Consider the following 275,128-nt stretch of genomic DNA (forward strand, 5'->3'; position numbering starts at 1 on the left):
AAAGCGGCCATTTTCTGATTCTCGTGTCGCCGCGCCATATCCTCTGCCTGATCTTTCAAAATGGCTTCCGTATCTCTGAGATGCTGGAACTGTTGGAGAAGTCGGTCCTCCTCCTGCTCACGGCGTTGGCGCTCCTCCGTGAAACTCACGGGGATATTCTTGCGCTCCCTCTGGTGGCAGAGGTAGCACAACTCTTGCCCGGCGTTCTGGTGGCCGCAAGCAGATCTTGGGGGACTAGGTGCAAGAAGTTTCTCCAAGCTTTTAGGCCGCAGTGGGAGATCGCCATCCCGTGGTGCTGTCGGTGGGGTGGGTGGCAGCGGGTACTTCATGTCCGACGGTGGCGTTGGTGGTTTTGGAAGGGGCGTAAGGAGTTCCCCGCCTGCTCCACCTGGGTTCTTTGGTGAGCTGGAGAAGAGAAACAATTATTTAAACACATGAACATTTTCAGGTATATCACAAAAGTTAATACTGGTTTTATAAACAGAAGAACTCGGCCAAGTTTGCCACTCCACTGTCGAACTAGAAAGAGACAAATTCCTGGTGCTGTATGTATCCTTTGGAAATTTCAAGATCTTCCAATGAAAAAGTTTAAACAAAACACTGATAACTTAACTTTTGATTTTAAAAGTTTTAGACAAAAAAATTCACTCGGAACACAGGCCTTACCACTGATACCAAGCCGGCATTAGAGCAAAGGGTGGATTCATTCTGGTTGAGAAAAGTTCAAATGACAAGATATATCCAAAACTCAGTATTCCAAAATCGAAAGAGTTCTTCGTGCTATGAATATTTTGAAAGTGACCCAAACGTCTGCAGCCAAACTTTAAAATAGCGTCGGATGTTTTTTGCCGTCTCTTAGCACGGACAAACACCCTAGTGATCGTTTGTTTGTGCTGGATACCCGCGCATACCATGGTCGATACTGTGAGGATCAATTCACTTTCATTAAATATTTCGGTACCTCTGCATAATTTATAAACTAGCACCGCTCACTGATTCATAGCATGTGCTGAGTGCGTACTGCTGGGTCGCTAGCATCATTTTACATAACCAAAAAAAACAAGGCGGAAACAATCGATAAATAACTCTGTAGTTATTTCTCCAGGGTGCCCACTAATTATATTAATCATGAATTCTTTATCAAGCTGGCTATCATACATTTTGTATTTTCCAAAGGTATATTCTGCTTTTTTTCTCAAGTGATGCAGAACACCAAGACTGGAGTCAAACCAATTACCACTTGCACCCTGTGGAATAAGCTCCAACCACTCCGAGCATCACCCACCTCTGTGAGTCATGGGCAACCACCTCGCCGAGCAAACTCAGCCACAGACTTAAAGCGTATATCCTACAACAAGTACAATGCCCTTCCCTCGCCTCAGTAATTTGAAGTTACTGAATGGAACCCTGTTCAGCAGACCATATGTAGCTAACTGATCTGCGCCAGACTTATAAATAGGAAATGAGATGGTTCATTTTCACCGCCTGAGAAAATGTAAAAGGTAGGCTGAATCGTTGGTGTGCAAAATTCCCTTTAAGACCACCTCTGAACAAGGCCCTTGTATGGATGAAACATCTAACTGACAGCTCCCCCACTGTGCCGAGGCCATGCTGGGACAACTATGGAGATATGTTTAAAAGCCTGGTCAAGGCTTACATGGTGTCCCGGCATGGTTTCGCCAAGTGTAGGTTGTCAAACTGATGTAGCAGCTCTGGTACCAGCGTAAGAAAGGGTACGTAAGAAATCAAAGAATACATTTCAACTGTAGCAGCTCAAACCCTGAAGCTAGAGTTGCAAAATCGGATTTGAAAGTCTGGTCAAGGCTCAGTGTCCTGGCATAGTTTCGCCACAGTGAGGAAGCTGTACTTTTAATGCATTTTAAAGGATTTGGAGTCATCTAGATGCACTGTTTGGTGGTGTAAATAACTCAGGGAGTTACAATGATTTTTAGAGGAAAATTGGTTTTTTTTACATGGGGGCAGTTGTTTTACACACTGAAGTGAGTTGTACATTTTGTCATTGCATGGCAGCACTGGTGTGTACCGGTGCTGAACTAGAATTCCTAGCGTGAGGCATGAATTGATTAAACAAGTGAGTATAGTGTAGTGTAAGAACCAGTCATTTCAGCTTTGCTGTGAACTTGTGCTTGGGAATGACCAGGGAACGGTGGTGCCATCTGACATCACAGGTGGCAAACAGGGGAAAGTGGAAACACACTCGACAAAATTCTTGCGTGCACACTGGTGCGGTGTTCAGATCATGCTGGGGTGAAAATCACTGCGATGGGTCCAGGTTTAATACTGTACTCAGAAATGGTAAAATACCTTGACCACTCCACAAAATTCATTTTTAAGGATTGACCATTGGGACCACCATTTTTGGGAGCCAGGTTGGAAGATATATGATTGCAGGGCATTAAGGCAACAAGGAGGGCATCAGACATGTCACAGGCAACATTGGTAACGCAATGATCAGCATTTACAATCTTGAACATCCTTGTGCAATGTTGAAAGCAGTATGTTTATCACAGCGCTGGTTACCAATATATCAGGATTGAAATAATGTATTGTTATTTTGCCAAAACACACACTGGGAACAATGAAGTGGGGTGATAAGAAGTCGTGGTAAATCTGGAATCATTTGAGCAAAAACAAAATTTGTTTATTTCGTTTAAAGACTGAATGAAATATTTTGACATCGGTCTCAAAATTTGTTGATTTTACAGACTTGACAGACAAATGATGCCAGATTTATCAACCTTTCGTGAGATTTAAAGAAAATATCTGTACCCCATCTGTCTTAGTTCACCATAGATTGCTGGATATCTGTTGGACAAGAAAATAACCAGGTCAGGAGTAGAACGTGAAATGGCAAGGAGTTTTGTCTGCAGTGAGTGATTTTTGCTCTGTAAACATGGCAAAGCTTCACTTTCGCTACCACAGGAAGGACACCTCTGCCATCCGATGACAAGAGTCCACGCGTTTCAATAACATCATTTGAGGTAAATTGCCCACCGTAAAAAAATACTTTCAATTCAAATGTTATGTTATGATGAACAAAGCTGTCCAGTTAGTTGGTTTTTTTGCTGTTCAGCTGTTCAGTTTGTAAGCTGTCAGTTTCAATAATGCAAAAATCAACCCTATCCTCAAGAAAATTAGAGTGAGAGAGAACGACATACATTGACAGTTCTAATAACAAACTTTCAAGACGTTGACCCAAAACTCGCGCGTCGGGATGTAATTTCCCATCTCAACACGATACTTACTCATTGAGTGGTGCCAGCGGTGCCGGACTCGACTTGCTTAGTGGGTTCTGCGACCCAGACGCCGGGGGATTCATCAAATCGTCAATGTGACTAAACCCACACACTGTGGCGATCGGAGCGACCATGCGAGAACCAGCACGACTTGTAGACTTGCCCTCACCAAACTTTGGCTCTGGAAAAGAATCAAGATTGTTGACGAGTTGACGCACGCCTAAAGAAAGTTGATTCAGAAAAAGCTCTTCATGTGAGATCATCTATCACTAATTCCCTGCCTGAGGTTCAGTGCTTATTCAAACTTTTTGGACTCTGGAAAAAACAAAACAATAACAATGCAGAATACATGTATATCAAAAGAATGTATGTGGTAAGATCATTTTTTGCAGATCAACAGAAATATAATCTGCACTGGCTTTCAAACTGCCGTGTCTTTCATATGTTTTTTTCACATTTCTCATATTCAGGGGAGACAGAGAAAGGACATATAACTCAGAAATGCAGATAGAATTGAACCTTGCATTTTGGACACCTCCGTTACATTAGCAAGGCCACAATACATGCATCATGCAGTGGAAAATGACGTCACGTCAGTGCTGTTGGTCCAAAAAACATTGTTTCTTTACCAGTAAACCTATATAATCAGCGCACCTCTCTCTTAGGGACAGTATTTTTCAGTCCCAAGGGTGTCCTTGATAGAGCTGTTTTGCTGTATGGGTATAGTGTGCCAAGTTCTGCCTTAACTTCAGTATAATACACTTTACTTTAGGTGACCAGCCCAGACGTGAATAAGCTGAAGTTGCACTACAGAAAGATGACAAGCACCTGTGACCACAGTACCATCAGGCCATGACTCAGGGAATGAAAGAATAAAGTAACAACCACTGACTGAACCAGATGTGAAACTCACCAAGTTTTTGAAATAATATTCAAAGAAAACTGACAGAACACAGTATTATCCAATCGAGAGTGCTTCAAACCAAAAATAATCCGATGGGAATATCCAGAGTTTTAAAGGTAATCCTTGCGTCTCTAACGACAGAATGGACAGGACACCCATGACAACAGGAACCCAGGAAAAAGTTTATCACAGCTTATCTTCTGCTTTTGTGAGAGACTCCTGATTGGTGGTCAAGGGGTGCAAACTATGTACTTGCGTTTCCAAGGAATTTCTTCCGTTTATGCATTGGCAGCTTTGACAGGTTCTGCTTGTCTTTCACACCCCTAGGCCTAGGGGTCAGTATATCACAGATTCATTTCAACGGGAGTAGAGGGTCAAATGAAAACATACAGTATGACAGTGCATATTGTCTGCCAAGAATGCATGAATTTTAAAGCCGGTGCACTCCACAAGGAAGATAGAAACGTCCACGGCCAAAGAACACCTGGCACCACACGATGACGAACGAGCTGGAAACCTTTAGCCTGTCTTGGGACAAAGCAATAGGAGTGGCCAAGGGCAAGGGAAGTGGTGAAGGCCTTATTCCCCAGCACCAGGGACGGAGAGGACTAAGTAAGTAAGCACTCATCCTGGGTCTGCCAAGAACGAAATTCAGGAAAACTAGGACATTTTCTTTCCGGGGTCAGTTTTTTCCCATTTTCCAAAATATTGAAGTTACCCTACATGTACATCGTTCATGATGTTGATTGCAGATTGCAGAATTTCCTTCCTAGAATTTGCGAATTTGATTTCATCAATTGATCTTTCATGTCTACTGAACTACATCAGTAATACATCGATGTACTATTACTGTACAAAGATTTCGATCTGGTAGGTGATAAAGCAGACCAAACAATCGATAATACCCTTTTTTGTTTCCATGACTATGTACACCCTTGACCCTAAGGCATTTAAACTATCATACAGTATCGAAGATGCAGAGTAAACGCCCACGTCAACCTTCTGTCAGAATATCAGTGAAGCACATTCCATCACTCACAAATTTATTGACTTTTTAAAAACAACAACGCAATTTTGAATGTTTAATAGACACCCACATCAACTTTCTTTCCCAATGGCAATATCGGCTACACACTCACAAACTTATTGGATTTGAGCGTTTTTAAAACCTTTCCTAGGCAACGATTCTAATTTTGGAACTTTTTCTCCCAAATATGGTTAGAGGCCAAAGAAAGATTATCGACACTTTTTTTTCGATTGATTTGCAGTTTTTCGATTTTGATGAATTATTCAATAATCCCTGAGGCTGAGTGAGAGCTTTAGTGCAGGAATCTCATGATTTATTCAGAAGATGATAAAGATTAGCGATAACATGTTCTAAGTTGATACTTTGAGGGGGTATGGTTAATACATCACATAAAAATTAACACCAACTTCCCGTGGAAGGTATATGGGTTAAACCTGTCTAAGTTGGAATATTTCTCTAATACAGGGTGGCCTAGAAATATTTTCCATCACACAATGGATACACAATAGAATTCTATTGTGCAAGGGGAAATAATTCTGGGTCACCCTGTAGTACCTGGGGATGGAAAATAGACCAAGGTGCGCTCTTGGCCGACTATTTCTTAAACGTACAATGTACATTGTATCACCTGTCCAGTCAAGTTATCTGAAGCAAAAGTCTAACAATCTTACTGCAGGGACTGTTATTGGCCTCCTAAGGGACAATCCTATGCACAATTTTATTTTCAAATAGACATTCTGCCATAGGTCAAAAATATCAAATACAGGATACCAACTCCCTCAGGTTAAACGTTTCATGCAATTTCATAAAATCCATTCAAAACATCTAATAATCACACCGACTCTAAAAAATCCATAATGGGTCTTAAAGAAGATTAACATTAATAAAGGTTAACATAACAACTCTTTTCGGTTAAGCCATGGTAATTTGTTGAATGAATAACAAGTAGAACGCCTTAAGTCAACCTAGCCCCAAACCCCCATATGAAGACAACCAAATGATAACCTCATGCTGTCTTCTGCAATTCCTCTTTAATTACTTGTTCTACAATTTGATATCAATGGACAGAAATTGAGAGAAAATGTTTAGTTTTTTTCTACAGCTGAATGTGCTGTAGTGTTATAGACTTTACATAAAACTTTAGGTGTCTCCGACGGTGCTCATATCAAAATCGTTTGTATAAAGCCTATTCACAACACAGCCTACCCTAACGACAACACACAACGGTATAGGCCTAAAACCAATTGTGCAAGGCTTAAACGGCAATGATTTAGATTGACGCACAGCTCACAGAAAAGCCATTGTGCGGCCGTTAAGAGTAAGACCTCCAGGGGAACTCAGGAGCCACAACAAAAAGATTGGTGGGTAAACGAATGCCTAGACAGTGTCTGTGGGTCATGATAATAAAAGGGGCAGATCTGGCACCGTAGATAAAGACCCACGATGATGCCCAAGAGAGAAATATTGATATACGAGTCTTTTTATATTCAAGAGGTTTCAAAGGATACTTCCACTAAGTAAACATACACCAGGCATTTATTTTCGGAACCGAACGAGGCCAATGGCCGATGACATGGACATTCAGTAGCTCTCTGAATGGAGTCTCCAATGAAGTTTGGGTCCTAGCCCAAGGAGAAGAAGGGAACAGAGGTGGAGGGGGCTTGTAGGGCAGCCTCCCTGCCAAAAAAAACCTGAGGACACCCTGAGCGAGGCAGTCTTTGCTTCGACAAGTAAGCTTTGCCCACAGACAAGCACTTTCTATCGTCAAAGTTTTGGGTTTATAGTTTGATATCAACTATGTAGGTTATCGTCTGACTTTACCCTGGTCTGTCCTGAAAACTTGCAGGAGACAAGTTTTCAGGAGACATCAGATGAGCTGCTCAACCACCCTCAACCAGCGGTACAATTAGAGCATTTCTAGAGACACCTGGATGGAGAGAGGAGAATTGGATAAAGAGACCTGCTGACAGTTGCTATCAAACCAGGGACCTCTTGACTGCCAGTCAAGAGTCTAAGCCACTACACCACAACAGCTTCTGTTCATTTTAGCGCGATAAAAATTACTTGTCTCCTGTGTGCATACATGACATCAACAATATTTAACTCCACTGACCTTCATTGTTATCGATGAACTGGATGTCAACATCGCAGGGATCTTTTGGCTCGACGTCAACCATGTTGACGTCGTCAGCAGGGTCGTCAACAACGCCATCTTCTTGAATAGGGGCTAGCTTTGAGTCACGGTGAGGTTCCAGGCCCGATAAACCATTTGTGATTCTGGAAAGAAAGTAAAACAATGTTACTATACAAGTAATCAACAAAGAAACCAATAAAACTAAGACATATGTATCACACAATCGCGTTTTGAAAAGCAGTGATCTTAAAACCAGACCCAGACCATTAATAGGAGATGAACAAGAGTAGTGGTAATCAAGCGAACATGAAATTGCAACAGGTTACAACTATCCTCTCCAAACTGGTCAACAAGTACCTTACGACAGCACACCGCACATAAAAACTACCATTGTCACTTTCACTGTCGCTCGGGGTTAGTTCTCGGCTGGTGGTGGATCCGGGAATACTGTTAAAAATGAGTCTTTCAGTCAAACAATGCAAAGTCATGCAGTCAAAAAATACAGAGTCATTCACTCAAACAATGCAGAGTCATTCAGTCAAACAACGCAGAGTCATTCACTCAAACAACACAGAGTCATTCAGTCAAACAATGCAGAGTCATTCAGTCAAACAACGCAGAGTCATTCAGTCAAACAACGCAGATTCATTCACTCAAACAACACAGAGTCATTCAGTCAAACAATGCAGAGTCATTAAGTCAAACAATGCAGAGTCATTCACTCAAACAACACAGAGTCATTCAGTCAAACAATGCAGAGTCATTAAGTCAAACAATGCAGAGTCATTCACTCAAACAACACAGAGTCATTCAGTCAAACAATGCAGAGTCATTCACTCAAACAACGCAGAGTCATTCAGTCAAACAATGCAGAGTCATTCAGTCAAACAATGCAGAGTCATTCAGTCAAACAATGCAGAGTCATTCACTCAAACAACACAGAGTCATTCAGTCAAACAATGCAGAGTCATTCAGTCAAACAACGCAGAGTCATTCACTCAAACAACACAGAGTCATTCAGTCAAACAATGCAGAGTCATTCAGTCAAACAACGCAGAGTCATTCAGTCAAACAACGCAGATTCATTCACTCAAACAACACAGAGTCATTCAGTCAAACAATGCAGAGTCATTCAGTCAAACAACGCAGAGTCATTCACTCAAACAATGCAGAGTCATTCACTCAAACAATGCAGAGTCATTCAGTCAAACAACGCAGAGTCATTCACTCAAACAACACAGAGTCATTCAGTCAAACAATGCAGAGTCATTCAGTCAAACAACGCAGAGTCATTCAGTCAAACAATGCAGAGTCATTCAGTCAAACAATGCAGAGTCATTCACTCAAACAACACAGAGTCATTCAGTCAAACAATGCAGAGTCATTCAGTCAAACAACGCAGAGTCATTCACTCAAACAACACAGAGTCATTCAGTCAAACAATGCAGAGTCATTCAGTCAAACAACGCAGAGTCATTCAGTCAAACAACGCGGATTCATTCACTCAAACAACACAGAGTCATTCAGTCAAACAATGCAGAGTCATTAAGTCAAACAATGCAGAGTCATTCAGTCAAACAACACAGAGTCATTCAGTCAAACAATGCAGAGTCATTAAGTCAAACAATGCAGAGTCATTCACTCAAACAACACAGAGTCATTCAGTCAAACAATGCAGAGTCATTCAGTCAAACAACGCAGAGTCATTCAGTCAAACAATGCAGAGTCATTCACTCAAACAATGCAGAGTCATTCACTCAAACAATACAGAGTCATTCACTCAAACAACACAGAGTCATTCAGTCCAACCAGTGGGCCAACAATAATGAGCCATTCAGGTAAACAATACAGGGCCATTCAGGTAAACAATACACAGACAGTCATTTAGTAAACAATACACAGTCACTGTCAGTCATTCTGGCAATCATTTAGTTCAATCAGATATTCTCAAACCAGTCACACTCAGAGTCACAGGGGACAAGGATACATGTAAATAAGTAAGTAAGTTGTGAAATGAAAGGAACCGCAAAACACCATACCTTGGTAAGTGTAATGTGTTTGGCGTTGGGAGTCTTGACGGACTGCGGTTTGATATCACAGAATCCACTGTCCCGGGGCGCTGAAATGTACGAGGTATAGACATCATGAATTTGAACAGCTGATGGTATTTCAATATATCAAATGGTTACAACGAAGTGTATAGACGGGGATTGGAGTGAGGAATTTTTTATTGCTGATATGATATAATATGTTTTAGAGGCAATGCCAATTTCAATGGAACAATTTGCAAATCTACATATATGAAAGGCTGTCCTTAAAATAGAGGTGTCTGCTAAAAGAGGTTCCACCATACTTACATTTTGTAGAGATTCAACTAAGTGCCCAGACCCGTCCATACTGTGGACAAAGTCTTTATAAAATTTCATCTTTACTCGAGAATCTCGGATCTGTAGCCGCCCCACGCCTGTGAATGTAAATTCCACATTTCTTTTGGCAGCGACGGAGCGGTTCAGAGCCTGCAGCACCTCTTTCACACAAGATTCTACGGCATCACGGTCAAAAGGACTCTCGATGGCTAGAGCGGCGAAATTGAGTTGGACTACAGGGATTTGGCCTGAAATTTAAGAGAGCACTGATAAGATTACCGGTATATGGATTACTGGCATTGGACAAAAAGATGTGAAGTGTTATTGTAATTGTGGAATAAAGTGAGTAAGTAGATGATAGGAAAATTAAAGTGATCCAGTATGGTTCATCAACTTTTCAAATTATTGCTTTTCGAACATGGCGGTCCCAGGTGGCACTGTTTAAGTATGACATAGAGTAGACACTGCTAGTGAACATTCAAAACACAACAAGAACATCACAAGAAACATGAACATCAAAAGATTGGATAGATTATTTACGCTATCAGACTTCTGTCATGCAACAGACATGTTCCATTCAATGATTCTCAATGACCATGCATGTATATCATCATCATGACTGTTGAATTAGATCCATTATCTATGGTTAGTGTCTAATGAATCGAACAATGTCCATTAACACCTCATGATGTCTAGACACCTGGCGTACCTTCAGAAAATGAGCACCAGGCAAGAATTTTGGGAAGGGGAAGAATTTTAACACTTCCTCTAAAATTTGTTTATAGATGACAGACAGGAAGACACCTCAGAGTGGAAAAGAATAATGCCTGGTGCAAAAGCTGCAAATTTTGATGCAAGACACCTGCATTTTTGACGCAGAATCTGCCTGTGCACGCAGCTGCAACTGTTGACATAGAACCAGTCGTTTTGTAGCTCTGCAATTTTTGTTGCAGATATCTGAAACCTGCAATTATTGTTGCATGACAAAGATTATAGGTGCAGTGTTCTGCACACACTGCAATTTTTGTTGCAGGACTCCTAGCATAAGAGAACACTTCTTTGAAACACTTTTTGTGTTGCATTTGATATCAAAGGCCCAAAAATTGTACATATTTCTTACCGGGAGTGTGATATTTTTGATAGTTCAAACCATGAGTTTGTGCAAATTTTTCGGAGAGAATGAAGATGGGTCTCTGGACAAGAAGGTATCTGTTGTTTCCAACATCCAGTTTCTTTTGACTGAAGGAAAAGGTGCCAAGGCCGGTAATATGAACCCCCTGGAAGAAAGGAGAAATATCAATTTCCAAAATGTTTTGTTCGAAGCCAATGAAGCCAAAGGCTTGTTTGGTTACTAGTATATCATATCAATAACCAAGCGGGGACATTGTGAAAATGAGAGCGATATAAGAAAATTCTCTCTATCGTGAAATAGCCTAGGCCTTTTGGGCAATGACGAATCAGAGCCCAAACAAAACGGCCTAAGCCGAATTCGAACAATGTCATAGTGACCGTGACACTTTGTTTGTTGCAGCTGAAACGCATGACTTGGTCAGTCAGCACCCAAACAAACATCTACGAAATGGTCGATCATAATCGATCTCCAAAGTGAAAATCCATGCAACTACCACAGGCACAGCTCACCTTTTGATGGGTCATCTGCCTTTCGATATATTCAGATACATTGTCCCACACACTCACTGCATCTGGAAATACAAATAAAACAAGTTAAGGGCGTTCAAAAAAGTTGCAATGCATAGTTTCAATGTCGTGACACTGATTCAGTGGTTGATTAAATGAAACAACTGTCAAAAACAACACACAACAAATCAATGGGTTTGTGTACATTGATGTACACACCATGTGTAGAAAGTGCTAAAAACTTTTTGACACCACCTACCTTCTTCGCTCAAAGTGTTGCCGATTGTCGAAAACTTGCCCTTTTTCGCCTCGGACACTAAACCCGACATGCCCTCAGCCATTGTTATCTCTCGCAATTGCTTATATCACCATCAGAATATTAGGATTTCGGTGATTTTGTAGAGCCAAATCTACACAGTTTTGCCTATGTACAGAAAGTGTAGTGCATCAACGTTGCCAGGGTAATTCCGTCACTGATTGGTTAATGAGGTCTACGTCATAATATGGCGTTACTTCGGTAGTATTCGGCGTGTGTTCGGGTATTTCCGGAAAGATACTCGATTGTTCTTTTGTTGAATTGTCTGCTTTTGATTGTTCTTTTGTTTTTAAAGCTGAACTGCATGACTAAAACTAGCAGTTACCAATCAGCACACAATACAGCAACTTCAGGTCAATATAGATACATAATCTTCTTCCTGATAAGTTCACTCCTTCAACTTGTTGAAGATTTTTGGAATTGGAACACTACCAGATCAGCCAACATCCCACACTTGGAATTTTTCGCTTAGTGGCATGAAATACAGGTTTTTCTGGGCCACTATAGGACTGTCATGAAAAGCAGTGTCACAACCACAACCTGCCCCCCACTAGAATGTACAATATCACAACCTGATTAAGACGGTCATATCAACAAGGACGATGTCACAGCCAAGGACGACGTCACAACCAGGTCCTGTCATCTTCTCCAAGGCCATAGACCAAAAAATCACTCAGCTTACACTGTTAGGGAAAGAATTCCCAGGACACAACCTATACACCAAAACAAGACACTGCTACATAAGTAGACATCTTGTAACAGCAAAAACTTGTGCCCGTCTTATTATCTGCCTTCCATGACTGTTCAAATACACAGTACTAATGGTGCTATACATGTATACATAATTGTCTTTGATCATTGAAGTTTAAGGTTATTATATCTTATTATTGAATGATATGAATGGAATTAACAAAAATAACCTGTGTCCATCTTGTAACTTGACAATAATGGCATCATATGCACTAAATTTTGGCATAAAATCTGCTGTGTTACTCCACGGTGCTAGCACAGATCAGTTGGCTATCCACCGGACAAACCTACCATCAAGTATGGGTTCCTTGCTGCTGTGCATTTTTCTCTCTATGTGTTGCAAATCATTAGCTTACACTGTTAGGGAAAGAATTCCCAGGACACAACCTATACACCAAAACAAGACACTGCTACATAAGTAGACATCTTGTAACCCCACGGGACTCAAACTGAGAAGCACAACATCAATAACAATGTCAAATACACAAATGCAATCGCACTAAAACCAACAGTGTCACAACCTGGTCTTTCGCATCAGAGAAATGGACACAGCAAGGACTATGTCAAATACACATCATACAGACATGCAAAATCCAACAATGTCACAACCAGCTGGTCCTCAGCAACCTGAGAACAACTCAGACATGCATCACAAAGGTCTGTACTCCATTTGTCACAACCTAGCTGTGAGAGACTGTTAGCATTCAGACATTCCGAAAGCAAAGAAGTTAGGTTAGTTCGGGGCGATTGCCCAATCAGAAGTGCCGAATTCTGCATCACCAAGTTACTCAGTTGAACTGAGCCAATTGGATGGCCCTATATTGTGAGGTCAACTCTACTTTCAGAAACAATTGAATGCCCTTGCACAAGCTTGACATAAATGCATAGGACAGTGAAGAGCCAGAAACACAATTTGTTTATGCATTTGAACCTGGCCTATAATTGGTGAGAAACCCAAGTTTTGTAGCTTCTCAAATAAATAGAAAAAATCATGAATATACTGATAATTTATTGATTCATTTGATATCTAGCAAAATTATACAAAGGGACTACACATCTTCTTCAAGGTAATAACATAATTATCTTCTAGATAACAAGAATTAGTAATGATTAACAAATATTTTCAGCAGTATAGAACGCACCATAAAAGGTTCCATCCTGGAATCTGACATTATCAACATGATCTTCTCAAATTTGAAAGCTACTCTTACAAGAATCTGCTCAGTGTGAATGCAGACCTGGAGACCAGACTCCAGCTCATGTGCTTCAGACCAGCTGCCTAATGAAGAATAGAGAGGAATACTGGCCAAAGGACACCACCCTGGCCACAAAGCTCTGGGCTCTGTTTCATTACCGATAATGGAATGACTGTCTAGCGTGCATCTCAAAAATTCCGAACGCAGAAGAATAATAATAATAAAAGCTACTATTTGGAGAGAGGAAGAATTATAAAGAGAAGTTATTTTTTACGTAGAGCATTTAAAAGCTGTAAATCAATTGTCTTCTCCAATAAGCACCATGGAGAATCGATTCCCCATCTTGCTGAGAATCAGGTAGGCCTTCCAACTTGCCGAGCTGACCTGTCCTGGGAAAGGCTTAAGTTTGTCAATAATGTTGGAAAAACTGTGATTTTGGGGTCTTCCAATAACCTATGCGTTCATCTCCTAATGATTTGCAACACATAGAGAGAAAAATGCACAGCAGCAAGGAACCCATACTTGATGGTAGGTTTGTCCGGTGGATAGCAAACTGATCTGTGCTAGCACCGTGGAGTAACACAGCAGATTTTATGCCAAAATTTAGTGCATATGATGCCATTATTGTCAAGTTACAAGATGGACACAGGTTATTTTTGTTAATTCCATTCATATCATTCAATAATAAGATATAATAACCTTAAACTTCAATGATCAAAGACAATTATGTAAACATGTATAGCACCATTAATAGTACTGTGTATTTGAACAGTCATGGAAGGCAGATAATTAGACGGGCACAAGTTTTTGCTACAAATATCAAGTCGTACTACAGGGTGGACCAGAATAATTTTCCCTTGCACAATCGAATTCTATTCTGTAGCCATTGTGTGAGGGAAAATAATTCTGGGCCACCCTGTAGACAGGCACAAGTTTTTGCTACAGACATCGGGTCCAAGTCATACTAGACAGGCACATGTTTTTTCTACAGATATCAAGCCGAGAAAACATGCACAACTTTTTACTACAAATATCAAGTCATACTTAGACAGACACAAGTTTTTTTCTACATCAAGTCATACTAGACAGGTATCAATTTTGCTACAAATATTATGTCCTACTAGAGAGGCACAAGTTTTTGCTACAAATATCGAGTCATTCTCAACAGGCACATGTGTTCGGTACAAATATCAAACTATTATGTCCATGAAGTGTGGGCAAAAACCCTTGGTCCCAGTTCTTTTCACCTGGTCACACCTTCACGAGAAGATCGTGATCCCAAAGTGAAGTGAATTTTTTTAATGTGATGAATGATGAGGGAGATTAGGCGAGGGAGACGTGACCAAGCATGTTATGGAAATTTGACCAAGCATGTTTAGCTATATCATGATAGGCTGGGATAGGATTCAAATGTTCGACTGGCAACATCAGCAATGCTGTATGCATGGCTGCAGTAAGTCAAAGTTTGCTTGAAATGGACCGATATACAGCTTCCCGAAATTGGTGGCTTGCATTGGAACTAACTTTTTCCAAATTGTCCGTCATTAAAGGCATTCAAGTGTGTTGGTCAACCATGACTATCTCCTTTGTCCCTCCACCATAAGGCCTAGTTTCCCCTTATGTCATCATTATTTCGGACACTCAGCACCCCATTTCTGGAGAGGTGTATAGACTACAATTAACAGAAAGTGACCAAAAAATCATTGGGTTACTTTCCATATTTGTGACCAAAAAAAGTCATGGGCTTATATTCTATACCTAAATAGAGTAGAAGGCCACGAGCGTCAGGATGACGACCCCATTACAATATGTGTTCATCTGGACAGCAAAACAATATGTGACCCATCACAGCAAATACAGACGCATGTCGCTCTGAGCTTGGCAGGTTGAGACGGACTGTTTGTTCATTTCTCTATTGTCTGCCTTTTGTGAAATATGAGCACATCAATTTCTTCCATTATCTCCTGGTGTCATTTAGGCTCATCTTCTGTGCGACATGCGCCTGGTTTTGCTGCGACAGGTCACATATATAGCCACTGAACTTCTAAAATGTCTTATCACAACCATTTTTTATGCTGTGACTTGATTTCACCGAGTGACTGACAAATTACCCCTAGGTTTCGACATTTTTGCGATGTTGTTGTTTAGCTTGAAAAGTTGATTCAGTGATATTTGTGTAGCGTGAGAATGGAAGTACAAGACATGCAGTGAATATTGCATTAACCTTTATATAAGCACCGTGTGGTTATAAGAAATAATACTGGTTAACCTCTGGAATATCAACAAATAACAATGATCAAAAAAGTATATCCTTTGTAGCACATTTTTTTCTATATATTGGCACAATTTACTAAATAAGAAAGCACATGGAATTCCCTGAAAAATCTTCCTTCAAGTATCGAAAACTGTACATGGAACTAGGAAGTCTTCATACCCAACCCTATTATTGCTTCAAAAAATATTTCTGAAATAACAGTTTGAAGAGCGAAACTCTTGTGTATTTCAGTCTTCCTTAAGACTTACTTGATGAGTTATCAAGTGACCAACTCAAAGTCAAAGCTGGCCCAAAGTCATAGCCGGCCCAAAGTCAAAGTTCACCTAAACACGAAGCTGGCCCAAAGTTAAAGTCAGCCCAAAGTCAAAGCTGGCCCAAAGTCAAAGCTGTCCTAAAGTCAAAGCTCGCCTAAACACAAAGCTGGCCCATAGTCAGAGCTTGCCCACAGTCAAAGTTGGCCCGAAGTCAAAGCTAGCCCAAAGCCAAACAGGTCAAAGCTAGCCCAAGGTCAACACTAGCTCAAAGTCAAAGCCAGCTCCAAGTCAAATCTAGCCCAAAATCAAAGCTAGCCAAAACTCAAAGTTAGTCCATGTTTTTCAGTAATATTTCCAATTTTCTGCCAAGAATGACAGCAGGAATGTCCGATTTTGGAGTGAGTGTCGTCTGATTGTGGTCACCGTGGCAGACGACAACGTCTTCATAACATTCCTGTAACCTTTCCCGACCGTGATAATGTTCTTTGCGATCTGGTTATCTTGTGTTGGAGCACCAAACCTTGGGTCAAGGTCGCTTGAATCCTCAAAGGTCAACGGCAGTATGGCCTTGACGTAGATGTCGTCCTGTTCGTGACAGCGGAAACTTGTGATATGGTGCATGGTGGACTTGTCGATGACGATGATACAACCCCAGGTTGTACCCACATAGAGTTCGTTGTCGATTACATTCATGGCAGTAATTTGGGTTTTCCCAGCTGGAAGCAAAAATGATCAGAAATTTACAAAGTACTTTTGTTCACATGAATAGATTTTGGAATGTTTATTAACTCAAAATTGAAGCAAATTTTTTTTTTTGCCAAATTACGACGAAAACAAAGAAACTCATTCGAAGTCATGTTTTTACATTTCGGCTGATTTATTACATGAATTCAAGAAGTAAGCTTACTGTAAATCGACAAATACTGCAGCGACCTACAATTCAAATTGCTTGTTTGCAGTGGTCAGAGCAGCAGCAGGTCAGAACAAACCGCGAGTCAACATTAAAACCAGACAAGAAATACCTTCATTGCGCAAAGCAGCGATTATAATCGCCGGTCGATTTTATATCGCTCGTTTACGTGGCTTTTAGAACATTTTCGTAAAGAAAAAATCAAGAGACTTACGAAGTAATTTTCCATGTTGTATGATCTGTTTTTGATGTCTGTCCGCATAAGGAATCACGCGACTGCAGTCAAGGGAACGTTTGACTTTTCTCTCTACTGTATCCCATAGATAGACAAATGTACCTAAATAGACAACAAATAAGTGACACTAATGTGCAAGAGACAAGAACCAAATGCCAAGTATATTGTTGTATTTGTACAGGCATATTTGTATAGGCATGATACACCTGCAATGCATTATGTGACATCATTGTGTCATTGCAGGCGAAAGGGTAAAGAACTGTTGCTAAAATTCCCCGCGGAAAACTGGTCAAGAGTTGATAAAACATACGCAAACGACCACTCATTAGACAGCTGAATGAACACTTTAGCGGTGCCATCTATTTTGTGATGCATTTATATTTAGAAATTACATACAGTGGAACCCCGGTAACACGACCTCCCAAGGGACTAAGCCGAAGTGGTCGTGTTACCGGGGTGGTCGCGTTAGTGAATTTAAGAATCATAAGTAGGTTTTCCCGCCAAAACATCGTCCTAGCAGATATGCTGTGTGTACATTGACATGCATTAATGACTACGCCACCGGGTGATTCGATAATTTGTGTGTATATCACGAATAAAAAATCATTTTCTTGAGTGTTTTGCATTTAATTTACAATTTATGTAAATGAGTAAATAAACTGACGAGAGCTTATTAGACCAAACATTACATTAAAACTTGAGCATGCTAATTAGAGCAAGCATGTCATTCACACCATCGGCAGCTGCCCTTCTTGATGTCAAGCTAATATTCCCGCTAACATTGAGAGAGGTGATGTGAGAAGATGTTGAGAATTATTCCTGATGTCTTCCTGCTTTAACTTCAGCCAATTTGAACTGGTACTGATTAAATCATCTTTTTAAAAACGTATTTTATCAATATTACGACGTAGTAAGCATTCTTTACTTTGAGTATCGGTACTCTTACTAATCAACATAATTTATTTGTCCTAAAAACTACGTGTGCATGCCTCTTGACATCATTTAATACTAAATGATGAAAAACAAACCGTGAGTCGAAAAGAAAGTTTATTCTTCATTTTATTTGCGCTTACATTTGATCAAACTCACTTACACATCATTTATTTTCATATGGATTCCCATGGTCATTGTGTTCGAGGTGCTAACTATCAACACGGATTTGCGAGAAGGTGCCAATTGATACGATGCGGTCATGGTTGATTACGGCAATTAGGCCTCATGGTCGCGTTAGCGGGGTTAATTTGCAGTTTGGGACCGACCAAGCTGGTGGTCGCGGTCTGGGTACCGGGGTGGTCGTGTTAGCGAGGGCCAGTTAATGAGAATTAGAGAGAAAACCATTCGGGACCGGAGAATTTTGGTCGTGTTCGCGGGGTGGTCGCGTTACTGAGGTGGTCGCCGACCGGGGTTCCACTGTATTTTCTGAATTTTTGATCAAATTACCTCCAGCCCTGAAAGAGGTGCATCAAGTTTCACTCAGATGAATAGACATACGACCACGATGACTTCTTTTTACCTGCAGACAAGTGATCTTGTGATCACTTATTGCAGTGATAATTGTTGCAGGTTGCCATTACAATTGTTGCAGGTTGAAGTGAGAAAGTGTCCAGAAGGATTGAGGATTGTTTAACAAATTTCACCGACCTGGATACACATACGACCACAACGACTTTTGATCACTAGCAGATGTCACCAGGAACAATGTGTTGACGTCATTATTGTAGGCCTCGTAGTGATGTTCAACCTGCGGCTGTCTGTCGAGGTGGTTGGAATCCCAAACGAGTACGGCACCTTCTGCTTGTCCACACCAAACTTCATCGCTAAAAGAGAGAGGGTTTTTTTGGTTTTACCACGGAGCAAATACTGAAGTCATGAATGGTTGTTTTCATTGCCATCATTGCATGCTATTGCAGGTCCTATTCTAGACACTGTTACTTTGCTTGCAATCTTAAGGGTTGACCATTTGCACCACCATTTTGGCTAGAACTTGAAATCTCAAAGAAATTCAAACTCACGCAAAATGAAGTGATGCTAATTTCAAGGGCGAGAGTCTGTTCTCTTGAAAACAGAGACTCTCGCCCTTGAAATAGGCATTCACTGAGTTTTGAAATAGTTCTAATTGGTGCTCCTTCTTTTTCTTCTTCCTTCTCGCTTGCTCTTTGTTTTGCAGACAGAAGACATTAAAAACTTGATGAAAATAAAAATAAAACTTACTGGTGAGCAGAATTCACAGCTACAGCACAATTTATATCTTTGCCATTCCCGTAGAATTCCTTGATGTTGAGGTCATCAGCTTTAGAGTTCGGCATGTTATCACAGACTCTTATCCTGCCGTTGTCGAGGGTGATGAGGATGCGGTCAAAGTCCTTGAAGTACACGATGCTAGTGACCTTGACCCCCAAGGATCCACCGACTTTGACGCAGAGAGTCTCACGGTAGGTAGTTTGGCTGCAAGAGTAATAGAAGTTTTTTTTAACTTAGAGATACAGTGGAACCTCCCTTAGCGGACATCCCTCTATTAAGGACACCATCTCTATCAAGGACATGTGTTTTGGTCCAAAAGAGATTGTCTTCATTCATTTTAACCTCTCTAATCAGGACACCTCCCTCTCAAGGACATCATCCGTCAGTCCTGAGTGTGTCATTAACAGAGAGGTTCTACTGTATATAGGAGATGCTCTTGGTGTACAAGGCTAGGAAGGGAATGACACCTTACTATTTGGCTGATCTAATTCAAAATTACGAACCAGGCCAGAGTTCAAGATCTGAAGAACTTGGGCTGATTGTTGTCCAACGTTATAGACTATACAATTTTTGTTATAAGACTTTTGCAAGTCAGGCTGGCCAAATGTGGAACCCGCTTGACTCTTCAGTACAAGAGAGGGGTTCTGTGGCCAGTTGCAAGACAGAGCTGAAGAACCTGCTCTTTGAGGAGTACTTTTTGTGAAAGCGGCTGTGGGCAGGACACTTGGAATGGGTGCTTTACAAGACACTCTAATACTATTTACTATTCACTGAGCACATTTTTGTCTCAACCAGCAAAGGAGGCGTTGCGACTAGACATAGGTTCTAACCCATTATCCTTTGATTCAAGGATTGTGAGCCAAACATCATCCCAAGGATCTCTATAGAGAAAACTTGCATGGCATTGCAGCTCCTATCATCTACACACCACATGTAATTATTGATAACTTACCAAATAATGATAATGTAACCCCTATCATCTACACACAACATGTAATTACTGATAACTTACCAAATAACGATAATGTAACCCTTATCATCTACACACCACATATAATTACTGATAACTTACCAAATAATGATAATGTAACCCCTATCATCTACACACCACATGTAATTACTGATAACTTACCAAATAACGATAATGTAACCCCTATCATCTACACACAACATGTAATTACTGATAACTTATCAAATAACGATAATGTAACCCCTATCATCTACACACAACATGTAATTACTGATAACTTACCAAATAACGATAATGTAACCCCTATCATCTACACACCACATGTAATTACTGATAACTTACCAAATAACGATAATGTAACCCCTATCATCTACACACCACATGTAATTACTGATAACTTACCAAATAACGATAATGTAACCCCTATCATCTACACACCACATGTAATTACTGATAACTTACCAAATAACGATAATGTAACCCCTATCATCTACACACAACATGTAATTACTGATAACTTACCAAATAACGATAATGTAACCCCTATCATCTACACACCACATGTAATTACTGATAACTTACCAAATAACGATAATGTAACCCCTATCATCTACACACAACATGTAATTACTGATAACTTACCAAATAACGATAATGTAACCCCTATCATCTACACACCACATGTAATTACTGATAACTTACCAAATAACGATAATGTAACCCTTATCATCTCCGCACCACATGTAATCACCGATAGGACACATGACCAAGATCGAACTGGGCTGCTTCAGCTTGATACTCTTGGTCTGAATCGGTATCTCGTTCTCATAGGTGACAACTTCCAGCATCGCCCGCACCTGGAATGAGCTCAACCAGACGTCAGTCTGGGGGATGTCCTCGTCAAGGTCAACAATGTTGACGTCGAGACCGGGACGATTTGGAGTCCTGATTGACGTGGCACATCGGAGATTTTGACACATGTCCGGTGACACCGCTTGGCGGAGATGACAGAACTCTGGTGTCGAGGCAATGGCGATGATCTCGTCGGCGGAGGGGCGGTTATGTGGCTCTTGTTCCCAGCAGGTCACCATTAGGTCAAGGAAATGTGTGGGGTACAGGTCAGTGTCCTGAAACGAGGTTGAGGTCATCATCATATCATTACTGGTGTCGTAATACTGCTGGATTTTTACCGGAGGTATGGAGCTCACTTTAGGCTACTACCCACCTCTGCATTATTGCATTTTCATTATGACTGCATGCACCATCCCGACTTATATTTTGGTGTCAAAAATTATCTTCAAAAATAAGTCCAAACTTGAAAATCAATGATAAAAGGGTTTTTGAAAAAAAACCTAACATTCCCAAATCTCAAATCAAGAAACAAATTTAAAAGACCTTTATTTTTTATTTTTTACTTCATTTCTGCTATTTTGCACCTTTTCGGAAAAACTTACACTTTTCCGGAGATAAGGTCTGTCGCTGTTGAGTATGATACTCTTCCAGTTGGCTGCGTTTGACAACTGATCCTCCAGGGGGCGATGCAGTGTCAGGAGTTCGTAGATCAGCATCCCAAACGAGAAGCAATCCACCTAGAAAAGTAAAAAATTTAGACATAGGTGTCCAGTGAAGAGTAGCAATTACATGTACATGTGTAACGTGAGTTTTTGAAAGGCTGTGAAAGCCTGCCTCAAGTGGATACAATGACCTCAGACTAGAATGTAAAGTAAACTTTCACAACATATCAATGCAAAAAGACTTGGCCTCCTAAATTTGTTTGTTTTTAGTTTTTTCAAGTTTTTAAGACAGTACGACTACCCCACACACTGGAAAGTGCCAAATTTAAGTGCCTCTTTTTTAAGTTTTTGGATTTTAACTTTGGTTAATTCCAATTTCTTTCTATGTTCAAGTCCCAAAATATTGTTTTTGAGATTTTTCATTTTTTTTGTAAATGTAGGTTATTCGCGAAATCCGTGAAAAATAGAATTTAGAAAAACAAAATTTGGCGGTTTACGGTGAGTGTCCTAACCTTTTTTGTGTAGCTCTCCTCTCCCATAAACTGGATGACCTCCGGCGCAACGAACCCTGGCGTCCCGGCATACCCCTTCCCACCCGTCGGTAACACGGCACGGCTTATTCCGTAATCAGCTAGCTTGACGTCTACCGGCTGCGTCGGGTCCGTGTTGTGAGGAGGTGGCATGTTCCATACCATGACGTTGTCCGATTTCAGGTCTCGGTGGATGATGTCATGGTTGTGGAGATAGAAGAGCGCAGAAGCAGTCTGAAAAACGACGATATAGAATTGACATGGATTAAAGAACTAATCATAAAAAGATTGGCCAAAATTACAGTAGCTCCTCTCTATCACCCTCGAGACTGACAACTGCTGTCCTTGATAGAGAGGTGTCCTGATTAGAGAGGTCAAATTGAATGAAAATGACCAATTGGGACCAAAACTAGTGTCCTTAAAAGAGAGGTGTCTGCATAGGGAGGTTCTACTGTACTTAAGGGATTGGTGACAGACAGCTGTGGATTGTCCTTGGAACCCCTTGGAATACAACTTATTACCCCTTTTGGTGAGATGGATCACGTACGTGCAATTATTCACATTCCTACCTGAAGAATAATCTTCTTGATGGCATACATCGGGAGCCTGGCGCTATTCTTACGATATTCCTTCAACTTGGCATACAGTTCCCCCAGTGGCGCCACCTCTAATATGAGGCTGAGAGGTTGCAGACTGATACCCAGAAGCTGGACAATGTGTTTGTGGTTTAGCGTGAACATTATGCCACACTCTTGGCGGGCGATCAGGTACGACTTGCATGCCGCTCGCAAAGGGTCTTGATTCCAATTTTTTTGGTTTACCTGTAAAAGAGAAATTCAAAAGATTGTTAGTTTGAACCATCAATTTTCACAAGCGTTTAATTTTCACAATTTTTGTAGTGCACCATCAAACACAAATTTAAAAAGTGCAAAAATTTCAACTCTAGTGCATTAAATACTCTAATGCATCATATACTCTACATGTAATGTATTATATACTCTAATGCATTACATTTTAGGCAGCAAAGGTGATAGCAGTTAAGTAAAGAATGGATTAATGGCACTTTTAACATATCATATAAATTTTCTCTCCTACCTCATAGTTATCCATATCGCCAGAGTTTGCCTCATTCCCTGGTTTGATTGGTTCCAGCACCTTGATGGCGACCCCTTCTGTTCGATTCTGGGACTAAAAGGAACAGAACAACACTCAATTAAATACAAGTTGCGGTCAGTCGACCCCAGACCTGCCAGGTCGCCATAAAGCAGCCACCAGGGTGGGGCTCATGTAAGATTCAGGATGCTGTAGCGGCCTGCCAGGTTCATTCATTTTGCTCGGGCGGTGAAAATGTACCTTCTCATATCATGCTCGAAAGTCCAGTGCAGATCAGTAAGCTTGATTCGGTCGGATGAACATGTTGACAATAGGGCCTACAATAGGATACCATTGAGAACAACAGTCGCTTTGATAATGACTTTGACGCGGTAAAGGGCACTGTGTTGCTCATGCGAAATTCACTTTAAGGTTAAGCTTACCTTATAGATGCCTTTAAACACTGAACTGAAAGCGCCCCGGCCAAGGTATTTATTGCGTGTGATGTTATTTTGGTTGATGAGTTGGTGGTCATCTAGGTCGGCAAACACCTGAAGAGAAAATTTTAAAATGAGAGTGGTGCTCTTTTTTTCATGACAGATTGAAATATCGTGAACTCGCAATGCATCATCAGGATTTGACCTGGAGCACCTAAGCTGACCTCCTTGTTGTCTTCAGGTCTGATTCTACAATTCCAGTGTTCCACAGGCGTCGTAATCAGTTAAAATTGCGGAGCCAATGATTGACTTCATCTTCTTCTGCGTTTTTGAGAAGCATGCTAGACAGACGATTACAAGAATTACAGTAAACAATGCATACTTACCACATCTGGTGCAATGTGTAGTTCAGAATCTCCTGCGGTCGGCGATGCGATCTGGCGATGTTTCTCACAGACGATCATCTGTCGTTGTTGGGTTGCCAACATACATTCCTCAACAGTGAAGCAGTAAATTGCGTCATCAACGGTCCTGGAGGTAGAAAAATCATAAATTGTGTAAAATGAACTGCCATGCACAATATACTGCAAATTTTCGTGCGGTTTTATTCTTCCATCTCGCCAAAATATCTTTTTTTTAAATCCACACAATTTTTGTTTGGCAGATTACAATTTTTTTCCTTTTTTTCGTATAGAAAATATTCAGACTAATTCTATTTTTCGCGAATCGAGAGCATTTGCAAAATCCACCGAAGTTTGCTGATTATTGGCCGTTTCGACAATATTTGGGCGAGTTGAGCAGTAGGAGGAATCCAGGCAACCGGAGGAAACCTTTACTGTTGAAAAGAGTCGCTTCTCTATCACATGAGTATACTGGAACCAACCAGGAATCGAACCTGGGACCTATGAGCTGACAGGCCCCGATGTCACCATTGTGCCACCCGGACAGCCCTCTCGCAATACTGCAAACATCAAGATAGGCACCTCTTCTACTTGTCAGAAACCGTTCTTCAGATACTTACTCGTTGAGTATGGGAGAGATATCAGGTGGGAATTCATGGTGTACGAGATGAGCCTCAGAATCCAGCTTGATGGACCGCACAACCGACGCCAGTCCATTTCTGATGAACACTTGAGACCAACACTCTTCATCATCTGAGGAAACCTAAAAACAAAATAGGGTAAAATGTATTTTTAGAGTCGCCGCCACTGAAATGGCCCAACAAATATTGATGTCGTATTGGTCATACTCTGATCCCACACGTGACTGCAGAATACCGCATTTGGTGCCCAACTGTAGTTGCACACAACACACGCCATCTATGGGGAACAAATCCAGATGAGGATGTCAGAAGATACGGTGAAGTAGAATATAGCACCTACCTGTGTCTGTAACTCTGTCTGGTGAATAAAGCACCTCAGACACGGCACAATCCGCGTAATCAGGTACATGCCCTGGATATTCTGCGCGAATCGCAATCCGACATCAGGGTACCAGTCCTCCAGAAGATTATCAACATGACTGATAACAGTCGCAAGTAATTTTGTCGCCGATTTCAGATTGCAGGAGACATGAGCTCGGGTGGCGTCTGCTGTGATGTCCATCGTACTCGTTCGATCGGAGACCTTTAAGTCGATTGCATGGTTCGGCAGCAGAACTTCCAGGATAGACAACTGGTCGAGTTTGTTTATTGGACTCCATTGCCCCTCTTGTTGGAGAAGGAGTTGACATCGTCGATAATCGCACGGGAGGTCGGTGGTTTCTTCGGTGATTTCCCGCACCAGGAGCACGTGGGTGTTCATGTGGACTAGTTCGATGCCTGAAATTGAAGGGAAAATGTTGCCAGGGGGTCTGACCTAACATCCAAACTTGGTGGGTTTGATACGCGACACGGTAACATGGCTCGTGACCTTGAGCAAGTCGTATTACTTCCACTACCACCAGCACTGAATCAGAAAAAATAGGGAGATTCCTTGTACCTAGTGTCTATCCCAGGCTAACAAAAGATCCCATCACACAGAGAAAGACCAGTAGTCTACCATGAACTACTCCTACCCGGTAAAAGAGTTATTTGGCCATTAATTGGTACCTAACCGTAGCGGCACGCACCCAAATGGTCACAATTAGAACAAACACAGAGGTGGAGTATAAGAAGAACCTACCTGTTTGATAACATAGCCACTCAGGTCTGCTTATGGTAGAGGCTAGGTCTGCATTCTCTTCAATCTCTGGTGGCGGTTTGTACATATCATGGACCGTCTGGTTCATGCTTTGATCAGCCAGCAGACGTGTTATCAGACGTGCCCAGAACCCGCTCGGAAAATACGACATCAGGTACAAACGGCGCAGCGACTTCATTGTCTCAGTCTCAGGTTTCATCTCCACGGTAACAGAACCTGGATGCAAGGTTGGTACAATGGGTTCTCGCTTCACCTTGGGTGAGGCCTGAGGTGTCCTGTCCGGTGTGGGAATGTGAAATGACGATCTCCCCACCTGTCTGGTGAAACCTTCTGGTATGAAATTTTCCTTCACTGGGCCGACTCTTTCGTGGACAGACCCACGTTCCGAAACGGAGTCATACGACACTGTGGAAGATCGTGACTCTCGCGATTCCCTAGATCCAGGTTCCATTAGACCAGGTATCGTACTGAAGATGCGGTTATCGACTGCACCACTAGAGGGCTCCTCAGGAGGCATGTACGTTGCTGCCGGGCTTGGATTCAGGTCTGAAGGTCTTCTCCCTCTCTTCTGGTTTGGAGACACTTTAGGCTTCTTCAAAGGGATCTGAAAGCGATGACAAATAAAACATCAGTGGACTTAGGATTGACAGCAATGCAAAGCTTTGTAACAGATCACCGAGTCCTCAGTTGGATTTTACAAATGTAGAGCAACATCTCTTTGTTATTAAAATAGCTAGAATCAACAAGTTCAAAAGCAATTTACTGTCAAGAAAACCCCAGCACAGAAAGTTCTAGAATCTATGAGAAATCTTTTTGACTCCTATTGACTGGACAAGCAGATGATCTCGGCAGACATTCTTACCCAGACCTCCTTGATATTAGGGTGCTTCTCCCGCAGCTGTTTCTCAGTGGGCAGCAGCTGTGGTATGATCAGATTTTCATCATCGTACTGGAGGCCAAGTTCAAACTTGTTCATCAAGTCAATGATGTACTGTTCTACTTCCTTGTGTTTGTATGGCGAGTTGCGGAAACGGTGCTTCAGTTCTCCGATGCGTATTTGACCTGATGGAAAGAAGACCTAAGAGAGTGAGTCTTCTTCTTCTTCGGCGCCAGGCCTTTCAATTGCTATGGTGTAAGAGGGCGCCACTGTCCCCTAATTAGCAAAATGATTAATAAAAAAAGTTGTGGGTTTTTAGGGGTAATTGACCTCCCTGAAGCCTTTTCTACACTTCCAAATGCTCAATTCTGCTCCAAAATGCCTGAAACACCCAAATGTGTCATTTTCATTTGGAGACAGAGAATCAGAGATGTACAGTACTTACCATTTCTTGGTGTAGAAGGATCTTCATTCTCTAACACACATGTCAGCATGTCGCACAGCCACTGAGGTTCTAAGAAGTACAGGTGTTGGAGCGTGGGATCGTCATAATGAAGCAAGACACCTGGAAAAAACAGATAAATAAGGTAAAGGTGATACAATTAACAATAAGGTATAAGTGATGCAATTAATAATGAGGAAAAAGTGGTACAATTGATAATAAGGTAAAGTGATACAATTCATAATGAAAATGAAATGCATGGCATGAAAATTGCCAAAAAAATTCAGTTTTTTGCTAAATCCTGATAAATTAAGTGAAAAATATTCTGTTAAACCTAAGCTACTTAACCCACCGTTTTCATGAAGGAACTGTGTTGCCTGAGCCAATTCGTTGTGACTGGCGAACGTCTGCTGCTTGACTCGCCTCATCTTCTCCATTACCTCATAACTGAAATATAAACTAGAAATATATAACGCAATTGGGGCAAATTGCGAATGTATGCCCCCGCTCTGGTGTGTTCGGTGTGTTAATATGTTCATTGCGCGCGTTATTTAGCCTATAAATATGAAATTGTGGCTATAAGCGCACCTCGAATAGGGAACCTCCCCCACCATAGGCCATTACACCACAAAATGTTGAAGTCTGTATGACATCTGGTTCTTCCATAAATGAGCGGAATGCAAAAATCTAAGATGGCGGCTGGAGGCCATTTTGGATTCTGGAATGCGCCCAAAATCGATAGAGAAACTCCCCTACTGAAGACCATTACACCACTAAAGTTTGAAGTGTGTCAAACCTCTAGTTCTTCAGTTAACAATTGGAATACCAAAATCTAAGTTGGCTGCTGGCAGCCATATTGAATTTTGGGTCAGGCCCAAAATCGACAGGGAACCTCCCCTAAACAACCTCATCACACCACATAAGTTTCAGGTGTGTCACTCACTTGGTTCTTGAGTTACAGGTCGGAATGCGAAAAACCAAGTCGGGCCTGGCAGCCATCTTGGATTTCAGATCGGGCCCAAAATGGATAGGGAACCTCCCCTACACTAGGTAATAACACCACATAAGTTTCAGGTCTGTCACTCACTCGGTTCTTAATTTACGGGGCGGAATACAAATCACCAAGTCGGGGACCTGGTGGCCATCTTTGATTTCGGGTCTGGCCCAAAATCGATAGGGAACCTCCCCTACCATAGACCATTACGCCACAAAAGTTTGAAGACTGTTGGACCTCTGGTTCTCCAGTTAACGAGCGGAATGCGAAAATCTAAGATGGCGGCTGGCGGCCATATTGGATTTTGGAACGCGCCAAAAAACAATAGGGACCCTTTGACACACTAGGCCTACACCCCCTAAAAATTTCAAGTCAGCCGAGCAAGGGGTTCTTGAGTTATAGTCTGGAATTCAGTGCGGCGGACGCGGACGCGGCAGCGGCTGGAAACCACCCAAGTACATAATGCCCCCACTTTAGCGGGGGCATAATAACAGGTAAGAGCAATGGCAAAATTTTCGCAATGTCCTATTCATGTGAATTCATGAGAAAAAAATTCTGTCACAAATATCAAAGCTATCGGTAATTCACCCAACATTTTCATGTAGGAATTGTGTAGCTTGAGCCAAAAAAACCTCAAGGAAGATGTTGGCGTTTACAATATATCAACAGACAGACTGACGTACTTGTAATGTTTTGTGGTAAGAACTGGTCCCTCCCCCTTTTTTCTCTTCTCCAAGGCAAGCTCCGTTACCACATCTTCAAGGTCAAGGTAGCGGTGTGGAATCTCCTGCTTCACAAATGGACGCTTTGAGGAGGGGTCTGAAAGTATTTGAAGAATATTCCTACATGGGGCAAAGAATTAAGGTACAAATATGGGCCAAAGAATTGAGGTCCAAAAAGTACATGACACCCTTGACTCCCCTCTTCATTCCTCTAGCTTTGGGATAAATGCAGAGTAAGGAAGGATCCTTTATTTTGCTTGAAAACTAGGCAAAAGGGAAACGCATTGACAACTTTTCTCTGGGAGATGCATTCACGATAGGATGAAGCAAAAGTTTTGGGAGCTATCACTGCAAGTTTAGGTGAGGAAAACATGCTGATGCAAACATGACAATCGTGAGCATGAGCGCGAGGAAAATTTCTTACAATCAAAGTCAGAGCACTTGTCTGTGTCGTCCTTGTTTTTCCCGACTAGAATAGAAACGTGCATCTTAACACATGTAGCCTAATGTCAGAAACGAAAATGACTCTCTGCTTAGCACATTGCGAGGAGACATTTTAACTTACAGGGTTACGCCGTACGTATTTAAATGTGGCACAGGAAAATAGAAGATGCAGTTATACACAATGCCGCTGTGCACTTATTGTGCATGCAATTGCAGAAACTTGGTACATATAGTATATGTATATTTGTCTACACAACGGCAATGTTGACATTTATTTTAGTATGTATTCACGCAACCAGAAACTTCTTAATTCAATTATAACTTTCAAATATTTAATGAATGGCGTAGGCCTTTAAGACATACCCAATGAATTTTGACATGGAAAAGCTCGCAGAAAAAATCACGTGGATATTGAAATGTGAGATAGCAAAGCTTGCAGAATATCACATGAATATTGAAATATAACATAGCAAAGCTTGCAGAATATCACGTGGATATTGAAATGTGACATGGCAAAGCTTGCAGATTATCACGTGAATATTGAAATGTGACATGGCAAAGCTTGCAGAATATCACGTGGATATTGAAATGTGACATGGCAAAGCTTGCAGAATATCACGTGAATATTGAAATGTGACATGGCAAAGCTTGCAGAATATCACGTGGATATTGAAATATGACATGGCAAAGCTTGCAGAATATCACATGAATATTGAAATATCACATGGCAAAGCTTGCAGAATATCACGTGAATATTAAAATGTGAGATAGCAAAGCTTGCAGAATATCACATGAATATTGAAATATAACATGGCAAAGCTTGCAGAATATCACGTGGATATTGAAATATAACATGGCAAAGCTTGCAGAATATCATGTGGATATTGAAATGTGACATGGCAAAGTTTGCAGAATATCACGTGAATATTGAAATGTGAGATAGCAAAGCTTGCAGAATATCACATGAATATTGAAATATAACATGGCAAAGCTTGCAGAATATCGCGTGGATATTGAAATGTGACATGGCAAAGCTTGCAGAATATCACGTGAATATTGAAATGTGACATGGCATAGCTTGCAGAATATCACGTGGATATTGAAATATGACATGGCAAAGCTTGCAGAATATCACATGAAAATAACTGACGAATAATATTCTGTTTAAACCAACTTACCATCAAGCCCGGTAGCAACTTTAAATATCAAGTCAGCAAGCTTGTCAATATTGTTTCCAAATCGCTTGGTGTTACTAATCTCGATGTGTTCGAGGACTCTTGGCAAACCATGGGTAGGGCTCTCACTGATCTTGATGAACTGGGTCTCGATCTTATTACACAAGTCCTGCACACATTCTTTAGGGTACGTTGATGTCTTCATGTGGTCAAGGTGGGTGCCGACAATGATGACGTTCGAGTCTGGGACCCTCGCTTGTATATTGACGAGCCACTGATGCAACCCCTTGATGCCATTATCGCCATGTTCCATGTTCCACACAACCAGGTAAAGAGCTCGTTTAGAAAGGAAATACTGATGGGTGGCGTAGTACTCTCGCTGCAAAACAAACAAAAAAATAGTTCGCAGTCTTAAAGGGACAACTTGGGTGTGGGATTTACCTGGCCAGGAGGACAATACCCTGGCTTGCCACCATGCACCGCCACTTGTGGTATCACCCTGATGCTGATTTATAATGACTTTGTCAGTGGCAAGGAAGTTTGGGGTATGCCGTTCTAGTCCATTGTTTATTGCAGTTCAATGATTTTTCAAGTATCCTGTTAGGAAAATTCAGGGTCCTGCAGCGAACCCAAAGCAACATATCTTCAAGTTGTCCCTTTGACGGATAAAATTAGGTGCATACAAGTACTCATTTCCAGAACAAAATTTCAAAGGAAGAAATGGCACTTGAAAATGTAAACTGACATCTTGACTGTAGGCCGACTGACTGAATAGACTGACCGGCTGCTGGTCTTTGAAAAGTACATTGGTACGTATCAATGCCCCTCATGTGGTAGGTAAGGGATCACGTCCAAAGTGCGCACGCGATATTCGCCGGCGAAATTCACCCTACAGTATTTCGCCTGCGAAATCTGTCCGAAAATCGACCGGCGAATGTGAGGCGATAATATCAATATGAAATCGCCGAAATGTCAGATGCGAAATTCGCCCACAATCGCGCCAATTCTTCGATTTCGCCCCAAAAATCGCTCCAGGCGATAATGGAGCGATTTTACGAAATTGGTGGCTCTTGCATGCTTGTCCGATATTCGGAACGATTTTGCAACGACTTTCGTCTTGTTTTATTGGCGGAAAATTGCAGTCATGTAAACAAATCGGGTCATACTAAACAGTTCACCAGGTTTAAACACATTCATACCTTAAAGCCATCAAAGTAAAATCTAATGGTCATAAACGAAATAAGCATGAAATTTTCAGGAAATGTATTTTCTATGGTGTACGTATTACGTTTTGGCCACAAAATTTTATTTTGATGATTTCATACCCGACTTTAAACCTAGTGAACGCTGGTGGGCGCTGTTTAGGATGACCGGATACTACAACGATCTTGATTGGTTGGCTGAGACTCGGAAACATAAGCCTAACTATGATTAGCTGTATGATTCAGTACATTCCAGCAACAATCTTTCGGAATGCATACCATAATACTAAGAACCTCAAACCTCTGTGCCAAATTTGTGTTATGATTACTGCAATCAGGTTGACCGGGAATTCCAGTTTGTGTTTTTGTTCGGTCTGCTATCAGCTGATGTCGGAATACGCATACTACAACACATGTAGGCCTTTAATATTCGCTTCGTTCCGATGGTTGGTGAGTGCGAATTAGGCGCGATTATTATTTTCGCCTGCGATTTTTATTCAGTCTGAATTTTCGCCTGATCATAATTAATAGAATCGCCGAAGCAGGGAGCGATTTGGAGGCAAATGAGTGTGGCGATATTCGACCAGGCGAATTTTCGCCCCGATTCGCGCAGCGAATATTCGCGTGCGGACTTTGGACGTGATCCCTAACTAAGTACCCTAAGTAAGGTACGTCACACCCTACATCTGAGTGCACTAGAAATATCTGCATCCTTCCTCTTATTCATAATATGCAAATTGCTGAGTAACCTAAATGTTAGAGGAGAACAAAGATCGATGTTTACTTCAAACCATTTTTACAGGCTTACTTTTCCACCAAAATCCCATGTCTTGAATATCACCTTCTGCTTGTTCTTGGTCATGGTAAGCTCTTGGATGTCGACGCCCTCTGTTGGCAAGTACTTGTCCTTCTTGGAGCGGAGATCGGGCTGGCCTAGTCTCTGTGAACGCGTCTGAGAAAGTAACGGAGAGCTCATTTCAACGTAATTCGATGCAGACATGTTGAACAGAGACACATACCTTTCTGTTAATGAGAAATTACAAGGATTTTCAAGGACTTTTTTCTTAATGTTGAGTTGTGCATTATGAAGGCATATTTGGAATCATATTTAGGAGCTAAAATTGATCGGGCCTTTGGGTGTGACACATTACCGGGTGAGGAATACAGTGATGTAGAACACAGAAGTAGGCCATGGGTCCAACCCAATAAGGAACTAGTTTTTTAATTCAAGACAAAATTTTTGGGGCAGAGTAAAAATGCTCTTATCGAGATACATGAAGTAAGGTGTTTGCTTTACATGAACAAAGGTTCCAGCAAAAATATTTACCCCAAAGTCAGATACTTTGACACTAGAAACCAGAAAATCATTTCAACTGCTCTTAACTGAAAGAGTTTAGTTTATAATTTGTCTCCTAGGTGGCAGGACCAAAGGAAGCAGGTTTGGCACCATACCTTCTGCTCGACACTTGGGTTGTTTTCATGCTTCCTAAGATTCCTCAGCATCATCGACTTGCCGATGTTCTCCACTCCCACCACCATCAGCTTCAAGCGATTGTACTCAACCATTCTGAAAACGAGATGAGAACTTCTAGAACTAACACCAGGTCGTTACTGTCAACTATGTCACGTACCACAGCTTCTTCATATCCCATGGTACACTATCACGGAACCACAATGCTTAAAATGTACACAATGTATTACAAGACCACTCATTTATGAAGTCATAGGGATTTTTTTACGCCAATCATATATTTTATTCACCTTTGAAACTTTCATGCATATGTCAAGAAATACTGTGCATAAAAAGTGCTGAGGAATTGTCCTTAATAGAAAGGTGTCCTGATCAGAGAGGTCAAATTGAGTTGAAATAACCATATTAGGACCAAAACTAGTGTCCTTAAGAGAGAGGGTCTCCTTATTAGAGAGGTGTCCACTAATGGAGGTTCCACTGTACTTATATCACTAAAAGACACCAACTGCACAAGTTGGGATTTACAATCACCAAATAACCACTGGGACCAAGCGTAGTTTTGCTGCAGTCATGCCTGCAGTGGGAAACTGCTTGCTCTAGTATAGTTGAACCAGGCCATTCATGTTCTAAGCTAAGCATTAGCTGTCTCATTCATGCAATCTCCCAACGACTGATGAAAAATGACTTACTTGTCCTGCTGAGACTTCAAATATCCTAATATATCCAGCGTGCTGGCATTCTGCGCTTTAAGGGTCTGCAAGTGACCCTCCAATGGACATCCGCTCAGGTCGAAGTTCCACAATTTGTTCAAGTTGCCAAGGGCACTGGGAAGCTGCAACGCAACAATCAATATCCATCACAGTAAACAGCAAGGCAAATATGGCTCGGAGAAATCTGGTTAAAATCTCAAATGCCAGCTGTCACCTGTAGGACATTGCCATGGATATGATACAAACCCTGACCTACATTTTCTAACATTAGGCAGAATCTGGGTCATACTTGTGCAATAGCATTCCGCGAAGTTACTATTCATAGCTCACAAGGTCATTTGAATAAGATATTGATGACGTTTTTAGTCACGTGACAATCGGACATCGACACTTATTTCTACGCATTTGAGCTTATTTCAAAGTCAATTATCTTTGACCCTGCATTGTTTTTAGCATGAATGATACCATAGAGTCAGAGAGAGAAATATTCAGAACAATTATGTAGTATTTCCAACACTCGGACATGTGCTAGATTGAAACTAACTGCCCTCGTTAGAAAGCCTGAATCCATTACGAAACCGCATGTTTGTCCGACATTGCCTGTAATTCAGCGATGGGGAAATAGAGGGCAGCAGCTGCAGTGACGTCATCTTTGCAGAATGCTATTCACGGTATCCTGTGTGAAGACAGTAAATGGATGATGGTGCTTTCCTCACAGTCCAGGTTCTGAAGGGGATCCAAACAGTATTCATAGCCTCCCACTCGGTGCTGCCAGGTGGCTCTGTGGGTATGGTGCCGGACTGCCCTGGCTTCCCTTTACATGATTTTCCTGGCACATTTCGTTCCCTTCCTTAGCTAGTCTATCCGCCCCTTCAGAAAGAACACCGAAAAAGAAGAAGTCGTCGTAACTTACCGTTTTGATATCATTCTTTTTAAGTATCAGCTGTGTGAGATGCTCCATCTCTGCGATCTCATCCGGAATCGCATGAAGCTTATTGTTGGACACATCCAGCGTGGACAGGATCGGAAAAATCAACAACTGACGCTTCTCATTCTTTTCATCTGTGTAACTTTGTGGAAATACTTCACCAGAAATTCGCTTGCCAGAATCCTGAAAGTGTCAAGCACATAACATTACATTCCTAAAAGTGTCAAGCACATTACATTACAATCCTGAAAGTGTCAAGCACATTACATTACAATCCTAAAAGAGTCAAGTACATTACATTACAATCCTAAAAGTTAAAGTTAACGTTAAAGTTTTGGGTTTATAGTCCGATACCAACCACAATATAATTTATCAGCCGACAACTTTACACTTCAACCCTGGCCTTAACCTTTCAGAATCCTAAAAGTGTCAAGCACATTACATTACAATCCTAAAAGTGTCAAGCACATTACGTTACAATCCTAAAAGTTAAAGTTAACGTTAAAGTTTTGGGTTTATAGTCCGATATCAACCACAATATAATTTATCAGCCGACAACTTTACACTTCAACCCTGGCCTAAACCCTAAACCTTTCAGTATGTTAACAATACTTTTAGTGATGCATTGAAGTGACATTATCAGTTCTTATGCAAGAAGTGACATCATATTCTTGGGTATATAGTAGCACTTGTTGTTAGAAAATGGGTGGATGTCAGACATTCGAGTGTGGATCCCAGATGGCTAAAAATTTAAATGTGGAGTACCGGTCAAACACCGATCAACGAGCTGGCCCAAACAGTAGGGCACAAGATTCAGTCTTTATTAAGTCCTGATTACACTTACCGATGGTAACGTCTGACTACTATTAGCCGGTAATGGCGTCGACCCACGCCTGGGTACAGTAACCGCTCCCCCTTTTGGCAGACTCTCAACACCCGTATCAGGAATGGAAATATCTGATTCCTTCCTTCTCTTGAAGGTCAGGTTCAGCTCGATGAGCATGTTGTTTGCGAGGTATAGCGTGTGTAGGCTGTCGAAGCGGTGGTGCTGTCGATGGAAGCACGTCGGTATGGAGAGATTGCCCTCTTTCGCACCCAAGCCGGAAAAAGTGTTGCCATGTTTTTTTCTGGTAGAGCCAGTTCTCCTGTAGTGAGAAAATGAGTTCAGAATTGACATTTTCTGCGGACATTCTTTGACCGGTTTTGTGACAGCATCATGACACGACGCAGGTAGATGGATGATGCAATGCATTGCATGATGTCAATGCCACCGAGTGTGTCACAAAAGTCAATAGCCAGAGAATATTTTAATTTTTTTCCCTTCCTCATACAGAAAAGTTTGCCTCAAAGCAAATTATGCAACTTTTGAAATTGGTGTTGCCATTGATGCTATTGAGGGAGGACAAATCTAAGAATTTAAAAGGAAGGGGTTCACCAAGAGATGACCAAGGGTCATTACTAATCATGACAATAGGCACACTTCTACGGGGTCTTGGGGTCAAGAAATTTTGAAATCCAGACACTCGGAGATGTGTTAGAAACAAAAATCTGAAACTCACCCTCCTGCTTGAAGCTGATTACGAGAGATATACTCGACCTCTGCATCGGTATCACCATTCTTGGTCAGTCCCGTAATCGTATTCCCGGACAGATTCAGCACCCTTAGAGACTTTGGGTAATCTTTTGGGCGGCCAATCTCCATAATCTGATTCCCTGACAGGTTCAACTTGGATAATTTCGGCACAATACACGGCAAGTTCTGTGGTACAACTTTGAAACAGTTATTAGCTAAATTCAATTCCTTGAGCCTTGACTCGACAAATTCCTCATCACCAATAGGTCCTTCGAGCGAGTCTTGTAGATTCGGGATCTTTCCTTCCCAGATAGTGTACGAACTAAATTGACTTTCGGTGCAGTTTTGTATCATTGAGGCCAGTGGTGACGAAACTGCATCGACCTCATCTTCACCTTCAGCGGAGACTTGCATCTGAAGTCTCCTGCCAAGGCCACTAGCTTTACTATTAGCATGTCCAATGGAGGCTATTTTCGAGCTGGGTCCAATGCAGCTTTTGAACGACTGGAAAGGCAATTCAGATATTTTATTGTTCACGAGAATCAGCTCAGTCAGTTTTGGTGCGGTCCAAATTTCCTTTGGCAATTCACATATTTTGTTCGAAGATGCATTCAATCGCGCCAACTTTGCAACGCTCTGATGAAACAACCAAATTGGAAGGGTTGGAATTTCGTTCCTTTGTATTTGAAGTTCTTCTAAGACCTCTGGGTAGGCATTAAGGTGGTCAGGTAATGCCTCAATGTTGTTCCTGCATGCGTTTAGGAACCGCAGTGACGGCAGGTGGAAGATCTCGTGTGGGAGTTCTTTCAGCGAATTGTTCGAGATGTCAATCTGCGTGATGGAGAAATGAACAAAGTCTTTGCGAAAGCGTAGATGCTCATTATGATGAAGGCACGCGTCCGTCCACCATTCCTCCTGAATCTTGTCCATGTTTGGAATCAGACCTTGCCAATTTATACTGACAGCCTTCGTCGGGAATTTCGTACGGAAACCTGAATCAGTCGAATGGATGTCCTCGCCAATTTCACCATCAGCACGCATCCGAACCTGATTGATTTTATTACGCTGATCGGGAAAGGTGCTGTACTTCAACAAGATGCTGATCACTCTGTAATGCTCGTTGAAAGCCGCATTTCTCAGAACCTGTTGACCTACGTCACATGCCCCGTACTTCATCAACAAATCGATCATGCCCAGATCAGAATGTTCGAATGCCAGCATGAGGGGACTTCGACTCAAGTCTTCCACGATGATCTCCGCATTTGGATCTACACCCTGCTTCAGAATCATCTCAGCAATCGCGAGGTACGCCTTCTTCATTTCCTGGTCAGCTTTTGCATGTTCCTGTATGATATCAGAGAGTGGACTTTTTCCGCAGCAGTTCGCATCAAATGGACAAATTTCCTGGGTGTTTTGGTAGAACGACCGATTGTGAGGTAGTCCTGTCTCGTTTTGTTCCAACTCATCATCATAATCGCATGCATATTCAAATCGCGACGCATTAACTCGAAAGTTAATCATGATCTCAACAGTTTTACTACATCCTGCGACGCAGGCAGAGAACAATGCCGTCTTCCCAGACTGATCTGTTTTATTCAGGTCGAATGGGAAAAAGAATTTGAATCCATCTCTATCCTTGTAGCTCTCCTTATTGCCGTCATCATATGGATAGTTCAGTATCGTACTGACAGCCTCTGGCGGTCCTTTTTCTGCAGCAATGTGTAGAGGGAGCTGACCGTCAGCTGTTTCCATGGTAACAGTCACAGGTGTTTTCTGAAAACAGATGATACATAATATGTAGCCTGATAAAAACAAATCGATCGTACCCAGATCAGAATGTTCGAATGCCAGCATCCGGAGACGTCTACAGCAGTAGCGCTGTGGAAGAGAGTCGGCCTCATACTCAAGAGGTCGTGGGTTCGACCCCCGGCCGAGTCACTGCTTAATTCCCCTACGTGGTCATGTTCAAGTGAGAGCCTTGTGGTTGCTCCTTGAAACACTCGATTGATTTCTGTGGAGACCGGGCTGTGGAATCTTTTTGGGATCTATCAGAGACACAGGGTTTGCAAGGCATAGAGTGCGTACTCAATTTGAGTGAATATGACTAACAAGTTAATACAAACTTACCTCAATCAGAATCTTGACCAAATTCTTCTCATCTTGGACCCTGGACTGACACGCTGCATGCAGTGCCGTCCATTTTGTCAGAGGGTCCACCACGCATGGGTCAACTCCCGGGTAACTCAGGAGCAGACACGCCATATCGAAATTACCTGCTTCACAGGAGCTGAAAAATGATAGACTTTCTTCATGAATATCTAATGATCATCACACGATATCGTGAAAGACAGGCCAAATGTTACATACAGTGGACCTCACATAGCGGACACCTCTCTATTAAGGACATCTTCTCTATTAAGGTCACCTTCTTGATTGAGGACACTAGTTTTGGTCCCAAATTGGTTGTTTCCATTCAATTTGACCTCTCTAATCAGGACGACTCTCGAATAAGTACAGCTTGTCAGTCCCGAGGGTGTCCTTAACAGAGTGGTAGAGAGGTTCTATATGATTTAATTTTGGAAGTATGTTCGTGAGATGGCAATCTGAAGGGCCAACACAGAGGGTAAATTCTTCACTACAATGTGCTCCAAGATGATATAGTTTCTATCTATCATTAGTGTAAAAAATGCTATTGTAAATTATGTCGCATTTCTCTTATAATTAGCATCTGAAAGCTTTGTGATGGCCAAATTTTGGCGATGACCACTTTTAAAAAAAGGCAATATCATTCTTGCGTTCAAATGGACTTTTGCCAGAGCTTTCTCCAGTAACAGCCCAAAAGCAACTAGGAGTAGTACTCTCTATTTTGAAGAATTTCGTCCTCGTCTTATTACCTACCGATAAAGTAATGATGGCACACCATTACAGAATGAATGAATGGTCTCCGCGACGGATTCGGAAATCTGCTGGGCGAACTCCCTGGCTGCCTCGATATCATTTGACTGAACGGCATCACTGAAACCTGGCAGATGAGGAGAGAAACACAGTCAGAAGGCCACCTAATAGTAGATTTTATGTTGGGCACGGCAGTAAACATGAATTTTATGTCAAAAGATTTTCATCCAATGTATTATCAAAAATCCACGTAAGTGTGACTCGGACCACATATGAATGGATTGGGGAACAGAACTGTTCTTGGTGTTTTTTTAATTATCAACTTCATGGAAATTTTGTCAAAACACATTTTCTCAAATGATCAAGCAACTGTTGACACGGAAACGCCTGCATGCCTTTTTTGAAAGTTTTTCACAAATCATGAAAATATGTGACCGTGAAACATGATGAAAACTGGCATGACCATAGGACCACCTGGCACTTACTGGCTCTTAAGGCTTTGAGTTCCCTATTTCTTGCTCCCTGTTGATCATGGAGTAGTGTTACGATTTCTGCCAACTCGTTTTTTTCAGCGATATCGAGCGGGGTGACCTGATCCTCATCTGTGGCATTGGGGTCGGCGCCGTAGTTCAATAACGTCTTGACGATTTTCTCGTTTTCCTTCTCAACGGCAAAATGGAGAGGCGTCTGTAAAAGGTGTTATGATTCCATTTAGTGATGTTCACAGGGATGCCTTATGCCTCGTGCACCGTTTGGCATTGAAGAGGCCTGAATAAGTCTATAGTTTGGTTCAAGATGTTCAGAAATCTTGAAAATCGCCCTCATTTTCAAATTGATTTTCAAGATTTCTCAACATCTTGGACAAGACTATAGTAAAAAAAGTAAGATATCCGAGAGAAGGGGCATGTGTGGGTCACTCAACCAATCTTGGTATTCACATATATGTCCAGGTTTTTTAATTGTACCACTTGACCTTACATTTTGTAAATAGAGTTTAAAACGTACTGCATGATTTGTAGGGTATTTTAACGAACAGGGTCAATTAATCTTTCTTAATCAATTCTTACCTTTCCACTACATTTCTCTTTCTTATTCGGATCAGCTGAAATCAAATCAATAAAGGGTAGTGAAATAGATTTGAAAACATAGAGTGCTGACAATTTGCATTAGAAAGAACACTCTGTCTATGCATGGCATGATCAAAAGCATCAAACCTCTGCTGTATGAAAAAGACCTTATTTGCATTGATTTATCCAACTTGATGACCCGTTAAAGAGATCCAGTCGTGCCTCAAGTCTTTATTTAGACTAGCTGAACGTAGTAAAAATAACTAAATTGGTGATTGTCGAATGTCAAGTACATGTAATGATTTTTTAAGTATACTGGAACCTCCCTTTTAAGGACACCTTTGGGAAAGACACTTGCTGTCCGTAATAGAAAGGTGTCCTAAATACTCAGGTCAAAAAGAATGGAAAGGACCAATTTAGGAGAAAAGAATTGTGTCCTTAACATAAAGAGGGCATCTGGCTCATAGAGGAGTCTGCTAGGGAAGTTTAAATGAACTTCCTCAATCACAAACTGAAAGAGATGTCCAAACACTTCTTTGTCTTCATTTTTTAAAGCACGGAATTTTAAAATGAACCTTGTTCTATTTCTTAGATGGAATGATAAGCTGAGATTACTACTTTGATTCAAAGCAGGAAGAAAAAAGCTGAAAAGCAATAAAACATTAATGGTGTCCTATTAGTCATAGTGGCTGGAGTGCCGGTGTAATGTTTTTGAGTGTTTCTGTTTTTGAGTGTTTCCCCTCATTGTTTGGGAACGCTCAAAAATAGATTGACGAGTATTTCTGTGTATCCCCCCTATTGAAAAGTCATGGTCTCTCTAGCTGCCTATTGTTTGGAAACACTGAAACATGGGGAACAACCACAGATGTTACACCGGGTTCATAAATCAGGAGGTCATGGGTTTGACTTTTGGATGAAAATGCTCAGGTTGTAGCGCTGATTGAGCTGCAGCTCATCTGACATGTCCGAGTTCAACAGAATACAATGTAGTTACAAGGATAGACCAGGTTTAAAGTGTGAAGTTAGATGATAATCTCAAACATTGTCAATAACTGACTATACATGTAAAACACCTAAAACTTTAAAATTTCAAAAAGTAATGAAGTGTTTTGGTGCAGGCTGAAAATCAGGTGAGGGCGGGGAGGAGAAACATAAAATCAAATGAATTTGATCATTATATTACCTCGTTGATCCAATAGAATCTTGAGACACTCATAACTGCCATGAATTGCTGCCAAGTGGAGTGCAGTGAACCCTCGGGCATTCGGCTGGTTCAGATATTTGAAATTATCGACCTCTTCTAAGAATTTAATGAGGACATTTTCGTTGTTGTATTTTGAGGGGCGGTAGAACTTTTTCTCGACCGGATCATCGTCCAGGCTGAAGGACTGTACACTCGCCATCTTGATGTCAATCTGCTAAATGATGAATGTTATGAACACCAGAATCAATAACTGTTTTTAAGAAGAAATGGAAAAAACAGGGCGTTTCACAAAACAAAAGAAAGTGCTAATTCCTGTTAACAATTTGGAATGACCTATACTATTTCAAAGCACCGGGTAGCAGCTTTAGGATTTTGTTTGAAAAATATTCTCTTTCTCGAATCAAATAATGAGATATGATACTCAAGCATACTCTATCTGCCAGTAGGCCTATGGTTTTACAGTAGGGCCGCGCCATGCAGGAACATATTGTAGCCTACTTAGTGCCGGCCAAACATCATCTTGAGGCATTCCTCTTTTAAACACATGATGATGCACACAAACTCTCACTGTTATCCGTCATTGATTGAAAAATCTCAAGCACTGAATCAGGAAATGAAAACAAAATGAAATCAATGGACTTAGTAATTAGTTTTGAAATGAAAACGAACAAGCAAAACGTTTTATCTTGCAACCACTTTACCCGTCAGTACATTCCCTTCAAGCTCGTCTCAGTAGAAGGGTTCAAACATCAGTCATCAACAGATACCAAAAAACTCTGTTCATTCTTTTATCACAAGTTAGAACAACTTTTTGGTCCACCTCAAAAGTTCCAGCTGAAGAGGGGTTTCCCAATGAACTTTAAATCTACGGTGCTGGTGCTATATGATGATAAATTTCGACTCGCAAATGGATGAATTTTACAATAAGATTCCAACAAAAAATATACAGGGACTGATTTTCTGCTGATAGTTTGGGTTAAAATATGATAAAATGCTGGAAGGAATCATGAGTAACTGGATATTTCATCAGAGTATAAATGTTTTAGTGGTTACTTATCGGGCACCGTAGAAAATTGGGGAACCCCTCTATAATAGTGGCCAATCGAATCACTCGTTTCATTTGGCCACGGGATTTCCTTCCAAGATGGCTTCCAAAAATTTTCTTCGATTTTTTGGCAGACAAAAATATGGAAAATACCTTCAAAAAGCACATTTATGTCAACCAGTGCGACATTCGTCGGCATTTACTTATGTCCCAGAATCAGCCCCACCTATGTCTGGTTAGTTTTGAACTGTCATTTTCCAATAACTTGCCAAAATGTTCAGGATGCTGTATCACCATGCATGCGTGTACTGGCGTACTGCACGTACCGTACCAATAACCATGTTGTCATACTCATGTACACAGATTTTTGTTGCAGTACATAAGGGTCATCAAAATAGCGTCCACTGCACTGGGTCCCGGTGCCGGGAAGTGAAACTGAAAGTTGTTTTAACCATATACACCCTATTATTTCGCGTTGGACGCAATTTAGGATGACCGCTTCTATGACTATGTAGCCATAGGCATAGGCATACCAGTACTGGCGGTAGGCCTTTTCCATTTTTGAAGAAGACGAATCAGAGCCATAACAAATCAAATGCGCACACTCGGAACACATCAGAAGGCCTAAGCCAACTTCGGACAATGCCATAAGCCACTGTGACTCTTAGATCCATGTGAAACGCATGCATGACTCATTGACTGGTCAGCGCCCAAACAAACTTCTTCGAAAAGGTCAATTGATGCAGTGACAGTCTCATGTAACAAACAGGGGTAGAGGTCTCGGAGAACGAGCCTCTCTTTGGACTTTCAGAGGATCAGGCAATTATGTCTCCGTTGTCTGGAGATCCAGTTGGGGGCAACACCAAATGGTGCAGCCCTGTTACAACGTCAAAGTCTTTAAAAAACTGTGATCCAGGACTCGAAAGAAGAAGAAGCCTGGGTTGATTCTTTTGCCACCAATTTACAGTTTTCATTTCATTTTTCAGGTGAAACTTCAAGAATGAATCTCTTCCAAGCTGTTAACAGTGCTATGGATGTCTCTCTTGGCACAGATCCCACTGCAGGTAAGAATAAAGCCACAAGGATGGATAACTTTGCACCTGCTTTAATGAATCAGGTTATATTTAGGCTAGCAAAAACACATGTTGGGCTACAAAGACCAAATGACATTCATATTCTGTTGCCCTGATGATCCTCTGTACCTCTATACTTTTCCTTCCAGTCATATTTGGTGAGGATGTAGCGTTTGGTGGTGTGTTCCGTTGTACTGTTGGCTTGAAGGATAAATATGGTAGGTATGGTTTGACAGATAGACATACAGTTGAACCTACCTTGGTGGGTCACCTCGGTTGACAGGTTACCCTCTTGATTACGGGACACTGATTATGGTCCTGAATTGGTAAAGTCCCTTCAACCTGTGACCTCAGGATCAAGTCCATTATCTCAACTCTCAAAGCCAGTGTTTTTGGCATGCATACGCAATTTGTCCTGGATCTCAGATCTCCGCTTTATCTCTCATCTGTGTCAAAGATAGATCTGTTGTCTCGTTCAGGTAAAGACAGGGTCTTCAACTCTCCACTGAGTGAGCAAGGCATTGTCGGCTTTGGTGTCGGAGTGGCAGTGGCGGGGGCAACAGCTATAGCAGAAATCCAGTTTGCTGATTACATTTACCCAGCTTATGACCAGGTATGCTTCAGAAAAGAATTTTGTGTTTGTACTACATGTGCCTGCAAGCATTTAAAAACATTTCAATATAAAGTAAACTGTTCGAATTACTTGAATTGAATAGTGAAACCTAGATAGGATGCTGGATTCAGAAGAAGAAGAAGAAGCTGATGGATGAAGAGAAAAAAGCTTCAGATTGGCTGGGCTGTTCTCAAGATAGATGCATCATAGACAAATCAGTCTAGTGATACTTCATGAGCAAATATTTGAAATTAATTCAACACTGAAGAGCCTGGCAGTGCTGCTGCTGCACTCCTACCGAGGAATAGCGGCTTTTGAAAAAAATCTTCTTTTTCGTCTTTAGATCGTTAATGAGGCGTCAAAGTTCCGCTATCGTTGTGGAAACCTCTTCGACTGTGGACGTCTGACTATCCGAACACCTTGCAGTGCTGTCGGTCATGGAGCGTTATATCATTCACAAAGTCCCGAGGCCGTTTTTGCTCATGTGCCAGGAATAAAGGTACCATTTTACAGAACTTGGTTACATAACTAGTATGATAGTTATATTACCTCATGCCACTGACTAAGGAGTTAGCCAGGCTGTCCTTTTTGTAATCTTAACACTTTCGTGGTGCAGGATTTATCAGCTGATTTCTGCAGTGGAATCGCCACTTTTCAGCCCTTCAGCACCATAGTATACACTTTAATATGGATAGCTTTATTGTGTTGGTAAAAGCTTTGTGTGGTCAGTGACGAATTGAACCACACTGACACTGCCCCATTTTAGAGGCAGCATCTCCCAGAGAAACGAGAGCCTTATGTTTAGAGCAGTGGTGGAAGGAGAGACAAAGGGACTGATGGCCAGTGCCAGGAAGGCTGCATCAATATATGAGGCAGCCTCTGTCATTCTTGCCACAAAGGACCCCAGCCTCTTCCCTCGTCTGCACATAATTCCATAGTTCTTTGTGTGAAATTCAATTTCTATTTCTATTTGCATCATACAGGTTGTGATACCAAGAGGGCCAATACAAGCCAAAGGTCTTCTACTCAGCTGCATACGAGACGAAAATCCTTGCATTTTCTTTGAGCCAAAAATATTATATCGGTCTGCGGTGGAGCAGGTACCCACGGGGGACTACATGTTACCTATAGGGAAGGCAGAAGTTATTGTTGAAGGTAAATATCTTCTAATCTTGTCAGTTTCAGCTGTCCATAACAAGAGAGGCGACCACCATCTTTCGTCTTAGGACAGGCTATTGCCACATGGCCTAACAATCAATGGAGATGATTGTTTACTTGGGATCCTTTGTGCCTTATATTATGTGTCAAATGCAGATTTATGGCGGATTATGCCTGAAATATATCAAGTATATGGTATTTGTTGTCTCACAAAACACGACTTGGGTCAAGCTGCCATTTCACTCAACACCTTGGCAATTCTTTGCATATTTTGATTGCTTCCCATCCATATTTTCAGGCACTGATGTGACAATGCTCGCTTGGGGTACTCAAGTGCACGTGTTACGAGAGGTAGCAAATATGGCTCAGGAAAAGTTAGGCGTATCATGTGAAGTTATAGATCTGAGGACGATATTGCCATGGGATCAGGAAACGGTAGCTGAGGTTAGTTTGTCAAGTTATCAGTCATTTCCTCATGAAGTTTGTTAACTCATTTTTCAAGAATTTCATTACACTACATTTGATAAAGAACTGTAATTCAATTGTGGGGGAAGGACAGGGGCTATCTTGAACCGTTCTCTCATCATTCCAGTATAGATATATTTGAACAGATTTATGAACATGTTGAAGTCGGCAGTTACGGTTTAAGATTGGCTCCTTAAACTTTGTTTAACAATTCATTCCACTGAATGTGTCTTTAGCTATGCAATGTGTCATGTCATTTGCATATAGGCATTGGGTGCTACCCAATCGATTATCTCAAAGTCTGCTTATTGTTTGTATGAACACATGCATGTATATGGCCATGTATCTGTAGCCTACATGGATATGAAAATCAGTTACACTTGCTGTATATGGTAGTAAAAGTCACATGCAAATATATTTTCAGTCGGTTTGCAAGACTGGTCGGTTGCTCATATCACACGAGGCACCAATCACCCAGGGTTTTGGTAGTGAAATTGCAGCATCGATACAGGTGAATATCATGTCTCTCTTCTTCACATCTCAATCGAATGATATTCAGTTAGATTTAATGCAAAAAAATGCTTTAATTCAGCTGTGTACTAAGCATTTATTTGCATTTGGATCTAGAAATACTTGGCCTGTCCAGTGGGCAGGATTCAAGCACCACAGCTCGGCCAAGAGAGCAAAAATAAGCAAGAGACTAGCATAAGCAAAAGGATAAAAAGTTTTTAACTTACTATAGCCTATATATACTTCGACCATGTGTTCCCAAAGATCCCAAGGTTAAAATGCCAAAGCGAAATAAGAACTGAATTGGGTAAGGTAGCAGGTTTTTTCTAAGACTCGGAAAGGAGGGACTTGGAATTCAGTAGTACGAGATTCTCGGAACACCGTAAATGATTCTCTGGGGTGACATCAGGACATAATTTGGGTGTCCATTTTCCTTTCATTCAGTGCTATTTCAGTGAAGAACGCAAGTGCAGAATGTGATTTCTTGTGCAGATGACCAGAAAATGTGTTCTAGCTGTCCAATATTGTGCGTTTACTTTCAAAACAATCCTTGAAATATTGAGCATTGGTCTGCTTGGACAAGGAATTGTGAGATTAGTTTTCTTGAATGAGGAGCTATGTCTTGCTTATAGATTATTTGATTCCAACTGAATGATTTACTTATATTTTCCAGAATGAATGCTTCTTGAATCTGGAGGCTCCCATCGCTCGTGTCTGCGGATACGACACCCCGTTCGCTCACGTCTTTGAACCATTCTACGTGCCAGATAAACATAGGTGCTTTGATGCTCTCAAGAAAATGATGAACTTTTAATGAGGAGTTGTGCTAGTTCTGGAAATGAATGCTGGAAATCCACTGGTGCCTGCACAGTTTGAAGTGGAGAGGGCACCACTGGAGCAATAGCAAATGAAGCTGAATTACTTGGGGTTTTCGGTGGCTTGTTTATTTTGGGGGGGGATTGATTTATTCACACTTTTCTTGGTCAGGTTTTAAAATCAATTCTTCATTGAAAGGGTTGGCCAAAGGGATAAGAAAGGCAGTCCCTGTTACATGGGAGAGCAGGGCACAGTGGACCATTTTCGGGTTTTTGGTCTTCATGCAAAACCTCTAGATGTCACAACATTTTCCCAAGAAGATTTATTGGATTCTGCTCAACCAAGTTTTGGTGGGAGCAATTTTCAAAATAAAATATTCTGTGCACCACCAGCTTGCCCCACTGTGCCATCACTGCTTGCAAAATTACTGAGGGGTTTGAAAAATGCATTTTGCAGGTATGAAAATGAATAATATGAATTCTTGAAATAATGATAAATGTGTTATACAAAGGTGAAATACAAAGCCACATTGAAAGGTTTTGTTTAATTGATCGGAGTTGTGAGAAACTGATGGCCCCACGGCCCATTGTGCCTTGCCCCCTCGGCCCAAAACACACACTTGACCAGGTGACGCTCGTGGCCTGGCCACGAGTGGTTTTGTGTAATTGATCGGAGTTATGAGAAACTGATGGCCCCACGGCCCATTGTGCCTTGCCCCCTCGGCCCAAAACACACACTTGAACAGGTGACGCTCGTGGCCTGGCCACGAGTGAATGGGTATGACCCAAAAGGGGGGCAAGTTCCCATGCATTGCATTACATGCACTTCTCCGAACTCCCCAATGTGGAAAATGGTTTGTCCGGCTAGAGTTATCCCTTTGAGGCTGTTGCATCAATGCCTATTGAGACCAAGCAGCTTCTTTGAACTTTGTAAGGAAATCTAATGTTAATCTGTTTTGTGTGCAAATAGAAGTGTGTTTATTCTAATCATGTGATAGGTTTTCTCAACGAAGACATTTCTTGGATTTTGGGGATATTTGATTGTGGTAAAGTACAGGCATATCAGCTGTTAAAATGAATACTCCTTGTTTATGGGGTTAAGTTTGTATTGTTGATGGATCATTTTTTGTGATGAAGTCATTGTTAGGAAAACCAACTGGGACCAACAAATGTCTACTTCAATACTTAACCCTCTTTTATGTGTTTCCCTGTATTTTTCCTGGAGCATTTCAGGAAAACCAACTGGGGACAACAAATGTCTACTTCAGTACTTAACCCTTTTTTATGTGTTTCCCTGTATTTCCCTGTAGCATTTCAGCAATTTTCACCCAAAAAGACCTCCAAAAGCACCCATGTACATGACACCTACTAAATTTCAATAGTATTTCAGCAATAGATCCCGAACTGGCCGAGATCCGGCCTTAGTTTCATTGCTTGAGTCAAGATGGCGATGGTGTCGCTTGAGATTAGGTACATACTGGCGGCCGGATAGGGATATACAGACGAAAATCAGTGGCCGGTTATCAGCCGGATAATGGTCTAGATTAGGACACAATGATCAATGGTATGGCTCTGTTGTGTAATGATTTTGGGTGGAGACCATGGGTGATATGAATAAACACTAGTAAATGCTTTTACTTCTATTTTGTACAGAAATGCCTAGTGTAAATGTACGTGAAGTTTTAAGAAAAAGCATTTCCTAGTCTTTATTCATATCACCCAATGTCTGATAAGAGAATGCTTTTTGAACAAATAAGTGGCAGACAGTGGTTTTCCTAATGATGTTCATTCAGCATGCTGGTTTTAGCCATGCAAGTCAATGCACAGTATCACTGTAAATAAAGTATACACTAAACCAATCTGCTGCCTTTGAATTTATTTTCTTTGGTCAATTTGCTTGTCTACTACTGATTGTATCGAAAAAATGAGACAAAAACTAACTACAGTTGGGTTTTTTGGGACACCCAGTAAATCTGGTGATGAATTTCCAATAAGGTACACACTGGGCAGCTGCAGTTGAGAAATCAATCACCTGAGACGAATTTTAGGCGAGCAGTCGTTGTTTATAAGAAGGATAGACTGTCCCGGAGGATGCAACCAGAACTGTCTTCCAGGATGTGAAAGGCCATCACACCTTGTGTCGAGGTCCGGTCTTACAGGATGTGACAGCAGGATATCAAATCGTGCATTTTATTTCTTTAAATAAATCATTAAGCGTCACATTGGCTCCTAGCTCTGTTCACCATCCCAATTGGCATCGAAAATCCCCAAATATTGTGCATTTTTTCCTGAATAATTCTTACAGTGACCATTCTCCCCTGAAAGACAGTTGTTTACGCTACAAAAATCAAAAAAAATCGAGGGTCAACCATTGAACTTTTGAGATATGTTGAATTTTGCACAAATCAGCGAAAAACGCACCAACTGGCACTGGACGGGGTCGACGCACATCCCAAGATCAGTGTACACATACGTCGGCAACAACAGTAAATGCGTAGTTTCTTGTTAGCCGCCTATTGAGTAGCGGGTCCGTTTTGCCCCCCCCTGAGAAATAAAGTAGGCCTACCTAAAACTCTGGCGGTTTCCATGGACATAAATGGGCATGGCCTGCTTGAAATACTATTTACCTCAATGCAAGCGTACAGAGGAGGCTTTGGTGATATAATGAGGAAATTTTCAGCGCAATATTTACAAGGATACAGATGGCACTACACAGTGGGGACGGGATCTGTTTTGTCTCCCTCCCCAGAGAAATGTAGTTCTTAAGACGCAGGCCGTTTCCATGTTCATGAATGGGGTCCAACCTGTTTCAAATACTATTTACTTTGATGCCCTGGTCTTAGTTTCCACGTGCAGAGGGATCTTTGGCGATTTTATGAGCCTAGAATCTGTGCCACTTGAAGCGGGTCTCAATCCCCAGTTTTGCCTCAATATGTAACATACCTTCCATCTGCCACGCGAGGTTGGGCGTAGTGTGCGAGTGTCAATTATGCTCGTCCAAATTCTAGGCCATATAGCGAAAAAATAGCGGAGAATACCCCAGGTTTTCACATCAAATAAAGAAACTAGATGCATTTGGCTATCTCCCGGTTGTAATGGCATTCCCAAATCATTCATTTTGAACCGATTGAAGCCCGTTTGAAAATCGCACACATCATGCCATTTCTTGGTCAATTATTTACCATTTTCAGGATCCAAGTGGTGTCAAAGGTGGCGCCACCTATCGGTGACCTTATGAATTAAATGCAATTAAAATGCTGCCGACTTCTTCTCTGGATTCCAGAAATGTATGGATTATATATTATATGGTGCCCATGATGTATGACAAGACTACCTCGTGTCGGTTGCCCGGGGCCTATTTGACGCTGCCCTATGTGGTGCTATCTAGCGGTAGAAAGTGGAACTGAGTTTTAGACGAAAATTTCAGTTCTAACTTCTGCCATGAGACAGCGCCACTGTCGCCTAAGCCAATTTCATACTGTGGGGTTTTCATGCAACTTTATTTAGCCACAACCTCATTAACAAATACCTGTAGGCTACATACTGTGTCATGTTGTAGCGAGGGTGATATCTGAAAGAATTAAGTTCGAGGCGAATATTTGGATACCAAACTGAATTTATTCACTTTAAATAGGAACTGAATCTAACAAATGTTCCTACACATAGTATTGTCATTACTGGCAGGGCTATGATGCCCAAATTGTTTACATCGGGAGTCGGCAAGACGTGACGTGCTGTACTACTGTCGAAATAACCCTACAAACGTATCTTATCTTACCCAGAATGCTAAGTTACTGAGAAAAGAAACATGGACACTGATCATACGCGTCAATGAGTCGATTAAGAAGCAAACCTCGGATCCAACGTGTCATCCGGGGAGGCCAAGCAGGAGATCCAAGGTTGGTCGGTCGGTCAGGAGTGCGCCACACACATTAAAGAACGACAACCAAAAAGATAACTTGAGCGGCAACTGATGCAGACTAACGACGCCATTAACCGCATGATACGACAAGACAACCTAATGGCGAGTAACACACCATGTTTGAGCCCCACATGATAAGAATGACTAGAAATGCATGTGACCTTGACTTTGGGAGTCAAGCTTTGAGCACGAGTTGTGGGGCCCAAACATGTCCTCCCATCGTGAATATCATAGCCTGTATTTTGTATGCATACTGTTTTTGGTGAACTCTTGAGCGGTGTTTTCGAGGTGAAAACAGGAGTTTGGGGTTCATGTGCTACATGACAAAATCAAGCTAGGATAGACAAGAATGCGGAGAATTTGCTAGTCACACACAAATTCAGAGGATGACGTCAGCTCGTTCTCTCAACGCTACACTCGTGTCTTCTCTCTTGTGAACAATCATCGTGAATTTGTGATGTGACAGCTGAAGATGCCCGTGGCTCCTCGAGTAGGATCTCTCCCGACCATGAATGAGTGGAGCAGAACCACGGGCCAGAAATACAAAGGGTCCGACCCGGGAGTCAGAATACAAGCCTCGGATCCAGCGTGTCACCCAAGGAGACCGCAAACAAGCATTAAATCAGGAAGAAATACGCCCTCGCCCCAAGCGAGAGAGACATCTGGCCAAGTCAAACACTGATTGGGCACTGGTGCACACTGACCAGCGAAATCAGACCCAAGCATCTACAGGACAAAGACAATATATGATGATAATGATAAGATGAGCCTTCCGTCCCAGGTAAACCTGGGACCTGTCCGCAGCCGCATTTGATAGCGGAGATGCAAGCCCTGCGTCCAACGTGTCACGCGGGGAGGCGGTCTGCCAGAATTCAGGTGAGGTGAAGGTCTTTGCCGCAACGCAATGGTGACAGACATCTCAGCTAAATAGCCTGCAGGCACAACTGGTGCATGTCCACAAAAAAAATACGAACTGCCACACCGTAAATCAAACACACTGCGACCGAAGTCCATGTCAGCATGTCGTCAAGCGTGCAAAGTATGCAAGCCTCAAGTCCAACGTGTCACTTAAGAGGAGGCTATGTCGACGATCAAGGCAAATGTGCGCCCAAACCAGAGGGTTATAGAGCGCAGCACTGCCGTGCAATCACCAGCAGGAAGCAACTGATGCATAAAAATCAAGACTTAAACGAAACAATGACACGGAAGTCCCCACAGCGACAAGCACTGTATCCTTCATTGGAATTTGTCCGCCATTTGTACGATCGCGCAGGGTCTCATCACATGATCCGCCCGCGAGCGACGGTACAAACTGGCCAATTGATTTAAAATAGGAAGCGCCTAAAAAGCTAGTAAAAACAGAATCGCGATGCAAGCCTTGGATCCAGCGTGTCACCCAAGGGGGCATACGATCGGAAATCAAAATAAACGAGAACTGCGACCATGGTTAGAAAATGGCGGCAGAACACCTGCGTACACCGAGATTCCCGCCCATCGTTGAGTCATCGCCTAGACGATACACGAAAGAGCACTGATGCACAGCGACCTCTCATAACAGCTAGTTAAACTAATATACAAATGCTGCGGTACAGTATAAAAGCACTAAATTCAACTACGACACAACGCACATTGATTTCCACAAAATCGGGTAACCACCATTCATATTTCGCACCCATAAAATGTACATGCCCCTTAAAATACAGAGTACGATAGTATAAATAGCATCTCATAATGTACATGTTTAAATTTAAATATCTGAAATGCTCAAGATGGTGTGGATAACCCATCTGGGGTTGTGAGACCATAATTCACTCATGTCGACCCGTAAAACGTCAACAGATATTAGATTACAAGGAATCCCTACAGATAATGTCACCCATAGGTTCACCTTAGAATCTCATAATCGGCGTTTCACACAGGCAACCCAAAAACACAATCATACAGACACCTCTCAACGGTTGGCACATATCGCATCGACCATCACGACAAATGTACCAAAGTCCATTTTTAACGTTCACGCTTCGTCAATCTCACTCTTTGAACTAATAGCTAGCCTCCTAACATATAGAGTGTGTAATTAGCAAAATCTACTTGACTTTTTCAAAGCAACCTTACGCCTAAGTTTTGTACAGCACTACGTTCTATTATACAAAATATACAGACCCGAGTCATTGTTGAGACCCGAATTGAAAAAGTGTATCAAAAATATAAAAATTCACCAAAAGTCAGTATATACAAAATCATGTAAGCATTATAAATTCAACAATAAATATTTCTTGGAACACAACAATAACTGCCACTGTTTGTGGTGGATGATTTAGTTGTTTTGGTGAAACAGATACTCATGTTCCAAACGCAGCACTCGCTCATCCAAAATCCTCGCGATCATGGGTACCATCTCTGTCAGTCCGCATCATGCGCTGCCCAAGTTTAACGTCCACAAATTTCAGCAAGAGCAAAAGTGCCAATGCCGATACTAACTAACCTTGCAGCGGTAGCTTTCACTGACCAGCCCTGGACGGTATGGTCTGCGTGGTCTCAACTATGAACAAAGGCAACTTCATTTTATTAGCCCTCAGTGTACAGAGACCAACTCCCATTCCAAAAAGGAACAGAAGTCCGTCTCATTTTTCTCTCATCAGGGAAGATAGAACCTATTAACCATACACCCCCGTTTTCCAGAATGGACTCCTCTAATGCATTGACCAGAAGGGTTTATCAAGGAAATGCGGGTGAAAAGTTTAGGACATTTCATGTATGCCTCCCATTTTTAAGGCATGTGCTTCGATCTGACAGAGACAGAGAGAATCTCCAGCTGTAAAAACTCGAGAACTCGACAACAGACGAAACCGTCTTCACTTTATCCATGAACCTGGAGATTGGATGGCGACTCAGCTTCCAGAGATAAAGATAACTTTCAGATAATGCTTACAAGAACGCCCGAACAGCACGTCACGTCTCGCCGACTCCCAATAGAAACATATCAAATGCACGTTGTTGAGGAACAATCTATAATCTACAGTATTAATAAGTTCCAAGCCATAGGAAGCTATAGAGTTAACGTAACGATTGTACAAAAGGAAAGCCACAAATCGTAACATACAGACCGACGTATGGTTTACACGGTTACGTACAGATTCGAATCCAAATCCATAAAACAAAGTCGGTTCACGAGGAAGTCTGTCTGTTACTCATTAATGTAAAAAACTTGAATCTATACGCAAGACTTAATTGGGACGACTTGAGAATTCACTGCCACTTTTGCTCAAATGCCTCTTATTTCATCAACCTTTACACCCCAATTTACCTGTATGGACTATTCCAGTTAACGCATCAGAACAGTCCACTTCAGAAAGTGGGGGTGTCAAGGTGAATCAAACCAAAAGGCAGAACACCATTTTTTGTGAAATGGCAGTGAATTGTCAAGTCGGTCCTTTAATTGAAATTAAGTCACACTTTGTTAACAGCCCGATTTAACACACAAGATAGTGCAGCCGTTAAGGCATACACCAGACAATACATATAGGAACGCGGCCGGCTGATGCACTGCGAAGGCCATACAACGTCGCGGCCACATTTTACAACATATCTATTAATACCACCAACTACGGGGACTACACTTATCAAAAATGTCGCATGCATTGCTATAACATTTACATAAAATACGCACAAGCTCACGAAACCGATCACCGCTATTTCTTTCCGCTAGCACTGGCGAGGTCCACTATTAACATCTACAGAAAATGCACAAAGTCAAGCCCGAGAATTTACGAAAGTGGACAGCAGGTCCAAGCGAAGGGTCTCAGCAGACAAGACAGACCATTATAATTGCACTGAGTTAACATGAAATAAACCTGTCCAAACTCTCAGACGAGCGAAGGGCATAAGTAAGTAAGCGGACTTGGAAGTCCCTTCGGGAGCCAAGAGTACCTCATGGAGTCATCAGAAACGTACCCGAAAACATTCGACTTCAGATGAATAATTGCCCAGTGTAATACGACCATTTGTTACCAACGATTTGTTTTTGAAGTTCAGTTTCGGATGACACTGACAAGGCACAGATGATCCCGAAGGTCGCATCTCAAGACAAGGATAGAGCAGAGCTACTGACAATCTTCACAAAATGGACACTGCCTATTATATCTCTGCAACGAAACCTCGAAAAACAAACATAAATAATGATAATGAGGAGCATAGTGATAATAACTTGAACGCAAACTTGAAGGAGGGGGCATATTATATTGGGTCAAGTTCAAGAAACCAACTTCAGGCAATACGAATGCAGGGGGGAGGCTTTTACAGGTAATTGTGTATATCCACAAAGGAAATGATAACTTTCCTTCACAGCATTGAGGTATTCTTGTTCCATTCACTGCAATAACTCCACCACAAGACAAGTTTAGAGTTGGTTTTTCGGCAGAAGATACTGCACAAAAGGTAAACCACTCCGCTACGACACGTTTGTACATTAGACATGTTACGCAGTCTTACGACATCAATGCAATAAGTGATGTCATTGCCGAACCTTGGGCAGTAGAACCCGGGAGTCATGATACACATGACCACAAAAACTGGTTCATCGTAGCAAAATGGTTAGCGCCAATTGCTCAAAAGTTATGAGGAAGATACAATGGCGCAAACATAAGACAAGGGAACTTGTGCATCCCTTCCTATTCCATGGTTTCGAAACCTCTGAAAAGCTTGGCAACTAAATTCTGAAATTCCATTAATAGGAGTACTCTAAACACGACGTGAGATGTTCTTCAGATGCATAGGCAACAACTTTACAAGGTCATCTTCGTCCATTCCTGTGGAGTAGAACACCGCCAATGTCGGGGAGGAAATGACGATGGTGCATCTTCAAATGACCACAGAGAACATCAAAGCACAAGTCCATACCCAGGCAAATGAAATCGCATGTCTGCATTTTTTTGATAGCAACATTAAGCTATGTTATCAGCTACTTCCAAACATCTCGTGGTATCCTTAGACGACATCTCCCAAAGAATATACCCTTTTTCCTTTGTTGAAGTCAAGGCCAGTATCGCCCAGTGGAGGCAGCCATTCCTGCAGTTCTTCCATGTAGTACAGTAAGGTGGTACAATGATAGCCTCCATGTGCATTATTCTGTACTGTCAGCTGTTTTCAACACCATAAGGGTTATAATTGTACCATTTTACCTTTTGTAACAACTTCATACTATGTTTGAAGCATCTTGACACACAAGGCTATGAGATCGCATAGCACCTCAGAGCTATCTCAAGAGTACAGTCTGTTCCGGTTAGGATTTTTAACTTGCTTGGGCAAGATGTCCTTTTTCAAAGAAATTACTAGGCTCGTCTAGACATTTGCAATACAATCTCGGCATTGTTAAGGCGAGGTGGTTATGAGAAATATAAATAGCAGTGAATGGAACAAGACACAATGCCAAAATTTGGATAAATGAGAAAGCGGACATCTTGGAGGTGACCAGTGTAGATTCTGGATCAGAAAGAAACACGATGGGAGAATCGACAAATTTCAACCCCACGATCAATCTTAGCTTCATCACTGCTAAGTCGACAAAAATATTTGGAACAAACTTTGAAGACATTGTTAAAACTGTTAATAAAATAAACTTCTCTTCAAACAAAGTCCCATCAACACTTCAGCTGTCGAGAAAATATGTCATCTGCAGGAAAAAGTATGCCGTCTGCTCAAATCTGAGGTTGAAAGAATTGAAGTTTTTGATTAAAGGTTTTTGGCATGTGAGCTCGGATAACCTCTCTCACAGTGCTGCTCAACCTGTGAAAAGGTGACCTGTTTACTTCAGCCCATTTCACCCCAGGTGGTGGTTTAAGCTCATTCAGAGAGAAACGCTGACATTTTGAAAATATAAACAAAGTCATGAAACTTGAATTCAGCACCTAATTGTAATGGATCTACTTACAGATTCCTCGACAACATTCTTCCACTAGTCCAGTTGAACGAAAATATTTTTTATTTTCAAACCTTTTTTCGACGCAAATAGTACAAGATTCTCCCAATGGTTTTTTTCCATTGTTTACAAGCCACAGAATTGAGAGCACTTGGATGAAATATCCAATTTTGCCTTTGGATAGCTTCTTAAATAGTCTCTTATCTCATGAGAAATCAAATAGAGCATGTGATAACTGCAAAGAAACTGAGTCCACATGTTGGTTATGGTTATCACCAAATGTTGGTTATGGTTATCAGTAAAGGTCCAAGGCCTTAGCCTGTTGGCCCCTGAGCATATTGAAGTACGAGTCAACTTTAGGCTACAGTCCATCCGAACAGGATCGGACAGATACCAGATACAACAGACCACAGCTTACGGTCCCCATTGGAGGGACGTAAAGAAGCTGGGTTTTTAGCCTGATGGTCCGGCCCCGGGCCATGAACCTGGGACCTGCTATTAGATTGTTAGGCAGATGTGATAGGCCATAGCGACACTGTAAATCTGAATTCACTCCAACCTTCACATAAATCTAAACTCGCCTTGCCAAACTACAAAGGTAGTCAAGTATTTCAAATATCGTAGGAAGTTCTCTCGATCCTTTGACCTAGACCAAGGAGGATTTTTAAGTCCTCAAATTTTGTCTCTAAAGTTCTAAACAGATGAGGGGAACATGCCAGCTGAATTGATCAGAATCTACACCGGACCTCCAGAAAGAAAACGAAAGTATACATCCAGCAATAAATTGGGACAACATAGGGTTTGTCAACTCAACACTGAAGTCATGGTAACATCAAGAATAGTACCCTTAACTCTTTGATGGCTAAAACGATCTACAGCACAAAAAGTTTTGTAGCAATTGTCACCTACAACACTGGCAAAGGAAAAGCTTTGTAACAGCTGGTAACTGCTGGAGTTGTCACGTGGGGGAAAACCTACTTCAGTATTTCAGTTGTTTTCTGCAACTCATTCTCAAAATTCCTTGCCTTAAATTCCAGCAAAAGAAATTATATTTTAAATCTCATAACAGATATTCTGTTAATTCAATTAGCATGTTTAGTGTAGACATCGCTGATTTGTTCGGTTTTCAAATTTGAAACAATTTATTGAAAGCAGCCATCAAAGAGTTACGGTAACGATAATATCTTAGCTTATATTGTATGCTTTTAGATAAGAATATACAAATGGATTGGCGAGCTCAGAAGGGGCACCTGCCCACAGTGTGCAGTCCAAAGCAGATTAGGGTGATGGAGTCCACTTAGATGTCAATTTTTGTCGTCCAAACTACCCAATTGTTAAAGTCAATTGGCATTTCTCAACAATTCCAAATTGGCATTGCTGAAATCTTACCCCAAGGTATAAGTCAATTGTTTTCTTTGATTTGTCAAAATGGAGGTAAAATCTGAATCTCTAATGAGATTGAGAGCTCAGAAGTACCTTATTTTTCCCCGAAACCCAACAAAGGGCGAACATTTTGAAAATTTCCCAAAAGCATACTGGCTTTCATTGGGCTCAATCCAGGATTGCCACAGAACCACCGATTGTGAACTTTGCCTGTAGATAAAATATCAAATACTGGCCAATGAACTCTAGCTATCACTCAAGGCATGTGGTTTTAATGTCACAACCCAGACTTGCCAGTCCCACACTTCGACAGTTTTGCTGCAACAGGTCGCGTGGCAAAAACTGCGGCTCGTGTGCCAGTCATTATTTCATCCAGCAGTGGACACCATCACTCGAACTCAAGATCACCTTACATCATGAATCAAGCAATAAAGCATTGGGGTCTAGTTGTCTGTTCAGGCATGTATTATCTGTCGATGAGTTTCCGCGCAAACCAAACTCTGAATATATCGACAAAAAACAGATTAACCACTTTGGTAACATACAACATATCTTAATATACGTTTATATACACAGCTTGTATTTCTTGAATAAGTATAACTCATGAACTACTTTTGCTCTTTGCAAGTTAAGGAAGAGCATTTTCAAAATCACATTGTTGTCTGTGTGCTTTGTTAACTACATCCTCCCTTTGTAGAAAACAGTTTCACAAGTTTATTTCCTCGGCCATAATTTTAGCCCTTATAACTTTTAGCCCAATAATTAAAGCAACAAAGAGCGACATTAATGTCAATTACATTTCAGATTAAACGAGACCATGATCCAAACAGACAACTGAACAAGGAATTATAAACATGGTTGGCAAAGGCAACAAAATCATCATGCAAGGCAAGGAATAACCAACTGGAAAATGAGTCTGGCATGCCATTGGTGCATTGGGAACAATGACATTAATAAAGTACAGGCCAGATCAAATGTTTTGACAAACTCAAGAATTTCTTTACAATTACATGTATTTTTTTCTATCAATCTGACAGAAATTTGAAATTTGATGAAAATCCAATTTTTTTACTGATATATTTTTCTTCTTCAAAAAGGAAGGCCAAACATTTTAGAAAAGAGTGTAGATATCTTACACAGTTTCATCTGGACCTGTACTTCGAGGAAATTTGGATTTAACAACAAAACAATCCAAATTGGTTATTTTTAGTTGGTTTCGAGGTAGCGAGGGTTGGTTTTGAAATGCAATAAGTTTCTGACAAAATCAGAAGAGACGCCGATTTGATTAAGACTCATTTTTTATTATGACTTGCCAAGATGACTGTTTACAGCAAATGATATAATTAATTTTCAAGCTTTTTTTTACGACAAATTCTATATCTAAGTATTGCACACTGTGGGCAAGGGACAGGGGCAGCAGAGGAAGTATCTAGTCACTAGGCATTGTGTGTTGCCATGGGAATCCACATGGTTGCTAAGGAAGTCAACATCGTTGCCAAGGAAATGAATAGTAACCATGGTGACTGAATCATGTTGCCAGGTGATCAAAATATGTCCATGTAAACAAAGTTCCAAAACTAATATGCTAGTTCGTAATCATTGGGTTACGTCTCAAGTCGACGTATAAAGATTTAGTCGACATGGCAACGTAACTGTCACTAGGTGATCCTTGGCTACAGTTGCTAAGAAAACGTTAAAGTCTGGGCAACCATCTGGTTGCTAATTCCTGGCACAACCAGTGATTCTGTCCAAGATACCAAATCAGGACTAAACTCATGAAGTGGAAAAGTCCAAATCAAAGTCTCTGGCATCACCTGTTCTCCCACACAACACAACAACTACAAACCAACACAGACCAGTCAATATATGACCTATATCCATTCTGATCGTGTGGTGTCAGTTCCTCAGCGCTCCTGTAGGCGGTGACAACTACCAAGAAGAGTATGGAAGACTCGACTTCGCACCCGGACTAATCAGGACGTAACTAGCACCGGCGATGCCCGACGAATGACGGGCCGTATTCGACTCTCTCATTCCTTGTCGCTGGAACTCACAGATGCACAGCTAGATGTACAGGTTTATACTTTACAACAGGTCTATTTAGATAATTTACTAATAACTCGAATGAGGGCGCCGTTTTCTTCTTTTAATCTGGTGATCTCGGCCTTCAACGAGTCCATTGCCTGCAATGACAATTGAGAAGAGAATCAATAACAAGTCGATGTTCAAATAAGGGAAACCCAATGCTACGAGACGTGTTTTGGGAAACATTTTGAGTTTTGGCAGCTCAAGTTAGTTACACGCGGTAGGAAAGGGGGCGCCGTGAAGACAATGTTAATTTACATCTTTAGTAATGTTATTACGCAAACGAGTAGAGATGATTACCAACTTCAGAAACTGTTAACTCAAGGCAGCTGTACCGAGCGCACAAGTTCGTTACATCGGCATTTTTCATGTTCTCTGACAATCCCGACCTTTTCACAGAAATATCAAACTCTGTTTTCAACAAATGTTAGTCACTGAACACCATGCTATCAGTCGGTATACTATGTCAGCCCTCAGCTACTCAAATGAAAGGTCAGAAACTACTCAAGTGGCTGAGGGTCGACAAGCAGTTTGTTGGCAGGGTTCCAGAGTTTTGGTTTCCAGAGGTAGAGACTTTCATTCACACACATCAATCTTCTAAATGCTTTTCAATGGTCCTCCACAGAATTTTGTGTTGCAAAATAGTTTTTTGAGAGATGATTGACCACTGGACATTTCTGGCTCTCAAAACAACTGGGAGGTTTGTATTGTGATGTTGAAGAAAACCAGAGTACACAGATGGGGATGAAGTTACCCTCTGGCCTGAGGGGGTAACCTGAAATATCACATCTTTTGATACAATTTCTGTGATAAGTTGAGAACCCTGTGCTAAACTGAAAATAAAATATGAATTTTTCATAAACAGCTTGCTGTTACTACATTTAGGATGACAGTCATTTGCATCCGATGCTTTTAATTGGGTTGTGAAGACATCGACTGGGGTATAAAATATGTGATAAGAGGGAGGGGAATATTGGTGCTATTAGATGTGCAGACTTAGGATATTCTGCTGGTGATATTTAGTTTGTGTAAGAACACTGAGAAACAGTGTGCAGTGTAAAAGATGTATTTGAGTTTTTTTCACCCGAGAGCAGAATTTCTTTTTCTCTGCCGTACACACAAAACAAAGTCAAACAAATTAGTTCAAAATCCTTCAAGAAGACAGCACTTTAACTGAACATATTCAATTCTGAAATAAACACAGCAAGAAAACTCCAGACGAAATAAATGCTGAGTCACGGGTCACATGTGGGATGGAGAAGTCTAGCAATGGCCGCAAGCTACAGCAGAACCTTGGTATTGTGACAACAGCCATATCAGATTTTGGCCAATGTACACTCAAAAAGGGAATTGCGGAGCTTCCAACCGTCGCAAAAAAACGTTATTTTCAACTCCGATGATAGGCTCTTTTTAGATTTCTCGGTACAGGGAACAGCTTCAATCCCAAGGTTCAACTGTATGTGTAAAGAGTCAGACAGACATGAGAGTGCGTTCTCCCGATGGACCAGTCAGCCAGTGCTCACAATCAAATATTCAGCGATTTCAAACTGGACCTTCGGAAGAACACTGGACAGACTTGAGACGACAACTCAATAACATGGGTCAGGCATTCCTTTTGATACCTGAGTGTCCAAAGGTCCACAGCCATTCAAGCTTAATCCTGAATTGGAGAAGTTTGTTGTGAATGGAAATGGACATGTATTCTGCATGAGACCACATGAACTTGGTGAGTTATAAAACATTGGACCTTCGTGGCATGAGCATTAGTTTGAGGGCAAACAAATGTTATGCATGTGAACGCCTGCTACTACATGACTATAGTGCCTTGCAAACAGGCGATTAAAATCGGTTTGACCTGCGACCATGATTACATGTGACAAATATTGCTTGTTTGCCTTGGTCATTGCAAGGAGTTGCGACCAATATTAAGCCTAGCAATTATTGGTTTTACTCGCAGATGAGATATTTTCGTCCCGGTGAGCAGCCATTATGATAACAGATCACAGCAATTTCAAACGCTTGTTTGCAGGGCGTTTTAATCGGGAAGTCACGGAAACCGGGATCTAACAAATAAAATAAATTATCCTTGGGGAGATGAATCTTTTTGCTTTCAGGTTTTCCATGGTTCTTCACTTTCTTGCCCTTGACGACCGAGACTTGAATGATTTTTGAAGATCGAAGATATCGGGGGAAGTTGAATAACATATAGTTTCATCATGGTTCAGTCATCGCAATGCTTAAGACTCAACTAAGGCGACAGATGACAGCAAATGATACAATATGTATCAAAGTTGGCTTCAAATGGATAAGACTTACAATGACAAACTGTAAAACCACATTACACGTAAGTATAAAACAACAAAGAATCATCGAACAACATTAAAACAAATGAAATAGCCAGGACAGATATTTACACTTTCAAAATATAACGCTTTACTGCCTTATAAACTTGTGAAGAGGTTTTTTGATGATTGTATTCTTGTCTCAAAACAATCCCATCTCCTTTCAAAATTCCAGGGTGGGTCCCAAATGTCAGACTCTATCATGACAATAGGCCTTTTGTATCCGCTTCACACTGAGTAAAATGTCAACAGGATCATACAGATGTAATTTTACAAAGGTACTTACAATGATCAGGTTGAAAAAGTCTTTTTAAATCCTTTATTTCAGAAAAATGGATGTTGTGTTTTGCAGCATTGTGTCATCTGTGACAATGTCAACAAAACAAAACATTTATTTATTTTCTATTCATAAAGCCAGGATTTTAAAGACCTCTACAACACGATCTCCCAGAGATATCTCTGTCTGCTTCCAGCTTTAGATGTCGACACAAAAATGACAAAATATACTCTGATATTCAGACACCAGAGACCCCAACAAATGCTGGTTCATAATTGCTGTCTAACTACAGTTGCTTGGGAATGGTAACACAAATTGTTTTAACACTATTCCACTGGCGACAGGTCATAATGAACTAAAGAATCACATTTAATAATGATAACATAACATGCAGGTTTAGGCAGCAGTGGGTTAACATAATAAACAAAGTACGATTACACCACAGAACTAAGGATGACGATAAAAACACTGGATGCATGCGCAAATGTCGAGTGACGTGCACGACGATACGACGTCTGCTTTACCTATCTGGACAGTTTGGCTACGACTCGTGTTAGAGCTCGATTTTCATCTTTTAGTTTATAATTATCTGCTTTCAATTTTTCAAGTTGCTGCAAGAGATAGAGATGTTGGTATTTATTCAAAAGATGTGTTCTGGGGATGGTTGGCAGCTTGAGACATAGAACATTATACTGCCGCATGAAATCAACAACATCACGCAACAAGTTTTTACACGAGTAAAAAAAATATTGGCCTTGATACGGACAGTCACCAACAAGTAGAATTTGAATTATCCCAGTTGGACAAAAATTAAGACAGTGTCACACCAGCAACCTGGAGAGAACGTTTTCCGCAAAAACACAGAAATCGGAACACTTTGAAATCCAGAAATTTACAGAAAAAGGCACATCAATTGTCAATTCCAAAGATGAACATCTAATACACCCCGCACACAAGTGATTTTTGTTGTCCGACCTGCATCATGTTTGCATGTGACAAAAATCTCTGGCTTCCAGTGGTTATCACAGGTTCCTGTAACAATAATACATGATTGCTTCGAACTGCTGCAGTCAACATCTTACCCTCGGACGAGCAATCCATTTATCGCTCATTGCAGTGATAAATATCTGGCAATAACAATAGAAATCACCTGTCTGCGGGGCGCATATCTGTTGCGGACAAAGGTCCCGATTAGGAGATCACTACCTGAACCTTAATACCTCACTGAATACTTGACAAAAGTGCAAGGCAATAATAGCATCCTCCAACAGCAGTCTCATCCACAGAAATAAACAACCATCAAACACCTCAACCTAGGTTTCAAAGGCCCATTTTCATCAGTTGCATGGGCTTAAAACATGTCAAGACAGCAACCATGGTGACCAGGATACAATCAAGTCCGGAATGCCGCCGACTATTGGCTAGTAAGGTAACGCACAACAGCCGAATACCGTGTGAAACTGGGTCATGTTGGCATTCCGAACTTGATTAGATACTATATGAACTCAAGCAAGCCAATCACAAAGATATATACAGCATCAAAATCGCAATTCTGACTAACAACCCGGCATGTGCACCGGCTTCAAGATGACTACTTTCACTAAAACAGGCAATCATTGCGTTAGTCTTGTGTCAGCAACCTTTCCTACCTCATACCAACCCTTTCTGTTTTGTGTGTCCCTGTTTCAAGATGACTACTTAATTCGTAAAACAGGCTATCATTGAGCCAGACCTGTGTCAGCAACCTTTCTACCACAAACCAACCCCTTTTTTGTGTGTGCCTGTTCCAAGTTTTGCCATCTGTCCATATTGGTAGGCAGACCATGACATGCATGAGGGATTTGAAGCCAACGGTGTGGAAATGGCATGAAATGCCAATAATGGAAATATGTTTACTTTTATTTCCAACAAATATGGCAATTTTCAAATTTTTGGAAAAGTTCAGCGTAAAAAATCTTTCTAATGGTACATAAGGAATTAGCTACAGCAAAAGCGGGCTATTTTCAAACTATTGCAAAGCTGACCAACAATAGGAGCTGTACCAACATTGGGTGATATGAATAAAGACTAGGTAGTAAATGCTTTTACTCCAAACGTCATGTTCATTTCAACTAGGCATTTCAGCACAATACGCAAGTAAAATTTACTATTTACTAGTAATTTACATTCACTAGTCTTTATTCATATACCCAATATTTACTTCTGGGCTAATGCTGCTGTGAATGCATTTCACAGAACAAAGAGTACTTGGTACAACTTCTATCAGCAGTTTGTAATCATACACTGATGCCTTGATTAATCTTCTAAAGTTCATTTTATAATAATGAATGCAACACTTAAGTAAAATCTCCCATTGGATGACGGCAAATAGAACTTCAAGGCAGCTCTGGGAAAGCTCCTACGTAACTCTCAACGCAGGAGTTCAGTTCTGATCATGCCAGATATATGTAGCAATGCAAGGAGTGCTTTGTTCGCAAAAGGAGGAGCAAGGTCTAGTCTAAAAGGAGGAGCGAAAGCACTGTCACGAGCTCAGGTGGTGCAGCGATTTGCACACGAATGCACTGACACTAGCCATGGTGGTACAGCGATTTGTATACCGAGTCAATATAAGAACAGTGTGCAGTTTTGTTTCAAGAGGCCAGGGTTATCGTCAAGGTCTTAAGGACTTGTTAGAACCATGTGTTGGTGGTTGTAATGAAGACTATTGAAAATGAGTACTGAGTATTTAAAATGTAGTACAGGTTGCGCGACCGCCACAAGGAGACTAGCGACATGCAGTGATAGAAGACGGAGGCACACGGGTTGCTGAACTTGACTTGCTGGAAGAGCTCTCCTTCGACGAAGGAAGGAAGACTGACTGAGGAACCAAGCAAAATCTGAAGCACACCAAAACCACACCAAGGACAACTGCATCTATCAATAAAGGAATACTTTCAGCAGAACACGAAGATCAATTTGCTGGTAGATGAAGGAAGGTCAAACTTTGTGCAATAGTTTAGTTAAGACCATATTATAACGCATTGCAGTAAGAAAATTAGCATACGGAAATAACCTTGATTAGTTTATAGGAATTATGATACATTCAATTTAATCCATTTGTCATTCCCTAACTTCATACCCTAATGGTTTAGCGTTCTTAAAACTAATCCTGCGGGTAAAACTCTTGAGGAATTCTTGAGCTCACCCAGACTTCAGTTTATAGCTATTCCAGTTGCCTTATTCAACAAATTGCTCAGAGCAGAAAAACCCTTCTTCTGCTTCAGCATTCACTCTGCACAGGTGTTATTCTCGAGGGAGAATTCCTCCTCGTAGGCAGGACGAGCGTATCTTATGTGCCACTACTGTTAGGCACCAATTGGGTTTATTGGCCGAGCGACTCTGACTTTGGCAAGTAGAAATATATGAATCAAGGTTTGTTTTGTCATACTACTCAGGGTACTGCCATTACCCCATTCTCAAACAGTATATTCAACCCGAAAGAGAAAGACACGAAATGGACAAGAGAGAGAAAGAGAGGACTCTTCAACGACAATTGCAGAGGAAGATCTATGTCAGAAATGAATACCTAAGAATGCTTGCGTTTTAGAAAGAAAAACACCAAAACTACTACTCTATTACCAGGTAAACATACAGATGCAATAAAAAAACCTGTGTGCTCATTCATGTACAATGCATTACATACTGTACGGAAATATAAGGTTTGTTTTTCACTGAGATATTCGACTGTAATACGCAGCCAGATGTGCATTTGAAACTTAAAGGTAACAACCGGGCTCAAATTCTAGCGTGAAATACGCAGCCAGATGTGCAACTGAAACTCAAAGGTAATGATTTGGCTCAAATTCCAGCGTGAAATCGGCAGCCAGATGAGCATTCGAAACATAACGGCAACAGGTTTGACTACGTTTCATAATGTTCATAGGAAATTCTAGTGTGGGATGTTCAGCAAGACAAACGCTTTAGGCATTCAGAACTCAAGATACATCAATTTTCATTTTGAGTTTATTCCTCGTACATATAAAAGTAGACTAATGATTCAAAATGGTAGTGAGGGAAAATACAGAATCCAGGTTGGACAAAACAGCATTTAGCAGCCATCACTTTATCAGATTCTTTGTCGTAGATAAGTTTTTTAAACATATGAACCAAACTTATATTTTTTCTTGCCAACTCATAGTGACGCAATGAGGGGCTATAGTGCCAAAGATGGCAGTACAAAATACCACTCGGATACAATAGAGAACCTTTATTAGATGAAACTGACATAGTCTGGAAACATATTGTGTAGCGGACTGCTGACTACTGCCACTACCAGTAATAAGGTTCCTCATTGCCGACACAACTCTGAGCCTGGTTTTTAGCGAGCATGTTAGCTCATGACATCATGTTGACATGTTGTAACACCTACATTGACGAACATGAAAACATACATTGATGTAGATGAAAAACATGTCAACATGATGTTATGAGCTAACATTCTGTCTAACTACCGGGCCCCGGTTATCACCCAGACCTGAGTTTAGCATTGAGATGGAGGCAAATCTGTGTGCAAACAGGTTCAGGGTATTCACATCAGCGGGGGCAAGTGCTTGGCTCAAACCAAACCAAGTGCTGAGTTAGGGAAGCAACGCTACACCCGATTCCTACACACCTTTAATTCTTCTTCTCGCTCGGACATCTTTCGTTCTAAAGTTCGTCTCTCCTGAAAAATGAAAGTGAAACATGATGTGTCAACAATAAGGTGATCAATTGCGAAATAGGGAACTGGACCTTCCTTTTACTGGGACACCCTATACTTTAGAGCTGACAAATCACACCTGAAATCAGTGCAAACGAAATGTAGATCCTGTTTACAAACACAGATAATTTTTTGTCATCAGCAATCGCGATTCTTGGCAATCATCAAAGATTGCATCCTATTATGAATCATCGGTAGATAAAACTCCCCAGGCTTCCATGGCACCGAGCTCAACATCTCCTTGAACTGTTGCAAAGAAGTCAACAATAAATCTCAAAACACACTACTCTCTTGATCGATATATTTGTTTACCAGATTAGGAATTTAATGCGGAATTGTCTACAGTTTTACCATTATATATGCTGGCTTTCTCAGAAATGATGTTCACGTCTGATCTTGCAACATCACATGAGGAGACTGTGGGCACTGTCCTCTTCAGACCTGGCCCACGTGTCTGCCAAGCAGAAATGCGGGCCACCGTATGTCTACTGACATCTATTGAGATTAGTCTTCTCACGTGATGTTGTGAGATTGTACTTAACCAATATCAGTCCCAAGGAAGCCATCGTGGACTAAGGTGAAACCAACACTGTCAGCATTTTGGAGTAAACTTGAGTCCAGTGAACAGATCTTTGAATTGAGTTTTGAAGTTGACAAAATGGCTGAAAGTAAACATCAGTATAAATAATGAATAATAGTGAGATTTTCTGATTACTATTACGTTTACAAGTGTTAATAGAACAAGTCCACCAACCTTTTTCAACTCGTCAATTTTTTGTTTCTGATCACCAATTTCTGCTTGAGCTTTTTGTAGGTCTCCTCTGAGTCGGTCATTTTCTTGCTTTTCGTCTTCATACAACTGAAACAGAAAATTGACGAAAATGTTTCAAGAATGAAAGGAATTGTCCGTTACTGCTATCGTAACATGGCTGGCATGCAGTACCTATGGGGTAAAGAATCACAAAAGGCTTGATGCTTGTCCTCAACCCTGCCCACGTCACGTGCACTGAGTTTGCTATTGGGTAATATCATGGGTGAAGTCACCAGACTACGCAGTCACAAGACTTCAATGCTCCTATGTGCCACAAGAAGATCTCCTGTCTTGAGTTTAGAAAGGGAAATTGCTTGGTTTGGTGACCTGCGATCACGAATTCTTGTCGCAGAAACCCGAAGTGAGCGATTATTGTTGCACACGATTTCTATTGCAGGCAGCAGCAAATTGCGGGACGCATAACTTGACCCATGTAACAGTATCACATCTAAAATATACAGGTATATCATTCAAAAACACAATTGGTTTGGCTGCGCTGGCATTACTTAGCCATACACTTAGTACCATCAATTAGCCTGCTCAGTCAGTACACAGGTTAAACCTATGTAAACCTGATGCTCAAAGTATTGGCAAGAGCACAAGTTTAGGTTTGAAAGTACAAGTATATGTGTGAGTCAGGGGTGATTTAGGGCAGACGTATCGCCGCTGAAACACACCTGTATCAGCAAGGGGCAAAAACAAAACTCACTCTACATATTTTGTCAATGTTCAGTGTTCTCCACAGGGTTTTCTCAAGGTAGGGTGATACCCTTGATTTGCATGACGTTTTACCAGTGTGCAACACAAGGTAAGGTGGCCAGCAATTTGAGGTAGGGTGGCCCTTTAGGAACCCCCTACAAAGTTCTAGAGCAAGGTAGGGTGGCTCTTCCAAGGTAGGGTGGGCCACCCTGACAAATAGCCTTGTTGAGAACACTGGTGTTGTATGGGTGCTGATAGCAATGTTTTGATCTTTTGGTTGACTGTTTTATAGGCCCTATGAGGTGCCAACTTGTTGATGTGAGTGTTCCTTCTAATCACCATCTTCTACCTATCCACCACATCCAGGGCCGTATCTAACACTTTGGTCCTGGGGGAAGTAGGCTCTGGGGGGGGGGTTGGGGGGCAGCAGAACACCACTTTCTGTCCCAAGAGTACCCAAATCTGCATGAAAAACACATTTATCGAAGATGTGTCCCGCTCTCCCAGTGCCAAATACTGCTTCAGCAACACACTGATGGGCATTTGGACAAGGCAAACCCTCAGTTTAACTAAGGTTCCTCTGTATGATATAAACTTCCCCTGTAGTGTATATCAGTGTTATTTTGGTGCCAGTTGCTACGATTGACATGATCACAGGTTAAATACCAACTTGGGTGCCAAGTTTTTTATTCTGAACAGCTTCTCATTCACTTGAACACCCTAACAGCCATTTAAACCAACGGCAGGTCCAGACTTCTACATACCTTCTTAAAATCTTTGTTGTCCGTAGCTGTTGAAGTAGTAGGCCTAGAGTAATAAGGACTAGTCTGTCTATCTCTACCACTGCTGTAATCATAGTTTAAACCATATTTAGAGCTTCGGGATGTGTCGGGTGCCTGCAAATATAGAATGATATTGATAAGTCAACATACATGTATTTACTTTGTTTCATGTGATGAACAAAGTAGACAAACTTTCGAGCCGCCAGCATTCAAGACCGATGACACTTCTTGAAAGATAACGATTCTGCAAAGAAACAGAAAATCATGCTTATCAGGAAACTTCTTTTTATTTGCACTGAAATGAAACAAGTCCAGTTTTTGATTGCAAAGTGCGGTGCCGCCTTGGTTTTGGGCTACATTTTAGTGCCACCCCAAGGTATTTGGGGAGATACTGTAAACCGACGGGGTCAAAACCCTGATCAGATCGGGAAAAAAACATATATTTTGTTGACCTGAAAAACCGGAGGAAATTTCTTGATCATGTGAAAAGTTGGTGGTTTACAGGAGCTGCTCAACCATGGCAGACTGCAGACAAAGGAACTCCTCCACCAACTGCTCTGTTTGATATCATCAACAAAATCAAAACAACTCTTCCTGAGCCACTTTGCATTGTTTTAGAATATTCTAATACCTCTTACTCTCGCTTTTACCAAGTGCTCTGTTTGATATCATCGACAAAATCAAAACAACTCTTCCCAAGCTATATTCCTCCCCGTTTTAGATATTCTAATCTCTCTTAGTCTCGGTTCAATGGGTTAACATCGACAAAGTATCGTAGTGTGGGAATCTGAGAATATTCTGTGAGCAATTTATTACCCTGAGCGAGTCAGTTAAAAGTATTGTACTTAACCGCTACAGGTAAAAGCCATTTAGAATGGTTTCATCGAGATGTTCACAGCCAGAAGGCCTACCAGCATCGTCTTCATTCCCGCGGCTCCACTTCTTAAAACATCGTACCTGGATTTGCAGGGTTGAATGATACCTATATAGTCGGATAGAGTGGGGTGCTAAGGTGCTGAACTCGTAACCTCAACAACATTGGATCATAAGGCGACACTGACACAATGCTTGCGATCTTGGGCCAGTCACTTCGCATTGAATGTCATGTCTTTGAATGAAACCAAGATTCAAAGTACCAGATGCCAATGACTGCATCACCAGTAACCCCAAAAGGCCTCCAATCGCAGTGGCAAGAACAAGAAGGCCTACCCACAACTAGCAGCAAACAAAGTATGCCTTCTCAATACAATAAGTCTGATTATCTCTCTGTGTTTCGCATCAAGACAAGCTCTTGTCAGTTTTAATACTGATTGTTCATCACTTGACTAGGCTTCTGTCCAAGAAGATAAGCATCTCTGTGGTGGGCTGTATATCAACAGCAGTGTGGTTTAGGCAAAACAATAAAGATGACAAGCGTTAGCCAAAACATGAAAACAGTTATATCTGGATTGGGAAAACTATATTGCTAGAAAACTTTGAGCACACTTCGGCTTGTTTCACTGACTTTCAATTCTCATCTGTGCAGTGGGGTACACGAAGTCTCAGCTGAGCTATGCTTCCTGCTAATGGCCACAGACAGTTCTTGTCTGTCTCTAAAACTATTTCCGCAAGCGGTCTGGGTTTTGCATCCAGAAAATGGCACTTTAAAACTGTTTATCTCTCAAGTCAGCAAATCTGCACATAGAGAAGATCAAACCATAGGTCAGCTTGTTTCATCGACACCCACACTCATAGCTCTGGAATGTATCAGTGAGGATTCGACGATGCTGTTTAGAATATACCTGAGAAGGTTAACTTGTGCAATATGCTGAAGCCCACTACAAAGTCGGGATGAGAACTCACAACATTTCATGCTGTGTTCATCTTCTTCTGCACTTGGAAGTCTTATGAAACTAGTTTTGCTGCATATTGGCCAGTTTGCTGGTTCATAGCTAAATGGCCAAGATTTCATTTTTTTTTAATTATGGTATAAATTTCCTGATGTAATTCTTGCACTTCCGAGGTGGCAGACACACACAGGGATCGAAATTCTGGTGAAAAGTTCCACATCATGTTTCATACAGAACATCTCTAAGGCCACCTCGGGACTGATAAGTGCTGTCTTAATAGAGAGGTGTCCTGATTTGGTAGGTAGAAATTGAGTTTCACCACAGAGCCCCAGAGCTTCGTGGTCAGGGTGGTGTCCTTTGGCCAGTATTCCTCTCTATTCTTCATTAGGGAGCAGGTCTGAAGCACATGAGCTGGAGTCTGGTTTCTTGTGAGCAGATTCTTGTAACCCTATTCTGTGAAGGTGTTTTCTGACTCGGCAGTGCCCTGTTCGTAGACATTAGATCGTCACCTGTTGCTTCCGTCAATAGCTCGGAGATGTTGTCAGTCTGGGGTCATGTTTGGCTAACACAGGCCTATTATTGAAGAAACACGAACTAGGGGGTAAGACAAACATGATACTTAAGAGGAATATTTTCATGACAGGAAAAGAAATCTTTACACTCATCCCCAGAGAAACCAAATCAAGAGAGTGATCAACCTTTTCCAAGAAATGAGAAGTGAGCCACATCATTGGCAAACTATTCCTCCTGGCAGCTATAACATACCTCTATTTTCATAACGCGGCGGGCGTGTGGGATAAAAGTTATGATGGCAATGAGGGCACCTCACCTAAGTATGGAAATCAAGAGGAGAAATCCAGTGCACCAGGTTCTCTTACACCCTGATTCAAGGACTTTCTTGAGAATTTAACCCAAAATTCTTTAATGTTCACCTCTTTTTTCCAGACTGAACCAAGGGTGATTATAAAAGTCCCAACAAAGCTTTTACTGATGATTAAAGGGGGCAAGAGGCAGGAGCAAGGGGTCCAATTGGTAGTCATCAGGTGACTAGGATACACATAGAGGCATCAGGTGTGTTTGATTCAGCAATAATTATATTCTTCATACAGCAAGAGCAGTTAAGACATACAGTAGAACCTCTCTATTAAGGACACCCTTGGGACTGACAGGTGCTGTCCTTATTAGAGAGGTGTCCTGATTAGAGAGGTCAAATTGAATGGAAACAACCAATTTGGGACCAAAACTAGTGTCCTTAATAGAGACGTTGACCTTAATAGAGAGGTGTCCGCTAAGAGAGGTTCTAATGTACTTTGAGCTAATAGAGACCTATTCGTGCAACTTAATCTGACCAACCTTCCCCCTTCCTATAGTCTCCCTTTAAAGGGATCAAATCATCAGTAGAAATTTCTTATTTGGACTTGATAAATGTTCCAAATATCATTAGTTTGAAACAACCTCAATTACAAGCCATTAACTTCAAAGATGTACTCAAATACTCCTAACAGTTGAAGACTGTAGGCCTTTGTCTTAAGAATTCAGCAACGATATGAGGGTACGGTATCTAGCTCTTAGCATGCCAGAAGAATGGATAGCCACCGGATACCTAGCATATGTTTCACAAGAATGTTAGCCTAACTGTTTGTAGCATCTGTTATGGGAGCCGAGTGCATCACTAGCTTGTGCCCCATCTAGTGGCTAAGCTGCTGGACACGTACATGGAACCTCATGGCTTTGAAACGTGCCACAGCCAAGTTACATTAGCCTTGGGACTATACTGAAGGGAGAGGCAGGGGTCAGAGCCAATTCTAACATTGTTGGGAGTGTAAAACACATCGATGTTTAAAGATGACCCATAGGAGAAAATATTGAGGGGAGGGTGGGGGGGTCAAACCCACGCTTACATTGTTAAGATTGTAAAACACGCTGATGTTAACGGAAGATCCATATGGAGATAATAACGGATTGCTTTGCTTGAAACTTACACTGCTGAGGCTGCCTATACTTGCTAAACTGCTCTGGGAACTTGAACGAGACCCAAGTCCTGATCCGTAACTTGGGCTGTAACCGCCCAAGGAACCTCCTCCATGACCATAAGATGAGCTACCCCCGTAAGATGAGCTGGCTCCATAGGACGGACTCCCATAGGATGAACTACCTCCGTAAGACGGACTGCCTCCGTAAGATGAACTATGATACGGACTGTGATATGGACTTGAATAGTTACTATAGCTGCTGCCTACTCCTGACGTCCCAAGCCCTGTCAACCCTGTGGTGTAGCTTCCGGAGTAAGGACGATGTGAATACGACATTTTCACTCAACTGGGTCAGTTTAAGTTGCAAAATTGACTTGCCAGAGATAACCAAGAATCTTTATCGAAAAATTTCACCAATCCTTTTCAATAATCCATGCATTAGAATTTTCATTGTGCAAGTATCCAGGATTTCAGTATCCATCGAAAATTGTCGAAGACCGTATCCATGTGGCGCCCCCTTCAGTGCAATAATGCCGAAATATCTGTGCTGTAGTCCCGCATTACTCTAAGTCTACCATAGGTGTGAGTTACTAAGGCTTCTAGTGAAGACTTAGCCTAGCCAGTGCTCAGCCGTGGCATGTACATGTATGTATAGCCTCCAGACGCCGACCTGTAAACATTTATAACACTGGCTAGCGGGACTACCCCTGCTACCTTGCAACAACTGTAGCAGATAAGATAGATGGGCAATATCGAGCCTGGGGGAGTCCACTTGAGACAAATCAACACAGAACATGCAAGAGTGGCCACAACTGCACTTAAAGGCAATCTCCACTAAAAGTTTAATCAGCCTCTCGGGCAGTGAAAATCTGAATTGATTCGAACCGACACAATTCACAGGAACAAATTTAAAAATGCACACTTCTGCAACTCAATATTCATTTGTCAACTGCAAAAAATCAGAGACAAAACATTTTAGCCCTTACGCATGTGAAACAAACTTCATATGTTATGTACCACAATGCGGCTTTAGACATATCTTATGTAGAATATGATGTTGGCATTTTGGCAACTGTGGCTTAGAAATTAATTTCCGTATTGAACAATTCAATGAGTCATTAAAATTTACTTCAACAAAACATACATGTAATGATAACAGACAGATGCATTGGATCAATATTTCGCCAGAAGAATGAACAGGTTGGGATGTTAACCCCTCAGACTAACATCGTAACATAAACACTTATGTATTTCTACTGGAAAATTCATACAGCATCATCAAAAGCTCATAGTTCTCTAGAGAGCATGAGGTCCACAATTCAGCGCTAAGCCAGTCTTCAGTTTTTTGAATGAGATGCGAAACTGCCAAGTTTCTATGCAAGAGCAAGGCGAAGACCCTTAACAAGCCTAAAGACTGTGGACAATATGATTTGAGCCTAACAAACGCTCACAATGGCAAACACAGAACAGGAACAAGGAATAAACAGAACACAGAATGTATGTTGCCTTTTCTGGTGATATCAGAAACAGTAACCCTATAACACCTGGAGGCGCCCTATGCCGCCCGCCGCCGATCCCCCTGGAGGCGCCCTATAACGCCCGCACACCCATATTCAAATTTGGCGCGCTTAGCTACCGATCTCCTTCAGAGCGCCGCCTATTATTAATCTATGAAACTTAAGCTTTCAAATGCCCGGATGAACAATGGTGGTTGCCGTAGAAGTATTTGAGATATTTGACGATTAAGTTTTTGTTTCTCTTCAAGCCAGTAAATTCAGGTTGGACATTTTAATTGCTGAAATGGATCGTTTGTTTGATTCCGATTTGGATGTACCCTATCTAATAGGGAATTTCATCTTCTTTTAAAATAAACGGGACTTATAATACATTATTTGGAAGTTCACCTATGTCATTTTGTAAAAAACTGGACCCATCGCAAAAAAATTCATTTCCAGGTAAAATCACGTCGGGGCCTAGGGGAATAAGCACTTGCGCTGGCAGTGGCTCTAGGTGTTATAGGGGTAAAGAAAGAAATTTCAGTGGTTTGAGTTGATCCTAAACAGTTCATATTTATGACTATCACGGTTCCCATTCATTGATTCAACCTAAAAATATTTGTGCCTGCAATTCTGCATAACTTATCACGTTGACTGCTTTTGCAAATGTTCAAGGATATAGAAGGGGTGACAGTTTGTTACGTGCAGCAGTATTCTTTTGGATAGTGATAATGTGAGTTCGAAATGAGCATGTACGCCAACAGCAATGGTGGCATGCATTTTTACTGCAGTAGAGTACGGTACCTCAAAAACGTCTACAAGGCACAACTCAGATCACTTCCGAGGCCCGGACTATCTTTCATCGGTTCACACAGGTGTTGCCCAGGTAACCGTTTACCCGCTAGCACTGATGGATAGCCAAAGTAGGAGGTGAGCCAAGAAAGTTATTGTCATCACCACAACTTGTACTAGTTTACGACCTTGAGGCAACCCCCAATGTCAAGCAATACGGCAAAAAATTGCGTAGTTCAAAGTAAGCTTTATGGCCTCATAAATTTCCTATTGCAGCAAAACAAGCAAATAACAAGTACACAAGACATGCTAATACTGTAGAGTGTGTTTAAAAGAACCAGTCTGTTGTAGACACTGGCTTGCTCGATGGAAATGTTAGTGTACACCAACAGGTGGCACCAGTGAAAAAGACTTTTGCTACTCCTCTCGTTTCAAGAAATGATAAAGACTAGTCTTTATCAATTCTTACTCATTCGCATTATGCATATGTATTTCAGTGTGCAAAGTAATATCTCAAGCAGGCCACTGGTTTACAAGTTCACATAAGGACTGGGCCTTAAAATGCACCAATGGTTTACATACATGGTACCTTGACATCCAGTACTATTTAAGGAATCTGTTGTGACCCTTGACCATCAAAAATGACACTGCTGCCCAGTCAAGAAGGGGACATGACAGAAAACATTATGCACTCAGCCAACCACAGCTGTACAAGCAGACTTTACGCTCTTCATTTAATCAAATGTTTTGAAATATTGGTCGGCTACATGAAGATATACTCCAGTCATGAGCTGCTAGAGAGATATAGGCCTGCATCTGCATGAGATGTTGAAGAGCTCATGGGGAAGATGATAATGATAAAATGATATCTACCTTGTCGTCAGTTTCCTTCTTCTCTTCTTTATTGTCATCGTCGTCGAAAAGCTGGAAGACGAAAACACAACATACATGACATCATAAGTTGGATGATCATGGAGGCGTCACGGGCCAGCTTAACTGCACCCGAACCACACCTAGGCAGCTATCCAGAGGCTGTTCCTTAGAGAGCATGTGGACACGTGCCATAGTTTCCATTCTCTCCACAGCTTGTTCCCTGGTGCAATCAATGGGAATATCAAATAGCCAAATACGTTCATTTCGTTTGTGGTGTGTCACAAGATCACAAGCCAACACGGACAGGGTAACACTGCAAAGGCAAACAGTCTATGATACGCAGCCTTCGGGTGCACCAGGCAGTTTTAGGATGCACAAGCTGAATTCAGGGAGCCCAAGTCCAACTGGCTTCAAGGTGCACAGATGAGCATCGGGGTAGAGAAGTCAGCTCCAAGTTTTTTATAGGCCAGCTGATTTCAGACTGGAGAGTCAGACAGCACAATTACGGCAATGCTTTCCCTGATGTTTGAAATTAACATTTTTCGTCTACCAATATTAGAGAATCAAGACAAGCTCACTCAACCTGAAAACAAGAATATGCAAGTGACAATAAGGCAATGTATTAGGAAGTTATCACAATGGAAGACAGTCATGAGTTGTGGGTTAGGTCATGAGGACACACCAGTGGATTTGTGAGCAACTCCTTCCTTATTAAAGTGGAAGAGTCTTGAGTTGTGGGTTAGGTCATGAGGACACACCAGTGGATTTATGACCAACTCCTTCCTTCTTATGGTGGAAGAGAGTCTTGAGTTGTGGGTTTGGTCATGAGGACACACCAGTGGATTTATGACAAACTCCTTCCTTATTACGGTGGAAGAGATTCTTGAGTTGCGGGTAACTCCTTCATTCTCATGGTGGAAGAGTCTTGAGTTGTGGGTTAGGTCATGAGGACACACCAGTGGATATATGACCAACTCCTTCCTTATTACGGTGGAAGAGATTCTTGAGTTGTGGGTAACTCCTTCATTCTCATGGTGGAACAGTCTTGAGTTGTGGGTTTAGCTCATGAGGACACACCAGTAGATATGTATGTGTGGGCTCCTTACTTTCATTTTCGCAATTTAAAAGTCTAAGCTTAAATTGCAGTGCCAGTACCAGTATTTAGAGAATTCTTTACTTCAGTGACTCTATTGCAGGCTTTGTGAACGTGTTTTTCAAATCTGATGATGAAATTCTCAGAACTTTCTTTTCGGCTGCCAGGAGGCAAGATAATTATCAGTACAATCACTACTGCTTTTTCAGATGATCCAAAGAAATCAAGTTTCGTTCTTTGCAACTGAGATGCAACGAAATGTACAATTGGCAGTCAAGCTAAGTGCAGTCGGAAAGCGCAAGGAGTCAGATGGACACCTATTTACACGATTTTAACTTGAAATCAATTCTAATTCATAGGGAGGCCACTTCAAGTCCAAATCATCTGCTCCAATCTACAGCTAGATGGAATTCTACTTAATTAAAGCAGTGAATTCAGTATTGTAAAATCTTTTTTTTTTAATCAAGTGAAATTACGATAGTTTGACTTTTATATTTTTACATCAATCATGTCAATCGCAAAGGCACATCTTGAGCCAGACTGACCAAAAAATGTATCCACTGCTCACATACGTGCCTATTCTCAGTGGTGTGCCAGACCACTTGGCATAATCGATAGATGATGATGACGATGATGATGAAAATTTGCTTATTTGAAACAACTATTTATAGATGAGAAGAATAGCAATACAATTGTTTAGAGATAGTTGGAAAGGTAGAATGATCAGTGATGTTAGGAGTTTTATGTTTTGCACAGAGTGCACAGTTATTTTTTTGACAGGCATTGAGACCACACAAGTTTAGATTGATTTTTTAGATGGAAAGTTGTGACAAAATGGAAGTAAATTTCATATCAAAAGTGACATTGTAAAAATGAAAAGCTTGTATGACACGAAGATTACAATTTACTAGATATTAAAAACTTCTATGTTTTTTTAACAATTTGGAAAGGTAAAATTTTGGGGTTCATTGGAATGGAAAGGTGAGAATACACTAAACCTATGGTGGTTATCTTTTTCAACTAGACTAAGAATTTGATAGGACCACAGTATCTTTCAGCACTAACACAGGATATATTTTTATTGCTACACCTAGATCAGGAACTAATGCTATCACGGAAAACTATCAGTGTGGTTATATTTACAAGGGAACTGAAGAAGTATTGATGCTAGAGTAGTGATTACCACAAACCGCAAAATTTTCACAGATTTAGCAAATAACTCATATCTGATTCGCAAAAATAAAAAATTGAAAACAAAAAATCTTTACCACACGAAATTTGTAATCCACCAAAATAATAATTGAGAAAATTTCTGTTTTTTCAAAAGTTTTTGCGAATTGTAAAAATAAGGAGGTGCCAAAAATGTCACGGTTTACAGTATAAATAAAACAAACTGGTGTCCACAACCAAAGGAGATGATCCCTAAACCCAGGCCACGAGTGTCTTCATCGATTATAAGCTTCCCAATACTTACATCTTGCAAACTTACTTTGCCCGTTGGGCGCCGGCGCTCGCGTCTTTGGCGCCGGGTTATTACAGTGGACTTCTCATCTTTTTCTTGATCTGAAACGAAGATAGGCAGAGATTCTTAAGTTCTACAAAATCTCAAAAGAAGTTTTTCAAGCTTTTCATTACAGCCAGGGGATTACAAGCGAACACCATCTTGTAGCTAACAGCAGAAAGCAACCGTTGACTTACCTTTGTCTTTTGATTCTTCTTTCTTTTCTTCTTCGACAGCTTTGCGTTCTTCCAGCAATCTCTCCCGATACGACTGCCTGTGAGATAACGTTGACCCTGTCGTATTCGTGTCGGATGCTGTCGATGAAGGCGGACGTATCCTCGATGATGAGTAATCTAAAATATTCACATCATAACATTCAACATCATTATCATGTCGTTAATTAACTATCATTATCTTGGGTCATAATCAAAACAACAATCACTGCACAGCAACAAGTATATCTATCTGCTTAACTCTTTCACGGCTGAACCACCCACAGCTACGTGGCCAAACCCCCCTTTCAACAGGTGGTCACTGACCTTAAGGCTTGAACATTAAAGCAACACAAACTCCACTAACGATAGGAACTGAAACAATTTCTTTAATGAAACCAACTGCTAAGCGATTCTGACCATGGGAATTATCGTGTCATCAATGCCTTGGGTCACTATTTCTAAACTTCTGGCCTAGTGACTCCGTCTTTGGCCAAAGATCGAGTCCATCGTCAGCTCCTCGTGATTCTCAATTGGTGGGGATCTTTTGCTTGTCCTGGTACAGGCATCGGTAAAAGTTGCCTCCATCTTACCTCTCATTCGAAGGACAAGGCAATTTAGGGTCAAGTGCTTGATCAAGGACACTAAGATGAAACAGCAGTGATCCTTCAGAGAGTCGAACTATTATGACCTCGGATTATAAGCCCAGTGCTCTAACCACATCACCACTGGTCTCCCGAACTGAACTGAACTTTTGCATAGTCATCATCAAAAGCTCTCCGAAATCATTTGATATCTGTCAACTATGCTGGAAACCCTAGCTTGTAACATATCATGCGAGTTGGACCGCGTTGCTCACCTGAAGTAATGTCTCTGTTGTGCCTGGATCGAAAACTACCCCGAGTGTTGTTCTCCTGAAAAGACAGAACAAAACCATCACAATTACTTTTTGTAAACAACAGAAAAATTTGGATTGATCCTGAAAATGGCAAATCAATTTCATTCTACTCACGTCTTTCTTATCTTCTGTAGTTGAGCGCCGCCAAGTGTCGTCTGGCTTATTTTCTTTATCACTCCGATTGTCGTCCAATCGATTTTTGTCGTCCGTGATACGGGACCTGCGATCAGTGCTCGCCGCCAAAGACTGCTCTGCTTTCTCAAGATCCTCCATGGTGACACCCTAGGAACAGAAACGATATCGTTACACCATTCTGTTGGACGCGCAAACTCAGGTAGGCTTCATGAGGCAACCATACACTCAATCTCATATGCACAATGACCTCCAAATTTTAAGTCGATTCTTCAGTTAACTTACAAGCTACAAGACTTTACACATCCACAGGAGAATACAAAAGCTTTCTCTAGATTTGTGCAAGAAATGAAGACCTGGACAGGTTGGAAGGCCTGCCCGATTCTCGGCAAGCTGGGGAACAAACCCAATACCACTTCTGATGCAGGCTACTTTGGCCTTCACCTACTTCGGCAAGCCCAGTGTGTTCTGCAGACGCTAGAAACATCTTGAATCATAATAGATATTGATGTTATTCTGTTTTAGACTGTCATGTAGACAAGACATTTGATTCTATTCTCACCTGGGTGGATCTTCTCGTTTGCCTGGCATGCTTGGCTTTTGCCTTACGCTGTGATTCAGCTTCTTCGTCCCGTTTGGGAGGCGTGAATTGGGCCCTATTGCTGAAATAATCAAACAAGTAACATCTTTTGAAATCTAGCTCCACAGATCACAACTAGCCTTCTTCTGCGTTCAGCCTGCAAGTTCTATACATGATTGGCTGATTGGTGATCTTTTCCACAAGCTTGGTTGTGCCAACTTTTAGGAATCAACAACTTCTGGCACCGCAAACTGCCACAGTAGATGACAGCTACCGTCCCCTATTGAAGACCCCAGTCTGCCCATGGTTATATATCTGAGTTTTCCTTCTCCTAGATGCTTCCCAGCCAAGGGTGAACAGACAGCATCTGCCCAGGTTTGTGATCAGTATATGCCATCTCCGAGATGAACTGCTTTACACAGCTGATAGCCAGCACCCCATCTACCCGTAGAAACAGCCAGCAGTCAAAGACGAGTCACACACCGACGCTCATCATTTCGCACTGCAAACCTGATGGAAAAGACCACAGTCACATTGGGACCAACAAAATAATGGCATTGCATTTATTGAATGGAGAAATGGCAAGCATATTGGACTCAGATAGGGATGGGGACTATTAAACTAACACATGAATGTAATAAGCAACTTGCAAACAAAGCATATTTTGGCCGTTAGTTTGTTTAGGGAGTCCGAGCAAGCGGATGGGCATCAAATCCATCCATGAAGGAACACCATGAGATGCTACGGGCGTAAAAATAAGATGGTTTGAATCACAAACAGACTTCAAATAGGACTAGGAAATGAGAAGAGTATTATCATTGGTTTAGTGCGGGCCATATCAGAGCAATTCAAAGCTGATTAATCCATCACAAGATTCAGGAAAGCACCAAGATGCTAAAATTGGAAACCAAAGTAGAAGCAGGTGAATTTATGAATGATTCAATCAATAGTTATGAGAAGGAGAACGTTTCAAGTCAAAGAGGAGGGGGAGGCTAATCGCTGCTTTCAAGATGGGTGGCCCTAGGGGTTGAGCTCGGTTTTGGGGAAACAAAATGGCCGACTTATGGGGTCGGCCTTCGATTTTTCCAACATCACATTAGCCGCAACGTCGAAATCACCAGAGGTCAACCCCATAATTGAACAAAGTTTGACAACTCCATCGCAAGAGGCGTTCATCTCAAAAGTGGTGAATGGGCGGCTGGTATATTTTTCTTCACAGATCCTTCTCCTTCGACGGCTAAATGTAACATTCAACTAGGTTTTATCTTCATTGGATACAAACCTTCCTCTCATAGTGATGGAGTTGACTGTTGGTGTAGCGGTACTCGTCACGCTTATGCTCGTTATGGACGTTGTCGTCGTGGTAACGGTCGAGGTCGTGAGGTCATTTCCGCCATCGAAGTGTCTCCTGCGTGAATAGGGCATGTAAGAAGACTGTTGGAACCTATTCGCCAGGGTGGTTGTTATGCTTGAGGCAGCCGTACTACTTGTGGCGTTAGCTAGATAGCTGGTGTGAGGGGTGGTTATCCTGGAGACGCGTGCACAGTAACACAGAAGAGAAATAGCAATTTGTTAGTATTAACTAGGGAGGTTAGATTTGAAGGAGGACATGCCGAAGCAAATAACAAACCCCAAGTGAGCTGGTCCCAGAACAAGATGATCAAAAGATATATGAACAAAGACTATGTAGTAAATGCTTTTACTCAAAAAACTTCATGTACATTTACACTAAGCCTTCCTGTACAAAATTCATTCGGGTATGCCCAGCGAACGAGTCAACTGACATTCCTTACAAGATGAATATCAAGCACAATATTGGACCAGCCCACAAAGTGATCTATTGAATGGTAATGATGATGATAAATGTGTGTTATATGATTATATGAAAGAATGATCTAAAGTATCAACTATAGGCCACCACAGCCGGTATTATCTAATGGCATAGGTATGCCACCTCTAAATCTATATCAAATTCAGGTACTCTGGACTATTTCAGCTCTATCTAGATTGATCCTACACCTGGTGATACACAGTTACGAGTTTGGCTGTGGCAGCATTACGATCTTCCTGTTCGAGGAAATGTTGGACAAATGAAGTATTTTGTTAGTAGCGTCTCATTTTTCAAGATGATAGTTCCTAAACTACAAAGAAAGAAAACTACGCAGAGAGTCAAGAGAGAGCATTGATATCAGGCCTAGTTGCTCAAAATAAGTTAGTCACTATTTGACATTCACTTACGGTAGTATTAATATTCACTGATAGCATTAATGTTAATTTAGTATCAAGTCTAATGGGCTTTACTGAAGGAGATAAGTTAAGTCCACTGTTAGTGACTTAATATTTTCGAACAACCTCGCCCATATCTTAAGAATGTTATTTTTTGACTATTCGAGTTGTTTTTCCTGAAACTTAAATGGCCGAAACACAAGTACTGGTGATGCAGTCTTCCAGCTGGAAAATCGTTTCTCTCAGTTTGATTTGAAAACGGAGGCGATTTTCAGCCAATCAGACTTTCAAAATCGGCAGACAATAGCACAGACTGCAGCACCATCTGATAACTACCAATCAAACTACAATCGATTGAAAAGATGGTCAACGCATTGTCATATGTTGCTGGAGTCACCACAGGTGTATTTAAGGCATCATGTGACAGTATGGGAAATCTGAATTTGCAAAAAACTTGAGTATAGAGGTTCTTCACTGACGTCACGTGATGACGTTACCAATTGTTTTGCACTGCCATATTGGCCGTCACACGTGGTCACGACGTAAAGGAAGTGCATTGGCAGGTGGCCGTCAAAACGTCACGTCGTGACGTCACGTGAAGAACCTCTACAGTCTGCGGCTGCGAAATCAAATATGGCGGACCGTGTATGTATGGCCTGCGGGCTGAAAGAGTTAATACATGTTGTTGGTTTGCACAAGAAGGACAAACAACTCCATTCTGGTTCTATTCTTGGATCATCGGACACATGATTTCATCCGGCTCACCTTCTACGCTCATTCGGTGCGTTGTCCACAGCGGAGGCATCAGAGGTACTGAGCAGTGGCCGTCGACTAGGAAGACGTTCCTGAAACACACACAATGCCATTTTTAGACTCGAAAAGATCGGAAAAACCACAGGAGATGCACGCTCATACGGCATTTATATCGAAAATTACCTTTTAACAAAGATTTTTAAACTTCCGTAATGGTAAGGTTGTACAATTACAGCACGGTGTTCATTAAAGGGAAAACTTGGGCGTGTGCATTACCTAGCCAGGAGGATGGTACCCCTGATTGACACCTTGTGCCGCCACTAGTACATGTAGTATCACACAAATGCTGATCTCTGATAACGATTTTCGCCAGTGTTGCGAGGCAGTTTTGAACATGGCTTGTGAATTTCATGCGGGCCTACGGTTGCATGCCGTTGCAGTTCAACGATTTTTCAATGATCCTGTTTGGAGAAGTTGCGGTCCTGTTTGAAGCCGTTTTTGTATGTCAACATATCTTATGCCCAAGTTGACCCTTTAATGTGTACAGCCCATTGTCTTCAAACTGTTGGGGCTGTGTGAAAGATGATTGATTACTGTCCACATTGGTGGAAGACCCTAGACACAACTCCACCCTACTATGTCACCACTAACGTCAATCAAGCTTCCATACCCATTTTAGACGAAAGTCTCCTCCCGTGCCTACAACGGGCTGCGGCATATTTGAGTATTAGCATCAACACCTATTATCACATTAACAACTCGTCAAGAGAAAACATCTTGCACCAGAAGAATAATACTATATTCGATATATTTGGGGCAAATGTATTAAATTGCAGATTAGCGACTGCTAAAAAGCTTGATCAGAGTAATAATTTCGAATGCATAACATTTATTGAAGCAAAAACAACTGAATACGAAAGTAAACAGTATCATTCAATGCACAATAAAATCATGCAATTTGTAAAATGCAGTGAATCTACTAATATTTTAAATGGAACTATTCTCCAGAATATCAAAATTCGACTTCAGCATGACCTTACATTGACGTCAAGTTCCTGAAATTTTACGATAACGATTAAGATTTGGTGACAATAAGACAGACTAGCCACGCATGCAGAAAATGACGAGATCAGATTTGGTGCAGATGAGGTCACAGGTGGTTTTGAGATGGTGCGAGAGTAGGTTAAAGAAGGTATTCTTGGGCTGGTTTCAAAACGACGTTTTTGGTACCTGTAAAATTTAACGCTGTGTACTAATATTAACTTATAATGAATAGTTATCACACGGGAGAAATGATGACGAATTTAGGAATGATACGTTTGTAAACATGAGATGATGTCAAATGCCTTGATCCTTTCCAATGGTATATGAACAAATTACAAATTTACCACACCACAGCAACTTGCATTCAGAATGTTTGAGTTAAACATGTTATTAAAGATCTTTTCCTTTCAACAGCAGCTGGTTACCATTACAAAGAGGGAAACTGTCCTGTTTCACCCGCATTGGATTAATTTTGATGCAGATTTGTTGCCAAATTGGATAGGCAATTGTAACTGACCACAATGCCCGTGAAAGTGGGACACCGCAACAATTTCTAGTCAGATCCGGCCAGAAAGGCTACACCTAATCAGTCAGCAACAGTTCGCTTGATAATTGAGTACGGCAAATATCATCTTTTCACAAAACAAGCAAGATGGGCCAAAAACCAGTGTTTTGAGGTTTTTTTCAATTACTTCACTCTACATTGTCTCATTCCACCATCAAGCATCATCGACCAGTCAGAGTCATTTTCCGCATCCGTGACCAATCGTCCCTTGGACTTACTTCTTTTTTCGCGCCCAAAAACGGGCTAGATAATGACCGATGAAGGCGGTTGTCGCGGACCCCGGTACTATCCGGCACCTGTTGCGTGCTACTGGTCTTTCTGAGACCAGAGCGCCAACCCGCTGGCCCGTCCTCTATGTTGACTTTAGCAGCATTGGGGAGTTGTTTAATATGACTTGGCACCTATGGACAATCATGCATGAGACAACGGCGTTACTACATTGAACATGATCATGCCTTGAACATCTTGCACCTACACATGGACACAACCACCATCCTCCCTCTTAAGACAAATCAATATGCATATATATTATTGACTTTGAAGCGAATTTATAGCGCGACACTCATTCCCAACAAACCAAAAAAATGTTCTTCAAATTTTCTTTCCTCATTTACCAAAACAATTAATTTCTTCCACAATTTTTTTTACTTTTATAAATGTTCACCCTATATACTACCATAATTCACCCATTTTTCACAAATCCCTTCACCATTTTTTGGCCAGAAATCATCAGAAGAAGGCAATTTCCTCTTCACCACCACAGGAACAGATGGATCTCACAACACCCTTGCACCCCACACCTAACAATACCGGAAACTTATCCCAACCAATGAAAGTTTCGAAACAACATATGCTGGCCGGGGAGGAGAGAGACAGAGGGAAACTATGGATCAAGGTTGTGTGCATATGAAGGGCAAATTAATAACATACACCAAGCTGTGCTAGAGAAAATGAAGTACCGCCCTGATGAAGTCTCAGCTTGGAGCAGCCAGGCTGGCATTTCATCAGCTAAAGCGCCCAGCAAACAAGACATTTCGTCACAGTGAGCACAGATGATAATCAGGGCATGTGACAAAAGTCTCTCATTTGCAATATTTGCAAGAACGCGAGACACGAATCTGATCAGTTTTTGCTGTGACTTGTGACAAAAATCAAAAACATAATGACTGGTTTTCCTGCACACGAGATATTTTTGTCACTCATCGCAGCAACAACTATTGCAGGTCTCAGCAATGAAACATCTCGTTTGCGGGGCACTTTAAGAACTGGAGATTTCTTCAGGGTGATACAACTCGTTTCCTAATTAAGTCATTATAAGCAATCATTCTTGTCAATGTGCAAATTAGGATAACACTGGTGATTTTTGAGAAGTATGGTCAAAGACCTGAAACTGTTTGCCAATCATGTTAAATCAGAATTTCAAAATCACATATTTCTAAGTTGGTTTCAAATGTAAATGATATTCATATGACAAGTTACTGGCGAAGATTTAATATCTGATGTTTGTATGTTTCTTCTTAATATTCAAAATGTTCACATCCTTGAGTTACAAGTGGGAATTTACTGCAAATCCAGATTGCTCCCAAGGTTTTCTTTGATAAGCATAAAATAACTGACAAAAGCTTCTAAAACAAAAATAGAACATTACCAAGATGCAAGTGAATAACTTTGCCTAAATAGCAGGTGCTGCAGGTTTTGGTGCCAAACTAAGGGAACGGATGTTTCAGAGTTGCAGAACTTTCCAATACCATCAGCCAGCAGGCTTCCCCCAACTTTCATACCAATACACCAGAGTCAAACAACAATCTACCCCAGATTTGATTCCAGTCAGAAAAATATTTCAATTTTCAGTCAATTCTTTGCACCCACCAGTGTCCCCAGGCCTAAAGAAGCTCATAAAACAAGTTATTAAATGATATGGTAAGTGATGAAATGGATAAGCAGGGATGTAGAAAAGCCATTAAAAAGCCACGACTAAAACCACCAACCATCAAAAGATGCAAACTCGCCCCGATACATACTTTATTATTTTCGAACACAGGTTCTTTTGGCGTTTCCTCTTTCTTGGTTTCTTCAATTACATCTGGTTCCATATCTTTTGGTTTCTCTACTTCTAATGGTTCCTCAACTTCTTTTGGTTTTTCCACTTCTTTTGGTTTTTCCACTTCTTTTGGTTTTTCCACCTCTTTTGGTTTTTCCACCTCTTTTGGTTTCTCAACTTCTTTTGGTTTCTCAACCTCTTTTGGTTTTTCAACTTCTTTTGGTTTTTCAGCTTCCACCTCTTCTGGTTTTTCGACTTCCCTTGATCTCTCGGTCTCCTTTTTCACATCGTTGACACCTGGTTTTGGGACCTCTTTTTCCGGGAGTGTTGTCGTCTCCACAAAGTCTTTTATCCGAGGCGTCGAGGGCGGCGTCACCTCTGCATTCTCCTCGATTTTTGGCATGTTGATATTAGCAGGTTTCTTATGCTCGACCACACTAGCGTCCTAAGAACAGACAAGCACCACCATGAGGAGAAGTCAAACGCTAAACAGACATGTCATGACACGCTATGCCAAATAGAACAGCAGATACTTTTGATAAGACGAAAAACAAAATTATTTTGGTTCCCTTTTTAAAAGCAGACGTTACAATGCATAACACTTCCATGGTTTGTAAGGTTCTTTTTTCTAAAAATCTCAACACAAAAACATTTTCAAATTCTTTTGGAGGATTTTATAATTGTGAGAAAATCCATCAAAAACTGCTGTTCAACCAGGCCAAAGAAAGAGTTTTATGTACACTATACGTTGTTCAAAATGATGCTTGAAGCTACCAGATAATAGTCAGAAATTAAGCAGTGGATGATAAGAAGTGACGTGCTCGATGTGTAGTATAGTTCTTTGCCAGTAAGTGGCACTAGCAAGAGCAACCAGATCTCATGATATCAGGCATCATCCAAGGAGAATGCAAGTTCAAAACTGGAACCAATACCTCCAGTTTGGTATCAATTCCTCAACAATTAAGGTTTGGGGTATTGTTCAGTTGGGAACTGCACATTCTCCTCAGATGAGGTAGTGCTCATTCACTAGTTCAACCAAGGCAGAGTGAGCAGCAGTCATACGTGAGCAGACGTCAGACGCGAGCAGACGACGTACCTTTTTGGCAGTATCCACAGCAGTCTTCTTGTTAATTTCATTCTGTTTTTCTGAAAATTCAATCAAAGGGTAATGGTAAAACATCTCAAACATGCACATGCTTCTGAAAGTTCTGAATTTTATTTGGAAAGTGACACAAAAGCCGCAGGCCTGACCACCTACAACAGCCTGGCCGACTGAAGTGACATGACATCGGTTTTGAATATGAGAATAGATAATCATGGACTCTTTTATTTTTCACACCCCATTGAGATCGATGATGGATAGGCCAACTCTCAGAAGAACTACCAGTGTGACAGATCCCGGATAATGAGATACCAGCAAAAGTTTGGTTGTTTGCAGTACCTGTTTCTGAGTCAGACTCCTCTTCCTCCTCCTCCTCCTCTGCGCTACTAGAACTTGAGCTCGGTGATGTGTTCTTTTTAGCCTCCAGCTGGGCCCGTTCCTCCTCTACATTCTTTAATACAATGTTCTGCTTCTGGTCGTTGCTCATCCGAGTCACAGAACTCCTGCAATCAAACGAGAAAAAGACTTTAGCATCTTTTCATGAAGGGATACTGGGGCCAAGCAACCAAGAAATTTTTTGAAGGGAAGGGATATAAAGCATGACCTTATTCAGCTCTTGGACACACAAAAATACTGAGTTTAGTGAAGGGTTTCTGCCAGCGTAGGGAGGTAAATGTGGTACACATACCCTTTCTTGACTGGAAAAAGGGGCAAAACTAGCAGGCGGGGAGGGCTTTGACCATGATTTTGGCAGAACAAATTCAAGAAGTGTCATTTTGCCCCCCTCCAGACCAGAAAGCGAGCTTCGCCCCTATGGTCACCAAGCCTTTGTGTGCAAGATGATCAAACCAAAAGTGAGATAAATTCCAAAATCTCAGATGCTTTCAAGATTGTATTTAGTATATGGTCGAACTAGTCAAAGGTTCTTCCTCTCCCAGGCTCAAAAATTCTCTTTATTTCCACAAATTAACTAATAAATAAACAATTGGTACTTTACGATCAGTCCTGAAAATAGAGTATTATGAATTCTGTATGCGAGAGGGGAACATGCAGACTGATATCTTGCCGAGTTTCCAAATCAAAATTTCCAATTTTTATGGTGTCAACTATTCTATCATTCACAAAACTGAAATATTTCTAAGGAAATGTATCAAATCAACTCATATTTATATCACCACTACAGAGCTGACTACCTTCAAGCACAGTAGTGTAAATCGGCCACAACAAGTGTCATAGGCACGTGGTGATTTTTAAACATTTCCCCTAAGTCAGAGTGTAAAATGACCCAAGGAAAGTGTCATCAGGCCAGCCATGCCTCGAGAAGTGTCCCTAGAGGCAGGCAGCTCAGTCACTGTACAGTCCTTGGCCAGCCAGACAACCTGTCACGGGCGAACCAATCAGTGAATCTGGTTAGGTGAAACCTCTTCTTTTACGAAAACAACCAGCACAGCACAACACAAAATTACAAAGGATAGAAAACAATGGCCGATATGAATAAAGTCTAGCAAATGCTTTTACTTCAATTTTGTACAGAAAGACATAGTGTAAATGTACATGTAGTTTTGGATAAAAGCATTTGCTAGTGTTTATTCATATCACCCCATGAGAGTTTACATTGGATCAAATACACGCGATATGGTAGATTTGATCAACACAGATTTATTACGACAGTACAAAAACAGCTTCATCACAGCAAACGAATCCAAACCTAAAACTTCGCAAAAACTCTGGTACGTGTGACAAGTCATGAAAATAATCAAACAATGATGATCGAATGCACAATGGAATGTCAGCCTCCAGAATGTTGTTTCAAGTCCAAACGGTTTCAACCGCAACCAAAAGGTAACGTTTGCTTATAATTCTTAAACTCCAATTGAATGGGCGAGCCAGGTTTGGCATTTCAGACCTCTACACTTGAAAGACGCCTGGCAAGAAGGCACTTTATTATACTCTCTACTCAACCAACCAGCAGCATGGGAACAAGCTACTTGCGGACCACAAATTTTCGAATTTCCATTCGTCAGGCAGACGTCATTTCCACTACGCCATTGGCATTATCATGTTGACTAGGAATGAACAGTTGTTTGGTAATGCAGACTATACAGTAGAACCTCCCTTAGCGGACACCTCTCTATTAAGGACACTAGTTTTGGTCCCAAATTGAGTGTTTCCATTAAATTTGACCTCTCTAATCAGGACACCTCTCTATTAAACAGCACTTGTGAGTCCCGAGGGTGTGCTTGATAGAGAGGTTCTACTGTACCACTTTTCTATTATTCTTACACATTCTAAAGCTACATGTATGCGTGCATTGTCTTTGGATTCATTCGGCAACGGAATGGCCCGTAGTTTTTTTTTAATTCTCAATTGGGATTGAAAGTCATTCAGTAATTCCAAATGATTTTTTTTTTTTTTCGCAAAGGCAAGCATTCCTATAGATGCAAGACGAAGGCGAGTCTTTGGCAGACCAATACATCTATAATACAACATGAAAGATTGAGAGTTCTTCTGTGCAGGCCAAAGCCCTTTTTATGCAAGACCGAGATTTCTTTTTATATGCAAGACCTATGTCCCAGTTGAAGCATTCTGTCCGGGTATTTTTTAATCTTGTTTGAGGCTCGGACATTGTGGGATGAATGCAGGAACAGGAAGGAACATATCAGGGACATCATCAATCAGCATTGGCCAAGGCAAGAGTCATTTCTTTTCGTGCAATTGCGTTTTTTAGATCTTGAGTGTAAAGTTAGCAATTATGGCAGATTTCTTCCGACATCTCAGGCTATGTAGGTTTGGATTTGAAGGACATTTTCTGGAGGATTTCTATGCAGTCAAATGATTAAAACGGTTATGAGTGCAAGGCTACGCTTGGACTAGATTAGAAGCAATGAGTCAATTACCGGTACCGAGAGGTGTCTTTGTCACGCGGTATGCTCTCGCTTCTTGTCCGTTGCTCTAAGCAGGACAGAACTAGGAATGTGTTCTGTCCAATGGGGTCGCTCAGCCTAGAGGTCAGAAACCACGAATAATAAGGGAGAAAATGGGGTGAATGATGAAATTTCGTGGCAAAAATCATGCATCAGATTTCACCCGACGGACCTATACTTTAGAACTCGGTGAGACGGCTTGACGAGACAACGTGAGCAAAGCTTATTTTTCATGCATGTGTAAAATGCTGAAGCTCCACCACATTTTGCTGCCTATCAAACTTGAAAAAGTATTAGCTACCTCTGAGCTTTGCTGCAACTTAAGATACAATCGATGTTAGTTTTAAAAGAAGCATGAATGGGCATAAACAGGACTTTGCAGAATTAGTAATTTCAACAAATCTGGCATCATATGGATCCTGAAAACCACGTAATAATTCCTTTCATGTATTTTACAAAGAATCAAACCAGCACCAATGGGGCCGGGGCCAAGTTACTCATTCTGTGTTACGAGATAAAAGGCAGTGTTACCTCGATTAAGCATTATTTCTTTCAGTAAATTTCATTTTCGATCGTAGCGTTAGAATTTTTTAACACCTACGTTACTGCTTACACCAATGGAGCAACTGGACCAAGGTCTATTTACAAAATCACAAAATAAGCTATAATGAATGAAAACAACATTGCCTTTTAAAGTTGAATTGAAAAATTTGAAGAAAAAAGATATTTATTTAAAGATATAAATAAATAAAGATGAACTTGAACTGAATTTCTAATAAGGAAAAGTACTATGAAGAAAACATTGAAAATTCGGTCGAGAAATTATAAGCAGAGTCCGTAAATGAAGCGAACAGAACTTACAATTTAGAAGTTCGATCTTTTTGTTCAAACAGAAAATCTAGGTCTATATATCCGTCACATGCACTCCAACGGCTTGAGAAAAAGATTAAAATGCCTGAGCAAGTTGGATAGGAGGTTTTTTCTCACCAAACTACCCACTTCTAAAAGTATCAAATTCGTATAATATCATAATTTTTACAAAATAGCTTCTCCCAAATAAGCAGGGAGCAGCACCCTTCCTTTCCTCAAGTTTCTCTTTATATTGCCTAGTCATTTCACCAGTTGCGAATTCGTTTCCATTCCGACACAGATAAGATAAAACAAATGTACAGTAGGAACATTAATAGGTGACCTAAGTAATAGAAAGGTGTAAGTTGTTTCTTGATGTCCAAAAAAATAAGACTTTCTAATCTAAGAAAGACAGACGACAGTTAACTTAGGGAACAGAAATAACAATAGTCCATCCACTACATCCACAAATGGGGAAACACTCATCCAGGGAGTGCGCTTACTAAGTACATACCTTCGTTTTAAAGGTGGATGTGTTCTGTTTTGTATTAAATCTATGTTTTCTTGTTGTTTTGTCCTGAGCTGAAATAGAGAAGAGATACGTTGTCAGCGAAAGAGTACGAGGAAAAATCCAAAAAGGTCTTCAGCAGCCAGTTGGCTAGAAAACAGTTTGCGTCCATGTAGTGCACAACTTGAGTGTAAAACTTGACTACATGGAGGTCACGAGCCCTTGTTTAGGATCAAGTTCCTGACCAGCGCCCCTCGTGGTGGAGCTCTGTTGTGGTGGAACGTAAGGCCGAGTTATGGAGTCAGCCTTTGATGCTTCCGTGGACATGAGGTCGGCTGTGGCGTCAAGATCAACAGAGCCTGACCCAATAACTCGGTGAAGTTCTGCCACTCCAAGGCAAAAGGCGCTCTTCTGGGAAGAGGCAAATTGGTCCAAAACTTATTCCTGAAATGAGAGAAATTGACCCCTGTTCCTGACTTGCAGAGACCATGTCCAAAAATTCGAAAGTTTTTGCAACATTTGAACATAAGACCTGTCAATTACCTACTTGCACACAGCTTCCACAGTGGATCGAGCATGACCAGCATCTCTACCCAAGTTAAGAGAAATGCTACTAATACCATTATTAAGAGGGATCAAAGCTACACGGCTAATCAATGAAGCGATGAATCACGCATTCTAATTCTGGCAATATCAACGTTTAGGAGTTTCGTATGAAAGCGTTGCCTTACTGTTGCCTGCTTCTCTTTGAGTTCATGAAGGAGATCTCCTAGTTCTGGAGCTGCCACGTCATATACAGTTTGGCCCTGAAACAAGCAAAATAATGAATAATCATCATAAATGACACTTACTATAGTGCACTTTTCTCTGAAAACTGAACAATGTTCAAAAGCGCTCCAACACAGGCGAACTTGGACCAAGCAAAAATGCCACAAGTGAACAATCTATACTCGTTATCCAAGAATGGTGTTACATACAGTAGAACCTCTCTATTAAGGACAGCTATGGGACTGACGACAAGTGCTGTCCTTATTAGAGAGGTGTCCTAATTACAGACGTCAAATTGAATGGAAGTAACCAATTTGGGACCAAAATTAGTGTCCTTGATAGAGAGGTTGTGCTTGATAGAGAGGTTGTCCTTAATATAGAGGTTGTCCCTAATAGAGAGGTTGTCCTTAATAGAGAGGTGTCCACTAAGGGAGTTTCCACTGTAGTTTCACTAATTGACTACACATACTAACCCCGTTCGTTTTTAGTTCCATACTACATAATTGTTCAACTAGGAGCCGGCACGATTCATCTTGACCCCAGTGCGCCGCAGCATGGAGAGCCGTCCAGCCGTCCACATCTCGTAGATCAGGATCTACCCCCGCTTGAAATAATAAACTGAAACGAAAAAAGACACAAAGTTACTAAAGATGAGAAACAATTTAGTTAAGGAACTATGAAAGCGGACCATCTTTAGACACCATCCCAGGGCTCTAGCCAGTCCTATTGGGCCACAATCAGATAGAGTTCATGTTTTCATATGTAACTGATCTCTTTCCATTAGTAACATGAAGAACAAACAAAGTTATTTCTAAAGAGTGGGCTCAACATATGTGACTCGTCCCAGCAAAACCAGGCGCATGTCGCCCTGGTTTTGCTGTGACGGGTCACATATGATTCACGATGTCACTTTTCACCCTCATGTCCAGTTGTCAAGTCTAGGTCAGTTCACTCGAGAATCCTCCAGCCCTAGGCCTAGCGGGTCATCATGGACAGCGAGGATATCAGTACTTCTACAGCAGGTCCCCCAAGACAAACAGAGGAAATTCGATAGTTTAAACAGTATTTCTGTTCAACATCGATACATCGATGTATGCTTTCAGTGCAACCAATTTAAAAGCTTTCTGTAGAGCAAACCAACTAGCAAATTTGGCATTTTTTAATTATTGCAATTTGACATTTTCTAATTATTGCAACATGCCCTGTCATCAGACAAATCATGGATGATAGACAGATGCACTAGTTATCAAAAACCAATGTACTTTATCGTGTGATGCTATTTTTATCAAACGATAGCGTAAATATACAATAATAAATGACTATTCTGGACAGCATGGACCAGATGATTGAAAGTGCACGCAAGAGTAAGCCCTACGACTCCTCGTTCCTAATTAACCCCTGCCTAATTACCACCATAAAGTTAATTAAACTGACCAACTTCGCCGCCGAAGTAAATAGAACATTTTACGCGGAGCAGCAAAGAAATCATTTAGATGTTCATTTCACTAATGAGTCCTCTCCTCATCAGAAACATATTCTTTTTTGAAAGTCAGGAACAATTTCGGGTAATTTTGTACCAAATCACACACACTGGTTCTTCAAACTGATTACACATGTTCAGGGCCATCGTAGCCTCGCTGGACTCATTTGTTCAAGACAGTATAAAGGCACTTCTTGGGTTACTTTCACCCCTCAATTTCATCTGCCATATAGAGACAAGTGAGCCTATTGTCACCCATAACCAGCATATTCAATTTGATGAACAAGTGTGAAAAGGCTTCTCAAATTCTTTTTCCATAAGGTGCTGCCCCCTTTAAACAATTCATCTCAACTATCCTGTTTTCACCCCGAGTTCTTATGTAGTTCAACCTTGGTCCAAATATGCGGTTAGGCAATCAACTTTATATCAGAAGAAGCAGGAATAATTGCATCCAACCAGATAAAGTGCAGTTGGATGATTGTGACTCGAATCATTACCACACTTCTTGAGAGTGAGAAGCAAACAAGTGTCTTGTCAAAGAACACATTCCCAGACACCAGAAGATTGAAACTCCTGCCACCCACACACAATTAAAGGCCTGGTGAAAATTTAAAATTTGAAATTGAATTTGAAAATATTCAATCGGGTATCATACGTACTGAATATAAATTTCAACATCGCTGTTGTGTGAACAGATATACAAATACTATGAATACCAAGTTTCAGCGAATTTGCATGCATAATGAATGCACTACCGCATTGTGTATAACTGCATCTCTATTTTCCTGAGCCACCAGGGCGTACCCCTTTAGAGAAGATATTGGCCACCTAATGATTGGACAAGGTTGCACTTTTATCAAATTTCAAGTTCAATTTTTTATTATACAAAGATGTTTGCCGACCAAAAAAACCTTGCATGCCTCCGAAATCAAACTGTAAGCACCACGTGCTTGTTTAACCCTTAAGTTACAAAAAACCTGGCAAGGCGGCAAGAAAAATTTTAAGGGTTATAGCACCCAGCTTTAGCGCCATGGCCAAGATAGGATGATAGTACGGGGGGCATCTCCCAAGTCCCAAAACCACAATGATATTTTGTTATTGGAGATCAAATGACGATCTTGACTACATTTTCAAACAACTGCCAAACCCTTCCTGCTGCTGATTATTCAGTAATTGACTTGAGTGATTTGTGTCAGTGCGACTTGCGACAAATCAGTTAAAATATAAGGCTCGCAAAATCAAAGGAGTCTGAAGTAGCTCCTTGATGTTGCAGCTTTGAGATAGCCCATCAACTGATCAAAACATCTGCACTGAACACACAAGTACAAATTCTCTCTTCATGTAAGGAATTTGCTACCAGCACATCACCTAGCACTAGTCAATGTATATAAACTACATGTACATCTACATACAGGTAGCATTAGCCATGTAACAGCAAATGCGGTAGAATCCTAGGCCAGGCCTATCTTATCTCGTGATTCCCAACCTCTTTATCATGTAGAAGTCCAGGGATTCATCGGTACTTTTGGGCCGACATTGCGACTGCTTTACCATAACAAACCATTTTAGAACTCAGTCAATATTTCCAATGATATTGCCAATTGATCGCCGTAGTTCTCCGGTTACAGCAGCTGTCTACATCAATTTCAAATCTCAGTTACAATAGGGCAAATGTTCTGCAGATGAACTCAGAAATGAACCAAAGGGGTCTTCCAATGATGATATTCTTTGGAGAATATTTTGCAGGATGCAGAAACAGAACAAAATGATTTAGATAAAACCTCATAATGGCAATGAGAACTTTTCAAGGGGGCCCCTTTTCCCCTGTCCCCATCTTTATTATAATCACGATTGAACTGTTTTCCGAGAATTTTTAACTTCCTTACTTCATGACTTTTATATATCCCTTGGCAGCTGCTACATGTAAGGCTGTCGCCCCTGTCTTCGGGTGTGGACTTTCCCTGATTACTTTTGTTTTCAACCATTGGTTGGCATCGGCTAACATTGTCTCTTCTTCTTCTCGTCGGGCAAGTTCGGGATCGATTCCTGGAAGACGAAATCAGACATGGGTTAAAATTTACAATTCCCGATCGGAAATGACGTAGTTTGATCACATTCAACTATAAATCCATTGAACATTGGCACTTATTTCATCAACTGATGACCTTTTTGGGCCGTGATCATAGATTAAAAACTCGTTCCCGGATATGCGACAACAAGAGGTCACAGTTATCGAAAGAGCTTGATGAAATAACACCAAAATCGCAACCAATATGACCAAGGACATTGTGACCACCATGTTGTGACATAAGGACTATTCACCAACTTTAAAGACGGAGACTTGACACCACATGTTTTTATCAGTTGGACAGGCCGCAGACTAAAACTGAATTACTTCTGGTGTCTATGCAAGGGCAAGCTAAAAACCCCAACAACTCAGAAACATGAGTAGCTTGCGTGGACTCTATGGCCAAAGTCAGTGTCACTAGGCCAATAAACCAAATTGGCACCTAACTGTAGTGGCACGCAAAAGATGTTCACTCGTCTTGGAAGAGGAGGATACCTCCAAATGCAGAGCGAACGCTGATCAAGGGAGAAGTCTGCGCCACACACCTACTCAGTCGTGCCGATGTCAATCCCCCCAAAGGGCAAAGGGCACCCTCAGAGGACGTCAATAAGACACTTCAATCAATGACTCGTAACCACAAAGGAGTGGAGAAATTGAATCAGTCTATGCCCGACGGGTATGTGTCACACCCGCCACCCAACATCGCGACTGCCGAGAGACGTATTCTATTGATGATGGCATGAATCTAATTCATGTAAAGGGCTAATTTCTAAACGGAATGGAAAGTGTGCCAATTTCAATAGGCTGCATTTATAGAGGAAATTGACAAGGAATCAATTAGTTGTTCATTGAGTTTCATGATTACTTTCATTATCTTCTGCACAGTGTACTTATTATGATGGCTTTGGGGGATTTATGGAGAATGCAATTATTTCAATGAATCCAATGAATAAAGCAGTTTAGCTCAAGTCAGAGCTGGCTCTGTAACATCCATGTTTTGTCAACTGAGACTGAGCATATTCAACACAGATGCAAGATAAAGTTCGCCTCAACAAGCTTGGCTGCCAGTTTGCCAGGCACCCAGCCTGTGACCCTTCACATTTCTGATCAAGGGTACAAAAGGACAAACTGCGACAGGTCATTTTAGGACAAACCAATTATTGCTACAGCATCACGAGCGCAGGTCACGGTGATTTAAATTGCTTGTCTGCCTGGCAACTGTTTGAGCACCAAATATCACAACGCACCAAGATGATCCATGGCTGCCTGTAATGCTTCTCGCATGTCATCTTCGTCGGTGATGTCGACAGGCAGCTCGCCGTCATTGTTGACCGCCACAACATTTGCTCCATGTTCCAACAAATACCTGAAAAGACAAAAACAGGACAGTTTTATTCAGAATTAAAGGTTTAAGAGCTACTTGTGCATATAGCACTAAAAAATTGCTCGTTTGCCGGGCAATAAACACTAAACTGTGCTGACAATAATTGACAAATTTCGTTTTTAGAAATCATTGTCCTGTCTCTCCCCCATAATATCGTAGATCAGCAAAGATTGTGTAACAATTGTTTCTGCAAATCGATACACACAAAGGATCATACCAATCTGAACCAAGCAGGACATTCCACATAGCATGACATATTTCGATAATGACCCACATATTTCCTATCATGAGATTTCATGGACATAGTTGAGGTCACATCTTTTTATTTCATAGTTTACCGGGAGTTTACCAAGACAATTTCACACTCCCGTGGGATTTACTTGACAGCGCTCTGACATAGGCGCATGGACTGGAGAGGTATTCTTGGCATATACCCCTGACGTTTGTAAACAATGTGACTCCCTTGGAAGGGCCTACATATGCATGTGTATGCGTCAACAATTCAGGACTCAGGCTTGGTCAGTAAACCGATTAGCGTGACAGACTTTTCACACAATCGTTATTTTATCATAAAACCGTTTGGGCCTAAAATAATTTTGTTGGCACAGTTAATGGGGTTACTGAAGTATATTCGTCTCAACCTTGTAGAGGAAAGACACCCCAATGATAAGTTGACCATTACTGTCCTTCTGCTTGAAGTGGCATAGGCACCAGGTACAAGGAACCTCCAATTATCTCTCATTCAAAGACTGGTATGTCAAGCAATGTAAGGTAGAATGGGGTATTTGTAGCCCCTGCATTGTTTGATGCATGGGGATATCAATCAATAGGCAGGGGCTACAATTAAACCGGGGCTACAATTACCCCATTCTACCTTACATGTAGAGTGAGGTGTTTTGAAAACAGATACTGAGAGGAAATAGGGATAATCACTCAGTTCAAACAACAACCGTCTTCAACATGTTTCTTTTGATTTTTCCAATCGAACTATTGTTCGAAATTTTATGAATCTTCTCTTGTGAAATCTGCAAAAATATAATGCCAGGAAAAATTTGGTGATGTACAGGATACATCCTTCTTCTTAGCTTTCAATTTTCTTTTTATTGCTCTGCTACAGAACCAGGCCTATGTCTCTGATAAACCTGTCCATTGATGCACCGTATGGCCATGTGGCCAGTCTCTTGGTGTCCCAGATTGGACAGTTCTGGAGCACATGCTCTTGAAGTACAAAGTACATCCATTTTGAACCAACTTGTTGAGAATAAATTATTTTCATTTTTAATACAACACATTTCCTCTTTTGACGTCTTATTTAAAAATTTCGCAGCAGGAAGGCCACACATGCATCAGATATCACTGACGACATCAGAATAATAATCATATAGAAAATGAACACCACAGGATATCATCATTTCCCTTCAGAGAACTGTGTTTGTAAACGACAGCCTGTGGCCCGTTTCCTGGGTCATGGTTGAGTTCAATTCATTGGTGTATGTAAGCAATGACAAGAGTCTAACGCAATAAAGGAATAAAAGCATTTGACTGTAGTACTAGTAGTATCAGAGCGTGACCAAAAAAATGCGCAGAACGTTTAAGAAAGGTTGACATCTACATGTAGATCAGGGTCTACATGTAGATAAATTGGACTCTCATTCTTTAGAAATCCACGGAGACAACAAAGGCCAAAGCGCGTGATAGCGGCATGAAATGAGGTGGAGATAGGCCTTATACATGGAGTAGATGCATGTAGATCAGGGTCTACATGTAGATAAATTGGACTCTCATTCATTTGAAATCCACGGAGACAACAAAGGCCATACGCGGCATGAAATGCAGGTGGAGATAGGCCTTATACATGGAGTAGATGCATGAAACTATTTTACCAAGGTGTCTCTCCTTCCATAGTACAAGGCCTAACCTGTCCTAAAAACAGACAATACAATGTAGTTTACATCTGACAAAACAGTTCATCATGCCAAAGCCAGTCCTGAGAGAAAGACGAGGAAGTGAATTGTAGAGAGATTGATAATACAAGGTTTTATGTCCCATCACAATAACACTTCAATGAAGTTGGCACAGGGTCAGAACTCAATGATATTTAGACAGCTAATAGAGAATTGAGTTGGCTTGGTTCATTCATCTCTATGAAAAGCTGAATTCTAATCATCGATTTCAATGGCATCAATTTTCAAGATTGCTGCGTGCAGACAAACCTTGATTCATACAATTGAATTTCTGATCTTGAACACGTTTTTTTGCATAGTCGGCATTATCGACATTGGTAGTGGTACCAGCTATTGCCCGACCCTTAATACTCACTGACTGCATGGTCAGAATAAAGGCTCTCCAATGCAGATTGCCACCGTGATAGGAAGATTCAAAATTTCGATTTCTAGCGTGGAGGCCTGCATTGTATTGATACGATCATGTCAGAATGTTTAGGTTTTCAGGTCAAACTATCATCAGAGTAAAAAGTCTAAGGATAGACCTTGGTGGTATTTTCCTATCTTGTCTTCTAATGGTGTTAACTGGGCCATGACCTACATGAACCTATAGCCTTCTGGAGTGGATAATTACATTTTCAGGTCAGGTCACCTATAGTAAATGCTCTAAACCCGGACGTACACAGTAGAACCTCTCTATCAAGGACACCCTCGGGACTGAGAAGTGCTGTCCTTAATAGAGAGGTGTCCTGATTAGAGAGACCTTATTGAATGGAAACCACCACTTTGGGACCAAAACTAACTAGTGTCCTTAATAGAGAGGTTGTCCTTAATAGAGAGGTTGTCCTTCATAGAGAGGTGTCTGCTAAGGGAGGTTCCACTGTATATGGTGTTTGTCACAGATCGACAGCTTTTGAACCCGCAACCACCTTGCACTTGATGCATCACCACCTTGCAACCTGGGGCAAAATAAACCCTGATCCACTCTCAAAAGCTAAAGGCAAAGATGACTGAAAATATTAGGTGCAACCTGCGAGATTTGCCCATGGATGTCTGACGTAATTTGGTGCTTTTTGCCAAAAATTTTGGTAGCATCAGAATCACAACCACCTCGTTGTAGTGAGCGAGTTGAGCTTTTCGCCAAACAAGCTTGCACCAATGATGGTGCTATGCAGAACAAAGTGACCCACATTGCAAAAAAGGTTCATCTGGCCTTGAAATAACTGTCGACAATCTCGCCAAACAGTAGTAATCAAATATTCAATACTGCACAATCCCGGCCCATTCCACATCAAATTCTCAATCGATTCTCCACAGAATGAGTAATTAGCTTTAGATACCTGGAGCATAGTAGATCTTTGATAATGAGTACTAGATGTACTAGGATCATCCCATGCAGCCCAGGAAAGATAGCCGTACCCAGCTATTTTTGGTACCTGGCGTTTATAAATAGCCATAGTGAAAACGGAGAAGGCATCTCCCAGGCTCAGTGTACTCATTGCAGACAGGCAATGTGCGTGTATTTTACAATGTATACGCCGAATATGACATGATTGACTTGGAACAACTTGTATAGAGACACTTGGATTGAAAGTTTGACCATGTCCAAAATGAAAGCATGCAGTCATCCATCTCACCCCCTTTGCACGAAATGTTGGTCGCTTTGAGAGAGGGGGAGATCAAGGGGGGGGGGGTTCAGGTTCAAAAAAGATGTACACATGTAAGCCCAGTGACTCCACACAAAAACCATCTTGGCCCTCTTGGGTGTGATATAATTTCAACTCCTCCAGTCATGGCATCGAGAAGAACTGTGACTCACTTTCCCTTTCTTTACAAGGGGCCCAAGTAGGCCATGAGATATGTTGGTTTTTCAGATGAAAATGGGTTCCAGTAGGGCTGTCACTCCTCTCAACAGGATCATATAAATTAAACTGCAATAGACCATGTTTAGAGCGGATTGTAACCATACTAGGTCTCTCTGAAAGTTGCAAGCTGTGTCCAAAAAATCTAACAGTAGCAGCAAAAATAAGTTCTAGTGACCATCATTAGTGCCATGCTACATTTGGGTGTGTGGTGACAAGCAGGGGTATTATCCTCCTGGCCACCTAAATCCTACATTTGTACTCCCAAGTTGTCACTTTAATTTCAACCAATGACCACATAACAACAGACACGATGACATAAAAACCACATAAGATCCCACATTCTTCCAAATACTTTTCATTCAAGCTTGCATATGCTTGCTGCAAGTGCAAGGCTGCAGTGCCTGTGGAATGTAAAAAAAAAAACACGCCAGGCCACGGTTTTCCCAGGTATCTCAGAAACTAGATCAAACATGTCAAATTCTCTGTTACATGCAGACCGACTTCACAAGAAACACTTCACAAGAAACGCCATTACAGAAGAAATACCCCAAGGAAAAGTTTATTAGCACTCTACACCTATTAAAGGTTCTTATATATCACAACGTCAAATGATTTAGCTAACATCACCGATAAACACCAGGCAAACTTGTTGATTGACAAAACCTGTAGACCATTCGCCCAGAGCCCTGTTCAATGTAATACGCAGAAAACTTGCCAAAAAGAGTTAGTGTCTTCTATCTCTTCCAAACTTGCATTTTCAATTGCACCTCGAAAGGAGGCAATAAAATTGTATGGAGGTTCTCCTTGACCAAGTCTCACTATTTTTAAAAAATATTTTTTCAAAATCAGTCAGCAACATTTCACATTGTGGGTGCATGGTTCGCCAACTATTAGTTTTTTCAACATGACCATCACTACCCTCACCATAGAGTAGGGGACTGGCAAAAAAAACCCTGGCTGCATGCTATTAAACATCCCTTCCAACCCACTGCCCACTGGCACTGGAAATATATACCCTGCAATAGTCAGCTCAGATGTTACGAGGGACAAGATTGAGAAACATCAAAACCGGTGTCCTTTTGATAAAGATGTTGGAATGAGGACTGCCTAATCTCAGTGTTGTCACTGAATTTGTCATCAGGTGGGTCTTCTCCATTCACCGGTGGGTAAACGGTGTATTTCATGCATGCCATCAGATAAAACATGACAAAAATCACTTGTTTGCACTTTTAAAGTCTTCCAAACCGCTCTAGAGGTCTAATATTTTACCAGTTTGGCAGATTTTTTCACATGAATTCTCCTTTTTCATGACCAAGCTTTCCGATTGATTCAGCGTTCGCTCAATACCACAATCGCAAGAACATAATCATGGTGGAAATTCTGTTTTCCTGTCAGATCGGGGATCAGCTGGGTCAGACTGAGACTTAGTGATAATATTGATGTAAAATTTGTCTAAAGCACTGAAGTTCTACACGTGAACTTAAAGTTGAGAAATCCCACAAATCCAGTTACTTTCTGTCCACTTAAAAATCATAATGCCTGATTTACCATTCATCTTGGCAGTTCACTTATCGAAGGCTATGCCCTTCAATTTTAACTTTGCTTAGCCACTAAGGGGTATTGTCCAGTGAAGCTCAGAGATATTTTGCAAGTAAGGTAATTTCAGGTTGTCCCAAAAAACACTGAAAAGTGCATTGTGTTGATGTACACTGCTATTTAGTCCCACATGCATGACATGGGTTGTTTCCATTCAATATGACCCCACTCTATCAAGGAGAGCACTAGTCACTCCCAAGGCCGAGGGTGTCCTCACACCTCTAAGCGATAGATGAAAATAAAACTGACCAATTAACCCATTCCATGGTTTATCCTTTTTTCTGGGACACCTGTTAGTGTTATAGGCAAGACCCTAAAGAAGTTCTTCTATACATGAACTGTAAATTCGATTGAATCAAACTTGACATGTAAAAGTGACATCTTAGTCATGTCAGTCAGAGGGAGGCTGAGGGGAGGCGGGTTTTCAAGATCTTTTAAAGAGGAAATGCCCCAAGGAACATGATGAAGGATAACCACACATCGCATATGTGAACAGTTATGATTCTATGAACATGCTGCAAGTTTTTTAAACCTCAGTAAGTATGATTACACATGTACTACAGGGATGAGTCAACCTTTCCTAGAATCTCGCTAAAACATTCAGGAGATTCACTTGGCAAGACTTCTGTTTGAAACAGAAGAAGTAAGCAACCCATAGAGCAGATGTTTACGAAACAACCACCTGACCATGGCCTGGGTTGTGGTGCTGTGTGCAAGTCAGGGTTTGGATAGCTTTATTGATAAAAGAATACTTTGACACAATCATAAGTGCAAAAACTGACAACTTTAAGATATTGCTCATCGCTGCAAAGGATCATTGTTAAAGACACTATTTGGTGGTAGCTTCTTCCATCTACCATATTCATCGCACCTTGAATTGAAGCCTCACACTTCTGAGCGATAGATGCAAATAAAACTGACCAATTAACCCATTCCATGGATTATTCTTTTTTCTGGGATACCTGTTATAGGCAAGACCCTAAAGAGGGTCACTTGTGCAACCTTGACATATTAGATACAGTTCACCCAATTGTTTGTCTGCTGCTAGCTATCTGTTGGCACAGGATACCTTAGATTAGAAATGTTTTCTCATCTTTGGCGAGGCTTTCTACAATGATGAATGCATGATTGAATCACCCACCTGTATTTAATGGAGTACATGTACATTGTAGACCATACGTATATACACACTCTCAGTCTCCACCATTATAGATACCGTTTAGGTACATTATAAGTACTAAAACACGCACCCCAACATTGACATACTTTGAAGAAAAGTGTGTCAAATCAAAAACTTATACAATGTATCTTAGTATCCTTGCTAGGAGTTGCTACATACCATTGAACTCTTATAGAAAACGAATGACTCATAAGTGAGATATTGAACTTTCTATGTTTTCAGATTCGGCCCCCTAGTGGCCAAGTCAAGAATCACACCAGCAAAATTTGTTGTAAGATGTCAACTTGCAGCCAAGTCGATGATCGAAGCCAATAGGAATGACACTTCCTTGGCGCACTTCCCAAGTACAATGCCCTCTGAATCATCTTTCAGTCACAATTGCGTGATTTTTTAGAGACAAAAGAGAGATCCTGTTGGAGTTGGACCACTCACTGTCTTCGAAAATACAGCAAACCATGGGAACAATATCACATTCTCAAAGCCTAAGCTTTCTCGATACTTGATCACAGTGCCACCTGTTAGGACGATCGCACAGTGTGCAATAACGAACAATTCACTGCAGATATAACACATTCTGCACTCACTTTACCTCATGTTGAACTCGGCCTACGAACATGCCGTAATTTCATCCAGTGTTAGCTTAGCCATGATTGAATAACATAACAGTACATTGCTGGAAATAATAATTACATTTGCCATGTTTGCAGAGCACCAGGATACATGTATAAACAGAGGAAAAAATTGTCCCATCTGTTGATGACAGTAGGTGACTTCCTTTCCCACTGCCACTGATGCATTCCTCTCATGGACTCCAACAGTGGGGCATCTAGCTAAAAGTACAACCTCCCTATCAAGGACAGCCTTGGGACATACAATAGCTGTCCTTATTAGAGAGGTGTCCTGATCAAGAGAGGTCAAATTGAAATTAAAATTGTCATTTTAGCACCAAAATCAGTATTCTCAATAGAGAATGTGTCCAGCTTAGAGGTGTTCGCTAAGGGAGGTTCCATTGTACCCATGGACTTGATGAAACATGTCAGACTGTATTGCAAAATTTGATGGGAGCAAGCCACAACTCTCACCTTTGCGATATATATTTTTAAATCTCGGCCAATGCCAGTTGGTCAGTGTATTTCCCAGTTTCATATTTTCTTCCCGCGTTTGTAGTCGAAATTCAATGGTTATGCAATATTAGTTGAAATTACAAATGTATCTTTATGTGAGTTTAATGTTGCTATAAAACACTTACTGTGCAATTTCAAGATATCCACAGTTTGACGTAGCATGAAGAGGAGTCCAGCCCTCATTGTCAGCTACATCCAAATAAGCACCATTGTCTGTGAGAAATTCAACCATATCCAACTTTCCATCGATGCATGCCTGAAGAAAGAAAGACAGAAAAGAAAAGTCGGTTAGTCGTGACGAATAAAGTCTGCATCATCATCATCATCATCATCATCATCATCATCATCATCATCATCATCATCATCAATGTCATCATGAACTCATACCTCAATAGAGCATAAGGCATTCACAGTCTACAGCAGTCAGCTCTGTCTTCTGCACCCCATCTTAACTCATGCTACATCTTTTGTCAGGAATAAGTCCCTGCTTTTCTTGGTTTACAGTCTTTCTCCAGACCCCCTTCAGTCTGCTACTTCTGCCCTTCCTTTTTTCCTTGTGGTTTACAATACAGAACTTTAGAGGGCATGGATCTGTTCATCAAGACATCATACAGATCAATATTTTAGCTTGGGGATAGGGAGAGAGGCAGAAATGTCATGGTTTTCAGTGATGCTTGGACCCCACTGCCTGCTACAGTGTTTCCTTCATTGTCACACTGGCTCAAGGAAGAGGTGAAATTAAATTTGAAAGCACTTTGACGCCACCAGTCTACTTTTCAGTGTTATCGAAGTCCAATATTTTTCCCCATTAGGACACTTCACTGGACAATTGATAAAGTGATCGATAAACTTATCAAGTGCCACAAATCATGTCCATAAACCTAATTTGCTGGCCCCATCGACAACAGAAATCAATCTCGCACTTGTTACAAAGCATCAACAAAATAGCACTGGACACAGTTTGATAATAAGAACATGACCTGCCTAGCCCAATATTGATCGGTTATGGACGTTAGGCAAGACAAATCCTCTGTATGATTGTACTAAGGTCATCACATGAAAGGCCCTCTGAGCAAACACAAAAGTCAACATTAGGGATTGACTTCATGCACTATTATGTACACAGCACGAATGCGCCACTTACAACCATTCTCTGAAATATGCAGTGCTCTCTGTGGGTTATTTTAGAAGGAACTACCTTTGTATACAGTGGGCAACCAAAAACTTCTTTATTCAATGATTTTATCAGTTACTAATACTAAGCTTCACAACTATAGAGATATTTTAACTGTCAGAAAGTGAAAAATGGAATTTTACAAATGGTCACTTCAAAAATACATTGCTACAATGTTGTTTTCGCAACCTCCTGGTGACTTTTGGTGTCATATTCCATAACGCCATCAGCCCAGTTTTTAAAATAAGACCCAAAATATCTCCCATTCACTCATGTATACATACGTATAGTTTGATAGTATCCGTAGTACTGTGAGTGAGTCATGAGTGAACCTCTTTATTTTCGTGGGCCTGTTTGCAGAAACTTTATCTTCCAATGATCCATAAAATTAAATATTTTTGCGCCCTTAAATTTGCAATTGTACCCCCTCTAGTGGAAATTATGATAATGATAGACTCACGAAAAACAGTAAAGGAGTTTACACTACAGTACTTCTGTCATGTCTGTAGCTAATTATTAGGCCGGATATTTTGTGTACTCGCCAACTTTTGCTGACCAGTCAAGGAGTCTCACAGCCTAGTGGTTAACACTGCTGGCTACCATGTATGCCACATGTACACGTAACATGATAAGGGCCCGGGCTCGATCCTCGAGAGAACCCAGGATTGTATTTCGGGATGAACCGGCGTGGCTTTAAAGGAATTAAACACTCATCCAGCCTTGGAGGAGGAATACTCCTTGCCTGGAGAAAATCACCGCCAAGTGCAGAGCGAATACTGAAGAAGAAGAAGCTGAATGGCAAGGATTTTTAAAATTTAGCTTTACAAGGAAAACAGTAACACTGAATCAATGGGGTTGCATTCTGGTTGAACCTTTCACCACCATATCCTGCACGGTGGCCCAAGGGTAAGGCAAACAAACTGCCAACTCATTTACAGGTAAACCAGGCCTTCACTTCCTACATAACAGGTAGCATGGCTACACATGCTAGAGGAATCTTCTTATTCATTGGATCGGTCTGCACAATGGCTCCATCATTAGAAGTGCCGGATTCCTAGTGATTAAGCCGAGTAGGTCACTGCAAACTACACTCAAGCTAACAACGTATCATCTAAATCTCTTCCCATTGTTGATGATCAAGAATAGCCGCACTTACACCACCTGAAAATGGACCACCAATCTTGGTTCGGGAACCAATGCCGCACCATCGAAAATCCACCAAGCGCTTACACCAGCGCTGCAGCTAGTTATAAAATCCGGCTACAGATGGCGCGCAAACAATAAATTGCATGCGCAGAAAGCGCCATTTCGAAAGCGCCGCCTGGAGCCGAACCATCTAACTAGCTAATTGCCGATCCATTTGCGCGTACACCACGACAAAGCTGAGCTTTTAACAAGCCGGGCGAATTTGGACCATCAAGCTTGGTGGGACAAATTCGCTCGGCAATTTGTATCGGCAATGGATTGCCGAACCAATTTGTCGCGGCAATGTGGTGGTGTAAGTGCAATTGGTCCACCAATATTTCGTGGTGTAAGCGCAGCTTATGTTTGACAGATCTATGATGAAAACAACTGACATTTTTCGATAACAAAAGAAGACCAATGTGGTCTGTTGCACTTCCAGCGTGATTTTTCCTATTATAATAGACAAACCTTTTCTTTAAAATGTGTCACCCATAAGCTATAGAAATTATCATGTTCACATTAAAAACCACTTCCAGGAAATCAAGATTGTGCACAATACAGAGAGATCTTTGTCGGCAAATATGCATTATCAGGAGCATGTGGTTAGACCACCAGGCTCATGATTATGAGTTCATGACTCATAGGTTCGACTCTCAGAAGGATCGTTGCGGTTTCATTTCCTTGCCCTTGAGCAATAACCCTAAATTTGCTTCCACCAACCGGGAATATCAAATGGGTACCAGGTTGCGATGGACCAAAAATCGCAAAAAAATGAATGGCTCTAAAACCAACGGCAATGCAAATTACAGTCAAGGATTATTGTCAGCAGCCAGTAGGGGGCCCTCCATTATGTACAAATACCCATCATTCTGCTGCCTTTTACCCAATGCCATGTCCTGCAAATGAGCAATTTCCGTTGCTGCGATAGCAATACAATAGTTTTTATCGCTCATTGCAGCAATAGAGCTTTGCATGGAAGCGACAGAAGTATAATATTCCTCCTTTGCAGGGCCAAGCCGCAGGTGTGACCAGGACACATAATTTCGCCAGCGGCCACTGAGTGATGTCACAGCGTAATTCCTTGTCACAATTCGACGACACGACGAACGGCCATTTCTGCGTCTTTCATGCCTTTTTTGGCATTTCGACAAGAGGGGGTTAACAATTAGCTGTGTTTATATACAGATGCCGCGCCTTTGGAGCCGCCCTGGCCATCCAAAATAACTCGTCTTGAAAATAACTGCTTTATAAAAGTATCTATATGTGTATTCCGAATAAGGCAAGTACACAGGCTGTCAGTCAAGGTGAAGCCACTGGCTGAGCTCAGAACCAAACCTATGGCGGCCATCTTGAATCCGAGTGGGAGAAAAATGGGCGCAGACAACCCCAAGAATCCGGCCAAACTGTGGCTTAAAGCACAGTCGCATAGGGTTGTTATATACCAAAATGAACGTAGAATTATCCTGAAATTTGAAAAATCCTAATTTAGGCATGCTCTCACCTGGTGCAGGGCTGTGAGCCCGTCGACATTGCCAGTGTTGATGTTTGCACCGAGGTCGAGTAATCTTTTTACTTCCGATTTGTCTCCTTGAGAACATGCCGCTAAAAACACACAATCCTCTGGAAATTTTACACGCGAACTACCCTTTCTGATTGCTGAATATTCCTTATTCGTTTCCGAGCCATCCCAACGTTCTAGCTGCTGGCGCCTTTTAGCTATGGCGCTCCTCTGCCCGCTATCTTCCATCAGAGGCAGCGCCATGATACTCGCAACACTCCATACGAAATGATACGAAATCGCCTCTGTGCCGCAAGGAGGCGACACCGCACGGTCATGAATTTTCTTGGGACGAGGTCATGGCTGCCTCCTTGTTCAGCATGTTCCAAACTTGCTCTAAATGCAGGAGCAAATTTCTCCAATTTGTCTTCAGAGGAAATGGAAATTTTAGTGTTATAAACAAATTTCAATATCCAAGGATCATAAATGCAGCAAATTTTTCAAATGTACCCCAAGAGGAACTGATATCTGAGCCTGATAAAAATGATGTCTCAGCTGATGGTAAATACACAGACTGTATGTAGTGTAAAATGTACACAGCAAGTGCTTGCCATATAACGTGTATAATATTCGATCTCACAGTGACATTTTAATGTATTCATTTTGTACACATTCTGTAGACTTTTTGAACTCCCGTTAGTGGTTGTCAAGAGGTTATATCATGCGTTATCTATATCTTTGGGAAAAATTTTACTTTTGACTATTTTCAGTTCAATGTTCATACCTGAACAAACCCGTTTAATCTGGATTTTGTATCCTCACAAAACCCATCCGAGTAAATTATCGCATAGAATGGGGTAATTGTAGCCCCGGTTTTTTTTGTTGCCCTGCATCGTTTGATGCATGGGGATATCAATCAATACTACAATCAAGATGTACAGACCGGGGGAGCTGGCGGTACGTACCCATAAGTCTTTGCGGTAGTCTCGCGCGTACCGGATCGGGATATAACCCATCAAGCTTTTCTGCTTCAGAGAAATACTGCGTTGCGCTCAAGTGCCTTATAAAAGGCTGTGAACAAAATTAACGTTCGACCAATGAGAAAGCCACATTACCCTGCATACGAGGTTGGACGCGTGATCACTTAGTGACAAGTAAAAATAGAATCAGACCACATGTTTCTATATGTCAGAATGCTGCCGTTTGCGCTGTAGTACACGTGTGTTGTCCAAATTTTCGATTTCCGAAATATGTGCCGACAGGTACCGAAGATGACGAAAGCACTTTATGAATATGATAATGTCAAGGCCAACCTCGTGTCCACCAGACTAATGCATAATTGGCAGTTGAGCGCAACGCAGTATTTCTCTGAAGGAGAAAAGCTTGATAGGTTATATCCGGTACGCGCGAGACTACCGCAAAGACTTATGGGTACGTACCGCCAGCTCCCCCGGTCTGTACATCTTGATTGTAGTATATCATTGGCAGGGACTACAATTACCCCATTCTATCTTATATATGCGTATCTGCATATATAAAATGGTAAATGTTCTCTAAAATCTCTTTTCAGATGAATTTAGAGTTTATGAAATCCCAGGTCTCAAGAGGCAGGAAAGAAGAGATCTGAAAAAAAGGAAGTTTAGAGAGGTACAGCTCACTTACTTTTTAGGAAATTATTGTTTTCTTCTGGGAATATGGTAATTCTGGTTAATAAATAAAAATAGGCTTGTGTTAACTAATCATTGATTATCTAATTAAGTAGTGAACCTAAATACCTAATTAGGGTAACTAATTAGTTTTATGATTAATTAGCTATGCCCTGATTAAGTTGTTGCAATTAATTAGTGAGGGTCCTTAGCTAATTAAGTTTACTAGTTTTGATTGATTAGTATACTATTTGTAGTTGTGGAACCAATCATGAGTTGTAATCAAGTTAGTTGTAATCAGGTATTAGTTGTAAAGAATCGATCCTTCATTGATTTTAATTGTTACCTTCTCATTTAACTTTTGCAGCCTCCTCCACCGAGATATCAGAAGATGCCAATAGACCAGGATTGGACGAAGGTCTGGCCAACTGCAGGCAGTTTTAAGTGGTCTGTGGTGCCCTTCCCTGTGCGCCAAGGTTATATAAAGGTAGGCAGGGTTTTGAGGTCCCATTTTGGTGTGCGGCCAAGCGGTCCCGTCTTCGACGAAGTAGGAAGAGTCTGTCACATGCTTGGCATGTGCCTCACTTGAATGAGGTCTTTGTTTCATCAGTTTTGACGTGGTGGGCACCAAAATCATTCCGCGTGCTCTAACTGAATAACCATGACTAACTCCATGATTCTGTCTAAGTGCTACATGATCCTGTCCACTGTCATGGACGTCATCTCTAGCGATTTTTTCTTCTATTTCTGATTATTGCATATCATTCAATACCATTTCTCTTTTTAGAATATGTCTGAAAATGAAGGAATTGTCCCTGGGAAATACGCCAATGCCGAGCTGATCAAGATACCCAATTTCCTACATTTGACGCCAGCACACATTGAGAAACATTGCAACGCCATTAAAAGTAAGCACTGATGACGGTCTGATATTGAGTTTGATAGTATCTTAGAAATGCTGTCCCCATCTTGTAGTTATATCATGCAGTAGTTTTAACTACAGCAAGAGATCTTATAAGTGAGTTGTTTAGACCTCGTAGTGATAACACTATGGTTTCGACAATAACAAGAGATGTCATAAATGTTGTCCTCTAAGTCAGTGAAAAGGCAGTGCATATTACGGTCAACAGTGTACTGCATTTCTCAGTCTAAAGTGTCAAAACGCCAAAATATGTAAAGTGTGAAAATAATTGCTTAATATTTCCATTTCGTTCCAGAATTCTGCACTCCGTGGCCGGAGGGCTTGGAGACACCTGAGCTCTGTGACAAACATTTCCCGTTGACTATCATCCAGTCAGATTACTGCTATTCTGGGCCATCCGTTCGGCACCCCAAGTCAAGGATTACAAAACTTAGGGTGAGGAGAATATAACTCTTTCAGCTTATGGCATTTCATGAAGAGTTTCATCGACCTTTTCATAGAAGTTGGTTTGGGGGCTGGCCAGTTGATGCGTTTTACCTGAAACAAAGGGTAACTCTGGCTTAAGGCATTGTCGGGAAGTCGGCTTGGGCCTTTTGACGTGTTCTAAGTCAAGTGTGCACATTTGATTTGTTTAGGCTCCGATTTCTCTTTGTCAAAAAGGCCTATGCAGAACGCGATATATTATGTGAACTCCAATATTTGAGTCGGCCATACCAAGGCACTTCCCACTCGTTTGTCCTACAAATTACAAAGGAACAGGGCTAGGGATTTTATGTTGGTATTGACTTAATTCTGTGCTGACCTTTATATCATATTTCCCTTGCAGTTCAAATTATCAAGTTTGGAGCTAGACTACCACGCCCATGATAAAATGATTCGGCTGCTTGGCGACAGATACAATAAGAAGAATGAGATGGTGACGATAGAAGTGGATAGGTTAGTATCAGTCCAGCATGACAATGATGTTTTTCGACTGTATTTAGGATCAACTTGAGCTCTTTTCACTTCAGTCAGGGGCGTAGCCAACTTCTTGGTCTTGGGAGGAGGGGGGAAAAATTACACTTTTTTAAAATTTCTTATGTTATTGGGCTGAGAAGTTGAGTAATATTCGGTTTGTGGGCTGGAGTTTGGGTTATGAAATCTGTGGATGTTTTATTTAAACTTGTATTTTTATTATTTCAGATGTCCGTTGAAGAAACAGAACTATGATTTCTGCATGTACCTGTTGACAGCTTTATATCACGAATCGTGGGTGAGTAATTACAGAGCTGTGTTGTTTTTGTTGCCGTGGGTGAGTAATTACAGAGCTGTGTTGTTTTTGTTGCCGTGGGTGAGTAATTACAGAGCTGTGTTGTTTTTGTTGCCGTGGGTGAGTAATTACAGAGCTGTGTTGTTTTTGTTGCCGTCTGTGTTGGCATTTAGGCGTCTGTCTGTCCATCCGTCTGTCCTCATAAACTTGTGTGCAGGATAATATGAATATGGTTTAAGCTGTTTTTCTGAAAGTTGGTATGGTGATTGGTTGACCCTAGAAGAGGGTTCCTTTCAAAAATCAGGTTTGGAGTTTTGTTCAGTTATTCTTTTTCGATTCCAGAAAACTGAGCCATGGGAGTTGGGGAAAGAGGAAGCAGACTGGGAGAAGTACTTCTGGGATCTGAGCCCATCAAAGACGACTGCTGTAGACTTGGTAAAGAGGATGAAAGAGCTGTCTCAGGTAAATTCTTCTGTGGCCTGCACCTGCGGTGTAGGGGGTAAACAGTATTCATTAGCTTCTTGACATTTGCGAAATAAGGCCCTGTTCGTTTTGTATGTACATGTACAAACAAATGTCCATTACTACCTCCCCCTTGTACGCAAAGAAACAAAGATGCCTGTCACCTCTCATGTCCCAGGTTCAATTCCTGGTTGGTGCAGGTATATTCCTGTGACAGAGGGACAGCGTTAGTTTCCTCTTAGCTGACTCACCTCCTTCTAGATGACCATCTGCATACGTACGCAAAAAGATCCTTAGACGATACTTGTGTATGTAATCATGATGTTTTCATGCCGCGTAATAAAACTCAACTACAGTAGTTTTTGTACAAATGTATTAAAAGTCCCCCCCCACACACCCCCACACATACACACAACACACACCCATACACATGTGTACGTTGAATGGGCCTCAAATATACAAATCCCCGACCCCAAATTAAATATATATCAAATCTGTCTTCCTGAACTGTGACAAATCCATTTTTCAGGGAGAAGAAAACACACCTGAATATCTCGAGAACGTGACAGATGAATCCGATGACGAAATCGCCAAGGTCCCTGAAGTCCAGCAACTCAAGCAGGCGGTCACTGAACTACATAATCACGGAGAGAACCAAGTGACTGTTAATGGGTACAAAGGAAGCGTGCTGAAAGTATTAGGACTTGAACCATTGTGATAATTTTGGGAAAATGACTGTTTCTTTATTAGATTGTGCGTATCGAATAATGTTGCATTGTTGCATAAGGGTGCATATCGATAGACAGTTTACCTGTGAACGTGTGACGTCGTTTTCATTGTCTCAATTGCTTGTTCCCTGCCAAACCAGTAGGAATGGCACATGGGCCACACAAAGGTTCATTTTGTGTTCGAGTCACAAGGTCCTCAGCGAACACGGAACTGAGAAAGACTGCACCCGTGAACATTCTATGGATTGGCAGCCTTAGGTCCTCTTTGAGAATTTAGTATCAGAACTGACAGCATGCTCATATTGTATATAGATTTCACCTGCAGACATTTCATTGTGATGAGTGTGAAGAATAAATTGTATGAAATTTCTTTGAAATCTGTTTTGTTTTCTCTTCCTTGCCTTGGCTTCATCCCAAGAAAAGTAGTTGAGCTGGATGATACCGTGGCAATTTTACATCAAGCATTCCGAGAAGTACACCCAAGACTATGGGTGAGAACGCACTCGTCATGAGCCACATATATGTGCAGGGTCTTGGGGCCAATCGGGATATCTTGATAGTGATGGACTCGTAAAGATTTGGCAAGTGTCGTACAGATTTATATACCGTGGCCCTATGTTGTATTAAATGACTTGCCAATGAGACAGTACCGGCCTGGCCTCTTAGTGTAACGGATCGAAACCTATTTTAATGGACTAATGAGGCAGCTGCACTGTGAATACTGTCCTCCATCAGGTCTCTGGTCTTCCTGGATGAGATTATACTGGTATTCCACTTGCTGTGCCATTGTTCCCACTTCCTGTTGCTGCTTTGTTGTGCCATTGTCCCCACTTCCCGTTCTGTTTTGTTGTGCCATTGTCCCCACTTCCCGTTGCTGTTTTGTTGTGCCATTGTCCCCACTTCCCGTTGCTCCTTTGTTGTGCCATTGTCCCCACTTCCCGTTGCTGTTTTGTTGTGCCATTGTCCCCACTTCCCGTTGCTGTTTTGTTGTGCCATTGTCCCCACTTCTTCTTGCTGCTCTGTTGTGCCATTGTCCCCACTTCAAATGGATGTGATTTTGATCTTGAATGTGACAGAGATAACAAACCTTACTGAGGAGGACTTTTCCTGGTCTATAGTTGAATTGACCACCCTAAACTACGAGAAGTTGGCGAGTGGACTCTATTTTTCCCTATTTTGTTCCCATTATATAAAAACTACGTTTGTCCAGAGTGTGACTGGTCATCAGTGCTAGCATCCCATTTGACTCTTCCAGCTGGTTATAAACCTCTTATTCGCTTATCTCAATACCATACAAAACCATACAAAACCAACCGGATGCAACTCAGTCCATTCACAAGCCCTTGAGTATTTATAATAGGGGTAGAAGGCGTAAAATAGGGGTATAAGCCCAGGAACTAGGCTAGCATAGAGAAAAAAGAAGGCGTAAAATTTTACGCGTTCTACCCCTATTATAAATACTCAAGGGCCTGTGACTAAAGCGATGAGTGCGTTGTGTTTAACTTGGGTAAACATGCCTACACGGCTACAGACCCCTCCTTCAAGCCACACCCCTACGTGATCCCAGTCGCCACCAAACTCAGTCCATTGGAAGCTCTACATTCAAGTGGCCTTCTTCCCCAATCCAAATATTCCTCCAAATTTGTGGGCAGGGAAAATGCATCTGTTCAATAATTTGACTCTTCCAGCTGGTATATTTACGGCTCGTTGGTAGCTGGTCTCTTTCCATATGGAGCCTATAGGATGCAACTCAGTCCATTGAAAGCGCTACATTCCTTCTTCCCAAATGCAAATATTCCTCTCAAGTTTGTGGGCTGTGAAAATACCTCTTATTCAACTACAATAATTTGACTCATCCAGCTGGTTATAAATATCATATTTTCCAGTTTGTTGGTAGCTGGCCATATAGAACCTAGAGGATGCCATTCAGTCCATTGAAAGTGCTACATTCAAGTGGCAATGCAACTATTCCTGGGAGAAGACCATCAAGGCATCTCCATCCAGATGTTTCCCCAGTGGCCAGGAAGTCTGCAAAGGGGTTCATAAAAACAACAACACAACCAATGAAAATTGATAGCTATTATATATTAAATTAATCACATTATCAATAGCTACATCGCTAACTACAACACAAAATCAGGTGACATTAACATTCATTTTCTTTATCATACAATCGATTACTGTCGATCTTTTAAATATAATTTGATGAAACCATGCATACCGGATACCTTGGGTCGGCTATCAAGTGAACTCTGGTGCCTGTTTGTCGTCATATCTTTAAAAACTTCACTGCTTTTTGGCATTTGTGCTTTTATCCAATCACACCGCAGTTCAAGATGAGACCATATCTCACAATTGTTTCTAGATTAAGACACTCTGCATATCCGAATTCAGAGTCAAAGTCTAAACTTAGAAACACAAATACATTCATGTTGAAAATGGGACACCTAATACTGAAGAACGCTCTATTAGAATATGAACAAGTCACACTGGAAAGTGCCCATCGCAAGACTTCTCCGTTTATCTTCTTCAAACTGATGGTTGCAACTTCACAAGTCAAAGCTGCATATTTAAGCAACTCAAGAAAGTTCAAAGAGTAAGGCAAATTTCTCTCAGTGGAGTCCCAAATTCAGATTCTCTCCGCGCCAAAAACATTCCAAGTAACAAGTCTTCAGACTCAATAACCCCGATGAGTCAGGGTCTTATAGAAAAAGCTGTGATTGAAGGCTCGTTTCAAACTGACCTCGGAATACCGCTGAGTGCACAAGAGAGTATCCCTTTGTACAAAGTTTTATGTTCAGCATAGATAAGATTAAATACTGGCACAAAGAAATTCAGAAGACTAAAAAATTCCCCGCCCCCAGTTAAAAACATCAATCCTAAATTACTGCAGAGGACCTTACCAAGCTATTGCGTACGAAACCAATAATTTTTGTGCAATTGTGCATTATAGATCCATGCTCTTGATTGGGACCAACGTTTACGAAAACGTCGCGTCTCGTCATGTTACAGTAATGTAAAATGCATGGTGACGTGACGACGGCCAACACTACGTCATGTAAACGTTGTTCCCAATCAAGTGCATGGATCTATAGTATTGTGCCACATTTTGAAATTTCTCCTTTGTTCTTCACAAAACTGTTGTGATTCTTATTTTCCCAAGTCGAGAGTTTTATTCGTGGAACTAAACTCCAATAAAACTACAACTAAATTTGGTACACAGCTCAGACGTAGCTTTGAGCGCTGGACTTTGAAAGATGTGCTAGGAGGTGCAGTGGAAAAGGTAATACCAAACACTTTTCAAATCTAAGACGAACATTCGGGTCAGGGAGTCGCAAAGCTTCATCGTGATCACATTGACACATGATTATACTGGCACTGATTATGCAACACACAGATCAACAATGCATAGGTTGTGACATACATGTACATGTACTTACATTACAGATGGCATCTACACTTTTGGCTACATTTAGAGAGTAGTTACACAATGCTTATATTCCCCTTATTAAGATTGAATGCAATACTACTGCAACCAGCAAGACATCCCAACCTGGTCAAACCAGATTCTATACAAAAACGTGTCCATCAAGTATTTTAAAGGAAAATTATTGTACAATTATTTTCCCTACAATGTAGAATAGAGCAGGCAGAACAGATTGATGCACACAGCGACTACAATTGTACTGGGGCAATAATTGTACCCATTTACCTTACATTTTCAAACGGAATGTTCGTGGTGTACTGTGGGAAAACATGAAAGATAGAATAGAATAGAATAGATTTGAATCAAGGACATGTTTACTTGGAGCTTGTGAGCAGTAATCTGCCTTCCAATTGATAGACTTTTACTGTTGAATTAGATAAAATCATATCCCCTCTGCTATGGGGCAATTTCTTTGGTGTTTGGCATTGGACAGAAATGGCATGATATCCACACTGGATGTGGCAATCTAAACTGATTCAAAAATAACCAAAGAATTGTGGTGCTTTTCCAGTACATAGTTACTGCCTTATGCACTAGATGGCAGAGCATAGACCGCATGAATTTTAAATGAACTTCATCTGGATTAAAGTGAGCCGCAGTGCTTGAAAGACATGCTTGAAAGACATGCTTGAAAGACATGCTTGAAAGTGCTACTGACAGTGCATAGCAGGACAATGATGTACAAATTTCAATACAGTAATAAAAAAGCACTTATACTTATACATGTACCAACTGCATCAAATTTAAATAGGCACTGATTAGGTTTAGACAGTAGAAGAGAGTTGCTTTACAAGAATCTGAGCAAATCAAAACAATCTGAATAAGATCTAGACAGCAGGTAGGAGTAACTTGACAAGAGTCTTAGCAAATGTATATCTATACAGCAGACAAGGCGTTGGCCTTAAATAATTGAGAACAAACAAGTTATGAGAGTGTGCATATCATCAACCTTCAGCCACACCCAAAACATTATAAAACGAAAGGTAATTGACATTGTTCAGTGCATACACTACAGGTATCACTGTGGCTGAGTGGAAGAGTATTCCACTCGCGATCAGAAGGTCGTGGGTTCAAGACTTGACCAGTCCTTCTTGATACTTTCAACTGGCCTGAAATGGCCGAGTGTAGCACAGTAGGTGCAATTCTTGCTTTCTACAGAAAGATTTCTGGATTAGGCGATAGGGAATGAATTATAAGCGCTTTGAGACAGTACAGTTGTACAAAACGCTTACATTTAATTTTCACATTTCGTATGAGCATGAAGCAAAATTCAAACACTGAGCTAAGTGGATGGACAGCACTGACAACATAAATTAATTGCTACAATAAATAGAATAGAATTGAATAGAAGAGAGTTGAATAGAAGAATAGACCCTCCGATTGGCTGGTCATAAAGTGTCTGAGAACAGAATGGATATCAAACTTACTCAATTATGCTGAAAGGGTAGATGTCGCCCTGGGTGCCGACAAATGGTACCCAGGTTTGAGATCGACTGGACAATAAGCACCCTGGGTGCCATTACTCACAAACAATCAGAGTCCTTGACATAAAATGGTGAAAGTTTGCATTACTCAGTTCAAGTGAAAATTTGTTTTTTGGAAGAACTTTAAAGGGGAGAGGCCAGGATTGCCCCCCTTGATCCTCACCTGCAAGCTTAAACCTTTTATTTCTTCTTAAGTCGACACTTTCTCATCAGACACTTTAAGACAGCGGCCAATCGCAAGAACAGTTTGAGCAGTTACGACCTCAGCTAAATCTAATAAAAATCTAAATCTAGTAAAAAAATAACTGACATACGCTATAGGGAAGACCAACAAATTATAGAGAGAGCAGACCGTACATAAAGACACTTGAGAGCCTCATTTGAACATTAGATCTGAAATTATACAGAGAGCAGACCGTACATAAAGACACTTGAGAGCCTCATTTGAACATTAGATCTGAAATTATACAGAGAGCAGACCGTACATAAAGACACTTGAGAGCCTCATTTGAACATTAGATCTGAAATTATACAGAGAGCAGACCGTACATAAAGACACTTGAGAGCCTCATTTGAACATTAGATCTGAAATTATACAGAGAGCGAGCGTACATAAAGACACTTGAGAGCCTCATTTGAACATCAGATCTGAAATTATACAGAGAGCGGACCGTACATAAAGACACTCGAGAGCCTCATTTGAACATCAGATCTGAAATTATACAGAGAGCAGACCGTACATAAAGACACTCGAGAGCCTCATTTGAACATCAGATCTGAAATTATACAGAGAGCGGACCGTACATAAAGACACTTGAGAGCCTCATTTGAACATCAGATCTGAAATTATACAGAGAGCGGACCGTACATAAAGACACTTGAGAGCCTCATTTGAACATCAGATCTGAAACCATTAGAACAAACTTCCCAAAAGAATTGAGGAGAAGACTCACCAATTTTCACAGCTGATCCAGTCTCAGTTTCGCCCAAAAAGAGATGCTTACATACAATACATGAGATCAAAATCTGCATATTTAATTACCTTTACATTCAGGAATTACAAATGTATCTAAATACCGGTACTATACATTCAGGAACAAACATAGCCAAAATTAACCCATATGGCTCTGTACTGAAAATTACATACATGTACGTACATACGAATAGATGATTCCCAGGTTGAAATGGGGGAACAACGTCAGGAACAACATTGCGTCGAACACGAGGTGGGTGCCAGGTTCGGGGCTAATTCTGTGATGCCAGACAGGGGAGGACTCCTGTCAAAATTAGCCACCCAGGCTAATCACTGTAACGAAGAAACATGGCTGCGGCCTGGGAATCGGCTATAGAGCACACTATTTGGCGTTGCCATAAATGCACAAGTCTTCTTAGAGCAACATTGATTTATATAATTAATGTAGTAATATTATCCAATATGTTCTGAAACCTCAACTATTGTGTTATCCTTCTGTCAGTTTAACTGCAGAATTTGTCCAGAATAAATTACATCTCTAGCGTGATCTAGTACCATGGCTATATTAACAAGAACCAAACCATACTTCAACCAGATTTTGCCAAAGATTTGATTGGAAGAAGTTTTGTTGTTGACAGGAGACAAGAGGCAAGAGCCAGGTGGGTAAGATTTAGTTACACAGAATCACCAATAGGGGCCTCTACTACCTCACAGTACATCTGCACTCCTCATAAATGTTTGATGAAAATTTTTATCACTGACTCAAACCAGAGGCAGTTCTCAGAATACTAAATAACGTTGGAGGAGCGTGGTCGCACAATGGTTGAACGACCGCCTCCTGATCGGGAGGTCCCCAGTTTGAAACCTGGACGTTGCAACTTTGTAACTCTAGATGTCTTTGCTGTGTCGACGTCATCTGCACAGCCTTTATAGTCCCCCTTTAACCCTTTTCTGTCTTAGCTCACCCAGGAGAATATGGGTTTGGCCAGATACAGAAAATAGCCCAGACAACTCTCTTGTATATTGTCAAATACAGGCTCTCGTACAACTCACTTTGAAGGTCAGGATAATTTGTTTATAATTTGAAATTTGAAGTTTTTTCCAAGTACCAGCGGGGAAACATGCAAACTATGTGAATGAACCACCATGCCTAAATTTTATGACCATGTCAAAGCTATGGTTTGATTCTTGTGATACATATACAAAATGCGGAGTTAGGTAGAATAGCAGTATGATTGTACGTCTTTAACATCGATTTCAACAGTGATTCAAGGGCAGTAAAAGCTGTGAATTTGCTTATACTGGCATTGCAACTTAGAGATGACATAAGATAACCTGGCCACTTTAGCCAAAATCGTGCAATGCAGAATTGTATTCTTAACTTCATAAACTGGAGTTAGGTTGTCCACCGATACGTCTTCTACTGCTATCGTGATCCTCCGAGATTATTGATGACTTGGAATAACGTTTGGTTGTCTCGATGTAACGTCTCACACTCCATATCGAGATCATCGACCTCCTGCAAAAAGATTGAAAGTAAGTCAAACACGGGCGATCAGGTCAGGGAGTTAAGTTAACATAAACCGTGAAATTTCCAAGTGTCTTTTTGGCGAACGTTTTAGTAAAAGTTTTGCCGAGTCCTTTATCACTTTTCTCGTTTGTGACGTGCTCAGCACGTCGTGTCCATGGCCCCAAGACGTGCAGATGAAATGCATAGCACGTCATGCCCAACTGAAATGTTAATTTACCAGCAATTGGTCGCACCCCCTCTAAAGATAGATTCATCCTCATAGTATAGATGGCGTCCATTTTGAGTAGTTTCGACTGTTCTGAAAAAACTTCTTTCGGGGCAAACTGCGTGCCCCCCCCCCCCCCCAACATGTTTGAAACAGTCGGGCCAGACACTGCCATCGAAAATCACACCCAGAATATACGCCATTCTATTGTTTCCAGAAAGTCACAAGAGTCAAAGCGACGCACAGTCTACCGATAATGAGACTTTTTTTTACGAATATAACATCAAATGATGATCATAACAGGCTTAATCTATTGAATAATATGGCCCAATTTTAGAAACATTTGTTCCCATGACAGAAATATTTGCTGATCGGAAAATAATACGATAGGCGGACACACTAAATTGAGTAATGATAAATTACATTTCCACTAAAAGAGCATAATAATGCTAGATATGGAATACACAATAGTCATTATCAATTATCATCTGCTCATCTTTTGATCGTTTGTAATACCATACCACGTATGGCCGTAATAAGGATGACACATTCTTTATGATCAAAATGACTCGGGAAGTTTTCACTAAACGACAGGCAGGCAAAAATCACAACATACCGGATACTAGAGCAAGAATCTTCAAAAATCTTCTAGGATTTGAAGTTCTAGCCAAAATGGTGGTGGTCAACCCCTGAGAGGTGGTGGTCATGGAAGACATTTAAACTGATCATAAAAGGAAGTATTGTTCACAACAAAACTCTACAGCAAGGGGTTAATAATCAAGTCATTCCCTCTCTATGCAAGGAAACAACTGATATGTATGGTAAGGTGGGACAATTATTGCCCCAGTACAACTATAGTCTCTGTTTGCATTTCCTGCCAGTAGTGTGTTTATACACAGTAGTGTGTTTATACACTACTGATACTGCCTGCAGTATTCTACACTTTAGGGACAATAGTTGCACTCGGGTTTTAATTGTACCACTCTACCTTATAAGGCATTGCATGCAAGGTATTTGGTTATCAGCACAATATAAATTCTTCATCACAGAAACAAACAAAGTGTGGAAATTATTACCGCATTTCTTATTGCCAAAACATGACATGTTTCGACAGAAACATGTATGATTCAATGATTACTATCAGCATGCAAAAGAAATGCATGATCAACAGATATGCAGGGGAGATTTTGTTTTGGAGAACAAGGGGCCTGGGGGACAACTTTTTTCAAGGGTGATTATCAGGCTTTAGGTGATCAGTGCAATTATGATTGGACTTTCTGTAGAGGAGTGCCCGAGATGCATGTAATGCCAGGCCATCGCTTGTGCATTACACAGGACAAAAGGTAGCTTGTGATTAATGCAGAATGTCCCCAGAGATTTCAAGGTTCCCTGGAGTCCAACAAACAAAAATATTCAACAGAAACTCTTCACAGACTATTCCTCCTCCAAGGCGGGATAAGCGTTTCTGCATGCCATTATGGTTTGGCGCCTAACAATAACGAATAACACCACACCAAAATACAATCAGAGAAATACAACAGAAAGATACGTCCAAACATGCCAAAACCAAATAAATATATAAAAACAACAACAATACTACAAATACCACAGATGCCAAAAGTGTACAAAATAAGATATATTTTGATAGCTTCTCTACTGTACCTTTGTTCCTAATGCTGCAGAAGACAATCGAGGAAAAATTGTAAATAAGATGAACCCGTCAAAAGGCTAGTCTGCAACCACAGAAAGTCCAAAAATGTTCTGACTTAAAAAATTGTCTGACTTTATGGCACAACCAGCCAATAACTGGCACAGGTTGTAGTTTGGTTTTCCCTGAGTTTCTGTGCACCTGGTTTCATACATGTACCCATGGGGGTGAGCACCTGGTCTCATACATGTACCCATGGGGGTGAGCACCTGGTTTCATACATGTACCCATGGGGGTGAGCACCTGGTTATACATGTACCAATGGGGTGAGCACCTGGTCTTATACATGTACCCGTGGGTGAGCACCTGGTCTTATACATGTACCCATGGGGTTGAGCACCTGGTCTTATACATGTACCCATGGGGTGAGCACCTGGTCTTATACATGTACCCATGGGGTGAGCACCTGGTCTTATACATGTACCCATGGGGGTGAGCACCTGGTCTTATACATGTACCCATGGGGTGAGCACCTGGTCTTATACATGTACCTATGGGGGAGCACCTGGTCTTTACCCATGTGCGTAAAATATTGGTACTTAAAGTGTTCTTTTCCTGCCATGCAAATATTCGACACAAGTCAGCGTGTGGACAGTGAAAAACAAAACTCCTGTATTTCCTGTTCTTTCAACAGAGTAAACAATGGGCAATTTGGATGGACGAGATTTTGTAGAAATTATAATTTTTTTAAAATTTTGGTAATATGATCCGAATAACATGATAGATGAAATTCCTGAATATTTTGATTGTTCCTCATAGTTGTAATTTGGGCCGGACCTAAATACTGTACCTTTGTAATTGATGCCACCTGCTTTTCCAGTTCAGCAATTCTCCTATCTTTATCTTCTAATAATTGTCGCAAATGCGTGTTTTCTTCTTGTTCATGCATCAATCGCTGCAAAGAGAAATAGGAGATGCAATGGATGTTTCATGTTGAATTTTGCTGCAAGCCAATTGAACTGATGACCTAATTAACTCGTTACAACAGAGTCACAAGGCAATTACGCCAATTCACTGGTGCCCAAAGGCAGTGGCACTTGAGCCTCACAAGAAAATTCCTCAAAGCTTTTTTATTTGGAAAATGCAGTTAATGTGAGCTTGCTTGAGCGCAGAGCAAGTTCAGTTGCCGCCACCTGTGACAATAATCGCTGCTATGTACAAAAAGACCTCAATGCTGGCAGGTAAAAACAGTAATCGCTGAATTATGGATCGCTGGTCACTGCGACCACAGATTTGTGTCGTTGGCACCTGCGATGATGGATCACAACTGAGCACTTTTTCGTCGCAGTCACAGTAATTTAAATCGTTGGTTCGCGGGGTGCTTCAGGTTTTAGGATTACGGACCTGCTTATTATAAACTTATTTATATTTATACAACACTTGCAGCAGATTTGTCCCGATTGTTAACTTGTTGAATTTATAAATCTGAGCAATACAATGCATGAAAAAGTTGTCTTGTGCAGAATAAGTAACTATACAAATAAGGTATGTTTCACTATGTTATGTCCAAGATTATTATCAAACAAAAAATTCTTGTGTCGGGCAGACGGCCAACAATTATTATTATTATTATTATTTATTAAATCCAAATAAACAAAATTACATATTGAGACAATTGCCAGGGCTTAGGCTGAAAGCATTAATAGCCCTGGTTACAATGGTATACAAAGAACAAGTTGAATCAAGATAAGGTACTTTGAATGGAAAGAAAGGGATGCAAGTAAAGGTAAAGTAACACAAATAGTTATAGTTTGTACAAAGGTAGTGATTGATGAGGGGTTCAATTGATCTGGCACTAGTTACCAGAAAAGGCGATAATATTACTGAGAAAAGTGGCTGTTTTTTCTACAACAAGCCTGTTTGAAGTAAGGTCCAATGAAAATTGACCATTAAGAAGAAAATGGAGCCTCTCATCAACACGAAGATTGAAAAACCTAACAGAAGTAAGGTGTGGCAGCAAACCAGGATCATTCAAGAAATCGTTACGTAAATCATTTAATAAAGGGCAATTAAAGAGAAGGTGTTTAGTAGATTGGGAGTGAGCCCCGCAATCACAAGATGGACTTAAAACGTTGGTAAAATTGTGGGAATAAAAGTGACACCGAAAAACTAAGTCACACCTTGTCCTATTGAGTGAAAGTTCATTTTTACGAGTAAGAGCCAATTTTGTAGAAGTAAGAAGGTTATGTTTACCTCTCAGAAAAATTCGGATATTGTATTTAAATGAGTTTCTTGAGAAGCAGTTTTTTATATTGACAGGCACAGACTCCCAATCTCTAATTACACATGGCACAGTTGACTTGCTAAATCTTGCAGATGATCTAGGGGGAAGTACATAGTCTCGCTGAGTCCTTAAACGGCCAGGAGGCGCCCGATTACGATAAATGTCAAAGATTTCATTGACATAACATGGTACCAAATTGTGTTGTACCTCATACATAAGCACCAATCTTTTTTCCCTACGCCGAGCAGAAAGTGACATCCAATCCAAACATTTTAAAACCTTTTGGGTGTTAGTCCCATGAATACAACCACTGACTATAATGGCACCCCTATAATGGATTTTATCTAATTGAGAAAGTAGACCCTGATTGGTAAAGTCAAATATAATAGATCCATATTCAAGATGAGGTAATATAAATGATAGATACATGCGTTCAAGATGCCTTGATTGAACCGTAAACTTCAAAGCATTCAGTGGATTTAACATGTTGTTACATTTTACTACAATATTGTTGATATGCATGCTAAAAGTCAAACACTCATCAAGTGTAACACCAAGGTGCTTATGGAATGCGCCCCTTGGAATAACTCCCGTACCCAAAGACAGAGGTGGATGGTTATTGATAGTTTTACGAGGAGAGTGAAATATGACCTCTTTGCTTTTTGACGCTTTAAAATCAAGTTTCCACACATCCGACCAAACTGACAAATTGTGAAGGTCATTTTGAATAAGAGTATGGGTTTCGTCAGTGGAATTCGGCAAGGCCGGGAGAAATAAAGAACTGTCATCAGCATAAAGATACAAGATACAATTTTTAACAACATCACTTAGATCATTAATATACAATAAGAAGAGGAGCGGGCCAAGTATAGAACCCTGTGGAACACCACTATTAATATAACCTGTCGGGCTCAGATCCGAAGAAGAACTTTCGATCTTTACCTTAACCTTGCGGTTTGAAAGGTACGACCTGAGCAGTTCAAGAAGTTTTCCCCTTATACCATAGGCCTTAAGCTTTTGAAGGAGAAGAAAATGCGGAACAGCATCAAAGGCCCCCGCAATATCAAGAAAAACCCCTCTAGTTTCCATACCATTTTCAGAATTTGAAAGAATCATATTTACAATACTTAGAAGCTGCTTATCAGTACTATGACCAGGAAGAAAGCCATATTGACGTTTGAATAAAAGCTCATTGAGCTGCAAATGATCATACATAGATGAGTACACAACCTTTTCAAACAACTTAGACATGGAGTTTAGCAGGGTAACAGGACGGTAATTAGAAGGACATGACTTACTCCCTTTATTCTTATAGATCGGCACTATGATGCCTAATTTCCAACAATCAGGAAAACTGCCATGCTGTAGGAAAACGGCCAACAATGAGGCAATAGCAGATTAGCTAAGCATGCAACGGAATGTGGCTAAATCATCTTGCTATTTCATACCACACAAGAATATAGCACGCTCTTTGTGCACAAGAATTTTTCATATAATAAACGACAACAATTTGTATGGATCAAGATACAAAGGTAAAGTCACAACATGGTCACAATCCGACACCTATTTAAGACCCCTAAATACAAGCGCATAATTCTTTTCAAACATTCCATAAACCGATTATTTATTTTTGTGATTCACGAAAAAAAAGTCTCTAATATAGTGAAGATCCCAGTATCTGTCTGCCCTCAAATACTTCGAGGCCATAAAATTTCGCAATAGTTGAATGTATCTTCCTTCTAGAATCGCTACAGGCGCAATTCTGCCAGACACATGGAATGGGGAAGTTGAAAATGATCCTGTCAAACAGCTTTAGTTATCAGTGGGCCTTCATTTTCATACCTAAACCAACACTCCACTTGGTCAACATAAAGAAAACAGTATATTCTACAAAGACCTCCAGGGCACGTACGCTCACAAGAAAAGTAACTCAAATTTTGATTTCGCCCCCATATATACACGTGTTCTTAACATTTTTGAATTTAATTTTTGACAAAAGATCTAAATTCAAATCTCACCCACACAATACCGAACAAACAATCTATCAAAGGATACACGCCAATTTGACAGTTCCATGGTATATTAGCATATCACAAAGGCTTACAGGAATGGCTAGTTCAAACTTTAGGCCTACGGTAACATATCTAACATCTCTTCTTCAGCCCACATAGTCCAATATTCCCACTATCAAATTCATAAACCAAACACCAGTGATGTCATGTTTTGCAATCGGTGACAAGATTTCTTATGAAGGCCATCGGGGCCTACTAAAGTAACATTTCGGCAAATGTGTACCCACCTCAGTTACTTAGAAACTACATGTAGGTGTAGGCCGAAACAATCCACCCACCCTGACTCAGAGAATATTTCGCTAAGCAACAGATGAACCATGCATGATTTGTAATATTTCGCAAATATTGGCAATGCCTGTCCTCAGAGTTGGTGACAAAGCAATGGGATTATACCATGGGACCTGTTGCCAAGTGATTGACAAAAAACTTGTCCAATCATTATTATGGGAACATGAACAGCGTTCGTTCGTAATAACTGGTAGACCAGGAGAATAGAAATTCTGTTACTACACAATGTCATAGTGCAGTTATTATGCATACAAATTTGTTGAAACTTGGTACCTGAAGTATGTGTTCATCTGTCTACACAAAAGGCATTATTGAAAAGATTCTTTTTTTTTTACAGAATTTGAAATTTCAAATATTTCATGAACGATGTAGGCCTTTAAGCTCACTCCTAGATTTTGTACCATCATACAATTTTACAAAGCAATAGCGAAGTTAAGACCTTGGCAAGGGGGGGGGGGGCTGTCAAAATGAACTTGTCACATAAAACTGAGACTTGCCAAAACCTACATGTAAACCTACAAGACAATTAGGGACCATTTATAACTTTATTATACAGTATAGGCATGTCAGAAGGGGACAGCTTTTGGGAGGACATTTGCATTATTGTCCCACTATAACTTAATTGCCTTGAAATGATAATATTGCCAACATGAGTCATTTTCTTCACAGTTTGACTGTATGATCACACAAAAGGTGACAGAAGCTCACATGATATGATCGGACATTAATTTATCACAAAGCATACATTCCTTCCTATCATGCCTAGATTCCTAGAAATACTGTGAGGGTTTAGAAAGAGTAGGCCAGGCATTCCCCCTATGATTGGTTAGAGATTTGGCTGGGGAAAAATTCTTCACAGGATGTTCACACAAAAAATTCACAGTCACACACAACATGACAATAATTTCAGTCCAAAATCATTCCTTTCTTTGAGGCCTCGATTCCTGGAAATAATGTAAGGATTCAGAAAAAGGAAGCCAGGTATTCCCCGATGATTGGCTTGAGATAAGCTGGGAAAGTAAAGACTGCATGCAATCAGCCGAAATCTCACTGAAACTTGAGTTTCCTATCAATAATATCATTATAAACACGATAAAGGTCTTATGAATTGACTTGGTCATAAAATTGTCCAAGGTGATATCTGACCATAACAACAGTAGTTCCCTCAACAATAATTTTGGTAACATTTCATGACTCATAATATTCGCATGCTAGGTACAAAAACAGATGGCAAGTCACTAAGACACACGTCAGTGAACTTTGCCTATCGTTTCTTTCTATTTGGCTTTGAATAAATCTTTGCTACACTGCTGATCTTGGTGATATCACTCTTTTCACTTCTGGACATGTTGGACCAGGAAGACCTAGCAACTGCCAGTTTTGGTTGGGGGGAGGACTATTAATCATAGTATTTATTTCTAGACATGTTATTTGTTAGGATGAATTAGTTCAAGATAAACAAGGAACATTTCTAGAACGGTAGATAAGAATTTCATCATTCACACAAACAAATCTTAGAATTGTGTACGGTGAAGAATTAATCAACTGATAGATGTAAAAACACAAATATAATGCACTATTTTATAACAAGTTGAACCATCAAATTAAACATATGACCTTATAAATTTTTCATAAGAGGACTGCTTCACCCTCATTATAGTCAAAAAAATTACTGAAATACGTCCCTAATTGCATGCCCTAATTGGAATGAATTAGCAGACGCAATGCGAAGGGAATCTTTATCTGACACATAATAATAATGATGATGTCAACAATCCCGCCTTCTATGGGAATAAAGACGGTATTTAGTTGAAATAACCCACTTCCCCTGAGTGAGTATACGTACTACAAAAATTATCTCTTCTTTCACAATTTAATCTGCCTGACAGGCTTATGTCTGAATTCAAGAGGAAATGACACAATTCTGTTTTTGTGTTGTCTGCAGAGAATACTGCCAAAATTATTCATTTTAACAAAATGTGGGAATTTGGTAGGCGTGAATTTTAAAAACTTGCCATATCAGAAATAAACCAATAGTGAGTGATTTGACCGAGTCGACTGTGATTTTATACAGATCTTACCTGTTCTAATTCATCCGTTTTTGAAACTGGAACCGTATTCTTTTCCTCTGACGAGTTCGAGCTGAGTTTACTATCTCCGCTGTCGCCATCTTTATACGACGAACTCGTCACACCCGAATAATTCCCCCCACTCGGCAGTCTTTGACAGAAGTGAACATTTTTGGCCTGAGAACTATCCGTAGACACATTGCCATACTGTCCGCCTTTACTAGAATCCGGTGAACGCACTCGGTTGTTTGATTTCGTCGTTGAGTAGTCAGGTGGCGCCGTCTGGCCAATGATTGAGAGATTCGTTTCTGATTGGCTGACGGTGCTGTCGTAGTCTTGATTGTCCTCCAGATCTGCTTCAAGGTCAGATGGGCTGCGATAAAAAAAATATGAAACTGAAAAACGTGCATGATCAATTTTGGTCGCTGCAGACTGTGATCATAATCGCTACTATGTGCAACAAAAAGCTCTCTTGTCTGCAGGTTAAACCGGTAATCGCTAGATTTGATTCTGATCACAGGTCCCAACAATCACAGATTCTTTTTGCAGGCACCTTTGATGATCACCGCAAACGAATGACTATTGTCGCATGCCATCATGATTGCAGGTCGCAGGAATAAAACTCAACAGTTATGGCACTGAGGTGTTAACAAACTCATCTTATGAGAACAACTTCTATAAGAAGCTAGATGCTGCTCTTTGTTTCCCAGACAGGAATAGTTTGAGTAACAGTGCAAAATCAAGATACTTCACTTTTCACAACATTGATTACAGAAGACTTTTGAATTCGACAACAGCTACGGAAACCGGACAAGACGACGGTTACTTACACTTCCACAACTGACCTTTTGTTCCTTCTACACACGTACGGCTTAGACATGTGCTCCTGGAGAAGAAAGGTACAAGTATGCTAATATCATCTATTGTCTATTTCACAAGAAAATGGCACTTTGCTTTACCTTCATTTCACACAGAAAATGCAACAGTTAAACAGAATGTTAGATTTCACTGGAAACCTTGAAGTCCGAAGTATCTAAAAAAAAACTTTGCCAGAATCAGGAATATTTTCACAGTTTCACGGACTTAAAATGCCCATCTGGGTTCATTTTATGATTGTTTAAATGACTTGAGGAGGTAAAAAATGATTTCTGACGAAATATTTTTATAATTATTCTTCAAAAGTTTTTTTGGGAATTTGGCAGTCCTTAGCCAAGGTGGCACTGTTATAAGCATGTCCACCTGAGGCATTTAACACTGCCAGGCGTGACATTGCTAACTTTCGATCAAGAAACAGATGACCTTTCTGTTTATCTTTATCCACGAACAACGTGGAACTCTACCAACCAGGATCACAATAGGAAATGATCCACGGCAAGAATAAATTCTTCACAGAAATTGTTCAAATATTTCAAGTTGATTTGGGAAAATATGCCAGGCATTTCATATCAAAGTCAACAAACGCCAACCATAATATTGACACCGACATTTAGATTAAATTTCAAATCTCTTAGAAGTGCACATAAACATGACAAATGCTTTCAACACCTTCATTGTCTATTTCACCAGAAAACGTCAAAAATACTTTGTATAATTAGAATTATAAAGGTCAGGAGAGGGGCAGTCAAGATCGAGAGACTTCATGAGGAAACGGAAACCTGCTCAATCCCAAGGCAGAGTTGTGAGCATTTGAACTTTTCACGAGCATGCCAGAGAATTTCGTGCTCAGACTTCCAATGCAGCAGTCGATGATCTAAGCACTGTATCCCCCTCCCCCGGTCACTGGTCACAACTTACTTAGAGTGAAACGAGTGTCAAGTTTTGACCGAAATATTTTTCCCCCTGTAGACTTTCTGTCGACCACAAAAACATGCAGGACATATCGACTTCTTCGTCATTTTTGATCAAGTTAATTATAACAAGTGAAAAGTTTGTTGAAAATGTGGTGAGCCCCTTATAACTTTATTTGAAATCTTCAGTGAGTACATGTAAGGGACATGTCACCCCGTCTCTTAGGGACATGTCACCCCATCTCAGGGTACTAAAATATTCCGAGCTAACAAATGACTCATACCTCTGGGGACTGCTGTGTATCTGGGTCCACACTCTCATTATACGATGTGTTCTTTTTTGTCTCACCACTATCATCATCTAGCGAATCACCAGTGCTCTGTAGGAGAAAAAAACCACGAAAGGTTAACACGGTAAAATTTACGTCACAGCAGGCTGGTATTGAGCTGGATCAAAACGTTCTATGTGAAGCACTACATTCTAGGTACTTGGACTCTTTTCAAAATCACACTGAACAGAACATATTCAGTAGCCACTGCAAAACTAAACAAGATTTTTTAACTCTTGCAACCTGCTTTTAGCCATAAGCTAATTTTCCAGTGGGCATTCATACCCGTAAAAACAGCCAGCTACCTGTATACAGAAAATAGGATACAAATTAACGGTCTGGGAAACCCCGTGACTGCCAATTCTGACCATTTTACAAATAACTGCTTCAACTTTTTTACAAAGCTGACTTTGTCCTTTTGGCACAAAATATTTTAATATTTTATTTTATTTTTCTTGGTTTAAAAACCAAGAAAAAGGCGATGAAATGTTCAGGCTCAGGCTCAGGTGAGGGCAGAGACAAGAACCGTAATATCAACTTTCAGTGGCCTTATGCAGGCCGACAGGTGCAACCAAAATCTTGAATATGGCCCTGACATGAACACTTCACCCACCAAGATGGGCAAAGACGTATTACCGATGGTTGCGCGTTGGCGATGAATCTAGCTAAAGGGTGGGAGCCAGTTAGTCTAGCCATTATCAGGTTACTAAGGTGACCTTCCAATCGTGTTGAAATGTGTGTAGTTTCAAGATGGGGGGAAAATGGGTCCAGGGTCATTCATACCATTTTGCTGGTGGGATGAATGACTCAGGCCTGCAACACATCTGTACCACATGTACCAGTTGGCCAACATAAGCAACTCTAAGAGCCAACCCACCCCTTTTAAAAGGCCTACAATCCGCGATCCCTGTGTTTCGTAGCATTATACTTTGAGTTCAGATGGACCATTTTTGATAGGATAACCTGAAGTCAAGATAAAGGCCAAACAAGTTATCTATGAGTTTTGCACTACGTGACCCTCCAAGTTTGACACTTGACCAAAGTTATGACTTCCTGGACACATACAATCGATCGTCAACAAAAAACAAAACATAAAACTAAAATGACATCATTACTCAATGCTTTTGATTGCACTTAATCAACCTATGACATTGTTTTAATATGTGCCCTATGAGCACAATGTCACTGAGCAAAACATCACTGAGCAAAACGTCGAGGAAATTCCTTTTATGCAGGATATATAACTTGGGAAATGACTATTTCTGAGATAAATCACACACTTCACTCATTCATACTTTATTCTATTTATGCTTTGATATCCTACTGCATGTCAATTGAAGTACACACTGGTTAATGACACTTCAAATATTTGAGGTGACACGTCTGCTTGAGTAATACACCAAGCAACGACAATTCTTTGCAAGGAATGTGAACCCCCTAGACCAAAATTCCTAAATCACAAGAACTGAAAAATGTGAACTATGTTGAAGCAGTCCTGGGTTAGCACCAAAAATTCAAATTCCTTTGGAGTTCTTTTTTAAATTCCAGCACAAAAAATGCTATTTTTTAAGTACTTGGTAAAAGAGCGGTCAAAGATATATATTATCATGATCAATTCAAAAAACTTTATCACTAAACAAATTTTTTTCAAAAATTACAGTAGGAGTATGAACTGATTCAATTGGTTAAAATTCCATTTCCCCAGTTGACAGACCTGGGGGAATAGTTCAACAGAGGACTATCTTAAAGATTTTACGATAGTTAAACAGGTTAAGAATATCAGGAAAAAACCATGCCTATTCCTTGTGGGCTGTATTTGGTGGAGGCCAAGAATGCCCCTTTCGCCCTTCAGGACAGGATCAGTCCCCAAAATAATGGTGTGAACACGTTTATCGACTTTTGTGTTAAAAAAGCTAGCAAAAGCCAACCTGACCTTGCTAATTGACCTTCAGGATTGGAGACAAAGATGGTGTTTTCCTTAAAAAATGAATTGGGTTACATTGTTATGCCGGATGAAATTTATTAAGGAGGATGCTTATAATTTTAAACACACATGATTTTGGGAGTATTAATTTTACAGTTGTGTGGAACTTAGACGACCCCGATGATGCATGGATGGTACATTGTAATCTGTGAACCTGAAATTGAAAGACATTATGGACGATTTGAGTTCAGACTTGTACGTGTAATTCAAAGTAACAGCGTCTTATTCATAAGCATTAATCCGCATAGGGCCCACCATTATATCTGAGAGTGGAGGGAAGAAATTCATGATTATCGGTTAGTCATCATGGCTTCTTTCATGACATGGCTTCATACTTACTTCTGTCGAAGGTAGATGAACTACTCCAGTGCTCCTTCTCTTCTCCCGTAGCTTCCTTTTGTCTTTGGCAGTCTTCCCCTTGCTGTGCAGATGATTGGGACGGCCCCTTGTTTTGTCTTTGAAACGAGATGATGTTCTGGTTGGAGATTCATGGGGTGATCTGTCCCCGGCCAAGGGCTCCAGCTCGGCTCCTTCACCGTTTTGATCTTTGTCAGGCATTTCTAATGATTCCCCTCCGCTCCTGTGAGTTGAACTGCGTCCACGGAGAATACGAAACCGACTCCTCCTTGTGTTTGGCTCGTATTCTTCCCGGTCTAAGCTTTCCTGACTCACCGAACTCGACGCCATCTTGAACTAAGAAATTTTCACTTATTGCCAAGTCAGAATCACGCGAAAAGCAAGTTATTCAGAAGCAAAAACCTCATGCTCATTCACAATGAAGCGTCTGCTCAATTATCTACCCGATTAGGTGATTAAATAGTCACTACTATAAGCCTGACCTCATTTATCAGTGATTACAATAGGCCTGGAAATGAACGAAAAGCCTGTGGGATGTCATGCATGAGAATCATGTGTTTATTCAACCTGGCATATGGTTATTTTTCATAATGCAAATGGTGTACAATTCCCATACATTTAGTCACCTGGAACGGAGGCTTCTGTTTATGGAGAAGGATGACGTCATTGCCGCGCACCTGTTCTAGGAACGAGGTTAGTTACAATGTTGCCAATAGGTGGCTTTTCCAGGAAGTCAAAAAAAGTTTTTAAACGGCGAAGCGGGCGGTTCAGTTGCAAAAAATTATCCTAATTACCGAATTCTACACAAAATAATCATGGAAAGATGTAGATCGTCTCATGTGGTATGCACTGTACATGAACCTGATGTTTGCTATGCGAAATAGTTGACTATTTTTATTGTAAAAAGCTATTTCGTTAGGGAAAAAATTATTATCCTGACTTCACACTGAGTACTGACTCGGACACTACATTTTGTACAGAAAATGTACACTGTGCATTATGTAGGGGAGACGTGGACTACAACGTAAACTGACCACAAAATACGTGTAGGCCTTGCCTAGTGTAGGCCTTGCCTAGTGTAGGCCTTGCCTAGGGCCTAATCATGCAGTGTAGTAGAGTGTAGTACTATTGATTCATACACTTGATTGGGAATAACGTTTACATTTAGTGTTGGCCGTCGTCACATCACGATGCATTGCAGCTCTCGCGGTTTTACATTACTCATGTGTGACGTCAACGTGACATGACGCGACGTCTGCGTAAACGTTAACCCCAATCAAGTGCAACGATCTATAGTACCGCAGTAAATCATGAAATGAGTAGGACGGAGGTAGTCTATGTATGTAATGTTCGTTGCGCGATATTGACGATTATATTGCCACTTCTGCGTTATATGTTCATCGCCATTTAGTTACGTCATGGCGTTAATTCCCATTAAAAAGGTCATATATCACACAATCGTCTCATGACGTGGCAATACTTTTCTTTACAGCACCACCACAATAAAGATTGGCACTGGACATCCTGTACACTATGTCGCGCCAACAAACAGGGAGAGGACGTTTACCGAAGAGCCTGTCAGCGAAAAATCGAATGGCCAAAACCGAAATTGTTTGGGAAGAATCCAGTCAAGGTAACACAATAATAATGTTAGGTAGCATGTGAAAAAAGCTATAGAAGGGACATTGTTCACAGACTCCCTGGACCCTCTGAACCTCTAGAAAGACAAACAGGGCATCAACAGGCTTTTTTGAGTCCTCAGGGTATCAGACTCATAAAGATATAGATTATTTATATGGAACTTGAGTTATTTTAGGCATAATTCACCAAGAATCTACTTTTGACACATTTCATACCAACTTCAGTCTCCAGGGTTTCCTCACCAAAACCTCTGTACTCAAAAGGAGGCCAATATGACACATTGTAACCAAGGTGTTTTAGAATTGCATTTTACACAGTGGGCTACATCTCATACCAGGTATACACTTTACCCTTTCAGGACCAATTGACCTACACCAGTATTGATGATGCTTTCTCTTCCATGCTACATTATATGTCAATAGCCTCCAGACAATGCAATGTAAGTAAAAATGAAAGGGATAACTAACTTCTTTGAGGAAATCCACTTACTCACTCACGCACTCCTGCATCTTGACATATCTGTCGACTGTGCAACCACATCCCTCCAGGCATTACAGACCTGAGTTGTCTGTGTCAACACCTCTCTTGCAACTCCAGCGCTCTCTGCATGGCCAGAACATCCATTCAGCATGTCCTACATCATTCCTTTCATCGTTTGCCTCCAGCATTCGCACGTTGCCAATCCATCAGTACCAAAGTATCATGGGAAGCTTTGCTGGTTCCATTCGACACCGAGTCCAAACCAACATAGTCTACTCCTTTGAGTGAGACTCCCTTGATCTGTTCTTTTCCTGATCTCAGTGTTATAAGATGGAGCCACCTGATCTTTAGTAGGCGACATGAATGGTGCAGATCAAATGAACGCAGCCTTTTCTTCCTAGTCAGTGTTGTGGCCCAGCTGCCTGCACCATAAAGAAGAGCTGAGAGTATCACTGCCTTGTACATCTTCAGCTTGACTTGCTGCTCCACACTTTTGCCAATTGTCCGAAGGTGTTGCAAGGGACAATCCAGGGCATTTCAACTTCTATAAGCAAACTGTTGGGGTGCCATAGTTAGCCAGTTGCAGTTCATTCAGTTTTAATGGCCATCGTTTTCATTCCTTTTCCTCACTTTTCAGAGATTTTACAAGGGTTGTCCAGAATCTCACTTAGACTGCAAAGACAAGTACCACTGTAACCGCTTCCATACACCACAATACACAGAGGTCCAACACAAAAACCCAGTAAGTTGTTTTCCAATCTAAGATAAGACATCCCTGCAGTAGTAACACTTTGGCCCTGTTCGAAGGAAATACAGTTCCACTCCGTAATTTAAAGAAACCTTCAGATTTCAAGTCCCACCCACAAGGGTGATGCCTGTGGTCAACCGTCAACTGGCTGTCATATGTGGTGGGTTGTACTGCTGAAAGCTGCCTCAACCTAGAGACAAACCATTAATCATATAAAACAAAACATGTATCTTAGAAACTCCTTTTGCTTTTTAGCTCGAGATGTCAGAAGATGTACATGTGGTCGTCCATCCAGGAACGTACGCAGTCACAGCCGGGACGTGGGGAAAAACTCAACAACAAACACACGTTGTCCATGTAAAGCACGGGCAAAGCGCAAATATAGATTTTGTTGTCTGACGATAAATTGTCATAATTACGCTCACAGATTTCTGTTTCTCTCGTGAGTGTTATTTTATAGCATGTGTGGTGACTTATTTTCATTCTTGATAATTGCATAATATTTCGTGGCATCAAGAAAATTTTGAATATTCTCCACATTGTTATCAAAGAACTGTGTGGATAATGAATAATTATTGGTTCGATTATGTAGATTAGTTAGTAATGCATGATCAAATTTGTGTGCAAAAATATTTCAAGGTTTGAATGGGGCCCGGTTGACGTTGTTGGTAAGTGATCATGATAGTGATGACCGTGAGTGTGTGGATGCAAGTCAAAGTTGTATTGAATGTTCAATTGAGTATCATGTTCGAATTGAAAATCAAGTTTGCTCAAACCTTTCAATAGACTGATGATTTGGATTGTATATTATTGACCCATGACTGGAATGAATTAGACATTTAATTGCTTTATAATGTACCGGTATAAAATTTTATGAGTATTTATTTTTATGAATAAAAATTTTATAATGAAGTCCTTGTCTTTATCAGCTTCTACCCTGGAGAATCAAATCCTTATCTGCGAGAATTTCGCCGTTTTGAGCATCTTGTGTTCCTGCAAAAAAGTTTTGAGATTTGTCCTTCCCGTTTTGCAAGACCACAACAAAAGTTATACTGTTCAAGACGACGGGCCTGTTTTGAGAAGTGTCCATCACACTCTAAGGCAGGTGACGAATGATCACTGTCACTGTCACAAACTGCAGGTAATAAACAAAGACATCTCGTTGAAGAAAATGGCCCATTTTCAGATTTGTCTGTCACATTTGGGAGGAGACGGCAAGAACCTTCGCCCTTTTCATTCTGCAAGGCCTCCACAAAAAGCTTCTTGCTCAAGATATACATGTACAGTGGAACCTCCCTTAGCGGACACCTCTATTAAGTATGATCTCTCTATTAAGGACACTAGTTTTGGTCCCAAAGTGGTGGTTTCAGTGGTACTTACATGTACTCTCTCAATTGACTATGTCCTTAAACTTATCCTCCAAGAAATGATTTATTATCAATGACACCACCGCAGGTCATACCATAGCTGGGACAAAAATGTGTTCCTAGAAAAATTATCATGATACATGGACCATTCCCAAACTCAAATGTCCTACGGATTCATATACTGTGGCCCTTTGTTGTATATCTGCTGGGGATGACTATGTGTTCTTTAGAAATGACTTGCCAAAGGCCCTGACCCTTTTCCTTGGATTGAGCTAACTTCTCTCTGACATGCATAAGCTGGACGTTATTCCAGTACATGCATTACAATCAGACTTGGTCTAAGCCAGCATCTCACAATTTTCTGGAAGACATTCACAGCCTTGTCTCTCCCACAGCAGTCATCTGGGACGTGCTGTCTTGGACTGACCTAACATCTCACTGTGTTCTAGATGACATGCACACCAGGGCCTACTGCCTTCGGCCGAGCTGACATCTCACCATGCTCGTGAAGACAGGTACGTTATTTCCTCTTCCCTCCGCTCATACGATGAGCGTTGTCTGCAAACTGGGCAATGTCAATACATTGTAGGTGAAGATGGTAGACACATAGGTCTAGCCTCTTTGGGGAATTAACATGACAGTCAGCCTGGAGCCAGCTTGAAAAGGGCGTATAGATGGTTGTATTACATTGTGATACACACGCTTTGGCGGTCTCTAATATCAATCATGATCATGATGGTACCGAAGTCATGGTCCAGATTCCAGTAAAGGCACCTGTACTACATCTTGTACAAATCTGTACAATCTGATACAGTTAACAACCAATTAGGCCATGTCAATGGAAACGAAGTGGAGAGACTCTGTGGCGAACACTACAAGAAAGCTGAACAAATTGTCCAATGAACAAATAACCAAAAATACTTGTTCAATAAATAAAATGTCATTTATTCAATAAAACTCACTGAACTCTTCATCATCTCATTAAAAGTTGAGCCACAACATAGCATATTGATGCGAGTCCCTTATCAACAATAAACGTTTTTCTCCAACTGAATCTAACACGGTCTTAAGCTTATGTCCAGAACATCCTGTAAAACATGACCGTCAATGTTCGCTCAGAAATCAGGCTTGTATTAACTACAATAGTCCACTAGAATAGAACTCAAGTCTGCAGCAGCCATCAAACGATTCATCAAAAATCTATGGCTGGTGCTCCCGCTTTTCCCTCTGCCTTTTCTTTTGCCTCTTTCTCTCGTGCTTGCTGCAATGAAGAAGAAATTAGGTCACGTTATAATAACGAGAAAGTGGAGCAAGTCCCTGGTGATGGCCCAGGAAGTCACATAACTTCCCAGGGTCCATGAGAACCTTGTAACAACAACTCCAACAGCTGATGACGTAAATGACATCATAAGTCGTCACTTGGGACGTGACAATGGAACCAGCAAATGACGTCGCAACCATGGAATGGATTTCGTGAGACAGGATTCCTCTCGCCGTTTCATTTTCATCTTGTTTGCTGTTTTCTGGTTTAAACATACATGACTCGCTGCACTTCCTTGTTGATTTGATTGGCCAATATACAATACAAACAAACAAATTTGTTTCTTTGTTCTCAACAAACTGTGCTCATCAAAATCAAAGGTACACTAGAGCCTCCCAATTAAGGACACACCCTTGGGACTGACAATATTGCTGTCTGTAACAGAGGCTGTCCTGATTACCGAGCCTAGAAGCCTAATTTACTGGAAGCAAAAGCAGTTGAACTATTAGTAGCAATACCATGTGCTGGGACGACTGTTGGTGTGTTATATTTAGTTCGCCTTCAGGGCAATAACCACTCCAATTGAAGAATGAAAATAGCTTACCCTCCTAACTTTGTGAGTTTTTCCGATTCCAAGCCTGAAGAAAAAAGACACAACGTAAAATGAATGTACTGCTTGAGCTGGGAACTACTTACCATGGGTGTTAGATTCAGGTAAGAGAATGGGTACAAGATCCTGTCAGAATAAAATCTCTTTTTGTAAATTCAAAAAAGGTACACTAAAGGAAATAAATTACAAGATTGTCTCAGTGAGAAAGCGTTTTTTTTTTGTTGATGATGAAATGGGTCTCACCAGATAAAAATAAACTGCATTCATTTTATGCCTGTACTCATAAGAAAGGGCTTTACAATTAAAGATTTGACATGTAAAATCTGATTTGTGCCTGTCGAATCAACATGAGTGGCAGGCCCGCTAATCAGAGCTTGTCACATAGCGGTCCAATTTTACCTTGGCATTCCTTTGTTGAGTCCCTCTAGAAGCATGCAAGCTTTACAGATCGGCTGGCTGGAGATGTACCCACACCTCGTACACAGGCCTGAGGAGAAGTATTGAAATAAAGATTATAAAGAAATCTGCATTCTGATTAATCCCCATAGGCAAACCTGCGAGTCTATCACATTTTTGAAAGGATGAGGAAGAATTTGAGTTCAGCCATGCGCCATGACAGAATGATAATACCTGTCACTGAATAAAGGACTGTGGTATCAAACCATTGTGTTTATAGATATTACCTGGTACGTTGTTAAATAAATCAACAAGCCAGAGTTAAAAACAAACATGTTTTTCTTCTTCTCAAGTGTTCGCCTTGCACTTGGATGTAACAGTCTCCAAGGATTACACCTCCTTACTTCGATTAGGCGTCTGTTATATTGGTCTAGCGACTCTGTGTTTGCCCGAATGTAGAGCCCATTGCAGTTACTCATGTTCTCACTAGGTGGGGTATTTTGTTTGCCTTGGCAAGTACAAGGAGCCTTGGGTTTACATCTCATTTAAAAGACGTCGCAATTAAGGGGAGAGTGTTTGACTTAGGACAAGGATAAAGTTTTGCTCAAGGATCCTTCTGAGAGTTGAATCAAAGATCTCCTGATTATGAGCCTGACGCTCCAACCACTATGCCACTGCTCTCCCTTGACAACAAACTAGCAAAATTGAACAATTTGATACAAGGTTGTTATCTTCTCCGCCAATATTTTGTGAGTTTGAACCCTTGTCTTACTCACCCTGTACTGGCATCTTCACCTCCTTTTTGATGGAAAGACTTTCTCCAGAATGGATGATGTCTGAAAGGAGGTTTAGGCAGATTAGTGATAAACAAAGTATGAAATATATACCACAATTCAAATCGATTTTACAGTAACGCATTGAGACACGTAGACCTGGCGCACACTAAAAGATGCAGAACACCTAAAATTTTCGTTGTAGCCATCTATCTGCAACAGTGTGTGCGAATGTCTGCATTTTCTGATGCAAGCCAAAACCTGACATCTCATCAGCTGCGAGTTTTTGTAGCAGATTTCTGACCAGGCTTGATAGCACAAGCTGCAGTTTTTGTTGTGCAGCTTTTGTTGCACGAGTCCTGCAACAAAAATTGCAGCATGTGCAATTGGCGTTTCTCTCATTTGGGTACTAACTCACCGATAATTGCACTGGGACGGATTGCTTCCAGATCTTTGATAAATGCACGGGCATACCCCCTGAAAATGAAGCAGATAATCAGAGCCAGTAAGCGACAATACTATTTGTTTCTTTAACATCACGCCAAATCTGCAATTAGGGCCAATGTAAATATTGATATCAAGGAGTGGTTCAACTGGTTTCACTTTTGAATGAAGATGCACCTACAGTATAACCTCTCTTAGCGGACACCTCTCTATTAAGGACACTGTAGTTTTGGTCCCAAATTGGTTGTTTCCATTCAATTTGACCTCTCTAATCAGGACATCTCTCTATTAAGGACAGCACTTGTCAGTCCCGAGGGTGTCCTTAACAGAGAGGTTCTACTGTATTTTGAAAAGTTCCACGAGTTATTCTGAAAAGATACCCCCTTTTTTATTTTCTCAGGTATGATGCACCTGAGTTTTAAATGCAAATTCCCCCCTTTACATGAAAATTAGTACACGCATATGGCCCCCTTAGGTATCTGACTGGGGAGGGGGGAAGTTATAATGGTCATAGTTTGACATGGTAGGAATGACGCATTTACTTCGGTTGTTAAAAAGTTCATCTGGAAAATATACGGTTGTCCCAACCATTGGAGTACAACTTACCTGTAGGCATTTGGTGAATAAATACATTCTGTAGAAAAGTAGTCAAGTTTCTTGAAGTAGGCATACCTGAAAAGGAAAGCTGGAATGTCATACACAAAAGATGTTGGGTGATATGAATAAAGACTAGCAAATGCTTTTACTTCCAATTTTGAACAGAAAGGCCTAGTGTAGATGTACATGGAGTTTCAGATAAAAGCATTTGCCAGCCTTTTTTCACATCACCTATTGTCCTGGAAAAGCTGAGGATCTACGCAGTTCAATATGAATGGGGTGGTCGGCCTAAATCTGCTGATGAGGTTCTAAGAACACAAAGAATATTTCTCCTAATTATCAGTCAGAGTCAGACAGTAAGACAAGCATAGTTGAAGATGAAAACCAGAACATCATCATAGTTGGAGTTTGAAGTCATACTCACATTACAATTTCTTTTTCATAAGTATATTTGAAAGGCTTACACCTCGGTAACATTCCCTCACTACCCTGTAAGTAGTTAAGAACTTCTTTAATGAAGATTAAACATTTATGGTAGCTTTTAAATAGTGCATTTCATTGACATGAGCTTGTATCATTCTGAAAGCTTTATAAATTGTCACTTGTTGTAAACTTAAATTATGATGGCCGAGTAAATGTCCTAGTAAATTACTGAAAAAAAACAACAAACCAACAGAACACTGTGGTGCTTGTATTTTTAATCAGACAATATATGGCTGCACTATTACTTTTAACATCACTTCATGTCCGAAATATTATAGTATCAAATTTGAACAGCACAGAAATGACTTCGACTCATCACCAGAAATCACAGCTGGCAAAAATCTACAATGCCCATCTACCAGCATTGTCTATCGTAGAGGAGATGTAAGAATTGACGTACACTGGCCCGAAAGTTGGCCCGTAGATCTACCACAAATGAAAACTTACAGTTTGGATTGATGTACACCTCCTTAGTCTTGCAACATCCCCACGGAGGACTGGAAAGAAGAAATGCTTAATAAAGGACAGTATCTGTGAGTCTCACGAGTGTTCTTTTAATCATACAAGAGAGAACCTCTCTATTAAAATAGAGAGGTTCTCTTGTATGATCTATATGACATGGATACTGCACATAGGGTCCTCTGGTCTTGTCTGATGGATGACCTGCTACCACAGTACAAGAACAATGCAGCTCACTCTACTGACAACCGAAGAAAAGAGGGAAGATCATATGAGACGAGTATTGCAGGTTAGCCAAATAAGAGTAGGAGGATTACAATCAAAGTGACCTGCCAAAGACTACTTACCATTCATTATCACAGTCTCTGCAATATCATCAGCATTGTGACCAGTTGTGATTTTATCAACCTTGAGAAGTGCTGCTCCCCTGTCTAATGCCTGTCTTCGAAACACTCCACAAAACGTACCTTAAATAGGAAGACAAGACTTATCACAAGGTAAGGACTGCGTGTACCTTGTCAATTATCATATGAACATCATAACAACAACGCCAACCGATGATGTAAATGACATCACACAACGTCAGGGGTCGAAAAATCGTTTTCAAGTTGACTAGTTCCAAGCTGTGACTATCAAAGTCTGGGCTAGCTCTTTCAGTAAATCCTTATAGTTTGCCTGACTGTAGGCTAGTCCGGCTACCGAAGTCAATAGTCCCGGGCTAGTAGGGACTAGTGGATTTTTCGACCCCTGAACGTCCCACAGTCCTTCCAGCAGAGCCACCCACTTGGCACCCAGCACTGTTTGTGAGGAGATGTCTTTGCATTGTCGTTCCAACATTACATCCCAGAAAATAATGTGTACAGAAACCTTCAAAGTCACTCTATTACATGTTATTGTATTTGTTAGCAAAGAAAAAAGTAACGGACATCACTCACAATTATTTTTCAGTCCAACTTCTTTAACAATGGCGTCCATGGTCCAACCATACAGCTCCTGTTAAGAACAGATGAAAAGATTTAACTTGTGATTGTATATGAACAAAGACACTTTTTAAGAGACAGTGCTTTGAGCATGGCAACCTGGAAAGGTGCGATATAAATACTTTGATCATGTCTATTGATCCGGTAGACACGACCACAGATAACCAAAATTCTACATGTAAGGTTCATTCAGATTCTTCCGACATCATTGGAAGTGAACCAGAGACAGCCTTTTACAAGAAAGTCCCTGGTGCCCTTCATAGCATTCCAGGGTGTATTTCGAAGAAAACGTGTCACTGACTCGCGGTGATGAGGTCCCTGATTGATCCCCACTGTCGACATGACACTCTAGGCAGGTCTCTTTCTTTGCCTAACATGCCTTTCTCCACCCAGGTCTTTAAATCGGAACTGGTTGGAAGTGCTCAGGTTGTAGCGCTGATTGAGCAGCTCATCTGAGATCTACTGAAACGTTTCCGGATAGACCAGGATAAAGTGGAAAGTCGGATGATCACCTTTACCGTTGTTGATTTCAGACTATTAACCCAAACATCAACATTAACTTTAAAATATCTATGAGTAAATTGAGGATTTGCTTGGCATACAGTATTTGCTGCAACCCGTGGGCTTATTGATCAGAAAATTTCACATCATATTACCAACCAAAAATACAATACTAACTAACATGATGAGAGACTTACCTCATATGAAACAATCTTCAAGGGCAGATCATACTGTTGTTGATTTCTCTTGACTGTCTGAAAAATGGAGATTAACACTGATAACCCTCTTCATACCGAATACTAGCCCATCGGCAATTGAATTTTTACCCAAAAGTTCTCCTGAACTCCCCTTAATTGATTTACATGGTTTACATTAAGCCAGACCTCCAAACCTGCCAAACTGAAAAATTTCCTAGTAGCATTTCAACTGGACTTCAGAGTATTTTCAGGCAAATTTTCCCAATTTGGAGTATTCAAGTGATTTCTACTAACATCCAAGGTGTACTCCTAATGCATTTTCCTTTGCCAAATCAAACAGTCCAGGAGTATCATTTTCATCAACGTTGGTCAAAAAGAGTATAATTACAAGTATAATTGTTGGCAGGTCTGTACCTCTGACATACAACCTGTAATATTTATTCTGTACATTGGTAGCTATAAAGCCCTCACCTCCTCTTACCTCAAGAGAATCATCCCTGTAGCCAGTTATACCCTCATCAACTGACAGCAGGATTAAGTTGATCTTATAATCATATCTCTCATTCAAAACCTTCAGGACGTAAGCGAGAACTGTGGAATCTGAAAGTCACAAGAAAGTACTGGGGTGATGTTGGCGAAACCAAAGGTTATTTCTCTCTTGTAGTTTTTCTTCTGAGAGATACTGCCTGGCCTCTTCTCGGTTGGTAATCAGAGGACATTCCTCCAGGATATGTTACGGTGTCTGTTCAGAGAAACCACATTCACAGAAAGAGAAGTGACTTGCTCAAGGTGACAAGCCATGTATCAGTGATAGGTATCACATCCATGATATTTGAATCTGGAGTTTGAAACCTTACCAGTATGCCTCCCCTCTCTGCATCAGACTCCAAGTAATGAGTTACCTTTTCCCCCAGATGCACCAACTGCAACAGATTCTTCTGGGCTACCCCTCTGCATCAGAATCTGAGAAATGAGTTACCTACCTTTTCCCCCAGATGCACCAACTGCAACAGATTCTCCTGGGCTAAACAGATTGGCCGACTTTATGGTGTGGTGGACCTCCTCCTCAAATGCCCTGAAGAAACATTCTTTACACAAGGTGTTCCCCTGAAATGGAAGAATGTGAAGTTTTTCCAAGCCAATCCAGAGTTGCTCGAACTAATGTCAACACTCTGGAGAATGAATTCCCCAGATTGCTGAGCGTCTTATCAGGCCTTCCAACTTACCGAGCAGACTCCCCTTGATAGTGCTTCTTGAGGCCTGGGAGAATGGCTGCCTCACAAAAAAAACATCCAAAATGTTCCCCAGTCGGAAAGTTTTCTCAAATAAATTGTCCATCTGGTAACATGGACAATATGTCATCATATGCACTAGATTTCAAGGTAAATTAACCAGCGGGTTACTCTGTGGTGGACGCACAAAATCCATCGATGCATATTTTACAATCTATTCGCTTTCCTTAGGACAAACCATTAGTGCATTATTCTCATTATTTGATGCAAATCATGCTTGAAGAACCTTATCACCAGATAATAAACACAACAATATTTTGTTGAAAGACCCAACAGCGCAGTTTTCCTAACTTTAAGCTTCAAGCTCGGCAAGCTGGAAGGCCAGATAAGATGCTCGGCAATATGGGGAATTGATAGGCCCTTCGCCAGAACGCCAGCATCATTGACCGTGAAGATCTATTGTAAAGATGGTTTGTTGGTCCGACCCTGGTGCGATACCGACGTATCTGGAAAATGGCCTATTCTCCATTCCAGGTAGCCCTATAGGACAGTTTCACATTTAGTAATTGTGAGTTTAAACAGTACCTCAATATGTCAACAAGGTTGTGATTAAATTTACGCTCAACTGCTATATAACACACTAAAAACTGGCATAAAAGAAAACATTGTTTTTTTGAAACCGCCTGTAGGCCTAGTGTTAGCGTACATGTAGAGTGCACAAGAAAACGCCAGTACCACATGTTCAAGGGGAATTAAACTGATCCTTACCGTTTTTGGGCGTTTCAGGATAGCATATTTGGTTGAACATAAATTACACTTAGTAGGCATGTTGAAAAATATAAATTAGATCGCTGATTAGAACATAAAACACGCTTTATAACGTTGCAACATCATCACTTTCCATTACAGCATATAGGAAGGGGGTTTTCTGATCTATTAATAGAATGTGTTGTCCGAGCTGTCATAGCTGGAACATAATCGAGGCTTGGGACTTTGGTCATGACTTTTGAACACCCACTTTCCAGATTTTCCCGATAGAGGCGCCACTGTCTAAGCGTGAAAAATGTGTCCCAACAGTCGTTTTAGTATGTACCGAGCATCATGCGTGAGTTATGGGGGAAATAATTATTTCAATAAAATAGATGTATTTTGGCATAAAGAATACAATTCACAAAACATTAAGTGAAAAGGAAGGGTAATGATGGTTGAGGGTTGGAGTTGAGGGTACCATCAAAGGGGTATACCCCTTTCTCGCCCTGGGTTAAACGTGTCACAGGACTGTACTATCATGAATGTTCTGGGGTTCCACTCGAGCACCCCCGGGTAAGCAGCTCGGAAGGACTTTGAGAGGCCAATGGGGGGTTTGGGGGTGCATTCCCCCAATGCACTGGCTAAATCATGTCAGAAGGACGGGGGTTCGGGGGAGGGGGGGGGGCTCCCTATGTCGAAGGTTTCGTGAGTTCACTAGAGCTTGCACTTTACATATGAATCTGCAAGAGTGCCAGATTGCCAGACTACCGGGGGGGGGACATTTTCCATTTCTTTGCTGGCTATTGTGATGACAGATGAGTTACTCAGTTACTGCTATTTGAGATACACGGAGAAAACTTTCTATCAAAACAAAAAAATTGGCGGAAGGAACTAAAGCAGGTTCCCAAGCCTAAAGGCGCTGCGCGCTCACAAGGGCACTGCACTGATAATATTTTTTTCATATTACTCACGGATAATGCTCCGGTGCACGCGCATGTACTACGACGACTGTTGTTCACGCTTAGACAGTGGCGCCTCTATCGGGAAAATGGGGAAAGTTGGTGTTCAAAAGCCATAACCGTAGGCTACGTCATTGATGGAATTCCCTTTCATGCCAGGTCGACAATTGAACGGCTGTTCATACAGGCTTGACGAGCTATTGTTGTTAATGGATGGATACGTCATAATGGCCAAACGGTATTGTAATATGTTTTTAAAAGTTTCTAGCTTGAATACATGGCGGGAAGTGCTCGTGCCACATGTAAATTGGCGTCGAAATGGGGACCCCTCCTAAGCGCTGAGCAACAGTGTATTTTTTTATAGCTAGCAAGAATAGCATTGTATTGTATTAAGACCTATAGATTTTAGGCCTTGCCTGACCATGATGATGGGCAAAATTATACTTATACATGCATGCAAAGGCCTCAGTATTCACCTCCCAAAGCTCTTACCGCCAAGTTGTCCCTTGAATTGATGCCGTATCTGTCGGTATCAAAGCATGCATCATCAATTCTTATGTGAGTTTCTGAATAGGATTCCCTTTTACACTAAATTTACAGGCCCTATTAAATGTCCACTCTTCATCAGGCCATCTCTCCAACTAATCTGCACCAAACTTAAGCTTCTAAACAATATACATGTAATGAACATTTTGGAAGGTGGCTCTGAACCAATGCTGGAGGTGGATGCAAAACAGGCGTTTTCATTTTTATGGCCTTAGTGTTATAGAGCTTTAGTAAAAAAAATTGTTACGCAGAGTGACAGTACATCTCCTCTGTTGTGATCGAATAATGGTATTGATATTTTAAGGCTGACGATGTTGGTTATAAAGGACTTTCTGCACAATGTTTGAGGATTTATTTCACTTCGATTTTTAAGGGGCGGTTCACAATTATCAACATTTTCACAAGTGTACAAAGAGTACACTTTTTAGCTCACCTCTTAGCAGAGGTGAGCTTATCCCATACCGTGGCGTCCGTCGTCCGTCGTCGTCGTCGTCGTCGTCGTCGTCGTCGTCGTCGTCGTCGTCGTCGTCGTCGTCGTCGTCGTCGTCGTCGTCGTCGTCCGTCGTCCGTTAGCAGGGCACGTTTCGTAACTGTTAGAGCTATTGAGTTGAAACTTGGTACACATGTACCCTTATGTAATGACACCTTGGAGACCAAGTTTCGGTCCGATTCGTTTCATGGTTTGGCCACCAGGGGGCCAAACGTTAAAAGTGAAAATATGCAATATCTCCCTTAATAGTAGTCGGGAAATTTTGAAAAAAATATGGTAGGTACTTCTAGCAAAGGTGCATCATATATCCTCCGGGTTTTTGATTTGACCTCCTTTTCAAGGTCACAGAGGTCAAATGGTGTAAATTGGCCATTAGGATGTAACGATGGCACGTTTCTAAACTGCAATGACTATTGATACCAAATTTGGTACACATTTACCCCTTAGTCAGGTGATCTCAGGTACGAAGTTTGGTCCAATATGATTCACCACTTGACCACCAGGTGGCAAAATCCAAAAACCTTAAAAATGTGATTATTCCTTAACTTCTTGCCCGATTGCCACTAATTTGATATCATGGGTACATCTAACCACCATACAGTATATGTCACACAGGTTTTTAATTTGACCTTCTTGTCAAGGTCACAGAGGTCAAATGGCGTAAATTCGCCGTCAGGCCGTAACTATGGCACGTTTCTTAACTGCAATGACTATTGATCACAAATTAAGTACACATGTACCCCTTGGTCAGGTGATCTCAGGTACCGAAGTTTGGTGCGATCTGATTTGCCGTTTGGCCTCCAGGGAGGGGGCCAAATCCTAAATTCTTCAAAATGCCATTATTCCTAGTAATGACTTGCCCGATTGGCACCAATTTTATATCATAGGTACATCTAATTCTAACAACCATTCAATGTGTCACCCGGGTCTTCTTTGATTTGACCTACTTTTCAAGGTCACAGAGGTCGAATGTACTGTAAATTGGCCATTTTGGGGAAATTGTAATTGCTTGGACCTACATCAAACCTAACACTACATGACACAATACCATGCTCTTTATCCATCTTTCCTCCACATGAGGTGAGCACAATGGCCCTGGCCATTTCATTGAGACCCCCCCCTCCCCCCTTGAGAATGTACAAAATAAAATGTTGATCAATTAATTTTGCGCCCAAACTAAATCGCCATTTTTGTGTTTCTCTAAAAAGCCAAACACTATATCATACATGCATCACATACTTATCTATCGATTTTATTGTGGAAACACTGGCAAAACACTGATAACTGAGTCCTGTTATGAACCTTGTCTGTTGACATACTGATTGCCAAATGCGAGGACAAAGAAATTGTATGTTAGTTTCATGTCCTGTTGTCATGCTATTGAAAGAGATAATAAGAATACTGCCCGAGTGTCTGATCCAAGTCACCACAAGTTGTTTTTTTCCGGCTTCAGGAAGTTTGAGACCCCAGGTCATTTGTAATTTTTTGGCCGACGAATGACGTGAATGCGTCATGGAAGACGTAAGTTTTGAGGTAACGACGTCACAACTTCACACCGATGTCGAAAGCCAATGGCGGGGGAATTCCAACGTAATGATGTAACAAAAGACAGCAAAGAATATGACGTCACGTGAAGTTGTGAACGGGCTTTCTACGGATTGCACTTGATGCAATCCAGTTATGATTATTGGATCGCAGATTGCATCCTATTCCTAGCTCGTCCGGTTATTTCAAACTTTCTTGCACTGAGCACAATGGCCCTTGGCCGTTTCATTCGTTTGAAACATTAGTTTTAATGAGATTTTAACTGGCAGAGACTTCATTTTAAAGCAGAAACATTCATTGAGAACACTTCCATGATTTTGGAGAAGTTTGCACATACTTTTTGTGACAAATTTTGTTGTTTTTCATCGCATGTCTGCTGGGTCAGTGCATTCAGGGTGATACGGACTTAAGCTGTTAACAATTAAATTTTATAAATCCCCTTTAAAACGAATGATGGATTTTAACGTTTAGGGGCTAATTATTATGACGAAAGCAAGTAAGCTAAATTGTTATTATACTGTTGTAGCAACAGGAGACAGAAATGGCCAGATAAATAAGGTGTGTGATTTTACTCTCAGAATTGTTTGTACGTGTAGTACGCGAGGTTATCGGGTTTAGATACTTTTATGGAGGGAGGCGATGTTGATACCTTGACCAAGTGATGCAAGATGACGTGACATATATCAATTAAGCCCGTTTCGTGGGCCCGCCACGTCACTCGCACCAGAGTGGAATATCACCGTTGTCTAGGGAACATTGTAACATCAACAAGAATTGTTTAAAAATCTAGGGGTCTCCTTCCCTCGAGAGAGACCGGCAGATGACTTCATAGAAACAACCTCCACTGTACCATATACAATCATCTATCAAATAAAAGTTTAAAAGACAAGAAGCCTCTCTCCTGCGAAGCTAGTCTTCCCAACTCAGCAATTCTCCAACAAGTCGATACTCGTTAACAAGATCCCGTATCAAGGGTATACCACGTGACCCGAGAGAGCTCTGTCCCAACGTGCGTCTTCCGAAACGGGCAGTGGCTTTGATGTTGAAGCCATGCGGTCCCTAGTTGCCTGACTCTTTATTTGAAAGACTCTTAACGCACTGAGTATGAATTTCGATCTTGCTATTGTGAACACATCTGTGACCCATCACAAAAAGAAGGGGCATGTCGTACAGAAGATGAGCCAGATGACACCAGGAGATTTATAATAGAAGAAAATCAATGTCCTCAATTTCACAAAAGGCGGGCAATAGTGAAATGAACCAACAGTCCTGCCATACAAAATACTTAATGATGCATCAGTTGCTTTACTGCCGATTAAGGCACGGGAAGGGCATTGTGTTGCTGGTGCGAAATTCACATTAAGTAAAATTTGCTAAGATTATCCAGCTCGCAGGCAATATGAACTAAGTCAGCATGGCTGTGTACACCAAAAAAACTTCCTGTTTGCAATACTGAAATTATAAAGTTCCCTTGGGTGATACAGCTTGCAATGAATAGATGGCAGTCATATTGGATTTTGTCTTGGGTCAAAAATTGATAGGGAAGCTCTTCTGCATTATACCATCACATCACAGTAGTTTCAGGTGTGTCTCTCAACTGGTCCTTGTGAAAAACAAAGATTGCCACCTTGTGACCAAATTGGATTTCGGTCAAAAAAAAGAAATGGTGCTGCACCCTTCCCCTTTAAAAGTGCTCCCTGCCTTTTTGACTTACCATAGGGGAGTCTATACAACACCGCAGTGTCCGTCGTCATCGTCGTCCGTATCCTGTTTCAAAAACAGTGGAACATTTCTTAACTGCTAAAGCTATGAACATGAAACTTCGTTCACAGGACCCCCCATGTCAGGTGACCTCTGACAATGAATTTCAGTCCGATCTGATTCTTGACTTGGCCACCAGGGGGCCAGAAGTGGAAACCTAAAAAGTGTGATATCTCTCTTATGACTCATCGAAAATGAGTCACTCATAATATGAGTGACTCATTTTCGATAACATTTTTATGGTAGGTTCTCCTAAGAAGGATACATCACATGTCATATGGTTTTTTTTATTTGACCTAATTTTCAAGGTCACATAGGTCAAATGGCACAATTTGGCTGTTTGAGTGTAACTATGGTATATTTCTTCTATTAACTTGAAATTTGGTACACATGACTCCCTACGTCTAGCAACCTTGGACACCAAATTTCGATCCGATCTGATTTTCGACTTGGCCACCAGGAGGCCAAAAGCTAAAAAAAGTAAAGAGTGCAATATCTCGCTTATTTGTGACCTGTTTTCGATGATATTTTTAGGGAAGGTACTCCAAGCAACAATACCTCACATGTCGTACCGACTTTGGTTTGACCTATATACTATTCATGTAGCATGTTTCTTAACCAGGATGAATTCCTTACCACCAAATATCTAGACGGTGAGCACAATGGCCCTTGGCAGTTTCATTTCAGAACCACTAATGCATTTTCTTTGTGCTAGCCCTGCCCTTTTTCTCCATTCACCCTGTCCTTTTCTTTCCTTATTTATAAATTCCCTGCCCTTCCAATGTTAGGCAAAAAACAAAGATGGCGGCCATGTTGGATTGATAGAAACTTCATCATGGATTTGGGGTTTGGGTTCAAAATCAACAACTAATTCATGAACATAAATTGAAAGACACCTGCTCTATAGTTTTTCAATTATATGGGCGCATACATGCGCCTTCAAATATGTGTTGCGATTCGTGATTGGTACTTGAATTATTGAGTGTGATGTTTGGATGGCGTTGTGTTGTGCCATACTAGATAAACGGGGTATGCCTTGTTTATCGAGTTTGAATCCAATGCAAGACACGACAGCATACTCGAGGTGTGTAAACTCGGGATATCAAGTATAGACCAGACCTGATTGAATTCAATTATTGAGCATGAAATCGAGATAGAAGGGACCGGATTGAAGTCAGTAATTGAGCATGATATACAGTTGACCAGACCGGATTGAAGGCAATTATTGAGCATGATATACAGTTGACCAGACCGGATTGAAGGCAATTATTGAGCATAATATACAGTTGACCAGACCTGATTGAAGGCAATCATTGATCATTTTAGACAGTTGACCTGACCGGATTGAAGGCAATTATTGAGCATGATATACAGTTGACCAGACCGGATTGAAGGCAATTATTGAGCATGATATACAGTTGACCAGACCTGATTTAAGGCAATCATTGATCATTTTAGACAGTTGACCAGACCGATTGAAGGCAATTATTGAGCATGATATACAGTTGACCAGACCTGATTGAAGGCAATCATTGATCATTTTAGAGAGTTGACCTGACCGGATTGAAGGCAATTATTGAGCATGATATACAGTTGACCAGACCGGATTGAAGGCAATTATTGAGCATGATATACAGTTGACCAGACCTGATTGAAGGCAATCATTGATCATTTTAGACAGTTGACCTGACCGGATTGAAGGCAATTATTGAGCATGAAATACAGTTGACCAGACCGAATTGAAGGCAATTATTGAGCATGATATACAGTTGACCAGACCTGATTGAAGGCAATCATTGATCATTTTAGACAGTTGACCAGACCGATTGAAGGCAATTATTGAGCATGATATAAAGTTGACCGTACCTGATTGAAGGCAATTATTGAGCATTTTAGACAGTTGACCAGACCGATTGAAGGCAATTATTGAGCATGATATGATGATATACAGTTGACCGGACCTGATTGAACAAGATGTGTACAATTGTTGTTTCAAAGTATCTAGACCATCGGAGGAATGCCCAGATATCGGAATGAGAGTTTGTTAGTGTTATTTCTGTCTCTTTTCAATTCACGAAATTCATAATGTAAATTTCTTCATTTGAAATAATTGCAGGTCTGTGTGTGAAAGCTCCAGCCGAATTGATGACATCCATTTGTGATTGTGTGAGGGTTTTATGCACGTATGATACATGATCACTGTTGATCAGCAGCAGCTGGGGATATAGGTTTCTCATTGATTCTGGTGAAAAACATTATGCTGGATTAAAAGTGAACTATACCAAGTCAAAACAAGTGAATATCTGGAAGACATGGAATTTGACGAATACTTCTAACAAAGAATGAATGTGCCCCAGTTTCACATACTTACATGTATGTATGTATGTGAAAACAATTGACTCAAGGACTTTGGTTATGTTTGCTCAGATATGACTGAGCAGTACTGCAACTTACCAACCTCTCAAACGTACATAAACACTAGTATGCACTTATTTTAGGAGTGCATGAGTATATGGGGTGTGTAGTTGTGGGGAAGTTACACGGTGATTGCCAAGTTCATTGTGATCTAATGGTGCTGGCTGGACATATAACATTCCACTTCAGCTGTCTTTCGCAAGCTGTTCCTTCACACATGTCACAAGCTTAATCAGTTCCAAATTTAATAATGTTGGCCAAACTCCGTTTTGCGTGTGCCTACATTCGGGAAAGATGGATATTCTTCTTCGGGATATTGGTGTTACTGTTGCTGCTACAGATGACCGTCAGCATGGGTTGGATTTCTAAGAACAGTCAGATGTTTAGTTTGTTGAATCGCGGAAGAATCAGAAACTTCTTCACCATTGACAAGGACGTGTGGACAAGTCAACCTTCGCCATTCTCAATATTAGAGGTGAGTGCACGTCTGATAATGAAAGGATGAGTTTTGAGATAATACAGTATATAAATTCCTGTATAAAAAGAAAGTAGGGAATGAAAGGGACAATGGTAGTTCTATTTTCCGTACATCCCATCTTGCTTAATTTTATAAATGTTTAATTGCAAGGAAGTTATTCAAACGAAGAAAAGCTTGGAAATTGTAACTACTAACAACAACTATAGTACAACCTCCCTTAGCTGACACCACTCTATTAAGGTCAACTTCTCTATAAGGACACTAGTTTTGGTCCCTTAGTGGTAGTTTCCATTCAATTTGTCCTCTCTATTCAGAACACCTCTCTATTAAGGACAGCACTTATCAGTCCCAAGGATGTCCTTAATACTGAAGTTCTACTGTGCTTTAGCTTTCGAGAATTTTATCATCATTGTACATGTACATTATATATAGTTACAGCTGTCCTGTTCAGCTATCTGTAACTAACAAGAGTTTGCAGCAACATACCAGCTGCCACCTGAACAAGCTTTAGTGACAGTCGGGCGTTTTACCTTGGGACATTCCTCCCTTTTATACAACCCAGTCCAACCTTTAACTTGACATGGAGGCCTATTACTCTGCCCATGGGAAATGAAATTTTCTTTACATGCCCAAATTCTTGGGGGCCGCTGAAGTTTAATTCTGTGAAAAAAACATTATATTTTGTCAGTCATGTGCCCGAAAGACGCTGTCACAGTCTGCTTCTATAAGGTTAATTAGACCATATCCACAACTCCGTGGATATGGTCTATTGTTTTTACTGAGCCGATCGCCAGGGTTTACTGTCGTTTCGCTACATTGCCAGTTCGCTACCAGTCGTTTCGCTACATGTGGCGGTCGTTTCGCTACATGGTAGGTCGTTTCGCTACATGGGTGGAGTCGTTTCGCTACATGATGGGTACGGTCGTTTCGCTACATGGAGGACGTTTCGCTACATGGATGTAGGTAATTTCGCTACATCGTAGGTCGTTTCGCTACATGGGTGGAGTCATTATTTTTTCAAGTTTGTGCTAAACTCCGGGCTAAATATTTGTTGTGAATTTAGGGAAAAAATGCTCGAGTATACTACAATCAAGATGTACAGACCGGGGGAGCTGGCGGTACGTACCCATAAGTCTTTGCGGTAGTCTCGCGCGTACCGGATATAACCCATCAAGCTTTTCTCCTTCAGAGAAATACTGCGTTGCGCTCAAGTGCCTTATAAGGCTGTGAACAAAATTAACGTTCGACCAATGAGAAAGCCACATTACCCTGCATACGAGGTTGGACGCGTGATCACTAAATGACAAGTAAAAATAGAATCAGACCACATGTTTCTATATGTCAGAATGCTGCCGTTTGCGCTGTAGTACACGTGTGTTGTCCAAATTTTCGATTTCAAGCAAGTTTAAGGCCAACCTCGTGTCCACCAGACTAATGCATAATTGGCAGTTGAGCGCAACGCAGTATTTCTCTGAAGGAGAAAAGCTTGATAGGTTATATCTTGATAGGTTATAACCCAAAGGCCTCCAAATCTGCGTTGGAGTGCGTTTGAATGACCCCTGTCAATCAATAATAAAGTACGAACACGGATACGGACGACGAGCGAGCCAACGCGAAGGCCTTGCAAAGGCCTCCAAATCTGCGTTGGAGTGCGTTTGAATGACCCCTGTCAATCAATAATAAGTACGTATACACGGATAGACGATTGAGCGAGCCAACGCGAGGGCCTTGCAAAGGCCTCCAAATCTGCGTTGAATGAAGTGCGGTTGAATGACCCCTGTCAATCAATAATAAGTACGTAATTGAGCGAGCCAACGCGAATGGATGGCTATGAGGTTACTGGTCCATTCAAGTGCGAACAAACTCTCAACAACTGTTCTGTCGTTATCTCCCCGTCGCTGTAATCGTCCCATGCCTTAAAGATACGTCTTTGAAGCGCAACGTACTTCTTTCGCTGTATTCTGCGCAACTTGCCCTCAGAAACCAGCCGTACCTGAAGATGCGCAATTTGCGCTTCTGAATTCAAGAGGTTGATCAACTGGTAGAAAGGGAGTCCGCTGCGTCCTCCGGCCCGTCTGTTTATCGCGTTATGCCACCCCTCGACGTCATTTTTCGTCCGTATGGGTGACATGTACACGCTCCAAGAAGTTTCATTCCAGTTCGGATTATCGAACCACGTATTCTCGATGTACGTCACCAATTGCGACAGAGGCTGCGAGGTTGCCCTTGTTTTCATTACATCGAAAATCTCGCGTATCCTGTAGGCGGGAAGGAATGGTAGGGCCATTAACTTCTTTATGTAGTCGTGTGCATTTCTATCGTTCGCGTAGGCCGTTTGCAAGCCGAGTTCTTGGACTTTCCGCCAAATTGCTTGGGTCCAGTGGAACAGACATCCTGTGATGTTGATGCCTGGAAATACTCGGCGGAAAGCGACCGGCAAAGTTTAAACGTGGCATCAGCGTACCAGGTCTTTGCTTTACTCAGGAGGTGGATTTGTTCATCTGTTGCGAAGATAAAATGCCGGCGATCTCGGACATTAATGTCAGCTTTAAAACAGTTGCCCCTCGCGTTTGCATTGATGTCCGGCCGAAAGAAGCGCGATTATAAAGCAATCTTGCAAAGGTTGAAGGAGATTGTCGGAGAGGTTCGCGTCGATAACATCGTTATTGACTTTGAAAGTGCCATGTGGGGGGCTTTCCGCCGAGCCTTATAAGGCACTTGAGCGCAACCCAGTATTTCTCTGAAGGAGAAAAGCTTGATGGGTTATATCCGGTACGCGCGAGACTACCGCAAAGACTTATGGGTACGTACCGCCAGCTCCCCCGTTCTGTACATCTTGATTGTAGTATACTCGAGCATTTTTTCCCTAAATTCACAACAAATATTTAGCCCGGAGTTTAGCACAAACTTGAAAAAATAATGACTCCACCCATGTAGCGAAACGACCTACGATGTAGCGAAATTACCTACATCCATGTAGCGAAACGTCCTCCATGTAGCGAAACGACCGTACCCATCATGTAGCGAAACGACTCCACCCATGTAGCGAAACGACCTACCATGTAGCGAAACGACCGCCACATGTAGCGAAACGACTGGTAGCGAACTGGCAATGTAGCGAAACAGCCTGATACCATCGCCAGGACCCGAGGGATGTGGTTTTCGACACGTATCTCCGAAACTGCCGCACGGAACGACCTGAAATTTGGTTAGGTTACGTTTCATAACCTGCTAACGAACAACGTGTACTTTATTTTTGCAGCCGTTGCTTGCTTTTTTAGTTTTCGGGTGATTTTTGATGAAAATCGCCGGTTCTGAACCGTTCCGGTAATAGCACTGCCTCCCGCGTTTTTACCGATTAGGCAAGTTGCTCAACGTTGATCTGTCCCGACCTGAACAGGTGGGAGGATACCCGCTACATGGAAGAGCCAACAGACATTTCATCTACGCATTCTAGACTGGGTGAGTGTGATTTTTTCGTGATTGTAATCGCCCTCAAATTTGTGTTGAAACACTGCATCAGACAAAATTAACTCATCAGAGGTCAAGAAAAGGATCTTAAGAATATATATTCGCTGTTAGTTTGGGTGATTATAGGGAGCACGTCCATCTTTTGAGGCAAACTTGTCATCCGAAAGTTTCCAGATCCCCGCAATGGCGGATATACATTCATCAAAAAAATTACGAATTCGGGCAAGTTTCATCAAACTGTGCGCCTTAAACACCTAAGAATGTCTGAAAATCACCCAGACTCTACACATGAGATATACCTTCACTGAAAATAATTGCTAAAACCTCGCTTAACGTGTCGCGAGTGCTGAAAGCAACAGTTTTGGAGATCGTTTTTAGCTCACCTCTTAGCAGAGGTGAGCTTATCCCATACCGTGGCGTCCGTCGTCCGTCGTCGTCGTCGTCGTCGTCGTCCTTCGTCCGTTAGCAGGGCACGTTTCGTAACTGTTAGAGCTATTGAGTTGAAACTTGGTACACATGTACCCTTATGTAATGACACCTTGGAGACCAAGTTTCGGTCCGATTCGTTTCATGGTTCGGCCACCAGGGGGCCAAACGTTAAAAGTGAAAATATGCAATATCTCCCTTAATAGTAGTCGGGAAATTTTGAAAAAAATATGGTAGGTACTTCTAGCAAAGGTGCATCATATATCCTCCGGGTTTTTGATTTGACCTCCTTTTCAAGGTCACAGAGGTCAAATGGTGTAAATTGGCCGTTAGGATGTAACGATGGCACGTTTCTAAACTGCAATGACTATTGATACCAAATTTGGTACACATTTACCCCTTAGTCAGGTGATCTCAGGGACTGAAGTTTGGTCCAATATGATTCACCACTTGACCACCAGGGGGCAAAATCCAAAAACCTTAAAAATGTGATTATTCCTTAACTTCTTGCCCGATTGCCACCAATTTGATATCATGGGTACATCTAACCACCATACAGTATATGTCACACAGGTTTTTAATTTGATCTTCTTGTCAAGGTCACAGAGGTCAAATGGCGTCAGGCCGTAACTATGGCACGTTTCTTAACTGCAATGACTATTGATCACAAATTAAGTACACATGTACCCCTTGGTCAGGTGATCTCAGGTACCGAAGTTTGGTGCGATCTGATTTGCCGTTTGGCCTCCAGTGAGGGGGCCAAATCCTAAATTCTTCAAAATGCCATTATTCCTAGTAATGACTTGCCCGATTGGCACCAATTTTAATATCATAGGTACATCTAATTCTAACAACCATTCAATGTGTCACCCGGGTCTTCTTTGATTTGACCTACTTTTCAAGGTCACAGAGGTCGAATGTACTGTAAATTGGCCATTTTGGGGAAATTGTAATTGCTTGGACCTAAATCAAACCTAACACTACATGACACAATACAATGCTCTTTATCCATCTTTCCTCCACATGAGGTGAGCACAATGGCCCTGGCCATTTCATTCTGTAATTCTGCTCACTCCTGTAGAAATGTACAGTAAAGCACGTATACACGTGCAGTGTAAATGGACACACGAATGTACACACCTTCTGAAAATATTGTCAGCAAAGGTGATAAGTGTTTGTTCTGAATTATGACAATGAAATTCATAGACTATTAGCAGGTAGTCAGTGTCTGTTGGTCTGAATAATGAATGATAAAACTTCTGGTGAAGTTAAAATATTTCCTCGCTCTGTTTTACAGCCTGACGCAGTGACGGGGATGATCAGCATCTGTTCTGTTCTGCGACCGCATCAGTCACGGATATAGGAGCCTTGACCACGAGGAGCTGATGAGGCAAAGTCGTATAACCGTCTTAACCTTGACATCGGTGCAGTGCTGAATTTGCCGTCCGAAGACAAACCAGTATAATATTCCAGCCGTATTTCGTTCTTTTCACTGTAATACTTTTACTTCAAAAAGACTGAATAAATAAACCTACTGTGGCAGTTAGTTTAAAAAGATATTATTGCATTTTACGTTTTTACTCTTAGTGCTGATCGGTCATACCACTTGGGCCTGGCCGTAACCTTGCATACTGGTTGTCTCGATGCCGTATGCTATGACCATGTATATATCTACTGGACTGGTTTGTTGCACCATGTCGAAGGAATTTTATGTAGAGATCAAGACACTTCCCTCACATCACAATCTACACCTCAAAAGAATGGTTGTAAAAATCCTTGCCATGATTCCCGGTTGCCCCTATGTTGTGACCATGCATGCATCAATGGCCTGGGATGTTGCAACCTACACTTCAAAGGAATGCGAAGTCTAAACCGCATTTATTTTTTGTCCCCATGTTGTGACTTTCCTAACAGCAATTGCAGACCATATCCCTGGTGATAGTGTTTTGTCATCTTAAAAATGAGCACCAGGACAAAGCACCAAAAACCTGCCACTTAAGATCAGATCAGAAGTTACCTACGTGGTGCCAGTACCCACAAGTGCATGATTGACACCTAGATCATTTGAAGAAAAAATTGGCAGCAGAACCATGTGTGCATGGAGGGAGGTATTATAATATAAATACTGTGGAGACGCAATGTATTATTGGTCGTCCCAACATTGGGAGCTTTCATCCCCACCAGCCATATCAGATGGCCAACTGGTTTCCCTCACTCGACCAGAAAACTCATCAAAAGATACGAAAGATGTTGAGATTCAGATTACATTTGCTTGTTGTCTGCTGGATTCTGACCATCCATATGCTGAGTTGTTGCAGTCCCAGAACCATCGCTAATTCTAGTATTTATGATGCACCTACTGTCACAACCTAATTCAGCTGGTTATTCAGGTTATCTGGTTATATCCTTGTGCAAACCTAATTTCTCAACATGACAAAATACTTTCACCAGGGATATGGTCTGCAATTTGCTGTCAGGCGAATTGCCCAATACTAGTTATGACATGTGGTCACCCATCATCCATAATAGTGAGGTTTCGCAACCACCCGTTTAGGCCCTACGACGACGTTTATCTATTGTGTGAGTTTACCTGAACAATAGATAAACGTCGTCGAAGGGCCTAACCGGGCAGTTGCGAAACCTCCCTAATCTGAGTCCCTTTTTCTCCTTGCAGAATAAGAAGCCCAAGGTACATACTTACCCATTATCATTTTGTAAGGGACACCTCCTATGAAAAATAGTCATAAATTCCATAGGCAGGCCATTCTGCTTTGAATTAGGGTCAAATATATGGGCTGCACAATTCACGTTTTTAGGTAATCAAGGTGGCGCTATGGTCAGGCAGAAGCATGTGCCCATAACTTTTATTGTTGGAAATGGTACACCTTGGCAATGGTAGTGCCCTACAAGTGTCAAAACCATGGGCCAACAGTTCTGCTCAGAAATAAATGCAATCGAAATGCTTAGATGGTAAATTGACCAGAAAAAATGGGTGTGGCCCACTCAAAAGGTAAGGGGTTAATCAGAACCCTGATCGGAACCAAGATGGGTGATTTTTCTATATCAGCCACCGTACTTCAAAACTGTGAAATATAAACAAATTCGGAGATGGAGAGTTTCCACCGCTGTGCTGATCTTTAAAAAATTATGAAAATAAAGCTGGGCAGTCATTAGCGCATTGAGATATTTCAAGTTCAAAAGCAATTTTTTAAGTAGTCCAATATTGACCCTCAAAACATTGACCGTTTTCAGAGGCATTAGGAAAAAAACTGTTTGGTTGAGGGACCTGGAATTTCAGGATTTTTCTATCTACCTTCAGGCCAATCTGAGACGGTCATATATCACCCTCTAATAGAAAACTGCCTGATTCTTATAAAAACTGGCTCTTAAACCTCTTAACCCTTTAGACGCCGTATCGCCCCAACCCGCCCAAGCATGCATCGAACCATATCGCCCAAACTCGCCCGGGTACTTAGCGGCCCCTGAGGCACAAATTAATGACGATTACAACTATCCAACCTCGATTCTAGATAGTAGGCATCCTCATCTTCAAGATCCATGACCGTTGTAAATAGGCGGCACTACACAGTGGGGATGGGGTCCGTTTTGTCCCCCCCCCCAGAAATGTAGTTCTTAAGACGCAGGCCGTTTCCATGTTCATGAATGGGTCCAACTGTTCGAAATACTATTTACTTTGACACCCTGGTCTCAGTCCATGCCAGGAAACGGACGCGATCACGCCCGCAAACGCCCGTAAACTACTCCGCACGAGCGCTATCCATAACGCCCGCCGGACACTTGAGGAGCGCGTGCCGTACGTAATAAAAAAACACCGGCGCGATAATGCCCGCCGATTCCCAGCACGATCGTGATTCATTTCCCGGTATCCAGAGTTCCATTTCGCAGAAATCTAGAGTCTCACTCAACGCGGTAATTATGCCGTTTAGCGCTGGGTGCACGCCAGGCTGTACACTTCGCTATAGTTGGCGGTTGCTGCAGTGCGCGGTAATGGCATATCGAATCAGGATGGAACTAAGCATTACAAAGTGGATTGCGTTTTGAGAATGTTTCTTTGCCGGGAGTTGGCTGCAAAAAGTGCATAGCAGATAAAACTAGTTTTTTGTCTAAATTCCTTGTTCATAATGTAATAAATTGCCATGCCCGATGGGCAGTATGACTTAGTCCTGCAACTTGCCCAGAATTTTTTTTACTCTGGAATTGTTTACAGGCGTCTCATGCGGCCGCAGGCATGATCGCGCCTGTTTCCTGGCAGTAGTTTGCGGGCGCAGGGGTGATCACGGGCGCGGGCGTGATCGCGTCGGTTTACTGGCATGGCCCGCCAGCTGGACAGCTGGCGGGAGTGAAAAAAATAGTGCCCGTGGAAAGGGTTGCAGGAGTGACTGATGGTGCCCGTGGATTTTTCTCATGGCAGGCACTGTGGTCTTAGTTTCCATGTGCAGAGGGATCTTTGGCGATTTTATAGAGCCTAGAATCTGCACTGTGTAGTACCACAATAGGTTGCTGTGGAACGATTATGTGTATTTTCAAGTTTAAGTTATTGATTTTTTGGTGACAAGTTGGCCTGGGTGGCATTCTATTGTGGGTGTATATGGATTGAATAGCGGCCAGTGTGCTATGGCAAGACGTCTTTTGTCTGTCGCGGACATGTTGGCGGGACTTGAGGCTGCCGATTCGTGCTCTGATGATGACCTTGAAGGGGATAATGATTTTTGGGTGTGGTCTGGTAGGGAGGGGTTAATTTTCGTACTTTTGGCCATTTTGGCCATTTTGCTGCATGGAATCTGTAGAGAAAGGTCTAAGGAATAAATTAAGCATGAGTTGTAGTACATCATCTTCAACTTTTTCTATCTCATTTGAGCAAAAACTAAAGAGTGTGAAAAGAGTTGAAACTGGCAAAAACCAGTGGCGAAAAAAGCTGAATTTATTGGTAATGGCTGTTGTCTAAAGGGTTAAAGGGACAGTGTAGGCAGTAGCTAGGCAGGCAAGATAAAGTTTCACGAAGTTGCCAATAGGGGTCTCTCACATCTCACAGTACGTCGAAATGATTCACGCTTGTACCAGGAATATATTAGTGCTGAATCTGACATGACCTAGGGCTATTACTGTGTATATTAGTTACCTGAAGATGGCCAAATTAGGCCCTCTGCTCCTGCCTATAGTACCCCTTTAAGTGGCTTGCAATGGAAGTGTTGTAAAAAACCTTCTTTTTTTCGAACTTTTTTTGAAGTCTCTTTATTTTGAATTATAAAACACAAAGTTCTTAGAATCTTGGTCTTTAGTTCATTAAAATCGACCAATCAGAACTCTAGATATGGCAATTTTAATAGAGCGCACTTAGATCAAAACAGTAAGCGTGAATAGGGGTTCGAGGAAAACTTATCCCCGGAAAACTCGTCCCCGGAAAATTCTACTCCTTGGAAAATTCGTCCCCGGATTATTCGTCCCCAGAAAATTCGTTCCCTAGGAAAATTCGTCCCCTGGAAAATTTGTCCCTGGAAAATTCGTCCCTGGAAAATTCGTCCCCGAGGATAATTTGTCCCTGGAAAATTTAACAAAAGTTGAAAATTTCTGACATTACTTTGGCAATTACTGTAAAATTGTGGAAAGAAGGTCCAATTCGCAGAAGAGTAGGTTTTCCTAGATAGTTTTCAAAAATCAAAAAATTTCCCAAAATCACTGTTCAGTGTGTTAATATTAAAGATGGCAAAAGAAAAACAAACGCAGTAGCATTTTCAACATTCCGAGTGCTGCCCGTCATATTGTGCTGTAGTCTTTGCTAAATAAGAATGACTTTTGCGTGGCAATTCATGGGAAATGGCAAAATCAATTCACTGGAAAGGCCAGCACAAACAACCCAATTTACAAGTCTTTCATTGAGGACAAAATTACTGGGGACCAATTTTCCTTGGGGACCAATTTTCCTTAGGGACAAATTTTTTGGGGAAAAATTTTCCTGTAACAGTGAATAGGTGTGTTCTATTGTTGGAATGGCAAACCATTATGTTGTCTATACCGTGCGTCCCATAAAACTGCATACATTTTGTTGTATCTCCACCATTGCTTGTTTGATTTTGATGAAATAAAAAATAAATATCTTGGAATTGTGTGCTCTGTCATTTTAGGGGGGGGGGGGGGTTCCAAAAAAGTTAGAAATAAAAGAAGTTTTTTGTAAAAGTTTTTTGAATGACCGATTACATAATGAAAAACCGGTGTCATTACATTTCTGTCATAATGAATTTTTAGAAAACAAAATTTCTAACAATATGCTAAAAGCCGCATTGCATTTCGACCATTAGTGAGGGAGATATCGTTTGAATTAGGTGTTGATATTAATATGAGCTAGACTGTACATCGTTAGATATCATGGACTGAGTCAAATGCTTCCAATGACCAGGGTACAACTACGATCTTGAACTTGAAGATAAATAGAGAGTACTGTCTCCTTCGAGGTGCGTACTGTCAGCTTGATTCTGAGATTTCTGAGTGCGGTTACCATTCATACAAATCATTTGAAGTACGGTACTGGAACCGAGGTTGATAGTTTAATCTCGACACTGGCCTAAAGGTGATGTACATCTGTACTTCACCAATTGTGGGTGAATGTCTCAGGGGTTTGTGTGCAGGGCCTGAGAAGCGAAAGCTAACTGGGTCAAATCGGAGTCAACTTTGAGAAAGCGTGATAATTCAGTCAGATTTTGAATTTTTTTCCCTTTTTTTGTGCCGTTTGTTGATCGAAACTACTTATGTAGAATGGGAGGTGACTGGGCAGCCAACAGCTGGGTAATATTGCGCTTTAAATAATGCCAATGGTCCTTTAACCCCTGATTTCCTCAGGATGCACCCAAATAGACGGTTTACGAAAATGAATAATATATCTCAAAATTTACTCATAATATGATGTTATATTGTCCAGGTTATTGTACACATGATGGATGAATGCAATTGAATGGTAAATCCAAAACTATCAATTCAGATTTAACAGGCTGTCAGAAGTAATTGGTGATGATTGTCCCAATTGATCGTATTGTTGTTGCACATTTTAATCACAACAAATGACTTGTTGGCCAATTTTGATTTTTTTCTTAATTACATTGCGTCCATGTTCTAGCAAACTACACCATTTGTCGTCCTCGAACCAAAACAAAACACAATGCATGTGACGGTTGTCCTGACAGCAATGGTAAGCCCCAGTTCTACGAGACGAGTTCGTCGACCGACCTTTATAAGGCATGTTAACCTCACTGCAAAGACGAGTCGCCCTTCACTGGGAGCAATCTCAGTAACAACACCTTTGGCGACTACATTTAGGGAGAAACGACAACAGGTTAGCTTATCACTGCTGCTACAGCTTTTAGTTGTCTGTTCCCGTTTCTTATCTTTCTTATCCTTCCACTGTACGCCCTTCACTCATGGTAAAGCGATTGGAACTCTTTCAAAATGAAGTGAATGCCTATGAATGCCAGTGAATTTTGAATCTTGAATCTTTGTGGAGATTAGAGTCACACATTTAAAAACAAACCTCGCTATCTAAAAGTTTTACAAAACACTTTGATTATAACTTGTCAGCATAGATGACTTTTCATAAGACAAACCACGCGTCACTTTTTCATCATTTTCGATTTGCTATCGCCATCCTATCGCTGATGCTTATTATAGCGCCATGACAAGCTTACCCTGGGAACGAGAAAGTATGGTGTGGACGAAAAAGGTATTTGATCCGGATCAAATCTTGAACCGGGTTAAATAAGCCGGGTCAAATTTGTATGGTGTAAACGGCGCTACTATCTTGTATTTTCAGGGCTCAGATAACAAACCAAATCAATCATCATCTTCCATTGGCATTTGTCCACTCATTCCGAAAGGACTAGGTAAGGGGGTCATTCCACAACCAAAGTGATCATTTTTACGTTATAAGTGCTCCGCAAATCTGGGATTTTTGTTTGCTGCAACCTGCAGTCATGATCCCATGCAACAACTGATGATCACAGGTATCTGCAACAAGAATCAGTGATCTGCTACAGTCCTAATCACAAATGACATCCATCCTGCTCCGCGTCATTGACGTGCAACATGCGCGCGAGTTATGCACCGAGTTGTGCGTCATTGACGCACCAGTGACACGCGAATCTCTATGTTTTGCGTAAATTGCGTGCGACCTAAGTGTGACTTACGGGCAACCTACATGCTGGGTAGTGCGTCAATGACAATTGTGATTTGGACTATCAAACCCAGCAATTAGTGGATTTACCTGCAGATGAGTGATCTTTTTATCGCTCAACACAGCGATAATGGTCACAAGTTACAGCAACAAACAACACTTATTTGCATGGGGTTTAGCCAGCAAACAGTTTTCACTTTCTCTTGAATCTCTAGTTCCGGAGTCAGTTAGTGGCAACTACAAAGCTCGGAACAAGACATTGACCGAAAGGGGTTATATTCAGTGACTCAACCAAAATCACACCATCGTTGTCGACCAACTCTCCCACTATGCCACAGTTCCCCGGAATGGTAAATAGGTTGGGTAAGCTTGGAACACCAGCCTGAAATATTTATTTAACCCTTTCACTGCAGGTGACGTGCATAACACGTCATGTACATGGTCCCATGTTGTGCGTGTGACATGCGTAGCATGTCATGTACATGGTCCCATGTTGTGCGTGTGACATGCATAACACGTCATGTACATGGTCCCATGTTGTGCAGGTGATGTGCATAACACGTCATGTACATGGTCCCATGTTGTGCAGGTGACGTGCATAACACGTCATGTACATGGTCCCATGTTGTGCAGGTGACGTGCACATCACGTCATGTACATTGTCCCATGTTGTGCAGGTGACGTGCATAGCATGTCATGTACATGGTCCCATGTTGTGCAGGTGACGTGCACAGCACGTCATGTACATGGTCCCATGTTGTGCAGGTGACGTGCATAACAGGTCATGTACATGGTCCCATGTTGTGCGTGTGACGTGCATAACACGTCATGTACGTGGTCCCATGTTGTGCAGGTGACGTGCATAGCACGTCATGTACATGGTCCCATGTTGTGCAGGTGACGTGCATAACAGGTCATGTACATGGTCCCATGTTGTGCGTGTGACGTGCATAACAGGTCATGTACATGGTCCCATGTTGTGCGTGTGACGTGCGTAGCATGTCATGCCCTTCTAAGATATTTATTCACCAGCACTTGGCCTCAACCTCTCTAAATACTCCAAACGCATGCGGGAATAATTAGTTTCATCCTAATAGTGTAGATGGCGACACTTTGGAAGAGTTTCGACCGTTCAGTTAGGAGTTAGCTCTAAAGTTTATTATTGGTATCGACTGTCGGCACATGGCGGCGCTGGTCCAAAAATGGCTGCCGCAGCAAAAGGGTTAGAGGCTGACATTTATAACTGAACAACGCACAAATGAATTGTGCTAAAATTAATAGATACGAAAGCTGCAATTGTTAAGTAAAACTTATTTAAAGTGTATGATTTCTTTCAGTTGGTCAAATCGCCATCAATATGACAGCAACAGGGTTCCTTAATCTTGAGAGAAGTTTCACAAACTTGGAGCCAGGGGGGCTATACAAACCACCAGATTGTCGTTCCCGCCATAAGGTCGCAATTGTCATTCCATATCGTAACCGAGAGAAACACTTGAAGATCTTCCTGAACAACATGCACCCGTTCCTTCAGAAGCAACAGTTGGAATATGGAATATATGTTGTTGAACAGGTAATAACAGGGGTGGATCCAGGATTATGACAAAGGGGGGCCGCTTGGTTAAGGGCACAGCCCAAATACTCCGAGCACCGTAGTTGCGTCCTTGTCGGGGGTCTGGGTTACGAGTTGGTTTTTTGGCTCACCGTAAGGGGAGTCTATACGATAGCTCTGTGTCCGTCGGCGGCGGCGGCGGCGTCGTCGGCGGTGTCGTCGTCGTCGTCCGTCGTATCCTGTTTCAGAAACAGTGGCACGTTTCTTAACCGCTAGGGCTATGAACTTGAAACTTTGTACACAGCACCCCCTAGGTCAGGTGACCTCTGACACTGAATTTCGGTCCGATCTGATTCTCAACTTGGCCACCAGGGGGCCAAATGTCGATATCTAAAAAGTGTGATATCTCGCTTATTAGTGACTTGCTTTCGATGAAACTTTTGTTGTAGGTACTCATAGCAAATATACATCTTATATCATACGGGTTTTTAATTTGACCTACTTTTCAAGGTCACAGAGGTCATATGGCGTAAATTGGCCGTTAGAGTGTAAACTATGGCACGTTTCTTAACCACTAAAGCTATGAACTTAAAACTTGGTACATATAACCCCCTATATCACATAGCCTCTGGTGCTAAATTTCAGTTTGATCTGATTCTCAACTTTGCCACCAGAGGGCCAAAAGTGGAAATCTAAAAAGTGTGATATTTCGCTTATAAGTGACTTGTTTTCGATAAAATTTTTATGGTAGGTACTCTTAGGAAGAATACATCACATATCTTACGTGTTTTCAATTTGACCTACTTTTCAAGGTCACAGAGGTAATATGGTGTAAATTGGCTGTTAGAGTGTAAACTATGGCACGTTTCTTAACCAGTAAAGCTATGAACTTGAAACTTGGTGCATATAACCCCCTACATCAGATAACCTCTGATGCTGAATTTTGGCCCGATCTGATTCTTTATTCGGCCACCAGGGGGCCATAATGATAAAAGTAAGAAGTGCAATATCTTGCTTATTTGAGTAAATTGTTTTCAATAAAATTTTTATGGCAGGGACTTCTAGCAAGGATACACCACATGTCTTACGATTTTTGGATTTGACCTCCTTTTCTAGGTCACAGAGGTCAAATGGCGTAAATTGGCCGTTAGAGTGTAACTATGGCACGTTTCTTAACTGCTGATGCTATGAACTTGAACGTTGGTACATGTAACCCCCTACATCAGATAATCTCTGACACCGAATTTTGGCCTGATCTGATTCTTGATTTGGCCACCAGGGGGTCAAAACTGAAAAAGTAGGACGTGCAATATCTCGCTTATTAATGACTTTTTTCGATGAAATTTTTATTGCAGGGACTCTTAGCAAGGATACATCATGTGTCTTACGATTTTTGGATTTGACCTTCTTTTTAAGGTCACCGAGGTCAAATTGCAAAAATTGGGTGTTAGAGTGTAACTTTGGCAAGTTTTTATGGTGGTTACCCCTAGCAAGGATACATGACATATCATACGGGTTTTTGATTTGACCTACTTGTCGAGGTCACAGAGGTCAAACTCTAAAATTAGGTCAATTTTGCTTACGTGTCAGTGTCATAGAGGTCAAATTGCGTAAATGTGCCGTTAAGAGTGTAATTACCGTGGTACGTTTCTTAACCACTAAAGCTGTTAACTTGAAACTTAGTAGGCCTACGCATTACGCCCTAGGTCACATATCCGTTGTCGTTGTCGTTGTATCCTGTAGCACGTTTCTTAACCACTAGTGCTATGAATTTCAAACTCAGTACACAATTCTACCCAGATGGTCCGATAAGGGTTTTACAACAGCATCTGTCATTGCACTGGCAAATTCTCGCTTGAAACAATCCGATCACTCTGAAACATATGCTTTGCCAAATTTCAAACTTGTGCGTAATGATTACCCACCAATAGACAATATCATGAGATCAATGCATGGACTGATGCTATACATCAAGAATGATATCACTGTCTTTGACACAACAACCCATCGAACAGACACTTTCGAAACAATCGTTCTGCACTTACAGCCTCCACATTCCAATTCTTGTGAACAATGCCATGTCCTTTTCATAAATGTGTATCCAAATTCCACTTGGCCAACACTAATCAACAATTTCCATAGCTGCTTTCTGCCTTACCAACAATTACAGAAATTCTTTATCATTGGAAATTTCAATAATATTGACAAACCAGTACTGGCAAATGATCCAGATTCAGACAAAGTCAAAAAAATTGTGGTCAACATGTACCAAAATGACTTGCAAACCATCATGATGCAGAGATATCAACTCGAACAATATGTTGGAGAACAAACCACAAAAGATCCGCCAAAACAATCCAAAAGGGATCAACATCTATTTACACAATCAGATAATGGTATGTTGACCACCTATCAATTGAATGAAGAAACGAGCACCAAAAAAAAACAAGAAAAAAGTACAGTGGAACCCCGGTTGGCGACCACCCCGGTAACGCGACCACCCCGCTAACGCGACCACGATTCTCCGGTCCCGAATGGTTTCCTCTCTAATTACCATTAAGAGACCCCCGCTAAGACGACCACCCCGGTACCCCGACCGCGACCACTGGCTTGGCCGGTCCCAAACTGAAAATCAACCCCGCTAACCCGACCACCAGGCCTAATTGCCGTAATCGGTCGCGACCGCGGCATAGTGATTAGCACCTCGCTGCCAAGCTTTGTTGAGACGGGGACAATGGCCATGGGAATACATATGAAAACAAAAAATACAATGTGATTTTGCAGGTATGATCAATTGTATAAGTGTAAATGAATAAATACACTTTCCTTTTCTAACGTTTTCATGGTTTGTTTTCATCACTGAGCCAGTTCAGTACCAGACATGCGCACTCAGCAGCAGCAAAATCATGTGATTTGCGTGATTTGCATATGAACTTATTATAAACGGCGGGTAGTTTGAAGACCACACTTATGACAATAACAAGCTAGCGAGACGTTTGAATGTTTTATGATATGGAGAACTTGGTTGATTTACTACAGTATCATTTTATATTTCTTTAAATATTTTGACTGAAAATAGATTTGATTAAAACTGTAGCATTACTCAACTCATCATTCACGTGGAATCATACGACAAGTTTACTTCAATCGTCACAAACAGTCGGGTACATGGAGGATGATTCACCAAATTGCCCGCAAATGCGTCACGTCGGGCAGATAATGAAACTTTGTGGATAAAATGAGTTACAAAATTACCTTTTCTAACTCATTCTGAGAATGTAACATGTAATTTTATTGACGAACTGTTCTTGCGAGGCATGATAACAAAACTTTGGAGCGTGCATCATCTCAATCAGGCAGCGTTGCTATGGTAGTACAGCGTACACACGCCATGAAGTCGGCAATTTTGGCGGGAAAAATTATCATGTATTTCGTCTGGGGATTCCCAACCTCGCTAACACGACCACCCCGGTAACACGACCACTCTGACCACGGTCCCATGAGTGGTCGTGTTACCGGGGTTCCACTGTATACCAGTGCCCACATGCAGAATTAGATTTGATGTTCACCAATCAATTGAATTCCCAATACATTCACTCAGTGCAAGTAGTTAGCCAGACATGGTCAAATCATCGAATAATACGAACTGCCCTATCATATCAACCGTCAAATCTACTCAAAATTGTCTACCACAATGCTAGATCTGTTCACAGACACTTTCATGATTTGAAACTGGATCCAAACATGACAGCTGCGTCAATTGTTGCATTGGCAGAAACCCGTTTGCGCCGATCTGATACCGACAACCACTATACAATGACCAATTTCCAACTTGTCCGCAATGACCAAAATACTAGCAATCCCATGCAAAGACCACCACATGGACTCATGATTTATGTGAAAAATGACATAAGGATCATGGAGAAGCAATTTATTTCCAGTAATGACTTTGAATCAATCTCTATTTGCATCAACCCAAAAGACTCCCATACAGTGATCCATGTCATTGCAATCTACACAGCACCAACTTGCACATTTCAAAACCTCGTCTACAGACTACAGGAATGTCTTTTAACATATGAACCAACTCAACGATACCTCATCATCAGTGATTTCAACATGAAGTCAATAGCCAGTACTGAAAACTATAATTCAAGGTTAGAAACCTACATGCTACAAGGATTTGATTTCACCCAGCACATGACTAAAAACACCACAGATAATGACTCAAAGTTAGACCCCGTCTTCACCAACACCGCCCTATCACACGATATTGATTGTGGTAACTGGTGCCCATCACTTGTCTTGTATAATGTATTAATCCTCCACTCATGTCATGATTGACAGCTTCCTTAATCTTTATCACTATACGATCACACCCTCTTTAATATTGACCAATCATGTTAATTGTTTGTAATATTATTGTAACCTTTTGTCTTGTTTTATGAATTATAGTTAGTCACGTTTTTGAAACCATGGCGTTCACTTCATTCCTTGCATGAACTTATTCATTATCTTTCCATAAGATCCTACTCTTTGTGCCACCAAGGCGCACATTGGTGCCGTGACCAGGATCTACTCTCGATTTTGTGATGGACAAGTTAAAGCAAAAAGTGCAGAGCCGTCGCGCTCAACTAGACAAACAAATTACCAAAGGAAGGGTAATTTGTGACAAACCGGAACTTTCAGATACAGAGGCAGACTTGTTAGAGGCAACAATCGAAATTGTGACCACTAAACTCGAAGTGATTGAAGGAATACACGAGAAGATATTGGACAAACTGCTCGGCACCAAGGACTATGGTACTGTATTCGAAGAGTCTGATGATTATGTGATTCGAATAAACGAGGACATTAAGTGTTTCAAAGGCTTTCTTGAACGAAACCGACCACAGACGAACGTGGATACTTCACTGAGTGTTGCCTCCGGCGCAGCCGTAAGTACAACATCATTTACGTCGCATAAACCAAAAACTGTCAAATTGCCGAAATTATAACTGATCACGTTCGAAGGGGACATTCTACGATGGCAAAGCTTCATAGATTCGTTTGAAGCTGCCATTAATAAGAATTCGGCATCGGAGAATATCCAGAAGTTCCAATATCTCCGTGCCCAGCTGAAGGGTGAGGCGGCTCTCGTTATCGAGGGGCTTCCCCTGACTAGTGACTATTACACCAACGCCATGGAGATTTTGAAGGAAAGGTATGGACAACAGCACAAGTTACGCAATGCCTACATGAAAGCCGTATGGTCTCTGCCGTCACCAACGGAGACCATTTCATCTCTACAGACCTTCCACGACAATGTTGAGACCTACGTACGGGGACTGCAGGCCATCGGACGCCCAGAATCAACATACGGGGAACTCCTGATTCCCATCATCACCGAGAAACTACCCGAGGAACTTCTGAGGAATACTTCTAGGGATCACGGTTCAGACAACTGGACACTGAAGGAGTTACGTGAAGCAATTCGTAAGGAGATATCGGCCATGCGAGCAGGAAAACGAGGGGATATAAGTTGTGTTAGTCAATCTAATTCAAGTGTGCATGATTACTCTGATTTCAGCGCCCCCAGAACCGCATCCGCCCAAGCACTTCTCACCAACGCTAGTGACGCGAAATCGCAACCTCGAAGGCCCTGTGTGTTTTGCAAGGGAAATCACCGCGCGCTTGATTGCCAAAGGGTTAAAGACCATAATACGCGCTTGGATATCGTTAAGAAAGAGCGCTTGTGTTGGAATTGTTTCAGTAGCAAACACATATCCCGCCATTGTGAGTCGCATTTTAAATGCCGCATGTGTTCCGGAAAGCATCACACTACGCTTCACCACGCTACCCTTTTTGGTAATCCACCGACTCCATCAAAATTCGCTGATAAGCCAGCCACTAACGCGAAACCCGCCAACCAAGTCCATACAAACACCGTGGCAACACGAGATGGTGCACAGACCCTGAAATCAATCCTCCTAAAAACCGCATGTGCGAACATAAAATCCAATCTATCCACCACTAGAACCAATATTCTATTTGATGAGGGCTCAACTAAATCCTTCGTTACGTCAGAGTTGGCCGACCAGTTACAACTTAAGCCGGATGGGGAGATAACCGTAAACATCGCAACCTTTGGTTCAGAACCAACCACTCAGAAAGTGAAATACGCTGCTGTGAACATTGAAACAACAAGCGGATCTCACATTACAGTCAACGCATTAATTGTGCCGACCATATGCGCCCAGTTGAACAACCGCGTAACTGCAGACGTTCTCAACCTCCCGCACATTCGTGGCCTAAGATTAGCGCAGCCAATCACAGTTCAGAACTCACTTAGCATTTCAGTTCTGATAGGCGCCGATTTCTACTGGCAGTTTGTTGGAAACCACGTGCTAAAAGGGGATGGCCCCACCGCTGTTTCGTCCGCTCTTGGTTACCTTTTGTCTGGACCTACATCACGTGACACCGCAACCTTCCCAACGGAAGTGAGAAGTTTTCAAGTGATGGTTACATCACCAACGCTCGAATCCACAAACACTGATCCTTTAACCAAATTATGGGATCTAGAAAGCATTGGCATTAGGCCTAGTGAACAAACTTGTGAAGCTTCCGATGACTTTGAAACATTTTGCGCTGAGAACATTGAAAAACGTGAGAAACAGTATTTCTCCAGACTACCATGGAAACCTGATCACCCGCACCTACCGACCAACTTCAATGTTGCCAACGCGCGCACTAGAAACTTGGTTAGGCACCTCCCACCTGATACCATCAAAATCTATGACCGCATCATAAATGAACAGGAACAACGTGGCTTCATTGAACGCGTATTGAATGATGACAACCGATTGGGTCATTATCTACCGCATCGCTGTGTAAAGAAGGATTCGCCTACCACGCCCATTCGCATAGTTTACGACTGTAGTTGTAAATCCACAACCACACCAAGCTTGAATGTTTGTTTACAAAAAGGCCCAGAACTTCTCAATGATTTGGCAGGCATAATCATGCGTTTCCGCCTTCATCCCATAGCACTAAGTAGTGATATTGAGAAGGCATTTCTTCATGTTGGTCTACATGAACAAGATAGAGATTTCACTAAGTTCCTCTGGTTGTCTAATCCCGAAGAACCAGAGAGTGACTTCATCGTGTACAGGTTCTCATCTGTCCTATTCGGTTCAAACGCCAGCCCAGCCATACCAAACGCGGTCATCCGTAAACACCTAAAAGAAAATGACTCTGAAACCGCCAGAGACATTTCCACCAACATTTACATGGACAACGTTATCAGTGGTGTTGAAAATGAACAGAATGCGCTAGACTATTTCAACTCAGCAAATCAGTTGGTAGAATCCGGTGGTTTCCATCTCAGATCATGGGCAACAAACAGCCAACTATTGAAAGAAACTGCAAAAAATGAAGGTGTGCTTGATGACAGTAGCAACGCATCACTTCTTGGTCTGAAATGGGATACCGACTTGGATACAATTGGATTCAAACCTTGTGACATTTCATGTACTCAAACACCAACCAAACGCGAGGTATTGAAATATGCAAGCTCTGTTTATGATCCATTGGGCCATATGAGTCCCGTAACCATAAGATCGCGGATCTTCATCCAAGCGCTCTGGAAAGAAGGTTTGGAATGGGATGAACCATTGCCAGCAAACCTCAGTAAAACGTGGAAATCTATCGCTGAAGACTTGAAATTAGCATCTGAACTATGCAAAATGTCGCGACAGTACTTTCCAAACATTGATTCCATCTCAGCTGAGTCTTGTGAACTCCACGCCTTCGGTGATAGTAACATAAAAGCTTATGGCGCTTGTGTTTTTCTACGCTGCGGAACAGATACTGCCCTGGTAATTGCAAAAACAAGAGTTGCCCCGACAAAACAACTCGCACTTCCACGCTTGGAACTGATGGCCACCCTATTAGCCCTGCGATTGCTAAAATACGTGCGCAGTCAAATACAGTTGAAAATTACGTCATCCACCCTCTGGTCTGATAGCCAGATAGTACTGCATTGGTTAAAATTCCTTGAAAACCAAGTGTGGTGGCATGGGCCAGAGTGGCTCAGAACAGGTTCTTTCCCGCAGCAAATAGCTTGCAACACTGATCCGATGACCAGGTTGGTATCGGACAGTCTCCTGAACCGGTAAATCTCGTCAACACCGCAAAGCCCGATGACCAGCTTGGTATCGGACAAACTATTAACATCACCCGTTACGCGACATTGCGCAGACTAAATCGCATTTCCGCATGGGTCCTCAGGTTCGTTGACAATCTAAAGAAAGCACCCGACCAACGAAATCATGATGCCACTCTCAATGCCAAAGAAACTCAACGCGCAAATAATAAATGGATTCAGTTCGTCCAGCAAACCACCTACCAGCGCGAAATACAGAAAATGCGAATTGAACAGAAGCATGTACCGCCTCCACTTGTCCGACAACTCAAGTTATTTCTTGATAACCAGGGTTATATTCGTTGTGGCGGTAGGTTACATAACGCACCACTCAGTGAGAATGCGAAGTTTCCAATCTTGCTGCCGCATACGCATACTTTCACAAAGCTGGTGATCTATGATGCGCATGATAAAACATTGCATTCGGGCCTACAGGCCACCGTTACATTGTTGAGACAAACATACTGGATTACTAGAATACGCGTAACTGCCAATTCCGTCATCTGGAACTGTTGGCTTTGTACATTGATTTGTGGTTTACCATATGCTCAACCAATACGCGGGCCATTACCGACAAATAACTGGAGTGGACTTCACTGGTGAAATGATCGTGAAAACCGAAAATGGTCAACGCAAATGTTACATTTGTTTATTCACCTGCGCCAACACGAGGGCCATTCATCTAGAATTGGTCACAGATATGAGCACTAAGTCCTTTCTGCGCGCTTTCCGTCGTTTCGCTGCGAGACGTTCGCTTCCCCGCTCGGTAGTTAGTGATAACGCTACAACATTCATTTCTAGCGCTCAAAACGTTAAAGATATCATAGAAAAAGCGACTGTGCAAACCTACATGGCAAACAACATGTTGACTGGACATTCATTCCGTAACGTGCCCCCTGGTGGGGTGGATTTTACGAACGTCTGGTCGGTCTCGTCAAAACAACACTGAAAAGGTGCTTGGACGCGCGTTTGTGACCCTTGACGAGATGAATATTTTTCTATGCGAAATAGAATGTGTGTTGAATAACCGTCCTCTTACGTATGTTTACGGTGATGATAAGGACGCACTAGCTTTAACCCCCGCTCATCTGCTGCATGGTCGATTGTTGAACACTCTCCCACGTGTTATCCCAGACTCTGATGAAATCATGGACCCTACTTACGAAACCAGAGCGACACTTACCAAACGCTCCACAATTCTGGGAGAAATTCAGCGAACATTTTGGATTAAGTGGGAACATGACTATCTCACTGCCCTCAGGGAGCGACATGATCGTGTCAGAACTGGTAAACTGACAAACACTATCAAACCTGGCGATGTTGTACTTGTTCACGCGGACATGAAAAAACGCTTGATGTGGGACTTAGCTGTTGTTGAGTCTTTGATTACTGGCAATGATGGCATTGCCCGCGCTGCCAACATTAGGACAAAGAATGGCCGCACTAACCGCCTGATCACAAAGCTCTATCCGCTTGAAGTTCAGAACAGTGACAATTGTGAAAAGTCAAGTGACAAAACTGTTCACGCCAGTGACAAAACCCGCGACAATATTGATAACAGTGGTACCCTTACCACCAAAACTGTCACAGATAACTCGCAAAATCGCCGTCCCACCAGGGAATCTGCAAAAAGAGCACTACTGAAAATTCGCAACTGGTTATCTGGTAGTGATTAAGTATGTGTCTGTACGCCTATATCATTCGTTTGGCAACTTCATTAACACGCCATTATCAAAATTGAAAAATGGACGGTCCACTATATGACAAGACATTTGTGGCGTATTCAGAGACTTAGTGTTTTATTTGCATAATTTGATCTCTTTGTAGGTTAATTCTACATTTTACATTTATTCGGATTAGCAGATTCCAATTATTGATGTGTGCATTATAATAATTTTATAATAGTTCTTTAGAGACGTCATTTGACACTTCACGTAAATTCAATCAACATAACTTGGTTGTTTATATTTTGACTGGAAATCATTGAGCATCAGCTATTAGGTTAATCGCCGGATTATCTTGTCTAGACGTGTGTAACGTTAGCTGAAGTGTTTTGACTGTTTGATTACGTCATGTCTACTCACCGCATCTTACCTTAATCATTTGTTTATGTTTCCTTTACCATACATGATGTATTGAGTGTTTATTAAAACTAATTCAAATTTCGAGGCCGGGAGAAATGTGGTAACTGGTGCCCATCACTTGTCTTGTATAATGTATTAATCCTCCACTCATGTCATGATTGACAGCTTCCTTAATCTTTATCACTATACGATCACACCCTCTTTAATATTGACCAATCATGTTAATTGTTTGTAATATTATTGTAACCTTTTGTCTTGTTTTATGAATTATAGTTAGTCACGTTTTTGGAACCATGGCGTTCACTTCATTCCTTGCATGAACTTATTCATTATCTTTCCATAAGATCCTACTCTTTGTGCCACCAAGGCGCACATTGATCTTGTTGATGTCATAGACAATTATTGGTCGGATCATAAACTTATATATACTGCCCTGTCTTATTACTAGACATCAATACACATCTAAAAAAAGTCTTCATGCCTGATTGTGTTCACCATATTCACCTCTGAACTAAGCATGATCCTGCCTACTAAAGGACACTTCACTTGAATGGAATGTAACTGTTGGCAAGCCATCCCCAAGGCCAAAAGCCAATCAATAACAACATCATCAATACAACAGTGACAGGTTGCCACAGCCTTTATTAACACAGCTGTGCCGTGGGAAACATCGATTTTCATAAACAATGTAATGAACGATAGAATGGAACAGATGGCAGGTAGAATTTTACTTCGTAAGCCGCACTTACACCACCTGAAAATGGACCACCAATCTTGGTTCGGGAACCAATGCCGCACCATCGAAAATCCACCAAGCGCTTACACCAGCGCTGCAGCTAGTTATAAAATCCGGCTACAGGTGGCGCGCAAACAATAAGCAGAACGCGGAAAGCCTTGGCAGAAAGCGCCATTTCGAAAGCGCCGCCTGGAGCCGAACCATCTAACTAGCTAATTGCCGATCCATTTGCGCGTACACCACGACAAAGCCGAGCTTTTAACAAGCCGGGCGAATTTGGACCATCAAGCTTGGTGGGACAAATTCGCTCGGCAATTTGTATCGGCAATGGATTGCCGAACCAATTTGTCGCGGCAATGTGGTGGTGTAAGTGCAATTGGTCCACCAATATTTCGTGGTGTAAGCGCAGCTCCCATCAGGGCGATATCTTTTATCGAAGATTCTTTTTACAATAGACCTTGTCTGATAATACACAGGGTAACTGATTAACCGCACAATAACCACTGATAGAAGTGTAGTGGACAGGTGACAAGTGATCAGTTCATTCCCAATGCCAACCACTGTCAACTTACCACAACCTGAACACCATCAAGTGTGAGCCAATTAGTATGGGGGCGGTCATGTCTCAAAGTAATGAACCGATCTTATAACAGTGAGTCTAGAGTATATACAGTGCGCATGTAAAATATGGTTTGGCAACTAAAAATAAAAGCATGAAGATAATATTTTAAATTTAGTTTCAATGCATCACGGTTTACTACAGTATCAAATAAATGTACATTTCAGTTGAAAAAAGTGTTTTTATTCAAATTTCAGAAAGAAGGTACAACATTCAACCGTGCCATGTTAATGAATATAGGCTTTACCGAAGCAATGAAACAGAAGAACTATGATTGTACCGTGTTCCACGATGTCGACCTCCTACCAGAAGATGATCGCAATCTATACTCATGCCCAGAACAGCCTCGACATCTTTCTGTTGCCATTGATGTTTTTGCATACAAGTAAATGAATATTAAGTTTCCTTCAGCTTCTTTGTCAGCGCTTGCTTGGCACTTGAAGGTGATTTTCTCCTGGGAGTATTCCTCCTCCAAGGCTTGATGAGCGTTTTGGCAACCTCCTATAGTCTAGGCGCCAATTGGGTTTATTGGCCTAGTGACTCCAAATTCAGCCTGAGGTAGAGTCCACGCAAGCTTGGCACTTGAAGGTGATTTTCTCCTGGGAGTATTCCTCCTCCAAGGCTTGATGAGCGTTTTGGCTACCTCCTATAGTCTAGGCGCCAATTGGGTTTATTGGCCTAGTGACTCCAACTTCAGCCTGAGGTAGAGTCCACGCAAGCTTGGCACTTGAAGGTGATTTTCTCCTGGGAGTATTCCTCCTCCAAGGCTTGATGAGCGTTTTGGCAACCTCCTATAGTCTAGGCGCCAATTGGGTTTATTGGCCTGGTGACTCCAACTTCAGCCTGAGGTAGAGTCCACGCAAGCTACTCATGCTGAAAGGGTGGAGGTCGTCCTGGGTGACGACAAATGGTACCCAGGTTCGAGATCGACTGGACAATAAGCACCCTGGGTGCCATTGCACTAGACAAATAGCACCCAGCTTCTTTTTGCCTGGCTTACAGATCTTAGGGACGAGGACGTTTCTTGCAATCTCGTTTTATCTCGCGCCGTGGTACTTGTGGCATTAGCAGTGTGTGAAATAAAAAGAACAGATAAACAGAAAAAAACGCATTTAGGCCTAAAGGTCTTTGAAAGCACATTTTGGATGATTTATTCAGAAAAGGTATATAGGAGGGATATATCCAAAATGTGCTTTCAAAGACCTATAACCCTAAACGCGTTATTTCGCACACCGAATGCCGGTGTTGTCTCATTTAAAGCAGGAAATGATATCTTTGGTGTGTTGAAGCAATGGCCTCATGTTATCAGCAAAAAAATAAAAGATAATGCAGTTATGTTGATTTGGTGCTATCTGTTTCTGTGACAACACTATCTTATTGAATTTTCTGATTGACAGCTTGTGATAGATACATATATTTGTCGTTAATATCAGGCATGATTTGATATAGTTTATGAAGAAGTGGACATATGTGTTGAACAGACATCAACTGATGACAGTATGGTGCATATCTTTTTTGTTCAAATGTACATTCTTCTCCCATGTTTCAATTCTAAAATTGTAGTGCATAATTTGCAACAACTGCCTATGCAGCAGTTTTGGTTGACTTCAAAAGTACTGCAGTAGGATGTAAAGTTCTTTCTGACTTTGCATCATAAAAATGATCTATTCCTTCCTCAGCCGAACATAAAAATGATCTACATGTATACCTTACTCAGCCTCTTAATTGACGTATCAATATCTCTTGCAGATTACCCTACCATTCTATTTTTGGTGGTGCCATTGAAATGAAAAGGGAGCACTTTAGAAAAGTTAACGGCTTTTCCAACAAGTTCTGGGGATGGGGCGGCGAGGATGACGACATGTCAAGCAGGTAAGTTGCTGGAATGATGGCAAGGTGGAACAACATCCCACTGTGATGTTTTCACCGAGCTCCTCAGTGAACTTGGCCATGAAAAGTTAATAGCTGTGCAGTTATAGTTGATCTGCCACCAGTTCTTCTTCTCCAGCATTTGCTCTGCACTTGGAGGTGTTTTTCTCCAGAGACAATTCTTCCTCCAAGGAGAGATGAGCGTTTTTGTGACTACAGTTGCACACTAATTGAGTTTATTGGCTTAGTGACTCCGTCTTTGGCCAAAGGTAGAGTCCATGCAAGCTACTCAGTCTTGTTTATGTAGACCCAGTGGTCTACATATCACAAGATATCCTGTAAATATACCTCAATCTTTTCAGGGTGCAGGACAGCGGTCTACATATCACAAGATATCCTGTAAATATACCTCAATCTTTTCAGGGTGCAGGACAGCGGTCTTCATATCACAAGATGTCCTGTAAATATACCTCAATCTTTTCAGGGTGCAGGACAGCGGTCTACATATCACAAGATATCCTGTAAATATACCTCAATCTTTTCAGGGTGCAGGACAGCGGTCTTCATATCACAAGATGTCCTGTAAATATACCTCAATCTTTTCAGGGTGCAGGACAGCGGTCTACATATCACAAGATATCCTGTAAATATACCTCAATCTTTTCAGGGTGCAGGACAGCGGTCTACATATCACAAGATATCCTGTAAATATAGCTCGCTATAAAATGATCCGTCATAACAGAGACAAGGGAAACCCGGTTAACCCAAGGAGGTAAGATCCGTAGATTCCAACTTGTTTTGGCGCTTTGGACGATGGCGATGATGGTGCTTTTTGCTTTGATATTGAGTTAAAGCCAGTTTTAGCTTTGAGATTTTTCTTGTTGGTAAGGGTTTCAATGTTTCTAGCCATGCAAACGTAGGAACGCTTTCCTGAGATTTTCAACAAAAGTACAAGTTGTACCAGTAACTACGTGTTCGCATACTACGCGTTCCAAGGACTACTTTGCTCCGACCACACCTGTGGAAGTACGAGATGAATATTTTGTTTAAAGTTCTAGTTGTGCTGCAAGATTGTGCTGCCATCTGAATCCAGGCAGCATAACTATAACTTTAAACTATTATAAGCAATACAATGCCCTTCCTACACCTCAGTCAGTATCAACGCAATTGATGCATCATCAAGTCATACGCAAGTTTCTAAATAGAACCGTATTGTGGGCCCTATTGTCTACGTGTTCATCAGGCCGAGACTTTTAAACAGGATAAGGTGCATTTTCACCACCCGAGAAAATGTCAAAAGTAGGCTTGATCGCTGGTTTGGGGGATGTCCTTTTAACTACCTATCCACATTCCTCCCCTGGCTTAAGTCACAGGCTTTTCAACTTGGTGATGGCATTGAGTATCCTACCAACGCCCTACCTTTGAAGATTTTACTTGCTGTGAGCACAGGGAGGGTGCTGGAAGTTTGTCACAGCCACATGCCGGATTTATGCTAATACAGTTGAACCAAGCAGACACCTCAACAATAAGGACACACTCTCTATTAAGGTCACCATTTTTGGTCCCAAATTGGTTGTTTCAATATCAATTTGACCTCTCTAAATCAGGACACCTCTCTATTAGAGACAGTACCTGTCAGTCCTGAGGGTGTCATTATTAGAGAGGTTCTACTATGCATGTCATTAGCTGCTTGTTATGGACTTGTATTCGCTAAATCAATGTCTTTTGTCAGTGCCTTTAATTACAAAGATGGCACTATGTTTCTTCCTACTACAAATGTGGTTTTAATGGCCTGGCCCTGAATGATAACACTGATCTGGACAAACAACTTTGTTAGTCGTGAGGCCTATGGCATAATCTTCAGTGCCTGATTAGACCTCTTCATTGGCACATTTAAGCCACGTAAATCAATTGCCAAAAGGACACCATTTCATTTTCTGAGGAAGAGGTTACAATGAATACTGTCACTTTTAACCACTTAGTATGCCGACTGTATCCCTCTTGCAGTGATAGACCAAAAGACAGACTATGCGTGTGTCACAGCTCTTGGCTCACTGCGCAATATTGAATACATGCTATTGCTCGATGTATCTTCTGCTTATTGCTATTTTCAAGAATGGGAAAGTTCATCTCATGATTTATTTTTTTGAACATAAAAAACATTTTTCGTGAAATATCTTTATCGATGGACTTATAATCTCGATCGATCAAAATATTATCTCGATTGATTGACTTAGCATCACGATTGATTGAGATGTTATCTCGGGTGATCGTGATAATTTCTAGGGCGTTTGATTTATTTATATTGGGCAATTGAGACAATTTTCTCGATTGCCCGGCCGAGATAATCTCTCGATCAATTGGGATGATATATCAATCGATCAAGATTTGATTGATTGAGACGATTAGTGCATCGATCAAGATTTTCAGGAAATTTGTTTTGTTCACGTTAAAAAAAATAATCATGTGATGTCCTTTTCCAGCCACCGTACAAGAATAAATGAATAAAGACTAGACTTTATTCATTTATTCATTTATTCTTTCTATTGTACATGTTACATTATTGTTGATATCCTCTTCTTCCCTTCCCTCCTTTTAGGTCTCTCACAAACAAACGGACAAAAAATAAAACAAACTTCCTCTTTGATGGGTTAAACAACATGAGACACAAAGTTCTCATCTTGGAGAAGTTAAAGCTTTACACGTTAATCCTTGTTGATGTAAATATAATAAATCGTGCTCTTAAATGTTGACTTTTGCTGTACAGGGTGTCGGAAAATGTATGCAACTCCACGGAATTTAAAATCAGTTTAAAGATTTGTTTATAATTGTCTTGTCAGTTACAGTTCTGTCCATAAATAACATTGTCTGCCATGCTCTTTGGATATCGTCGCTATCACATGAATATGTGACAGACGCATGCCTGTCATAAAAAATCATGCGCACTCCTTGACCCCTGCTCTGCTACACCACTGAACCCAAGGGCAGGGGGTGTACAAAACTTGCTACTGATTATTTTTTAAGAATTGCGTAGGTGTTTGGCGCCCAAGGAGTTCAATTTACAACAGAACAGTTGATTATTTTCTGCAATGAGAGGTTTCGGAGTGAGCCTCAGCAGAGCTTTTAAAATGGTTCACTGAAGCGAGGTGGAGATTTACATTTTCCAACATTTTGTGTCGTGTTTTAACAGCTTTTGTAGTTCTTATCAGTGCTTTTCCTTTACACTTGCACTTGTAACATATTATCTTTTGAATCTAACATAAGCTTCATTAGTTAATACGTAATTGACTCGAAGGCGATGCAGGAACTTTATGTCATGACCTTCGGACACCTTGGTGTTCCCAACCGATTGTCTATCATACCATCATATTATATCATATCATTATCGGCGTCGTAACCCTATTGGATTTTTGCCGGATGTATAGAGTGAACTATATGCTACTGTCCACCTATGTGGGATCTTTTACTTGCCCTGGCATAGACACTCAGGTACAAGGGACCACGCCTTTAAGTCTCATCCGACAGACCCGCGAGTATTTCATACGTTGGTTGTACGTGTTGTGAAGAGCAAGGATATTTTTAGTTCCTTGAAAGCCATGCCGGCTCATCCAGAAATACAATCCTGGGTTCTCCCCGGGAGATCATACCCATTGCGTGGTAGCCAGCAGTGTTAACCACTATGAGGCTCCCGAATTGAACATGTGAAATGACATTGGATGACCATGTGCATGATGAAATCACCTGTATCCTTGATATTCAAACACGGTCTTACATTAGTGAAACTAAAGTATAAACATTCAGAGTTGAAAACTACATTGCCGTGTTTCGACCAAATTATGTTTTCCTTTACCATCTTTATATTCTTGAAAAGTTTGTATTTTTATGTGTTGTGTTACACTGTGTTATGTTTGTTGATTGTCTAATGTAATTCACCAGTTTTCGATACGAGTAAACTTTTGTGATTGATTTTCCTCTCTATGTTGTGGTTTGTCACATACACCTTGAAATTCATCAGCTTTTGACGCAAGAATACTTTTATGATTGACAAGCTGTGTTGTTTTGTGTTATGTTGTGTTATGTCTTGTGCCTTGAAACTGGGCTGTATTTTGGGGGGGGGGGGGGGCACTTACTCAAGAGACATCACAAAAAAATGATGTTTTTTATGCAGATATGGGTCCTTGTTGGACGAAAAGTGGACGAAAATATGGCCCTGTGATAGCTCTATACAATAATTTTATAGATAAAATTGTTGCCAATAGTTGCTTTTTATCAACTTCTTGAGCCTAAGTATGTATGGAAAGTTATTTAAATTTAGTGAAAAATGAGAGAGAAAACATGGTGAATAGACAATAGAAATAATGGTTTCGTGACCCGATTGGGTCTTTGAACTCCCCTTAGTGAGTGAATTCAGTGTCAATCTTGACCCTAGCAAAAAAAGGAAGGTGTTGCCTAAGAGTCGATTGCCTGAGTGGGGGGAGAAGGGTTTCCTATTGACAGCTGCATAAAGAAAACATTGAATTGGCATGGTGCCTTCCTATTAATTGAAAATGGCTGGTATCCTTGATCTCTCCTGATCTCGGCTAACCTCTGTTTCTTTCTTTTCAGGATCGAGCTGATGCGTCAAGGTTTAAAACACTACAACATCGACGGTCTCAACACGCTGAAATATAACTTGGTCAAACTAGATAAGCGGAAGCTTTTCACGTTGGTTTATGTTGACGTGAATGAGAGGAAGTCATGATGAATTGACACCTAGTGGAAATTATCCTGCCACTGGAATTTAGGGGTGGCAATTGTGATTTGGACTGGAATGGGAGCTGGATTGTATGGTTGTGTTCTGAATCTCCATTGGATATAAGGAAAATTTTCTCTGTACTGGTTGAGTTTTTGGACCATCAAATTGAATGTTTTAATTTGTACTAAGTGGTGAGTTCACTTCAACGAATATGCTTTATTATGAAGCGACACGTTTGTGAATACTCAGAACTTATCTTGGTTTGTGTAAAAGTCAAAAATGTTACATTAGGTAAATTTCTTTACATCCAGTAGATGTTTTGCTAATTTTACATCCCATTGGTGTCCAAATCTAGATATCCATTGGATGATTAGTACTTAAATGGACAATTTGGACGTGGGAGTTACCTGACCAGGAGAATAATACACCTGCTTGCCACCATGCGCAGCCACTTGTTAGTATCTATCACACTAATGCTGATCTGACTCTGTAAATGCTTTTTGGCTCACCGTAGGGGAGTCTATACGATACCGCAGTGTCCGTCGTCCGTCGTCGTCGTCGTCGTCGTCCGTCGTATCCTATTTCAAAAACAGTGGCACGTTTTTTAACCGCTAGGCCTATGAACTTAAAACTTTGTACACATGACCCCTAGGTCAGATGACCCGTGACACTAAATTTTTGTCCGATCTGATTCTCTACTTGGCCACCAGGGGGCCAAATGTGGATATCTAAAAAGTGTGATATCTCGCTTATTAGTGACTTGTTTTCAATAAAACTTTTGTGGTAGGTACTCATAGCAAGGATACATCATATATCTTACGGGTTTTTAATTTGATCTACTTTTCATTGGCCGTTTGAGTGTAACTATGGCACGTTTCTCAACCACCAAAGCTATGAGCTTGAAACTTGGTACATATAACCCCCTATATCAGATAACCTCTGATGCTGAATTTCAGCCTGATCTGATTCTTGACTTTGCCACCAGGGGGCCAAAACAGAAAAAGTAAGAAGTGCAATGGCCTGCTTATTAGCAAATTGTTTTTGATGAAATTTTTATGGCAGGGACCCCTAGCAAGGTTACCTCAGATGTTGCACGATTTTTCGGATTTGACCTACTTTTTAAGGTCGCAGAGGTCAAATGGCGTAAATTTGCTGTTTGAGTGTAACTATGGCACGTTTCTTAACCGCAACAGTTATTAACGTGAAACTTTGAACAAATGACCCCCTAGGTCAGTTGACCTCTTACACTGAATTTTGGTTCGGTCTGATTATTGACTTGGCCACCAGGGGGCCCAAACTCAAAACTCAAAAAGTGTGATTTCTCGCTTATTACTGATTTGTTTTTGATAAAAGTTTCATGGTAGGTACTCCCAGCAAGGATACATCACAAATCTTATGGGTTTTTGATTTGACCCACCTTTCAAGTTCACAGAGGTCAAAGTTGAAAACTTTACCGTTCTTGGTACGTTTTGTCGTTGTTCAATGTAAAGAATTTTAATTTTGTGTAATGATGCATCTAAGAAGCCACTATTTGTATGCCAAGTTTCAGCCAGATCGGAATTCAAATATGGCCGAAATTGCATGTTTTTGCATGTTTTGTGGGTTTTTCCTCGTATTGTGGCAATCCAAAGGTCGTGAGTTCAAAACCCGGTCAAGGACAGCCAAAAATATTTTTATTTTTCATCTTTTCCTTTTTTTTTTTTCTGAGTTCTATCTTACATTTTCTTCATTTTTTGATTTATTTGGTGCCATAGATTTAATTAGGCGGCCATCTTGGAAATCGTTTTTTGCCGATTGCTGTAGTGTAACGAGTGATGAAATTGTTATGGTCAGGTGGATGTGTCTACATCACATATCACCCTGGTTTGTTATTTGACCTACCTGTCAGGGTCACTGAGGTCAAAGTTAAAAATATATATTCACCGTGACCATTGTCATGGAGTGGCACGTTTCTTCACTATCATTTTCACCTAGACTCTACAAGCTTGGAACCACAAGTCTCGGATTCACCACTTGGCCAGGGCCGGCTCTGAACTGGTCACAGATGCATGTATAAATTATGAGAGGCCTACATACTGTAGCACTTTCTGTAACTGTCTACTAAAAATACTTACGGTGAGCACAATGGCCCCTGGCCGTTTCATTACCAGTGTTGCAGGTGTATACTGAGATAGGATGCAGGTGTGCATTGAGATAGGATGCAGGTGTACACTGAGATAGGATGCAGGTGTATGGATTAGCAGGTGATCCACTTTGGGATTCTTAGGAAGAAGACCCTAGGCACCGATGTTTAGAATAGAGTAACCTGGGCCATAATTCATCATTTAGTTGTTGTTACTTTTTTTTGTGGTGCCTGCTGTATGAAATTTACCATCATCAATAGTCAATAGATCACTTGTTATGAATGAATAGGATTTTAATCAATGATTCTTGCAATATGTGTACGTATCGTCAAATTGTTTTATCATAGAATATACATAATCAACTTATTGCATTTCTAATCGAATACAGGTTATCCTTGCCTATAACGTCTTCTATACATTCTTGTACAACTGAAGATGTATCATTCATTTAATTAGGCCCTTAAAGGGGTATTACCAGGAGTGGGTGTGAATACTCAAGAAATCTTTGTAGTAAACTCCGCCCTCTAGGCCTAGTCTTGCCCGGTCACATATGATTATTCAAGAACCACTATTATATACCCCATTTGGCCCCATTGCAATGTTACCCAAAGACGTTATAGGCAGGGATATCCTGTACATACCAGTAATAAAAACACTTAATATACAATTAAAGAAGTATTTCATGTTCTTCTTTGGAGAAGTCCCGAAGTAGTTTCTCCAAAATGGAAACTCCTGCAGTCCAACACCCTTGAGCATATTTCAGAAAGTATATTATGGGGTTGGAAGTCCATGAATCATGGCAGGAACTGCCCATCTTGAGCTTTCCACAAACTCAATATACCCATCATGTGGGCAGGTTGAAGTAGTCTCTAGTACCCGAATGCCGCCATCAACCGTATTTCCCTTGACATTTTAGAAAGTACAATATTGACCTAAACTTCTATGAAACACGGTAGTTCTATCAGAAATCTTGAATTTTCCACAAAAGTATCTATAATGTGGGCAGGTTGAAGCGATCTCTCTAAAACGAGAACTCCAGCAATCCCATGCCCTTGAGCAATGTTGAGCACATTTCAGATAATATATTATTGGCTTAAAGTTCAATGAATCGTGGCAGAAACAGTATGGTCAGAAACCGCCCATCTTGAGCTTTTTAACAAACTGTCAAATTACCCATGATGTGGGCAGGTTGGCATCTGCTACAATCTTTTATTCCAATGGTTGATGGAAGGAATTGCATCGCGCAAGGTTCCAATATCAACAACTGATAAGACCCTACAGGGTCTCCGGTTTCCTCCTACTAACATCACAATTGCCCATTGTTTTTTAAAGAGCTAATAATTCTTTGTTGACGCTCAGCTCTCGACTTAATATTTTATTAGTCCCTACTGAATGAGAAATATGAGGAGCTTGTATTTTAAAGACATGGCACTGTGCAGAAAACCAATTGGTGCCTAAATGGTGGCAGCAGGTAGATTGCTCATCCTGCCTTAGAGGAGGAATACTCCCTGAAGCAAATGCTGAAGAAAAACTCAACTAAAGTGAAAAGCTGTTGCACAGCTGGGGTCAAACTTGTGACCACCTGCTCTAACCGTCATGAGGCACAAGAAAACCAATTCATTCCAAACTGAGTCACTAGAATATACATGTACTAGTGACGGTCTGACACTGGCCCTTGGCTCACTCCACACACAGTTGACTGGCCTTGTCCCTCTCTCTTGAATAGGATGATGAAATGAACTAGCCCCAGGAGTCTGACCTTTAGTTGTTCTGGTAAAAGTTATTCATAATCATTGTCAAGAGCAAATAATTTATTCTTGATATTGGTCATAAAGACTTTCCAGAAGGGCTTACTGTGACTTACCGGTCATTTGCACCACCTTTCACTTTGTCACAGTTGGCATTCTTTTAGGGGCTGAATAATGAACGGATCAGTGTGTCTGGGCTCTCGCTACTGCTGGGCCTGGGTCAACCGAAGGTTAAGTCTTGAAGGAGATCGCCTGGTTGAAGGTGCAAGATGGACACGAGCAAGAGGCAACCTCTAAAAGCACTCGCCATTTTCCAAGCTACAGCTTGAAGCTCTTCTCACTTCTCACTTGCCACTTTCCACTTCCCAAAACACTTGCCACTTACCAAAGCACGTCCCACACACTTCACCAAGCACTTCCATTCCAACTTTCCAAAGCACTTGCCACTTACCAAGCACTTCCACTTTCCGAAAAACTTTCCTTCCCACTTGCCAAGCACTTACCACTTACCAGTACCAATGCGTTGAATAACATTTCGTTTCCACAAAAAGCATGCGTCAATCCTATCGAGTAAGTGGGACACCCGCGTGTAGCTGCGATTTAAAATCGCTAGTTTGCCGGCAGTGAACAATGATAGATCAGGCACTTTTTTCCGGGGACACTGATGCCTCCATACATGTAGACCTATCTCCACGTTGGCGTTTCATGCCATATCAGAATGCCGTAGTGCAGTTATTATGCATGCAAAGGCGGTGAAACTTTATATTTATGTAAACATATCTGTCTACACAACGGCATTGTCGAAATTCAAAATCAATGTTTGTATTCAGTATTTTAAATTTTTTTAAATAAGACCTCAATTTTCAAATTTTTGAAGGAACGGAGTATCAAAGTCCTCGTATGTAAACTGTGTCATATGCGTATAAGTATATGTATATAAACATGGTTTAAGTACCCACAATAGCGATAGAGTAATGACATATCACGATATCGGGAATATTTGCAAAAATCTTTTACTATAATCCGGTTTAATTCGGGTAGTGGACACTTGTCGCAAGGACGGTGCGATAAAAATGTCATTACCGACACTCGGTATCAATGTCATCGACTAATGTCAAGAATCGAAACGTTTATAGGCCAACATTCGTCGGGCGTTCAACATTTTTCATTGATTGCGTTTGAACACCGCCACCGCTTCAGGAGTATACTTTGAGTGATGCGCTTGGGGAGGTTAGATAGACTCCCGGGGCAGTCCATTGCGCCATCCTAATTGGACCTCCTTATGGTGAGGGAAGGCCGGTTCACTGCGTCCGGAGTGTAACATTAGCTGGCTAATTTACCTTATTTACTTTAGAGACGAAGACAGCGATATCGAAATTGGCCCTGCTTTGCGGAAATTAGCTCGGGCGAATTCAATTTTATTACGTTTGGCCCAATACACCAAAACCGAAATTAGGCCTATACTGCTAAGATAGGATGATTGATTTTTACATCGAAAATTATCGAACAGTCTAGAATAACAGAAGGCCTGTCCCGTCTCATTGATTGGTCATATATCACTAAATACTAGAATACGTATGCCTGTGTCAGTAGTCGTACCATCCTGAGGAAATCAGGGGTTAATGTCGGAGACGCCAACGGAACCGGAGAAGCGAACATTAAACTACCGTGATTGCCTCAGGATGGGGTCCATACTTGATGGGTTCCCTGGATAGGTTCGGACTTCTGAGAGAAAAGCTTCTTATGGACTGATCCTATGGCTATAGTTTGGATTACATTACATGGTTTTACCGTTACCGGATTTACAGGCTATATATTGGTCGTCCATGGTCTCTAAGTAGTTTAGTCGGCGTTTAAACCACCAAGGCACAATATGGAATGCGTAAGTTTAATAATACAACCAACTTACGCTTACTTATTAGTCAACTTTGAGCTGGACCGGTTTGTGTATGGCCTGTGTTGGGCTGTTGACACTTTCATTAGTAAAAAGGACGTCAAAGACATTGGTTGTTGAGAATTTCGAGCTGGTGACCAGATACAACCGAACGGACATTCTGATATCTTAATGTTGTTATGGCGTTCAAGACATTGGTGTGATTACGGGGTTGCTTTGTCTGTCAAATTCATGAGTTGGACGTGTATAGACCAGTTAGCAGGCTAAGACGTTCGATTCATCTCGGCAAAGAGATGGACAGTCGATTGATGAGACAGCACTGCAGCTCGGTGCGACGAGGACAATTTAACTGGCTGCATGGCCAGCGTTCGCATGGAGTATGAGGCGTGCTGTCATTAGACACTGAAGTGTGGTGTGTTCCTCATGTCACGGAGAGAAGCTATTTTCGGGTGTGGATGCGTGCCCAAGGGACAAGAGTGACACATCCTGTGAAGCCATTAGATCCAGAGTAAGAAACCGAATTGTGGTGAGTCGCGGCCATCTGAGAGCAAATTATTATCAGGACATCCTTGTGTTATTGCTGGAATGACATACATTTATGGTTGTATTGTCAACAACTGTTAGTTGTATTTGGAGACACATTCCTTGTGTGAATCAGCACTTGTGGGACGTCATTGAAAACATTTACCCGATGGATATCGTAAACTGATTTACTGGATATATCGTATGTGTGTAACCACTATTGGTGATGTAGACAAACACTTGAAATTGATGGACATTAAATTCAAAGGATTCTTTATTATCATTGGTTTCACTATTTTAGAAAGTGATGGAGAAGCATTCAAGATTTCTTGACACGAGGAACCACGGACAGCAGTATGTAATGCCGTTGCTTTGACATTGAAAAGGAAAGAAGTGCGTTGGCAAGTAAGATATAACAAAGCATAGGTGCTTTAATTTGACGTTTTCGTGCACGAAAGTCATGCCGAACTTCTCCGAGAACCCCAGTTTCAACTCCCAGCGGGTGCAGAAGGCCTCCCGTATTAACGGGATCGAGAGCACCCGCCTCGGGAAGCAGCTGCAGATCCTAGAGAAGGAGAAGCAGACGCACCTCCGGATGAATTTCCGAGAGATGCGCCTCCTCAAGGTGACTTTGGATCATATCAAGGCGTCCAGCGGAAAGAGTCCGGAGGGAATAGCAGATGATGAGGAATTCGTTGAAAAGAAAGGCGATATTGTTTCGTGTTTCTTGTATGGGGATCGGACTCAGAGCAGACGATTTGGTAAATATCGGCGGGTTCAGTCCGCGGCTGCGCCGAGACAGACGACTTTGGAGGATGAGGAAGCAGACGTCAAATCGTTAAAGTCGGGTCATGGTAGGAAAGCTGATGCGGCGACGGGTAAGACAACCCGGCCACACACCAGCCCTGGACATCGCCGGTCGATTGTTTGGGGTGGCCGGACAATCCCTATCCATGGTAGAACGCAGTCATTCAACGAACAAGCACCGACCGCGCAGTCTGAGCTTGGTTTGGATTCAGACTCGGACAGCGCGTTTGAAAAGCAAGCAGACGACTCCGAAGAAGACGACGTAGATGCCGCGCCAACAGCACAGCCAACGATTCTGAACATGCCGCCGCGCCGCTTTAGAAACATTTCTGTGTCAGGGAACGCACCCTTGCCTGTCCCTTTCTCAAACAACGACCCGTCCTCGATAGACGAGGAAGTAAAGGACCTTGGGGAGGTCTTCAGACACAAGGCATCAATGAGGGAACGGACGATCAGTAATAAACGACAAAGTTCCGCCTCGGAGGTGTCAATTGTGAAAAGTACTGAAAAAAGACAAAATTTAGCAAAGGTTGTGAATCAAGCTAGGGCATTGACAATGGCTGTATCAAAATGGCGTCGGCTCAGCGGCATGCCTGGAGTAGAGCGTCCCCCTGCTTTAGGCGACGACAGGGACGGCGAGTCCAAGTCAGTTATGACGAGAGCTTTGGATAACCAGCGGAGGAAAAGTTTGATGGGAAAGATTGAGAGTTTTATGGATCAGTATCCGATCACGCAGGAGTCATGATGGTGCTTTGATGGCTTTGCTTCGTGTGATGTTTTGGTGCACAATTTTGACAGTTCAGCTTTAAGACATAACGTGACATCGTGGTCATCGGACAACGTCAAGTCACGTGATCTCCTGCCACATTGTCAGGAGTATGCCAGCTCGGTTGTTAGGTGACACGGGCACACTGTGTTCCAAGTGTACTTCAGACAACCTCCTGAGAGAGACGAGGCAGAGCCGCATTCACAGTACACATGATCATACACATGAACGTATTCTTCAATAGCAGAACTGAAAAGCCTGCAATATAATTCATTGAGATATCTTCTTTCCCAAGTTTTCGGACACAAATTCCGTTTTAAAACTGCATGAATGCATATATTGGCCTTTTACTGTTAGCGTGGTTGGTCGATACTGAATTTATGCCCGGCTTATTTGAACACGAAACAGCCTTCTTATTAACAAGTCAATAAAAACGTAGAATCAGACGATAATGGTCGATTCCTTTCTAACGTTAAATATTTGAATTCGTGTTGAGTGGTATTTGTGCTCTCTTTAACACGTTAGAATGTCATTTAGATCTTGAATCTGTTGCACAATATATTCTTGCGATGTTTAAAAACACTGACTTCGACGATTTTCGGTAATTCGGAACTTGCCAAAACCTCTCTAATGTAAAATGTTTCTATTCCTGATGCTGCACCGTCACACCATTTTTTCAAAAAGTTAAAAATGTTCACACAAGTATGATTTCAAAGCGTTACATTGTAACATGTTGTCTTTTTGAACGTGCTGGTTTTCATATTCCAGCCGAGCGTTTCCCGCTCCGCCACCACCGTGACAGCGAAATTTCATTCGCTTGTTATTTGGTAACAAAATACCCGCTGGTGTGGCTGGAATCTTTAGATGATACTTCCGCTTCCAACCAACCGCGTTTGCTGGTAATTTACAATGAATCATACCAAATACTGCTAAAGCCAAACGTAGTTTCAGAGCGGCAGTGACTGCAGTGGGAAACGCTCCAGTGGAATCGGGCATTTATGGATGTGAATTGATGTGCTGAACGATTTATTGCTCAATAAACCAGAACACGTATTTTGTAATTTGGCTTTATCTTTTTAAAGTGACTCGAACCTAGGAATGCCCTCGGAAAATGCGGGACGACAGCAGCCATCGAGGGACAATATTATTTTTGAAGACTGTCCCATGATTTAACAAAGTGTCTAATGGAACATTAACACCGTATTGTTGTAGCCTGGGGTATTAATTTTCGAAGCCACGTCGCGCAGTTGATATTGCAAAACGCAGTCTGCGGACAATAAGGTGTGACGTCTTTGGGTGTCTTGAGTTACGACTGGCGAGGCAATACGCACCTAAAGACAGTACCAGCCAACTGTCTCCCGCCCTTACATAGCTGTAGATTGGTTGAAACCAAGGCTGAGGACGCGACAAATCTCAGAGAAACCATCCAAGGCGAAGGACCAATCCAACCCAAGAGAGGCCAATCTATACCGGTGTAACGTTTTTAGTTGCTCCCCATATTTCAATGTTCCATTTATATGTAGAATAGATAGACTGCTGGAGAGACCATTGACCTATCCATTAGGGGAAGGAGGGCGGGGGGGGGGGTCAGAAAAGCATGTCAATTTCTTTTTCACCCGACCCCGAACAATATAGGGGAAATCTACTGAGATAAACGTCACATCGGTATCGAGATGACGAGTTCGTTTCAGGTTGAGACACAGTGTGGGGTGCGTATTTTAATTTGTTAACGTGGACTTAACTCAGATAAAGTTAAAAAATGCCGAACTTTTGGGAATTAAAATACCACCAATATTACAAGTGATTTAAATTCGGCTGTGTACATTGAGAAATTACGGTCGCTGACCTAATAGAAAACTTTAATGTGCAATAAACAGATAGAGGTCCGGTCACTGGCTAAAATCTCAAGTCATAAAGACACCAACTGTTTGTACCAACACGGTGAAAATAATCTCACGTGAACCAAAGTTCATCCGACCAAATAAGCTTTGGAAACCACGGGACAGGTTTTGAAAATAAATTAACTTAAAACGAACCATTTGATAACACAAAGGATAAAAATCAAAAAGAGAATGAACAAATCCCATATGGATTCCCGTTATTTGTTCGGTGGATCATTAAAGTTGGGATTTCTGTCGCTAATAGGCCTATTTAGTGTCCATGTTTAAAGGGCTCTGTTTGAATTCGGGCTTAGTAGTTCCATACCTGTTGTGTGAATTTTCGTGGTGAAGGTCAATGCGGTTTCATCGTCAAAGCAGGTGTACGCTACCTTTAACCCCAGAACATTGGCATGCGGTTGTCCCGGGATATCCTGCAAACTTGTCACACTCCACCCCATCGCGGAGCATACGGGTAGTCCACATATTTCTGAAAAGATATTGCCATTTCCTCGAAAAATAATGAGGATGGCCTGTTCCCATTATCATCTTCATCAACCCCCCCCCCCCCCCCACACACACACTCACTCTTTATACATTAGGCAGTCAGGCTCATTGCCCGGATATTTATGAAATTACTTACAACGAACGCTGAAGAAGAAAAAAAGAAAAGGCCTATCTCCACCTAAGTCTTTTACGCTGCCGCGTATCACGCTCAAGCCAATATGGTTTGGGGACGTAGCAACTTTGCGTAAAATGACATGCGACGTAAAATGCTTATTGAAGAAGGCCTATTACGGCAAGATACCCGCAAAAAAAAGTAAAAAAAGATGTTTGACTCAAAGGTGAGAACATAATGCAATAGAGACTGTTGTAGAGATTAAGACATAAAAAAGTCGGAGTGACACCTAAACATTGGGGGGGGGGGGGGGATATCAGCCCCGGTAGTTCGATAGAAAACTTAAATAAACAGACAAACGGAAAAAACAACAGCTTACTAGTGGAGATAAAGGAATTTTATATTCAAATAAGATGCAAATCTGAAAAGTCTATAAAATCGTGATTATTTGTCTAGAACACTGTCGGTAAAATTCCATGCACTTTGGTAACAATGTATAGGCCAACACAACTCTACTAATGCGCAGATACCGCCAGGTATCATCGTTTCAGGCAGACATTTGGACGGACGTTTCGTCTATTTCATTTGCGAATCTACCGCCTTCAACACTTTTAAAGCGCGCCAATTGATTTGTCTGAGTCCGGACCCATTGGTGCCGATCCCCAGCTTGACCATAAAGAGGTTGACTGTGATGCTGGTGATTTCGCATTTGTTTCTTTCGATATCAGACTATGGTAAAAAATAAACAACAATACCTAATATGATACTAAGCCAAATTAACCAGTCTGCAGAAGGATAATACTTCTACCATTCCTTGGATTATGTGACTTGGATAATGATGAAAGCTTTGCCGTCTTCTCGAGCCCTCATCGTTAGCGTGTTGGTGTTGGGGTTCTCTCTGATAAAATACTGCCAGGGTAAGTTCAGTTATTGTCGATCATAAAAATAATTTGCTTTGAGTCCAATTAACCAATCCCAGGAGAACATCTTAAGACATCACAGCGCCTTCAGACAATTCAACGAATCCCTTAACGACGTACCTGTAATATTGTGCCCGTGGTCTTATCGAGGTGAGGATTGGACACTGGGGTAAGATGGAAGCCCAGCCGCAGAAAGCCATAACGAAAATTAGGAGGCGTGCTGCATACTCCCAGGTTGACATCTTGACCCAAATGGGGCCAGGTTCTACCTGCTTCCCAACGCACAAACTTCAATAAGCTCTTCAACAGTCGTCGGGTTGTGACATTGTCCTTGGCAAAATTGGCTGATTGTGATGGGATTATGACGACCCATCGTCTGTACCACGTCGAGTGTGAAGAAACGGGCAATATTTTGGCTCGTGGCGGAATGTTGACAGGAGGCACTGTTTTTCGAGTCGCGCGAGCCAGAATTGAGTTTCTGCTGTTGTTGAATACTGCAAAGTTGGCCAGGAGCCGTCCAGACTAAGTAGATAGGCTGCTAAAGTACCCACCTCATCTTCTATACGCACCCTAACGTCTGAAAATGATGTCTGTCTATCAATTGAGGAAGGACATGCGTTTGAACTTTGAGAAGCCAACCCAGTTTATGATCAAATAATATCTTGCTGCGGCGGTAACTATGTTGGAACAACTGACGTGGGTTGCATAGTGCCTCCTTTGGGTCGATTTTTCTATCTCTTGTCCTTAACGTTTTAGGAGAATGTGACTGTGGAACACACTGCAAGACAAGATGCCCCGGCGGCAAATACTGGGAGGCGTCAGCTAGATCATGCATGACATGTAAACAGGGATATTTGTAAGTTAAAACTGAACTTGTTGCCAGGGTGGTCATTGCTTGAGCTCTCGTATGGTGCCAGCAATAATGGCTAAAATTTTACTTCAATTTTATATTCGTCCGTCGCATGCACTTTCGGCCACAATTCGAGAGAGAAATGTCGTGATGTTGGTCAACTCTTTGAGAACCATTCAACTACAGGACATGGCGCGAATTCGTCACCTGCATGTGACACACGTCACTTGTTTCAACTACTGCAGATGACATACGCAGTAACTTGTCTCAACCACAGCAGAGATGCCAGACGTCATTTGTCTCAATCACTTGCGTGTCTCAACCACTGCAGATGACACACGGCACCTCTCTCAACAACTGCAGATGACATACGTCAGATGTCACGACCAGTGCAACTGACACACGGCACCTCTCTCAACCACTGCAGATGACATACGTCACTTGTCTCAACCACTGCAGATGATATACGGCACCTCTCTCAACAACTGCAGATGATATACGTCACATGTCTCGACCAGTGCAGATGACATAACTTGTCTCAATCACTATAAATTACTTGTCTTAATCATCATAATTGAAGACAGACGCAATGCTTCTTTTTTCCAGTTGTCCAGGTAAAGACACCCCGCCGACCAAATGCCCACAAGGCCACTACAATCCGAAACTGGGGTCTCTCTCCAAGGAGGCATGTTTGGTAAGAGCATTTTTTCAGTCAGCGAGTAATGAAATTTACTCGCGCGTCTGCAGAAAAACGACATAAATGCCGGAGTGACTCACTTTAATTTCTATTCCAGAAATGTCCTATAGGGACATACAGCGCGGCCGGTTCTTTGAGTTGCACGACCTGCCCAGCGGGAAAAATCTGTCCGAGAGAAGGGATGGGTACACCAACTGCCTGTGGCAAGAGCGGCGACTACTCTGAGGAGGGGGCGGTCAAGTGTTCCCCGTGTCCGCCAGGGTATAAGTGCCCCGATCCTGCCAAGAGGGAACCGTGTGCGGCAGGCTACTACTCTACTGCTAGCGGTAGGTGGGACTTTCATAAAGAGATATCATAGGCTAAAGCTACATTTAGGTGCGCCACGGAGTCACTTGTGCATGGGGCATCCTGAGATCAGGCTTTTTTACTAAATCGAGAGTCGGAGAATATTGAAAACAACTGTTGCCAGGTAGAGTCATGGGGGGGGGGGGGGGGGGCGCTAGTAAGTACACGTGTATGCCATTGCCGCTGAGTTCGTTGGGTCCAGACCGGCGCTGACCTGCCCCACTACAAGTGCCGATCGAAGCCTATTTTAATGGTCGAAGATTGGGCAACTTGACATTTAGTCGTTAATGAAATGGCCAGGGCCATTGTGCTCACCTCATGTGGAGGAAAGATGGATAAAGAGCATGGTATTGTGTCATGTAGTGTTAGGTTTGATGTAGGTCCAAGCAATTACAATTTCCCCAAAATGGCCAATTTACAGTACATTCGACCTCTGTGACCTTGAAAAGTAGGTCAAATCAAAGAAGACCCGAGTGACACATTGAATGGTTGTTAGAATTAGATGTACCTATGATATAAAATTGGTGCCAATCGGGCAAGTCATTACTAGGAATAATGGCATTTTGATGAATTTAGGATTTGGCCCCCTCCCCGGAGGCCAAACGGCAAATCAGATCGCACCAAACTTCGGTACCTGAGATCACCTGACCAAGGGGTACATGTGTACTTAATTTGTGATCAATAGTTATTGCAGTTAAGAAACGTGCCATAGTTACGGCCCGACGGCGAATTTACGCCATTTGACCTCTGTGACCTTGACAAGAAGGTCAAATTAAAAACCTGTGTGACATATACTGTATGGTGGTTAGATGTACCCATGATATCAAATTGGTGGCAATTGGGCAAGAAGTTAAGGAATAATCACATTTTTAAGGTTTTTGGATTTTGCCCCCTGGTGGTCAAGTGGTGAATCATATTGGACCAAACTTAAGTCCCTGAGATCACCTGACTAAGGGGTAAATGTGTACCAAATTTGGTATCAATAGTCATTGCAGTTTAGAAACGTGCCATCGTTACAACCTAACGGCCAATTTACACCATTTGACCTCTGTGACCTTGAAAAGGAGGTCAAATCAAAAACCCGGAGGATATATGATGCACCTTTGCTAGAAGTACCTACCATATTTTTTTCAAAATTTCCCGACTACTATTAAGGGAGATATTGCATATTTTCACTTTTAACGTTTGGCCCCCTGGTGGCCAAACCATGAAACGAATCGGACCGAAACTTGGTCTCCAAGGTGTCATTACATAAGGGTACATGTGTACCAAGTTTCAACTCAATAGCTCTAACAGTTACGAAACGTGCCCTGCTAACGGACGACGGACGACGACGGACGACGACGACGACGACGACGACGACGGACGACGGACGCCACGGTATGGGATAAGCTCACCTCTGCTAAGAGGTGAGCTAAAAAGGAGCTGATATTTTTTTGTTGATAAGGGGAGCCGGTGTTGACACCCCCTGCAGAAATTTTCATAAAATTGAGCACATGGTTCATAAAAAGAATCTGTGAGCTTTAACCATCATGGTCGTCCATTGTCACCGAGTCATAGTGCGATTGTCACTTAATTAAGCACTTTCTGCAGAATAGCTTGGTTGACACAGACGATTGATTTGTGTTACGTTTAGTAATTTCATCTCACTCAAAATGCATAATTTCTAACTATATCTTAACCAAATGAACTAAAGATATATATGAAAAATTATCTTATAGGAGATATTTTGAAGATTATTTATTGTGCAAATTTAAACTGTAGTTGGCAAATTTCTGTCTGTAAACTACTTCGGCGAAACAATGAAATAAAGAAAACGGGACGGCTCCAACGCATCCTGAGGAAATCAGGATGGCTCCAACGGGACATAATACATGTCTATTTGGTGAACACAAAACGCAAAAATACCCCCATTATTTATATGAAGGTTATCCAACTTAATCTGTAATCTGTAACAGGTAAAATGGCATCCTGGCACCAGTTGCTTTCAATATACTCCACCTCTCGATATATTTTTTGTATATGACGAAGGAGCAAAAAAGCCTGATCGCAGAAGGCATTTACTGATTGAAATTTGCTGACTACTTTTAAAATTTGTAGAAAACATATTTTGTAAAATATTTTCCATAAGATAATTTTTTGTATATATCTGAGTTCATTAAGTTGAATTATAGTTAAACATTTTGCATATTTAATGAGATAAAGTTACTAACCTTAATGCCAATCAATAATCTGTCAACCAAGCTATTCTTCAAAAACAGCTCGTACAATAACACTCGACGACGGCTACTGGGTCATTATGTCCTAATCAGGACCATTGTGCTCAATAATAGAAAATTTCTGCAACGAGATGCTATCCCAGTCAAACCGAAACTCTGAAGCATGCTTTCTATGAGTGTGCGGCTATACAACCTGTTTTGAATTCGTTGACAAATTTGTTTAGAACGAAAAGATGGCCAAAAATACATTTTGAGCACATATCGTGCCCGGATTTTGCAACTTGCAAGGGAATAGACAAAATTGTGGGTGCATTGGGAATTTATATACATGTCATTTGGGGGGGGGGGGGGGGGGGGGGGGGGGGCGACGAGCCAGCATTTGGCGGGGGAATCAAGATAATAGCCTGAACGAGTTTGTAACACGAATTCAAAACAGACTGTAAGGTCAAGGTCGCAATAGTGGGGATTCCCCACTTTAAGTTAATTTGAATATTTTTACAAAAACGTGCAAACTCCTGCGGAAGTGTGGTGGCCGACTCGGATTGTCAGGGTCTGTATATCTGAAGACCCGGGTTCGAGTGCGCCGCTGGCAGGTACTTTTTCTTCCTTTTTTTGCAATTCTCCCATTTTTCTTTTTAGTTTTTGATTATTGTATCTTGGTTTGACTGGGGTAGCTATCTCATACGTACTGTAAATATGTAAATAGTGAGAGCACCAGCACCGACAGAGAATTTTATATGAATATTATTGGCAACGTAAATTAGCTTGGTACACAATCAGGGGTCAAAATGAGACCACGAGGCGGCTCGACCCCTAAACTAGGTAAACAAAATTGTAAATATCGGCCATTGAGCACATAATGCACAATGTTTTACTTTTTTAGTTAATTTATTGATTTAACGAAGTTACTATAATATAAGCACAGTTTTTCACTTCTACTTAAATTTAGTTATGCATTTATACAATTATTCATTGGTGCTAGAACAAAAACAGAACGTTTATATACATTAAAATATGAAAACTAGTCTACAATGGTGCTCCCACATATATATTAAAACACTCACTTAAATTAAGGTGCGTCATTCATATTGTGCAATTGAAGTACTGTACTGCGAAATCGACGGGGCCGTCGCGGCGCCGAGTGCGGTCTCGCTAATCAAGCTGTCAACACCGGCGACGGGACGGTACCGGACGATTTCGCAGTAGAACGATGTCAGATTTATGTATAGAATGTAGATTCGCAGATTCAAGTTATTGTACATTTTTTGGAACAATAAATGACACCCACTGCGGGTTTAAGCTAAAAAAAAAAAAAAATTCTGCAAGGGGTGTCAAAACCGGCTCCCCGATCAATCAATAAGTTAATATCAGCTCCTTTTCTGGTGAATAAATCTCCAGTTGCCCTGTCGTCTATGTACAAAAAAGAACTCTAATCTTACCAGCATCAATTTTTTCCCGGAAGACGTTTTTGATTGCAGCACGCTTTGGTTCCGACACCAACATGACCCCAATGCACGCCCATTCTTGGAGTGATGTTGGAATAGTTATTGAAATCGGTCTGTAACAACACATCTGAACCCGCAATGTTTTGAGATCGCTAAACCACTCACCCAAGAGCTCGACAGTAGTGACGCAAACGCATGAGAGTCAGGATGTAACAGACAACGCTTCGCCAAAGTAGTTAATAAACAGATTGAAATTTGCCAACTACTATTTTAATTTGTAAAATAAATAATCTCTAAAACATCTCCTATAAGAAAATTTTTCGTATATTTTCTAGTTAATTAAGTTCAGTTATAGTTAAACACTATGTATATTTAATGAGATAAAGTTACTAACCTTAATGCCAATCAATAATCTGTCAACCAAGCCATTCTTCAAAAACAGCTCGTACAATAACACACGACGACGACTACTGGGTCATTATGTCCTAATCGGGACCATTGTATTCCATACTTACCTGGCACAGGAGTTAACGTTGATCAATAAGGACGTTCTCCCAGGTACCCGCTTCTCGGCCCGTTGGCTAAGATAAAAGTATCAGTATCATTTTTCATCTTTGCTACAATATCGTAAATTTCAGAAGGACCGGGGAGCAGTACGTGCAATATTCATTTTATTCAGTAGATTTCGTGGAATTTCGTCCTTATTCGTGGTGGGATTCCTTTGTGTTCGATCCTTTGTGTTGACCGCACTTGTTTACTTTGCTTTTACTTCGACCGCACCCTTACATATACACTACACTGTACATAGATTTTAGCCTTAAGCCATGGCGTCGTCGTATGCCGGCGCCGTGGCCCAGCAGCAACAGGATGGGCCCTATGAGGCAGAGGTGGTTGATATTATTAAACGAAGCTTGGTTTCAGTAGACTATAGAACGAACCATGATGATGGAGATATAAAACAATATATGATTGTAGAGGCTTTAATTGAGAATGGGATCCCCATAGGAAGTATTAAAACAGTTTTAAAAGTTGGTCAAGGACATTTTAGTGTCAGGTTCCAAAAGGGGGACCCGCAAATGAATGAGGTCCCAGCGGTTTTGGACATTAACGGGGTAGGATTTTGGCTCGAAAAAGCAGCTGACTTTGAAATCAAAAGATTCCACACGAGCAGGTACGTAAAGGTGCACAATTACCCGGGAGAGTGTGACATTGGATGGATAAGAGAGACATTACAAAAGTATGGCTTAGTGAAAGCAGCAAAGAGAGAGATGTTGAGGGAGTATAACACGGTAGAGAGTGGCACGGTGACAGTTGTCATGAATGTTGGGGCTAAAGTCCCAAAAGTAATTTATGTAAAGGGCAACAGATTCCGGACTTGGTATAGAGGCCAAGAAGACGAACTGAGGGGAGACGCCACGTGCTTTCGCTGCAGGAGAAAAGGGCATTATCGGTATGAATGTACAGAGCAGTTGGGGGATAGAGCAGACGAAAAGGAGAATGAGAAGGAAGACGACGTGGAAGGAAGAGTACGAAGTGTAGTGCAGAGAGTTGAGCAGGGAGAGAAGGTCGAAGATAGTGAGAAGGAGTTAGGCGAAGAGAGCGAGAGTAGTGCAGCGGGCAGGTGTGAGGAGATGGGAGAGAGTGTCGAGGATGGCGAGAAAGAGAATAGTGACGAAACAGGGAAGGAGGCAGCTAGAGATGGAGAATGGCGAGGTGTAGTGAAGGCTAGGAGGAGAGGGGAACAGTCAGTTTGGGACACGCCCACAGAGGTGGCAAACCGGCTAAAAGAAGCAAAGGACAGTGTAGAGGAGAGTATGGATGATGAGCTGAGAGACCTTTCCAAGCCGTTAAGTATAGACCTAGACTCTCCAACTAATGTCAATGTAATTTTGAAAGGTTTCGCAGGTAGTAGGCCGACGACTCCTGACGGGGATGCCGAGCGGCTTGTTGGCACTGTCAAGAGGGGAAATGATAGGGTTGAAAAAAGCCCAGAGGACTTAACGAACAAGGCCCAAAACAAACAAAACAACAAAAAGCCCAACTTGGGAGTGCCATCAAGAACAAGGCGTACCTCGCCAGGTAAGAGTCGGGTTACATCTGCGAAGCCTTTCAAATATTAAAAACAAAAAAATGCATATTAAGTCTATGAATCACCTTTTCACCCTCATCAGCATATTAATCATGGCATCTAATGTAATAACAATGAATGTGAATGGTTTGTATGAAAAGCGAATAAGTGTTTTAAACAAAATTGTAAGACTCAAGTGTGATGTGGCATGTTTACAGGAAGTGCATGTGGTGCCGGACAATTTGGGACCATGGGTTAATCGGAACTATGGACTTCATTTCTACAGTAGTGGCCAGGCTCACGCCGGCACAGCTATTATAACCAGGGCAGCTGTGGAGAGGGAGTTCGTAGTTCCAGGGGGTTTACAGGGGAGGGTATGCCATGTGAAATTGATGTCTGGCACACATGTACTTTCTGTATACATGCCCACACAGAATCCTAAAAATCATGATAAGGCCATAATCTTTTGTCAAAGTTTTAAAGAATACGTCAGGAAATTAAGAGGGGAAAACCTGATTCTAGGGGGGGATTTTAATTTTGCATCGTCGAGGGAGGACAGAGGGACAGGTACTTTATTTCCAGGGGACATTTTATATAAAAGACTTTGGCAGGAGATTATGGACTTATTAAACATCAAGGACAGCTATAGGGAATTGAATCCAACTACAAAGAGTTACACCTATCATAGAGGAAACGTGAGGTCGAGGCTAGATAGAATTTTTACAAATTGTATAGTTAAGAAAATGGACCATGTAGCGTTAGTTTTTACAGACCATTATGGCGTGTGGGGTGCAGTGGAGACCTTAGGGAAAAGGAAAATGGGCAAAGGTTTTTGGAAATTAAATAATAGCTTGTTGAGGGATGAAGGCACAGAAAGGGAGGTAACACAATTTTGGAGGGGGTGGCAGAAACGGAAAGGGGATTTTGAGTGCCCAATAGACTGGTGGGAGAAGGGGAAACAGAAATTACAGGGGATTTTTAAAAAGAATGGTAAGAGGGTGAATAGGGAAAGGGGAGCACGTATTTGGGAACTGGAAAAAGAATTGGATAACCTGGGGAAAGAGAGGGATAGAGGGGTGGATAACAGGGAGAGGTGGGAGGAAATACGTGAGGAACTGAACAATTTGGAAATGAGGGATCTGGAGGGGGCAAAAGTGAGGGCGGGGGCAAGGTTCATAGAGGAGAGAGAGGCACCCACCACTGAGTTTTTTAAGGTAGAAGTAAGGTCCAAAACAGTTATCAACCAATTGAAGAATAGTGAGGATGTTGTGTTCGAAAAACAAGAGGATATTTTAAATGAGGTAAAAAAATTTTATGAGGAATTATATAGGAAGAAAGAGACTGACAAAGTGTATAAAGATAGGTTTGCGGCAAAAATTGTAAAAAAACTGACAGGGGAGCAGCAAAACACACTGGAGGGGTTAATAACTACGGGGGAGGTACAAAGGGAATTGAAAAATATGAAGGTCGGAAAATCACCAGGGATAGACGGGTTAGGGAAAGAATTTTACGTGTATTATTGGGATATTTTGGGTGACGATTTGGTAGAAACAATAAATAATGTATTCTTGCGGGAAAAGTTGGGGGGAACAATGAAAACGGCGGTAATTTCTATTTTATTCAAAAAAGGGGATCCAAGGGATATCAAAAATTATAGGCCTGTAAGTTTGTTAACAGTAGATTACAAGATAATCACTAAAGTTTTGAAATCGAGGCTTTCGGGGGTCATGAGCGACCTGGTGCACCCAGATCAAGCATGTGGAATTCCAAAAAGGTCAATTAATGATCAATTATTTAATATTCAAACCATCATAGAGCATGCATCGGATTCTGGAGGGGCATTGGTGGCTGTTGACCTCCGAAAAGCATTTGATCTTGTATCGCATGAATGGCTATTTCAATGTTTAGAGACCATGAGGTTTGGCCATAACTTTATGAGATGGATGAGAGTCTTGTATGATGCGCCGGAGAGTAGGGTGCTGGTGAATGGTTTCCTGTCAGAGTCATTCAGGGTGGGCAGATCTGTCAGACAAGGTTGCAGTCTGTCCCCTTTGCTGTTTGTCCTCTGTCAGGAGCCGCTCGCCTGCGCCATACGCTCCGACGAGCGGGTGCGTGGCATTAGGCTGCCGAACGTTAAACAACAGGTTAAAAATATCGCTTTCGCGGATGATGCCACGCACCCGATTGCAACACCTTGCATACGGGCTCTTTTTTCGGTCTATAACGATTTTGGCCAAGCCTCAGGGTCTGATATAAATATAGCGAAAACAGAGATTTTATTGTTGGGCGGTTTTTCCCGCCAAAACATCCCGATAGAGTACAGGCAATATATCGTGAAAATTTCAAATATTTTAGGGATACCGTGGACAAAGGCAGGACCTTGTGGGGAAACGTATTGGAAGAAAACTGGGGAAAAAATGGGGAAAACGGTCAAACTATGGGAAAACAGACGCCTGTCCTTCGTTGGGAAAGTTTTGGTGGTTAAGACCGTCCTAGTATCGAAATTGTGGTATGGGGCCAGGGTTATGAAATTACCAAAGAAGTACTGTATAAAATTCGTAAAAACTATTTTTAAATTTTTGTGGTCCAACAAAATGGAATTAATTAAAAGGAGTACCATGGTTCAATCGTTTGGCGATGGAGGGGTAGGGATGCCGCATGTAGCCAGTAAATGTCGGGCCCTGTTCATGGAAAGGTTGAAACAACTCTACAAAGTACAAGAGGGGGGTGTCGCCCAGCCATGGATAGGGTACGGCATTTACAAAGTAGGCATCACTTTGCGGCATCACTGCCCCGAGATCGCCAAAAATACATATATGCATAGAGTAATTGGTACACACGGAGTGTGGGAAGAAATTTTATACCAATGCAAAGCTGCAAAATTGAAAATGGGTAGGTCCCAATGGGTTAATATCACCGCAGCTAGCTTATACGGGGAGATAATGAAAAGTGGGCCTAACATCCCACACACGGTGTGTACCAAGATTTTCAATGTAAACTGGAGTCGGATATGGAACAATGTATGGAACAACAACATTTTATACAATAATGAAAAAGAACTGTATTACAAGCTCGTTCATAGAGCCTTATCTGTAAAAGCCATGTTCAAAGGTCTTCCTAATATCCAGAGAAACTGTGCGAGATGTTATCCCAGTCAAACTGAAACCATAAAACATGCGTTTTATGAGTGTGTGACAATACAGCCTGTTTTGAACTCGTTGACAAATTTGTTCAGAAGGAAAAATTGGCCAGATATAAATTTTGAGCGCATTATATGCCCAGATTTTGCAAATTGCAAGGGGAAGGATAAAATTGTGGGTGCTTTGGGAATTTATATACACGTTATTTGGGGGGGACGCGCCAGCATTTGGCGGGGGAACCAAGATAATAGCCTGAACGAGTTTGAAAAACGAATTCAAAACAGACTGTAAGGTCAAGGTCACAAATATGGGGATTCCCCACTTCACTATAATCTGAACTTCTGTTAAAATAAACGAGCAGGTAGCATGTAATCGAAGTGGCTCAAGCGAATTGTCGGGGCTTGCACACTAGAAGACCCAGGTTCGATTCCGCCACTGGGCGCATGTTTATTTATTTGTCTTTTTCCTTTTTATCTTTTTAATTTTCATTTACATTTCATTTGTTTTGACTGGGTTAAACATCTCACACAGTACTGTCAATAGCGAGAGAAATGTTTGTAAATAGATGTAAATTTTTAATGAGCACCACACAGATAATAAGTTTTATAAATATAGAATTATTGGCAACATACATTAGCTCAGTGCACCATCAGGGGTCAAAATGAGACCATGAGTTGGGATCGACCCCTGAACTGGGCAAACATAATTGTAAATAGCGGCCATTGAGCACTTGGAAGCACATTGTTTTATATTATTATATTGTTAATTTATTTAATATTGGAGTAACTTAGAAACTAAAGCACATTTATTCACTGTTTACTTTATATAATTATCCATTGGTGCTAGATCAAAAATAACATATTTATCGACATTAAAGAGAAAATTAGTTGGCAATGGTGCTTTCACGAGAATTAAACACTCATATTTACTATGAATCACATTTTATTTTACGTTAGTTGTACACAATTATCCATTGGTGCTATATCAAAAAAAGAACATGTTTATATATTGATATAATAGAAAACGCTAGTCAACAATGGTGCTCCCACAGTTTTAAACACTTACTTTAACTAAGCTCACATGTAACATTGGTGTTTTATTCATATTGTGTAAACACACTCGGCTGTGGGATCGACGTGCCGTCGCGGCGCCGAGTGCGGTCTCGGTCATAAGCTGTCAACACCGGCGACGGGACGGCACCGGACGATGTCACAGTGATTGTGTTGTAGTAGGGAGATTGGTGTAATTGGTGTATTGTATAGGAAAATGCAGAACCATGTTATTGTGTATGTGATTTGTATAGGATATATGACAATAAATGACACCCACTGCGGGTTCAAGCTCAAAAAAAAAAAAGAAAATTTCTGCAAGGGGTGTCAAAACCGGCTCCCCGATCAATCGATAAGTAAATATCAGCTCCTTTTCTGGTGAATAAATCTCCAGTTGCCCTGTCGTCTATATACAAAAAAGAACTCAAATCATACCAGCATCAATTCTTGCCCGGAAGACGTATGGCAGCACGCTTTGGTTCCAACATCAACATGACCCAATGCACGCCCATTCTTGGAATGATGTTGGAATAGTTATTGAAATCGGTCTGTAACAACACATCTGAACCCGCAATGTTTTGAGATCGCTAAACCACTCACCCAAGAGCGCGACAGTAGTGACGCAAACGCATGAGAGTCAGGATGTAACAGACACCGCTTCGCCAAAGTAGTTAATAAACAGATTGAAATTTGCCAACTACTATTTTAATTTGTAAAATAAATAATCTCTAAAACATCTCCTATAAGAAAATTTTTCGTATATTTTCTAGTTAATTAAGTTCAGTTATAGTTAAACACTATGCATATTTAATGAGATAAAGTTACTAACCTTAATGCCAATCAATAATCTGTCAACCAAGCCATTCTTCAAAAACAGCTCGTACAATAACACACGACGACGACTGCTGGGTCATTATGTCCTAATCGGGACCATTGTGCTTAATAATAGAAAATTTCTGCAAGGGGTGTCAAAACCGGCTCCCCGGTCAATCAATAAGTTAATATCAGCTCCTTTTCTGGTGAATAAATCTCCAGTTGCCCTGTCGTCTATATACAAAAAAGAACTCAAATCATACCAGCATCAATTCTTGCCCGGAAGACGTATGGCAGCACGCTTTGGTTCCAACATCAACATGACCCAATGCACGCCCATTCTTGGAATGATGTTGGAATAGTTATTGAAATCGGTCTGTAACAACACATCTGAACCCGCAATGTTTTGAGATCGCTAAACCACTCACCCAAGAGCGCGACAGTAGTGACGCAAACGCATGAGAGTCAGGATGTAACAGACACCGCTTCGCCAAAGTAGTTAATAAACAGATTGAAATTTGCCAACTACTATTTTAATTTGTAAAATAAATAATCTCTAAAACATCTCCTATAAGAAAATTTTTCGTATATTTTCTAGTTAATTAAGTTCAGTTATAGTTAAACACTATGCATATTTAATGAGATAAAGTTACTAACCTTAATGCCAATCAATAATCTGTCAACCAAGCCATTCTTCAAAAACAGCTCGTACAATAACACACGACGACGACTGCTGGGTCATTATGTCCTAATCGGGACCATTGTGCTTAATAATAGAAAATTTCTGCAAGGGGTGTCAAAACCGGCTCCCCGGTCAATCAATAAGTTAATATCAGCTCCTTTTCTGGTGAATAAATCTCCAGTTGCCCTGTCGTCTATATACAAAAAAGAAGTCAAATCTTACCAGCATCAATTTTTTCCCGGAAGACGTTTTTGATTGCAGCACGCCAACATGATAACAAACACATCTTGACCCGCAATGTTTTGAGATCGCTAAACCACTCACCCAAGAGCTCGACAGTGGTGAAGTCAACAGGCAGCGTACGGCCGCCAGCAATCTACAGTGGCGCCGCCTGTTGACTTCGCATCGTTATCTTTGACGTGGTGCATGGTCCAGATGTCTTTGATGTGGCACACATAGGAGTATCAATCTACGTGTCCTTGATATGCTACACAAGTGTCTTTGCTTTGGTTTGTCTTTATTTGCGGTAATAACCGCCCATAAGACAGCGCTTCGCCATAGTAGTTTAAAAACAGATTGAAATTTACCAACTACTATTTTAATTTGTAAAATAAAAAATCTCTAAAACATCTTCTATAAGAAAATTTTTCGTATATATTTTCATTGATTTAGTTCAGTTATAGTTTAACACTATGCATATTAAATGCGATAAAGTTACTAACCTTAACACCAATCAATAATCTGTCACCCAAGCTATTCTTCAAAAACAGCTCGCTCAAGACCACACAATCGCTCGTATCGTTGACGACGACGTACGCTGCGTCCTAATTAAGGACCATTGTGCTCATTTAAGTGAATTTCTGCATGGGGTGTCAAAATCGGCTCCCCTGATCAATCGAAAAGTTACTATCAGTTCCCTTATGAATTTCCAGTTGCCCTGTCGTCTGCATATCAAAAAAGAACTTAAATTAGCATCAATTTTTGAATGGGTAATGTACACCCATTTGAATTGTTATTGAACTCGGGCTGTAATAGACCACATATACATGTATTATATCCCGTTGGAACCGTGACGTTTTCTCCACAGCCCGGGTCTGTAACCATGGTAACGGCAGTTCCAGTAGGACGAATTCACTGTCTATAGGCATATACAGCAACTGGATGGACATGCACTCATCTGATGTCACAATTAACTGCTCATATTATACAGGATGAGAGATTTTATCATGAGAGCTTGTGTGAAATTTGATTTTGTCCCCTAGCATCAAAAGTCCTGCCCTATTGTTCCGGAGGTATGATGTAGCCAAAGCGCCCATTATTAATCGGACATCCTGCTGTATTGCAACTCACGATTGCTTGAGTATTTGGTACTGGGTATTCGGGGGTGTGTTTGGGTAAGGGTCATTTTAATATTATCAGAATACCAGGGGGGGGCTACGATTTGTTCGGATTGGCAATGTCCTGACCGCAGACAAGCCCATATCTTTTTCGCTTTTCTTCTTCAGGTGCAGCATCTTGTACGAAGTGTTCTCGTGGGAAGCAGTGTCCATCGAAGACGAGAGAGTCCTCGTGTGGGCGCGGGATGTTCAGCGCGGGTGGCAAGCAATATTGCGACATGTGCGACATTGGGACATACGTCAATGAAGGTTCGTGAAGTGAAGGTCTACTGTAATTCATTCTAAAATCTAAGAAACAGATAGTGTGGTGGGGTGGGTTCTACACTCTGGATGCAGTGGACTGGCCTTGTCCTGTCACCAGAATGACGCAATGAACTGCCACGGGAGTCCAGGTTGAATTGTGTTTGTTCATTTTAAGATCTAAGAAATATAGTGGGGTGGGGGGAGGTTGGAATCAGTTGCATCCTGAAGCAAACCGGAGTGATGTTCGCTTCTCCGGCCCTGTTCTGATGGAGAAGCAAGTATTAACCCCTGATTTCCTCAGGATGGGTGAGTTTGGGTGGTAATATAGTAGAACCTCCCTTAGCGGACACCTCTCTAATAAGGACACCCTCTCTATTTAGGACACTAGTTTTGGTCCCAAATTGGTTGTTACCATTCAATTTGACCTCTCTAATCAGGACACCTCTCTATTAAGGACAGTACCCCTCAGTCCCGAGGGTGTCCTTAATAGAGAGGTTCTACTGTAGGTCCTATAAGTCTTCCAAATTGGTGCTGTTGTCAAAGCCACCTGAGATACGTATCGCATTGTCGATCATGTTTTTCGGTTGTAACCTCTCATGTGCAGCATAAATTTGAAGATACAGCAGAACCTCCCTTAGCGGACACCTCTCTATTAAGGACAACCTCTCTATTAAGGACACTAGTTTTGGTCCCAAGTTAGTTGTTTCCGTTCATTTTAATCTCTCTAATCAGGAAACCTCTCTATTAAGGACAGCACTTGTCAGTCCTGAGGGTGTCCTTTATAGAGAGGTTCTACTGTAATTGCAAGTTCCCATGATTTTCAAGATAATTGCAACTTTCCATCGAACCTCTCTATTAAGGAAACCCTCTGGACTGACGAGTGCTATCCTTAATAGAGAGGCGTCCTGATTAAAGAGGTCAAATTGAATGGAAACAACCAATTTGGGACCAAAACTAGTGTCCTTAAGAGAGAAGTTGTCTTTAATAGAGAGGTGTCTGCTAAGGGAGGTTCCACTCTACTAAGTACCTCACTTGGACATTGGTATTGCGTGATTCTATAGCCATGATATCCTGTTTTCCAGAACACACTGAATGCAAGGACTGTCCTCCTGGCTCCTACTGCCCGAGCCCTGACAGGAAGCCCCTCCCATGTCCTCCAGGATTCATCTCAGAGGCAAAGGCTACCGTCTGCATACGATGTCAAGCTAGTAAGTTCCTACAAACAAGCAGCCAGTATCATCTCACCAATAGATCAAAAAAATTTGTTTCACCCTGCGATGACAGTAATACTTTGTACATACATGTTGTAATTACATTCTAGGGGGTTGTGACGGATCATTGCTGAGTATAGTCCTGTCTTTGGGGTTGTGACGGCTCCTGGCTGAGTCTACAGTATGTTATTTCAGTGGTATTTGTAACGAGTCAAATAGGGTGAATTCGAACTTCGTTGGCGATTAGGTTTTGAAAGAGTTGTGATGTCCGCTCTTCAACAATATTGTGAGCCCTACAACATTTTCAGGGACATAACCGCCTTGCGCAGTTACAGGAACAGCTGATAAGGTGTTGTGTTACGAAATGTCCCCGATTGAACCCAGATTGGACTCTCAGCTGATTGGACCACCTGTTTACTTCCATCTTCTTATAATTTGCAGATCAGCTACCAAATAGTGAGAAAAATAAATGTATTCCCTGTGGAGCTGGGAAACACTGCCTTGATCTTAGGTAGGTTGTGACTCTCAGGGTGTCCCTCAGTTTTTGTAAGTCTACCATCCGCAATATTAGTCAGTTGGACAAGATGTCAAAAGAGGATCGCCGGATCCACAGTCTTAAAAAAACATTTATATCATTTCCCAATTCCACCCCTAAAGTTGTTGACCATATCTAACTTTCAGAAATAATACCCCCTTAATTCTTACTTTCAGCAAGGGTCCAGTTGATTGTCCAGATGGTTATTATTCCAAAGAAGGTGAATCGAGTTGCAGGGCATGTCCTGCTGGCCACCACTGTAAATCCAAGACGACAACAGAGAAATGTTCACCTGGTATGTTATGCCATGGACAATTCTTCTCCTTGTTTCTGGCTCTTCTGACTGGGGTCTGTCATCTACACAACTGTAACTCATCCATCTCAATGTAAAAAAAGGAAGGGCACTGGTCCTAAAAGTGGGTGGCTTGCAATATTGGCTGCTCATGTGTGCACACTCGGTCAGACACCAGTTTGACCGCTGTCTTTGGTCAGGTTTTCCTTGGAGTTCCCGTCTCCTAGTCCTCTGGTTGCCATTTCCTGACAAGCCCAGACTACCTGGTTTGATTTCAGAGTTTTCTCTTCTAGACTGGTTGGCTACCAGGGCAAAGCCTAAAAGTGGTAATATATTGGTATGAGAATTTGTAAGTTGTTCATGATACCCGACATTTGCTTGTCTTTTTCTGTTAAAATCTTGTTATACAAATGAATCAACTCATCCATTTGAATTTCTATTTCAATGTTCAATTTTCAAATTGATTATAAATCTTACTTACTGTTTTGTAGGGACTTATGCTGAGAGCGGCTGGAGGGAATGTTTGCCTTGTCCTGCTGGGTTTAAGTGTAGTGGACAGGGGACATCCAGCCCACAGATATGTGACAGGGGGCAGTACAGTGAAAAAGGTGGTAAGTGACAGGACAAGTCAGTATAGTGAAAAAGGTGGTAAGTGATGGGACTGCGTAAAGAAGCAGAATGGTGAAAAAGATGGTAAGCGTCATTGTTGTGACATGGGGCAATTATATACAGTGTAAATAGCACATTGCATGGAATACAACATCGCAAATGACCTACTTGTCTATAATTCCAATTTTAAAACTTTTCAAACATTTCATCATTAGATATATAGTTGCTCTCAAATTTCCTTTTGAAGAGTCTCACCCAACCAGTGACACCATTTGGAGCAGAGTCTTTCTCGTTCTTGTCACAATCCCCTTGACTCCTCTATTATTCATTGTGTGTCACCTTGTCTTGTTTCAGCCACAAGTTGCAAAGACTGCCCACCAGGCAAGTTCTGCATCAATCCGTCAGAAGAGCCAAAGAGTTGTGAAAAGGGGACGTACTCAAAGGGGAAGCTTGATACCTGTTTGCCGTGCCCGGCTGGCATGAGCTGCCCCTCAAGGAACTCTGTCGAAGAATGTAAAGATGGATCGTATTCTTTCATACGTGAGGAGGAGTGCTCACCGTGCCCAAAAGGTATGTTCTCATTTGGTTTTTATGCAAGCAATTTTCTTCTTCTGCACTTAGCATTAAACAGTTGGTCCTTTTTTCGATAACGAAGTCAGCTGTCCGAGACACTTCTGCCACAGAGCCCCAGAGCTTTTTGGGTTCATAATCAGGAGGTCGTGGATTAGGCTCTCAGAAGGATCACCTCTGTTTGGTTTTTGTGTCCTTGAGCAAGGCAGTTACCCTACTTGCTTCTCTCCACGCAGGAGCAAATGGGTACCCAGCAGGCAGCGATGGCCAAATGTGTATGGTAGTCCTGAGGGATCAATACATGAAGCTTGGATATGTGACACTCCCCGGGGAGTTGAACTTGAATTCGGAATATACAGGCATTTAGCTAGGGTAATAAGGTGAAGTGCTTTGAGTGATGAAACTGCATTGGATTTAGCGCTTTGAAGTCTCACCATTATCATTATCAAGTGGTAGGTTAATGAAAATAATGACAACTTGCCTCTGTACCTTTCAGGGAGCACATGCGCTAATAAAGCAGACGTGCCCCAGCCATGTCCTTCCGGTCAGTACAACGTCGAGTCAGACTCCAAGGCCTGTAAGCTTTGTCCTGCTGGATCGATGTGCCCTAAGGCTGATCAGGCACCCAAGAGTTGTCCCCAAGGTAGGTTTGCGTTATGCCCTACGTATAAAAGGCCTTCGTTTTGATAGTTCCTAGTTAAAGTGAGTGAGTCTTGATCCTAAAAGAGGCTTGGTTTGAGCAGCGGGTTTGGATTTGATCCTGCAGAAATACGTACAGGCTCTTTATTTCGGGTCAGATGGGACAGTAAGCTGTGGTCTGTTGTAGGGAGATTACTGCAAGTAGCGTAGCATTCACAAATTCTTGGGGGGTCAGTTTCTGATAATAATTGGTCTGTTTCATCTGAAAATATGATTTTCAGGGGCGATCAGCAGCCCAGGACAGACCAACTGCACCATGTGTCCTGCAGGCTACAAGTGTCCTAACCCGAAGGAGTTTCAGAAGATGTCTGCCTGTGCCCAGGGGACTTACTCCATGGCAGGACAATCGGACTGTACTGAGTGTCCTCTGAAAAAGTACTGCCCATACACTGAGTAAGATTCTTTAAATGCTGTCTACTGAATGCATTGAATGGTAAATCTTTAAGCTCCATTTTTTAAAAGGGTTCACATATGCTCTATTTTAGACCGTTAGACAAATTTGTTTTGTTAGAGTAGAGCATCAATTCATTACCTGTCCCCATCTTGGTTTTTGCTTTATTATCTAAGTTTGTGAATGTTGATTTCAGCCAAGCGATATCCAATGACTGCCCTCCGGGGACGTACTCTGAGGGCAAACAGATGGTGTGTACCCAGTGTAAGCCTGGCAAAGCTTGTCCACAGACTGATGGGACTGGGATCGTCGCTTGCAAAAAGGGAGAGTACTCTCTACCAGGTAAACACCGCAGTACCCCTCTTTAAAGGACATCTGCGGACTGACAAGTGCTGCCCTTGATAGAGAGGTGTTCGCATTAGGGAGGTCAAATGGAATGACAACAACCGATAGTGAGGGTGTCTTGATAGAGAGGTGTCATATTAGGGAGGTTCCACTGTTTAGCGAGTGGCTGAACTCTTACTAAGGCTTTATTAGCTCTTAAAGCAATATTGGGCTATTAATTTTCAAGTGTAATGTATGTGGAAGCCGGGCACATGGTGGAAATGAATACATTTGCCCTCTGACGTAATCTGACCCATTAACTTGGAGGTTGCAGGTGGGGTCCATGATTAAGGGTTGACCACAGGGACCTCCATTTTGGCTAGATCTGGAAATCCTGAATCAATTAGGCCTAGAACTCCTTCGAAATAAAGAGAATGTTAATTTCAAGAATGGGAGTCTGATCCCTGGAAAACAAAGCACTGACTTCCACCCCTGAAATCGACAGTCACCTTGTTTTGTATGAGTTCTAATTGCTGCAGGATTTCAAGTTCTAGCCAAAAATGTCTGTGCTTATGGTCAACCCATAAACCTGATAACCTTGAAGTTGGGGAAGGTGTTTTTGCTGAAGGAATTTGATATGCATTCAAATAGCGCTCTTTATGTCTTGCAACAATTTTATTTCTCGAACAGGAGCAGTAAAGTGCCAGATCTGCCCAACAGGGTACGCCTGCCCCAGTTCAACCAATGGAGAAATCAAACGCTGTCCGAGCGGTACATTCGCCGAGGCCAAGCAGACAAAGTGTACGCCGTGTCCACCGGGAAAGATGTGCCCAAACACGAAGAAAGATGAGCAGATGCCTTGTCCGGATGGAACGTATTCTGTCGGGAAGCAGGCGTCCTGCACGCTGTGTCCGCCGGGGTTTGAATGCCCTGAAGTCACTGGGAAAGACAAGTAAGCAGGGGGCTGGGGGATCGGAGCAGAATTATTTGTATCAAATCATTTGAAATTAACCGGGGAATATCTGAATCTCAGAAAATGATTGAAAGAATTTACTCTGAAATTTAAATAAATGTGTTGATCAGCCCTCTCTTCATAGATCCTGGGTCAATATTTGGTCATGTCATTACAGTATTTCTCACAGTCCAAACCTTGTTAGAACAGGCTTCGACCTCCATTTCCTCCCTGTTGGCTTCGAAATCTGTTGTTGGTATTTCTTGCTCCACTTGCAGCTAATCCTTCAGAATCACATCCTGACGTAACTAGTGATTTTCACTCCGCCTCTCGATATTTCAAACGAGGTAGGAGTATCAAAAACCTGATCTCAGGAGGCAAGAATCGGAGAGGGAGAGGAAATTAAGTAAAAGTAGAGGAATAGAGTAATGTAGTAAAGATATAGAGAAAAACTGACTACAAACCCCTCGTTCTCTCAAGTTGAAAAGTAGCCTTCTTTTGATTCAATAAATTTGTAGAAGAGCCCTGAGGGTTATTAAAGGAATTTATTATCAATGATTCCAGGAAGGTGTGCCAACCAGGTTTCTACTCCCTGGGTGGCAAGAAGAAGTGTGAGGAGTGTTCCGAGGGCTCATACTGCCCTAGTACCGTCTCAGTCCCATATGGATGTCCGGCTGGGATGTATAGCGAGGCTGGGAAGTCGAACTGTACGGCGTGTGAAGCGGGATTCAAGTGTCCCACAGCCAAAGGTAAGTTTGGTGAATGGTGGCGGCGTTCGAAAAACGTTCTCCAAAGTTTTTTTGATGCATTTTTGAAGGGATGAGTCGAGTTGATCAAATCAAGAATGAGTTGTAAAACTGCTAAGTCTTCCTGGCTTGCATATATGACTGTCGGTTGTGATTAGAATAATAAACCAGAACTGAAAAACATCAAAAAATTAGAAAAAGGGCAAGTACGTCTGCTCCTGATGTTTTCGTCAGAGCAGAATCGGTTTCAACTGAAATACATAGCAAAGTGCGGTGAAACCCTGCTTTGCGGAGACCCCTTTAAGCTGGACACCTCACTGTTTAGGACACGGATTTTGGTCTCATAGAATTTCATTTCTATTAAACTTGGTCTCCGTTATCAGGAGAGACTCCACAGCATCTGGTAGTCACAAAGGTGCTTTGTTTAGACTGGTCCTATGGTAAACCAACCTGGTTACGTAGTTCCACGGAAACTTAGAGTTCTTAAACCATGATTTTTTCAGCCTCGGAGAAGACGGAGTGCCCCAAAGGGTTTTATTCCCGGAGCTATGCGTTGCTTTGTAAAGCCTGCGAACGAGGTTACATCTGTGAGAAACGTTCAAACTCGAGTCGCCCAGTTGACGGCATCTGTAATAAGGGCGGGTATTGTGATGGGAAGAAGTTTCATAAATGTCCAAAAGGAACGTACAATCCCTTCAATGGTTCGAGAGACATTCACGACTGCATCATTTGTCCAGCCGGTTAGTATTGGTATTTAAATCTTTAGGCTTTAGCATTTTAGCATTTTCAGCTAATGGTCTGCCTCAGGTAGTAATTAACTGTAAGTTGTCAACTTAAATCGACCGAGAAAGATGTTCTGTACGTGAAAATGTACAGAGGAATTTTGCAACATGACAGAGTCTCGTAACATCAAAATCTTGCTTGACATAGCCGACGGTCATCACTGCCTGTATGTATTTTGTTGGCTTCCAGAATGTTGCATGCCAGACTTGTAATAAACCAGAATCGTTCATATTTGTCAAAGAATAAATGTTTTAAATGCAGGTGGGTCAAATTGGCCATCTTCAGGTGACTAATATACAGAGTAAGGGCACTGGGTCATGTTAGATTCAGCACTAGATATAATCGTCGTACAAGCGTGAATAATTTCGACGTACTGTGAGATGTGAAAGACCTCTATTGGCGACTTCTTGTAACTTTATCTTGCCTACCTAGCTACTGCTTATAGGGTCCCTTTAATATTGTAATCATACTTTTCCAGGTTACGTGTGTTACCTGAAGGGAATGATGAGATATGACAAGAGAGAGTGTAAGCTGGGACACTACTGTCCCCCTGGCGTCAACGTTACTGGTGGAGAGGGCATAGCATGTCCAAGTAAGTGCAGTATTAATCCAATTGGGGGCGTTGTAAGTGTCTTGATATTTTTCATGGCAAGTGATGATGACATTGATATTTTTCATGGCAAGTGATGATGACATTGATATTTTTCATGGCAAGTGATGATGACATTGATATTTTTCATGGCAAGTGATGATGACATTGATATTTTTCATGGCAAGTGATGATGACATTGATATTTTTCATGGCAAGTGATGATGACATTGATATTTTTCATGGCAAGTGATGATGACATTGATATTTTTCATGGCAAGTGATGATGACATTGATATTTTTCATGGCAAGTGATGATGACATTGATATTTTTCATGGCAAGTGATGATGACATTGATATTTTTCATGGCAAGTGATGATGACATGTATTGATATATTATAGATTGATTAGAGGGGTCAACTTGAATAAAAACAACCAACTGGGGACCAAAGCTGGTGTCCTCAATAAAGAGGGTGTCCTGCTAACAGAAGTGTCCACTAAGGGAGTTTCAGTGTATCTCGTTTTGGAATGAAACTCTTCATATAAAAGAAAAGTGTAAAAAAATCAACAAAAATATATCTCTGTCTTTCAGGAGGGACCCGCAACTCGAAAATGAAGGCAACAAGTTTGAGTTGGTGCACACCATGTCCTAGAGGTTCCTTTTGCCTGATGAGTGCCGTTAGTAATGGAAAACGGTGCCCAAAGGGCTACTGGTGCACTCTTGGACAGTCCAGTGGCTTACAGAATCCATGCCCTATAGGGACTTACAGCAATAGATTATCCCTTAAAAGTAAGTCTGTTTTAAATACCTCAAAAATGAGTATGTTTAAAAAGGCAGGGAATCGCTGTCGCATGGCAACAATTCCCACATCTTAGTAGCACAGCTGTGTTTCCATAGGCACTGTGGTCAGTTTCAGTTGCCAAACCAATAACTTTTGTCGAAATAAATCTACCGCCTGTGAAAACTGCACCGTTTCCCCGTTCGCCGATGGTTTTGACTAAGCTTGATATCAAGTTTTGTTTTCAATTGGTTACTCATAGCATTCAGGTACATCTTTGCTGTCACCTTCACCCTTTGGTTGCAAGTGACGTTCACAGTGTATAGTACCCCCAGGCATATGGCACGGCTTAACCCGCCGGCCATGAGGGAATTCCTTTATGGCCCAGTGGTTGGCGCGTTGGCCCCAGAGTGGAAGTTAAGCAACGTTGAGCGCGGTCAACCTTTGGATCGGTGACCGGCGCGTACAATACACACAGCACGTCATGTCACATGTCCTATCACGTTCGGGCGACGTGCGTAGTACGTCATGAATTACCAAACTTTTAAGTGATCATTGCTGGGCTGTATTATCTCTAAACATGCTACTTCCACTCAGGAAATGTTAGTTTGATCCCTCTGCGTTCAGCCTGCCTAAACAGGTCCAGATACTATCTATAGATGGCGACACTTTTGAATGTCGTTTGCCCAGTAACCTAAAAGTAACCTCTGTTCACAAGTGCTTTCCACCGCTAACCTTGGGTTTGCACAGGCCGAAAAATGGCTTCCACATCAAAATGTTTGTCAAGTGACTTTTTCACAAATTACAACTATCCTGTTACAGGTCCCAATAACTGTACGGAATGCCCTGCAGGACATTTCTGCCCCTCGGGAACTGCCAAAGCACCGTCGACTCATCCAAAGCCTTGCAAACCCGGCACGTACAATCCCCTCAATTATACCGCCCATGAGTTCAACTGTAGGAAATGCGATGCTGGCTGGGCGTGTCCCGACTGGGGTCAGCCGAATGTTACGGAACCATGCTCAGAAGGTAGGTTGGCTTGAATTATATTCCGGGCTAAAAAAGTGCAGACAAACTGCACCGACATAACTCATGTCTCTTTAGTACTCGGGTAGTGTAGTAAGGACCATAAAGCGCAGTGGTGTAGTGGTCAGAATGTCCGACTTTTGACTAAGGAGTGATGATTTCAAACGCCTTCTGAATCCTTTTGAAATTTCTATGATTCATGCACTCAGTAGAATCTCAAGAAGCAGCTCTGCTTCTTGAGATTCTCAACAAATCACTTGAAAACTGACATGCTTTTAGCCAGGATTTCTAGAGTAGAAGCTGAACTTAAACTTAAACTTCAGTGAAAGTGTTGATGCTCTTTACTCTTTACTTTACTTTGCTGAGACTCTAATGTTGTTGTTTGCAGGTCATTATTGTCCTAATAGCACTGTCAATCCTACCGACTACCCATGTCTACCGGGGACATACACTGGACAAACCAACTTGACCAGGGCTGATGAGTGTGACCCTTGTCCTCAAGGGAAGGCATGCTTCTGGGGCACAGGTAAGGTCACTAATGGTACCATCAGTTCCAGAGACTACCCATGTCTGTCGGGACATACACAGGACATCTTTCAAAGATTTTAAAGCAGGAAAATATTTCTTGATATAATCAAATCATGTCGATTGTGTACTGTTTGGAAGCGATAAAACTTGTGTATAATGTCTCTCTTTTCATTTACGCAGGGCGTCATTGGAATGGCTCTGTTCCCATGGATTGTGCTCCAGGACACTACTGCCCTCTGATGACACCGACACCAACTTCATTCCCGTGTCCAAAGGGGACGTATTCAGCTAAGATAGGACTTTATAAAGCATCACAATGCACTGTCTGCCCGGCTGGGAAATATTGTAGAGGTACGTATCAAATATTTCAGTGACATATCAGCAGGATTTGGTCGAGGGACTGCCAGTACTACAGTCTAATGCCCCAGAAGGGATCCTGTCGAAACGAACCCAGGTCTAAACTGACCCTATATATGATGATTCATCTGTCCTCAATAAATTTAAAGTTGAAAAAAGTTGAAATTGAATAATCCGATTGTGTGTTATGCAAAACTTTGCCTTATTTAGTTGATTATTCTTACTGGGTTCAGTCAAGAAAACTGTATTTTAACTAGTCAGGACAGTTCTCTATTGAGGACAGCATTGTCAGTCCTCAGGGTATTCCTTCAGAGAAGTTCTATTTTATTTTGTTACAGCTGGTCTGACTCATCCCACTGGATCCTGTCCACAAGGGTTCTTCTGTCCAAGCGGTACTAAACTTCCTAAGCAATACGGATGCCCGAATGGAACATATAATGATGAGGAGGGGATCAAAGCAGCTAGTGACTGCAAGAAATGTACTAAAGGTATGTGGATTTCTTGGCCCTACCTGGACTGGCGCAATTTTGAGAAAAATATATAAACGTATAGGCATTTGAGGTTGTTCTGCATTTGAAGGATCACTTCTCCATGACACTTCTTATTCAGAATGAAGAGAAAACTGTTGGCTTTCTGTATCATTTCTCATCTCTGATTACAGGTCACTACTGTGAATACGCGTCCATTATCTCGGCTCCCTGTAGGCAAGGATCGTACATGCCGCACGGAATGGCTGCTGATGGCAAATCGTCCGGTAAGTAGTGGAAATTCCTCCAAATGTTGATTTGTGTTTAGTTCTTTACCCTTTTATTCTTAGAACCCAAAAAATCTGGAATTTTTATGATTAACTGAAAGTAAAATCGCTTTTGCCACAAACCACAATCAAAGCAGACGACAGCTTTCTGCCGGTGAGGAAGCAGACAACACCCTTTCTGCCAGTGAGGAAACAGGCGACAGCTTTCTGCCGGTGAGGAAACAGACAACACCCTTTCTGCCAGTGAGGAAACAGACGACAGCTTTCTGCCGGTGAGGAAACAGACGACAGCCTTTCTGCCAGTGAGGAAACAGACGACAGCTTTCTGCCAGTGAGGAAACAGACGACAGCCTTTCTGCCAGTGAGGAAACAGACGACAGCTTTCTGCCAGTGAGGAAACAGACGACAGCCTTTCTGCCCGTGAGGAAACAGACGATAGCTTTCTGCCAGTAAGGAAACAGATGACAGCTTTCTGCCGGTGAGGTAACAGACGACAGCTTTCTGCCAGTGAGGTAACAGACGACAGCTTTCTGCCAGTGAGGAAACAGACGACAGCTTTCTGCCAGTGAGGAAACAGACGACAGCTTTCTGCCGGTGAGGAAACAGACGACAGCTTTCTGCCGGTGAGGAAACAGACGACAGCTTTCTGACGGTGAGGAAACCGACGACAGCTTTCTGCCGGTGAGGAAACAGACGACAGCCTTTCTGCCAGTGAGGAAACAGACGACAGCCTTTCTGCCAGTGAGGAAACAGACGACAGCTTTCTGCCAGTGAGGAAACAGACAACACCCTTTCTGCCAGTGAGGAAACAGACGACAGCTTTCTGCCGGTGAGGAAACAGACGACAGCCTTTCTGCCAGTGAGGAAACAGACGACAGCTTTCTGCCAGTGAGGAAACAGACGACAGCCTTTCTGCCAGTGAGGAAACAGACGACAGCTTTCTGCCAGTGAGGAAACAGACGACAGCCTTTCTGCCAGTGAGGAAACAGACGACAGCTTTCTGCCGGTGAGGAAACAGACGACAGCCTTTCTGCCAGTGAGGAAACAGACGACAGCTTTCTGCCAGTGAGGAAACAGACGACAGCCTTTCTGCCAGTGAGGAAACAGACGACAGTGAGGAAATTGATTTGATTGCCCACTACACCATTGTCATGTCAGGTATAAGGTTTTTGGAACAACTTCCCCATTCGATAACAGACGTCGCTGTCATTCTTTGAAGAGTTCTCTTCATTTTTCAGGCCGTCCTGCCCAGAGGAGATTCGACTGCCTTCCATGTGTAGGCGGTCATTGGTGTGGCTCTGCAACCATCATCCCTAAACCCTGCGGTCTGAGCATGTACTCAGACACCGGCTGGAAGAAGTGCAAACCGTGTCCACAAGGTTTCTATTGTGACCTACAAGCTACGTCAGAGGTTGTCATGAAGGCAGAGAAGGCAGCTTTCTGCCGGTGAGGAAACAGACGACAGCCTTTCTGCCAGTGAGGAAACAGACGACAGCTTTCTGCCAGTGAGGAAACAGACGACAGCCTTTCTGCCAGTGAGGAAACAGACGACAGCTTTCTGCCAGTGAGGAAACAGACGACAGCCTTTCTGCCCGTGAGGAAACAGACGATAGCTTTCTGCCAGTAAGGAAACAGATGACAGCTTTCTGCCGGTGAGGTAACAGACGACAGCTTTCTGCCAGTGAGGTAACAGACGACAGCTTTCTGCCAGTGAGGAAACAGACGACAGCTTTCTGCCAGTGAGGAAACAGACGACAGCTTTCTGCCGGTGAGGAAACAGACGACAGCTTTCTGCCGGTGAGGAAACAGACGACAGCTTTCTGACGGTGAGGAAACCGACGACAGCTTTCTGCCGGTGAGGAAACAGACGACAGCCTTTCTGCCAGTGAGGAAACAGACGACAGCCTTTCTGCCAGTGAGGAAACAGACGACAGCTTTCTGCTAGTGAGGAAACAGACAACACCCTTTCTGCCAGTGAGGAAACAGACGACAGCTTTCTGCCGGTGAGGAAACAGACGACAGCCTTTCTGCCAGTGAGGAAACAGACGACAGCTTTCTGCCAGTGAGGAAACAGACGACAGCCTTTCTGCCAGTGAGGAAACAGACGACAGCTTTCTGCCAGTGAGGAAACAGACGACAGCCTTTCTGCCCGTGAGGAAACAGACGATAGCTTTCTGCCAGTAAGGAAACAGATGACAGCTTTCTGCCGGTGAGGTAACAGACGACAGCTTTCTGCCAGTGAGGTAACAGACGACAGCTTTCTGCCAGTGAGGAAACAGACGACAGCTTTCTGCCAGTGAGGAAACAGACGACAGCTTTCTGCCGGTGAGGAAACAGACGACAGCTTTCTGCCGGTGAGGAAACAGACGACAGCTTTCTGACGGTGAGGAAACCGACGACAGCTTTCTGCCGGTGAGGAAACAGACGACAGCTTTTCTGCCAGTGAGGAAGCAGACGACAGTGAGGAAATTGATTTGATTGCCCACTACACCATTGTCATGTCAGGTATAAGGTTTTTGGAACAACTTCCCCATTCGATAACAGACGTCGCTGTCATTCTTTGAAGAGTTCTCTTCATTTTTCAGGCCGTCCTGCCCAGAGGAGATTCGACTGCCTTCCATGTGTAGGCGGTCATTGGTGTGGCTCTGCAACCATCATCCCTAAACCCTGCGGTCTGAGCATGTACTCAGACACCGGCTGGAAGAAGTGCAAACCGTGTCCACAAGGTTTCTATTGTGACCTACAAGCTACGTCAGAGGTTGTCATGAAGGCAGAGAAACAGTGCACAGCTGGGATGTACTGTGGTGGGGGCTTGAAGAGCATGGCGAAGGCAGTGCCCTGTACCAAGGGAAAATACTGTATCAAAGGTAGGATTCTCTTGTGGGGGCTACCTCTGGCCATAGACTGATTCATTAGGCCAATAAACCCATTTGGTGCCTAATCGAAGTGGAGTGAATAATAATAGGAAGAAGGCATGTTAAAAGGGACCTGAGGGCCCAAGTCAATCTTGGATGTTTTGATGAGAGTGGAAGATGTTCTCAGATGCAAATTTCTGATTTCAGGCACACCAGTTGAACTCAACTGTCCTGTCGGTACTATCAGACCGAATCCAGGTGGCACTGGATTGCAAGACTGTGTCCCATGTCCTGCCGGAGCTTACTGCTTGGAAGGATCATGGAAAATCTCTGGACGGTGCAACAAGGGTTTCTACTGCCCGACGAATTTTAGTAATCCGTATCACAGTGGGGTGGACTTCATTGGTTCATACGGGCCAAGACAGGTAAGGAGGCACAGTTGAACTGCATATTGGGTTTTGTCCACGTCCATTGACCACCATGGAGAATCAGTTTCCCAGCCTGCTGAGAATCAGGCAGGGCTGCCAACTTGCCGAGCTGGCCTGCTGTGCGAGAGGAAGAAGTTTTTCAATACGAGTGGGAAAATAGTGTTGTTGGCTTCTTCTTATGAAATGATGTCATGTTCATCTGATAATATGATTCAAGCATGATTTGCATCGCATATAGAAGACATTTACGGATGGACTTCGTTGCTTCAAATTCTCTTATCTTCATTGTTTAGGTTCCGTGTCCCCCTGGCACATACACGGATCAGGAGGGCACTCGGAATGTCGGAGAATGTAAGACATGTCCCCTTGGACACTACTGCACCCTGGGCACACCCTCACCCATAGGCTGCCCGCCTGGCTACTACTGTCATTTGGGGTGTCCACAGCCTGTGCCTTGCCCTTCTGGGAGGTATAGCAACAGTACAAGTAAGTATAGGGACTGATACTGTTCAGGGAATGTCACAGTCCTGGCATGGAGTGTAAGGCATGTCCCCTTGGACACCACTGCACCCTGGGCACACTGGAGCCCATAGGCTGCCCACCGAGCTACTGCTGTCCTTATTCGGGTGTCCACAGCCTGTGCCATGTCATTCTGGGAGATATAGCAGCAGTGCAAGTAAGGATAATGACTGATACCGTATTGGCAAGTAATGTATACTTGGCACCGGGTATGCCATGATCTGTACATGGGCCCGTGAGTGTTTTGATATATTTGAAATACAATAGACTTGTCAATGCCTTTGAAGCTGTGTGGGGTGTTGCCGATTTGGTACGATGGGTCACATATCAAATTGATTCTTGTTTGTTTCAGATTTGGACCACTATTTGAACTGTACCTGGTGTGATGCTGGTTTGTACTGCGACTCACCAGGCCTGATGTCACCCCGGGCACCATGTGACCCAGGCTACGTCTGCCGGGGTGGGGCATCCACGTCTGCTCCTGTTGATGGCAAGACTGGTGACGTCTGCCCAAGAGGAGGATATTGTCCTCTAGGTAAGAAGATATGAGGATTGGTCCTGTGACTCACTGGGATTGACCGTAAACAGGGCACCAAGTGACTCACATCTGCCTGGGAAGGGCATCCACATCTGCTCCTTCAAAAATGCTGTCCTTACTACAGGTGTCCTGATTGCAGTGGTAAAATTGAAAAGAAATGAGTGCTTCAGGACCAAAGTCAGTGTCCTTATTAGAAGGATTAGGGTGTCCAGCTGGGCGAGGTGTTATGGCAGGGCCACTGCACTTAATAAACAAAGGAATATTGATGAACGGATAGACGTCTGCATCCATTTTTCAGGATCTGGCAAGGCTACGCCGTGTCCCCTTGGAACCTACAGCAACATCACAGGAGCCATTAACGATTTCGACTGCTTTGAATGTGACCCAGGCTACTACTGTAACAAAGTGGCAGGCGGTGAACCAACTGGGCTCTGCTATGGCGGCTACTTCTGTCGTGGTGGTGCCAAGACTCCAACTCAGAACATGTCACAACCAGGTCAGTAGTCTGTAGGGCTCTGCTATGGGGGCTACTTCTGTCGTGGTGGTGCCAAGACTCCAACTCAGAACATGTCACAACCAGGTCAGTAGTCTGTAGGGCTCTGCTATGGGGGCTACTTCTGTTGTGGTGGTGCCAAGACTCCAACTCAGAACATGTCACAACCAGGTCAGTAGTCTGTAGGGCTCTGCTATGGAGGCTACTTCTGTTGTGGTGGTGCCAAGACTCCAACTCAGAACATGTCACAACCAGGTCAGTAGTCTGTAGGGCTCTGCTATGGAGGCTACTTCTGTCGTGGTGGTGCCAAGACTCCAACTCAGAACATGTCACAACCAGGTCAGTAGTCTGTAGGATTCTGCTATGGTGGCTACTTCTGTTGTGGTGGTGCCAAGACTCCAACTCAGAACATGTCACAACCAGGTCAGTAGTCTGTAGATCTCTGCTATGGAGGCTACTTCTGTTGTGGTGGTGCCAAGACTCCAACTCAGAACATGTCACAACCAGGTCAGTAGTCTGTAGGGTTCTGCTATGGGGGGCTACTTCTGTCGTGGTGGTGCCAAGACTCCAACTCAGAACATGTAACAACCAGGTCAGTAGTCTGTAGGGCTCTGCTATGGGGCTACTCCTGCTTTCAATGTGACCAGGGCCACTAGTATTATAAAGGTGACTAGCGGTGAAGCGACTGGGCTCTGCTTTGGGGGCTACTCCTGTCATGGCGGTGCCAAGAACTTGTGTTTTTAACTTCTACATGGAAAGCTCTTCCAACGCCAGACTTACTGGGTGTCCCAAAATAACCTGCTGCTGAAAATTTTTATTGTGCAACACTTAAATTGATACACGCTGTGTGATTATCCAGGTTACTATGCTCCCAATGGCTCAATACATCCAAGGAAATGTGAAGAGGGGACATACAATCCTTATCCTGCTGCTTCTGAGTGCCAGGCTTGTGACGAGGGGGCGTATTGTCCAGAAAGAGGCCTGAACCAATCCAGGCTGTGTCCGATGGGAAAGTACTGCCCTCTAGGGAGTGTGACGCCTATCAACTGTCCAGTGGGAACTTATAATAATCGGTATGTAGATTGAGAAGTGAATATTAAAAAGGGATGCTCTTGACATCTTTGTATACTCTTTCCTTGGAAATGTAACATGGAAACTGCTACAAAAATGATGAACAGATGGAAACTTTTTCCCCCACTTAATCTGCTGCCAGACCCTTGGATTTACCTTTTTAAAATGGGAAAAGGGTTTTTTGCATTTATGGATTACTGTTGGTAGATTTTCCTGGAAATTCAAGAGATGTTTTGACATGAAATTTCGTGGATTATGTGGAATACCAGAATTTAGAAATGTAATGAGTGAAGATTGTACAGGAGACACGCAGCAGAGAGCCATAGCAACTACCATCTTGGCCAAAGCAGAGACCTCTGGATAGGGACATTGTAGGGAGAGATGGAGGGAGAATCTGCTCCGGGCCAACAAAGGATGATGAAGCTGCAACAACTGATAAGCCAAGTCACGTAAAGTACGATAAGGGATCTACTGGAGATGTTGGAGGGGATATGACCAAGGCGTCTGTCAGAGTTGTTACTCTCCTGGTGTTGAAGGCAAGGCGAGGTGTCCATGTATTTGTGACTGTACGGTATCAAGTTAGTGCAAGTTTTTTCTGATTGAATGTTTAACTAATTGAAATGGAGGTCTATATTTCAGCACTGGTATGAAGTTGGAATCAGAGTGTCTCCCGTGTCCTCCGGGTCATTACTGTAGTGAATTGGGAGGAGCATATCCCACCGGCAAGTGCATGGCGGGACATATCTGTTACAGAAGAGCTGTTAACGCCCAACCCATCTTCGTCCAATCAGATAGTGATTTCCTGCTCGACGTCTGGGGTGAGGTTTGTCGGGAAGGCCGCTTTTGCCCAGAGGGAACCGACACTATGCTGCCGTGCCCGGTCGGGACGTATAACCCCGACAAGATGGGTAGGTCCGTTGATGATTGCCGGCCGTGTGATCCTGGGAAGTATTGCGACAATACGACATTGACAGCTCCATCTGGTGAGTAAATCTGAAACTATCTGTGGCAGTTGCATTCTTCATCATGTTATAGTTATCTTCAGTAAAGATTTTTCACTTGACTGTTTTTTTAGGCCTCTCTTGCTCCATAAGGTTTGGCTAGCTCAATGTGAACATCTGATTGATGCTTAGGGCAAGGGAAAGGACTCCAGGACTGCCCTTTTCAAGAAGACATGGCTAGGTTGGCTTGGCAGTGAAGGATATAACTATCAGAATTGGAAGTGTTGTTTACGGTCTCATAGGGAGTATCATCATCTTCATGCTACATGCATGCTAAAGAAAAAGATACAGGTTAAATATGTATTTGAGTTGCATTTCAGTGTTACTTTTCCATTGTTTTCGATTGTAACCACTGCAGAGATTTTCTCAAGTTTTACACCCCAGAGAACTCATCTTATTCTGCATTACCCTTCAGGTATTTGCACTGCTGGTTTCTTCTGCATCAGTGGGATGACATCACCTACTCCTGCCGAGAGTCCGATGGGAGGCCTGTGCCCACTACACCACTTTTGCCCCAATGGCACGAGTCTACCTAAAGCCTGTCCATCGGGCTTCCATGCCAACTCCACCGGTATGAGGACCTGTAAACCTTGCCCTGGTGGATATCTCTGCTACTCTAGGACAAGGCCGGAATTGTGCCCAGAAGGTTGGTTCAGTTTCATTGAGAAGTATCAGGTTATATTTGATGCTTGGATATACAGTGGAACCTCCCTTGCAGACACCTCTCTATTAAGGACATTTGATTTGGTCCCAAATTGGTTCTTTCAGTTCAATTTGACCTCTCTAATCAGGACACCTCTCTTCTAAGGGCAGCATTTTTCAGTCCCGGGGTTGTCCTTAATAGAGAGGTTCTACTGTACAGTCAGAATTGAATGAGGATTTGATTTTTTCTCTCCTGAATTATCTACATGGTGGTCTATGTGTTTGGTAAGTCTAGCCTAGTAGCCTGGTAATTGATCCCTCTCACTACAATTAAACTATCATTGTATCTTCAGGTCATTACTGTCCTGGTAGTAACTTGACGTCACCTCTCCTCCTGCCGATGCGATGTCCGATGGGAAGGTACAGCAGACGTCGCGGCCTAGAGATGAAAAGCCAATGCAAGAGTTGTGAGCCGGGCTCTTACTGCAACCAAGAGGGTAAAGATGTCAGTTTTCTATTTTGATCAGGATTAGATTTATACAGTGATTCATTCAGCCGTGATCCAAAGATATCATGTTTATATATTCTGTTCTATCTATATTGTCAGGTTTACTTGATATATTTGTGTAAGTGACGCTTCTTCTGGTAATCAATTCTAATGAAAAACCAACACATCTCATGGTGTGCTAATGTCCCTTACAGAATCACATGCCTCATTGCAACCAGATTCATATCATGGGTACATCTTATGATCATCTATTACTATCACCCAGGTTTCAATTTTACCCACTTTTCAAGGTCACTGATGCCTGAAATTGATAGTTTGGCTATGGTGTTCGTCTTAACCAGAATAACTTCTTTAAATTCACCACGCATGTACCACAAGTCAGGTGAACTCGTCATTTGAGCTTGATTCGGTGACAACTTGGACAAACGAAGTGATTTAGCAGTTATAGCCTCAGGTGACCTCGTCATCTAAAATTCGATCCAGTGGCCATTTTATTTACCACTCAATTGGACATATGAAGTGATCAGTAGTTAAAGCTTCTGGCTTGCAAAAAGGAGGTTTCAGGCATTCAAATCTCCAGTCATTTCTTCTTTCCACGTTCTGTAACTCTATCTCCCTTCCAGGGATGACCCAAGTGTCTGGACCCATCAGTGGTGGGTACTGGTCCTCCTTGGGAGCAACCTTCTCACATCCTCCCAACAGCCGAACGTATGGAGCCTGCCCTAGGGGTTTTTATTGCCCAGTCAGTTGTGAGAAGCCGATTCCTTGCCCTGTTGGCACATATAGGTAAGTACGAAAAGTGTTTCTTTCTCATCATGCAAATATTCCTCCAAGTAAACTTTTTGGACTGACAATTTTACCCCTTCTTGGTGTTCTGGTCATATCCATTCATCCCAAATTGGTCTTATGAGAACCAAATCACAACTAGAAGTCTAGAATAAAATCACTTAAAAATAATTACAAGTTGCCAAACTAAGCTTAAGACGTTTTTTATGGAACCTGACACTATCGTATCACTTGTGACCTTTGGCAAGTAACTTTACTCTGCTTTCAACTGTGTCATGTAAATTTGAGATTCCATATACCCTGTACCTGAAAGGTCAATCAAAAGCCCCATCCTTGTGAGTACCATGAATGTAACCTAGACTGCTCCACCCCAATTTGGCACCAAACCAATGTGGTCGGCTACAAAGACTCGCTGCATTTTTGTTTTAGCTCTGATCTGTGGCTACAGAGTGCCGACCAGTGCCTGCCTTGCCCCGGTGGGAAAGCCTGCCCAGAAACCAACATGACACAACCGGGGACAGATTGCTATGCTGGGTACTACTGCGTAAGGGGGTCAACAGATCCAGCTCCGGGGAACAACACCATGGGGGGATTTTGTCCATCAGGTCTGTTTTGTCTCAAAGTATCTTGTAGCTCGATGATATTGAGGCTACGGAGGTTGCGCAACTGCTGCATGCTTGAAATGGGTCCTGGTACAGTGAAAACAATGAGTACGTTTCAATCGCACCGGCCAGGCTATTTGTAATCGGGTCTACTCTAAAACCTTTTTCTCATGGAGTTTGGGTAAAATGTGAGCTTTCTATTTCATTTGATCGCAAGAATCATTATTGGGAATACGCCAAATGGGTGAAAATTCACACGATGTCACATTACGCGCAATTGACACGCTTGGTTGTGCAACTTACGCACAACTGACGCGAATTAACAGATGTCAATTGTGACTTGGACTCTACCTGCAATACGGCATTGTGTATAACTGCATTTCTATTTTCCTGTGCCACCACTAAATACAAACATCGTACCCCTTAAAGCTTTATTTGTAGGCAGAGTTAATGAACTTTTTCAGGTTCCATGTGTCCTACTGGTTCCGAGTACCCCACAGTCTGTAAAGCCGGTACCTACCAGGAGGCAGAGGGAGAGCCAACATGTGACGATTGTCCAGCCGGGTTTTACTGTCTGACAAATACCTCGTCGCCAACACCGTGTCCTCCTGGTTACTACTGCCCCCTGGGGACAATTAGAGACAACCAGTTTCCGTGCGATGAAGGAACGTTTTTCAATACGACTGGAGCCAGTGAGAAGAAGGATTGTAAGCCCTGCACGCCGGGGTAAGTCGTGTGATTCAGACGCCTTAATAGAATACGAAGTATTTGTATTTGAATGATTTTAAGTGATTTTGCCTTACGGCCTAATTTTTGGTGACCGATTAACTTAGACATAGAGGTGCAATCCTGAGTGGATGAGTTTCCAATCAGACTGGAGCCAATTTATTGTCAATAGAAAGAAGCAAGAAGCAAGTAAAGGATTTGTTCTGAATAATGGCAGTTGTTTATTGCTTCATTATCAATTGGAAAAAAGATAAAAAGAATATCAACTTCATTCCAGATACTACTGCCTTGTTCCGGGTCTTGCCACACCCACTGGGCCCTGCAAGCAGGGATTCTACTGCTCAGGTGGTTCGGAGTACAGCCAGCCTTACAGGGCATCTCGAGGAGGAGCATGCAAGCCGGGGTCCTACTGCCCCGAGGCCAGTCCATTCCCTATTCCCTGCACCCCCGGGTGGTATTGCGACCAGCATATGATGTCGCAGCCAACTGGGAAGTGCTATCATGGCTTTTATTGCAAAATGGGCGCGAGTACCCCCGCACCACGAGACGGGTCATCAGGAGATATTTGTCCACGAGGCCATTTCTGCCCTGTTGGAAGTCCTAATGCCACCGCCTGTCCCGCCGCGACATATAACCAAATCCTAGGTGGGAGATCGTTGAAGGACTGCCTCAACTGTACCAAGGGGTATTATTGTGAGAACGAGGGCAATGCTCGGCCTACTGGGCCCTGTCATACGGGGTATTACTGTCCTAGTGGAGTGGATCAGGGCAATCTGACACAGTTCATTTGCCCTCTTGGTAAGTCCCCTAGTGCTCTGAATGAATCCACTTTGGACCTGATTTCTTCAAAACGTGAAACCTAGTTTATCAGATGATGTCAAATTGTGAATTCTTGGAGATGCGTGATATTGCCGTCACCCGACTGTCACCGAAATTCAATTGGTTGGTCCCTTTGGTTGAATTTTCTTTAAATCTTTTAAATTGACCAGCCTGGTTCAATTTGTTTTTCAATCAATTAAAAAAATCATGTCATTGACCATAATCAGGTAAGATGTCAGTCACTGCCCGAGCACAGCAAAGTGAGTTCAATGAAACTTGTGCTGAACTTTCATCTCTGAAGTTCCAAACACTTAGACTTGTATTCTTGGTTTAGGTCATCGCTGCCCGAGAGGGAGCTCAGTTGCACTGCGATGTTCCCCTGGATCATACCAGGACGAGTTTGGACAGGGAAGCTGTGAGACGTGCCCGGCTGGTTACTATTGCGATACGCTGGAGGCTGTCGTGGCATATAATGAAACTTCCATTTGTCCGAAGGGTAAGACGAGAGTGTGCTGTCGAAATGAGTCAACAATTTTGTATATCCAACACCCAAAAGCTCAACAAAATATTAGTAATGAACAGAGATCATTTTTAGGCATAGCTGAAATATTCTTTTGCATTTGTTGTGTTTCATACCAAACCGTACCGCGTGACGTCTAATGACGTCATTTACATATCAGCAGTTGGCGTTGTCATGATAATGTTCACAAGACATGCCGCAAGAGATGTGAGTGCATCAATCTGACGTCACTTGCTGGCTTTGTTAGCTTGTATCGCGTGATGTTGTGTGACGTCATTTTCGTCATCAGCCATTGACGTTGTCATTACAATGGTCGCACATGCCTTGATATGGTGCACCCCTCATTGCATGGCATCTATAGGATTTCATCCAAACCTCCACTACCTTATAGTACTATTCCCTCTACTCCAGGTCATTACTGCCCTCCTGGTACAAGATTTGCCAAGGAACATCGCTGCCCCCCTGGTACGTACAACGATGAAGAAGGGGCTGGCAGTATCGCTGGGTGTCTACCATGTTCTGGGGGCTACTTCTGTGACCGATATGCCCAAGTTAAATACACAAACAGTTGCCTGCCGGGGTAAGTTGAAGATGTGTTGTCGAATCTGCTTGATGCCAAAATTGATCAAACTTCTTCGGGTAACAATTATTTTCTATATGTAGCCACTTGGCAATTCACAATCTAAAAATTGACATCATTCGTAACATAAACTGTTTAGATGTGGACACCAATATACTGTGGTCTAACAAAGATTGACTTTCGCTCAAAGAAAGTGACTGGCCATCACTTATGGACACTGCATTTTCGTTTTGCTATACCAGGTGCAGGCCACTGGTGCCATTCACTCAGCCGAGACCCAGCGGTAGCAAAGAGATAATGATGTCATTCTGTTCCTTTAGGTACTACTGCAGGAAGGGTGCCAAGTCTGGTACACCTCGCCAGGGAGGTGATGCCAACCGGTGCCCACGTGGATTCTACTGCCCTCTACAGACTGCTGAACCACAGGCCTGTCCAAATGGAACATTTTCTAATGTTCGCAAATTGACGGACCTGAGGGAGTGTCAGAATTGTACTCATGGTGAGAATTCAGAATGGGGTTTTTCTCCGGCAATGGCACTAATTACAAGGAAATTAAATTGTGCGTCTCATTCCAAGAATAAGGCCGTCTTAGTAAAGTGACTGACCGAAGGTCACAAGGAATGTATCACTGTTTGATAATGAAACCACAATGATGATAAGTATGAAACTAGATCACCGCTCCACAAAGTAACTGACGACTGCATCTTTCTTTCTAGGTCACTACTGTGGGAAGGCCAACCTGACATCCCCTGAAGGCAAGTGCCTAGCAGGGTACTACTGTCCGCCGGGCTCCATTCTCCCTGATGAGATCATATGCCCCAAAGGTGGCTATTGCCCAGAAGGAAGTTCCTTACCTGAGCTGTGTCCTAGAGGTAAAGTTAATCTGTTTGGCAGGGATTCTGCCCGGCTGACACTGACTGGTTTTGCTGTGACAGGTCACATTTGTAGTAAAGTCTTCACAACAGCATCGTTGAAGTTTATTGAAATTTGTATTTATGCAATTGGAAATTTTCAAATTTTCAATTTCAATTTTGAATGAATGGCGTAGGCCTTTGAGCGACTAAATGTAGATAGACTCACCATGATGCTAGATTACAATTCACTAAACAACTTCACTTGACAGACTGTTTTTGCATCTTGACCCACGGTGCAGAGGTTGACGATGCAATATCATAAAAGACCCTGAAAGCAGATGATCATACTTATGAAATCAAGCCTAAAAGGGCCTGAAGGGAAATGGTTAACCATATTTGATATGCAACCATTCATGTCCATTATACTGTCCTGCAGGAACTTTCAGCAATATGACCGGTCTCAACTCTTCTAACCAATGCCAGCCCTGCGTGTCTGGCATGTACTGCCTTGTCGATGGGCTGGCGAAGCCCTCCGGTCCTTGTAAGGCTGGCTACTACTGCCCTGAGGGATCGATATACCAGCAGCAGAAGGATAAGACGTGCATGGTGGGACATCAGTGTCCTACTGGGACAGGACAACCTATGCAGTGTCAGAAAAATAGCTTTGTAAGTGGGTTTTTAATGTAGCCCCCTCCCCTCCAGGTGCTACCTCTAAGGCTGTTCCCTTGTGAGCTTCTGGACTTCTGGCATAGTTTCCATTGTCTCCACAGCTTGTTCCCCGTGTACAATCAATGGGAACATCAAATGAACCAAACGAAGGTGCATTTTGTGTATGGCGTCTCAGAGGCCAACACGGATCAAGGAAAAACTGCACTGGGGAAAAGTCAATGGATACACAGCGTCAAGGGCCGGGTCAGACTCCTAGCAGTTTTCAACTCTGTTCCCTCAAGACCATGTCTCATAAGGTCCAGGCCTATTGCAAGTGTTTGTTTTATACTGTTCAAACAAAAATTGATCTGTACCGGAGCTTTTACTCAAAGACATTTTTGGGGCATTTTTTTCTAGAGAGGGTAAGTTTTCTCATGCATTATATTTAATATAGACCTATGGTGCCATGGTATAATTCATCTTTTTCAATTCTATTGCTCCAGGTGAACCACACCCTATCACCATGGTGCTACCCCTGCCCCTTGGGACATTTCTGTAAGGTCCAGGGCCACACCGAACAGTGTCCAATGGGCCACTACTGCCCTGAAGGGACTGGAGCTGAGCCCATACCGTGTCCACCTGGAACTTATGGCAGTCTTCTTAAGCAGTCCCATGTGAGTCATTGTCGGCCGTGTCCTGCTGGAATGTTCTGTCGGGGGAAAGCACTTACGAAACCGACTGGTAAGAGTCTTTTACCACACATTTTGTCCCAGCAGTTACCAGTTTTACCCGCAGACAAAAGATATTGTAGCAACAATTATTATTGCATGTTGCAGCAATTCAAATTGAAAGTAGAACTTGACTTCAGCTCTCTCTCCACGGATACAACGAGCCAGCTGGGTATGGCCTTGGGCATGATTGTCACATGTTTGGCGTGGATGGCGCTCAGATTGGTGTCCTCGGAAAATGACTGCGGAGCTCTGGAAGCAATCGCAGGTCAGTCCTGAAATCCTGAGCAATCTCGCACACAAATTGCTCCATTGCGCAGCGCTTAACACGTTTTCTTCCTGATCTTCTCTCTTTAGGTGAATGTGGTCCCGGCTATTGGTGCCTTGCCGGCATCGCCCACAAGTTCCCTAACATGAGCCACGCCAACGGTTCATGTCCTGACCCTGGTATAGGAGGCATCTGCACCATCGGTTACTACTGCCCTGGGGGATTGAGAAGCATTAAACCTCTACGGTGTCCGAGTGGGACTTACTCCGATGAGGAGGGAAGAGTGGACTGCATTGATTGCCCGGAAGGTAAGGATATTGCAGTCAGCTAATGACTTTTTACAAACGTAAATCTTTTAAATTCTTCTTTTTAGTTTACCTTTTAGGGAGCTTATACAGTACTATGGCACTGACATCGTCCATTATCTGTTATGAGCTAAGGTAAAATGGCTAAAAATAGGTGTGATGGTGTTATTCTTGCAAAGTGTTTATTTTGTTACCGCTCAAGATTTTTTTCCAAGTTGCAAATTCTTCTTGTTTTTCGGTTTCTGATTTCGTACCAGCTCTCGGTGTTTTATTTTGATAGGATACTATTGTCCCAATGGAACTGGTAATTTCACCGCAAATGTCTGCAAGCCTGGCCATTATTGTCTGAAGAAGACACAGCACTGGAATGACTACCCCTGCAAGGCGGGAACTTTCAATAATCAGACAGGTGCCACTTCCGATAAAGCTTGCACGGAGTGTCCAGGTAAAGGGTGGTTGAAAGTAATAAAAAGAGCAGTTTATTCATGTTATGGGTAAAGTTACTCATTGCCAAATAAGCTGTGTCCATCTTGCTGTTACATGGTTTATTACGACTCATCCCTGGCTTTTGGTACCAAACCCATCGATGATATTCAGACTGCAGTCAAATACCTAAACCACTAGAACATACCATCCCCTTGCTGTGAATTTCAGGTAAAGGGTGGTTGAAAGTAATAAAAAGAGCAGTTTATTCATGTTATGGGTAAAGTTACTCATTGCCAAATAAGCTGTGTCCATCTTGCTGTTACATGGTTTATTACGACTCATCCCTGGCTTTTGGTACCAAACCCATCGATGATATTCAGACTGCAGTCAAATACCTAAACCACTAGAACATACCATCCCCTTGCTGTGAATTTTGAGTTATTTTGATATCCTCCGATTTTTATGCGTCTCCTGCCTATTTCAGCTGGTTCCTATTGTAGCAGTTCAGGCCTGAATACACCTTCCGGAGAATGCCATGGAGGCTTTTATTGTCGCAGGGGAACCGTCTCGCCGACACCCGATGGTCACCAATGCAACAAAGGGACGTTCTGTCCTCCTGGGTCAGCTGAGCCTGTGCCTTGTAGCCCTGGCCATTACTGTGCTAGCAGCTACCTTCCCCAGCCGACTGGGATGTGTGATGCTGGGTACTTTTGTAAGAAGGGGGCGCAAAGACCTGATCCCGTGGATGGAACCACAGGTGGTGTATGCCCATCGGGATTCTACTGCCAGGCAGGCTCCGGGAAGCCTCACCCATGCCCTGTTGGGTCCTACTCCAACACCACAAGGAATGTCAACATGACGAACTGTCACCCCTGCCTGGCTGGGTCTTACTGCAAGGACGAGGGCAGTAAGGTACCCACAGGATCGTGCAGCAAGGGTTACTATTGTCCTGGTGGACAGAATTCGTCTCAACCTGATGGTTATAACTGCACAAAAGGTTGGTAATCTTTTTATTGAAGTGTACGACAGGCTGTGGATCAATGGGCTGTTCCCTTGTGACCTTGTCAACTTTTAGAGTTTTTTCAATTGTCTCCTTTGCACATTCTCTGAGGTCATTCTCTGAACACCTTTCCATCTTTTGCAAACAATATCAGATCTTTTGTGATTTGTTCTTCATTTTCCTTCTCTTCTAGGACATTACTGCTCCGAGGGGACCATCCAACCAAAGCGTTGTCCATCAGGCCAGTACCAGGATCAAGTGGGGGCGTGGGCCTGCAAGGTGTGTCCTGCAGGGTACTACTGTGATAGTACCGAGGGGCCTCTCATATCACATCAGGATAAGATTTGCCCAAGAGGTACGAAATGATTCTAGAATGTGTTTTTCTTAAAAGTAGACATTATATTGTGATCACCTTCTTTTCAAAAAAACTTTTTCTTAGGAAAAAAACCCTGAAGATATCAAACAACATGCATAATATGAAATGTGTTGTATCTGTAGGGTTCTTCTGTCCTAATGGAACTCTCTACGCTAACATGTTTCCATGTCCAAGTGGAACGTTTGGTAACGAGACCGGCCAAACAAATGTGACAGGATGCCACCCCTGTCCTGCGACATTCTATTGCGGAGGGCAAGGACTGCAGGAGCCAACTGGATACTGTGATGCAGGTAGGAAAGCCCCCCAAATGTGTTTCTGCCATAATTTTGCCAAAAAATGTCATAAAGGTGTAATTTTGTCCCCCCCCCCGACAGAAAGTTAGCTACGCCCCTGAGGTACCATTTGTTGTTAAGTACTTTAGACCACGGTCAAAGTGAGGACTTTCCAAAATGTTAATTATTGTTAAAAGCATCATTCGAAAGGCTTGCCAAGGCTATCCAGTGGAAGAATCTACTAACAAATTATCTTGCCTCAAAGATATATGGAAATCAATGCAAATAAAAATTTTATTCTCATTATATTGACTCATGATTATCTCTTTCAGGTTATATCTGTGTGTCTGGAGCTAATGTCTCCACGGCGTCTGATGGTAGGACTGGGTACGTCTGCCCAATGGGTCAGTACTGCCCTCGAGGAAGCCTGGCCCCCTATCCCTGTCCTAAGGGCACCTACAGTGGCACTCTGAGGCTGAGGGAGTCCAAGCAGTGTAGGGCATGTCGGGGAGGTCATTACTGCCCGATTGAAAACATGATGACACCTGGACCACTGTGTCTAGAAGGTAACCATTTTCATTTTGTACTTAAATCATCATGATATTTATCTGGTTTAAAAAGGTTCATTCTGACCTTTGAGTAACAAGTTCTGACTCTGAGAAGGACTTTTGCATCCTTGAGCAAGACTCGTAACCCTCATCTTTCCTCTCCATCCAGGAATGGACAGGTATCGACTGAGATTGATGGTCTGAGTGAATGTTGAGTCTTGGGTGTAGGCTTGGGGTCTTGGATTGGCCCTATAAACATGTTTACTGCTGAGGAAAAAATTGTCAATGATCTTTGATTGATTAACAGTGATGCAGAAGGTGTGACAAATAAATAATTTTGTCTTTGTATTGTTATATTTATCATATGTTTCTTTGAAAGGCTTCTTCTGTTCTGGAGGTGCAGACAACCCCAAACAGAATCCCTGTCCAAAGGGCAGTTACTGCGTCAATGGTACCATGCATCCAACGCCATGTCCTGTGGGGACCTTCTCAAACCAGACTCATCTGACTTCACATAACCAGTGCCGAAACTGTTCAGCTGGCTCGTACTGTGGATACGAAGGTAAGAAATGAGGTAATAGGTTTCTTCAAGCCAAGTGCTCAGTTATAATGGCAGTCAAGTGCTGCAGTTATATTAGTATTCAAGTCCTGCAAAATCAGCACTTGCAGTCACATTTTGCGGTTGTATAAACAGTCAAACTGCTGCAGTTATATCAACAGTCAGGTTTTGCAGTTATATCGGCAGTCATGTGCTGCAGTTTTAGCGACAGTCAAGTTTTGCAGTTATATCAGCAGTCATGTGCTGCAGTAAAATCGATAGTCAGTGCTGCAGTTATATCAGAAGTCGGGTTTTGTCGTGGTATCGACAGTCAAATGCTGCTGTGATTACTTGTATTGTACTGTATCTGTACTGTGTAACGGTGTTTGAAATCCAGTGCTTCGTTTTTCTTCAGTCTTGCAGTCAAAACACCTCAGTTATATTTGCAGCAGATTTTGGAATTACAATGTTGTACTCATTTACCCTTCTCAAATATTACAGGTCTGACGAGCCCATCTGGTGAATGCTGGGCCGGTTATTATTGCCCCGGCGGGATGAAACAACCAAATCCCAGCAGCCACGTCTGCCCAAGGGGAATGCAGTGTCCAAATGGCAGTGCTCAGTATCAGCCTTGTGAAGCTGGTGCTTACACCAGCACTGCTGGCAAGGGGTCATGCAGCCCATGTCCTCCAGGTTTCTACTGCCTCCCTGCGGTTCCTTCCAATTCATCAAGGAATATTCTGTCGTGTCCAGTGGGCTACTATTGTCCACAAGGTTGGTATCATCACCAAGATGAGGAAAGTTGTGCTTTTGGAGTTTGTTATTGATGCAAGTTATGACCTGTTCATCCTGTTCCTGTGCCCTGCAAGCAAGCAATTTTTGTCAAAAATCACTTGTTTGCAGTTGTGATCACAGGTGCCTCAGGGAGAAAATCGGTGATTGCTGACAATCAGTATCAAACTTGGTGACTACTAATTTTTCCCGCAGAGGAGAGAGAGTTCTTTTTGTTGATCACACATTGCAGCGATTCTAATCGTAGGTCGCAGTGACAAAAATCTCTCGTTTGTGTGGCACTTGAGACTTAAAAATTTGGAGATAAAAAATTCATCTCCTGAAAATGCGCTCTTTGATGACACAAAATGCCTTCAAAAAGTGCTGCAGAAAAGCTTTTCAATGAACAGTCACGCCGTAAATGGGGACAATTCTTATCTCACACACTTGGTACGTGGTAGAAGTCCTCTCACTATCAACTGGATAAGAGGTGAAAATACTTTGAATTTTTATGCTAGGAACTGGTTTGGATTGGCGTTCTTGCCCTCCAGGAACGTACAATGATCAGCTGAGGATGTACGAAGTGACACAGTGTAAACCATGCCCTGGGGGAACGTATTGCAAGGATCTTCATCAGTCCGCGCCGTCAGGGAATTGTTCGTCAGGTACGAAAGTCTTCTTTTATTTATGTGTGTTGCAATCCACTACAGTTGGGGACCAATTGGGGTTACATTGGCCTTTTAAAAGAGGGGGTTCATCATATGCTATACTCCTGTTTCTCACTTGGTTGTGGTTGTTTGCTGACATGGTTTAGGCATCTCGTATGAGGAACTAAATAGGTTTCTTACTTGTATCAAATATTTTGCCTGCCATGGCTTGGGCATTAGGAACAAGAAATCTTGACTTCGCCTTTCATGCAAGGGACTTTGTATAAAGTGTCTTGCCCATGGTCACAATGTGTGTCAGTATCGACTACAAGTTTTACGTTGTACCTCTAGAACTAGCCACACGGCATCATGCAAATATTTCGAGTGTGTCTATTATCTTCTTCGGCAGGATTTTACTGCATCTCTGGTAACACACAGCCAAATCCAAGTTCACAAAATGTCAACAATACATCGTCTGCTCAAGACTTCCAATCAAGCAACTCCAGTTGTGACTGCCTGGAAAAAGCTGCAGCCAGTCGAGGAGGAATCTGTCCAAAGGGTCATTATTGTCAGCAGGGCTCGACATATCCAAGGCCATGTGAAGCCGGCACCTATTCTGATGATCTAGGGCAAAGCAAGTGTGACGTCTGCCCAGCTGGATTTTATTGTAAACTGAGGACGTCTGATTTTAAGCGGTTTCCTTGCCCAAAAGGTGAGGCCTCAAAATATTGTGTTTTAACCTGGAAAAAATGATGTCATAACTAGCATGCCAAAGCCCACAGGTGAAAAGGAGAGATTGGATCAGTATAGATTTTGATAACGACTATTCGAGTGGGTTACCAAAAATTTAAGATAAGCTGATGATCTCACGATGACTGGACTAAATTGTTTTTGCGATTTATATTTCTGTTTCAGGTCACTTTTGTCCCAATGGAACACGCTACTCTACACAGTTCAGATGTCCTCCAGGGTCTTACAACGCGCAGAATGGGAAATCCACCTTGGAGGACTGCCTCCCTTGTTCTGTTGGTGTGTACTGCCAAGGCTGGGGCAGCATCGTGCCCACTGGGAACTGTAGCGCTGGTTGGTATTGCTCAGGGAATGCTTCCCTCACTCGAGATATCAGGCATGGAGGAAAGTGCCCTGAGGGATTCTTCTGTCCTGAGGGTAAGTAGGATGATATACAGAATTGTAAATACTGGAAATTGACGGAATTACAGGGTGTCTGGTAGAAACTATAAGAACATTGATAGGCGCTGAAGCCTAACTTGGAAGAAGAAGAAGATGAAGAGAATAATTTATCTTGGATCTCTATTGTGTTTGCTCTTTTACTTCAGGGTCTTCCACGCCACAGTCATGTCCCTCAGGCTCCTACTGCCACCTCCCTGGCCAAGCCACTCCCACTGGAAAATGTGCTGCAGGGTATTACTGTAGCCTCGAGGCCCACCAAGCCCAACCTACGGACGGCACCACTGGGAATATCTGCCCAGCTGGCTTCTACTGCCTGAGAGGGTCGTCCCAACCTGTGCCCTGCGAATCCGGGACCTACAACCCGACCTTTGGTAACATGAAGAAAACGGACTGTCTGCAGTGCGACGCTGGGGAATATTGTGGAGAGAAGAATATGACTGCGACATCAGGTATAGCACTTTGTTGATAAATGCTGCTCTTAAACACTTCTTTACTCGACCAGGGTGACCCAAAGATCGTGATACGTGTACATGAACATGTACATGCATCTCGGACTTCTTGGCCTTGGTGGCCAACCAATCTTGGAGAAGGAAAATCCGACATCATACCAAAATTGGAAATGCTGGGAAATGGAACATGGCCCCTAACCACGGTATAAGGCATATCAATATTCAATGGCAGAAAGAGTTTTAAAAGTGTCGATTCTTTGAAAAAATCTGAAACTGATCCTTCTTTTTCTTTCCAGGGAACTGCACAGCAGGATTCTACTGCCCTCCTGGCCAGAGTACAGCATCCCCATTTAAGTGTCCTGTGGGTCACTTCTGCCCCGAACACAGCCATACCCCTATCCTATGTCCAAGTGGCCAGTACCAGGAGGAGGAGGGGAGGCCTGGGTGTGACCCGTGTCCTGCTGGATATTACTGTGACAACAGCCATGGTGTGGTCAACATTAGTAAGGATGTGCTGTGTCCTGCTGGTTATTACTGCCCAACAGGTAAGGACACATGTACTCTCAGATGTCTGTATGTAGTTTCATATCTGCACAACCGTGAAATTAACGGTGAGTTGAAAATAAGGGGCCTACAATGGGTGGAGGGTATCTTTTGAATTATGGGCTTGACTTAAACTCAAGATATATCATTGTGAAGGACCTGGATACATTTACTCTACCAAAGCTAATTTGCAACAAAACTGAAGTAAAAGTACCGCACTTCATTGATATCATCCATGGTTCTTCTCTTCTTTCTATTCCAGGCACCGGAAGAAAGAACGAGTACCCCTGCCCCCTTGGAACCTACAGCATCTTGACCGGTCTGAATGCCAGTGAGGATTGTACGCCCTGTGCTGGTGGTCACTACTGCGGGGTGGTAGGCCAAGTGGGGCCTACCGGTCTCTGTGCTGCCGGATACTTCTGTAGACAGTTTGCAAAGACGGCCACGCCGAATCAAACTGATGATGCTGGGATTTGCCCACAAGGTAGGCAAGATGTTTGTGGAACATGACAGTTGTCTTTAAGGATATACAGTGGAACCTTCCTTAGCAGACACCTCTCTATTTAGGACACCCTCTCTATTAAGGAGACTTGTTTTGGTCGCGAATTGGTGGACTTTTGCTTGGGGAATCCACATCAAGGATCTACCCATATTTCTTAGTCTGGGTCTTCTCTCTAGTTGTTCCGCAGGCCACATTTAAAGGAATCTTCACAGGTGGTACGACTCATTGGATCGATGTAGCAATTGAAAAAAGTGACTTGCTCAAGGTCGCAAGTGATGTGCCCACATCCAGTATCCAACCACTATGTTTTGATTATGAGTTTGACACCTCATTCAGTATAAACTACACAACGCTATCCTCTCATTATACTGTCCAATTCCAGGTCATTTCTGTCCAGAGGGCACCAACTTGCCTCAAAAGTGTCCACCGGGGACCTACAGTGGAATAGAGGGTTTGAAGAATGACTCGGAGTGTCGACTCTGCAGTCCAGGATATTTTTGTGCTAGACCAGGCCTGATAAGTGTCCAAGGGCCGTGTGAGCCTGGATACTATTGCACCCAAGCCTCAGCCAATGCTAGTCAGATTATCTGTCCTGTGGGCCGCTATTGCCCGGAGGGAACTGCTGTGCCAAAGAGTTGCCCAAAGGTGAGCTTGTTTATAGTTTGTTTAGAACTGCTCGAAACTGAAGAGGTACAGCAAATGATGCAAGCGTTTAAAAAAAAGTCATTTTATTGCGTACAGCTATTTCGTTAGTGCTGATTCCTCTCAGCCAATCAGTCCCAATAAATTGTGTGTGCAACAATGGCTGGGAAAATCATTTATATTTTTATTATTCCAGGGCACCTTCAATCCAACCGAGGGCCTCTCCAATGTGACAGAATGCCTTCCATGCACTTCAGGCATGCACTGCAACAAGAACGGCCTAAGTCTACCCTCTGGAGTATGTACATCAGGCTTCTACTGCCTGCCTGGCCAGAGTTGGCCTACCCCAGAACTATACATTTGCCCACTCGGACACTTCTGCCAGACCAACTCTTCCGAGCCTATTCTGTGTCCTCCAGGGTCCTTTATGAATCACACGATGGCTGAGAAGTGTTATCAGTGTCCTCCGGGATGGTAAGTGAGGAGGGGGGTATTAGGGGTGGCCGCCCCCACGTCCCGTTATAAAAATATATCTTCTTCTGTGTATGGCGACACCTGATATCATGAGATGAGTGGCTGATATTGTCAGGAAAATACAGCATATATATAGCTGAACATTGGGGGTTAATATATATATTGTAGTCCCAAGTGTGCACCAAATATAACCAAAGATTAAGGCTAATTATATAATTTTATGACTGGGCAAAACCCGAAAGTGTCCAGAAGTAACATTTTAAAAAAAAGAAGTTGTTTTATGAGTGTTGAAGCCATTTGTCTCTATTTCAGGTTCTGTCTCAATGGTACCGATGTCCGACCTTGCCCAGAAGGTTACTACTGTCCAACAGGCACTGGCCTCGCCCCTCAACCATGTCCAAGAGGCAGGCTCAGCAACGAGACAGGCCTCGCCAGGGCAGACCAGTGCAGACCCTGTCCTGGGGGAGCCTACTGCAACGTGACAGGAGCTACTACAATATCGGGCAAATGTTTCCCTGGTTTCTATTGTAGTTATGGAGTTGATGTCCCAGAGCCTATAAGTGGGGCTAGCAATTTGACGAAGACTGAGGTGTGTTGGTTAGAGGTGTTCCACACCGGCGTTGGGGATGTCTGCCCCATTGGGCACTACTGCCCGGGCGGGAGTGCCTACCCCCGACCCTGTCCTGCTGGTTCATATGGGAATGAGACTGGCCTGAGAGAATGTTTAGAATGCCCGGCTGGGTACTATTGTCTCCTCGGTAAGTTGATGAATTGAAATGACGGTTGTGGAGGTTTTAGTTTGACCTTTAAACGTGCTATTCTGAAAGCTGAAAGACTTGTCTGTTGTCAGGGAATAACACCAATACACATTGCTTGCATCTGCAGGTTGAACCGATGATCACTGGGCTTGATATTGAGTTACAGCAGAGCATAGGCATGTCATCATTGCAGAATTATGTAATAGCTGAGCATCTTATTTTGTTACAGTGAGACTTTTGATGTTACGTAACATAACATTTTTAAAAATCCCAGAATCTGTGTTGACATTCTGCAACTTTTTGATATTTCAGGATCCATCAACTACACCACAGGGCCATGTCCCGTTGGTCACTACTGCTTACCCGGGACAACCCATCCCCACCAGTACCCCTGCCCATCCGGGTCATACAATCCAGCCACAATGGCGACGTCTGCTGATGATTGTCTCAGCTGTCCACCAGGGCTGTTTTGTTTGACGTCTGGGCTGAGAGAACCAAGTGGGAAATGTTCGTCAGGTTGGTGTAGAGGTTCTATAGAGATGTCACAATGGTCCTGCAACTCTGACAAGAATCCCGAGTTTTTGGTGTCGAAATTGGTGACCCTTTTTTCTTGATTCAAAGGGATCAGCATGAAACACTCAGTTTATGACAATTCAACAAATCACACCTTTTATTAGTTTCTGAATTACAGCTGCTAGTTTGATATGAAAACAAGCAATAAATCTTTACCTGTTTGACATCAGTTGCAGATTGCAGCTTACAGCTCCAGTCAACTTCACTCAATAGATTTGATATATTTTCCCCCCAGGTTGGTACTGCACTGGGAACAGCAGCTCTGCCATGTCTATCATCCATGGTGGTGAGTGTCCGTCAGGTTATTACTGCCCCGAAGGAGCCTCAACACCGGTCCCGTGCGATCCTGGAATGTTCTGCCAAACAGCAGGGTTGGAGTCACCGACAGGGAATTGCACTGAAGGTAAGCTTGGTCGCAAAGAGAATGGGGAATTGATGGTAACTAAGCCACACAATTCACACCATTTGTATGTGATCAATTGTATCTTTAGAGAGGGTATAAATGTAACCTCAGTATCAATTGGGAGAGGCTCGGACTGTGATTCTATAAAACTTTGCTTTGCTAATATTTCTTACTCATTTCTTCACAGGTTTCTACTGCATTTCACAAGCCAGCATCTCGACTCCTACAGACAACACAACAGGCAACGTCTGCCCCTTTGGACATGTCTGCCCGAGCGGAAGCACCACGCCCCAGCCATGTCCTGCAGGGTATTACCTCAATTCCTCCAAGCATGATGAGCTCAGTGATTGTATCCTCTGTACTGCTGGCATGTACTGCCCTGACCAGGGCATGAAGCGACCAGAGAGAGACTGTCGACAGGGATACTACTGTCCACCAGGGCAGACAGTCAAGGACCCTGAACAATTTAGGTAGGTGATCTCTCTCCATCCTCTGAAGATGGATGGAGCTCTTAGACTCAGAGGATAACCCCTCCAAGTGCAGAGCGAATGCTGAAGGAGAAGATGAAGAGTTATCCAGGAGATTGCAATTTGCAAAAATATCCGAACTAAATTAAAATATTTCAGTTTTAATTTCTCTCAGCTATTCAAACCAGTGTTTATATCATTTACTGTACAACAGTATTATGGTCTGCAATAAAAGTAACTCTCTTTGCATTGCAGCTGCCCTCTTGGACACTTCTGCCCTGTCGGATCAGCACAGCCCCAAAGATGTGAGAGTGGAACTTACCAGAATAATACAGGGCAATGGGTGTGCTTGGCGTGTCCTCCTGGTCACTTCTGTGACAGTACCAAGTCTATCATTATTATCTCGAGTCTCACAGAATGTCCAAAAGGTTTCTTTTGCCCTGAGGGAACTCGATATGCGAAAGAATTTCCTTGTCCACCTGGGACTTACAGTAATGTGACTGGTGAGTTTAACGTTCCCCCCTAGTTTGTGCCACATAATTAAGTCTCAGATGTTAATCATAGGCAACAGGGCCTAGAAGTTTAATGTATGCTTGATAGTACGCTGAAGAGTATGATTCAGGTTGTATCATGGCTGTGGAGATCCTTTGCTTCACTATGTGGCCCCAAGCCATATATATCCCCATATCCACAGTCTTCCTCCGCGTTCCAGGATCTTGTGCTGTTGCCTCTTACGTCTGCCTTTATCCATTCCTTTTTACAAGGCCTTGCCAATCCCTCTCAGTGCCAGCTCTGCCCTGGTGGTAAAGCCTGTCCGATGTCTGCTACAGTCAGCCCTGACCAGCCCTGTGCACCAGGACACTATTGCTTGAGAGCAGCAAAGACCAAGGCACCTGTTCAAGGTATGTTTACTTCACAACAATTGCCTATGAATAGGAGGTGAGGACAGGATGCACATATCCTGTCTATTGCACTCGACCTGGTCTTAAACACACCAATATGTGATGTTAAGTGACTTAAGGTAGGATTGATGTCATAGTTTATACAACTGAGGAGACACCCCTCAACACTATGTTCTCGCTTTTTGCGTAAAGAAGATAAACTTGCCCAATTGGCTTTGACGCATCATTAGTTGCTAATAATCCAAGATTTTAATCTGTCTTGACCAATGCCTCTCTAATTCTCCCTTTACCCTAATCAACAGGCGGTGATGCAAATATATGTCCTGTGGGCCATTTCTGTCCTGAAGGCACAACCAAACCTGAACCCTGCCAACCTGGTACATACAGCAACCACACTGGCTTGATGGAGGCACACCACTGTGCAACATGTCTACCTGGGATGTACTGTAACGAGAGTGCACTAACTGAACCTACAGGACTTTGCAATAAGGGGTAGGAAAGCAGCTGGATTGTAAGATACTTGGCCAGTTAGGTCCTGGTCAAACTCATACACAAATATTGTTAGTTCCAAGCCAAACTCTGACTCATTAGTTGTGGGCTTGTCATTGATCATTTCAATGAGGCTTATAACTGAGATTCCTGGAACCCGTTGTGAATTGTCACATTTGACGGTAGGACTTTTGCAAGCCACACTGGCAGAATATGGAACTCGCTTGACTCTTCGGTGCGCAAGAGTGGTTCTGCGGCCAGTCACAAGACAGGGCTGATGACCATGCTCTTTGTAGAGACGTGAACAATTAGTGACCAATTTTGTTTCTTGCAGCTTTTATTGCCCTCCTGGATCTGCTTCTCCAAATGCATCAGTCCATATCTGCCCTGTGGGGAATTTCTGCCCTGTAGGATCCCTTCGCCCTACTCCTTGCCCGAGGGGAACATATACCAACACGACGAAGAACGCCAATGTTTCGCTATGTGGGAGGTGCGATGCTGGGAAATTCTGTGGCAATACTGGTCAGTATCCAGTTGACTACTCTCAAGTACGGCACACACGAGCGACTCAATCGAGGGCGACAGCCTCGTGACAAGGAAGCAGCATTGGTCAAAGAGACGCCTCGCTGCTGAGACTCGGGGCATTTTCTGTCACTCTGACTGTGACCTTCAAATAAGAGTCCATAACAAGCATAAAGCATGTATAAGCAGAATAGAGGCACTCAGATGTGACCGACTCCGGTTTTCTCCAACAAATTATTTTTTCACAGGTTTGTCCAGACCCACTGGAAAGTGCTCTCCTGGCTTCTTCTGCCCGGGTGGAAACAAGTTGCCTAATCCGCCCCAGTCTGCCTGTCCGATTGGATACTTCTGTCCACGTGGCTCACCCTATCCTCTCGTCTGTGCAGCAGGCACTTGCACCAATTTCTCACAGGCAAGAAGGTGCTTGACCTGTCCGGAAGGATTTTACTGCACTCCCGATATGATCGTCAGAGGTAGGAATTTCGGTGATTATCTTTGCACGAGTAATCATTAAAGTGACAACTTGTCATTTTGTTGCCCTCAGGGTGACAGGTGCCGATGTTTCCATTATGCCACTCCTACAGCACGGCAGACCTATGTGTTTTCAAATTCCTACCAGTGGCCAACAGAGATATTCTGTTCATAAGCTTAATGGCTTTAAGCTAGTGACGCTCTCATGTAAGACCTCACAAGACTGGCATCAAATTTATGTCGGTATCCTTTCATTTTCAGGGAATTCCTCCTTTGGCTACTCCCCTTGTCCAGCAGGCTTCTTCTGCCCAAAAGGAACAGGAGCCAGCCCACGGCCCTGTCCTGTGGGGACATACAGCAGCGTTGAGGGACTGGCCCAAGCTTCCCAATGCCTGCAGTGCCCCGCAGGAAAGTACTGTAGCGCTTTGAACCTCACAGCTCCAGATGGGGATTGTGCCCCTGGATTCTATTGCACCTTTGGAGTGAACGCTGAGCAACCATCAGGGAACGCTACCGGAGTTGGAGGGATTTGTCCCCTTGGGCATAAGTGCCCCCTTGGGAGTGCTGCACCAGTCGTATGTGAGGCTGGCACTTTCCAGGTAATGAGGAACCGCCGCGTGGCGCTGCAATCGATCATACCAAAACTCTCCATTTCCAATGCATTATCATGTTATTTCTGAGCCCGAAAACGATCGCTTATTTTCGACCGATTTCGGAGACGTTTGCATCTTCCTGTTTTAAATCTATTGAGCTATCAGTTTCTTAAAATAATTTTGCGGAAAATATGCGCGATGCCAGTTATTGGGCACGTTTTCTGTTGTTGAAATCCTGTGCAAAAATGTACGCAATGGTTTCCCATGATTGACCTCATGCGACGTCAACAGACCAGAAAATGACGTCATGGCGTCAGAAGGTACGATCGATTGTGGCGCCGCCACTGGCATTTATCTTAACGCCGGTTCCTCATTGAAAATACTGTTGCTGTTGATACATGTTTAAGCGGGTTGAGAGGTGTCTTTACCATGTAGGTCAAAAGCATGAAAATTAAGCCTGCCTCAGTGGGTTAAAACTCATACACACAGCATTTGTTTTTAGGATTTATGATATTCCATAGTTATGAATATTTGAATGTCTCTGCCTAAGTAAACTGCCCACATTCTGTGCTCTTTGACAACATCTTCAGAAATTTATTTTCAAGACCCTAATGCTTAGCGAGTTTTGTGCACGCTGTGGAGGGGTTCAGAAATGTGTAAATCTCTGATGTTGCTCATTAAGGATATGGAGGAACAGCCCACATGTAAGACCTGCCCTCCTGGCTATTTCTGCCCAATGGAATCAAAATCTTATGAAAAGAACGTCTGCCAGACTGGTCATTACTGCCCATCTGGTACACAGCATCCTGGACAGTACTGGTGTGAGAAGGGAACATTCAATAATTTGACAGGTAGGTTTTGAGTGTTTTACCTAGGGTTGATAGAGCTCCTGTTCTACCATGGTAATTGAACTCATCAATAACATGATAAGTAGCCTAATGGCCAAGTGGTTAAAACCGCTGGTGACCTTGAAATAGACCCCAGCATACTTAGTGCTAAAAAAGGAGAAAGAAATTCACCATAAATTGTTTCAAAACATGATGAGTTTATCTTGTCATGACGGGGGTGACGATGTAACGACGATATTCTTTTATATGGCGTTTTGCTTATTGATACTCTATCTTCTTTGACCAGATTATCAAACTTTAATTTTACTTTCAGGACAAACAAACCACTCCGCATGTCTGCCATGCTCACCTGGTCACTACTGCTCCAGCGATGGTCTTGCTGTCCCCACTGGTCTCTGTGAGGCAGGCTGGTACTGTACACTTGGTGCTTACTTGTTGAGACCTCATGGAGTTGGAGGCGCAGGTTGTCATACAGGTATCTTGCCTTTCAAGAATTTGAGTCAGGAAGTTGTATATTTAACAGAATGTTAAAGAGTCGGTAGTGGCATCTGGAATCTTTGAGAATACATTCACAATCTGCCCTGATAAAGTACATCAAACTTAGCCAATGACTGTCAACCACATACTATTTAGTCCCCTAACCTGGCATCCCTAAAGGAGTCCAGTTCTGGCCTTTCGGAACCTGTGTCCGGGACAAGCTTACGGTAACTTGGATACTGCTGTGGTGTAGAGGCTTGGACTCTCGACTAGCGGTCAAGTAATCCCTGGTTCGATCCCCACTGTAGCCAGGTTTCTTAGTCTATCTTGCCCTTCTCCACCCTGGTATATACCGGTAAATGGGTACCGGTTGTATTGTACGCGCCGGTCACCGTTCCAAAGGTTGACCGCGCTCAACATTTCTTAACTTCCACTCTGGGGCCAATGCGCCAACCACTGGGCCATAAAGGAATTCCCTCATGGTGGGCGGGTTAAGCCGTGCCATATACCTGGGGTTACTATACACCGGTCAGGAAAGCTCAGATTGTAATGCTGGCTGAGCAGCTCATGTGAGGTCAACTGAAAGGTTTAAGGACAGACCAGGTATAAATTGTGAAGTCAGATGATAACCTACAGCCCAGTTGATATCAGACTATATACCTAAAACACTTTGACAACAGATGACAGCATTTGTCACCAGAAATGGACTGTCCAGCTAAGAGAGAGAACACACAAAAGATGAAGCAGCAAATGAATAATAAATCAATAACAGCCTCCTGACCATTTCAGTAAATCTGGTCTTATCCAGAAGACGTTTTCCTTCCAGGATCCTATTGTCCTGAGGGCAGTAGCTGGCCAATGGATTGTGACCCTGGCATGTACTGTGATAGAGAATTCCTGACCACTCCTCGTGGACCGTGTGATGAGGGCTTCTACTGTGTGGGGAATGCAACATCGCCACGACCTCAAGGAGTTGAAGGTACGTCGTAATGAGTCCTATCTCTGACTGAACGGGAATAGGATGCAGATCCAGATTTTAGGGGCACCGTGTGAGCAAGCAGTATTGTAAGTGACCAGCATACTCCTCAGCATAGGATTTCTAGATTTGTTTGGTGGCAAAATTGAATGGAGTCAACCAATCTGGGACCAAAACATAGTAATAGTGTACTCAATAGAGAGGGTGTCCTTATTAGAGAGGTGTACCCTAAGGGAGGTTCCACTATTTGGATTCTATTGAAATTGAAATGATGAACAAATCATTTTACTTTCTTTTCAGGTGGACGATGTCGCCCGGGTTATTATTGCCCCAAAAGGAGTGCATCAGAGCAACCTTGTCCTGCTGGCTACTTCCAGCCAAGTTGGATGGCTGAGGCTGTATCTTGGTGCATCAGTTGTACGGCTGGCTACTATTGTAATGAAACTGCTCTTGCTGCACCCACAGGGCTATGTGATCCAGGTAATGCAGTATAGGCCTACTGGCAAAGTGAAAAGAAAGGTCCAATTTTCCTGTCATCTTGTCCTCTCATCAGAAAAGGGCCAGAATTAAAAACTCTGTGTTCTAGGCGTTATTTAGTAATGGGACAAAAAATGCTTGGCGTAGGTAGATATAGAGGTGTCTCTTATAAGCCCTCTTTCAGTACAACCATCAACTTTATGCAGGGTCTGTCTGCAAGTTGGATTTGATGCAATGTGGTTGTGGAGGGCGCAGACTCATTTCCATCAAATAGAATCACTGAGTTCAAAATGCGATAACATAAAAGTTGCAATGGCCAAAGTCTGATGGGGATTTCTTTCATAGGTTACTACTGCCCCATTGGACAAACTACCAGCAACCCAAAGCAGTTCATATGCCCACCCGGTTACTATTGCGAAAAAGGGTCAAGCATCTACCAGATGTGTCCCTACGGAACTTACCAGGACGAAACTGGACAAAGCTCATGCAAAATTTGTCCAGAAGGATACTACTGTGACCCTGGGCAACGTCTGCTTGTGCGGGGCGACTTTTATCCGTGTCCTGCTGGTCATTACTGCCCGAATGGTACCAGGACCGCTACGGAATGGGCGTGCCCTGTCGGCACTTATAACAACGTGACTGGTCTGAGCAGTGCTGATCAGTGTCAGCTCTGTACAGGTCAGTATTTAGACTTTAGTGCCAATTAGTTGTGACTTCCAATTAGTTGCAGACTAGCAATCTTTTTATTGCTGATCAGAAAAATGATAATCGCTGCTCTGCGGCAAACTTCAGACTTGACCTTGGGACAACAAAGTCAGATTTGAACCCTAACCTTGTTCGTCAAACAATATGCTGTGATTACGGCAAAGGAATAGGCTTTCATGGTAACCATGGGTGCACTGGCGTGCCATACTTGGCACCATCTAGAAGTTACACACAGCATTAGAGTAATAATGAACGCGAAAATGAATGCGAAAATTGAGATGAATCTTGCACACTTCTTAATATTCTTCACTTCAGGTGGTTTCTACTGCCCTGGTGGGGGCATCATCCAGCCTTCCTTACCCTGCAGTCCTGGCTACTACTGTCGATCAGGCGCCAAGCTTGCCACACCACGCCAAGGGGATGATGCAGATTTATGCCCAGTCGGCCACTACTGCCCCGAGAAAACTGTTGAGCCTGTGCCATGCCCACCGTCAACCTATGCTAATAGAACTGGTCTGCGGCAGGAGGAGGACTGTTGGCACTGCAGGGGTGGTAAGATTATGCTATACTCCATTGAGGACTTTGAAACAGCACCGTCATTTGCAGAAGTTGGAACAAAATTTCCAAGTTTTAGATCCCTGGAGCCTCACAGCTGAGTGGTCAACACAGCTGGCTACCACCCAATAGGGCCCATGTTCATCGATCCCAGGGAGAACGCAGGTTTTTATTTCTGGACAAACCTGTGTGACTTTCAAAGAACTAAAATTCCTGGTTAAGTCACAGTACGTTGAATGAGTTATAACACCGAGGTTCCTTGTATCTTGTGTCTATCCCTTGGTAAGCATTTGACCACATCAACTGAAAAACACGAGTAGCTTGTGATGGACTCTGCCTCTGGTGGACAGGCCAATAAACCCCATTGGCACCTAAACGTAGTGGCATGTCAAAACATTCATCCCACCTGGGGGAGGAACACTACAGAGAGAATGACACCTTTAACAGGACAAGGTTGCTGAAGAATAATAATATCCAATGTCAAAAGAACTCCAAAGAACTCAGTCATGCGCACGCATAACCGGAAACAAAATCTTCATGACCTAATCCCAGACAACATCTGGAAATGCAACAGAGGATAAGGATAATGTATACGTCTTGTATTTTCTTTTTAGGTGAATTTTGTGCTGTTGCCGGTTTGACTACACCATCGGGACTCTGTAATCCTGGCTTCTACTGTCCTGAGAGCTCAGTGAATGCATCACAGAAAATATGCCCGGCCGGAAGCTATTGCCCTCAGGGTGAGTTCATCTGGTTCATATTTTTGAAAAATTGGTTTATTGCGATGTTTCATAATCTGCATGGCTTTTAAGAAACTAAAATTCCAGGCTCTTCACAACACAATGTATGAATATTCGAGGGTCTGTCAGATGAGAGTAAAGCCGAGGTCCCTTGTATCTGAGTGTCTATGCCAGGACAAGTCAAAGATCCTGAGCAGGTGTACAGTAGCCTTTAGTGGATCCATTCCTCTGCCAAAAATCCAATATGGTTACGATGCATGTAATAATGATGATGATGAGGTTATATTAACACATTTTGTGCCCCTGTCAGTGAATGGTTGAACTTCTTTTCCACTGTAGTAAAGTACATGTATGGATGTACCAGCTAAAATTAAAATGTTTCATATAACTTTCTGATTTCAGGCACGCACCATCCGTTCCCGTGTCCAAGTGGCACGTGGTCCAATGTGTCTATGCTGGTGGCAAGGAATGATTGTCTCGCTTGTCTGGCTGGGTCATTCTGCCGACAACCCAGGTTGACGTCACCGCAAGGTTCCTGCCATCCTGGATATTTCTGTCCTGAAGGTAATGTCTTTGTTGAACTGACTAATATGGCTGTTGTTGTGTGGACACTCGTTTAGATGCCTGTATGGCTGGTTAGATGCCGGTGTGTCATCTTTTACCAGCAATAACTTAAAGCTGCCTTACAAGGAAACCCGAGCGTGGAAGTCAGCTGGGTAGAAAGCTGTCAGTTGACCTGAGTAGAGGAACCAGAAATTCACTTAAGGGAGCAGTCTATGGGTATGCAACGTTGGGCACCAAGGGTCCTAAGAAGAGAAGAACGGAATAACCATGTTACATTGTGCCCAAAGTCCTTGTATTTTAGCAGAGAAAGTGAGAAGTTTGAAAATATTACTATAACAACTATACTCTGGTCATACAGTCTGTCACTAGTTGGGCATAATTTGTTGTGCTTACGAGACTATGAATATGACCTCTGTTCCATTTTTAGGCTCCGACTCCCCCAAACAGCAGCCGTGCCCAATAGGTTACTTCTGTCCTAATGGCACAGGCGAACCCATACTCTGCTCCTCCGGGTCCTACAGCAACCAAACAAGACTGGATCGCTGCAATATCTGTCCAGAAGGGTAGGTTTCCCATGCTTGGCTACTGAAAGAGTTGACAGCACTAGCCTCATGTGATTAACACTGCTGGCTAATTTCACCAAAATGGGATAATGCGATGAATTTCTGCTTCCAAGGATTGCGGCGTGGGTTCGATCCCAGGGAGGATCAAGGATTGTATGTCTAGATCAACCAGCATGGCTCTTCACAACACAACTTATGAATAGTCAAGGGTCTACCGGATGAGACTAAGAGCCGTGGTCCCTTGCGTCTTAGTGTCAATGCCAGAGCAAGTAAAAGATCCCACATAGGTGGAGAGTAGCGTAAAGTGGACTCGATACCTCCAGCAAAAATCCAATAGGGTTACGACGTTTGTAGTAATGATGATAATGAATAGAACAAGGCATGACCTTTGAAACGATGTCAGGACAAATGGACTGTTTTGCGACTTCTTTCCTTTCTTGCAAAAGACCAAGGAGCACATTCAGTTTTGATATATCACCATGCCTGCTAATTTCGAGTTACTTGGCCTACGTAAGGCTTTAATAGACACCACAGTGACTAGTACTGCAGCCATAAAAGAAAATGTCTCACAAATGTCTCATTAAGTTTTCCCTTTTGCAGGTATTATTGTCCTAAGAATGGTACCAGTGGCTATTATCCTCAGTTCGGTGTGTATGAATGCCCGGCTGGTTTCTACTGCCCACAAGGAAGAGGAACTTCCAACATGAAGCTGTGCCCGGTTGGAACATATAACCCAACAACAAGGATTTTCAAAGTAAGTGAATACAGTAGAACCTCTCTATTAAGGACACCCTTGGGACTGACAAGTGCTGTCCTTAATAGAGAGGTTTCCTGATTAGAGAGGTCAAATTGAATGGAAACAACCAGTTTGGGACTGTGCTCACCTTACACATCACCTTAAATCAAGATCAGGGTGCCTGATATATGTCATATTTTCTGGCAGCCCGTCAGTTTTCTAGCTGAAGAGTTTCAGCAGGAGACAGGACCCTGCGTTTTCTCAATTCTCTCTCTTTGCCCTGCCTTTTTCTCAAAGGGCCCTGCGTCGGAAGGTTAACTTTTCGTTATACTGGTAGTAGTTCGTGTTGGGGGGAGGTGCCCTATCGATTTAACGCTTTATCCATGATCTGTTTTCACATCCACAGGTTGAGCAGTGCACCAAATGTGATGGTGGGCAGTACTGCAATGAGACAGGTGCTGTCAACACGTCTGGCCCATGTAGCCCTGGTCATTACTGCAAGACTGGTGTGGACAAACCCGACCCGATGTCAAGAGGTTACCCGCATTTGGGCAGTTGTGCCAAACAAAATCATACTGGTATGTTCTGATAGTAGAAGGTTCCCAATGGTGAATGAGTTCAAAAAAAGTAGTCACATTAGTTGGTGTAGATTGAAAATCACTCCCAGCTCTTCCTGAGAGCAATTGAAAGATTTTGGGACATCCAACAGAGGTTTCATGAGAAAGACTGATTATGCCAAATCAACCCTGCTTGAGGCATTTCTAAAAAAGCTTTATGGCGCAGGGTGGGTGACTCTAGTCTCTTCGAAGAACGCAATAAAGGCTCAAGATCTCTGTTTTTGAGCAAGTGATTTTCCCCTTTCCGATGTCATGGAATTGGCACCCACCTCTGAGTTTAACACACATTCTGACATCATTTGACCATTACAGCCTTAGAACCCTCTATGGGACTGTTGTGAATCAGTTTGCGGTGGCATCAACAACTCAAACGACTTTATTCTTGAGTAACACATCTTGTTTGTTCCATGCAGGCATTGGAGGTATCTGTCCACAAGGCTACTATTGTCCAGAGGGTAGTGCGCTACCTCTCCCCTGTGACCAGGGTAGTTACCAAGACCGTGAAGGCCAGGACACCTGTAAACAATGCCCGGAGGGATTTTACTGTCCGAACGGATTGTACAGTTACACAGATAAGCCGTGCCCAAGTGGCTACTACTGTCCTAATGGGACGCACCATCAGCATAAGTTCCCTTGCCCTGGAGGTACCTTCAATCCCGACACCACCCAGCCTGATGAGTCATCCTGTTTACCCTGTACTCCCGGGAGGTACTGCCTTACTGCTGGACTGAGCGCTCTATCGGGGAATTGCAGGTAACAGCTGCTTCTTTGTCTCATCTTTTGTTTTTGTCCTTCAAATACTTATCAGTCTAGAACAAGGACGCACTTGATGACCATGTAGGGTAGGGCCTCAGCGTTCACTGGGAGATGGTATATATGTACCGGGCTTGTCACAACTCTTATTTTCCTTCTTTACCTGTTCACCCATGATGGAGTTGATCAAGGACCTTGACGGAACAGTACCATCTTGTTCAGATTCGGCTGTCTTCTTGGTCCTACTCCTGGGCATTCCTGGACTTCTTCCTTGACAGAGCGTCTTCAAGTCATATTTGGGAATCTGGTTCTCTGCCAGCCTTGGGAATTCCAGTGGAGAGCTTCGTGCTCACAACAGAATTATCATACCAAGCACATAAGTTACTTCCTTTTCCAAACTGATCAGTTTCATGCTAAGAATTACTTTAAAAATATGAAAAAAGTGAGAAATATTGGGCTTTTAGAAATGCACTCAGGTGATCTGCTAAGAAATCTAGAATTCATCTGATCGTCATTACATGTAGTAACTCCTCGTGTTTTTCAGTGCTGGCTGGTACTGCACTAATGCCTCCACAGATGTGAGACCCTCGGCAACATCGCAAGGTGGTATCTGTCAGAAGGGGCACTACTGCCCCATTGGGAGTTCAGCACCCAGACCCTGTACCCCTGGGTATTACTGCACGAGGGAGGGTCTTCAAAAACCAACAGGACTTTGCAATCAAGGTAAGCATGTTATGTCTACTCTCTGACTTAGATAAGTTGATATTATCGAGAAATAGATTTTGCAGGTATTACTGTTGCCGGTTTGTCAAAATCTACTGCCTTGCCTCTGATCTTTGTAGTTTTCTGCATCCATCTTAAGAGACTTGATGTGGTGTACTGTAGGATTGCCATTTGTGCTCAGGCAAGCGTAGGGCTACAGGACTACCTGCTCTGCCTATACAATTCACAATGCAGAAATCAGATGTAACGTGACGAAGAATAAGCCATTTAACAATGTTTAAAGCAAAATAGTGACAAATGGTCCCTGCCATTTTATGTTGCAGTGCCATTTTTTCATGGAAGAGTATCATCTGCTGTCTGAAAACAGACCTTTCCAGCAGGAGCAGACCGAAAACCAGGGCGCGGAGCTCTCTTTATGAACTTGCCTGGACTGCTTTAAACTTGGTGACTGCTACAAAATTGAAAGTTCGAAATGACCTTGTTGAAAACGGAAAAAATGCCCTGTCCCCCTCCTTCACAAGTTGCATCGACAGTCACCCTTTCCTTTTCTCTGATATGCTCATCTTTGCTGGTCTTTTCAGGGTTCTACTGCAGCATAAGAGCCAGCAGCCACAGCCCAAGGGACAATAATGTAACTGGTAACATCTGTCCCAAAGGCCATTATTGTCCCCAAGGCAGTCCTGCTGGGAAGCCTTGTCCTGTAGGTTTCTACCTTGATACCTTAGGCGCGTCTAAGAAGTCTGCCTGTAAACTTTGTATCCAGGGTAAGTAGAATGATTTCCATGTAAAGTGTTTTCAGATAGATCTGGCCAAAGGTTGCTTACCACTTGTCAATAAACTGTGATAGTGTGTTTACAAATAGGAATGTTACAAAGCCCTAGGCAGCCGGTGTCATAGTTGACCAGCTTTCGTTGACATCGTGAAAGAGCATTGGCTAGGCCCACCCTTAGGATAACCTAGTGTTGTGCACACCACTATCTTTTGGTAAATGATATCTGGTCACATTCTTGAGTTGAACAAAATACCTTTGGTTGGAACAAAAAAACCCACTACTCTACTTCTAAGCATTTTGATACTGCAAACTGCCAAATTATGTGACTGTGAAAACTGTCTACCTGGTCAGGATGGGATGCCAGGAGGGCTAGGAAGAGCTTTTCACAAAGAAAAATCTGTGAGGGTAACTGCAAATTGCATTTACTGCAAAATTTCTTGTATTTCAGGGATGTTTTGCAATGAAACTGGACTGAGCTATCCCACTGGGAACTGCACTGAAGGTTTCTACTGCCCTCCGGGGCAAACTTCCTACTCTCCCAGCAAGTTTACCTGTCCACTTGGTCACCACTGCCCAACAGGCTCTACTCTACCCATGCCTTGCCCAGCTGGAATGTACCAGGTATGGACGAGTAGATTCTAGAGACCAGCCTCCTTTCTGACCAGTTACCAAATGTAGATGTAGATGTTCGAAATTGTCACGGGTGCAGAAAAGGTGGGGAACCTCGGGGACTTTTTGGGAGCACTGTGGCAAAATAGTTGAGCATCAGCCTTGTGAACCAGAGGTCCCAGGTTTGATACCCAGCCAGTACCACTTTTTGACTCACAACAGGCCTGAAATGTTCTTGCGTGTGCTAGATTGTGGCTCCCCTTGGTTCTCCAGAAAGGTTCCTGGATAGCCTGGGTAATAATGTTTTCGATGATAGGGCACTTTGAGACAGTATATGATACAGTGAATAACGCTATATATAAACTCACTATCATTGCTGTTATTATTTACCTCAATAGCTAAGTTGGTAGAGCAGCAGACAAAATCCCGGTGAAATACACCGTTTTTGGTGCATCACCCTGTCCTGTAGCTAGGCTCTTGGTGACCCTTGTACACTTGGCACTTCTTGTCTTCTCTTCACCTTTTTCTTATCATTTCTTCTGACTACTATCTTTCAGGATCTTGAAGGACAGCCAAAATGCATTGCTTGCCCTCCTGGTTATTACTGTACGCCAAAAGACCACCCTGTCGTCTCGTACAAGCCGTTTCCCTGCCCGTATGGCCATTACTGTCTCAATGCTACAAAATATGCCACGCAATTCCCTTGCCCAAGAGGAACATTCAACAATGTCACAGGTATATTGTCAACTGTCAGTGCCACTTTTTAATTCTCTTTTGGGCTGGTTCAGCTGAAGTGAAAGTGGATATTGAATGATTGAACATTTACATTTATGTACTGCAAAATCTAAAATGATTGCTCTGATGCATTTCAAAAACCTTTTGCCTCTTGGGACAAGGAAGCTCCTACCGCTGAACGTCTCCAGGCGATACCTGGGGATCCGCAGGAGGCAGTTGTCTTCAGACCTCAGGGATTGCCAAGGGTTGGAGGTCGGGAGGATTACCAAGAACTAATTCATATTTGACCTTTTAGGCCTAGATGTGTCTCAATAATATTCAGATTTTCAAGTACAACCAGGTTTGGCAAGAAAAACACAGTCGCAGCCTAACAAGGCATTCGTGATAAGTGTCTTGTTTCTCATGGTCAGAATTGTGGGTCTTGTATCAAGTTTTGCAGCTTGACCAAACCTCTCAGTCAATTATTCTATTATCACAGGTGCTGAATCTGATGACGATTGCCAATCATGCTCTGCTGGGATGGCCTGCAATACTGATGGACTAGTGTTCCCTGCTACACCATGCGTCCCTGGTTATTACTGCAGGCAGGGGGTGAATATGTCCTCACCACAACAAGGTAAAGTCGCATCAAGATCTCAGCGTCATGGTCACTCATGATTTTGGCGATTACATTCCTTTGGCCAAAACAATATTACTGTAGAGCCTCTCTATTAAGGACACACTTGGAACTGACCAATTTTGTTCTTAATAGAAAGGCGTCCTGATTACAGAGGTCAATTTGAATTGAAATGAGAGCTTTATAGGACCAACCTTGTATCCTCTAACAGAAAGAGTGTCCCTTAATAGAAATGGTGTCCTTAATAGAGAGGTGTCCACTAAGAGAGGTTCCACTGTACTTGAGTTAAAGGAAAAATGCTTGCTGACTGTAGCTGTTATTCTTGTTTCAGGTGATGCCATTGGAGACGTCTGCCCTGCTGGCTTTTACTGCCCAGTGCAGACGTCTGACCCACTGCCATGTCCTGCCGGCACCTATAGTCCAAGCACGGGATTGATGAAGATGGGAGACTGCTTGAAATGCCTGTCTGGGTTCTTCTGTAATGAAACTGGTAAGGACAACCATTGATTGTCTCATTAACTTCAAAGGAGACTTCTCTAATAAGGAAATTGTAAGAGAGCAAATCATTTGCAAGCAAGCAGTTTCCTAATGACCACGTACGTATACTGGAAGATATTTTCAATAACAAAGAAAAGGTGAGCGGGAAAATATTTTGAGAAACTGATCATATTTATCCTCAGAGCCCTCATCCTTCAATTTCTTCTGAAATAAATTGTGGAGTTGAGCAAAATTCCAAAGAAATATGTTTTGTTGCATTCTTTTGTCATTCGTTTCAGGTCAGGGATCAGTGACAGGGCACTGCGACCCTGGGTTCTATTGCCCAGTAGGCTCATTCGAACCGGACCAGGTCATCTGTCCGGTGGGTCAATACTGCCCGGAGCGGAGCAAGGAACCCACGTCATGTCCACCTGGCACATTCTCCAACTCAACTGGACTACATACGATGGGTCAATGTGACAACTGCAGGGCTGGGTATTTCTGCGAGAGACCAGGATTGACAGAGCCCAGTGGAAAATGTGCACCAGGTAAGTTCAGCCAATTTTGTGTGCTGTTTTTTATCTTATTCTGGATCTCTTTGAATGAGCATCTTCTGATGTACCTGAATATTTTCACAGATTTTTTATCTAATCACTCTTAGGAATTGTTCATGCAGTCAGTAAATTAGTCACTCGGACAGTGTCAGCTGGTAAACCACGTGCTAAAAGAACACATCTCTTCTAAAGCATCCAGGACAGGGTTTTGATTAAAGCTAAAAGTTAAAGTTGGCGTCATTGTTGAGGGCTTGACAACTGGGGTCGGGGTACGTCGTTGTCGCTGTTGTGGTAATGTCATTGCGTCATTGCGGCCGTGGATTGCATGTCATTGCGACGCAAGGCGCACTTTTGGTCTTGGATTTACGGGAATGAAATTTGCGACGATTCGAGCTACAAATCCCTCCAAAACTCGCAGTAGTGGCATGTGATAAACAGAAAACGACACTCGTGTGTTTGCGGTCTCGTGGGTTTCCGGGCCAAGACAACCACTCATGTGACATTTCCACTCAAAAACCACACTCGTTTGGTTTTCTTATTGTATCTTACACTTTTTGAGCCTTCTTTAGGGTTTTATATTCAGACGTGTATTGAAATAATACTCCTGGGAACATATTGTGAGATCAAGCCGAATAGATCAGTGGAAAGTTTTTTCAAATAACTTACTTGTTCGCTGAAAGTAGGCCTGGTATCAGTTGACGATCTTCACATTGAGTATCACGGAAATGTTTTGAAATCCTTGACTTTCACATTAAGCCTATTTTCCTCAAGGCTAGGTGGTGGTGACCTATTTGACGCTCTGTCGCTGAATAGCCCAGACCAAGTAGAAAATCATATTAAGAAGTTCAAACGCCTTGCTGAGATGTGTTGTTCCGAGAGTGTGATGTGCCTCTAATGGAAAACTTATTAAGAGAGAGAATGGTGGTCTCCTCTCACTGTCGGTAATGAGCAAAACTGCAGCTAGTTAGCCGAAAAAATTTCAGAAAGTCTCATTTTTCCTCCCAAGAGAGCCTTTTGCCCTCACCCCCGACCAAAAAGCTGGCTACCCCCCTACAAATATGTTGACATGTGTGAAATATCCCTTTCCTTGCTTGTGATGACTTCTGTTTCGATTGAAATAATAAAATACTCCCTCATAATCGGTGTGTAGATATCGTCTCTCCCACATTGTTATGTTATACCCAAATTCATATGAAATTTCTTTTAACATCAGATTTTGCTTTTGGATTGGAATTTTGTGATTGTTACAAATTCTGAATCCAATCATATACTGTACGGTCGGGCAGAAAATGAGAAATTTTAACGCTTGATTCCTTTGGTCCAATGCCATAGCAGAATCCTTCATCATCTTTAGGTAATGTTTCATTTGTGCTGTGCCTTCTAGATTAAGAAACAGAGGGTTGTAAGTTGCCATTTTCTGTTGATATTGATATTCTTCTGAGAACCATCTTATTATCAAAATTACACTTCCTTGAAATGCCACATATTGTATTGTTATGTAGTCATTGTTTAAGAAGAAGTGATCTCCAACTGAGGGTAATAATCTTTCAAACTGCAGCTTAAAATCTCCCATGAGTTTACCACTGAATGAGAACAGTACTGAACGTGACTCACTGTGTAATTTGCAGGATACACCAATTGTATGTTTGTTGATGATATGAGGTGGAAAATACCCTGAAGACCTGCGACATGGTTCTCCTAGGGGTAGCTGTATTCGACATTGGTCCTTTCCGGTTGTGATGTTGAAAAATATGTAACTTGTGACACCAGTTTCAGTGGGAAAGTTATCCTGACATAAGTATATGATACAAAAATCATAGAAATGGTTAAATGTCTTGCAGTGAGATGTCCGGCTGTATAATCGGGATACATTATACTTCAGAGTGAACGTTTGACGATTAATATTCAACTCATAAAGTACAAACACATCGAACGGCTTGGTCACAGCTTTGAAGTAAATAAAGAATGACTTTGTTGCGGGGTCAAAATTCCAATTATCGGAGTCCTGCATTTCAATGGGTGGTCGAAATGTGGCATTTTTTCTGAGTTTATATTGAATAATGTTTTCCTGAAACGTACACCAGAACTAAACATCTTGCTAATGTCCTTGAGTTATGAGATGGTGCTAGAAACAAAAATATAATCTGTTGCGCAAACTGCCTGATCTTTTGTCAATAACACTACACATTTCCACAAGGAACTGAAAAATATTTGGATCCGTAGATTACCACACTTTATATCTTCAGTGCCCACAAAAAAGCGATTTGAATCAATGCAGCCTGCAGCCGATGGACTCTACTTCTGTGTCAGCTTGTGTGTTGAAAGCATGCACAAGATGGTATTCGAGACAAGATCACTAATGAATATTCATAGGTTGGAGGGTCGAGGCCTATCAATTAGACGCGTGCTTGTTTTTAACTCTCAAGTACATATTTGGAGAGGTATTGAAAAAATATTTGTTGTGGCAAGTCTACAGATATAAAGAAATTATTAGATGAAAAAATTATTTTCGAATTTTGCTAATTTGGTAATAGGGAGCGTGTTTTGAGATTTTTCTGCCAGTTGGCTGAAAAGAGTGGAAATATCAATGTCTGTCTAATTTGTCGATTATCAAAAAATTTCCGTTGTCAACTACCAGTTTATTTTTCACCATTTACTTGCCCGACTGTCCAGAATATCATAACAAAATTTCAGATTCACAACCCCACGCAGTATTTGATGCGTCGCGGTCAAACATTGACAATTTAACTGCTAAAAGGCTTAAAAAATCAATTGTGGTCTTGTCTCATTCTCTATCACTGGCACCTCAGTCAACCTAAATCTGACAATAGGGGGCCCATCGTAAGAGCCTGCATGTCATGTTTGGCCCACTCAATTTTTTAGGCTCTTGCTAGAGGCACAGGACCCGTATCCCTAGAGCAAAATGCTAAAGGTATGGGAGTTCTTTTGCGCATGCGCACACAATTCCCGTATCTCTAAGTTTTATACTTTCAGCATTTCTCCCGAACGTTTCGTTTAACATGTTTAATGTTTCTTCACTTGAAATATTCTTCAAAAGTATTTTCACATTCGCCCAGTGTACTTAAAAAATTGGTTGATTGAATCAAAAACGCGCACACTTAGAGTAGTAACTCTAAGCTGTGACTCGGTGCAATTGAGGGAAAACGTTTTGGGCAAGTGCAAAAGAACTCCTGTACCTTCAGCATTCTGACCTAGGGATGTGGTTCCCGTACTCCTAGACAGTGTGATTTCTTTATGATAATACCCTAGTGTAGGTATGGGTCTTCTTTATGATATGGTGATCTCGTTTTTTATCAAAAAAGACCATGTGGACAATGTTTCCTTCAGAATCCATTTGTATCCTGTCTCGGGGACTTTGCTTTTCTCGTAAGTTGAATTTGAATTTGAATGTTGAAATGTGTGAACATATCTTTAAGCCCAACTGTTGTCGTCTTTCTCCAGTGACCAGGAGGATACGTCGCCTGTGATAATCAGTACATGGTGCGTCAATAACATAACGATTTGTCCTAACTATCTTCTGTGTTCGACTGTAGTTAGATGCTCGACTGAATAAAATGACATATATGGAGGACCAATCGACTTGACTGATTATGGCAATATCGTCACCTAGTAATATTGTCTCAGACTCCAAGTAATGACATTTTTGATAAGAAAGTGTTGTTCCATTAGAAAGGTGTAACAGTTTTTCTAGCCCGGTGGAGAAATGAAAGTCATACACCGCAAGAAACAATTTTGCCCCTTTTCCTTGAGTTGGACACATCGGACTTAGATTTAGTGTACAATGCAAGAAAACCTTGACTTTAAAGAAAATTCAAGAGTGGGCATCTGGCCTCTGCAAGCCTTTGGCAAGGATTTCGGATAAATGACCTGTCCGCAGAAAACGCCTCTTGTAAAGTCGTAGAATGAATGTTTTTTAAGCCCCAATAGGGAAAATAAAACAAGTGTCCGATAGGTTGTGACGTATGTAGGTTGACGTCTAAAAAATGATGAATTGTATTTGATTCTAAATGTGTTGTCACGGTAACGTGAGTAGACAAGAACATGCCAGTAGCCTGTACGTTCTTCAAGAGTAAATGCCAGTAGATGACCTGGCGTTGGTAAACACCTGCAAGAAGGCCTACAAATACCATCAGCCCTTCGAAGAGTCAAAGTAATCGGGGGTACTACCGCATTTTCCTGTGTGAACCTGTAACTACTGGGATTGGCATCCTATTTTTGAGAAGAGGGAAGGAATGATTTTTCCATTTTATGTGCAGTTTAATGGCCGGCCTCCTGCCATGGTTTTGACTCATCCTGGATATTTCTGTGATGCAGTAAACATCTACATCTTGGTTGTGTTTCAGTGAGGATGATGTGGATTGTATTAAAGATGAACGAAAGTAGATACAACTGGCCTCGATGATGCCATTGTTTTCTGTCCAACAGAAAATATGACGGACAAAATGACTATGAAATCATTGTTGTCAGAATGTTTTCAAATGTATTTAGAGTCACCATGACGAACAAAATGATGCAGTCTCATCAAAAAAACAATGTGACGCGATCCGTGATGACCTTCACCTTTTAATAAGCGGCAAAATTGAAGAAATGTCTCCAAAATGTTTCACGTTGCGTGCAAATGGGCAGAATATATTGCATGTGTCATATCTGAAAACAATATTCTGGAACAATGTTTTTCTTTTTCGCCACCCGAACACGGCAGACAAATAGACGCAAGGCAATGTTTTCAGTCATTTTGTCTGTCGTGTACGAGTAGCTTAATGTGAATAGACAATAGAGAATGGTTTATTCAGATAATCGGTCCTGTCGCGTTTGTTCCAAAAGGATTTGTTCTTTATAGCAGCCATCTTGAACTTCTTGAAAACTAATGCCGATTCTTACCAGTTTCATAAACAATTTCCACGTGTGGTTTTTCTTCGGAAGATTTGCACGACGAATAACAGTTTGTACACATCTTTCTTTCTCACGATAAATTTCACAGGAAAAAGACTCCTTTTGCGAATAAATGTTCGAGCATGATATAAAAGAAAGGCAAACAACTGCACATTCAATATAGGAGGCAGCACTAGTGTTAAATTCCAGATGTAGTCGGTGGCCACTGCTCTTTCTATAAACCAAAGTGCCAAATTTCATCTTTTGTACCATTGTGACCATACTAGTAATTTCAATTCGAAAAATTGAGAAAATAGTAGTTTGATTTTATGACATGCCAAGAGGTCATCGAGGTTTTGCAAACAAAGTTATTATTCGCCCGACCGTCGTATCTTGACTGAAGATTTTCTGCACTATTGACCCAACGACTCAGTTGATGACGTCATCGGGTGGCCAACCGGTCGCCGCCACTAGGGTTAAGTGAGCGGCAAATTAGGGGAAGGGCGGCGGATGTCACGCGGGCCTGTCGGTTGGACAAAAATTTACCAATTTTGCCCAATTTCAATCAAAATTATCAGAATTCGAACAGCAACCTTGTCAGCAGACTTGCGCCGGACGGCCGGGTGAATAGTACCAAATTCCTTCACTCGAGACACGACGGCGTTGGGTCTGGAGTGAAGAATTTCAGTATTGGTCACCCGACGGTCGTGCATGTACACGGGACCGATTTCCTTCACTCGAGATAAGACGGTCGGGTCAACAAGACCGATTTCCTTCAATGTAGATCCGACGGTCGGGTAAATAATACCGGTCTTTGCAAAAACCTGTCTCAGAATCAATTCTGATACAAATTGTGGCAGAAAATCATACCAAATCCTAGATTTTTTGATGATCTTTTGGTTGAATACCATTAAAACCGACTTTGCAAAAACCTGTCTCAAAATCAATTCTGATACAAATTGTGGCAGAAAATCATACCAAATCCTAGATCTTTTGATGATCTTTTGGTTGAATACCATTAAAACCGACTTTGCAAAAACCTGTCTCAAAATCAATTCTGATACAAATTGTGGCAGAAAATCATACCAAATCCTAGATCTTTTGATGATCTTTTGGTTGAACACCATTAAAACCGACTTCAGACTTGGCAAAACAACTTTCTTCGATTGTTTCTGTGCATTGTCAAGCGTGCCATACAGCCGTGTGATATTTACCCGGATCACATGTTTGTATCACATGGGTGACCCCTGTGATGCGGTAGAGAATCTCTGCGACCCCATGCGTCATTGTTGAGGGCTTGAAAATGGGGGTCAGAGGTACGTCGTTGTCTCAGTTGTGGTAACAGCATCGCGTCATTGCAGCCGTGAATTTTGCGTCATTCTGACGCAAAGCACACTTTGGGTCTTGGATTCACGGGGATGAAATTTGCGATGATTCGAGCTACAAATTCCTCAAAATAATTGTAGTAGTGGCATGTGATAAACAGAAAACGACACTTGTGTGTATCTGGGCCCCTGGAAACCCTCTAGACATTCATTTCTTGTGGGTTTCCGGGCCAAGACAACCTACTAAAGACAACCACTCATGTGATATTTCTGCTAAAAGAACATGCTCGTTTGGTTTTCTTATTATATTGCAAGTTATTTTTCTCCCAAACTTATCCTGTGCAGAAAGATAATAATTAGGCCTGAAGGCTGTCATGGTAACTTTAAAGCAGAACTAAAATGCTTTCAATTCACCTAGCTACGAATGATATCTTTTGAAAGTACAAAAAGATGAAACTATGCTGATCCGGCCGAGTGTCGATCCTACGACCTCCTGCTCATAAGCCTGGCAACCTAACAACTCTGCCACTGATCCCCCTTTACAGCAGCGACTTAGATATAAGCCAAAAACTCTAAGTATATAAAATAATGTTTGCATGGTTCTTATGAAGCGCATTTCCTTGCATGGCATCTTACCTTACTCAAAGCGCTTTTGGGACCATTTATTATTCCAGTCTCCGCAGAAATCAATCTCGGGTTTCAACAAGCAGCTAATCAATAACACAGACTAACAAACTAAATAAAAGTATTCCTTAACCCGACAATCCTGTAGAATTCTGGTGAATATTTCCACATTAAATCCTGTCCAATTCATCACTACAAGTTGTCACGAGCAACACCCCATCAAAAAACTTATATGAAAATGTCCAGGAAAATACACATTGAACGACATTTTTAAAGTCTCCT

At 42.1% G+C, this 275,128-nt stretch overlaps 11 protein-coding genes across 28 annotated transcripts in view; 6 read left to right on the plus strand and 5 right to left on the minus strand.

Annotated features, from left to right (window-relative positions):
• The window catches only part of LOC135488071 (coiled-coil domain-containing protein 81-like), an 18,401-nt gene extending 6,643 nt beyond the window's left edge, over positions 1-11,758 (minus strand). Inside the window, exons 1-9 of one of the 2 annotated variants that reach the window (XM_064772469.1) lie at positions 11,586-11,758; positions 11,330-11,391; positions 10,809-10,965; positions 9,680-9,936; positions 9,362-9,441; positions 7,302-7,465; positions 3,267-3,438; positions 2,791-2,826; positions 1-405 (exon numbers count right to left, since the gene is read on the minus strand). The exon at positions 1-405 is cut by the window's left edge and continues 61 nt beyond it. In XM_064772469.1, the coding sequence (XP_064628539.1) occupies positions 1-405; positions 2,791-2,826; positions 3,267-3,438; positions 7,302-7,465; positions 9,362-9,441; positions 9,680-9,936; positions 10,809-10,965; positions 11,330-11,391; positions 11,586-11,667 (1,415 nt within the window). In that variant the 5' untranslated portion in view covers positions 11,668-11,758. The remainder of the gene's footprint in view (positions 406-2,790; positions 2,827-3,266; positions 3,439-7,301; positions 7,466-9,361; positions 9,442-9,679; positions 9,937-10,808; positions 10,966-11,329; positions 11,392-11,585) is intronic. The other variant, XM_064772470.1, reaches the window with a different exon arrangement.
• A 1,630-nt stretch (positions 11,759-13,388) lies between these two features.
• Positions 13,389-42,758, minus strand: LOC135487539 (leucine-rich repeat serine/threonine-protein kinase 1-like). 2 transcript variants are annotated; one of them, XM_064771317.1, is made up of 31 exons: positions 42,632-42,758; positions 41,910-42,141; positions 40,727-40,761; positions 40,145-40,346; positions 39,663-39,786; positions 38,892-39,051; positions 36,751-38,537; positions 36,036-36,336; positions 35,177-35,374; positions 34,243-34,385; positions 33,535-33,649; positions 32,891-33,034; positions 30,884-31,259; positions 29,223-29,358; positions 27,898-27,992; positions 27,549-27,668; positions 27,089-27,288; positions 26,209-26,830; positions 25,429-25,865; positions 25,068-25,210; positions 24,433-24,577; positions 24,053-24,160; positions 23,613-23,705; positions 23,087-23,338; positions 22,500-22,751; positions 21,928-22,062; positions 21,176-21,600; positions 19,474-19,707; positions 18,904-19,079; positions 17,242-17,364; positions 13,389-16,833 (listed from the first exon to the last, which is right to left on the minus strand). In XM_064771317.1, the coding sequence occupies exons 2-31, from the start codon at positions 42,127-42,129 to the stop codon at positions 16,460-16,462; spliced, it is 7,875 nt and encodes a 2,624-aa protein (XP_064627387.1). In that variant the 5' UTR covers positions 42,130-42,141; positions 42,632-42,758; the 3' UTR covers positions 13,389-16,459. The 2 variants fall into 2 exon arrangements, with proteins under 2 accessions (XP_064627387.1, XP_064627388.1); XM_064771318.1 differs by having other exon boundaries at positions 41,910-42,144; positions 42,632-42,750.
• A 309-nt stretch (positions 42,759-43,067) lies between these two features.
• Positions 43,068-49,468, plus strand: LOC135488404 (2-oxoisovalerate dehydrogenase subunit beta, mitochondrial-like). The gene is made up of 9 exons (XM_064773004.1): positions 43,068-43,210; positions 43,962-44,039; positions 44,198-44,266; positions 44,528-44,661; positions 45,005-45,160; positions 45,645-45,816; positions 46,118-46,263; positions 46,709-46,795; positions 47,468-49,468. Exons 1-9 carry the CDS (start codon positions 43,075-43,077, stop codon positions 47,606-47,608), a joined length of 1,119 nt encoding a protein of 372 aa, XP_064629074.1. The 5' UTR covers positions 43,068-43,074; the 3' UTR covers positions 47,609-49,468.
• A 1,739-nt stretch (positions 49,469-51,207) lies between these two features.
• LOC135487708 (protein phosphatase 1 regulatory subunit 12A-like) lies at positions 51,208-111,507 on the minus strand. 10 transcript variants are annotated; one of them, XM_064771755.1, is made up of 25 exons: positions 111,225-111,507; positions 107,490-107,620; positions 99,520-99,638; positions 98,091-98,250; positions 95,198-95,342; positions 94,688-94,762; positions 93,963-94,030; positions 92,573-92,677; positions 90,015-90,178; positions 89,670-89,719; positions 88,554-89,018; positions 86,751-86,933; positions 84,936-85,015; positions 83,227-83,472; positions 81,927-82,026; positions 81,347-81,514; positions 81,194-81,248; positions 80,320-80,475; positions 80,096-80,184; positions 77,529-77,579; positions 70,548-70,679; positions 69,028-69,132; positions 68,187-68,237; positions 64,060-64,146; positions 51,208-61,014 (listed from the first exon to the last, which is right to left on the minus strand). In XM_064771755.1, the coding sequence occupies exons 1-24, from the start codon at positions 111,483-111,485 to the stop codon at positions 64,060-64,062; spliced, it is 3,246 nt and encodes a 1,081-aa protein (XP_064627825.1). In that variant the 5' UTR covers positions 111,486-111,507; the 3' UTR covers positions 51,208-61,014. The 10 variants fall into 10 exon arrangements, with proteins under 10 accessions (XP_064627825.1, XP_064627826.1, XP_064627830.1 ...); XM_064771756.1 differs by lacking the exon at positions 64,060-64,146 and having other exon boundaries at positions 92,579-92,677; XM_064771760.1 differs by lacking the exon at positions 64,060-64,146 and having other exon boundaries at positions 83,227-83,352.
• Positions 111,508-111,582: 75 nt separating this feature from the next.
• LOC135488136 (small ribosomal subunit protein mS35-like) lies at positions 111,583-116,605 on the plus strand. The gene is made up of 9 exons (XM_064772603.1): positions 111,583-111,782; positions 112,792-112,868; positions 113,235-113,354; positions 113,655-113,775; positions 114,085-114,224; positions 114,616-114,725; positions 114,972-115,041; positions 115,381-115,500; positions 116,030-116,605. Exons 1-9 carry the CDS (start codon positions 111,602-111,604, stop codon positions 116,216-116,218), a joined length of 1,128 nt encoding a protein of 375 aa, XP_064628673.1. The 5' UTR covers positions 111,583-111,601; the 3' UTR covers positions 116,219-116,605.
• Positions 116,606-118,292: 1,687 nt separating this feature from the next.
• On the minus strand, positions 118,293-137,263 carry LOC135487594 (PRKC apoptosis WT1 regulator protein-like). Of its 3 annotated transcripts, XM_064771530.1 has the most exons (7): positions 136,709-137,263; positions 134,341-134,436; positions 133,100-133,155; positions 132,282-132,642; positions 126,407-126,511; positions 125,571-125,584; positions 118,293-123,691 (listed from the first exon to the last, which is right to left on the minus strand). In XM_064771530.1, exons 1-6 carry the CDS (start codon positions 137,054-137,056, stop codon positions 125,579-125,581), a joined length of 972 nt encoding a protein of 323 aa, XP_064627600.1. In that variant the 5' UTR covers positions 137,057-137,263; the 3' UTR covers positions 118,293-123,691; positions 125,571-125,578. The 3 variants fall into 3 exon arrangements, with proteins under 3 accessions (XP_064627600.1, XP_064627599.1, XP_064627598.1); XM_064771529.1 differs by lacking the exon at positions 125,571-125,584 and having other exon boundaries at positions 133,115-133,155; XM_064771528.1 differs by lacking the exon at positions 125,571-125,584.
• A 194-nt stretch (positions 137,264-137,457) lies between these two features.
• Positions 137,458-140,464, plus strand: LOC135488408 (uncharacterized). The gene is made up of 5 exons (XM_064773013.1): positions 137,458-137,568; positions 138,219-138,359; positions 138,726-138,806; positions 139,485-139,589; positions 139,851-140,464. Exons 1-5 carry the CDS (start codon positions 137,542-137,544, stop codon positions 139,992-139,994), a joined length of 498 nt encoding a protein of 165 aa, XP_064629083.1. The 5' UTR covers positions 137,458-137,541; the 3' UTR covers positions 139,995-140,464.
• Positions 140,465-141,883: 1,419 nt separating this feature from the next.
• Positions 141,884-149,816, minus strand: LOC135488055 (cytoplasmic tRNA 2-thiolation protein 1-like). Its single transcript, XM_064772443.1, has 14 exons — positions 149,664-149,816; positions 148,647-148,770; positions 148,145-148,263; positions 147,664-147,720; positions 146,921-146,978; positions 146,333-146,452; positions 145,974-146,023; positions 145,468-145,532; positions 145,053-145,118; positions 144,421-144,479; positions 144,006-144,065; positions 143,233-143,320; positions 142,828-142,861; positions 141,884-142,223 (listed from the first exon to the last, which is right to left on the minus strand). Exons 1-14 carry the CDS (start codon positions 149,721-149,723, stop codon positions 142,155-142,157), a joined length of 1,029 nt encoding a protein of 342 aa, XP_064628513.1. The 5' UTR covers positions 149,724-149,816; the 3' UTR covers positions 141,884-142,154.
• A 936-nt stretch (positions 149,817-150,752) lies between these two features.
• On the plus strand, positions 150,753-192,481 carry LOC135488727 (beta-1,4-N-acetylgalactosaminyltransferase bre-4-like). Of its 5 annotated transcripts, none has more exons than XM_064773483.1 (10): positions 150,753-150,842; positions 157,063-157,836; positions 164,411-164,425; positions 169,556-169,625; positions 171,253-171,485; positions 183,283-183,470; positions 184,835-184,957; positions 185,622-185,726; positions 187,554-187,674; positions 189,560-192,481. In XM_064773483.1, exons 2-10 carry the CDS (start codon positions 157,612-157,614, stop codon positions 189,623-189,625), a joined length of 1,146 nt encoding a protein of 381 aa, XP_064629553.1. In that variant the 5' UTR covers positions 150,753-150,842; positions 157,063-157,611; the 3' UTR covers positions 189,626-192,481. The 5 variants fall into 5 exon arrangements, with proteins under 5 accessions (XP_064629553.1, XP_064629550.1, XP_064629552.1 ...); XM_064773480.1 differs by lacking the exon at positions 164,411-164,425 and adding an exon at positions 168,866-169,081; XM_064773482.1 differs by lacking the exon at positions 164,411-164,425 and adding an exon at positions 168,866-168,937.
• Positions 192,482-195,182: 2,701 nt separating this feature from the next.
• On the plus strand, positions 195,183-198,588 carry LOC135487941 (uncharacterized). The gene has a single exon (XM_064772241.1). It carries the CDS (start codon positions 196,437-196,439, stop codon positions 197,526-197,528), a length of 1,092 nt encoding a protein of 363 aa, XP_064628311.1. The 5' UTR covers positions 195,183-196,436; the 3' UTR covers positions 197,529-198,588.
• An 8,757-nt stretch (positions 198,589-207,345) lies between these two features.
• LOC135488586 (uncharacterized) lies at positions 207,346-261,416 on the plus strand. Its single transcript, XM_064773229.1, has 70 exons — positions 207,346-208,600; positions 215,779-215,919; positions 216,996-217,121; positions 217,566-217,635; positions 217,836-217,954; positions 218,443-218,562; positions 218,915-219,130; positions 219,627-219,773; positions 220,051-220,222; positions 220,417-220,562; positions 221,235-221,496; positions 222,061-222,245; positions 222,746-222,982; positions 223,504-223,617; positions 225,217-225,423; positions 225,809-225,946; positions 226,129-226,299; positions 226,644-226,793; positions 226,967-227,059; positions 229,645-229,926; positions 230,122-230,339; positions 230,636-230,693; positions 231,214-231,396; positions 231,698-231,895; positions 232,752-232,965; positions 233,603-233,946; positions 234,380-234,610; positions 234,960-235,103; positions 235,738-235,900; positions 236,330-236,505; positions 236,967-237,228; positions 237,506-238,026; positions 238,382-238,543; positions 238,979-239,147; positions 239,468-239,646; positions 239,864-240,019; positions 240,429-240,667; positions 241,153-241,323; positions 241,486-241,645; positions 241,735-241,953; positions 242,231-242,395; positions 242,861-243,373; positions 243,570-243,731; positions 243,875-244,042; positions 244,357-244,590; positions 244,952-245,134; positions 245,612-245,884; positions 246,433-246,546; positions 247,444-247,695; positions 247,866-248,168; positions 248,465-248,713; positions 248,974-249,195; positions 249,390-249,503; positions 249,596-249,858; positions 250,052-250,329; positions 250,642-251,087; positions 251,400-251,603; positions 251,896-252,063; positions 252,251-252,533; positions 252,786-252,873; positions 253,243-253,432; positions 255,176-255,513; positions 256,190-256,358; positions 257,659-257,811; positions 258,109-258,288; positions 258,631-258,963; positions 259,306-259,542; positions 260,160-260,285; positions 260,688-260,849; positions 261,277-261,416. Exons 1-70 carry the CDS (start codon positions 207,346-207,348, stop codon positions 261,414-261,416), a joined length of 15,228 nt encoding a protein of 5,075 aa, XP_064629299.1.
• Positions 261,417-275,128: the final 13,712 nt, after the last annotated feature.

The sequence above is a fragment of the Lineus longissimus genome, chromosome 5 (genome assembly GCF_910592395.1).
Source record: "Lineus longissimus chromosome 5, tnLinLong1.2, whole genome shotgun sequence".
Classification (NCBI taxonomy): Eukaryota; Metazoa; Nemertea; class Pilidiophora; order Heteronemertea; family Lineidae; genus Lineus; species Lineus longissimus.

Bases quoted from the DNA above. Each gene is read 5' to 3' on its own strand.
- LOC135488136 (XM_064772603.1), top strand. From the start codon at position 111,602: ATGTTCCAAACTTGCTCTAAATGCAGGAGCAAATTTCTCCAATTTGTC. The intron at 111,783-112,791 runs GTAAATACACAG...ATCTCTTTTCAG, and splicing joins AAATGATGTCTCAGCTGATG to ATGAATTTAGAGTTTATGAA. The intron at 113,355-113,654 runs GTAGGCAGGGTT...TTCTCTTTTTAG, and splicing joins TGCGCCAAGGTTATATAAAG to AATATGTCTGAAAATGAAGG.
- LOC135488404 (XM_064773004.1), top strand. From the start codon at position 43,075: ATGGCTTCCAAAAATTTTCTTCGATTTTTTGGCAGACAAAAATATGGA. The intron at 44,040-44,197 runs GTAAGAATAAAG...TTTTCCTTCCAG, and splicing joins TGGCACAGATCCCACTGCAG to TCATATTTGGTGAGGATGTA. The intron at 44,662-45,004 runs GTATGCTTCAGA...TTTCGTCTTTAG, and splicing joins TTTACCCAGCTTATGACCAG to ATCGTTAATGAGGCGTCAAA.
- LOC135488727 (XM_064773480.1), top strand. From the start codon at position 157,612: ATGTTGGCCAAACTCCGTTTTGCGTGTGCCTACATTCGGGAAAGATGG. The intron at 169,082-169,555 runs GTTAGCTTATCA...TTGTATTTTCAG, and splicing joins TTAGGGAGAAACGACAACAG to GGCTCAGATAACAAACCAAA. The intron at 171,486-183,282 runs GTAATAACAGGG...TTCAAATTTCAG, and splicing joins GAATATATGTTGTTGAACAG to AAAGAAGGTACAACATTCAA.
- LOC135488408 (XM_064773013.1), top strand. From the start codon at position 137,542: ATGGAAAGATGTAGATCGTCTCATGTG. The intron at 137,569-138,218 runs GTATGCACTGTA...TTTTCTTTACAG, and splicing joins GATGTAGATCGTCTCATGTG to CACCACCACAATAAAGATTG. The intron at 138,807-139,484 runs GTAAGTAAAAAT...CTCACTTTTCAG, and splicing joins TAGCCTCCAGACAATGCAAT to AGATTTTACAAGGGTTGTCC.
- LOC135487539 (XM_064771317.1), bottom strand. From the start codon at position 42,129: ATGGCGAGTGTACAGTCCTTCAGCCTGGACGATGATCCGGTCGAGAAA. The intron at 26,831-27,088 runs GTAAGAATGTCT...CATCGCTTTCAG, and splicing joins CTAATATCAAGGAGGTCTGG to ATCCCTTTGAAGAAGCCTAA. The intron at 16,834-17,241 runs GTAAGTCTCTTG...TTTTGCTTCCAG, and splicing joins ACAACATGGAAAATTACTTC to CTGGGAAAACCCAAATTACT.
- LOC135487941 (XM_064772241.1), top strand. From the start codon at position 196,437: ATGCCGAACTTCTCCGAGAACCCCAGTTTCAACTCCCAGCGGGTGCAG.
- LOC135488586 (XM_064773229.1), top strand. From the start codon at position 207,346: ATGGCGTCGTCGTATGCCGGCGCCGTGGCCCAGCAGCAACAGGATGGG. The intron at 221,497-222,060 runs GTAAGCAGGGGG...CAATGATTCCAG, and splicing joins GAAGTCACTGGGAAAGACAA to GAAGGTGTGCCAACCAGGTT. The intron at 258,964-259,305 runs GTCAGTATTTAG...TCTTCACTTCAG, and splicing joins TCAGTGTCAGCTCTGTACAG to GTGGTTTCTACTGCCCTGGT.
- LOC135487708 (XM_064771753.1), bottom strand. From the start codon at position 111,485: ATGGCGCTGCCTCTGATGGAAGATAGCGGGCAGAGGAGCGCCATAGCT. The intron at 82,027-83,226 runs GTTTGTATCCAA...TGATTATTTCAG, and splicing joins TCCATCACTATGAGAGGAAG to CAATAGGGCCCAATTCACGC. The intron at 77,580-80,095 runs GTAAGTATTGGG...TTCGTCTTCCAG, and splicing joins GCAAAGTAAGTTTGCAAGAT to CTTTTCGACGACGATGACAA.
- LOC135488055 (XM_064772443.1), bottom strand. From the start codon at position 149,723: ATGCCTACTAAGTGTAATTTATGTTCAACCAAATATGCTATCCTGAAA. The intron at 145,533-145,973 runs GTAAGTTTTCAT...AACTACTTACAG, and splicing joins GGTGTACATCAATCCAAACT to GGTAGTGAGGGAATGTTACC. The intron at 142,224-142,827 runs GTAAGCTATTTT...TCTTCATTGCAG, and splicing joins AAACTCACAAAGTTAGGAGG to CAAGCACGAGAGAAAGAGGC.
- LOC135487594 (XM_064771528.1), bottom strand. From the start codon at position 137,056: ATGGCGTCGAGTTCGGTGAGTCAGGAAAGCTTAGACCGGGAAGAATAC. The intron at 132,643-133,099 runs GTAAGTAACCGT...TTTTTATCGCAG, and splicing joins AAAAGGTCAGTTGTGGAAGT to CCCATCTGACCTTGAAGCAG. The intron at 123,692-126,406 runs GTACAGTATTTA...ATCTTTTTGCAG, and splicing joins AGGTGGCATCAATTACAAAG to GAGGTCGATGATCTCGATAT.